This window comes from Lissotriton vulgaris, chromosome 3_1, assembly GCF_964263255.1.
Source record: "Lissotriton vulgaris chromosome 3_1, aLisVul1.2, whole genome shotgun sequence".
NCBI lineage: Eukaryota > Metazoa > Chordata > Amphibia > Caudata > Salamandridae > Lissotriton > Lissotriton vulgaris.
In genome coordinates, this window is record NC_141689.1 from 55,544,620 (window position 1) to 55,827,119 (window position 282,500).

A 282,500-nucleotide genomic window follows, 5' to 3' on the forward strand; every position below is an offset into this window, starting at 1 on the left:
TAGTTCCTCCTCATATGTTTTTAAAGCATCTTTACAATAGACCATGTCCTGTATTCAGTGCTTGCTCTTGGGTGTTAGCTTCCCACCCCATCACAGTAACACTCTGCGTTTGGCCATGAATAGCGCTATAACACAAAATGTACGTTTCAAGGAAAGTACTCCTTGCACTAGACCCAACAAGCATGTGCGAATATTGCAGTCGATCTGGCTGTCTACCATCTCCCCCAGTAGCCGTGTCACCTTCTACCAATGCTCTGCCACCCCTCCACAGTACCACGCTAGGTGTATAAAATCTGCCTCCTCTGCTCCACATCTCTTACATCTTGAGTCAGCATGCAGCCCAAATTTTAACAACCTTTTTGGCGTGTGATAAGTTTGGTGTAGGTACTTGATATGTATCATACGCAAGTTTCCATTTGGGGTCAGTACCTGATATGGACCATTCTTCTTCTGTTAATTATGTGTCCAGACAGTCATCCCATCTTTGTATAACCTTATGTGCCGTGTGTCCTATGTCTGCCTGCATTGCCATGTAGAGCTTGGAGACTAGGTGTGTAGACTCCGGAGTCGTAATCAGCAGTTGCAGTGTTGTCATAACTGGTGGTTCTAACGGGTGCGTGGGATATAATGCCCTTATTGCCCTTTGCAACCTGCTGTAGGTGAATTTGAACAGCATTGACTGATTTGCCACATAAATCATATCCTCCAGTGTTTTGAAGTGTCCCTCGTGGTATAAGTCCCCCATGGTATCTATACCTACTTGTTTTAATAGTTCCATCCCCACCTTTTCCTGTGTTACCGAAAGGTCCGGATGATGGTGCAGTGGCAATTCGGGTACATATAGAGGAAGCTTTCGCGCCTTACCGGCCATTATTTTCCAAGCTTCGTTAGTCGCATCTATGGTGTTTATGTCTTGCCTATGCAATGGGGGTCGCATGTGTGTAATTACTGCATCTAACAGAATGGGCAATGCGTCTCCTTCTTCAATTGCCACGTGTCTGATAAAGGGTGTCTTGTGATACCAGAAATGCGGATACTGTGCCTGAGCGCATAGATAGTACAACAGGAAGTCAGGAACCCTGAACCCTCCCCTCTCGATTGGTAAAGTCAATGATTGTAAGTCCATTCGAGCCATCTTACCCGCCCAGATCAGTTTTACCGCCACCGTTGTTATCTGTCGAAATACTTCTGTGGGCGGCTTGATTGGGATATTATTGAATAAATATAATATTTTGGGCAAGAGTACCATTTTTACTATCGCTAATCTATCCGCTAGTGTTAGCTGTAATTGTATCCACCTGGCTATTTTTGTTTCCAGCGCTGTTACTACTCTGCCGTAGTTTGTACGGATTACCACTTCTGGATCTCTGTGGAACCACACACCGAGGTATCTCACCGGGTCAGTCTGCCAGTCCAGCGGGTATTCCATCAGGACTGGTTGTGTCGCATCCGTCAAAGGTATAATAGAGGATTTCATCCAGTTGATCCTGAGTCCTGACTGTCTCTCAAATCTGACATACTCTCTCAGTATTGGGTTTAGGTTATGTTCCGGGTCTCTCACATACAACAGCATATCATCTGCATATAATGATATGTGTAGCGGTCTTTGAGGAAATTGGAGCGCTGAGTAGTGGTGCCTCTGTCTAATTTTGGAGGCTAATGGCTCCAGTGCAATGGTGAACAGAAGGGAAGACAGGGGGCAGCCCTGTTTGGTACCCCTTCCTATAGTAAGTGCTGCTGATACGTATTTGTTTAATCCGGATGCGGGCGGTGGGGGCCATGTATAACTGACATATCCACTGGAGAAACACCTGTGGGAAGCCCATTCTGCCTAGAATCGTGTGCAAGTACGTCCACGCTATGGTATCAAAAGCTATGGCAGCATCCAGTAAGACCGCTGCTGCTTTAGTGGACAGGACAAGATAATGGGAGATCGCAAATAGGGTTCTGGACTTGTGTGCCGTTGATCGTGTTGGAATAAAGCCAGATTGGTCTGGCAGTATTAGTTTAGTCATCAAGTGTCGAAGTCTGTTGGCTTAGAGACAGCGATCTATACGATTCGCAATACTCCGGATCCTTTCCGGCTTTAGGAATGCCAGAATTACTGCTTCTCGTAATGTTTGTGGTAGTGTCTTTTTCTCGTGCGCGTCTCCCAACATGGCCACTATGTGCGGAGCTAAGATATCCGCATTCGCCTTATAAAACTCCCCCGTGTAGCCATCAGGCCCAGGTGCCTTCCCATTGGGCAGTGATTGGATGACCTCAGTCACCTCTTCCACTGTCACCGGTAACAATAGGAATTTCCTCTGTGCCTCCGATAGCCACGCAAGAGCTATGTCATCACAGTATTCTGCAATCTCCTCTGCAGTCGCTGTATCTTCCGCTGCATACAGTTTCCCGTATGTGTGCACAAATGCCTGCAGTATTCCCAGTATGTCATGAGTGAGCTCTCCCCTCTCGTCCCTCACTGCTATCACTACAGGTGGAGGTTTCTCTGAACAGATTTTGGCTGCCAGCATCGCGCCTGGTCTGCCTCCCTCCCCGTACCGCCTTGCTACTTATCGTTTGTTGACATATTTCAACTCCTCCTCCGCGCTATTTTGGTATTCTGTAATGGCTGTTCTAATCTCAGCTAATACTGAGAAATCTTGTGTGTTGTCATATTTGCGCTCTAGTCTGCGAATCGTGTCTTCTTTTTTGGTCAGCTGTTGTCGTAAGTCTCTGAGTATCCCTGCATTAGAGCTGATGCAGATGCCCCTAATGGTGGTCTTAAATGCTTCCCACAGAAGCCCTTGGTCTCCCGTGCTTGGCACATTTATCTGGAAGTATTCTATTATGGCTTTTCTAATTGTTTCCGAATATATCGAGCCTAGCAACGCCTTCCCATTAAATCACCTGCTAAACGGCGGGGGTACATATCTCGGTAGCTTGAGTGTCAACACCACCGGATTGTGGTCTGGCAGAATCTGGGGCTGATGTTCCACTGAATCCACCCACTGTGACACATCTGGGGACCCCAACCAGTAGTCGATCCTGGACCAGCTAGCATGCGCTGCAGTAGTGTGTGTCGATTCTAGTTGTGTTGGATATCGCATTCTCCAGAGATCAGTGAGGCACCTGTCCTGCATCGTGTCTTGCAGCATTTTCAACGCCCTCCTATGTGTCTCAACTGATGATTGGGATCTATCTACCTCGTTGTCTAATGCTATGTTAAAGTCCCCTCCCAATACTGTAGGGACATTAGGTAGTTCTATGAGTTTCCACCAGATAGCATGATAGTATTCTGGTGCGTCTGTGTTAGGTGCATATATATTGAGTAGAGTAATCCTCTGCCCCCTAAGCAAATCCGTGACCGCAATGTAACTCACTTCACTGTCCGAACTAACTTGTTCCACATGAAAGTGTAACCCCTTCCGGAATAATATTAACACCCCTCTTGAGTATGACGAGTATGCTGCCCCGTGTACAGATTCCGCCCATCTTTTCCCTATCTGTGATGTCACTTTAGGGTCAATATGTGTTTCTTGTATCATTGCAATGTCTATTTTTAACCTCGTGAAATAGGCCAGCACCAGACGAATCTTTTTCGGGTTGTTCAACCCTCTCACATTCCATGTAAAATTTCAATTTATCTGACATCAATGTCTCAGCCATTGCCGAGTCTGATCATATATCTGTGCACCAGTTTGAGTTGTGTACCACATATATACCTCTAGTACTTCGTCCTTTCTATGCATACTTTGTATACTGACCCTCCTAGGAGTTTGGCAGTGTTTCTCAAACACAGTAGTACAAACTGAACAGTCCTTGTCTCCCCTTCCCACCCACCTCCCACTTTAGCATCCCAATCATGTCAAAGACATTCCCTTCTGAACTCAACCGATACAACAGAACTTTGATAGGGGAACTCCCTGTGGGGGTACCACTCAGGTCACACATTCTCATCCAACATATTGGATGTGGCCAGGTTTTGCAATCTCATAACATTAACACGCCAACAACCCGTTACCACATGAGACCTCAGATCTCATGTTGGTCCCTCAAACTCTGTAACTCATTTACAGTTATTGAAGTTTTCTGAGAGGTCAGCCATGCGTTACCTGCCCAGACACAGACTCACATCCAGTCGCCCTCCCGGCCATAGCAAGCATTACATTGTACCAGGTCAGCTCTATGGAGTCGCGCTAGCCCAGGCACCTCTGGCTCTAGGGGTCCGGCAACCACATCTCTTATCTATCACCCATTGTCGCTAAGCGGCTAAAGAATTTGTGCTATGCCGAACCCAACATTTCACCCGTGCACTTGTTTGCTCCAGTCATTGGGCTCCCGTTAGTCCCCATTGTATAGTACTCACAAAGAGCAATCCAGTTCGGGCTCTGGTGTCTCTCCACGATGCTTCGCGGTACCAGTACTTCAGAGCCGGCTCATCTACCTGGCGATAACTGATACCTGGGTATCACGCATTTTCTCTAGCACAAGTGTGTCGCTGTCCGAATCACGCTGTCGTCTCACCGCTGTGTCTGGGTACGCGTTAGTCATCTCTGCTCGGCTTTTCCCGTCTGTAGTCACTCCGAATCCTGTTGTTGGTCAGCTTTACGTTGCTCGCGCCTTCGTTTGCCAAGCTTTTTGATAAACTCCATCGCTTCCTTTGGTGCCTGACATACCACTGACTTGCCATCCTGTGTTATTCTCAACCGGGCCGGGTAGAGCATGGAGTACTCCACTCCCAACTCCCGTAGTTTCTGTTTTGCTGTAGCGAATTCTTTCCGCGCCATTTGTACATGCATGGTAAAGTCCGGATAAAATTCCCGTTTATTACCCTGGTATTGATTGCTTTATTTTCCCTTACAAGGCGCAATATTGCATCTCTATCTCTGTAATTCAGCAGCCGTGCCACTATTGGGCGTGGGGTGGCTCCCGGTTTTGGTCTTGGTGCTAGGGTCCTGTGCGCTCTTTCTACAATAAATACAGTGGACAGGTGTTCCGCTCCGAATATGTTTTTCAGCATATCCTCCACATAACTCTCCATCTTACCAACATTTGTTGACTCTGGAAGTCCTGCTATTCGGATGTTTTTGCGGCAGGACCTCGCTTCCAAATCCTCTGACTTGTTTCAGATCACCTCCAGTAATCTGTCCATCTCGGAGCATTTCTGTGTTGTGTTGTGTGACTCGTCCTCCACCGCAGACAGTCGGGTCTCCGCTTCCTTAAGGCGCTCTCCATGTTTGTCGAGCTTTGCCGCCATGTTGTTGAATCTTTGTGTGATAGTGTCCAGTTTGCAGGGCACATCTCGCAAACTTTTGTGTATAGCTCTTAGAACTTTCTCCATGACGTTTGACGCATTGTTGTCAGTGTCAGGTTCCGCTTCAGATTGCGCATTCACTCCCTTTGCAATTTTCCTGTTGTCAAAGAACAATTTGGTTTGTAGTTTCTACAGCTTCCCCATGATAGCGCTGTATTGGGCTCCGTTTGTGCTTTAGCTTCTGAGATCTCAGTCTTCGAGCCATTGGCGCCGGCCAACATGCGTTGCTATTATCGCCCTGTTCGCTGAGTGCACGACTCTGCCGTGTAGCCAATGTCCGTGTACGTGCGACTCGTGGTAGCTCTCCTAGCTAGGCGTACCCACTGGGTGCGCAGGTTTAACTGCGTTTTACCGCGATGTTGTCCTTGCTGCTGGTGCCAGTCGCCTTGTGGGTGGTCGCTATCCGCTCTCCCTTCGCTTCGCCCTATTCTTTGCGTGTTCAGCTCCGTTGTGTGATCGTATATAAAAGAGCTTTTTTGTGCCCCTGTAGTCATGTGCAATGGTTCCTTATTGCCCACAGGTCAGAACGCCAGCTCATTCCGCCAGTGATGACCGGGTGCCGTTTCGCGCATCATCTTGCCCATTTTGCACCCTGGGCGCCGCCATATTAGGTGGGACACAACCTCCTCGTTATGGGCGCTATGCGCCAAAAGCCTTAGTTGTCCCCACTGACTGCGGTGGGCTTAGCGGGGGCACTTGTCACATCCCCCGACGCGCTGCAGTCCCTCTGAAGCACAGGTGCCATGTGGCTGTATTCAGCGCGTTCATGCATCCAGGGTCACCTCCCCGTATTCACCCGCCGTTCTGTAGCGCATCCAGTGTTCGAGCACCCGGTTTGCTCCACTGCTCTCAAGCTACATTCAGCACTTCTTTGCCCCCACTGCTGCGCTTTGCCCCACAACACCCTCGTCCCTCCGCACGGACTACAGCACGGCAAAGTCACTTGCATGCCGCTGCTATATGGGCGCCACCATCTTGCAAGCCTGGTACGCTGCTGCTACACTTAAGTCCATGTTCACCTTACTGTTTTTCTCCCTGCGTGGGTCTCGTGGTAATCCGCCTCTTAGGTCAGTAGACGCCCGCTAAGACGCTGTCCTACTATGCCGATCATTCCAGTAGTTATGCCCCTGTATCAGCGCTACGCCTCTCACTGATCTCCGGCGCCCGCCATTTTGCTCCGCTCTATGCCTTTATGCCTCCAATTCCCTGGACTGTCGAGCTGGATTATACGTGCCTCCCGCAGCTTGTCTCCTTCATTTTCCACACAACTTGGTCACATCTCCTTCCGACACCGCTCATCTTTTCACCGTTGGCGTGCTGGTTTTACGCTGTATGTCTCCGATTATGAAACCTGGCCAGCGGAGTTGTCTCAGAAGGCAGCCATACCGCTATGCGCCCTCTAGAGCCCCAGTTCTTGTATCTCTCTCTCAGGACTCGATCTCCCAGCAACCCGCAAGGGAGACAGGGAAACACTGGAGCTGGATTTCTCGGCAGGAGAAAAGACAGCGTCTCAATGCGTCAGCAGGGAGGGTCGGCTTCCTTCGGCACTCGCATCAGCAGGGCATCGGGCAAGTAGATAGCCGATCTGCTCCAAACCACTGTGTGTTACTTAAGGCAGATGTTGGCATATTTATACCTGGAAGGTGCCGAGTTTGACGTAAGGTTGGACATAAGACGTCACTAAGAACTTGCAGTTCTTTCAGGACTCCAGGAGTTCTAGGACAAATCAAAACCGAAGCAGGGGGAATTCCCAGGCTGCTGGAGGCTTGGTTTGTTTAAGAACGCGTTGTGCTTTCTAGGAGTCTATGGGAGTAGCCTTGCCGTATTAGGACTGCATTGGCTATGACTTAATATGGAGATGATTCTTATACCTTTATAAGGATATGATTTTATATAACCACATAAGGGCATAAATCGGGAATGTTTTAAACAGGGTCCTAGATAGGTTCACAACACCCACTCCACGTATAATGTCCATCATTACTAAATACTAAGCAATACGAAACATATAACGATGAATGTGTTTTCCAGCCCACCCCAAAATACATAATAAGAATTTGAAATGGTATATACACGAAAAATGAGTATAATACTGTAAGTTTTTTTGTAAGCAGTGGTGTCATTCAGATAATGCATATTTTGTACATTTAGAATGTTGACTGAATGAATCACGAAATGTACATTTATGAAATGGCTCTTAATACAGAAGAGAAGGTCGAGACCATTTCATCACATATTTATACACGTGCTAGAGGCTAAGTCAAAATATTGTCTCTAGAGATTTTTAAAATAGAAATCTTGTTTTCTAAGAATAGTTCTACTTTAAGCAGAGTATAATGTGCCAAAAGGTAAATATTTTGGAAACGGAAAAAATAATTTCGATTTCAGGGAAAAAAAATTGTTCCAATCTTTTTAAGAAGTTCTGTTTATCAAAACTGAAGGCCGAATTCAGAGTTCAGGGAACACTGTGTGCTCGCTATTTCAAAACTTATTCTCGTTGTTAGGAGAGAACATTAACTCAGATAGGCTGGTAAAAAATGTGTCTACAACAGTAGGTGAAAGTTGGACCAGGTCCGAAAAAGTAGAAATAGTGCATACGTGCGAAGCATTGCCATCATCGGTGTCTAGATCAGCAATGGTCACAGAAGGTTGTACCTGTGTGCCGCTTTCATATCGTACCTCACCGCCACCTAATCGTAATGGTGAGGTCTCAATGAATGCCGTCATCAGAATGGGTAGCCGCTGGGGACAACACGTTGCATGAGCCATTACCGAACCAAGCAAAGTATCGATATCCATAGGTACTGCTGATGGGAGTTTGAGACAGATGTCTAACACATATTCTTCTCCGCAAAGCAAGCATCGTAGAACAGGTAAGATGCAATCAGGTAAGATGCAATCTTGCCAGATTGGTCTGAATGAAAGAAACCAGGTAGTATTCAGATCTCTTAGCCGAGCCAAGCCGAGGACTTTAGTAATCCGCTCTCGGTATTGCATTGCTAGGATCGTGTCTTCCATTGTAGCTTGAGTTTTGTCTGTGACTTGACTTCTCAAATCGGAGCAGAAGCAACAAAAATAGGATTCCTGCTACAAGTCCCAAGATGAGAGGCAGGCGGACGAAGACAGAGTGTACGAAATTCGGGAAGATGCTCAAGACTGCTTCAAAGGGTGCCAACAGTCCCGAAAAAATTGTGCGATGCCACTGGTATCTGACATGTTTAAGATTTGAATTAACATTTCTAGGAAATGCACGGGGCAATTTGTTGATAATAATGCATGTATCTCTGCTGCTGTCTTTGCAACTTGCAGATCATAAGTTTGTCTAGACGGGACTGGCCATGTTGGCCATGTTGTAACATTAGCATATCCTGTTCTATTATAACAATAGCAGATGATACAATGCTGTCAAGTGAATACATTCTGGAGGACAGAGTGGTTAACCCATTATCCACTGCAGACAGTGATTTTTCCAAACTAATACGATCAATTTCTCGTATTTTTGCAGCAGTTTTATTTGCGTTACTTTCCAAGCTTTGTTGTAAGCTGTGTATATACCCGCGTATATGAAACGTTTTTGACGCTGTTTTGTGAGGTGCCAGTAAGAAATCTCGCAAGTCAGCACCTTCTTTAATTAAAGTCAAGTGTTGCTTAATTTCAGGTAGTGTGGATTTCTGTAGCCATTCGAGGCATAGTTTTCCTACACTGTCCCCCACATGCATCAATCTAGGATTTTGCATTTCTCAAATAGCGAAAATTAAGGAATCGCTATTTAGGAAATGCAAAATGCTATGCATCATTTTTTTCGGTATTTCTTTGTGATTCGGTAAAAATCGCATTTTTTACCGAATCCCAAAGAAATACCGAATTCTTAAGTTAATTTTCGCAATTTCCATTGATTCCTATGGGCCAAAAGGCCCATAGGAGTCAATGCAAATTGCGAGTGGCACTTAGAAAATTTCATGGGTGCAGGGGGGGGTCCAAAGGACCCCCCCATGCACCCCTGAAATGTATTTTTTGCATCATGTTGCACACACACATGTCCTAAGGACATGTGTGTCCGTAACATGAATGTTGAAAAAAAAACATTTAAAGCATTTTAAACACTTTTTCCAAATTTACCGAGTGGTTCAACCACTCGGTAAATTTGGAACCCTAAGTGCGAATTTTCACTTGTCAAAAGTGATGATGCATTGCTTTTAAGAAGTCGCACATCTGCGACTTCTTAAAAGCACCCGCAATTTTAGAACTCGCAACAATGTTGCAATTTCTAAAATTGCTTCATGCATCCCAAAAAGCACTTTTGCATTCGCAAACGGCCGATTTTAAGGAATCGCACCGTTTGCGAATGAAAAAGTGCTTGATGCATGTGGGGGTGTATGTTGTTATTATCCCTGGATGTTCTCTCTTGGAATATCTTGGGTCTGTTCTGTTTGAAACCCTGTATTTTGTTCAGGAATCTATCTTGACAGTTATTTGTGTCTGTGGGCCAGATCAACCATTTTTTCCAATCAGGATTTGTTCTGTTTTGGTGTAAAATATGGGATACGTTTATCTCCACATCTGTAGTGCTATTACTATCAGGTATGGGTTTTAGTATAGACGGTTTGTTTAAGTCCTTTATCCTGGCTAGGCCAAGACAGGTTGTCTGTTGAATGGAGTCATTCAGGAACATTATTTGTTCTGGGAACATGCAGGCTCTGAATAATGATACTAATCCTTGTACCTGCCATTCTTTTGTACCCCAGACAGTTTTTGTCTCAACGTTGTTTTTCATAGTTGTTTTTCCAAAATTCAAACCAAATGTAGACATTTTTTCATAAAACTTTTCAGAATAAATCAGTGTAGTATTTGTCAACATGTTTTTCATTCCTGTCTTATTCATAAACGTAAAATAAAACGTTTCTGGATCAGTGATAGTAAACCCTGAGAAGTATGGGAATTTCTCATAAAATGTTTTCGAGCTGCCTTTTGGCGGAGTTGGACAATGTTCCCATTGATTATAACTGAAAACATTTCTAGGATTAGCAGATTTATGCAAATAGTGATGCCCATAATGATTAAAGCAATACATTTCTTCATAATTTGATGAACCTTGTTAATAATCATATTCTGTACATTTTGCTGACATTTCTAAATCTGACATTATATTGTTAATATTTTCAAAGTCCCAATCATCAGAGAAAGTTCTAGGTGATACAAAGTCACTTAAAGACACCTTGAACTGATGTGGATATTTCAAGAGTTCAACTGGGCCATAGATTTCGTAATCAGTATTGTCCCATGCTACATCACCAGGTATAGGAATGGCTGTGATGTTCACTGATAATAGTTTTTTTCAATGTGAGAGGATCTGTGAGGTTTTAGAACCAAGTTGATGTTCTGACTTGCTGTGTCCATTGTACTGTATTTTCCATCAATCATTCTTCCCAAGCTTAAAACCAAAACGAGCCAGAGCAGGAGGAAAAGTACACCTAACACAATCCACAATTCAATCCATGGTGAAATCAGATATTTTTCTCCAAGTTAATGAAAGAGTTCTGTAATTTTGTCTTTGAAAGTTTTGTTTGCTGGCTTGTCTTCATGTTCACTTGGATCGTCAGAAATGTCATCAAAGTTGATAAAGTAGCCAGATGCGGTTCTATCAATTGTTGGAATTGTTTCCGGATTTTCATTAATCTTTGGATTTGCTTCTTCCTTTGTCATATTAGAATAGTCAGAGGCTACATCATTGTGGACCGGTGTTTCTTGACGAACTGTTGCAATTTGGGTTTCAAGAGGCACAAGTTTCATGGCTTTGTTGCTTAGTCCTTTTTTATTCACTGTAGGTTTATCAAATGGGATTAGTCTTTCAGTTTGAACCTCTTGAATTGTAGCAAGGTTTGGTCTTCTGCTAAATCTTGGGAGTCCACTGGGCCTACTACTTATTATTCGCCACATGGTTGTGGTTTTACCAGGTCGATTGATACAACTCGGTTCTCTTTTTTACCAGCAAGGGGCGGTACTACTACTGATCTTGTTCCGCTGATAGCTAAGACAGGTACTGCTTTTCTGTATGAAGGCCCAAATTCCTTCTTCACCGTGATCTTTTCTCTGACCAGATCCCCAATCTTTGGAATCCAGACAGGTCTTGCTGGGACAGACGGTTTTTCTTTAGTGGCCGATGGCTCTAGCTTTGTGTTACTTAGACTTTTTCTTGTTTCATTCAAGTCCTGTGAAACAGCCAAACGATCTTTGATATCAAAAGCTTTTTGTTCCACCACTGAAGTCTGACAATCGAGATCTTCAATTATCATTCTTGTACCAAACAAAAGTTCATACGGAGTGAATCCACCCGGAGAATGTCTTGGCAGACTATTAAGACTACGTTGGACACTTATTAGATGTTTGACCCACCCATCACCCGAACCTAATACCCTCGCTGTTATATATTGCTTTATGTCATGTTTTTTTTTCTCCACTTTAGCATTTCCCTCAGGATGGAATGGACTAGAGTACTGCAATGCAATGCCCAAGCTGGCCATGGCCTCCTTGTAAGCTCGAGAGCTAAACGCAGGACCCTGGTCAGAATGTAGCATGCCAATTGCGTTTATGCCGTTAAAGACTCGTAAATCTTTTATAACAGTTCTGGCGTCAAACGAGCTCTGGGGCCACATCCAAATGAATCTCGTCTTAATATTTATGGGATCGCATTTGTCTGGTCGGACGCCTGCGTGTAGATAATCTAATGCTGTCTAATAGAGGTGTCTGGGCTGGTCTTATTGTGCTAGAGTCAGATGTCTGGTCCGGTTCATAACTGCGATCTCTATTGCAGTCCTGACAATCCATTGCAAAGTTGTAAACTTGCTCGCTCATTCCCGGCCACCAGTATTTTGATTGCAATTCTATTAGAGATTTCAGGATCTCTTGGTGCCTCAGACCCATTCCCATGTGTGCTTCTTGAATCAAGTAAGCCCTCCGGTTCGTGTTCCGAATTACTCTATCCCCCACTCCAGGGATTTGAGCAAAAGGAACGGAGTTTGCATCAATTATGTATGTATTCCCGAGTGGATAATTTAGAGGTAACGCGGCATAATTGCCTTCCATTGAGGCTTTTACTGCTAGTAGCGTTTCTCCATCTATTTGTTTTTTGGAACGCTTTTTTGGTTGACCAGCTGCCGCTGTGGCTTTATTAGTCAAGGAATTCCATGCAACGTGAACGCCAACACGTTGACGACTCTGCGTATGTATCATGTGAGGCTTTCGTAGTTCTTTCTGTAAAAGAACTACTTGTTCCCGTAGTTTTTTATGTTTTATTGTGCCACCTGTCTCATCTTTTAAGCATTTTCAATCCAGGTCTGCATGGAATTATTGTAATATTCGACGCAGTAATACCAATTGCACACTATTAGTGTTGGGAATTCGCAATCTGAATTTTCTAGCGCCATCTTCAAAGTTCGTAGTTCAGCTCGCTGAGCTGTACAGTTTCTGAGTGATTCAGTTTTAGTGACCATTGGTCTGAATTTACCTTTGCGCCAGCGACCTTTAACAATCGCGCATGCTGCATTGTAAACTTTTTTATCCACAACGTAGTGTTGTGCAAATCTGTCTGTGTAGATTACACAGGTGTACTGTTTCAGACGTAGAATTTCGATCGACAGAGGACATTCTTGTTCGTATTCTAGATGTTCTAGCTTTTTCATTTTGGGATCAAATGCGTGTATCACGTCAGTTGCAGCAAGAGAATTAACCCATTGTATCCATTTTGGATCTAATGCCATTGGCATTTGGTCTTGTTACTGCCTCAAGGGCTGATACTGCTGTTAAAACAGATATGCTCTTACCTTGAGCTAGGGCTTTTTCTTTTGCTACAGCCGTTTGAACCACAGTCAGAATTATTTCAGTGGAACTGAATTTCATTTCAGCTTGTGTGTACAAGTTTGATTTATAAGCTATTGGTACCGTTTCTCCCTCATTAGAGGTCAGGTATGTAAATCGGCATCTTCCTGGGATGACTTAGATTACAAGGTTGCGTTCGTTTGCACGTGTTTGCAGTTTTGTATGCAGTTTTGTTTTAGTTTACATGTCTGTTTGTAATGATCTTAAAGTTTCTGTGTGTTTCTGAGTCCAATTAATTGGTTTGAAATCAGGTTTTATTAATTTGTAGAGTAGTTTAACCCTCTCTGCATAATTTAGAAGGTAAGTTCTTCCGAAGTTCAGGAAACCTAGTATTTATTGTAAGTTTTTCAGCGTTTTTGGAGCTTGGAATAATGCACACTTCTCTAAGAAGTTGTCTGCTAGGCTTTTGCCTTCACTTGATAATTCATATCCTAAAATTAGGACAGTGAGGTGGGCAATTCGTGACTTTTTAAAGTTAAATTTGTACCCTTCAGATGCGAACCCAAGTATGATGGTGTTCACTCTTTTCAAGTGTGTCTCCAGGTCATCGTCTGTAAGATAGATGTCATCGACATAAGATAATGCCTCATCATCATATATTTGCAGTAACTCTGTTACCCTGGCTGAAAATAATCCTGGGCTATTCTGGAATCCCTGTGGGAGACGACAAAATTGCTTTTGGGCCCCCATGCTGGAGAAAGCGATTAAATACCTGCTTTCTGGTGCAATGTTTTGACAGAAGAAACCATTTGAAATATCTAATGTCGTTTTATATTTTTTGTGCACGATATTATTCATTAGTGCTGCACTGTGTGAGTTTTGTACTGCAAATGTTTTGCAACAAGAGTTTAGGTGTCTGTAGTCCACAAATAGATGATATGAATCGTCTGGTTTGGAGACAGGAAACAAAGGATTGTTCGTTTGTGAGGTGCATGTTTTAATCACCCCCTGGTATTCAAGTTGATCTCCCTGACTTGTTTTTTAGGTTCTTGCTTAACAGGATACTGCCTCTGTGCAGTAGGTTGATGCTTTAACTGAATTTTATGGCGAGGAGAATCCTCATCCCATCCTACATGATTTTTATACAATGCAGGGGCTTGGGCCAAACACCCCCCCTGGCGCATTTGCAGAGGGGGAACTAATTCCCCTTGAATACTGGGGGTCCCTGGGGGCCAACTAGCCTACCAGGAACCTCCAGTATGTGCCAGGGAGCTGCATTGCAGAGACGTGTAAAGAGGCCATGCCCCTTTTTACACCTCTCTGCAAAGCAGCCCCCTGGCGCATACCGGAGGTTCCTGGGGGGCTAGTCATCCCCCAGGGACCTCCATGTCATCAGTGGTGTCATTTGAATTCACTGATCATATCATGAGTGATGTAATATGTGACGTCATCAGCAATGGATTGCGGGCACGCGAGTTATAGTTAGCTGAACTAACTCTAACTGGGGAATTTCAATGGTTTTGTGTTAGTGAAATGTCCAGCTAACTATAACATGTGTAAAACCTATGGTTTGTTCAGTGAATTTCTAAGGTTTTTTAAATAGTAATTCCTTACTATAACGTGGCTGAAACCTATGTTTTTTTCAGTGAATTTGCAAGGTTTTTAAAATGCTAATTCCTAACTATAACTTGCCTAAAACCTATGTTTTTTTCAGTGAAATTCATTTGAGATGTCATGAATGATGTAATATGTGACATCATCAGCATTGGATTGCGGATGCGCGAAATATATAGTTAGTGCAACTAACTATATGTGGAATTTCATTGGTTTTATATCAATGAAATGTCCAGCTAACTATATAGGAGGAATTTCAATGTTTTTTTATATGTTAATTCCTAACTATATAAGGCCTGAAACCTATGGTTTTTTCAGTGAATTTTCAAGGTTTTTAAAATGCTAATTCCTAACTATATAAGGCCTAAAACCTATGGTTTTTTCAGTGAATTTCAAAGGTTTTTTAAATGCTAATTCCTAACTATATAAGGCCTAAAACCTGTGGTTTTTTCATATATATATATATATATATATATATATATATATATATATATATATATATATATATATATATATATATATATATATATATATATATATATATATATATATATATATATATATATATATATATATATATTTATATATTCAAAAACGCCGGTAGTCCCAATTGAGTCGCACACGAGGCAGCAGAGAAAGGTTACCAGCCTTTTAATTTCAGGTATGGAAGTACACCAGTGGCAGGCTACAATGTACAGCTTCTCCTTTCTGGTGTATTTCCATACCTGAAATTAAAAGGCTGGTAACCTTTCTCTGCTGCCTCGTGTGCGACTCAATTGGGACTACCAGCGTTTTTGAATTTAGAGGGCGGACGCCCATCCGCCGAGTACCGCACCAACCTGCAATTTTGAAGGGGCCACGAGGATGGACTCACCTCCTATGTGGAGCAACAGGGCAGGATTGAGGAAGCACACTGTGGCGGGGGCTCACTTGAGGGCTCCATCACCGCAGCTATGAGTGCGCCATAATTAAGGGAGAATATTTGGGCACTACATATCCCACAATTCCTGTATATCGCCAGGAGGCGTGACAAAGCATTCAATTGTGGGTTTGCCTGCCCGCCACCGCACGAACTTTCCCGGCAGCCTCTGAAGAAGAGGAAACTTGAAACGCGTCAGGCTCAAAGGGGAAGCTGTACATTGTAGCCTGCCACTGGTGTACTTCCATACCTGAAATTAAAAGGCTGGTAACCTTTCTCTGCTGCCTCGTGTGCGACTCAATTGGGACTACCAGCGTTTTTGAATATAGTTATATATATATATATATATTTTAAATATTACATATGGTGAGAAGTTGTGAAATATGAAGATTTGACCAGGGAGCAGTATGTGAAAATGGTGAAGCCGGGCTTAAAACCGGTTGTCCTGATTTTGAATTATACAATAGAGGGCAATGATAGCAATTGTCAGGTGGGGGCACGGGGAGATTAAGTGGCTGGCTCACTAGCTCTTTGAAACAGCTCAAAGGAAGCATAAGGCAATCTACCATGCAGTAAATATATACATGTTGCCATTCAATTTGCTTCTGTGAAAAATATTTGTTTGCTTATAGCGCCGATTACCCCTGCGCTGTTCCTAGCCATACATGTATTTGAGTGTTGTTGTTAACAGGGAGAAATTTAGGCAGGCATTCTGCCATGTTTTTGCCATTAGCCCGTCTTGGCTGACCCCTTTATGGGCCTGTATGCACAATTATGTGCACGGGCGTGTGCGCTGAAGGACATAGCCAATTGTTTTGTTCTGCTGGGGTGTATAGTTGCCCAATCTTGGCGCCCGGTAGCTTCCATGTTTTGAGTCACCCTTGCCCAGGCAGTTTTGATTCTAATTTAAGAATTTTCCAAACAAAAGTGTTTAAAAATAATTCTTCAAAAAATGTAACAAACATGCAGTTTGGTCAAAGTTTGCTAGAACAAGCACTTAGTGCCACCAGCATGGTTTCTAAACACCACAAATAACTGTTGTTAGTGCCTGTCTGTACACAAGTCTGCTCCAACCCAGGGCGGAGCAGGGCTGGCAGCCCTATCAACTTTCCATTAAACCTTAAGAATCCTCAAAAGTCAGCTCCTCTCCGTCTCCGTGTGCCTTTAAAAACAACAATGCCCTCGAGATTAACTGAAGCCAGTCCCTCGCCACACAATTACCGACCCCATATGACAATTCCCTGCCCCCGTTTCTTATTTTCAAAGGAGTCTGGTGATGAGGGGTGTCAGCGCCACTTACTGCATGCAAAAATTGCCGTTGGTCACGCTGTGAATGAATGCAGGGCCGCTCAAATGGGACAGCTGGCCCAGCCAAGACTAGGGGCATCTTGAGTTCAGGCGAGTTTAAGCTGTGTGTCTGGGTAACCATGCCTCACAAAAGCAGCAGGTGAAAGGTGTGGAATCTGAATATATTTTGACTGAGAAAGGAGGTGATAAGTAGTCAAATTCCACAATCTCCACTTGACCAAACTGTGGGCAAGCGATGTTCCAGATCTTCCCAAATCAAGAGCAATTAAAATCACCACAGTCTCAAATTCCTCTTCAGAAAATGGTTATTTACATTTCAAGAGGGCAGATTACTGCCAGCCGTCTTTGTACAGTCGAACAAAAAGCAAAAAAAACATGACTGACAAATTCAAAGTGTCAGGGGTTGGGGTTCAGAGATATGCTCTGTGCAGATACCTAAGGTATCCCCAAATAAACTGTGGTTAGGTAATCGTGTGGGTAAATATAAGATGGAGCGATTGTTTCATTAGGGTTAGTTTCTGTAGTGTGCATCATTAAGTTAACCGCCTGTTAACATGCTCAGCGTGCAAAAACATTGTTTATCACTTTACGTCTCTTGGGAGCAGCAGCTCCGTTACCATACTAGGCAGAATGGAATGTGCATAAGCCTCTATACTATTCCTACAATACCATGAATAAGAGAACAATGTGTGATTTTCGAGAGGAAAAAAGTGCATGGTTAAAGATGCACGCCTTGTTAACTGCGTCTCACACAGAAATATACTTTAAAAGTTATACATTTGGATTTTTTAGGATTTGGGAGCGATACCTGCGTGGAATAAAAATAACCCATTCAATGACGTAATATGTATGGACAGTAAACTCATCATCACTGGAAATCTTCGGAACCAAACACAAATATCTGTCCATATTCCACTAATGTTCCACTAATGAGTGCAGATGACAAATGGGACTCCAAAAAAACCCTCTTGACTCCGTCCCAAACTCTTAGAATTTCATCCAGTTTCGCCAACCCAAGCACATCATCCTTGGACTACAGTTAGGACTCAGCAGGCACTGAGCCCACTGCATGCCACCATTGCTGTTTACTTGTCTACAGTCCCTGGCAGCGGCTGATTGTACCAAGCAGGCGAGTGATAAAGCTCACAAGCTCATGCATGACATAGGCAGCTACATCGGGGGGGAGCAGGCGGGGGAGAGGGAGGGGCGGCAGCGATCACAGAGCAGGCGGGGGAGAGGGAGAGGCGGCAGCGATCACAGAGCAGGCGGGGGGAGGGAGGGGCGGCAGCGATCACAGAGCAGGCGGGGGAGAGGGAGGGGCGGCAGCGACGGCAGCGATCACAGAGCAGGCGGGGGAGAGGGAGGGGCGGCAGCGATCACAGAGCAGGAGGGGGAGAGGGAGGGGCGGCAGCGATCACAGCACACACCGGGCAGAGGGAGGGGCGGCAGCGATCAGAGCACACACCTGTGCAGGCAGGGCTGCAGGAGGAGCCAATCAGCGCTCAAGACGACGTCTCCTCTTTTCCCGGGGCTCCTCAGCACACGGGAGCCCCGCACCAGTCCCGCACCAGCCGGCATCATTATCCGGTCTCCCCCTTGGCATGGGAGACCGGCGGGCACATCAAAGTCTTCCCCCAGGCAGGGGGAAGCGGAAACCACGTCCTTCCAGCCCCGCCCACAACCAGGCGGCGGCGGCCATCTTGAGGCGGCTCGGGCCGTGGCGGTGATCTCGGGAGTAAAACGAGGGGTGGGCACTCTCGAAATTAAAATAAAACACAATAAAATAAAAGAGAGAAGCCCCCCAACCCCCCCCAAAAAAAAAATCTGAAAATTTGCGGGGGTGCGCGCACGGGTGCGCGCTTATAGATATATAATTTGTTTCTCTTTTACTTTTCTCAGGAACCACTGGAGGAATTTACACTATTTTACCAGACACTACCATTTTGACAAGTTTGGTGTAATTCCCTTCAGCGGTTCAAGCTCTAGCCGTGTCTAAAGGTCTTATGGAAATTAACATGGGGAAAACACGTTTTGGGACCCCCCTTTTTTCTCAGCCCCCACTTGACGAATCCCCCCCAAACTTTCAGGGAAGGAGCGGAGCGGAGCGAGCCATCTTCTTTGAGAAATTTGCGAAGATTCATCAACCAGCGCCAAAGTTATTCCCAATAGAATGTTGGGGATTTCCTATGGAAACTAGGTCCTAACTATATATACCTACTGGCTATCGCCAGCAGGTAATATATATATATATATATATATATATATATATATATATATATATATATATATATATATATATATATAACACTCCAACCAGTGACTCATGCAACGCCTTTGCACGAGGTCCAGTACGCAGACACAGATGAATAAATCCACAGCCAGTCTTGTTTGAGATATCTTGCTTTTTATTCCGTCATAAGGTGCAGAGGTGCAACAAAACGCCGAACAGACGCGTTTCGGGCGTGAACCCCCTTGCTCACTATATATATATATATATATAGCCAAGGTGGGCCGGTACGAACATTCCCTCAAAGCTCCAGCCCACACAGTAACCTTCAAACCAGTGAGACTATCATTGTCTCATCCATAGTACAGCGAAATAGCGGCAGCCGATGCCAGAAGAGAAAGGGAAGAGGCGGCAGCAAGCATGTTTAATGACGATGTGGTGTTAAAAAAGGACCACAATACCCAAAATGCACCAGTATCCAACAGCAATATGGGCATAAAGGAAAAATGCAAGAGACTTGAAAAACTTATGAGAACGGAACAGAAATGCTGGTGGGAGGCAAAGTCCTTACAAAGATACATAGAAGGAGGACGAGTACCGAGAGGACTGAGGATATTAATTGCCCCATCATATGAAGCACCGGATCGCGACATGCTGCGTGAATGGGCAGAAGCAAACTTAGAACATTTGCGCAAACTCCTCCTGATTTTAGTGAAATATGCGGAAAAGGATTGCATCAAACTGGCTGAAGAAACAGACGATTTGACCAAAGAATTAGACGCAATGGAACCGCAGGATGAAGTAACCAAAATTAAAAATGAAATGAAAAAGGGACTAAAAAAGGAGGAGGACACAATCAGAGAAAGGAAAACACATATGTTTCATCGCGATAGGTGCGACTACGAACAAGGGACGATATTTACATTTGCTCAGAAATTCGATGCACTCAAGGCGGACAGCAGGGCATCCAAATTGGCATCAAATAATGACAGACAACAGGAGGAATTAACATCTGCTTCTGTTGACAGTGCGGCGGTGGAAAGCGGCTCTGAGGCTGATACCCGCAACAAGGAGAAACCATCTACGGGAAGACAACGCTCCCTAGTTGAGGAGGTTGATTTTTTATGCTGGGAGCGCCTCCAGTCACTGGGACCTCGGAAACCGCAAGTAAAAGAAAACAGAGGAGGAACAAACGAAGGGGGGAGAGAAGAAAGGCAAGTCGGAGAAGACGTCACAAACAAAAAATCACAGACGAAGAAAAAACAAAAGAAGCATTGGAGAAAATAATACCCCAGTATAAAAGGGTAAGCAGTTGAAAAACAGTGCTCAATTTGACAGATATGACTCTCAATGCTGCAGAAACTCAAGTACTTGCCTTAGGACTCTCCATTTGCCCGGAGAGTTCATTTAACTACACGAAGTCTCGGGTTGACATCTATAAAAGTGTCTGGAAACTTTGCGGAAATTCCATTCCCAGACAGGGAAAATGACTGACAACAAAAATGCGAGAGGCGCATTGCAGACACCAGTGCAAGAAATGGCCAACAGTAACAGCTCACAAAATCCGAGCACTCAAGATTTGGTGGACATTATGTTTGATATGATGAACGAACACAGTTAACCTGCCGCCAACAGTACCGTGGCGAGTAATGCATCGAAAGTACACACTATGACCCCATTCAAACCACCATCAAAGTTCTATCCGTTGATTCTAAAGGATAATATCGACATGTTTCAGGAGCAAGTGATTTCAGATTAAAAGAACTTAAACAAAGTAACCATCAGGGCGACCATGCAAAACAAAAACAGGAACAAAAAAGACAAAAAGTCACTCCAATATTACCAACTTATGACAAAAATTAAAAACAACAAGGACATCGTGGTGCGAAACGCCGACAAGGGAAGCAACGTTGTCCTGTGGCGAAAGGAGGACTACGTGCAGGAAGGATTAAAACAGCTCAACGATGAACATTGCTATGGTAAAAGCAGCAAAGCAATATGGAATAATGTCCATGTAGCCTTCCGAACAAAACTTATGGCCTGGTGTGAGCAAGGTATATTGACAACTGATGAATTTAAGTATCTATGGAATCCAAATCCATCAATACCAATATTGTACTTTATACCCAAAGTTCATAAGGACTCCGCAAAGCCACCAGGTAGGCCAAATATATCTGCCAAAAATGGTATATTCGAAAACACTTCAATCTTTGTTGACTTTTTCTTGCAAGAATTTTTTGTTAATTTGGTTTCATATATCAAAGACACTGGTGACTTTTTGTCTAAGATGAAAGACTTTGTATGGAGTGACCAATATTTATTGATCACACTAGATGTAATTTCGCTTTATACATCTATTAGACACGATGATGGATTACGGGCCTTAAAATACTATCTAGCAAGGAAAGGGCCCCCATTTGACGAACACAACAAAATGTTTCTCAACATGGTCAAGCTATGCCTAGAAAATAACCTTTTTTTGTACCAGGATAAGATGTACCAACAACGGAGGGGTGTGGCGATGGGGGCAAGCTTCTCCCCCAGCTATGCGTGTCTACACATGAACTGGTGGGAGGAGCAGGTCCTGATGGCCAAACACTCAAGTATACTGGAAAAACATATCAAAAGTTGGTGGAGGTACATCGACGATTTGTTTTTGGTGTGGGATGGCAGTGAGGTAGATGCAGTGATGTTTATCAAGTCACTTAACCAGAACGATTTGAATTTAAATTTGACAGCAACTTGCAGTCGTTCTATGGTAACGTTCCTAGACGTAGAAGTGTACATTGATAATGAGAAACTAGAAACCAAGTTGCATCGGAAACCCACAGCAGGCAATGCTACCCTGTACGCAAGCAGTGCTCATCCCAACCACCTAGTGCAGAGCATCCCCTATGGGGAGCTCCTGCGCATAAAGCGAATCTGTAGCAATGAAACTACACTCCAGATAGCGCAGGATGAATGCATTGCCAGGTTCAAAGAACGTGGATATAGCAACCATTGCTTAAAGAAGGCTTTGCAGAAATGCAATTCTGTGGACAGGGAAGAACTATTAGGCAATCGTACTGCCCGAAATAAGCAGGATGATGCCAATAACACGTTCAGATTCATCCTAGAATACAACAAGGAACATGTAAAAGTTAGAAAAATAATCAAACAAAACTGGCATCTAATAAAACAGAATCCCATTATTGGTGCTTCGGTCCCCAGAAACCCTATGATAACGTATAGAAGGGGGACATCAATGAAGGATACCCTAGTGGAAAATGACCCAGCTGGTCCTCCACCCAAGGGTACTTGGCTTAAACAAAGAAAGGGATTCTACAAGTGCAGGACATGCAAAGCCTGTCAGCATGGGATTATTACCACGGAAATTTCCATGCCATTTGGGGGGCCAAATAAGGCCATCACAAAAGCACTGGATTGTAAAACCGATCATGTGGTGTACGTGCTGGCGTGCCCTTCTGGTCTACGCTATGTTGGCAGTATGACCTTACCAGGGCATCAGAGGGTACTCCAGCACCTACGCGCAATTAAGAACCATGATCAAACCTATACGGTGGCAAGGCAATTTCAAAAACATCATGAGGGTGACCCTAAAGATTTGTAATATTTTTTGGTTGACTCTGTACCAAGAAATAATTGAGGTGGGGACAGAGTTAAGAACCATAGGTTGCTGGAACTGCATTACATCCTGAGCCTCGACAGTAAACAACCAAATGGCTTAAATAGTTCAGAGGAACTCCATGCAAGTTTATAAACAAGTAGACAATATTTTAAATCTGTCTACAACCCTTAAAAGCTGAAATTAAAATAAACTATACACTGTAAGTGAAAACATTCAGTATACAAACTAGTTACTTTTACCAGGCCACCTTAGATAATAAAATAGTCCCCATAACCGAAGCATAGTTGGTTAATATTTCCAGACATCGTCAGTATATTTAAATAGACATAGGTTGGGAACATGTTTTGCTGCCTCAAACATTCCCTAAAAATGAATACTCTTCTTTTTAAACCACTTAACAAATTGTTATTTGCACATAGGCACTGGTATTTTGGGATATATACAAATGTTTTTAAATGTTTTAGATGTGAACATTAAAATGCATTGGGGGGTTTCCAATCAAACTTTCAAAACATAATGGTCATGTGGGACAAAAAATGAGACAAAGGCTATTTTTCCACAAACAGAGTGTATATATATAAAAATTCCCTTTATTTGGATTTTGTTTAATGATTTTAGCATATTTATGATATGTATTTACAACCTATTTATACCTATTTATAAGTGCAATAGTGTAAAGTATATATTTATATCTCTACTTTTGTACAGGTTATTTGATTGTGGATTCGATACAGGCCGTTGAACCAAACAAGAAAAAATCTCCCCAAATAAACAAGACTATGGTGTTTGTGCTGGGACGACCACGGTCCACCGATCCATTATGTATTTAACTTAATTTTGTTAACCGATTTTGGATTTACCCTTGTTTAAAAAAAAGCATGTGTTTGTAAATATGGTTGATGAAACTTAGTTTGTGACCCATTGCATGGTGTTGTCACTTTAAGAGGTGTGGGTCTTAAACCGAAAAAAAAAAGCGGTGAAAAAATCTCAAAAACAGTGTTGTGAGTATATAAGAAACTATGATAGGTGGATGGCGTCATGTGATCAAGTCCCACGCTTGGGATGAAACGCGTAATGGCTGCCCCATCTAGCTGTACTATAGAATGAAATTGCAGCAAAAATAAATTGACGGATTTGCACTTGGTGGTTCGTGCTCTTTGTTCGTGCCCTACGGGAAAGGGATTATGAAGCTGAAGAGTTCTACTGCATATATATATATATATATATACATACATACATACATATATATACATACATACATACATAAATATATATATATATATATATATATATATATATATATATATATATTCACTTTAAAAACCATAGGTTTCACACCAGTTATAGTTAGGAATTAGCATTTAAAAAACCTATGAAATTCACTGAAAAAAACATAGGTTTGACACCAGTTATAGTAAGGGATTGGCATTTAAAAAACCTATTCAATTCACTGGAAAAACCATAGGTTTCACACCAGTGTTAGTTAGCTGGAAATTTTACTGACATAAAACCATTGAAATTCAACGTTATAGTTAGTTGGACTCACTATAACTTGCGCGCCTGCAATGCACTGCTGATGACGTCACATATTACATCACTCATGACATGGTCAGTGACATCACTCATGACATCACTGATGACACCATCCAGTGAATGTGTGTCTTTCTGAAAAATAAATATGTTTTATATATGTATATGTAAAAGTCAATGGAAGAATAAATGTTTAAATAAGTGTCTAAATTGATGTTTTTTAAAAAGAAAATTGATTGGTTAACTGGCTTATTAAGTGTATCTTAGTGAATACATATATTAGCGAGTAACTTTTAAATATTGAAATGTATGTATCAGTGTTTCACTTTGTGTATACGTGGCTGTATGGGTTGGTGACTGACTCACTGTTTGTATGTGTTTTGAAGACAGCATATGTACGGGACTGTATGGATGGATGAGTGTGTATATGTGTGTGTTAGTGAGTAAACGACTGTCTCACTATTGTCTTTATCAGTAACGACATATGTTTTAATCTAGTATATGTGAGTATTGATATATATAAGTGAGTATATGTGAGAGTGAGAGAATGTAAGAGTTCCTGTTTAAATAAGTATGTGTTTCTATAAGTGATTGTTTAAGAGAGTAAGTATGTGTAAGTTTCCTTAGAAGTAAAGTGGTAGTGTGTGTATAGCTGTATATGCAAATAAATGGATGTTCAATAGTTTATTTGCATGTGTGAATATGTGTGTGAGTAACTTTTGGATGACTGTCGGTGTGTAACAGGATGTATAGGTCTATCACTACATATGATGAGTGAATATATGTATAAGTGACTATATAGAACTGTTGGTGAATTAGTGGATGTGTATTAGATGGTGGTATTACTGAATTGGTTGTTGTAACTGGTATGGGTATCTCCACTTTTTTGAAAATGTTAGTTACTATTTTTGAATATGTGTTTCAAGGGTTACTTTACAGTGAAAGGAGGTCTGTCACTCTGTCACAAGGATGGTGTCATCAGTGATGTCATGAGTGATGTCACTGACCATTTCATGAGTGATGTAATATGTGACGTCATCAGCAGTGCATTGCAGGCGTGCAAGTTATAGTGAGTCCAACTAACTATAACGTGGAATTTCAATGGTTTTATGTCAGTAAAATTTCCAGCTAACTAAAACTGGGGTGAAACCTATGTTTTTTCCAGTGAATTGAATAGGTTTTTTTAAATGCTAATCCCTAACTATAACTGGTGTGAAACCTATGATTTTTTCAGTGAATTTAATAGGTTTTTTAAATGCTAATTTTCCTAACTATAACTGGTGTGAAACCTATGGTTTTTCAGTGAATTTCATAGGTTTTTTAAATGCTAATTCCTAACTATAACCGTTGTGAAACCTATGTTTTTTTCAGTGAATTTCATATGTTTTTAAAATGCTAATTCCTAACTATAATTGGTGTGAAACCTATGGTTTTTTCAGTGAATTTCATAGGTTTTTTTTAATGCTAATTCCTAACTATAACTGGTGTGAAACCTATGGTTTTTTCAGTGAATATATATATATATATATATATTAATATAATACTTTTTTAAAAAGTATATTCATTTTTTTTATGTCTCACCCTCGTGCGCTCCCGGTGCGCGCCCCGGTGCGCGCCTCGGTGCGCGCCCCGGTGCGCGTACCGGGGCGCGTCCGGGAAGCTTACCAAAAAAAAATACAAAAAAATAATGAAGGAGTGAGCATTGGCAAAGGGGACAGAGATAGTGGTGTAAAGAGAAAGAAAGCTAGAAGGAAGAACACAGAGGAACTGTGTAATAGATAGTCAAACAGAGAAAAGGTATAAGTGGAAGTAACTGAGAGAAGAAAAATGAATAAGGGAGCAAAAGAAGAGAAGAAAGAGGAAGAAGACTAAAGCAGAGGTTCTGGGAGAATGTGAATGGTTGATGAAAGTAAAAGGAAGGAAAGTAAAGGATGGGGAATGACGGGTAGTGACGGAACCAGAGAAAAGGAACAGCGGTAACGGAGGGAAAGAAAAGAGCAGTGAGTGTAAGTAAAGAGAAGTGAAAGAGGGTTGATAAAAGTGAATAAGGGTAAGATATGGGGAGTAACAGAGAGAAAGAACAGAGAGAGTAAGGAAGGAAGGATAGAAAGGGACTGAGTGAACCAGAAAAGAAAGGAAAGTGAGGGAGTGTGGGCGAGCAGGAAGACTGAAAGATGTTGAATGTGTTTGGAAAGTAAGGAAAAGGGAAATAAACATGGAGGATAAAAATAAGTGAGGGAAGAAGAATAAGGAAACAGGGGTGAGGTAAGGTGTGAGAAAAGTAGTGAGGTTAAAGCAAAGGGTGATGACAAACTATATTTTTTAGTCACACTTACCATATCATTTATGAAAAATTAATTGCATGTTTAAACTACACTTTATATCTGTGAAAGACAAAAGAAAAAAAAGTTATAATTAGTAAAATATATATTTTAAAATAGAAGAAACAGGTCAAGAGGTAAAAAATCAAAAAAGTGTACTAAGAAATAAAGCAAGAGTGAAGCATACAGAAACGTAAATAAAGTAAGGTAGAAAGACAAAAAAGAGGGAAAAAGAAATAGAAGGAGAACAAATTAATGAAGGTAAGTAAGATAATAAAAGAATGTGTGATACCAAAACGAAATCAGGAAAGAGAAGTAAGTAAAAGGAAAATGAGTGAAAGGGAAAGGAGTCTGAATGAGGATCCATTTACAAGAAAGAGGAATGGAAGATGACTGAGAGTGAGTGAAGGGGAGTCACAGAGTGAAGGGATGAAAGGAATGAGGTTAATATAGAACGATAGAGGAAAAAGGAGTGAGGAAGTAAGTACACAGAAAGACAAAGGGAAGGACTGAGTGAAGTGCAGTACAATGAGTGAAGAAAGGAAAAAGAGTAAAGGAGCAAAAGAAGGAAAGAGAGGGGAAGAGAACTAAAGCAGTGGTACTGAGAGAATGTGAGAAAGCTGAAAAGTGGTGCAAGGGAGAGGAAATGCAGACAGTTGAAATTGGATTGAGGAGTTGTGAAAGAAGTGGAGTAAAGGAACAGCGATGAAACAAAGTGAAAGAAAGGCAGTGTAAGTGAGTAAAGAGAGCTGAATAAGGGTGGAAAAAGGAAAATGAGTGTGAGACAATGGGAATACAATATAAATTACACAATGCAAACTATAGAATAACTTATACAACATGTTACATAGTTTATTTTTGCTGTTCTCAGAATATATTGAATTTCACTTAAAACAGTGAGTTCAAACTCTTCATCATATAACAGCGGGAAAAAAAACCACAATCTAAAAGATTGTGTTTAAAAAAAACATATAAACTTACAAATCATATATGTACACTAATCTTTGATTCACTTACTTTTCCTTGAGGCCAAATAGTAGATAGTGAAGGTCCTTTTCGTAGGAAAATACTCTGCTGTGGTATACCATTGAGCCATTAGCCATTTAGGCTGTAGCCCTGTCTAAATATCCTGAGGTAAATTACATGACAAAAACACATATGAAAGTGTTGGAATTTACAACCAATTAAAATGTTACTTATATTTTGTACTTTTATGTGCTGACATTTGATTGGTTAAGTACATGAATATATAAGAAAAATGACAGGGAAACACAGCCATTTTGACTAATACTACCTGAGGTATATTTTGATTGAATTTTGACAGAAAACTTCAACTACTTTGAAAAAGGTAAGTTGTGCACTTTAAGTTAATTTGGGAAAACGTTTTCTGATAGTTATATACTATCCCTGTGTAATAGTTATAGATTGAGATTGACTTCTCTGTTATAATTATGAATTTACTTAGACTTCATCACATGCACTTTTTAATAGTTCATACTTCCTGCCTGAAACCATACACTGCCCAAAAATTACTTCACTGTTAAAAACTCAGAGGTACCTGTCTAAACTTAAACCCAACAGTATCCTAACTCTACTAATATAGTTAATTTTTATGCAATTTTCAGAAAGAAAATGGAAGGAGAAAAACAAGCAAATGTTACTTCTATCGAAGTAAAGGTGGAAAATCCTGAAGAGCAAAAAGATGAAGTTAATTTCATGGATGACTCTTTGGACCAACAGTTAATAGAATGTTTCGAACAAATGGAATCATATACTTATAATTATGAGGAAATACCGGACAATATTATGTTACAAGTTTTATTACATTATGAAAAAGAATCAGAAGAATAAATTTATATTTAAGAATTTTAAATTGTTTGAGACAATATTAATTTTTATATGTAATTCATGAACTATTACCAAAATGAATATATTATAAAATGAGACTTATAGTATACTGTGCAACTTTTTTGTGTTACATAGTAAGTTTACTCATAGTTACTACATTTCTCCCACTATATTATCTCCTATGTGTATTTTGCATCTCTTTTTCATCATAAGGGAGCAGGATAGACTACCCATGATCCCCTAGGACTTCTCAGGGAGTGCTTAATGGATCTGTTATGCTTTCCTGACAAACTATGTTATGGATTCCATATACCACAAAACCTTCTATAACAACATGCAAGATATCTACAGAGGAGACGGTGTACATTAAATTGAAGTCTCTGCATTGGTACCTACATGTAGGTACTTAAATAAAAAATAAAAAACAACAAAAAGAACATTTCTTTAAAACAGCTACTTCTTTTTTAAACTGTCATTCTTTTTCCCCATGGTACGCTCCCCGGTGCGCTCCCGGTGCGCGTACCGGGCGCTCCCCTCGTGAAAATCAAAAAAATATATATTTTTTTTTGGCCTCGCAGGGCCCTTTTATGGCCCCCACATCAAACATAGGGGGTCAGGGGGGGTCTACTCTGCCCCCTTATGGTAAATTCCCCCTTTGTTTTTGCCACCTCTTGTGTCTCGATCCTACCGAGATACAAGATGGCAGCCGCACCAGACTGTTTGGAATGTTTACAGACACCCGAGAGCCAATCAGCTTTCCGCGCGCAAGTCACGTAGCGCGCCCAGAGCGCTTACCGGTGCGCGTACCGGGGCGCTGCCATAGATATATATATTTTTTTAACTTAAATTACTCAAAAACCACTGGAGCACACATCTTGAGACATAGCAAAGGAACATCGGGCTACCAGTTCCTACAATTTTGCCAAGTTTGGTGGAAATCCATTCAGCCGTTCGGGCTAAAAGTGAGTCCGACCGCCCTTTGGAAATTAACATGGGGAAAACATGGTTTGGGACCCCCCTTTTATCTCAGCCCTCGCTTCATGAATCCCCCCAAACTTTCAAGGAAGGACCGAAGCTCCGCGAGGCAAATTTGAGGAAATTTTCAGGCAGATTCATTACCCGGCGCCAAAGTTATTCACAATAGAATTTTGAGATTTTGCATTGAAAAAAATCCTAACTATAACTATATTCACTGAAAAAACAATAGGTTTCACACCAGTTATAGTTAGGAATTAGCATTTAAAAAACCTATTAAATTCACTGAAAAAACCATAGGTTTCACACCAGTTATAGTTAGCTGGAAGTTTTACTCGCATAAAACCATTGAAATTCCCACATTATAGTTAGATGGACTCACTATAACTTGCGCGTGCAATGCACTGCTGATGACGTCACATATTACATCACTCATGACATGGAAGCACTCGAGCGAATACGCTTGCGCAACGTAGACGTCCGACGCGCTTACGCGACGCGCCCCGGGGCGCGACCCGGGGCGCGCAGCGTAAGTACGTCGGCTCATGTGACCAGAAAATGACACTTTTCATTGGTTCATAACAGTTTTGGTTTCATAATGATGAAGCCCCCGCTCATGTGACCTGAAAATAACACTTTTCATTGGTTCAATAATTTTTTTTCTAAATTTTGAGAAACCCACCCATTTCTCTCACTATTGATTTGCACTTGGAGAGAGCAAGAGGTGTTTTGTGAATTATCTACTCATTAATTTCCTGATCTACAGCAATGGCTGCAAGGGAGTCATCCAGCTGTGATTTAGATGGATTTGTGCAAGAGGACCCTCCTCACCAGAAAACAAAGAACCACTTTATCTCGAAATTTTATGACATTTCTAAAGGACAAAAAAAAGTTAATGCAAGTAAAGTAACTTGTAAAATATGTGGCAGTATTTTATCCAGAGGCAATCCTCTAAAAAAATACAGCTTTGGAAATGCCAATTTAATGAGGCATGTCAAAAGAAGACACCCAAAAAATTATTCCAGGGAGAGTGTCAGGGAGCTGGCAGAGAATGCACGAAGAGATGGCGGCAGCACCTCCACTGGTGGAGCAACACCTTCAGGAAGAACACGTGCAAGAATGGTCCCTAACGTTCAGCCGGTCTTTGCAGGCATAAAATCTTTATGCGTGGACTGTGACGAACTACTTTGTTATGGGGAGCAGAGCATTGAACTCATTGCAATGAAGAGACAGGAACACCGATGCTCTCCCCGTCCTTAAATTTTCTCATTTTTTTGCTCCTGTTGAGCAGTTTTTGAATCCCTGTTTTTGTTTTTCCCCTGTAAAAAATCCCAAAAAAATATAAAATCGTTTTAAAAAGTTTAAAAAAATATAAAACATCAAAAACAAAAAAAGTTATTTTCAGAACTACCACCAAATTTATAAAAAAAATCTATTTTTTTGAAAAAAAAAGTGTCATTCTTTTTTCTCCATGGTCCGCTCCCCGGTGCGCGTACCGGGGCGCTCCCCCCGCGCAAATCAAAAAAATATTTTTTTTTTCCCCAGGGGGCCCTTTTATGACCCCCACAACAAACCTAAGGGGTCAGGGGGGGTGTACCCTGCCCCCTTTTGCTCATTTCCCCCTTTGATTTTTTCCACCTCAATCCTATTGAGGTACAAGATGGCGGCCGCTGCGGACTGTTTCGAATGTTTACAGACACCCAAGAGCCAATCAGCTTTCCGTACGCAAGTCGCGTGGCGCGCTTTGAGCGCTCCCTGGTGGCAGATATGACAATTAATTTCATGCAAAACTGAATTCACGGTCTACGGAATTGAATGCCCATGCCACCTCATGTACATAGGCAGCACCAAAGGAGAACTAAAAAAACGAATAATGGAGCATGTGAGAGCCACAGTACATAAGGACAGAGCCAACGCAGTGGCAAAACATATGGAGCTAAAACACAACGGAGATTGGTTAAAACTGAAATTCTGTGGAATTGAAACTGTTCCAAAGAATATTCGTGGAGGAAATCGCGAAAAAATCCTGAGACAAAAGGAGTCTCGCCACATCCTAAATTTTAGAACTTTAAGCCCGCACGGCCTGAACCAATCAGAAGAGTTATATATTCATCTCTAATATGAACAATTAAGAAATAATACAAGTGAACTGGTGACGTTGAAAACCATTTCTAAAACAAGACTTGATGACTCAAAAACAAGGGGATCCTTAACGATAAACAGCGGTCAAATCCCACTAGAGGGATAGGAAAAGTAAAAAATGTTGACTAAAATAATGTCAGATAGGATTATATGCGTACCAAATTACCAAATGAGGGATCCGGGATAACAAACAGTCAACAAATCCCACTAGAGGGATATAAAGGGACTAAAGACAATGATAAATCAGTACATCAGGCATAAATAAGCACAAAAAGCAATATGTTGATTGATGTTTTTTGATTTTTCTTGTAAAATGGTTTAATTTCACCCTAAAACCCTTTTTAAGTATAACTTGTTAAAAACCACAAATACCAGAATGCCTAGCGACTAAAAACAGGATGTGATGTAACATCTAACACGGAGATTGCTTTAAATGTGTTACCAAAACTTGAGAAAGTAATCGTGAGCAAGGTGCTAGGGGCACTGAAACGCGTAGATCGTGTTGTTTTCATTGCTGAAGAGATCTGAATAAATCATTTTGTGGAACTCAGAGGGAGTGCACCCATTACTTTTGTCCAAGCGGCGAAGGAGTGTTAAATATATATATATATATATATATATATATATATAGATATAGATATAGATATATATAGATATATATATAGATATATATATTACCTACTGGCGGTTGCCAGTAGGTATATATAGTTAGGACCTAGTTACCATAGGAAATTCCAAACATTCTATTGGGAATAACTTTGGCGCTGATTGAGGGATCTGCCTGTAGTTTGCCTTAAATTTGCCTCGCTGTGCTCCGCTCCGTCCTGAAAGTTTCGGGGGGATTCATCAAGCGGCGGCCGAGAAAAAAGGGGGGTCCCAAAACGTGTTTTCCCATGTTAATTTCCATTGGGACATTCTGACAAGGCTACAGCTTGAACGACTGAACGAAATTACACCAGATTTGGCAAAATGGTAGGGACTGGTATGCAGCAGTGCCTTTTGTATGTTTGGTGTAAATCCCTCCACTAGTTCTTGAGAAAATTGAAATTGAAATTTTTCAAATGGCATTTTCTGTGAGACCTTTAGACACGGCTACAGCTTGAACGGCTGAACGGAATTACACCAAACTTGGTAAAATGGTAGGGACAGGTATGCAGTAGTGTTGTTTCTATATTTGGTGAAAATCCCTCCAGTAGTTGTTGAGAAAATTGATTTGAGCAAATTATATATCTATATGCGCTCAACATTCCATTGGGAATAACTTTGGCGCTGATTGAGGAATCTGTGTGTAATTTTCCAGAATTTTGGCCAGCTACGCCCCGCTCCATCCCTGAAAGTTTCGGGGGGATTCGTCAAGCGGGGGCCGAAAGGAGGGTCCCAAAACGTGTTTTCCCCATGTTAATTTCTATAAGGACCTTTAGACACGGCTACAGCCCGAACGGCTGAATGGAATTACACCAAACTTGGCAAAATGGTAGGGACAGGTATGCAGTAGTGCCTTTTCTATATTTGGTGAAAATCCCTCCAGTAGTTGTTGAGAAAATTGAATTTGAGCAAATTATATATCTATATGCGCTCACCGTACGCGCACCATACGCGTACGGTACGCGTACGTGCGCGTACCCTTATGTGCGCAAGCGAGTTTCTGATTGGCTGGCAGTCGACTGTCAACATTTCAAACTGTCAAAACCAGGAAGTGTTGGCCACCATCTTGCTTTCTCAGGACAACTGAGGCACAAGAGAGCCCAAAACAAGATGGCTGCTCAGGTGGTCCAAGAAGGATAATAACATATATAAACGTTATCCGCTAATAGAATTAGCATTTACAAAACCTTTGAAATTTATGGAAAAAAAATATAGGTTTCACGCCTGATATAGTTAGGAATTAGTATTTAAAAAACCTTGCAAATTCACTGAAAAAAAACATAGGTTTCAAGCCTTATATAGTTAGGAATTAGCATTTAAAAAAACCTATGTTTTTTGAAGTGAACTTGCAAGGTTTTTTAAATGCTAATCCCTAACTATTTAAGGCCTGAAACCTATGTTTTTTTAAGTGAAAAAAACAAAACAAATATATATATACATATATATATATATATATATATATATATATATATATATATATATATATATATAAAGATCATACTTCCTCGTCGAACAAGAAAGGTGCTGTACTCTCGGGTGTCAATTCAAGTTTTTATTATCTCAAAAAGCGGGACATGTTTCGGCGTGAGCCTTTCTCAACTGCTACAAACATAAAGTAAGGCTTCGCCATTTTATTTTGTGTTTTGCTGCGCGTCATAGCAATTCATCAAAAATAAACAAAGGATTATAACGTTTCCTTCGATCTTTTGTCAAAGCCATTACTGAATGTACAATACTTGTGTTAAATTATTTACAATATATACAAGTTCATGATGCTTTGTAAAGAATCAATGTATATATATATTCACTGAAAAAACCATAGGTTTCACACTAGTTATAGTTAGGAATTAGCATTTAAAAAACCTATTAAATTCACTGAAAAAAACGTAGGTTTCACACCAGTTATAGTTAGCTGGAAATTTTACTGACATAAAACCATTGAAATTCCTGCGTTATAGTTAGTTGGACTCACTATAACTTGCGGGCCTGTAATGCACTGCTGATGATGTCACATATTACATCACTCATGACATGGTCAGTGACATCACTCATGACATCACTGATGACACCATCCAGGGAATGTGTGTCTTTCTGAAAAATCAATATGTTTTATATTTCAGTTTCTATTTTTGAATATGTGTTTCAAGGGTTACATTACACTGAAAGGAGGTCTGTCACTCAGTCACAAGGATGGTGTCACTGTTTTTTTAATTCTTTTTTGTTGTTTTATATTTTTTAGTATCAGTATGAGTGTCTGTATGGTTTGGTGGGGGTATTACTTAGCACATAGATGCATCAATGACTGACTCAATGTTTGTATGTGTTTTGAAGACAGCATATGTGCAGGACTGTATGGGTGGATGAGTGTGTATATGTGTGTGTTAGTGAGTGAATGACTGTCTCACTAGTGTCTTAATGAGTAACTACATATGTTTTAATCTAGTATATGTGAGTATTGATGTATATAAGTGAGTATATGTGAGAGTGAGAGATTGTAAGAGTTCCTGTTTAAATAAGTATGTGTTTCTATAAGTGATTGTTTAAGAGAGTAAGTATGTGTAAGTTTCTTCAGAAGTAAGGTGGTAGTGTGTGTATAGCTGAATATGCAAATAAATGGATGATCAATAGTTTATTTGCATGTGTGATTATGTGTGTGAGTAACTTTTGGATGACTGTCGGTGTGTAACAGGATGTATAGGTGTTTCACTACATATGATGAGTGAATATATGTATGAGTGACTATATAGAACTGTTGGTGAATGAGTGGATGTGTATATAGATGGTGGTATTACTGAATTGGTTGTTGAAACTAGTATGGGTATCTCTATTTTTTTTAACATTTTGGTTTCTATTTTTGAATATGTGTTTCAAGAGTTACATTACACTGAAAGGAGGTCTGTCACTCTGTCACAAGGATGGTGTCATCAGTGATGTCATGAGTGATGTCACTGACCATGTCATGAGTGATGTAATATGTGACGTCATCAGCAGTGCATTGCAGGCGCGCAAGTTATAGTGAGTCCAACTAACTATAACGTGGGAATTTCAATGGTTTTATGTCAGTAAAATTTCCAGCTAACTATAACTGGTGTGAAACCTATGGTTTTTTCAGTGAATTTAATAGGTTTTTTAAATGCTAATTCCTAACTATAACTAGTGTGAAACCTATGGTTTTTTCAGTGAATTTCATAGGTTTTTTAAATGCTAATTCCTTTCTATATCGAGTTTGTAACCTACGATTTTTTTTATTTGCTGTTTTGTGTGAGTATTAATTAGTATTTTTTTTTAATAATAATATATATATATATATTTTTTTTATCATTTTTTTCATGGGGCGCTCTGGGTCCGGGCACCGGTAAGCTCTCCGGAAAGCGCAACCAGAGCGCTACTTGCGTTCGTGTAAAAAAATATGAATGAAAAGTAAATAATAAGGCAAGACATTTAGTACCATACATATAAAAGCAGTTTTTTTGAATAAGGAAATGAAAATAATTTAGCATTTCCGTGAAACTATCAAAACGTCACTTCAGCGCGCCGCGTAAACACCCCCGGAAGCGCCTACGTTCGCGCCACGTATGCGCCACGGAAGCACCTGCGTTCGCGCCGCGTATGTGCTTACGTTCGCGCCGCGTATGCGCCCCGGAAGCGCCTACGTTTGCGCCGCCTATGTGCACCGGAAGCGCCTATGTTCGCGCCGTGTATGTGCCCCCGGAACCGCTCCGGTGCGCGCAGCGTCAGCGCGTCAAGTCATGTGACCTTAAAATAACACTTTTCATTGGTTGCTAACAGTTTTTTTTACAAAGAATGAAATCCGCACCCATTTCCTTCACTCCTTCTTTCACTTTTGTGACTGAAAGACCTGCCTTTTTTCTCTTCGATCTTTCTTGGATAATCATGGCTGCCAGACCATCCAGCAGTGAAGATGAGCCTGAATTCATTGATGAAGAACCTCCTCAGCCGAAGGTCAAAGAGCATTTCATCTGGAATTTTTTTTCCATACCAGATGACCAGAAGAAGGTCAATGCTCCAAAAGTGGAGTGCAGGATCTGCCACACAGTTCTGTCGCGGGGTACCCCCCAGAATTTTGCCCGGGAAAGTGTCAGGGCTCTGGCACAAGAGGTTCCCAGTGATGGGGCCTCTACATCCACCGGAGGAGCAACTACTTCAGTGAGGGGGCGATCGCAAGAGCTGGTTCCAAACATTCAGCCTGCATTCAACAAAGGCGTCCTGAAATACAGATACATTGCTATCAGCTACTTACCTTTGGTGAGGAAAGTGTTCTGCTCATGGTTCGGGCATTGGAGAACCATCACTGCCGTTCCTAGCCCTTTTTTTGTTTGTTTTTTTTGCTCCTGTTGAGCAGTTTCCATTCCCTGTTTTTGTTTTTGTTCTAAAAAGAGAAAAAAGAAGAAAAAAAAAGTTCTTTTCAGAACTACCTCCAATTCTCATCAAAGAGCTATATTCTTAAAAAAATAAAAAAGAGTAAGTGAGGTTGTCAAGTGATAATGGAAAGGAAAATGAGTAAGAAAGAACAGAAAGGTATGAGAGGAGAAAGGAAGTGAAGTAGGGGGACTGAAAGAAGGTGAGTGTTGGGAAGGAAAGTAATGAGAAGGAGCGTGAACATGGGGAATGTAGATATTCAAAGAAAATGTTGAAAATGTTGAAAAGAAACGGGGATGTGGAAGGGTAAGAAAAGATGCATTGCTGGAGTTGCATTATTTTTGTGACACACTCCAGCAATGCATCACTTTTGCGCTTACAGATACATCTGAAATACTGACGTATCTGTAAGTACTTCCGACATAATACGTCATATATTTAATATGACGCATGACTAGAAGACTGAAGGCCTCATTTATGAGGCCATGCACCACTTTAACGCCACCGGTGCATCACTTTTTGTAACGCACCAGTGCTGTAGATGCGTCACTTTGTAAGCCCCTGCGCCACAATATACCTACGTCAGGTGTAATGTATGCAAAAGGGACGTATTGATGCAAGAACGGGTCATAGAGATGAGGCAGTGAAATCTATGAAATATCACTACATCACTTTTATGACGCTGTTGCGTCCAAATCTTACGCCTGTTTCACAGCAGGCGTGCAGGCCCTTTCACATGGGGCCTGGCACCATGTGAAACAATGCATTGCTGGAGTTGCATCATTTTTGTGACACACTCCAGCAATGCATCACTTTTGCTCTTACAGATACGTCTGAAATACTGACGTATCTGTAACTACTTCCGACATAATACGTCATATATTTAATATGACGCATGACTAGAAGACTGAAGGCCTCATTTATGAGGCCATGCGTAACTTTACCGCCACCGGTGCGTCACTTTTTGTGACGCATCAGTGCTGTAAAAAATGCACCTTATTCAGTCATATTTAGAAAGTGACACATCTAGGTAGATGTGTCACTTTGTAAGCCCCTGTGCCACATTATACCTACGTCAGGTGTAATGTATGCAAAAGGGACGTATTGACGCAAGAAAGGGTCGTAGAGGTGACGCAGTGAAATCTATGAGATATCAGTGCGTCACTTTTATGACGCTGTTGCGTCCAAAACTTGAGCCTGCATCACAGCAGGCGTAAGACTGATGCAGGCCCTTTCACATGGGGCCTGGACCCATGCTAAAGGATGCATTGCTGGAGTTGCATCATTTTTGTGACACACTCCAGCAATGCATCACTTTTGCTCTTACAGATACGTCTGAAATACTGACGTATCTGTAAGTACTTCCGACATAATACGTCATAAATTTAATATGACACATGACTAGAAGACTGAAGGCCTCATTTAAGAGGCCATGCGTCACTTTAACCCCACCGGTGCGTCACTTTTTGTGACGCACCAGTGCTGTAAAAAATGCACCTTATTCAGTCCTATTTACAAAGTGACGCATCTAGGTAGATGCGTCACTTTGTAATCTTCCGCGTCACATTATACCTACGTCAGGTGTAATGTATACAAAAGGGACGTATTGACGCAAGAAAGGGTCATAGAGATGACGCAGTGAAATCTATGAGATATCACTGCGTCACTTTTATGACGCTGTTGCGTCCAAATCGTACGCCTGTTTCACAGCAGGCGTGCAGGCCCTTTCACATGGGGCCTGGCCCCATGTGAAAGGATGCATTGCTGGAGTTGCATCATTTTTGTGACACACTCCAGCAATGCATCACTTTTGCTCTTACAGATAAGTCTGAAATACTGACGTATCTGTAAGTACTTCCGACATAATACGGCATATATTTAATATGACGCATGACTAGAAGACTGAAGGCCTCATTTATGAGGCCATGCGTCACTTTAACGCCACCAGTGCGTCACTTTTTGTGACGCACCAGTGCTGTAAAAAATGCACCTTATTCAGTCATATTTACAAAGTGACGCATCTAGGTAGATGCGTCACTTTGTAAGCCCCTGCGTCGAGGTGACGCAGTAAATAAACTGGGTTTTCCCCATGCTACGCTCCCCGGTCCGCTCCCCGGTGCACGTACCGGGCGCTCCCCCCGCGCCAATCACCCCCTTTTTTTTGCCACCTCTTGTGTCTCGATCCTACCGAGACACAAGATGGCGGCCGCTCCGGACTGTTTCGAATGTTTACAGACACCCGTGAGCCAATCAGCTTTCTGTGCGCAAGTCGCGTAGCCCGCCCGGTGCGCTCCCCGGTGCGCGCCTATAGATATATATATTTTTTTTAACCTAAATTACTCAAAATCCACTGGAGCACATATCTTGAGACATAGCAAAGGCACATCGGGCTACCAGTCCCTACAATTTTGCCAAGTTTGGTGAAAATCCATTCAGTGAGTTTGACCGCCCTATGGAAATTAACATGGGGAAAACACATTTTTGGACCCCCCTTTTATCTCAGCCCCCGCTTGACGAATCCCCCCACATTTTCAGGGAAGGAGCGGAGCGGGCCACGAACTTTGAGAAATTCGCGAAGATTCGTCCACCGGCGCCAAAGTTATTCCCAATAGAATGTTGCGGATTTCCAATGGAAAGTAGATCCTAACTATAACTACCTACTGGCCACCGCCAGTAGGTAATATATATATATATATTATATATATATGTATATAGATATATATATTACCTACTGGCGGTGGCCAGTAGGTAGTTATAGTTAGGCCCTATTTTCCATAGGAAATGCGCAACATTCTCTTTGGATTAACTTTAGCGCCGGTTAACGAATGTTTGCAAAATTTTTAAAACTGGTGGGGTGCTCCGGTCCGCTCCTATCCTGAAAGTCTTGGGGTGATTCGTGAAGCAGTGGCTGAGAAAGAAAACTTGTTTTCCCTATGCAATTTTCCATAGGAACTGTTCATTGCGGCTATAGCCAAAACAGCTGAACGGAATTACACCAAATTTGGCAAAGTGGCAGTCCTTGGTTCAGACTTGTGATATTTGCTTAAATGGTGTAAATCCGTTTGGTAGTTTCTGAGAAAATTACAATTAAAAGTACATATATATCTATGGCCTCGGTGGATCCGCGCATCTTGCGCGGACTATAAGCACACCGACCAGATCACGGGCTAATTAACTGTCGAGTGGTTGTCAACATTCGAAACCGGGAAGTGTTGGCAGCCATTTTGTGCCTCGGTAGAAGCTAGGATCTGTGCCACCCGTTTGCCCCCGATTTATGTGACCTTTCTGCCCTTTCTTGGGACCTTTCCGCCTCTGTGCGACTCTTTTCCCCCTGTTTGTTGTGACCTGTTCTGTCCATTCTTGTGACCTTTCTGCCTCTGTGCTTCTTGTTTTTCGCCATTTTTTGTGACGTTATCTGCCTTTTCCTGGGACCTTTCTGCCTCTGTGCCACTCGTTTCCCCCCGTTTTTTGTGACCTTTTCTGCCCTTTGTTGTGACCTTTGTGCCTCTGTGCCACTCATTTCCCCCATTTTCTGTGACCTTTCTGCCTTTTCTTGTGACCTTTGTGCCTCTGTGCCACTCGCTTCCCCCCGTTTTCTGTGACCGTTCTGCCCATTCTTGGAACCTTTATACCTCTGTGCCACTCATTTCCCCTCAATTGCTGTGCCCTTTTGCCTTCTCTTTCCTTCGTCGCCCTTCGCCGCTCCTCCCCCTGCGGCCCGCCCCCTGACTGCCCATTCGCTGCCCCTACCAACTGCCTCCCAGCTGTTCCTCCCTCCCACCTCCCCATGTAGGCCCACCGCTGTGCTGTGAGGAGAGCGACCCTTGACCCCACCAGGTAGGTTGCTCCCCCTCCGCACAGCAACGCCTTTACATCCCTGCCCCAGCTGCCACTGCTGAGGAAGTTCAAGGCCCTCAACCACCCGCAGACTACCACCTGCGCCTCATCCCTGGTGGCCAGTGGTAGGCCCTATGTTTGCCCATCCTCCATTGTATTGCCTGTATTTTCTTTCATTGCTCCCGTTGTAGTGACTGCATTTTCATTGTTGTGTCTGTGACTGCTGTTGTCTGTCTCCCCTGCTGCCTGTACGTGGTCTGTGCCCGTTCTTTCCTTCTGCTCCTCTCACTGCCCCCGTGTCTCTCTGCCCCTTTTGCCTTCTGTTGCTTAGCTGCCCCTGCATTTCTGTGACCTTTCTGCCCTTTCTTGTGACCTTTGTGCCCTCTGTGCCACTCATTTCCCTCCTTTTTTTGTGACTTTCTGCCCTTTCTTGGGAACTTTCTGCCCCTGTGCCACTTGTTTACTCCCGTTTTTTGTGACCTTTTTGCCCTTCTTGTGACATTTTTGCCTTCTGTGCCACTCGTTTCCTCCTGTATTCTTGTGACCTTTTTGCCATTTTTTGACCTTTCTGCCCTCTCTGCCACTCGTTTCCCCCTTAATTGTTGTGCCCTTTTGCCTTCCTTTTCCTTCGTCACCCCTCACAGCCCCGCTGCTGCGTCCCCTGTGGCTCCGCCCCCCTGACTGCCAATTCGCTGCCCCGCTTCCCAGCTGCTCCTCACTCCCATCTACCCATACATGGCGACCGCTGCACGCTCACGCCGCTGTTGCGCGGCAAATCTGTTTGCGCACGTCTGGCCTGGACCTCACCCAGTGCCAGAACCTCTGGCCACTGCACCCGCCACGACGCCCACCGCCACTTTGATGCCAGCACTCTGCAACCCACAACTGCTTCAAGGCCGCCCAAAATGCACACACTGTCCTTTCACCAGCCGGAACGGCAGCTACACCAGCCACTGTGCCGACGAACCACCCGCCAATGAATGAAATGAATGAAATGAAAGGAAAATTTATAAAGCGCGGTGGTTACCCTGAGGCGTCCCAGCGCTACAGACAGATGCGAGCTGCTGAAGAAGGAAAGTTAATCTGGGTAGGAGAACAGTAGAGTTTTTAAACTGTTTACGGAAACAAAGCAGATTAGATTCTGATCACATGTTAAGGGGGAGGGAATTCCAGAGTTTGGAGGCATTATACGAAAAGGGACGTCCACCACTTCTGGACTTTTTAATCCTGGGAACTATGACCAGCGAGGAGGAAGCTGATCTGAGGTGTCTTACAGGGTTGTGAGGGGTGATCAGAGAATGGTTTATGAGTGGACCAGTTTTCCAGTAGGCTTGGTGGGAAATACAAAAGGTCTTGAACTCAATTCTACGCTAACTGGTAGCCAGTGTAAGGACCTCAGACAAGCCTTTATTGGGAGACGCCAGGGGATTTGGAGAAGAGTCCGGGCCACAGAATTCTGCACCACCTGAAGAATGTTGAGAGTGAGTTGGGGGGCACCTAGGTACAGGGCATTCCGAAGTCCAATTTGGATAGTATTAGGCCTTGAACCATTATTTTCCTTGCTTCGAAGGTTAGTAAGGGGAGGATCTTCCGAATTAGTCTGAGAAGGCCGTAGCAGGTTGCTGAGAGTTTGGTGGCTTGGGCATTGAAGCTGAGGGTTTTATCGAGCCATATACCAAGGCTCATTTTTTTTCCTTGGGTGAGGGAGGCGCGCCCAGGGAGGGGGGCCAGAGTGATTTGAGAGCCAATGGGGAGGGATTGCCTAAAAACATTAGCTTGGTTTTATCACCATTCAGTTTGAGATATGATTGGGTCATCCAGTATGAAACTTCTTCCAAGCAGGTCCTAAGGTTTGTGTCAAGTTGGTTGAGGGAGACCGCCACCTGGGTGTCGTCCGCGAATGTGATGATTTTAATACCGAATGGACGGACTACCTCAGCTAGTGGCCCCATGTAGACATTAAACAATTTGGGGCTCAAGGATGAGCCCTGGGGCACGCTGCAAGGAAGAGATTTGCTTGGGGAGATGGAAGAGCCCTCAAACACCTGAAAGGAACGGTCAGTGAGGCACGATTCAAGCCAAGAAATGGCCGTGCCCGAGATCCTAATGTTAGTAAGCCGTAAGAGAAGTGTGCTGTGGTTGACAGTGTCGAAAGCGGCACTGAGGTCCAGGAAGATTATGGCCACTGATCCTCCCTTGTCCAAGATCTTTCGTGCCTCCTCCGTCACTGCCAGCAGTGCAGTTTCTGTTCCATGCCTGGGACGAAAGCTGGTTTGGGAGGCATCGAGTAGATGGTTAGATTCGATGAAATCTACCAGAGTGACATTGGCAAATTTTTCCAGTACTTTGCTCATCCAGGGGAGCAGAGAGATGGGCCTGTAAATTTTTAACTCGGACTGGTCGAGATTAGGTTTTTTAAGAGAGCCCTAACCATTGCGCGTTTCCATGGTGGTGGAACAGCGCCTGAGCCTAGGGAGGATTTCAATAGGTTGAGCAGTGTCGGGAGAATGGTGTCGTTGACCATATTCAAAGAATGTGAGGGAGCTGGGTCATTAGGAGAGCCTGATTTGACCTGAGATATTATGGAGTTTAATAGAATGGGGTTGAGCGGCAGGAAGGCTTGTAGGGTGACTGTAGGGTAGGTGTCAGAGGTCGGGGTAGTTGGAGATCAGATGGTGAGGGGAGGGGGTGGGAAAGCAGAATAGATGATTTGAATTGTGTTCGAAAAGAACTCTGCTAAATCGATACAGCGGGCTTGTGCATTGCCCAGGTCCAGGGGCTGCTCTGAGCGCTTCAGCAGGGTTTTTGCGATCCTGTAGATTTCTTTTGGTTTAGATACCGCTGTATTGATTTTTTTTTACGAAAAAAATTGATTGGGCCGTTTTGATCTCCTTTTTGTATGCTCTGAGCATGAGTCTGTAGTTGTTTTCACTGACAAAGGAGAAGTCTAGTCTCCACTTCCTTTCAAGGCGTTTACACTTGGTTTTTAATTCCCGTAGTGCGGGGGAGTACCAGGGGGCCATCTTGGAACTCCGTTTAGGATCCATGCCACTTAGGAAGAATACCAGGTCTAAGGAGTTGGAGATCCAACGGTTGAAGTCCTCATTAGCTGAGGTAGGGACTGAATTGTCAGGAGGTCTGGTGTTCACCAGAGTCGACCGCCAGTCATCCAACGGCAATTTGGGCCAATTCCTACCCTTAGAGCAATGAGCTTGTGAGGACGGAAGAGATTTAGAGACAGTCCAAGTGAAGGGAATCAAATAATGATCCAACCATGGGATTGGAGAGGGAGTATGGACAACCAGTTCTGGGCAATTACTAAAGATAGGATCGAGGAGGTGGCATTTTAGATGAGTTGGATTAGTTACTAACTGGGTCAACTGTAGGGCAGCTAGACTGGCCAGCAAAGGACGAGCAGTAGGGTTGGTGGGGTCGTCAAAATGGATATTAAAGATCACCCAAGAGGGTGAAGTTAGCTGGCGTGGTTGCTAGACAAGCTAGTATTGACGGAAGATTGGAGGTAAAGTCACCCAGGAGTCCAGGAGGGCGATATTAGAGGACTCCCGAGAACGTATTAGTAGGGGACAAATGAGATGCTTTCACAGTCCGGAATAGGGTGACAGGAGCTACGGCACTGAAAAGTGTCCCGAAAGATAATGGCTAGACCCACTCCCTTCCCAATTTTACGGTCAAGTCCAAGAAAGACCTCAACCACCTCCGATGCATACTACTGAACACCCGCTCCACACGCAAACATGCAGTCGAGCTCTGGAACCTGGTCAACACAACCTTCCCGGACGTCGCCTTCCTGACAGAGACCTGGTTGAACAACTACTCCACACCTGACATCGCCATAGCCATCCCAGACGTCTACAAGATCACCCTCAGAGACCGCACCCACAGAGTCGGAGGAGGAATCGCCATCATCCACAAGAACAGCCAAACACATGCATTTCCAGATCCACACAGACCCCAACTCCACCCTCAGAGACACCCTCATCTACAGACCCCCAGACCCTGCCCCCAATTCAGCAACTACATCGACGACTTCATCAACATGCACGCCCTGACCTCCACTGACTACATCCTCCTCGGAGACCTGAAATTTTACCTTGAGAACAACAACGACAGCAACTCCGCCACCCTGATCGACAACCTCATCAACCTCGGACTGAGGCAACTCGTCAGAATGCCCACCCACTCCGCCGGCCACACGCTCAACCCACGTCGTTTCCTCAAGCCCGCACATCTCCGCCAGCCACACCACCAAACTCCTCTGGACTGGCCACCGCTGCATCCACTTCACCTTTCAAAAACCCACCACACACCACCACACCCAACAGATACCCTGACGCCACTGGAGTAAAATCACCGAAGACCACTACATGCAAACCTCGCTCTCAGTCCACCCACTGACCCCTCCAACACCAACGTTTCTGCCCACAACCTCAGACGCTGGATCGAGGACTGTGCCAAAACACTCGCCCCGCTGAAGAAACCCCCCCAGAGAGACACCAGCAAGAGGGCCAGCTGGTTCACCCCAGAACTCCTAGATGCCAAGCAAGCCTGCCAAAAACTAGAGAAGAAATGGCACAGTGAACAAACTCCGGACAGCTACGCAGCACACAAGGACGCCGTCCGCAACCGCTGCCACCTCATCAGGGCTGCCAAGAAGACCGCCTTTAAATACCACCTCAACAACAACGCACACAACAGCAAGGAGCTCTTCAACTTCGTGAAGGAACTCTCCAACGCCAGCTCCAACACCAACGACATCCCGCCGTCGCGACTCCCTCACCACCTTCTTCCCCTGAAATAGCAGACATCCATGACAGCTTCAACACCCAGACAGCCCCAACAGACAGCAACACAACAGACCCAACCACACCATTGACCACATCCCCTTGCTAGCCTGGACCAGCATGAGCGTCGATGACACCATCAAGACCATGGGACCAATCTACTCCGTCAGACCCATTCCCGCACCAGGTCTTCAACAAAGCAAGCAGCTCCATCGCACCCCACCTACGCAACGACATAAATGTCTCCCTTGAGACCGCGACCTTCCCAGAGAGCTGGAAACACGCTGAGATCAATGCCCTACTCAAAAAACGCAAGGCAGACCCAAGAGACCTCAAGAACTTCCGACCGATCTCTCTGCTCCTGTTCCCGGCCAACGTCATCGAGAAAATCGTTAACAGACGGCTAACCCGATACCTCAAAGAGAACAGAATCCTGGACCCTTGCCAGTCAGGGTTCCGCAGCAACCACAGCACGAGACCGCCCTCATCACCGCCACCGACAACATCAGCACCCTGCTGGACAGCGGCGAGACTGCAGCACTCATACTCCTAGACCTCTCTGCCGCCTTTGACAACATCTGCCACCTCACACTAAGTGCACGCCTCCATGCCGCAGGGATCCGAGACAAGGCTCTGGATTGGACCACCTCCTTCCTCTCCGGCAGAACCCAGAGTGTACTCCTCCCCCACTCCGTTCCAAAGCCTCCGAGATCATCTGCGGCGTAGCCCAAGGATCCTCCCTCAGCCCAACACTGTTCAACATTTACATGGCTCCGCCCGCACACATCACCCGTTAGCATGACCTCAACATAATCTCCTACGCTGACGACACTCAACTGATCATTTCCCTCACCAAAGACCCCATCACCGCCAATGCCAACCGTCGCTAACTGGATGGAGATCAGCTGTCTGAAGCTGAACTTGGACAAGACGGACGTCCTCATCCTCAGCTCCAACCTGTCAACCTGGGACGACTCCTGGTGGCCAACAGCACTGGGGGCAGTCCCGTCCCCCACCGACCATGCACGCAACCTGGGAATCATCCTCGACTCAAAGCTCTCAATGACCAAGCAAGTCAATGCCGTCTCCTCCTCCTGCTTCAAAACCCTCCGCATGCTCCGCAAGATCTACAAATGGATCCCGACAGATACAAGAAAGACAGTCACCCAGGCCCTCGTCAGCAGCAGACTCGACTACAGAAATGCCCTCTAAGCGGGAGCCCCAACCAAGCTCATCAATCGACTACAACGCATCCAAAACCCCTCAGCACGACTGATCCTCGATGTACCATGACATGGCAACATCGACCCCCCCACCTGAGAAACCTGCACTGGCTCCCCGTTAACAAGAGGATATCCTTCAAGCTTCTCATCCACGCAAACAAGGCACTCCACAAGACCGGCCCAGCCTACCTCTTCTTCTAGACCCCCAACCGCCAGCTACGCTCCGCCGACCTCTCACTCGCCACCGTCCCACGCATCCGAAGAACAACCACCAGTGGGAGATCCTTCGCCGCCAAGACATGGAACACCCTCCCACTGAGCCTACGACAGACCCAAGACCTGCTGACCTTCAGGAGGATACTAAAGACCTGGCTGTTTGATCAGTAGCAGCCCCCACCCCTCCCAGTGCCTTGAGACACTCGCGGGTATGTAGTGCGCTTAACAAATGCTAGTATGCTGTGTATCTAGGGATTATTATTACAGCGGATTTGGATAAGATCGTGGAACAAAATATCAAACTTATAGTGGCTAAAAGCAAGAAAGATTTGGATAGGATTCAAAATCTTCTTCTTTCTCTGGTAGAGCGTGGTAAAAGCCCCCTTTTGTACCACTTTTGGCCGCCATAAGTGTGGCAGGGTATGCTCAGACGTGAGTCCCTTGCTCACTTTGCCACTGGATTCAAGCAAGCCGGGCTGAAGACGGCTGTAATGCTAGAAACCGGTCTTCGGAAGCTTGTTTCTGGTCCAGGGAAGACATGGCTTGGCAGTTCTGGCTGGACTGTTCCCATGAGGCACAGTGTCAGACTGATTTGCATATAGCCATGTCTGAACTGGGATGGCAGAGTGGGCTAAAGAACGGTGATAGATTAAACCCAGATCTTACGGAGGGACGAGGAGATTGTCCATTTACAGCAAGACGTTCTCCGTCTCAGAGAGCAGCATGTCGAACTCCAGGCACATAATGAAGACCTGGAGAACAGGTCGAGAAGAAACAACATTCGAGTCTGAGGTGTACCATCCGCAGATGAAGGGACAGATTTGACGGGCTACCTGAAGGACTTGTTCAGGGAGATTCTGGGAGAGCCCGCGGACTTCCCGATTCGAATCGACAGGGCCCACAGGGTCGGTCGACAGCGACAGTCGACAGCACCTCCACCAGACATTTTGGCCTACCTCCCGGATTTCCCAGTGAAGGAACGCATAATGGCTGAGACCCGCAAGAAACAGCCGCTGACCTTCCGCGAATGGCCTGTGGCGTTGTTTCAAGACCTGTCTGCCATCACGCTACAGAAGCGCAGGTCCTTCAAAATCGCGACGGATTTCCTGAGAGAGAATGAGACGCCGTACTCTTGGGGGCATCCCTTTTGCCTAATATTCCGCTGGAATGGCGTGCTGCACCAGCTGCGCTCCTTGCAAGATGTCTGTGGTGTCCTGGGTCTCAGGGCCATGGAAGAGGGTGAAGCGACACCGGGCTGGAGGCGTTCTGATCGCAGAGGGCGACAGCGGTCAGCGAGGAGGAGATCGACGGCGAGTGCTGGACGGCCGGACTCACCCACCATCAGGGCCAACGTCCTGAGAGAAGCGGCCAGGGACTCGGCCGCCACGAACGGAGTCGCCATGACGGCGTAGATTCACTCCGGGGGGAGATGGACATAGCTTCTGCAATGCCAGGTTTGGGGGTTGGAGGGAGGGTCGGGGGAGAGGCGGGAAGAACGAGTGGCCGGACGTCCACTTTTTGTACTTTCCACAGACCTGTCCGTTTTGGGACATGACTGGGACAATGGGTTGTTTGTGCGTGGGTGGGGAGTTGGCTAGTTGCCATAGGTTTGTTTTGGAGGGGGTTGGGAGTTGTTTAGGGGTAGAAGGGGTACCGTCCAATATCTCAAATGTTATTGCTTGGTTTTACTTTGCTTGTCCTGCACTGCTGTCCCGGGCCTCCCCCCCGCTCATTGATTGCCCGCGGCTTGGCACTTACGGTCCCTTGGGGATATGTCGACACTGAAGGTAGTGACCCTTAATGTTAAGGGTCTAAACAACCCGGTGAAGCGAAGGGCGATCTTATCACTGCTGGAGGGGACACAAGCAGATATATGCCTCCTGCAGGAGACCCATTTACTGCCACGGGATTGTCATAGGATGCGCTCTAATAAGTTCCCAACTCAGTTTTTCTCCTCTGCTGCATCTAAGACCGCAGGGGTGGCCATTTTGCTAGCGAGTTCCTTCAGGGGGGAGGTGTTGTACAAATTTGCGGAACAGAAGGGGAGGCTATTGGCATACCGCCTCCGGCTGGGGAACACTACGTTCACTATTGGTTCCGTATATAGCCCAAATGACCACCAAGAGCGCTTTCTAGATTCAGTGCTGGTAGACGTGACTGCCTCCCCTGATCGACATATCATTCTAGGGGGTGATTTGAATATAGTCTTTGGCTCTACACTCGACAGATCGGCGCAGCGACACCCGCAGACTGGGGAACTTTCACAGGCTGGGAAGGCTCGAATCACTGATATGGATCTGCATGACCTTTGGCGCACCCTCCACCCCACGGATAGGGACTATTCTTATTATTCACATGCGCACCGGACATACGCACGGCTAGACTACTTATTGGTTAGCGGACCAGTGTGTGGAGCGGCTGCGGCGGCGGACATTGGTGTCCTGTCGCTGTCTGATCATGCGCCAGTCGTGGGCACTTTTGCACTTCCGACGGCCTCCCCCTCTCGGGGGTGTGGCGTCTTAGGGACACCCTCCTGCATAAAAAAAGATTGTGAAGCATATTGAGGAGGCGATCCGGGAATACCAGGCGCACAATGATAACTCGGACACCTCGCCAGCGACACAGTGGGCGGCGTTGAAGGCGGTTCTTCGGGGAGAGTTCATTTCCATCTCCTCAGCAGAAAACAGGGAGAGACAGTGCAAGAGGGAGGAGCTGACTTCCCAGGTCCGGGAATTGGAGCAGGTCCATCGCCGTACCGGAGCTCCTAGGGTGTGGAGGCAGTTGAAGGCTGCCAGGAAGCTCCTGTCGGCATTGGACATGGATAGGGCGGAATACGCGGCGCTGCGTCTAAAACATGCGTTCTACACGGGTGGGGATAGGTGTGGCAAACTTTTGGCAAACAGGCTCCGAATCGCGCACCAGCGTAACGTGGTGAAGGAACTGCTCGGCGCTGATGGGGTGGCGGTCTCTGATGACGCCGCGGTGGCAGAAACGTTCTGTAGTTTCTATGAGGCGCTTTACGCGGGGGAACCCCCCTCGTCGCAGGATGCCGCGGATTATCTGGAGTCTGTAGCCCTTCCGGCGCTGGACTCAGCTCAGGCGGAACACCTCGAGCGCAGCATTCATGTGGAGGAGGTGATATCCGCGATAGCCAGACTCAAACACGGGAAAGCTCCAGGCCCGGACGGTTACACGTCCCTGTTTTATAAAACCTTTTGCCCAGTCGTAGCCCCTATTCTCACCCGCCTATTTAACTCCTTTTCCGAGCCAGGAGCCATTCCACCGGACCTGTTAAGAGCAACGGTCTGAGTGATCCCGAAACCTGGGAAAGACCGGGCCCTCTGCGGCTCATACCGGCCTATCTCACTCCTGAATGTCGACCTTAAATTATACACGGGGATTCTAGCATCCAGATTGGCCCTGCATCTGCCGGGCCTGGTTGAGGCTGATCAAGCTGGCTTTGTGCCTGGCAGACAAACCGTCGATAACACTAAGAGAGTAGCACACATTTTGGAGAAAGCCTCGCGGATCCCGGGTGAAAGGATGTTGCTAGCAGTAGATGCCGAGAAGGCATTTAATCGCGTTCACTGGCCTTATCTCGAGCAGGTGCTCCAGAAACTGGGTATTGGAGACAAATTCCGTTCGATGGTCTTCAACTGCTACAAATCCCCTTCGGCAACAGTGAGAGTTAATGGGTGCAGCTCCCGTAGCTTTGCGATCGAAAGAGGTACTAGGCAGGGGTGCCCGCTTTCCCCACTCCTCTTTGCTCTCTATATGGAGCCGTTTGCCCTGAGATTTTGCCAGAACCCGGACGCGATTGGGATCAAGATGGGGCAGTATGTCCACACGGTCAGTCTTTATGCGGACGACGTCCTGTTGACCTTGGACGATCCTAGGCGGGCCCTCCCCGCTTGTATTCAGGAACTGGACGCTTTCTCGAAAGTGGCTGGTTTTAAAATGAACATGGGCAAGTCGGTGGCTCTGGATGTGTCCCTGGCCGCGGATACCAGACGAGATCTGCAGCGGCTTTTCCCCATGCAGTGGTCATCATCCCTGGTGCCGTATCTGGGGATTCTGCTAGCACCAACATTGCCAGCGATGGTAACGGCCAACTATGCCTCTCTTAGCAGGAAAATCAAGGAGGAACTGGGCCGCTGGAGTAAAAGTTTGCTGTCTTGGCTGGGCAGGATTGCAGCGATCAAGATGACGGTCCTGCCCCAGAATCTGTACCTCTTTCGAGCCTTGCCGCTTCAGCCTCCTGTGGGCTGGATTAGACAGACACAAGCCGACATTGCACGGTTCGTCTGGCAAGGCCGCAAGCCGAGGATAAAGAGGGTTCTTTCCACGCTGGCCCCGGAGGCGGGGGCCTTGGTGTCCCGGACCTCCGGAAATACTTCCAGGCGGCGCAGCTGCGCTACCTAGTGGAGTGGAGCAGGTGGGAATCCGACAAGCACTGGCTCTTTCAGGACCAGGCGGTGGCGGGGCGCACCCTCTAGGAAGTTCCTTTCTTGCGTCGGGTTCATCGCCCCCCCCAACCTCTATGCTTCCTTCGTCACGCGAGTCCCCTTGAGGGTGTGGGATACAGTCAATGAAGTTCGCGAACTCACCACGTTCCCTTCGCCCTTCACGCCGATAGTGGATAACCCTGATTTCTCCCCCGGGATGGAACCAGGCGCTTTCTCCCACTGGAGGGCAGCGGGCTGCCGTGCGCTCTTCCAGATATATGGACCGGAGGGAGTGGTCCCTTTTCAGCAACTGCAACAGGAATTCCAACTGTCTGAGTCGGATAGATTGCGATATATGCAAGTTAGGCACTGGGCGCTTCAATCTCAGGTGCGGGGCTCTGCTGATCGCCAGATAACGCCATACGAGCGGTGGTTAGTGACCCGCGCCTCTGATGCTAAACTAATTACCGACCTTTACAAATTCCTGCAGCCCCCTCCGTTTCATTTCTATAACCCGGGCAGGGAACGCTGGAATAGGGAATTGGTTAGGACGCTTAGTCATAAAGAATGGGATCAAATTGCGTACCGGGCACGACACTCTGCTTATCACACAGGTCTCACGGAAACACTCACCAAGGTGTCCACGTATTTGTATTATACCCCAGAGAGGCTACACGAAATGAATAGGCATATTGAGAAGGAGTGCTGGAGGGGTTGTGGTCGGATGGGGACCCTTACACATATACTTTGGGACTGTCCCTTGTTAGAGGCTTACTGGAAGGAGGTTCTCAACGAGATTGATGTTCATTTTGAAACTGAATTGCCACGCTTCCCGGCGTATGTATTGCTGGGCCTGATGTACCCGCTGAAGTCCCGCAGGGGCAGGCAAATTGCGATAGCGCTGGGTTCGGCGATTCAGAACATCTTGATTCACTGGCGTACCACCACAGTCCCCTCCATCACAGGCTGGCTGCACAGGCTATGGCATGTGCTGGGTATGGAGAAACTATCGCTTATGGTGGCGGGGGACGTGGACCAATTTGATGAGCTCTGGCAACCCTTTCATGCGTTTTTAACTACAGAATTTAGGGAACTCACCTGTCCGAGGTACCTCAGACTTCTGAGACTAACGCCACCGGTGATTTCAACTGACTAAGGGGACATAGGATCTGGGCTCACGGGGTGGGGGGCGTGGCGGGAGGGCAGGATGCATTATGGCCGAGTACTAGACGGGGGGGAGGTGGGAGGGAGTTGGGGTGAGTTGGGGAGTTTGGAGGGAGAGGCTCTGGGGGTTGGTGGGGTTGGTTTCTTGCATTATTGCCTTCCATTTTCTGATCTGCTTAATGGTGTCGACTGTATTCAGCCCTTATCGTTTTACCATTTGTTTTTTCCTTTGCAGTAGCCTTGTCCACCATCGCCCTCCTAGATTTATGCTCAGCTCCTTTCACTTGAATGTATGTAATCCTACCCCTCATGTTCCCCTACCTCCTATGTTTTTTTTGCCTTAATAAAAATGCTTTAAACCTAAACCCAGATCTTTTGACTGGATGTGAGTGTTGTGTTCTAATCTAGGACCCCGATCAATACTGTGACCTTATGCCCCTATACGGCTATTATCCATTCATACCCCTATAATGGCATAAACGATCAGAGCCATATTTTCAGCCATATTTCTGAAACTCACCTCTGCAGCTCATTACAGTAGATGACACAGCAGAAGCCACTATCTTAGATTCCTAGATTACACTACGAGTTCTTCAACAAGATAAAACTCAGCAACCTGGGAAAGCCCCGCTTGCTATGTTTTGATTAGTAATAGAACTCTAATGAGCACTGAAAGGACGATCACTTCCTACTGACAGCTTTATTGACGTCTTATGTCCAAAAACTTACGTCAAACAAAAGGCACATTTCAGGTATAAACATTACCAACGTTGCCTTAAGCAAGCGCGACGACGATAACGATGGTGTGGTGAATAAAAGAGCAGAACAGCTGTCCCTTGCAGAGCCCAGCAGATGCAAGCAGCCCACGGACGCTGCCCCTCCTCCTCCTTGGCGCGCTGAGAGAGACGCTGTCTTTTCTCCTGCCGAGAAAATCCAGCTCCGGCGTTTCCAGCCTACTCTTGCGAGTGACTGGGATATCAAGTCCTGAAAGGAGATACAAGACCTCCAACATTCTATTTCAGAGGTATGGTGTTGACTAAACCCTTAGAGAGAATTCTTGAAGCAAACCTTGGCAAAACCAACTTAACTTAAACTGCTACTTGATTACTCCCCTCCCAAGTCTTAGGCTTAGGTCAGGTACACTGGGGTAGGCGTAGTTAGAAGCACCAGTTGAGTATGTTTGTTGCGTTCTAATCTTGGACCCTGATCGATACTGTGACCTTATGCCCCTATACGGCTATAATCCCCTTGTACCCCTATATTGGCATAACCGAATAAATGCAATATTCAGAAACTCGTCTCTGGCCTCACACGAACAGACCCACATTTCAGAATCGCTTCCTCTGCCACTTCCTTTGCAGCTAATTAGTGCAATGACATAGAAGAAGTTACTATCTAAGATTCCTAGATTAACACTCCGAGTTCTTCAACAAGATAAAAACTCAGCAACCTGGGAAAGCTCCGCTTGCTATGTTTTGATTAGTAATAGAACTCTAATGAGCACTGATAGACGATCACTTCCTAGTGACATCTTTATTGACGTCTTATGTCCAAAAACTTACGTCAAACAAGGAACCTTTCAGGTATAAATATTACCAACGTTGCCTTAAGCAAAGGATGCTGCTGTTTTCGTTGATGCTGCTGCTGTTTCACTGAAGCTGAAGCTGCTGTTATGCTGATGATACCATAGCTGCTATCGCTACTGCTATCGCTGCTAACTAGTGAATGATGGTGTGGTGAACTTGGGAGCTGAACAGCCGTCCCCTGCAAGAGCCCAGCAGATGCAAGCTGCCGGCGGACGCTGCCCCTCCTCCTCCTCCTCGACGCGCTGAGAGAGACGCTGTCTTTTCTCTTGCTGAGAAATCCAGCTCCGGCGTTTCCAGCCTACTTTTGCGAGTGACTGGGATATCGAGTTCCCTGAAGGAGATACCAGACCTCCATCATTCTATTCCAGAGGTATGGTGTTGACTAAACCCTTAGAGAGAATTCTTGAAGCAAACCTTGGCAAAACCAACTTAACTTAAAGCTACTTACTTACTCCCCTCCCAAGTATTAGGCTTAGGTCAGGTACACTGGGGTAGGCATAGTTAGAAGCACCAGTTGAGTATTTTAGCCTAATGTATATATGAATGTATATATATTTTATTCATTTTAAACCATTGTATGGCTAAGAAACCATATCAATGCTTTTACAGTATTATTTCGTAATACTCATCTTACTGTACGTACATTTTATAATAACAAGTCTTGCAATTGTGGCAATTCATTTCTCTTGTACGAGAAGAAAGACTGTTCAATAAATGTTACCCTTTATTGAAAACGCCTGTCTCTCTATTCTCTACATATTGTGAAAGTAATCTGCACAACAACTGACTGAGTAAAATAACTTTCTATTGTTTCACACGACCCTAGAGATTGACTATGTCTGAGGAGCAAAGTTGTCATGTTGCACGGTTGTTGGAAAACTGAATCCCTTCTTGTCTGTACCAGGGAAGCTGATCACTTCCTATTCAGAGAAGAAAGTTTCCAGTGACCTCTGAGCTAGTTGGTAACAAACCCAATTAAGTTTAGCATAGTCAGTGGAGGCCAGGAAGATCCGCACTTCTACGTCGATACTACTGTTTATGTTATTCCAATGCGCAGGGCCTATTAGGAAAATAGGAACTACACTACATGGCGCCCAACGTTTGGTAAGGCGATAAACTAACGCAAGACGTTAGAGTAACTCAGTCGTGCATTTTTCACACAGACCCCTTTCTCCCGTAAATACTCCAATAGAGGTCTAGAGTGGGTGAAAGATTAAAATCCGCCCAAACTCAGTAGGAAGAGATTCCTATGTAAAGCTCTGGTTTATTCAACGTTGAAGGATACAGTGTTCCAAAATATTGTGCACCTAATCTTTGTCTCCTTAGAGACCTGCTCTGCAAAAACTTGTCTGACAATAAAATGGCAGACTTAGAAAAAGGAGCTGATGCCGCAGTAAATGCGACTCAGCAGGGTCCTGACGGGACTACTGAACCGGGTGCAATAATCATCCCGGCACATTTAAGAAAATCTATAACGTTAAATCTTATAGAAAATGGACTGACCACACAAGGTGGCACAGTCGTCTTCGTGATAGAGGCACACGAATATCGGCAGACAGAGGTATTCTATTCATGGATAAAATTTCCAGCGGCAAACGCTGCAACACATGAGTTCCACTATTATAAAATAGAGGATCCACCGGAAGAGTACGCTCCATTCGAGGAGACTGAAATCCCATTAAAATACCAAGAACATTTACTTTGGTTTGAAGGCGCCCTAAAACATAATGATCATATTACCAGGTTCGGTCCACTAGGTAGACCAGGAGCAACGTGGCCGGTTCTAGCCAGCTACACACCACATCCGGACATTGATAAAATGTCAAGTGAAGAACTCTTAGTTAACATAAGAGAATTAACAAAAGCATATAGAGAGTTAGTAAAATTATTCATTAAAAATAATTCAAACACTCCTAAAAAGAGCTGGGATGGAAATAAACAATCCACTCCCAAGGAAAAAACTTTCCAGTCCAGAGGAAGGTCTCCTCGATGGAGGGAAAGAACTCCGACTCGAGAACACCAGTCTCCCCAGAGGGAGCACTCTGAGAAAAGATATATCCTTAGAAATAGGAATAATTTGAAAAAACCTGATAGATATCAAAGTATTGATACACGTCCCTCTCGATCTTTTTCGCAGAAATCGGAAAGAAGAGGACGGTCAGACCCAGGAGAGCACACCAAGTCCAAAGACAAGGAACCTGCTCAGAGTAAAAAATCTCAATTTCCCAAAAAAAAGGTAGCCAGTATTAGAGTAATCAACCATGCCGAGAATACTGAGGACACAGTTGAAAAACGGGGAGTGGGCACAGACAATGCTAGACAGTGCAGCAGAAATCAGTATAGCCCGCAAGATCTTGATAAGTCATCTGGAGACAGTGGACACAAATGAATACATTCAGGTTGAAACTGCCGACACCAGAGTTAGCGAGCCCCATAAGATATACGAAATAACATTGCGTATAGAGGGTGATAAGACTAGGAAAATAAGGGGTCTATTTTGGGAAAAACTCTCAAAAGGCTATGATATTCTGTTAGCTGAAAAAGATTGGCCCCCAGAGTTTGTCAGGGAGTGCCCTAGTGGCGAAGAAATGATTATGCCTGCCTTCTCGAATCACATTCCGATTCACAAAAAATATACTTATGCAAGGAAATGGGCAGTAGCCCAGGCACCGGCATTATATAAAAATCATGTAGGAAGGGATGAGGACTCACCTCCTCACAAAATCCAGTTAAAAAGTTAACCAAATGCCCAAAGGCAGTATCCCATTAAGCAAGAAGCTAAAAAACAAGTCAGGTAGATCTTAGATCAACTTGAATACAAGGGGGTGATTGAAACATACACCTCTCAAATGAACAATCCTTTGTTTCCTGTCTCCAAGCCAGACAATTCATATTGTCTAGTTTTGGACTACAGACACCTTAATGCATGTTGCAAAACATTTGCAGTACAAAATTCACATAGTGCTGCACTATTGAACAACATAGTTAGGAAAAAATATAAAACGACATTAGACATATCAAATGGTTTCTTTTGTCAAAACATTGCACCAGAAAGCAGGTATTTGACCGCTTTCTCCGTAATGGGGTCTCAGAAAAATTTCTGTAGGCTCCCACAGGGGTTCAAGAACAGCCCAGGGCTATTCTCAGCTAGAGTAACAGAGTTACTACAAATATATGATGATGAGGCATTATCTTACGTAGATGATATCTATTTCACTGACGACGAATTGGATACTCACTTGAAAAGAGTGAACACCATTATACTTGGGTTCGCAGCAGAGGGTTACAAATTCAACTTTAAAAAGTCTCGAATTGCCCATCTGACAGTATTATTTTTAGGATACGAATTATCAAGTGAAGGAAAAAGCCTAGCGGACAACTTCTTAGAGAAGTGCGCTGTACTCCAAGCTCCAAAAACGCTGAAGAATTTACAATCGATTCTAGGCTTTCTGAATTTCAGAAGAACTTACATTCTGAATTACGCAGAGAGGGTTAAATCTCTCTACGAACTAATCAAACCTGATTTTAAACAAATCACCTGGACTCAAAAACACACAGAAATTTTGAGATCACTGAAAAACAGACATGTTAGCAAAAACAAAATTAGATACACGTGACAACACACGCGATCTTGTAATCCGAGTCATCCCAGGAAGATGCGGATTCACGTACCTGACCTCTAATGAGGGAGAAAAGGTACCAATTTCAATTAAATCTCACTTGTACACACAAGCAGAAAAAACATTCAGTCACACAGAAAATACTGTGAAAGCAGTGCAAATTGCATTAGCAAATGAACGAGAACTAGCACATGGTAAAAGGATTAATATCCTCACAGCGGAATCCGCCTTCGAGGCGCTATTCAGCCCAGTAAACCTGCCTACAGTGTCACTGGATCCAAAATGGATACAGTGTATAGATTCTCTAGGAGCGGAAGATGTGAAATACTATTTCGCCCCGCAATTCGAAGAACTGAATGATTTAGAATATGAAGAAGAATATCCTCTGCCAATGGAACTTCTGCCTCTCCCACAGTACGCCTGTATAATCTATACAGATAGATTTGTACAGCATTTCAACGTAGAGAGCAAATCCTACGATGCAGCCTGTGCGATTGTTAAAGGTCGTTGGCTGTGCGGTAAATTCAGACCGAAAATAACAAAAACTGAATCAGTGAAGTACTGTTCGGCTCAGAGAGCTGAAATCAGATCTTTAAAGATGGCGCTTGAAAATGCAGAACGTGAATTCCCGACACTTATCGTGTGCGATTCTCATTTATGCGTCAACTCTTACAATAATAAGCTGCAGAGCTGGATTGAAAACGATTACAAAGATGACACAGGTGCCACAATAAAGCATAAATTGCTCTGGAACCAGGTAGCTCTTTTACAGAAAGAACTACGAAAGACTCACGTGATACACGCACAGAGTCTTCAACGTGATGGCGTTCACGTTGCAGGGAATTCATTGGCTAACACAGCCACAGCGGAAGCAACTAAACCGGCTTCCGTAGCCACAAAAAAGCGTACAGAAAAATATATAGATGGGGAAACCATGCTGGCAGTCAAAACGACCGTAAAAGGCGACTGTGCAGCACTACCGGTGAACTATCCACTCAATTATGCATACGTAATCGATGCTAACTCCGTTCCTTTTGCTCGAATCCCTGGAGTGGGGGATATGGTAATTCCAAACATGAACAGGAGAATATTTTTAATAGCAGACGCACACATGGGATTGGGACCTAGGCACCAAACAATCAGGGACTCTCTGAGAGAATTGGAATCGGTATACTGGTGGCCGGGAATGAGTGTGCAACACCAAATATATGCAAATAACTGTGAAAACTGTAACAGGGATCGCAGTAGTGAACTACGCTACCGGCCACCAATCAGAAACAGCGGAACGCTGTCTACATCCCATCCTGCGTCCTATTATTCAAAAAGGCTAAACACACTTAAAAAATGTGGCCCCAGCGCTCGGCTGACGCCAGAACGGTTATAAAAGATCTGCGAGTCTTTATCGGCACATACGCAATTGCCGTGTTCCATTCTGAACAGGGTCCTGCTTTTAGCTCTCGAGCTTATAAGGAGGCCATGGCCAGCATGGGATTTGGGTTGCGGTATTCTTGTCCGTCACACCCCGAAGGGAACAGTGTGGTAGAAAGAAAGAACCGGGACATAAAGCAATCTATAACAGCGAAGGTATTAGGTTCGGGTGCTGGGTGGGTCAAACATTTAATAAGTGTCCAAATCAGTCTTAATAATTTGCCAAGAAATTCTCTAAAAGGTTTCAGCCCATACGAACTATTGTTCGGAACTAGAATGAGAGTTCAGGACCTAGATAGTCAAGTATCAGTGGTACAAGATAAGAAAACAGACTTTGACATCAAAGATCGTTTGGCTGTTTTACAGGACTTGAATGAAACAAGAAAATCCTTAAGCAACATAAAGTTAAAGCCACAGCCAGCTACCACTGACGAGGCACCACAGGAAACAGCCCCAGCAAGGCCTGTCTGGATTCCAAAGATTGGGGATCTAGTCAGAGAAAAAATAGCGGTGAAGAAGGAATTTGGGCCTTCTTACAGAAAAGCAGTACCTGTCTTGGCAGTCACCGGAACAAGATCAGTAGTACTACCGCCCCTTGCTGGTAAAAAGGAGAACAGAGTTGTATCAATCGACCTGGTAAAACCACAAGCATGTGGCCTATAATCAACAGTAGGCCCAGTGGACTCCCAAGAAACAACAGAATACCCAAACTTGCAACAATCCAAGAGGTTCAAACTGAAAGACTAATCACATTCGATCAGCCTGCAGTGCACAGAGAAGGACTATGCAATAATGCCATGGAACTCGTGCCTCTTGAGACACAGATTGAAACAGTTTGTCAAGAAACACCAGTCTACAATGATGTGGCATCAGAAAGTGCTACCGAAAGACAGATTGAAAGAATAATCCCAACAATTGACAGAACTGTCTCTGGCTATTTCATCGACTTCCACAACTTTTCCGAGGATCAAAGCAACCCCGAAGTAATGCCAGAAACAAAAAAGACTTTTAAAGAAAAAGCAACAGAACTCGTTCAACAAATCAAAGAAGTATATCTGGATGCACCATTGATTGAGCATTGGATTATTTGAGGGGTATTTATACTCCTACTATGCCTAACTTTAGTTTTAATTTTAGGAAAGTTTATTACAATACAATGGACACAGCAAGTCAGAACATCAACTTAGTCCTCAAACCACACAGATCATCCCACGTGAAGAAAAGAGAACTGTCAACAGTAAATGTCACAGCCATTCCAATACCCATTGGGGTAGTATGAGAGAAAACTGACTATGAGATCAATAGTCCAGTCGGGATCCTGAAGTATCCTCATCAACTGAAGGTTTCCTTAAGTGACTTTGTAAAACCTAGTACATTCTCTGATGATTGGGACTTTGATAGTATTAATAACATGATGTCTGATTTAGTAATGTCAGCTAGATTCACAGAACATGATTATTTACAAGGTTCGTCTAGTTGTGAACAAACGTTCTGTTTTACACATTATGGCGATCATTATTTGCATAAATCTGCACAGCCTAGAAATGTTTTTAAGTATAATCAATGGGAACATTGTGCTACACCACCTAAAAGCAGTTCTAAAACATTCTTTGAGAAATTCAAGTACTTCTCAGGGTTTAACACCAGTGATGCAGAAACGTTTTATTATAAACTGTTAGATAAAACAGGATTGAAAACAATGCTGACAAATACTAAATTGATATATTCAGAAGCATTTTATGAAAAAATTATGACATTTGGTTTTGATTATTGGAAAAATAACATTCAAACAAAAACGATTTGGGGTACAAAAGATTGGCAGGTACAAGGCCTAGAAGCATTATTCAGAACCTGCATGATACCAGAACAAATGATGTTTTTAAATGACACAATTCACCAAACATCCTGTCTTGGCCTAGCTAAGATCAAAGACCTAAACAAACCGTCTATTCCAAAACCAATACCTGAAAATGCAACAACAGATATTGAGATAGACGTATCAAAAATTTTACATTTAAACAGAACACATTCTGATTGGAAAAAGTGGTTAATCTGGCCTACTGACACAAACCACTGTCAAGGAAGATTCCTGAACAAAACACAGGGGTTAACAATGACCAGACAAGACCCTAGATACTCCCAGAGACAACATCCAGGGATAGTAACAACATACAGTGTAGGGAAACTCTGCCTCGAATGGGTAGGATCATCCAAACTGGCTGAAATTAAGCAACACTTGTCTTTACTTAAAAAGGGTGCTGATTTGCGCGATTTTATTATGGGACCACGCAAACAGCGTCAAAAGCGCTTAATAGCGGCCAGCATATATGCTGCATACAACGAGGCTTGGAAAGTCACACAAATTGAAACAGCAGAAAAAATACAAGAAATTGATCGTATTAATTTGGAAAAATCCCTTTCTGTAGTGGACAATGGGTTAATGACTCTGTCCTCCAGAATATATTCGTTGGACAATATTGTATCCTCTGCCTTTGATATAATAGACAGAGACTTGCTAATGTTACAGCATGGCCAGTCACAATTACGTTTTATTGTACAATTAGGCTGGACGCTGCAAAATCTTCGTTCAGGCTATGTGCCTTGGCGTTTAATCAACACAACGTCATTATTTTCCATTTTTAACCTTACTGATAAACAAATCAGCTTGGCACAGAAAGGAGCAGACTATACAATCCTGAGCATCGAAAAACTTGAGAGATTACCATTGACAATGTCAGAAAGTCCTGTCATTGAATGGATAATACACGGAATTATCACTATTCCGATAACAACTTTCCGATTTAAAAAATGCCTTGAATACATACCTACTGGCCAGTATGAACGATTGGGTAAAGGATATGTTAAGTCAGCATGGAAATTACCATACACACATTCATGCTATAGTGACAGCGACAAAAATGTATTTCTTAGTGGTGAAAACTGTAAACGTTCACTAAGCGGTATACTTTTGTGCCAGGGTATTAATTTACACGGAGCCTGTGAAGGTAATTCTAACAACCTTTCATGCCACCAGCTTGTCACACCTGCAACGCAGATAGAGCCTTTCTTTATGCAACTCGCGAATGGGAGTTACATTCTAAGAACGGATCACAGATGTTGTGGCCTTTTGCCAGGGAAAGCGTATCTCGTAAGCGTAACTTCCATGGTCAAATGCTGTATGCAAGCATTGTTCCCGAGCGGCCCTGGAGACATAGAGACTCCCATCTGGCCTTGTCTGCATTTCTCTTCTATACGAATTGATACTTTAAGCAAAATGAAGTCTGTGCTTTTGCAGACAACAGTGCCCATCACGTCATCAAAAGAGACGTATGATCTCCTAGTTGCAAGGACAGCTACAGAGGTTCATGACCTTTTATCAACAAATTGCCCCGTGCATTTCGTAGAAATGCTTAGCCAACTCCTTAACATGTCTAGTGCCACAGGCATCCCAGGCATATTTAAGAAGATTTTTACGGGACTGCTAACACCATTTCAAGCAATTCTGGGAATCGTTCCCAATTTTGTCCATTCAGTCTTTGACCGCATACCCCTATTTTTGGGACTTGTAGCAGGGATTTTATTTTTGACCCTCCTGCTCCGATATGGCAAGCCACAGCTCAGACATGACTCCTATGGGAATGGAAGAAACAATCCTAGCAGTGCGCTACCGGGACAGAATAACTAGAGTCCTTGGATTGGCCAGGCTGAGAGATCTAAACATGACCTGGTTCCTTTCATTCAGACCTATATAGCAAAACTGCATCTTACCTGTACTATGATGTATGCTATGCGGAGATGAGTGCGTGTTGGACACCTGTCTTGCACTTCCATCAGCAGTACAAATGGATATCGATACTTTGTTCAGTCCGATAACGGCTCACGCATTGTGTTGTCCCCAGCGGCTACCAATCCTGATGACGGGATTCGTTGAGACTCCTGTGCTACGACTAGGAGGTAACAGTGGAGCGAGTGACAAAAGCAACATCACCCAGGTACGACCTTCTGTGAGCATTGCTGATCCCGACTTTGATGACAGCAATCATTCTCACACCTGCCAAGTTACAGCACTATCAAATTTGGTCGAACTGTCACCTGATTTTGTAGACCAATTCTTTGAGAGCCTGTCTGATATGATGTTCTCACCCGAACAGGAACAATAACTTTAGAGAAGCATTCCGACACACAGCGTTCCCATGAACTCTGAATTTGGCCTTCAGTTTTGAACAACAAAAACTGCTAAAAGCGATGGAACTCTATTTTCCCCGTTTAAGCAATAATTCTTTTGAATTGAACACTTTTTAATATTCACCTTTTTTCTGGCACGAAAAATTCTTTGCTTAAAGTAGAACTATTCATAGAGAACAGAAGCTTCTACTTCTATTTTTAGATACATCTAGAGACATAATAACTTTACACCAGCCTCTAGCACATTTTACTGCAATGCATTTATATGTGATGAAATTATCTCGCCCTTCTTTTCTGTATTCAGAGATATTTCATGTGTAATTCTTTTTGCAAAAATCGTTCATTTATTTCATATGCTATAATTTTGAATGATTTCTATGCTTCAAAAACGTACAGTACCTACATTTTCACGTATTAGAAATACGCCTATTTCAAATGCATATATGTATTTTGGGGTGGGCAATGTTACTCATGCGTCTTATTGCTCTAGTTTTAGTAATTTGATGGACATGAATTCGTGGAGTGGGTGTTGCGTTCTAATCTAGGACCCTGATCGATACTGTGACCTTATGCCCCTATACGGCTATAATCCCCTTGTACCCCTATATTGGCATAACCGATCAAATGCAATATTCAGAAACTCGTCTCTGGCCTCACACGAACAGAACCACATTTCAGAATCGCTTCCTCTGCCACTTCCTTTGCAGGTAATTAGTGCAATGACATAGCAGAAGTTACTATCTAAGATTCCTAGATTAACACTCCGAGTTCTTCAACAAGATAAAAACTCAGCAACCTGGGAAAGCCCCGCTTGCTATGTTTTGATTAGTAATAGAACTCTAATGAGCACTGATAGACGATCACTTCCTAGTGACATCTTTATTGACATCTTATGTCCAAAAACATACGTCAAACAAGGCACCTTTCAGGTATAAATATTACCAATGTTGCCTTAAGCAAAGGCTGCTGCTGTTTTCGCTGATGCTGCTGCTGTTTCACTGAAGCTGAAGCTGCTGTTATGCTGATGATACCATAGCTGCTATCGCTACTGCTATCGCTGCTAACTAGCGAACGATGGTGTGGTGAACTTAGGAGCTGAACAGCCGTCCCCTGCAAGAGCCCAGCAGATGCAAGCTGCCCGCGGACGCTGCCCCTCCTCCTCCTCCTCCTCCTCGACGCGCTGAGAGAGACGCTGTCTTTTCTCTTGCTGAGAAATCCAGCTCCGGCGTTTCCAGCCTTTTTTTGTGAGTGACTGGGATATCGAGTTCCCTGAAGGAGATACCAGACCTCCATCATTCTATTCCAGAGGTATGGTGTTGACTAAACCCTTAGAGAGAGTTCTTGAAGCAAACCTTGGCAAAACTAACTTAACTTAAAGCTACTTACTTACTCCCTTCCCAAGTATTAGGCTTAGGTCAGGTACACTGGGGTAGGCATAGTTAGAAGCACCAGTTGAGTATTTTAGCCTAATGTATATATGAATGTATATATGTTTTATTCATTTTAAACCATTGTATGGCTAAGAAACCATATCAATGCTTTTACAGTATTATTTCGTAATACTCATCTTACTGTACGTACTTTTTATAATAACAAGTCTTGCAATTGTGGCAATTCATTTCTCTTGTACGAGATGAAAGACTGTTCAATAAATGTTACCCCTTATTGAAAGCGCCCGTCTCTCTATTCTCTACATATTGTGAAAGTAATCTGCAAAACAACTGACTGAGTAAAATAACTGTCTATTGTTTCACACGACCATAGAGATTGACTCTTATCTGAGGAGCAAAGTTGTCATGTTGCACGGTTGTTGGAAAACTGAATCCCTTCTTGTCTGTACCAGGGAAGCTGATCACTTCCTATTCAGAGAAGAAAGTTTCCAGTGACCTCTGAGCTAGTTGGTAACAAACCCAATTAAGTTTAGCATAGTCGGTGGAGGCCTGGAAGATCCGCACTTCTACGTCGATACTACTGTTTATGTTATTCCAATGCGCAGGGCCTATTGGGAAAATAGGAACTACACTACACGTTAGTCAAATGTATATATGAATGTATATATTTTATTCATTTTAACCATTGTATGGCTAAGAAACCATATCAATGCTTTTACAGTATTATTTCGCAATCCTCCTTTTACTGTACGCACTTTTTATAATAACAAGTCTTGCAATTGTGGCAATTCATTTCTCTTGCATGAGAAGAAAGACTGTTCAATAAATAATACCTTTTATTGAAAACACCCCTCTCTCTATTCTCTGCACCTTGGTGAAAGTAATCTGCACAACTGACTGAGTAAAATAACTGTCTATTGTTTCACATGACTCTAGAGATTGACTCTTAATCCAAGGAGCAAAGTTGTCATGTGTATGCGGTTGTTGGAAAACTGAATCCCTTCTTGTCTGTGCCTGGGAAGCTGATCACTTCCTATTCAGTCGAGAAAGTTTCCAGTGACCTCTGAGCTAGTTGGTAACAAACCCAATTAAGTTTAGCATAGTCAGTAGAGACCTGGAAGACCGCACTTCTACGTCTAAACTGCTGTTTATGTTATTCCAATGCGCAGGGCCGATAGGGAAAATAGAAACTACACTACATGGCGCCCAACGTTTGGTAAGGCGATAAAACTAACGCAAGATGTTAGAGTAACTCAGTCGTACATTTTTCACACAGACCCTTTCTCCCGTAAATACTCCAATAGACGTCTGGAGTGGGTGAAAGGTTAAAATCGCCCGAACTTAGTAGGAAGAGATTCCTATGTAAAGCTCTGTTTTATTCAACGTTGAAGGATACTGTCGCGTTCTAATCTTGGACCCCGATCAATACTGTGACCTTATGGCCCTATACGGCTATAATCCATTTGTACCCCTATAATGGCATAAACGATCAAGAGTAATATTTCAGAAACTCGTCTCTGGCCTAACACGATCAGAGCCACATTTCAAAATCACTTCCTCTGCAGCTCATTAAAGCAAATGACAGAGCAGAAGCCACTATCTAAGATTCCTAGATTACACTCCGAGTTCTTCAACAAGATAAAACTCAGCAAGCTGGGAAAACCCTGCTTGCTATGTTTTGATTAGTAATAGAACTCTAATGAGCACTGAGAGACGATCACTTCCTAGTGACGTCTTTATTGACGTCTTATGTCCAAAAACGTACGTCAAACAAGGGACCTTTCAGGTATAAATATTACCAACGTTGCCTTAAGCAAACGCTGCCTCAACGACATCGATGAAAGCGATGGTGTGGTGAACATAGGAGCAGAACAGCTGTCCCCTGCAGAGCCCAGCAGATGCAAGCTGCCCACGGACGCTGCCCCTCCTCCTCCTCGACGCGCTGAGAGAGACACTGTCTTTCCTCTTGCTGAGAAAATCCAGCTCCGGCGTTTCCAGCCTACTCTTGCGAGTGACTGGGATATCGAGTCCTGGAAGGAGATACAAGACCTCCAACATTCTATTTCAGAGGTATGGTGTTGACTAAACCCTTAGAGAGAATTCTTGAAGCAAACCTTGCTAAAACCAACTTAACTTAAACTGCTACTTACTTACTCCCCTCCCAAGTATTAGGCTTAGGTCAGGTACACTGGGGTAGGCGTAGTGAGAAGCACCAGTTGAGTACGTTAGTCAAATGTATATATGAATGTATATATTTTATTCATTTTAACCATTGTATGGCTAAGAAACCATATCAATGCTTTTACAGTTTTATTTCGCAATCCTCCTTTTACTGAACACACTTTTTATAATAACAAGTCTTGCAATTGTGGCAATTCATTTCTCTTGCATGAGAAGAAAGACTGTTCAATAAATAATACCTTTTATTGAAAACGCCCGTCTCTCTATTCTCTGCATCTTGGTGAAAGTAATCTGCACAACTGACTGAGTAAAATAACTGTCTATTGTTTCACACGACTCTAGAGATTGACTCTTATTCTAAGGAGCAAAGTTGTCATGTTTATGCGGTTGTTGGAAAACTGAATCCCTTCTTGTCTGTACCAGGGAAGCTGCTCACTTCCTATTCAGTCAAGAAAGTTTCCAGTGACCTCTGAGCTAGTTGGTAACAAACCCAATTAAGTTTAGCATAGTCAGTGGAGACCTGGAAGACCGCACTTCTACGTCTAAACTGCTGTTTATGGTATTCCAATGCGCAAGGCCTATAGGGAAAATAGGAACTACACTACATGAGTGTTTGATTGATTCAGATGCTCCGTCCATCGCCACCCCCTTTTGTACCGGTTTTGGTCGCCATAAGTGTGGCAGGGTATGCTCAGACGTGAGTCCCTTGCTCACTTTGCCACTGGATTCAAGCAAGCCGGGCTGAAGACGGCTGGAATGCCAGAAACCGGTCCTCAGAAGCTTGTTTCCGGTCCAGGGAAGACATGGCTTGGCAGTTCGGGCTGGACTGTTCCCATGAGGCACAGGGTCAGATTGATTTGCATAGATGTTTAGATGTAAACAGGGTACTGAAACGTCCCTTGTGGCAGTAATTGAGGAAACCAGGAAGATTCTGGACGAAGGGAAATGTGCGGCCATACTATTATTAGACCTCAGTGCGGCCTTTGATACCGTTAATCACACGATTCTCATTCAGAGATTGAGTGATGTAGGTATCACTGGGACCGCTCTGAACTGGCTTAGCTCTTTCCTTTCTAATCGGACTTTCTCAGTGTTTGAGGATGATATAGTTTCAGCCCCAATACAGCTCCAATGTGGTGTTCCCCAGGGGTCATCCCTCAGCCCTACTCTATTTAATATTTACATGAGACCTTTGGCTGAGGTGGTGCAACCTTGGGGAGTACAATTGGTAACATATGCTGATGATACTCAGCTTATCATCTCCTTGTCTGGGCAGGAGACGACTTATAACAATCTCTCCTCCTGTCTTAGCAAAGTCCAGAAATGGATGAATGACTCTTTTTTGAAGCTTAATGGAGCTAAAACAGAGGTCATGATGCTAGGACATAAACCACCTACCTCTGTGGATATGTGGTGGCCGGACTCCCTGGGGCAGCCTCCAACCCCCAAGGAGCAAATTAAAAGCCTGGGAGTATGGCTGGATCCAGCCCTTAACTTTCAGGTCCAAGCCCGGAAGGTAGCAGGGACTGGTTATGCCCTCATGAGAGCACTCAGAAAGATCCTAGGATTACTTCCCTTTGAGGCTAGAAGGATCCTAGTACAATCCCTTATACTATCACGATTAGACTATTCCAACGCAGTCTATCTAGGGGCCCCTAAAGGGACAATCAAGATCCTTCAGACCATCCAAAACTGTGCTGCCCGAATGCTACTAAATATCCCACGCAGAACCTCTGCCAAACCAGCATTGAAGCAACTACACTGGTTGCCTGTGCAACAACAAATTGAATTTAAAGCAATGACTATTGCTCATAAAGCCCTGCATAACTCCGGAGCAGACATTCTTGCACCCTTGTTTACTCCTTATCAAACATGCAGAACCCTGAGATCCAGTAATAAGAATCTACTGGCAATCCCCAGGATCAGGAGATCGCGCACCGGGGGCAGACGTTTCTCTCTACAGGCTGCAAAGCTTTGGAATAATCTTCCAGATGCTATCCGCTTGGAGGAGAACCATCTCAGGTTTAGAAAAATGCTGAAAACCTTCCTATTCTGCTAAAATTAATGGAGATGACTGGTCCACGTAAGCGCTGGGATGCCTCAGGGTAACCATGCGCTATAGAAATGTGTAATCATTCAATCATTCATTCATTCATAATCATTCATTCATAGCCATGTCTAAACTTGGGTGGCAGAATGGGCTAAAGAACGGTGATGGGTTAAACCCAGATCTTTTGACTGGGTTTGAGTGTTTGATTGATTCAGATGCTCCGTCCATCACCACTCCCTTTTGTACCGCTTTTGGCCACCATAGGTGTGGCAGGGTATGCTCAGACGTGAGTCCCTTGCTCACGTTGCCACTGGATTCAAGCAAGCCAGGCTGAAGACGTCTGGAATGCCAGAAACCGGTCCTCGGAAGCTTGTTTCCGGTCCAGAAAAGACATGGCTTGGCAGTTCGGGCTGGACTGTTCCCATAAGGCACAGGGTCAGACTGATTTGCATATAGCCATGTCTGAACTGGGGTGGCAGAGTGGGCTAAAGAATGGTGATGGATTAAACCCAGATCTTTTGACTGGGTGTGAGTGTTTGATTGATTCAGATGCTCCATCCATCACCACCCCCTTTTGTACCGCTTTTGGCCGCCATAAGTGTGGCAGGGTATGCTCAGACGTGAGTCCCTTGCTCACTTTGCCACTGGATTCAAGCAAGCCGGGCAGAAGATGGCTGGAATGCCAGAAACCGGTCCTCGGAAGCTTGTTTCCGGTCCAGGGAAGACATGGCTTGTCAGTTCGTACTGGACTGTTCCCATGAGGCACAGGGTAAGACTGATTTACATATATCCATGTCTGAACTCGGGTGGCAGAGTGGGCTAAAGAACAGTGATGGATTAAACCCAGATCTTTTGACTGGGTTTGAGTGTTTGATTGATTCAGATGCTCCGTCCATCACCACCCCCTTTTGTACCGCTTTTGTCCGCCATAGGTGTGGGAGGGTATGATGAGACATGAGTCCCTTGCTCACTTTGCCACTGGATTCAAGCAAGCCGTGCTGAAGACGTCTGGAATGCCAGAAACCGGTCCTCGGAAGCTTGTTTCCGGTCCAGGGAAGACATGGCTTGGCAGTTCGGGCTGGACTGTTCCCATGAGGCACAGGGTCAGACTGATTTGCATATAGCCATGTCTGAACTGGGGTGGAAGAATGGGCTAAAGAACGGTGATGGGTTAAACCCAGATCTTTTGACTGGGTTTGAGTGTTTGATTGATTCAGATGCTCCGTCCATCACCACCCCCTTTTGTACCGCTTTTGGCCACCACAAGTGTGGCAGGGTATGCTCAGACGTGATTCCCTTGCTCACTTTGCCACTGGATTCAAGCAAGCCGGGCTGAAGACAGCTGGAATGCCAGAAACCGGTCCTTGGAAGCTTGTTTCCGGTCCAGGGAAGACATGGCTTGGCAGTTCGGGCTGGACTGTTCCCATGAGGCACAGGGTCAGACTGATTTGCATATAGCCATGTCTAAACTGGGGTGGCAGAGTGGGCTAAAGAATGGTGATGGATTAAACCCAGATCTTTTGACTGGGTGTGAATGTTTGATTGATTCAGATGCTCCGTCCATCACCACCCCCTTTTGTACCGCTTTTGTCCACCATAAGTGTGGCAGGGTATGCTCAGACGTGAGTCCCTTGCTCACTTTGCCACTGGATTCAAGCAAGCCGGGCAGAAGACGGCTGGAATGCCAGAAACCGGTCCTCGGAAGCTTGTTTCCGGTCCAGGGAAGACATGGCTTGGCAGTTCGGGCTGGACTGTTCCCATGAGGCACAGAGTCAGACTGATTTGCATACAGCCATGTCTGAACTGGGATGGCAGAGTGGGCTAAAGAAGGGTGATGGATTAAACCCAGATCTTATGACTGGGCGTGAGTTTTTGATTGATTCAGATGCTCCGTCCATCAGCACCCCCTTTTGTACCGCTTTTGGCCACCATAAGTGTGGCAGGGTATGCTCAGACGTGAGTCCCTTGCTCACTTTGTCACTGGATTCAAGCAAGCCGGGCTAAAGACGGCTGGAATGCCAGAAACCGGTCCTCGGAAGCTTGTTTCCGGTCCAGGAAAGAAATGGCTTGGCAGTTTGGGCTCGACTGTTCCCATGAGGCACAGGGTCAGACTGATTTGCATATAGCCATGTCTGAACTGGGGTGGCAGAGTGGGCTAAAGAACGGTGATGGGTTAAACCCAGATCTTTTGACTGTGTTTGAGTGTTTGATTGATTCAGATGCTCCGTCCATCACCACCCCCTTTTGTACTGCTTTTGGCCGCCATAGGTATGGCAGGGTATGCTCAGACGTGAGTCCCTTGCTCACGTTGCCACTATATTCAAGCAAGCCGGGCTGAAGACGTCTGGTATGCCAGAAACCGGTCCTCGGAAGCTTGTTTCCGGTCCAGAAAAGACATGGCTTGGCAGTTCGGGCTGGACTGTTCCCATGAGGCACAGGATCAGACTGATTTGCATATAGCCATGTCTGAACTGGGGTGGCAGAGTGGGCTAAAGAATGGTGATGGATTTAACCCAGATCTTTTGACTGGGTGTGAGTGTTTGATTGATTCAGATGCTCCGTCCATCACCACCCCCTTTTGTACCGCTTTTGGCCGCCATAAGTGTGGCAGGGTATGCTCAGACGTGAGTCCCTTGCTCACTTTGCCACTGGATTCAAGCAAGCCAGGCTGAAGACGGCTGGAATGCCAGAAACTGGTCCTCGGAAGCTTGTTTCCGGTCCAGAAAAGATGTGGCTTGGCAGTTCGGGCTGGACTGTTCCCATGAGGCACATGATCAGACTGATTTGCATATAGCCATGTCTGACCTCGGGTGGCAGAGTAGGCTAAAGAACGGTAATGGATTAAACCCAGATCTTTTGACTGGGTGGGAGTGTTTGATTGATTCAGATGCTCCGTCCATCACCACCCCCTTTTGTACCAACGTCGTGAAGATGACAATCGTGCCTAAATTTCTCTACATATTTAGGACAATCCCATTGATTTTTTAAGGTAAATGGTTTGTGGCAATTGAGCACCTAATTGATACATTTATGTGGGCACAAGGCAAGACTAAGAGAGCCCTTTGGTTTATGTCTCTTCCTAGGGACAGGGGAGGATGGGCGGTCCCTGACTTTAAGTTGTTTTATTGGGCAGCAGCCTTCCAATAAATGTTGTGGGTTGGTGGGGGGAGATGCCTCAGACCCGCAGGGTGAGATAGGCTCAACAAACATGTATACAATACTTATTGGCGAGAATGCAGAAAACTGTTTTTGAAATATTCTGATCCCAGTTATTTTAAAAGAACTAGATTTAAGACACTTATGGCAGCATATAGAATCTGGGCTGCATTCTGTAAAAAACTGGGGTTGGGTAGGTTTAATGCCTATACCAGGTTTGGTAAGAACTCTTCCCTCCCGGAAGAGATATTTGCAGATTCTTTTATGGTTGATTGGGGGGCGACGGGGGATACGTAAAGTGGGCGATTTAATGGGTGGCAATGGAGTTCTCCAGTTTGCTGATATCCAGGAGAGGTATGGCGTGGGTGTTAATCATTTTTTATGTTTTTACAAGTTAGGAGTTACCTAATAAATAAACAGGGAGGCTCTGCCATGTTTGGGAAAAGCAGGATTTGGGATATAATAGAGGGTGGCGCAGAGTGCTCCATTAGAAGGTTTTACCTAGAGCTGTCTAGTCTTAAAATTGATGACCTGGAAAAATATGGAAGGAAATGGGTAGACAAGCTCCAGGTGGATCAGAACTGTTTTCAGGCTTCGTTAGATTTGGGGCAAAATATACTCTGTTCGGCACCATTACAGGCTCAGCATTACAAAACGATTTACTCTCTATACCATACACCGGCTAGGATAGCTCAGACTCGGACTACTTGTCCGTGGTGTAATAGCAATGAGGCAGATATTATACACGTTTTTGCGTCATGCCCTCAATTATTCTCGGGGTGGGGGGACACCAAGCAAGGTAGCCTGCATTATTTTCTCTTCATGGCTATGGCAGTTTTAGAATTTGTGTGGCATCCGCATGGCTGGATAAGGTTGCCCCAACTTTCCATCAATGGTTGGCTAGATTACTCTCAGTTTATAATCTGGAGAAAGGGATTTACGACAGGAAAAGGAAAACAGGTAGAAGGCTTGGGAAACGCAGATGGGAATCTATTACGAGGTGGAGGGAGAATGTCTGAAAACAAATTCTCTTGGAAATCTTGTTTTTCTTGTTTGTAGTTTTTTGCATTTTTTGTTTCCGGATATCATGATTTATGACTGCTCTTATGTATTTTTTTTTCTTTCCCTTGTAATTTGTACACCTTGAGTAAGTGACTGTGCTATATGTAAAACCATTTGATTTATTGTTTGGAAGCAGAAAAAAATTATTAAAAATTAAAAAAAGAAAAAGAAAATACAGTAACAAATGTTCCAATAAATTAAAATAAATGCAGAAAATTAACACCTACGTTTTTCTGTATGATTGCGATCAGCTTTTACAATGTGCGAGATAACAGAAAATACACCAGAAAGCAAACCTTTCCAATCCACTGGGGTAATGGATGTCTTCGGCTGTTTGCTGTACAAGCAATCAGAGTAAATTATTTCTCTTTTTTGAGAAACACTGCTATTAAGTATGTATCGTTGACTGCACTTCTGCTCCACGGGACGAGTGTGGCTGGAAAACACAGATTTATTCCAAATTCCTATATTATTAAGTGAGTTGCATTATTTGTCATTTTGCCATTATCAATCTGAATGTCCTTCGGTTTATTTCATGTTCATATATAAAATATTGCAATGCAAATGTTGGTTCTAGCAGGCCTCAAACACTCGTTCCTAGTTTGGCTGCCTGTCCTGTGCCCCCCATACCTTCTTTTTCACAGCGGTCAGGAATGCAGAGGCATTGTTTAGCGGGGTGATGCAATTCCAAGCTGTCCATTTCATTTCGTTTGCATCAGCTCACAGTATTTTCAGCTTTTGTTCAACGGTTTTGCCTACTTTTATCTAAGTGCACAAACAGGGAAGTCAGAATATGCTGCAGCCCGATCATACCAACATCCTGCAGCCTGTGTAACCAAATTACAGTATAATTTAACGTTCAAATGTCACTGTTGGGCGCTGTGTGTGTTTGTAAATTCTTGTCAGCAACTCCTGGATTTTTTTCAATATTTCTTCTGCTCATCAGTAAGTTCACAGTGCCAGGGAACCATGGCTCTATAGGCATTTATGTATTTGTTTACTTGAAACCGGATTCCAGTAGGTTATAATTACTCATTTTAGCACTGATGCTCTTGAGGGTACAAGAACCACATCTTCTCAGTGGATGGGATATGTTCAGAAACTTTAAGCCTGGGGATTTAGATTTCATGCTCTGATAGTTGTTGTATGTTCTTACCCAGCCTTTGATAGCACAGCCATTTAGTACTTGGAACTAAATGTAGTGTGCGCTCTAGTTTATGCACGTCACGCAGACGTGATGTGCGGCGGCCATGTTGGCGGCGATGCGCGCGCAGAGGCATTAGCGCGCCGAGAACCGAGCGAGACGGCAGCGCCGGCCGGCGCTCCTCGAACAACCCTCTACTTATAGAAATAAAGTTATATCGTATGTACAACCCTGCTGTCAGTGATTCATTGAAGGGACAACATTACAGTGGCGACGAGGTCGGGAGGTGCCCTACCAGACGACACCAGAAAAAAAAAAAACGGACCATCCACGTGGGCAGCAACAGGGAAGGCAGTCATCCGGCCCACCCAGACTTGGGCACAGATCTACCCTGCACAGTCCAGCCAACTCGACAGCTCATAGAGACACGGCAGTACACACCCAAGGTACGACGAGTTCGAGGACCGTGGCAGAGCCACAGCTACCCACAGAGGCGGCGAAGAGGTCAGAGAGGCGGCACAGACACCCCACAGCAACCAGGCTAAGCGCGTAAATTCCAAGAATTAACGTCAGGGAGGAATAGCGCTGGCTACCAAAGAGGAAGAGGTGGGGACTAGTACTGAGAGTCCCCAGGAGGAAACGAGCACAGAAGTAAAGGACAGCACTCGAGGTAGTCCCACCGGCAAAGATGTCAAGGCAACAGCGACCAGGGAGGTGAAAATGAGCACACCAGCAGGATATGCGATTGCACCTGTGCAATTCCTACCAAAACCTGGAGACCCACTGATGAAGTGGGAGGACTGGAAAGAATATATAGATAATTTTATAGGGGTCCTGGAGGATGAGAACGAAGAAAAATTCACTCCACAAAGGAAGAAACGCATACTATTACTGAACTTGGGACCGGAAGGACTCAGAATTTACAAGAGCATGGTGCCCAAACAGAGAGATAGTACCGATGTTGATGTGTATGCCCACGCAGTTGAAGACCTGGATGAACGCTATCGCCCTACAATCTGTGTGTCAGTGGACAGATTCAATTTCCAGCAGAGGAAACAACGGGCAGGAGAATCAATAGAAGAATATGTAGCGGCATTGAGGAAGCTGGCGGCCACGTGCAAATACGCACTGTGGGAAGACGAATTCATAAAGGATCAGATAGTAATGCACACTACGAGCACGAACGTACAGGACAAGTTATGGGCAAGCGGGGATACCACACTCAAAGACGTATTTGTCATTGTCAAAAGGGTACGAACTCGCACGGAGGTGCGCCGATGCGACCAAGAAAGACGTAGCGACACCAACCATGGTGAACAGGATACAAGAGGAAGATCACCGCAGAGACCAGAGAGGCAAGAATCCAGTACCCAAAGGACCCAACAGATGGCAGGGGAATTCAGGTCCGCAAGGGAAGCAGACAAGCAATGACAGCAAGAAAACGTGCTACAGGTGCGGAAGTTGGTCCCACGAAGCACATGATAGAAGATGTCCGGCGTTCCGGGCCAAGTGCCTACACTGCGGTATCATAGGCCACTATGAGAAAGTGTGCCGGAAGAAGCTATCCAAAGGTGTAGTGAAATGTGTTGACCAAGGCGAAGAAGATCAGGAGGAGGTCGCAGAGGGAGATGTGGTCACCGTCCTATGCATATACGACCAGGTATTGTGCGTAGAAGGGAAGAGGTCAACCAAACCCGTTCTGGAAATGTCAATGGGCGGGATTAACATCAGTGTTGTAGCGGACACAGGATCTCCATACACCATTGTTCAACGAGCTGTGTGGAACGAAGCGTTCAAACCGAAGTTGGGCCCAGAATTGGAGAAACTAGACATTCGACCGGTCACATACAATGGTGATCGCATTCCGATGGTGGGGTTCCGACGCCTGATGTTTGAATTTAGGGGCCGATCAGCATGGTGCAAGCTGTACATTGCAGAGAGGGGACCCTCCGTCTTGGGATGGTTAGACCAAGGCGACCTAGGAATAAAGTTGGATCCAGGAGGGAAGGAGCAAATATTACTCACGGAACCGGAGGAATGGCCCGATTTGAACAAATGGAAGGAGAACTACCCAAAGGTGTTTGGAGGCACAGTAGGAAGGATGGAGAAATTCCAACATAAAATCGTACTCATGGAAGGAGCCACCCCTGTAGCCCACAAGGTGAGGAACGTACCCATAGCGGTAAGAGAAGCAGTCCAGACGGAACTCCAAGAATTGGAAAGGAAAGGCATAATCGAACCGATCACCTGCGCCGAATGGCTGGCGCCCTTAGTGGTGGTCATGAAGCCCAATGGGAAGGTCAGGCTCTGTGTGGACTTGAGAGAACTGAACAAGAACATTGTCGTGGAGAAATGTCCCCTCCCTAGGATTGAGGAGATGATGGCAAAGACCAGAGGAATTAGATGGTACTCCACTATTGACTTGACCTCAGCCTACCACCAGATAGCACTACACCTGGACAGCAAAAGCCTCACATCCTTCATCACCCCGTTTGGGTGCTACCAGTTCTGCCGCATGCCGTTTGGGCTGGCCTCAGCGGCCGCGGTATTTCAGAAAATGATGCACCAACTGTTCAGAGACATCAAAGGCGTCCAGTATTTCCAGGACGACATCCTGGTGATGGGGCGCGACAAACTGGATCACGATCAGAAGCTCGGAAGAGTGCTACAGACGTTAGAGAACAAAGGCCTCACAGCAGAGTGGACCAAGTGCCGACTGGGCCTGGAATCGGTGACGTATCTGGGCCATGAAATCGGAGTGCAGGGCATCACACCCAAGGCGGAAAATGTAAAAGCAATCGCAGAAGCACCACCCCCCAAGAACAAGGAAGAGGTCAGGTCGTTCTTGGGGATGGTGGAGTACTACAGCAAGTTTGTGGTACACTTTGCTTCGAAGACCCACCACATGAGGTTGCTGACCAGGGAGAGCACAGCGTTCCAGTGGGCACCGGAAGCTCAAACCGAGTTCGAAACTATCAAGAAAGACGTCACCGGAGCTGTGCCGCTCAAAGGATATGACCCCCAGGGCACCACAGTGCTCACGACCGATGCCAGTGACAAGGGCCTGGGTGCTGTGCTCATGCAAGACCGAGGGAGAGGAGAATTGGAGACGATCAGCTTTGCATCCCGGGCATTGATGGATACCGAAAGCAAATACAGCGTGATAGAGAAGGAGATGCTGGCGGTGGTATGGGCCATGACGAGATTCCGGCAATTTCTGTGGGGTACCCGATTCCTACTCAAGACAGATCACAAACCGTTGGTAAAAGTGCTAACATCGAGTGGACACGCCAGTGCCACACCCAGGATATCCAAAATGACTCTAAAATTACTTGAGTTCAGATATGACGTGGAGTACATCCCCGGGAACCGGAACCGAGTAGCTGACTACCTGAGTAGAGCAGCTGTCATGGAGCCAGGGGAGGAAGACCCTGCAGGCAGAGGGGAGTTGGTAGCTCTCGTAGAAGACCATGAGAAGCTAATCAGCCAGCAGGAATGGACAGAGGCATATGAGGAGGACACCAATATAGAGGAAGTGAAGAAGCACATTGTACAAGGATGGCCAGACAAAAGGAACGTGAGTGAGAGCATGAAGTCATACTACGAAGTGAGGGAAGAACTGTCGATAGGAGACAAAGGGGTGTTCGTTTACAGAGGAGACAAGGTGATCCCCCCAAGGAACCTCATCACCAAGCTCATGGACCTGTTACATGAGGGTCACTTAGGCATAGGAAAACTCAAAGCAAGAGCAAAACAAAACTACTGGTGGCCAGGCATGGACATAAAGGCGGAAAGGCACGTCAGGGAGTGTCCACAGTGCCAAGGAGCGGACAAGACCCTAAAACCCCTGCGGCCAGCGTTAGGAAAGTTCGACCCCCCCTCAAATCCGTGGGAAGAACTATCCATAGACATTTTGGGACCTGTCCTAGATGACCAGGGCACGCAGAAGTATGTGTGTGTTCTGATGGATCGATACTCCAAGTGGCCGGAGTTGAGGGTGGACGAGTCCATGGACACTGAGAACATCTTAAAGTTTCTGTCGGAGACCTTCACAAGAGAAGGAATCCCCAAGTCCATTCTGAGCAATAATGGTCCCCAATTCACGTCGGAAAGGTGGAGCAAATTTATGCAAAGGAATGGCAACACCATCAAACACACGGCGATCTACCATCCAGCCGGTAACGGCTTAGTGGAGCGGTTTAATAGAGTAGTGATGGGAGCCATACAAGCCGCCATCTCCAGCAACAAAGACTGGGAGAAAGCACTAGAGAATATGGTGTGGGCCTACAGAATAACCCCCACTGGCACGGGGTACAGTCCGTTCCAGATATTGAGAGGGCGAGAACCCTTCACACACGATAACAGGATCTGGAAGGAGAAGGTCATCACCAGCGAGTGGTCCCCCGCAGTGGTACGGGCCAACTTAGAAAGAGCACAAATTATCTACACCAACCATTACAACAAACGAAGGAACGTGAGAGGAACAGGTCTGGAGAAGGGAGAGTGGGTCAGGGTAAAGCTAGCCACTCTACAGAAGAAGGGAGACAGTAAATTTAGCAAACCCATGCAAGTTAAAGAAGTGTATGATCGAGCGGCCCTGTTGAGCGACAGAAACGTGTGGTCTCAGGACCGCATGGCCCGGTGCAACAAGGTATTGAGCTGGGAGCAACAGAGAACGGTGTGGGAAGACATGGACGATTTAAATACAGAAAGGGGACAATGCGTAAGTGAGCAGCGTGATGGAGCAAGTACCGGGATGGCACGAGAAGGCGAAGGAGTGAGCGAGAGTCAAGGAGCCGAGATGGACTGGCCGGGGAGAAGCATGAATGATGGTGGGGTGGTGAGTGAAGAAACGGAAGGAGCTGAAATGCAGAACCAAGTGGCTCCGGGGAACCCCAACAGGGTTACAAGGAGCGGAAGGCAAGTGGTAAGGCCCTCCATATTTCGAGACTTTGAATTGGACAATGATTTGTAAGTGACTTCTTAAAGTTCAGTAAAAGGGGGAGATATGTAGTGTGCGCTCTAGTTTATGCACGTCACGCAGACGTGACGTGCGGCGGCCATGTTGGCGGCGATGCGCGCGCACAGGCATTAGCGCGCCGAGAACCGAGCGAGACGGCAGCGCCGGCCGGCGCTCCTCGAACAACCCTCTACTTATAGAAATAAAGTTATATCGTATGTACAACCCTGATGTCAGTGATTCATTGAAGGGACAACATTACACTAAAGAGAGCAGGTAAGACTGGAGACGTTTGTGTATTCCCTCTCTGTTAAATTATTTTCAACTGATTTTTGTAAGTGTAATCATTTTCCACGGAATGAGACTGTCTGGAAACATGCTTTAGCTCGGTTTTCCTTTTGTGATTGTGTAATAAATGCCTTTTAATATTTTTATGGGATGCTTTTTCAACTCCTTGGGAGAAACGTTAAAAAGTAGTATTTCCAAAAGGAGCCATCTGAACTTAGCAGAATACCTCACATATCGTTGCTTTGCCATAATACTTAGTGCATTACTTCCGTACTTTCCCATGGTGGTTCATTTACAGTTCTGGACATTTGTGTGGACTTTTTTCCATCACTTTTCAAACAGATAGTGCTATTATTCCTTGCCAGAGCGCATCAAGGTGTTTTATTGTCACTACGAGAGAAATAAAGTAGGACTTGCATTTCAAAATTAATGCTCTTCTGTTTGTATCACATGGTGGACCAGGGATGCATTCTCTTTTAACACAGTTGGCGTAAGTTTCTGAGCAACAATATCCATTGTCTGTGTTCCTGATACAAAGGACGTTCACACAGTGTAAATGCTTCATTGACAACAGACGTTGATTGATGTGCTATTATGTGTGTGTTTTCAGGAACTGTAGCTGGTGTGCTTGCTTCTAAGTTTGTGTATTTCACAGCAAAAGTAATTCAAGGTGTGTGTCTACCAAGTGTTAAGTGTTAATGTACCTTTCAGGCTCCTCCAGTGGGAGTGTTTTAGGGAATTGCATTAAGTATTTTTGCTTACCCCTGCATGGTCTCTGTATGCATGGCTGAAAGCAGTTCCCCTATAGGAGTGTTTATTTGTAAAGCATACAATGTGTGCTAATTTTTTGTCAGGCAGCATATTACTCTTGTTACTGTTTTGCTGCCTCTCATTCTCGTGTGCCCTGGAAAACAGGAGTGAGGATGGTATTTAATTTACTTTGTGGCTCTTGTGGCTAATGTTAATTTAATATGTACACATTTTAACTTTTAACTGCATCAAGTCACCGTGGCGTCTTCCATTCCCACCCCCTGTCCGTTTTCCTTCTTCTCTTCACATCTCCTTTGTCATCTCCCATCTGTGTCGCTTCTAGCAAACACCAAAGCAAAATGCATGGGTAAAAGACATTGTCATTTACAACGCTGATAGCTCTTCCTCTCACAAATGCAAGACCTATTGCATTGTAAATACTTGTTTAAAGCGTGTCAGCAAACACCACCGCAGTAGCGCGGACTTCGAGACATTTTGTTCCATGGGGCTGGGCGATTCACAACAATGCCTCATTAACAAGTAAATGGTCTTTTTTTTAAGAACCTGTGAAGTACTCGGGTGCGGCTGTGTGTGTCCTCGGGAGGCTGGGGTGAGGTGACTGAGGCTGACAGACAGATGGAGACAGACAGAGGGAGACAGAGGGAGGAAGACAAAGGGAGGGAGGGAGACAGAGAGGGAGACAGAGGGAGGAAGACAGAGAGGGAGACAGACAGAGGAAGACAGAGGGAGAGAGAGGGAGGGAGACAGAGAGAGAGGGAAACAGAGGGAGAGTGAGAGAGGAAGGGAGACAAAGAGAGAAGGAGACAGACAGAGGGAGTCTGGGGGAGACTGAGGGAGGGAGAGGGAGACAGACAGTGGGAGACAGACAGAAGGAGACAGAGGGAGACAGACAGAGAGAGACAGTGGGAGGGATACAGAGAGAGGGAGACATAGGGAGTGAGAGAGAGATGGCGAGAGAGAGGGAGGGAGACAGAGAGAGAGTGAGGGAGACAGAGACAGACAATGATAGAGACAGAGACAGACAGAGACATGGACAGACAGAGACAGATAGAGGCAGAGACAGGGGCAGACAGTTAGAGGCAGAGACAGACAGAGACAGTGACAGACAGACAGATTGATGCGGAAACAGGGACAGGGACATACAGATAGAGGCAGAGACTGAGACAGACAGGGCCAGAGAGGCAGAGAGGGAAACAGAGAGGGAGAGAAGGAGGGAGAGGGAGGGAGGGAGACAGAGGGTGACAGAGGGAGGGAGAGGGAGGGAGACAGAGAGATACAGGGAGACAGAGAGAGAGAGACAGAGGGAGACAGAGAGAGGGAGACACAGGGAGACAGAGAGAGGCAAAGGGAGACAGAGGGAGGGAGTCAGGGAGAGACAGAGGGAGGGAGTGGGAGGGAGACAGAGGGAGACAGATAGAGGAAGACAGACAGAGGGAGACAGACAGAGGGAGGCAGAGAGAGGGAGACAGAGAGAGAGGGAGACACAGAGAGAGGGAGACAGAGAGAGAGGGAGACAGAGAAGGAGACATAGGGAGGGAGACAGAGGGAGAGAGACAGAGAAAGACAGACAGAGTGAGACAGAGGGAGGGAGACAGAGGGAGGGAGATAGAGGGAGATAGACAGAGGGAGACAGAGAGAGAGAGAGAGAGAGAGGGAGAGAGAGAGAGAGAGAGAGAGAGAGAGAGGTAAACAGAGAAGGAAGACAGAAGGACGGAAAAAAGAGAGAGGGAGACAAAGGGCAACAGACAGAGGGAGACAGACAGAAGGAGGGAGACAGACAGAGGGAGACAGACAGAGGAGGAGGGCGACAGAGGAAGGGAGACAGAGGTAGTGAGGAAGATAGAGGGAGACAGAGGGAGGTAGACAGACAGAGGGAGACAGACAGAGGGGGACAGAAGGATGGAGACAGAGGGAGAGAGAGGGATGAAGACAGAGGGAGATGAGGGAGGGAGACAGAGTGAGAGTGAGACAGACAGAGTGAGTGAGACAGAGGGACACAGGGAGACAGAGAGAGGCAAAGGGAGACAGAGGGAGGGAGTCAGGGAGAGACAGGGGGAGGGAGTGGGAGGGAGACAGAGGGAGACAGATAGAGGAAGACAGACAGAGGGAGACAGACAGAGAGAGGGAGACAGAGAGAGAGGGAGACACAGAGAGAGGGAGACAGAGAGAGAGGGAGACAGAGAAGGAGACATAGGGAGGGAGACAGAGGGAGAGAGACAGAGAAAGACAGACAGAGTGAGACAGAGGGAGGGAGATAGAGGGAGACAGACAGAGGGAGACAGAGAGAGAGAGAGGGAGAGAGAGAGAGAGAGAAAGAGAGAGAGAGAGAGAGAGAGAGAGAGGTAGACAGAGAAGGAAGACAGAGGGATGGAGAAAGAGAGAGGGAGACAAAGGGCAACAGACAGAGGGAGACAGACAGAAGGAGGGAGACAGACAGAGGGAGACAGAGGGAGACAGACAGAGGAGGAGGGCGACAGAGGAAGGGAGACAGAGGTAGTGAGGCAGATAGAGGGAGACAGCGGGAGGTAGACAGACAGAGGGGGACAGAAGGAGGGAGACAGAGGGAGAGAGAGGGATGAAGACAGAGGGAGATGAGGGCGGGAGACAGAGTGAGAGTGAGACAGACAGAGTGAGTGAGAGGGAGAGGGAGGGAGGGACAGAGAGATAATGAGGGATGGAGACAGAGAGAGAGAGAGAGAGGGAGGGAGACAGAGAGAGGGAGGGAGAGATAGAGAAAGGGAGAGAGGGAGAGAGGGAGAGAGGGAGGGAGAGAAAGAGAGAGAGAGAGAGAGAAACAAATGTGTGTATGCCGAGTCTGGTGGTTCAGAGGACGAAGGCGTCCACTGTAGGGGCCTGTGTTCAACCTAAAGGTCACAGTTTTTTTTTTTGCTCTGGTCACGCCCCCTCCCCCACTGACCCCACCCCAACCGGTACAGCCCTCAGCCACAAATCACACTGTAAATTTGACCTCCGAGAGAAAGATTGTGAGTACCCATGGTCTGAGGCATACTTGTTCTCACTTTCTTAGGGAAAGTTTCTTTAATATCTTATAGTTTACATGGTGACCTCTCAGGTCTCTGCGGCTAAGCTAAACAAGCATTGGCATAGCCAATAGGTCTCGATTTTGTGACTTTATAAGTATTTAGTTATGCAGCACAGTATCCTTGATGCAACAACATTAACAGTTGCATGGCTAAGCACTTTAAGGTCCCAAAGGTGAGACCTATTGGCTATGCAAATGCTTGTTTATTTGCAAAAGTGTTTGCTGTATTAAAGGACAGGTAGCGTGAGATTCTAAAATTGGATGGTTAGCATTATATTAAATTAGATTAAATAGTGACTTATTCTTGCTTGCTTCAGGCGTCTTTGTTGTGTTGTCAGTCCCTGGTTTGGCCCCCAAAACCTTTAGCGCAGCCTGGCCATACAGCATTACCTCCATTGAGTTATTGGTAAGGCTGTCCCAGTCTTTAGCATGCAAGGTGATCATCTCTCCACCTCTCACTCTCGACACCTCCAGCACCAATTCGTAAGGTTGACTTCACCTCCTCTGTCCGTTTTTGTACAAACTCGGCCCCTGGCACGGGGCAGGGCCACTGGAATTATGTGATTCTCTGGCAAGGGCATTTTTGTATAACTATGAATTTTATGCATTTGCCACTTAATCCATCATCTGCTACATATTCTGTAGAATTTAACAAAAGAAATAGTTCCTAGCTCAGTCAGAACAAAAGTTACTAAAAACGTGGTAACACATGTTCCAGAGCAGTGGAAAGCATTTCGTAAAGGTTGACTGGTAATCTTTCAGTTTTTTATAACTGTATTTGAATATTAAACTGGTACCAGTGAGGTAAATTCTTTGCTCAGTGTTACCTTGTGTAAAAATAGGCAAAATAATGAAGCAATACTATCACAAAATGTGGTGCAGTAGACCGCATAATGTGCCTTTTCTTGCCGCACAATTTAGTAAACCCTGCTGCATAAATTTTGGTCCTCCCCTGTCGCATAATTCCAATGGCCTATGCATGGGAAAATTAACATTAGTGCCGTGGGCCCTGCACATCATCAATGGGAATGGATTTAAGAATGACATGTTGAAGTGTCACAAAACAATCAAGAAAGATTTATCTTAATGCGCTTGTCTACACTTTCCAGAGGCAGTTACATTTCAGAGGTACAACAGGTAAAAATTAAGCATTCTCACTAGGAAAAAAAAACGTCATGGGCTAGATTGTAAACCTAGAATTTCCGTTGAAAATACATGCAACTTTCTATAATTATTGTTTTCCAGGACTTGCTTTCCTTGTTCAAATACACACTTTGTGCAAATTAAACCTGAGGAATGTAAAGAAAAATTCTTAACCGCTTTGCTGCGGGGTGTTTTCCCTCCGCTGTGCGGGGAGGAGGGGGGCCAGATGCGGCGCCGCCGTGCTGGTGACGAGCTCAGCTCGTCATGAGGCACAGCGGAGCTGCCCTCATGACGAGCTCAGCTCGTCATGGCCACACCCGTTTTAGAACGTTCAGCACAGCGGGGAAATTAGCCCCGCGTGCAACCGTTCCAACGAGCTCGTCATAAGTGCAGCTCCGCTGCGCCTCATGACGAGCTGAGTTCGTCACAGCACCCATGTGGTTAACTAACATTTCTCACATCATTCTGGGCCTTGAAGTCTAGGGTTTGAATTGTGAATCCTCTTTACCCTTAGAATACTTTAGGGACATTGCTCAAATATAGAGTGTGCCTATGGTGAGAGAGAACCGACACTGAGCCAACACCACAGTTATCAGGCGTAAATCCTGATATAGGTGAAATAAACAAGACGCTTGCACTAAAGCAAGAACTTCTGACTTGTAAACTTAATTTAGCTTGAGATCTGAACCTAGTTGCCTAGAGTGCGTTGGCGTTGTTGTGACATACCAAGGACATAGACCACTATGGTCAGGGGTAGAAAAAGGGACAGGAACCAAAATAAAAGCGGAACCCAGGAGTGATTTAAATAGTTAAAAAAAGGGTCCAGTGTTTCCAAATTAGGGCAGTTTTGAACTTGAAAAGAAACGCTGCATAAGTGTTTCGTAAGGTAGGGAAGACTGCATGTATTTGTGGTTGCTTTAACAATGTTTGTTTTAATATCAGGGAATTTAACAGTAAGAGACGGCCCAGCAGAATATAAAACAGGCCCACAAACAGCCCAAAAGCTGTCCTAACACAGGCCTGCCAGATCAGCTTATTTGGCACTGCCTTCCTGCCCTAGAAGTCAATCAGACTCTGATGTGTATTAACACATTTTAGTCACTGTGGCAAGTCGATATCATCTATCCTCCTTAGTCTGGTTTTATTCTTGAGAATATTTTTCACAAGTGGATTTTAATTGCTAAGGAGAAAGGATAGCCAGACCAACCATTCTACGACTAAACAAACTTCAATAGAACTAGCAGCAAAACTATAAATCCAGTGGAATATATTTAAACATCACTGTGGACTACAATAAAAGTATGTACTTCTGCTTGTTTCTATTTTCTCATTAGATTCAATATTAGAACATGAATTTAACATATTAAAAATACAAATGTCAGGTTACCGCCCTGACTCGAGAAGGGATTCATCATTTGCAGTAAACTTGTATTTGCGTTATGCTCTTGCTAACACAAATCTTTCCGTATCACACGGTGTCGCATAATACACAGTTCTGTGGGGCGGGAGTTTAGCAGACACCTCCACAGAGCCTTGGGGTCAGACTAATGTTGTAACAGTAACAAGTGTCAAAGCCACACGTCTGCTCCTTCCACCGAGAAGCGATCCGTAACATCCCAGGGCTGACCCCACAAACTCTGCTGCCAGCAGCCGGCGTTGCAGGGTGGTGGGGTAACAAATGTTTACCACCTGCACAGAAGACAGCGGTAAAAGAATAGCTTGAAGCAGCCAGAGCTACTGTGCTTCCGAGGTAGAAATTATACAGCGCGACACTTGGGGGCATATTATCAAGAATGGCGATAAAAATTATCGGCGCTTTAGCTGCAGGAAACTGCCGCTAAAGCGGCGATGATGGGCTTGATAATATGCATTTGTGAATTCCCATGGAAGCCGATGTTCTTGTGTGAACATGGGCTTCTATGGGAATTCTTAACGGCATATTATCAACCCCATTATCGCCGCTTTAGCATCAGTTTCCTGCCGCTAAAGCTGAGATAATTTTATTGCCTTTCTTGATAATATGCCTCTGAGTTTTCATGTAACCATTCTTCATTTCTGGATTTTTTGAGAGAGGAATGAAGAAAACCTTTTTCACAGTCTCTGTCAGATTACAAGAGCGTAGAATGCATGGGGTCAGTAACTCGAGTGCTTCAACTGGACGTCTGCTCGCTGGAAGTACGCTGATGTACTGCGCCGTATTTTAAAAGCCGTTCAGAAAGAATAAAAGCGCCATGTATCTTGTATACTGATAGGAAGTTGCATATCACCGGAGATCTGCATGTTTCCCTCTAGAGCTATTCCTATTTGTGGTGTTGTGCAAAACGTTCCAGTGTAAACCAAATGTCCCCTACGGGACGTTCCCATTGAAATGCTAGGAGCTGGCATTGGTGGAAAAAAGGAGAAGCAATGAAAGTGACAAGGCCGCTCGGCCGCAAAAGTGAAAGTAATGGCCAGCGATGCGGAGGAAGAGATAAGAAAGGCAGATGGCGGTTGCACGTGTGCATGTGAGTGTGCACACAAGCTTGAAGCCAGGAAAAGCTTGTGGGTAGCACTTTCAAAACCCCCTTACTAAAAGTCAAGCAAGCAGCGCATGCGCTGATCTAGGCTCAACCTTAAATTCCTGGCAAACCTGTATGATGAAGCAAGAAGGCTATTCCCACACATTTGCTGGAGACGTGTTGGACGTCCTGTCCTTTTTTCCCATGGACAGAGCTGGTGGCATCTTTGCTATCGCTAACACTACCTTCCCCTGAACTCCAAATGAGATGCATCGTGTTATTTTTTTACCAGGACTGTCATTATTGAGTCCACTAAAACATGGCGTACGACGTTTTCAATGCTTTTTCACCACAGTCAGGAAGGCTTGGTTTTGGTGTTATTAACTTGAGTGCTGGTAGAAAGGCAATTCGACCAAGGCTTTAAACATCTAGGACTGTCTGCAGGATTGATGTCCTTGCCATGAACATCTGAGCATTTTACCCATTTAAAACACTGATTATTTGCCGGCCTGTATTTACGTTTAGGCAACATTCTGTGCCTGCCTGGAACTCAATATTGGCCATCAAATGTTTGTATGTTAAGCCCCTATTGAACAGAAACACATTTGGCTCCTCCCCTTTCAAATAATCTGGTACAGTATTTAAAGAATATCTTTTGACTACTGTTAGAATTTGGAGAAGATTTGAAAAGATGAATGGTATTTAGCAGTGCATTCCTCTACCCACGCAAACATTCAATATAAAATGTTCCTAAGCGTGTAAATAGTAAAGGCAGCTGTCTGCTTGCCTCTCACACTCTCTGTGGGTCAAGCATGGGTGCAGCAACGCAATCTGCACTAAGAACAGATGCATGCAGCCTGTGTCCCACCAGCTCTACTCCCACTTCATAGCTGATTGTACCCCCTCATTTAGTTTCAGAATCAAGTCTAGGTCTCCGGATCCCGGGGTTAGGGAGGTGCTGTGGTACATACCAATTAATGTGACATCCATTACCTATTTACATAGGAGCCCGGGAGGCTCAGAGCTACTCAGCAGCAGTGACGTCACGAGCCTCCAGTCCTTTATGGGATTTTACTCCAAGGCGCATCTCCTGACTGTAGTGAAGGCTTAAAGCATAATCTGATGTTCAGCTGCAAATAACATGTCAATACCGGAAAACACAGGTGAATATACGGTCAGTGCTATAACCTTTCAAAGGAAAATATCTATTGGCTTAAGAAATACACTTAACGGTAAAAAAAAGACCAGCATAAAAACTGGCGTTTTTGTTTCAGGGGAACGATTCTCTTCATAGTGCTAATGATAATATAATATCGAACCCTTTAGGCAATGTTATCCTACAGGAATCTGCAGTCAGTTGGATCGGTGGTGACTCATCTTCCAGGCGTGGAGTCGAGTATGTTTGTCTAGTACACTGCCCTTGCATTGCTCACTGGGGAGTGTACCAGCCCTCATTTCTTGGAAAGTTAGCACAGTCGGTTTGAGTTAATGCGGTCCCCTGATGGCAAATCCTGCTCCCTGTCTAGACTTGCACCCACCTTTCCAGCTGCTGACCTAACACCACACAAAAGCAAACCCAATCTCGGAAGGTGTCAATGAAGCTCGGGCCAGTGCAGCTCAAAAGGAACCGGGCCTGAACAGGACTTTCATCCTTCTAAGTTCCAGTGAAACCAAACATGGTAAGATTTGGAATCTACTGTTCAGTTTAGGGATCCCACCAGGGCAGCCCATAGTAGCACCATTCTCATGTGATGTGATCACGGTTTCTACCTTTTCACGAGGAGGTACCTGGTTTGATATCTTCATATCTCACACTCTCTGTCTTAGCACTTCTCTGAGCAGGGCTCAAGAAGAGGGCACGGGTCATTCTTTTCTGTTTCTTGTCAGTTGTGATGTCATCCTCAGAATCCGGGCTGTTCCGGGACACACGTGCACTCATGGTCATAGTCGTGCTGTGGCATCTGTACCAAGCACAGAGCTCCCACAGGCCGAAGATGCAGCTTAGAGCTGGTGTGAGACCTAATAATTGTAGTTGGTGTAAATCCAAGCAGCCACTCACCAGCAGCGCTTCCTTTAATATTCAATGTGCTCAAAGTGCAGACACATTGAGTTCTTGGTGAGGAGGTATTCCATGATTCATGTTAGATATGTGGCCTCAGACAATCATCAGCCGTGTCAGGATCTCACCCACCAGCAACGGTACAGAATATGAATCCCTGGGGGACTCTTACCGGCACTATTGGCGTTTCCCTTTGCTGCCCCTTACTTGCTTTACTGGGGATTTCCTGACTTGGAGGCTGCACCTTTCCTCTGCTCTGGTCTCGCTGCCCTGGGCCCCTGTTGTTGCTCTCCCCCCGCCGCCGCAATTAGTACCATCCTCCTGCGGCCACTGTGTGGGGGGGCCCGGTGAGTGGGTGCAAGGAACTACCACTCTCAGCCTGCAACGCGGCCGGAAGCCACCACCCAGTTAATCGCGCCAGGAGGCACTTAAAAAAACGCACCATTTACGGTGGAGTGGGGACACTTACCGGCACTATTGGCGTTTCCCTTTGCTGCCCCTTACTTGCTTTACTGGGGATTTCCTGACTTGGAGGCTGCACCTTTCCTCTGCTCTGGTCTCGCTAACCTGGGCCCCTGTTGTTGCTCTCCCCCCGCTGCCGCAATTAGTACCATCCTCCTGCGGCCACTTTGTGGGCGGGGCCCGGTGAGTGGGTGCAAGGAACTACTACGCCCAGCCTGCAACGCGGCCAGAAGCAGCCACCCGGTTAAGCGCGCCAGGAGGCACTTATGAGCACCGCACCATTTACTGTGACGCGGGAGCGTCCCGGGAGAAGCCCGGGACAAGGGCGGGACAATTTGTGACCATTCGTGACTGTTCGAGGCTGGGCTGGGCCACATTATTAACATCTCCAGTATGTATATTTTATCAAACATCCAATACAACAGCCTATTCCTGTAATCATGAGTACACGGAAGGACATATTGAGGAGGGGTGGTGTTGGTGGAAGTATCACAGGAACACTAGACAACTTCATAATTAGAGCAGCTAGTGTCCTGGAAAAAGAAATTGCCCTAACTGAGAGACGTATGTCACTGGATCCACTGTACAATAGGCGTTCTTCCATGGGAAACATTGCAAACTCCAGCACACCACACCAAGTGAGACCACTGGAAGGTGGGATTAATCCGATAACTAATAATGATGGCTCACTTACATCTACCCCAAACTTAGAATTAATACAAAGGAACTGCTCCACTAACTGCTCCACCAATAATACCACACCCTTAAGGACAAGGTCCAAAACCATCAATAATAACAAGCAAGGGGGGGGTTAATACATGCCAGAACGACGTTATTAACAAATCTAAAGGTAACAGGAAGCAGAGGGTGGCCATGACAAAATGTACATCCGGAAAACCAGGAAATAAGATCAAAGCTCCAAGGAGTGTTAGTAGTGCGGCACTAACTAAAACTAAAATAACTATAGATCACGCCCTAGCAATAGCCACTCAGGAAATCACAGGCCCAGCGATAATTACGCATGAAATCATAGGCCCTGACAATAATATAACAGAACAGATAAGCCTGGTACTGGGAAACAAAAGTTGCGTAGAGGGGCTTATGTCGAAGATGGAACATCTGCTGAAATCACTTATGTTACCTATGTATGAAAGGGTAAAGGGGATAGGTGAGAAACTTGCAAAAATAAAGGAAATCTCGCGGCAGAATAATGTGATGTTGCTGGAACATACAGCCTGATTCATCAAGCTGAAATCGGCTCGCAAAGGGTCAGATTCTGAGAATCTGGCCCTTTGCGAGCGCAATTTTTGCATTTGGGATTCATCATCCCAAATGCAAAAATCGGTAATTGCTAAATCGCTAAATTGCGAGGAATTACATTTAAGGAATCTCTATTTGAGATTCCTTAAATGCAATTCATGAAGCATTTGAAAATTGCGAAAATGCAATTTTGGGCCGCTATTTACCGAGAGGTCAGACCTCTCGGTAAATAGCAAAAACTTAGAAAAATGCTTTTAAAAGCATTTTTCTAAGTTGCATGTTGCACACACACATGTCCTTTGGACATGTGTGTGCGCAACACCTGTTTCAATTTGCATTTAAGGGGTGCTCAGGGTGTCCTTTGGACACCCCTGGCACCCTTTGAATCGCTATCTTATTTGCGAGTAGCAAATTGCTAATCGCAAATAAGGAATACTCCCCATTCATTCTTATGGGCCTTTTGGCCCATAGGAATGAATGGGGAGTTATTCCTTATTTGCGATTAGCAATTTGCTACTCGCAAATAAGGAATGTGTAGGAATCGCTATTTATTTAGCAATTCCTACATGAATACCGTTTTGCGAGTCCTTAATAGTGATTCGCTATGAATCGCTATTAGGGGCTCGCAAAACGGCCCGTTGATGAATAAGGCTGATAGATACTTAATACGGACGCATATACATACTCCAACCGTCACAATGCCAGCAAATCGAACCAAAGATAAGAACATCTCCGTAGTAGCATCATGCACACATAAGCCTGCCAAAGGGATGCAACCATCTGTAACATCTGATAACGGTCCTAAGGATGTAACAAAAAAACCCAGTAATTTCAGTGGCAGAGAGAACAGAGACACCTATTATTGCCCAGAGCATGGAGACAGGAACTGCTGTAATCAACGAGAAGAATGCGAACAGAAGGGCAGTTGAGGGTTTGGGCAAGAATGACTCGAGCCAACCTGACCAACAGGACAGGATGAGACTAGCGAATAAACACACACGCATTTATTTGCTCCCGGAGTCATTCCCATTCACTGTGGTCTTAATAGGGGTCCCAGTTTTAGGCGAGGAGAAGCAAGAAAACTACTTTGAGTTGAAAAACAAAGTCAGCCATTGGCTAAATAGGTACAGGCCGATCCCCCCATTTTTACACGGCGAAATACTCCATGTCCGCAGATTGAGTTGGGTGGGGCAAGGGAGAAAAGACCTGGAAGGTGACTGTATTATAATAAATTTCAAAGACAGGCGGGTGGTAAATCACATCAATGGATGGAGGGCGGGTGAACTTGAGAGTAAGATACAAACAGTTGATTTGAGCTACTTTTATCCACCACCTCTCATGGTCCAACGCATTATGCATTCCCATAGCACACAAGGAAGGTGGTATACCGATCTCTATGACAACCAGTATAAATTTCCCACACACAACCGCTTTGCTGTCTTACATGCACAAGAAGGTCTTGAGGGAGTTGACTGACAGTATGAGGAAACTCTGATCCCTGTAACCTACAACCCTTTTGATACAAGTAGTGGGGAAGTAGTTAAGGGAAATGGTGAAGATGACTTAACTCTAACAACTGCCCCACATAATAGACTAGACTCATTATCACCAAACACCCCAGGGGAAAGGTATGGGGTTAAGAAGTACCCTGGGTAGCTGGTGGTAGATGTTGGCCCACCCAACCAAAAGGGGGTAGTTAAAGATTCAAACACACAAATCTGTATGCCTATTAGAGCCATACCACTTGAGAGGAATTCCGACCATGTGTTGAAAATACTTAGTTGGAACGTTGCAGGCCTTGAACCCAGATTAATTGATAGTGATTGGATTAATCTAATTTCCATGTATGACATTATAATGTTCCAAGAAACCTGGGCAGTATCTGACCTGCATATTGACGGGTTCCACTGTTTTAATATAGTGGCCCGTAAGTCACATTTTGGTCGGCCAGTCGGGCCTGTTTGTTGGGTTTATTATATTGGCTTGGGGGAGCCATAGGATTATAAATACTAATAACCCTAACATACAAGTGATAGAATATAAGCGGAAAGTCCGCTTTCTCGTACCTAATTTTTACAATAATGATTTTATTTCTGTTCCAAACAGGAATTTCATAGCACTTTTTAAAACTATTTCAAAATTAGAGGATAGTTAGGTAAGAGTGAAGGCTTGGAGATAGTTCTGGGCGGGGACTTTAATGCCAAACTCCCTAAGAACACTCGGGATGTAGGAATAAAATATGAGGATTCAGCCAAGAGGAGGGGTCATGAATTGAGAGCCCTGGTAAATGAACATATTATGAGTGATGTCACGGACTATGGTCAGCAGTCTGCACTGCAGCAGGCTCCCACGCACAGAGGGAGAGTAAGCACCTCAACTATTGATTTCATCTTTGTTTCCCCTGGCTTGGCGGATTGTATATTAACAGCGGAAATTGTTGCAACAGCTTTTGAGGACCATAACCCAGTGAGAGTTATTTTAAGATTAGCTCCACAACCTGTTTATAGTATCATGCAGGGGGCAAAGGACATAAGCGCAAGCATGGACAGATTGAGGTTGAAATGGAAAGGCATAGATAAAGTAGAAATCACTAAGTCCGTGTTAAGGGAAGAGCTAATGCTAATTGATCTATGTGTGGACATATCAACAAATGGCCATGAAGTTATTACACATTTTACTAAAATTTGCTCCACGGTCAGAACTCTATTGTCAGTGCCAGCATTCAGGGGCCCAAAAGATCCGAAGTGTTTCGGCCATAACTGTTTAGTGGCAAATAGGAACTTACGTAAGGCTCTCACAGAGATCCCCGGAGATAGGGCGAACGTTAGCAGGGCAAGGAAAACCTACAAACTAACATTAAACAATCGGAGAAGTATGCTTTTGGGTGAAAAAAGGGACATCCTCGCCGAAACCGCAGGAGGTAAATGCAGCAATTTATTTTGGCCCACAGTAAAAGAACTCCGGAATATGGGCCAACTGACACCTATGAGCTGCACTATTGCTAGTAGTACCTGGGAATTACATTTTGCAAAAATTTACGCCCCACCATCAAATAATAATATTTATATTACACCAGAATGGATCAACAATTTAGGGATAAGTTTAGGGGAGGTGGAAGAGGCAATCGCTCAGAGCCTGGGCAACAAGGCACCTGGACCTGATGGGTTGCCCATAGATCTTATCAAGTGGAAACCCGATCTCTGGGCCTCAATCCTTGTGAATGTTTTTAACAGTTTACCCCGAACGACAATGCCTGAAACTTGGGGTACTAGTATAATAGTCCCCATATATAAGAAGGAAGATAGGTCTGACCCGGCAAATTACAGACCTATCTCGCTGTTAGATAACACTTTAAAGATTTTGGGTCGTGTTATCTACAATAGGATAACCATGTGGACAGAAGAAAGTGGTACAGTTGAACAATGTTTAAATCTTAAATTAATTATTGAAAAATATAATATTGCTTGTTCTGCCCCAATTTATTTAGCATTTATGGACCTGTCATCCGCTTTTGACCTAGTCAACAGGTCCAAGCGTTGGTCAATTTTATTGGGTTATGGATTAGAAGCCACTTTGGTTCACTTTTTAGCTTTTTTACACACAGATTTTACACACAGATTTAAAGTCTAGAGTGAGAATAGGAATGGGAGGGGAATTATCTGGGCCAATTAAAATAGGAAGGGGAGTTAGGCTGGGTTGCGTTTTAGCACCCCTGCTTTTCATCATTTACATCAATGCCCTCAGTGACCATTTGGTAAACACTTCCCCTTGACGTACCTATAATAATAATGGTAAACCTTTACCCGCCCTTCTCTTCACAGACGATGCGGTATTAATGGGACGTACACCTAATTCGCTGCGTATTTTAGTACAAAATTTTACAAACTTTTTGGATGACTTAGACTTGCGGGTCAATTTTAAAAAGTCTTTTATAATGTCATGTGGCCCTGGGAAAAGACAGCTGAACTCCATACAGGTTGGGGAAGAAAGACTTACTGCAACTCATATTTTTCCGTATTTGGGAGTGGCCTTTGCTGCGAATGGCTCGTGGACAGGCCACTAGCAAATTCTCAAAGGCAATTAACTCAATTTTAAGTATCCCCAGACCAAAGAGATCAGGCGTCACCAAAGCAATTGTTAAAATCTTTAAATTGCAATGTGTGCAAGTAGGAACGTATGGGGCAGAAGTATGGGGCATTGGAAACAGTAACCCTATACAGCAGGAGGAAAATCGGTTCTGCAGGAAATTATTAAGCACACCAATTTCTACCTCTAATTATATAGTGCATACCGAACTAAATTTACATTTTGTATTGGATTTTATTAGTGCCCGACCGGTGCTCTTTTGGCACTCGGTATGGAGTAATAATTTGGCCACTCAGTTTGTGCAAAATAGGGAAAGATACTATATTCACCAATCCTAGTAATGTTAACTTGGTGAAGAAAACTGAACTGAAAGAAGCACTATTTGCACTTTATTCAATGAATAGACTTAGGACAGAATCTGGAAAAACTACTGTTGTTAGGTATCTGAATATGGAATTACCTAGATATCCCTTATCCCTGTATTTAATCCTACCAATGACTCAATGGAAAGAAGCCTCCTGTTTTGATTAAGGGTTGGCTCCGTTAAATATCTGTTAAACTTTCCCCTGGGTCATCATTCATGCTCAGATAAAATAAGTTGCCCCTGCAATGGGCTAAGTACTCAAAATGACTTGCATTTTTTGTTTTCCTGTAATTTTTATCCGAAATACACCAAATGGCTCTTAATCTCATTTTTTTTAAAACACAGACCAATTACCCCGGATCAATCCTACCAGTTGTTACTTGCACTAGACAATGAGGAGATAATTTGTCGCACTAACACTTTTTTAAAAACTGCAGTTCGCGCCCGAAAAATGATGGAAAATGTTTAAACCTGAATCATCGTTGCTGATTGTAAATATTATCAATTGTTATTTATTTCCTATGGACCGTATAACTATATATGTGCTTTTATAAATTCCTGTAATTCGAATAAAGATTTTTTTAATTGAAAATTCAATCCCTGGGTTTGGCACCTGGCTCACTCTTGTGCTGAATATCAAGGGTTGGCATCAGACACTAAAAAGAATGTCCCGGTCTTGTGCAGTCAATGTATTCCCATTAACCATCTTGCTCTCAGTGGCTCAGCCTGAAGGGCATGATAAACCTAAATGATCGCTTTAAGGCACATTTCAGGTACACCTCTCTCCCAAAACCTAGGTTGGTCAGTATGCAAGAAACCATTAGTAGGAAGGTACTGTGACTGTTTTTGACTCTACAGTCTACCCTCCACCAATCAGATAAGGCAAGCTGACTTGTGACCAAGTGGTTCTAGGTCACCTTTCCAACCCAACTGCTGAATCCAACCTGTCACAATTCTGCATATTCATCCCATCATTTCTAGTGTCCCAGATTGTCCCCCTCTGCCATTTCAGAATTATCGACCTAGCGTTTTTGTGTGTCAAACAAACGTGTTGTAATAATAATTTTGGCTTTAGTATAGCTCTGTTTCACTTTGTGATTTCATGATTGATATGTTTCATTGTGCATTAGAAAGACTGTAGTAAAATGTCTACTGTTGTTTGGCTGTGTGTTCCTTCCCCCCTGGTTTTCCTTCAACAACAAAATAGGGTGGTTTAACCAGTTGGGGAATGTTGTGTATGTCTGAAGCATTGTATGGGTTATAAATGAGTGTGCGTGGGACGTATGTAGCAATAATGGAAGATTGAAATGTGAGTTCGGTGTCTCCTTGGTGATTATTCATATTTGTACAGGTTTTTGTATTCCATTATTAATTTTGACTGAAATAGATAAAGTTTTCCATTCTTTGAAAAAAAAGAAAAGAATTCCAAAAATACATTTGAGAATCAAAATATGATTGTCAGGTACCTTTGATTTTTTTTCTTTGGCCCTGTGATGTAATAATTTTTGAAGTGTTGATCAGTATTGGCATTGGTATTGGGTTTGTAGAATTATCCTGCCAGCATCTTAGTACCAAACGTACTGCAAAGAACACCCCCTGTGGAACATCAGCTGCGAGCCCCAGCGTGGTCCTAACAATTCAGGGGCCAGGATTTGTACTCCTCAGCTAGTGGAACACGGCGTGTTTTATGTTGTGTCACACACATATACACTACTCGATGGTAGGAACCTGTCTACGCATATACTGAGATGCAACAGTCAGGTGTTGCCTGATATTAGACTGTAAAGTGGTGTATCTGTCCCTGATTTGTGTGTTTTGGGCACTGTGTACATGATTGGCATACTCATATATTCTAGTAAGAGGTGTGGCTTTCTTCAGTGTGTTATGTATCCTCTTTGTGTTGCTTCCTTTAACAACTCCTCTTTGACCATTCACACCTCTCAGATGGGGTCACTTTGCAACTATATCTATGTATCCTGGGCACTGAGACTGTCTTCAGTTTTCTGCTCCTTAATCACCTCTTTTATCTACAATATTTATTATGATTTCTTTGTCGTTTCTGAGCCTGGCCCCAAACAGGTAAGAGTATACATGACCCCTGGCGTCACATCCATCAGTGGCCCAACTATTAATAGCCCCCAAGTACTAATGAGCTCCAATGGCCACTAACGGCAGATACAGCCCCATTCGAAGAGTTGGAAGCCATGATGCACTGAGGTGAGAATCCCAGTGGGCTTGACTCCAAAACTCTCTGCCCTCCACTACCTTCCTCTCCGTCACTCAGCAACCAACTCAGACTCAAATTGCTTAGTTCTACCTTACCAGTACTACCTAAGATGAATTGCTCCCCCTCTCCCCCCCCACAGATTCACCAAACGCTGAACCTCAGAATATGAAAGCACCACAATTCTATGTCCATGTAGTAAGTTGGTGTGATTAGATTTCCTTTGCTTGAATTTAGTCTATCTTAGAAATTCCAAGCTTCATTAATGCAAGGTAAATTGATTTATTAGGGCAACAAGCACCTCAAAGGTGCAATATGATTACATAATGAATATGAATTCCTATTCTCTACATTGCACAGCAGGGTAGACTGCTTCTACCAGGTTCCTTATGCATATTTACCATCTACATATGTACCCCTGTGGTGTTTGTTAAAGCAATTAAGAGTTCATAAACAACTGCATCTACAAATGGGCCACTGCTGAAAAGCCTCACATTGTTTTCGCTGACCCCATAAAAGAATATTAATTTACATTTATAAAACTTTAATGAAAGCATAGAACAAGTTGGGCAAGAGATAGGTGCTGTTTTAATCTTGTATGCTCTGAATAAAATCTTGTTGAGTTTAAACTGAAATGCTCTTTTACATTCCACTGACATGCTGCAATATGAAATGGTGTCTCAGTTTACAATGTCTGATGTGTACCTACAAGTGAATCTATAAGGTGAAATGTGTTTTCTTGTCGATCTCTTGTCCACGCAGAATAATATAACACTTCGGGATAAATATACAGCCCAGAAGCCCAGAGCTAGAAGCCAGCATGGCGAAGATCTCCACGGCCACCATGTACCTGCCCTTGGTGCTGAGGTAGGCTGGGATGAAGGAGACCCAGATGCTGCAGAACACCATCATGCTGAATGTGATGAGCCTGGCTTCATTGAATCTATCAGGTACTTTCCTGGCTAGGAAAGCCACAGTGAAGCTGGCAAATGCCAACATGCCCACGTAAGCAATCACGGTGCAGAAGGCGACAGTAGACCCTGGGGAACACTGCAGGATCATATTCCCAATTTCAGACTGCATGTCAGTGTCAGGGTGTGGTGGAGAGGTGAGTGACCAAGAGAGACAGATCATTACTTGTCCCAGTGTACACACAATTACAAAAGCACCAGACACCCGACGTCCCAGCCATCTGCTTAACCTGCTTCCAGGTCTGGTTGCATTGAAGGCAATGACAACAGTGATGGTTTTTGCTAAAAGGCAGGACACAGCAACAGTAAAGATGATTCCAAATGATGCCTGCTGGATCAGACAGGTGACCATATGTGGCTGTCCAATGAATAGGAGGGAACAGAGAAAGGCCAGCATTAGGAAGACGAGGAGTGCGTAGCTGAGATCCCGGTTATTGGCCCTCACGATTACTGTGTTGCGGTGGTTCACAATGAATGCCAGTACTCCAAGGGTGGCCACAGAGAAAATAATGGAGATAGCTGCCAGACTTATACCAAGGTTATCACTGTACGAAAGGTAGACTATGACCTTGGGGATGCAGCCGTCCTTCCTACCATTTGACCACTGGTCCTCAGGGCATTTCAGGCAGTTTTCCATGTCTACAATAAAATAATGAAACACTTTTTAATACTTCACTTACTTAAATTGTTGATGTAGAGGCATATAATGGTGAGAAGCTATTAATAAGAAGAAATAGACTAAATTCTGCTGCACAATTTAGACCTTTTGCTGGAGTATTTATTTCAATTCTGGTTACTACAGTGCCCTCATTTCATATCCAAAAATATTATCAATGAAATGTTTTCTATATTGGGGTAATACCCTCAACCTTACCACCTTACCACCATATACCCTTACCACCTTTAAATCCTTAAAACTACCCTTGCCACCATATACTCCCACCCACTCCTAAACCCTAAAAATACCCTACCACCCCATACTTCTGCCCACCCCTAATCACTAAAAATACAATCCTAAATCCCTACCCACCCTTAACCCCTAAAAATACTCTTTCCAAGCTATTCCCTTACCCATCTCTAAACCCTAAAATGTTTCCAATCTCTAACCTTATCCACCTCTAAATCTCAGAACATATTACCACCCTATACACTTACCCACCCCTAAAATCTAAATATACCCTTACGACCCTATACCGCTACCCACCCCTAAACCCTAAACATACCCTTACCACCATATATAAACCGCCCTGTAACCTTACAACCCCCTAAAACCCTAATTTCTATATATTGACTGAAAAAAACGAAGGTTAAAGTGACTTTATAGATAGGGCAGAAAACTGCCGCTAAAGCGGCGATAATGGGCTTGTTAATATGCTTAATGTAATTCCAATCGAAGCCCATGTCAGATGTGAAGACATCTAACATCAGCTTCGATTGGGATTCCATAGAACATATTATCAAGCTCATTATCGCCGTTTTAGCGGCAGATTTCTGCAGCTAGAGCGGCGATAGTTTTATTGCCTGTCTTGATAATATGCCCCACTGTTTTAAACGTACAAAACCACTGAAATTCACGCGTTATAGTTATCTCAAATAACTATAACTCACGCCCTCCCATGCACAGTATTCTCATCAATAATTTAATTGCAAATGTTGCAGTGTATCATTAATAATATCATAGTATGAGTCATGATTGATGTAATATTCGGGGTAAATAGCCCTTCTTCCCTTTCCCCTCCCCTTCTTCCTCCCTTCCCCTTGGGGGTTGTAATGGCATCGCAAAACAAACTCTTGCCCACTTTGTGTTTTTGCAGGGTTTATACCCAACCAAGAATGCCTTTTTTACAACCCATTCTGCTTTTTTACTGGGGCCAGAAGTCATAACGCTGGTCAACCCCCTCTTTTACGATTAGAATCAAAATATTGTAGTTTTGCTATCACTAGTTTTATTTGTGGTGCTTTGAAAATCAGACATTTTCAGAAATAGAATGGCTTAACATAACTTCAGTATTTCTTTTTTGTCAAATGTTTCTTTATTGAAGTTTCCAGCACATCCAGCAGTACACTACAGCACATCACAATTCCTATATTGCATAAAATACTTTCTATGGAACAGATCAGTTTCTTCTCATCTGGAAGTGGGTCCTTACAATAGGCACAAATAAACAGCAGGACCGCTGATGAGCTCCATTATGAATATATAATCCGCTCCCTCGACCCCTACACCTTCACCCCACCTTCACCCCATAAAAAAGGTACACAGAGAAGCATTTATTAATCCTTTGTAACCCCTTCGATGCGGCCGCGATTCCCCTGGTGTGCTGTAAACAGCACGAACAGGGGCGGGCCGTGACGAACTCCAGCGGTCATCAGCACACGAGCACCGTAGTGCATGACGGCTGGGATTCGTCATGAGCATGGAAAGGGTTAAGCAGGAGACCGATCACCAAGGAACATAGGTATACCGGGGGTGGGAAGGAGGGCCACACACAAGCTCCCACACCCATTGCAGCCACCAGAGGCATTCCTAGAATTCGAAGAGATGGTGTGCTCCATGGTGGGACAGGTGCACGGGGAGACCCCTCAAGAGATACTCCACCAGTTGTCCCCATATACACTCAAAGTTTTTTAAGGAGTCCGAGACAATATCTGCCTTTCGCTCTATTGTGAGGGCCTTCCACAGGCGAGAATGCCACTGCATCAGAGAGAACTGCAGCATTTTTAACACTATGAACATTGTATTGCACTTTAATTACTGAGCTTTTTTTAACCTTATCATGTATTTTTTATAATGAATCTCCTTTTTTAAAGATTTTATGTGTGTAGCATTTTAAAACATTTTTCTCATGTGGAATGTTTATCATCATTACGGTTTTATGTAGCTTTAAATAAACCTGACTAATAATTTGTCTGACAGTTAGCCGGACTGACATCCTGAGGAACTTGGCTCACCCTTTATGTGTCTTCTCATAGACTATTTAGAGGTTTTAGTTTACTCAGATGTTTTCTTAATTATATGGCGTTTTTTAATGATATGCTCTTAAACGTTTTTAATTTATTCAATGCTTTTGCACTGTGACTTATATTTTATTGTGATTGTGATGTTTATCTTGTCTACTTTGTAGGTTCTCTTAAACCGAATAAAGCTATATGACTGACTGATATCATATAAGATGTCACAAGCAATGAAAAATGTGGGGTTTTTAGCCCCTCTTACTTGTCCCCTCCCTTTCCTCTTCTCTTCCCCACCTCTTGGTTACCCATCCTCCAATATATGAAGTAGATGTATCACATTTCTCCAAAAGATTTAAGATCCCTGTAAAGGATGTAGCAGACTCGGATCGCTGGGAAACTTGGACGGGGGGGCGGGGGGGGGGTTTGTGTGTGGGGCAGTGCGGAATGTTATAAAAAACAATTTCTGACTGGATAAGAGCAGGCAACTAAAGTGCAAGTGACTGGCAGGTACGAAAAAATAGTAAAATTAAATGGCAAAATTTTATTTTGATCCTCCCAACTGGGTTACAATCTAAAACATAATAAAAACAAATAAAAATCACCCAAAATGGTGATGCAATAATTATAATATACAGTCAAAGTGAAAAAGTTGACGCAGCGTTTCGGTGCTATTCAATCTTGACACCTTCATCAGGACAAAAAGGACATTTGACTCCGTATCTTATGGATAAAAACAAAGTGCCTTCTAGGTGCACGGAGGAGCCACCGATGATGATAGGAGGGGCTTCTAGGATATTTGTTAGCGACCAACTCTCATATCAGTTGGATATGGGTATGATCAAATTGATGTAGACCGTTCATCTGGTTTCTTTCATGATAGGGAAAGATAATATCTTTGATTCGAAATTCGGCCTCCCTGCTCCTCCGTGCTACTCCCGTCGTGTTGATTAGCGATATATTTCTCCAAAAGTCATCAATAAATGTAATCAAATGTATAATTCAATATTGTACACAAGAAATGTTTTCTGATATTGATCACTTAAAAAATTTTTACTACAGTTTTCAAAAATTCATGCTGTGACTCTTTCTTTTATCATGGTTTTCATTATTACTATTTGTGGGTGAAAAATGGTAAAATAAATTGTCTGAGACATGTTTTTATGCAAGAAAAATAAAATAAAACAAACATGTCCTCTTTCAAATATTGTTCAGCCCAAAAAAATGCAATAATAAAAACAACCTTGTACACATCTTCAGGCCAATAAAGTGCAGTCATAGAACCATCCAGTGCATGATGGGGCATTCCCAGCTATAGAGCAAAAGCTTCAGACTGAGAAATACTTTAAACACATGTGGTAAATTCTCCTCTGGGTCATGGTTTCAATGACCTAGGAGACTCACAATTTTCTTTTTACAAAAGTTGCTCGGGGGGCTGCTGAACTCCCTGTTGGAGCTGGGTTGTTCATTGTACATAGTGGTGCCCCGGTGCCAACCCTCTACTGCCCACAACACATCCCTCGTGGGGGGTGGCTCAAGCCTCCTTCAGCACCACTGGCTCCCCTGCTTGCACCCATCATCGGTGCAGTGGGATCAGGCATTTGTCTTTTGCTCCTGACAGGCAGGGAAACGTTTTTGCAGAGTGAAAAGTTGGTGTTTCAGGTATTGGGGACCCTGGGTCACTGTACCTGAGCTGGCCCATGGCCATGTGGTCCTCAGATCCATTATATGGCTCTGGAGAGGAGCCAGTTCCCTCTCCCCATAAATAGAAAACACCCGGGCTGGGAAGTTTACACGTGCAGGAGCCATGCTTTTTTATGTGCTTTTGAGTTGCTAATCACCATCACTAGGCCTGGGGTGTCAAGGTATCCCTACCATGTTGCCTTATGTATTTGTTTTTCTCTTTTGACTCACGTCCTAAGATGACTGCAGCAACAGCCTTGTTGATGTGGTGACAGCCAATTAGATCTTAGCATGAAATCTGTAAGCTCGGTGGGTTCTCTGCAATGTGATATATACAGATCTTTTGAGAACTTATTGCTCAAAAAGTGCTAAATGGATTAGTATCACATCACAAAAAGCCAACATTTTGGTTCAAATCTAGCTCTCTGCCAAATTTGATGTATATCTGGTCAGCAGTTTGGACTGTAACTGTGTCTAAAGTTCCTATGGAAAAATGAAATTTGAAAACATGTTTTAGGACATCCCTGTTTTCTCAGGCCTCCTTGACGGATCACCCCAAAACTTTCCAAGAAGGAGTTAAAGTGAAAAGGATTTCTTTTTAAATGTTTAATGAAGGTTCACCGACTGGCCACACTCTTGATTGGATTTTTCCCCAATAATCCTCAGTTGTCTTCTGGCACACCTCAAGTTCAGGTGTTGTCAGACTATTCACTCATTCCTTTTAACATATCAGTTAAACATTGTGTAACAGATATCAGCTCTTTATGCTCTAAAAAGCATACTATTCTCAAAGCCTCTGGGAGAGATATTAAACCTTCTCAAACCTTGTGCGACCATTAACCCTTGAATTCTAAGGGGATATAAGAGGCTACCGATGCTTTACAGGGTGAAAAGGTAAAAAATTACAAACCGGTTCCATGTTCTTCCACTGACAGTATGGCAGAGAGTATCACTTTTAAATACATCCACATACTTATGGAAGAAGTGAAAAACTCTCCTGGGAGGAACGAATACCCAGGCCCCAAGTACAACCCAGCTTCTAAGTAAGTACATGCTGTTTCTAAAGAAACAAAAGACTAAATCACCATTAATGCAGGAAGATCCAGCTGTTACCATCAAGAATGTGGGTAATCCAATTAATGACTTTTTTTCTACTTTTTCCAAATCTTGCACCCTGAGAATATGCCTGTACCATTGTCTGCCCTTATGTATTTAATTGTAGAGTTTTATAAAGCGCAAACGTGAATCAAAGGCATTTAAGCACTTCACAATCTTAACATAGTAGTAGTTATGTGGTTGGGATCAGTAGCTGGTAAATATTTTAGGTAGATACAGCACACACACACACATATATATATATATTACCTACTGGCGTTCGCCAGTGGGTAGTTATAGTTACAACCTAGTTTCCATAGGAAACTCATTTTTTGATTTGCTCACAACTTTGGTGTCGTGTGATGAATCTTTGCAAAATTCTCCCAAATGAAGGTCTATCCAAGTCAGCTCCTGTCCTGAAATTTTGGGGGAGATTCGTGGAGCTGGGGCTGAGAAAAAAGAGGGTCCCAAAACACATTTTGCCAATGTTTTTTTCCCCAGGAGATTTTGCGACGAGCTACAGCCCAAACTGCTGAATGGAATTACCCAAAATTTGGCAGAAAGGTAGAGCAAAAAATAATAGTGAAAAAGTCAATTTCTCATAGGAAATTTTGTGCAAGGCTACAGCTAAAACTACTGAACAGAATTGCCCCAAATTTGGCACAAAGGCAGTGTGTGGGTCAGAAAGCGACCTTTTTTTTAAATGGTGTAAATCCGTTCAGTAGTTGCTGAGATATTAGAAAAAAAAATGTGGATATCTGGGCGGAGCCTAAGTCCTGTGCACACGCTTCACTGTGATTGGCTGCCAACACTCCAAACCAGGAAGTGTTGGCAAACATCTTATGGCTCGGTAGAAGCGAGTTGCTGGAAAACAGAGAAGGGGGCTGGGTAGAAATACCCCGCCCCTCTAGGCCTGCTCAGTGGGTCCTAGAAGGACCCCCAGGGCCACAAAACAAATTAACAAAAAAAAAAGCGCAATTCACTCTGGGGTGGTGGATTCCCGTATTTTATTTTAATGAGAACCCGGGTGGGCTAGGTCCCAGTGGCATTTCTTAAAAAATAATAGTGGGGGCTTGCTGGGACTGCCGGGGCCCGCTGTGTTCACCACAGTCTCAGGGCTTCACTTATGTTGGGAGGGGGGTTGCGTGGCCCCCCTCGTGGAGCCCTTCATCTGCTTATAAATTTTGTGTCGTTTGACGATTCTTTACGAACATTTCCAGAAAGTTTCTATTTTTTTGATCAATTGCTATCTTGAAAGTTTAGGGGTTCTTGGTCAGGGGGGGCTGAGAAAAAAGTGGAGTCACAAAATGTGTTTTCTCCATTCATTTTCCATAGGAAACTTTAGACAAGGCTACAGGTCAAACTGCTGAACTGAGTTACGCAAAATTTGTCAGGGAGAAAGTTTGTGGTCCAGAAAGCGTGGTTATGTTGAAATGGTGTAAATCCGTTCAGTAGTTTTAGTGATTTTTAAGAATTCTGACATCTAATTGATTGTTTGAGGGGTTACAAGCACGAGCTTGCTGCTCATTGGCTGTGAACAGTTGAAACTAGGAAGTGTTGGCATGCATTTTGTGACTTAACCCGTCAGCTTGCATTTCTCCGGGTAGAAGCGCTCAGGTCTTTAGTTTTACCTCTGCGAGGTAACACTGGCATCTGTGCCTGATTGAGATATCCCTTTCACGTTGGCTCTCCCCACATCACCAAGTTACGGCTATGCCTTTTGGAGCCAGTGCGTCGGCTCGGAGTTCTGTGAGTCTGTCTGTCGGCATGACCCCCTACACCACCCAAACGCTAAAACTACTCTCAGCACAACCTCCTACACCACTGCACTATCCTAAAAAACTACTCCCAGCACGATCTCCTATACTACCGAAACACCTCTTCACTGCCGTAAACTCTAAAACACTACCCCCAGCACGACCCCCTACACTACCAAAACATCACTGCACCATCCTAAACCCTAAAACAGTAACCTCAGCATGATACCCTACAGTACAGAAATACCACTGCACTGCTGTAAACCCTAAATCTACCCCCAGCTCTACCCCCTACACAACCCGAACCCCACTGCACTACCCTAAACCATAAAACACTAGCAGTATATCGGCTCACAGCTCTGTGTTTGGGAACCGACGGCCCGGAGCTCTCTGTGTGCAAGCCGAGCCCAAGGGCCACAGATGTCCCTCTCCAAGGCTGCTCAACTGCCCACAGGTCTCCCTGTGGTAGCCAGATTGCAGGTGTCACTCTGCGAACCGATATTGGGAATATAAGGTGGCTCTAAAAAGAGCCTTTGTGTTTATTAGTTGGAGCTACATATAAGTGCTGATGCATAGCTTCAGGTTATTCAGAAAAACTTGATTTCCCTGATCAGTGAGGTGTACTCCATTACTTCTTTAGATATCATCCATATGAAAAGGTATGTTGTTATTGTAGATCGATCCCATTCTATTGGCTCTGAGGTATGCAGAGACAGCTTTGTTGACATTCTTCCTAGATTTTTCAATCTGAGGACAAAATTAGTTTGACCAATTCCACTTCTGTCTTTGGCATATATTGGAATATACAAAGACATTTTGAGGCAAAAGCAACATCAATTGTCTAAAGGTGTCCTTCATTAGCATTTCCAAACCTACCCCAGTCAATGTGCCTAGTTCGTTACCACCACAGTGCACAATCATGAGGTCAGGGTGTTTGAGATGCAAACAGGTTTTACCCAAGGGGAGCAATTGGTGACACTTCAATCCTCTTTGTCCAAACCATTTAATGTCACATTTTGTAAACCTAGGTCTAAGTCAATTCAATTCAAATTCTTTATTTCGGCTTAAATGCCATAAAAGAACAGTGCATATATTACATTACATTTCATTGGATAAAACATTTCACTGCATATTAAAAACATTAATTAAAAGAATACAATTCATGTTGGAAGATAATTGGAGCGGAAACAATACAATCATAAATCATAGGATGGACCATCACATCGGTTCCAAGCAAATCAGTACAGTTACAATTGATGCCCCATTTTTTTCCTTTGGAAGAAAATAGAAAGTAAAAATCTACTGACACTAAATGTTATCTGTTGCGATGTATTTGTTGTTAGGATTCTCAGAGCCTGTGAACATGACCTTAGGCCTAGCAGTAAGCATATTGGTTTAATCCATCTCTTTCTGGCCTGGGCATAAAAAGGGCAGAAAAGGAGAATGTGCTGCTCGTTTTCAGTCTGGTTATGTTCACACATAGGGCAAATTTCGTCCATTGCTAAGGATGATGGATCACGATTCCTAGCCCAACGAGCCAAAGTTGTTTTAATTAAAAGGTTTCCATATCTGAATTTTAAAAATAAAGTTTTGGCAAGTGGGGGCTCTATTTCATCCATAAAAATCTCGTAAAGAGGTTCGTCCTTGAAATTTAAGAACTTTGAGACTAGGGTCCCACAAGTTGTGTTGGTTACAGTCCTATTCACTATAAAGGTCCAAAAGGCCCTTTTTAAAATTAGTTTGGGGTTGGCGGGTAATTGCTCGGGGTTCTCCCAGAAGTGTTTCAATCTTATATTACTGAACCAAGCCTTAACGTGCCGCAGCCATGGGATGGCAGTCTGGCTGTCAAGTGCCATGATTTCTTTTAGCCCGTCTCTATAATCTTGGAGTTCGGGAACATGCCATAATCTAACCCACAGCATTAAAGGTCGAATCAGGACTTGGTGGTCAGTTCTTTTGAAGTTTAGGTCCAATTCCAAGGGTACTAGTGGGGTACCTCTCGGAACCCTTACCAAACTTCGCATAAAGTTGTTGTCTAGGACACTGAAAGACTGCTTGGACCCAGGGCCCCATATTTCTGCACCGTAGAGGACTGATGATTGGACCTTGAATTTAAATAGTTCCATCACTGGGGACACCGCTTTACTGGTACTCAGGCTTTGCTCCCTGAGAATTGGTTTAACATTCTGGGCAAAGATTAGTTTACTTTTATCCAATTGGGCTTTCCAAGTAAAGTTTGAATCTAGTGTCACCCCTAAATATGAGAAATGGGGCACTGATTCCAACTTAACTCCTTTTAGTGTTAAGCAGCCCTTGTCCGGTTTAATCGGATTTAGGGCCATACATTTGGTCTTCTTCCCATTGATCTCCAACCCCTTTTGGCTACAATATTCGCTGAAGGTGTCCAATAATGTCTGTAAACCATTTTTTGTTTGGGAAATCAGAATAGTATTGTCAGCAAATAATAGGGATGTTACCTTTTCGCCGTTCAGTTTAGGGGAGTCATTTTTACAACCCTCTAAAAATGAGGGGATGTCGTTTACAAAAAGGGAAAAGAGCGTAGGAGCCAGAACGCAGCCCTGGCGGACTCCACGTTCGATGGGAATTTTTTGGGTTAGTTCGCCGTTAGGGCCCCACCTAATTCTCGCAAAATTCCCTTCGTGTAGCTCTTTAATCTGAACGACAAGGTTATTTGGCATGCCTGCTGCACTCAGAGTTTTCCATAAGAGATTGCGAGGCACCAGATCAAATGCTGCCCTTAAATCAACAAAGGCAACATATAAGTGGCACCTTTTGATCATTACGTACTTCCAATAGAGGCAGCAGAATCTAAAGATCTGGTCTATTGTGCTGACTTTTGATCTGAATCCGGCTTGGAATTTGGTTAAAATTGTATTTTCCTCTAGCCAATCGCTCACACGTAGTAAAATATGTCGTGAGTAGATTTTCTGTAGGATGTCCATTAGACTTATTGGCCGATAATTACAGGGGTCCATCCTATCTCCTTTTTTAAAAATTAAAACAATTTCCACTCCCTTCCAACTTTCAGGGAATTCTAAAGTGCAAGATAGTTTGTTGCACAGATAATTAATATATGGTGCCCATACTTTTAGGTCATGCTTATATAGGTCCCCCGGGATCTTGTCCAGACCTGGGGCTTTCCCAGATTTAATTTGGGTTATTGCCAGCTCTGTTTCCCCTAAGGTAAAGACCAGGTGGTCTGCTGGGGGTTCGTGGCTTGCCACATTCATGTCCATATGTGGGTCGTCATATTTTTTATATAAATTCGTAAAATGGGTAACCCAAGTTTGCTCATCCAGAAAAACATCTTTTACCACCCTGCCTACATGGTTCCCATTTGCGACCAGCCTCCAGAAAGCCACATTATCACGCGATCTGGCGGCTAGCAACAAATCAGCCCATTTCTCTTCCTCCCATGCTATCTTTGAGGCCCTTTGGACAGACTTGTAGTTATTCCTTGCTTTTTGTACATCTGTTGGAGACTTGGTCTTTATTGCAATTAATAATTCCCTCTTTGACTCTCTGCAGGATCTATCATACCATGGCTTACTATGGGACAGATTCTGGGTCTTTTGCTGGATTTTCTTAGGCATTTTGGTGACTAGTAATCTTAGGTCAGCAAAAAATTTCTGGTGTATTGACAAAAAGGACATTTTGGTTTCATCCTCAGGCATTACAGCTAAGTAAGGTCCGAATGTCCCAGCAAAAAGTGAATATATTTCACTGAGGATGTCACTGTGATCCAATATAAATGGCCATTTAAGAGATCTTCTGTTGTTACTAATATGGATCTCAGAATTATCGACACCACTTTCCTCAGGTGGAAATGGCTGAACCATATCGTTAAACAGTAAAGCATCTAAAGTCAAGTTTAAGGGGAAATGAACGCTTTCGAACCGTTCCATTACTTCAAGGTCCAAAAGATGTGGCCAGAGGGATATGGAAGCCAACACAAAATCTAGATTATTTTTGTAATTATTCCTAGTAAAAGTTGGTTTCTTTGAGCTATCGGATGGTAACCGTCCGTTACAAGCCCTAAGAAAGTGTTCCGTGCATAAATTAATCAGCTGGAGACCCAGTGTTGAACATTTAACCGATTTAACATTCTCCAGAGTGGGGATTTTGTTCGCCTGGTCTTCCCCATTGAAGATTTCGCTAATACCCAATACTGGCTCGAAGTTGCAGTTTAGATCACCAGCCAGGATAACAAAATCCTCCCTGGGGTCTAATCCACTCAGAAAGCAATCTAATTTTGAGAGGGTTGGTGATTCTTTTGAAGAGGGTAAGGGCCTATTGTAGACATTTACTAGAAATAAGTTCTTCTTGTTACAAACTGTGATCTTTAGAGCTAGTATATCTACAGAATTTGTAGCTATCTCCTCAATTTTTGCCCTTAAGTTTATTTTCACCCAGATCAAAAGTCCCCCTGACGGCCTTCCGCTTCTAGAGGGGATCACACCGATTCCGTAGGTCTTGTACCCCACCCTATGGGGAGTCTCCACTGCCCAGGTTTCCTGTAATAAACAGAGGTCAAAAGACTCTATATAGTTCGCCCACTCCGGGTCCCTCAAGTTTTTTGCAATTCCAGCAATATTCCAACAAGCCAATTTTACCGGCATCTCAGGAGCACATGGCCTCTCAGGGAAAGCCCTTGGCGTCTCTTCATAGCTAATGGGGACCACAGGTTGTATTACCAATGGTGTTACCTCTAGGAATGTCTTTTTGCTCAAAGTGGTTGTGGGTAATACCAGTTCTTCTAGAATGTTTCCATCATGTGGTACGTTTACATCATGGGGTACAGTTTTATCAAACCAAAAAGACACAGGATTCACCTGTACATCAGGTATGTTGACAACACCTGCATCACCAAGATTCCTAGTTTCTGACCCCTCACCCCCCCGAATCAAGAAACATCAGTCGCAATCATCTAGACCGCTAAAAATATCAAACCTATTAGAAGTTTCTAGAGGTGTGAAGGGTTTTAGGTGGTCCATCCTTCCTTTCTGGGAGTTGTATATTTTGGCCGGTACGTATTTCCATCCCATGGAGTCTGGGGCTGTCACAGGGCAGGGAGCATAGTACAAGTTCCTTGTGTTCTGTAATATAGGGTGGTACAGGGCATATTGGTTGTTTCCCGCTTTCTGAACAATCGGATGATTAATTGGGTGAGTTTGGGTTATATACTGTAATGGTTGGTGCTGGGATGGATGGTGCTGAGATGGGAACACCACTGACCTAGGGTAAAAGTATGTTAGTGGTTTAGGGATTATTGTGTTATTTGAACTACCTGGCTGCCAGTTTAGTATAAATTGGACAGCATTAGGATCCCTGAAATTCACGACCACCACATCACCGTTAATATCTTTAGCTCTACCCCCCAGCCATTGGAGACGACGAACATGGACAATCTCACCATTAATATGATTCGCAATTGGCCTATATAAACTCAGCCAGTGCATAATCTTATTCTTTAGTTGTGCGAAACCCTCTCTCCTATTTTGTCCCAGCACAGGCACCCCTGTTAAGACGACCACATAGGGTACTGCCTCTGGCGGGAGTTCAGGCAAGGGTGTCTTTCTAGGTTTCCCCAAGTATTTCTGGTTTCCCCCACCTCCCTTGATGAATTCCCTGGGAGACTGTTAGAGGTATTATCAGTGGTTTTGTTTGCAACATTAACCGGCTGTTGTTCTTGGATTTTTTGTTGGATCAGTTTAGGGGGTAGATTAGGTTGTGCAGACGCTATGATTGTATTCCCCATGGGTTTGGAGGTAGATGCTGATGTGGAAGGAATGGCGATAGGGATAGTTAAGGGTGGTTGGACCGGTGCTAATCTATTTGGTAATGCATTATTTGTTGATAAACTAGTTGCATTGTTTAAACCATTGTTAAGTACAGCGTCCTTACTTCCCAATGCATACTCAATTTTACACAGTCTACATTCTACTTCCATCAACCTCTCCAGAATAGATGCAGAATAAGATTTAATCAGACTCTCTATGTTAAGTAATGTGACAAGGCCCTTGTCCTCATTAGGCACATTAACAGCCACACTAACGTCCATACTGTCCTCTTTGTCAGCTAACAATTTTTGTAAGGGTAAAGATGTGACATGAGTCCCCTCCATATCTGCTTGTAGAATACTGGGTTTCTTCACAGTATTAGTGGCTTTTTTTCCCAAAATCAGAGCAACTCAACTTGGGTTGTAGCAGGTCCCCCCTTTTCCGCCGTTTTTTATTCGGCGGCGGACCATAATTTTTTGGCAGGGGTGTGGGTTTTTTCGGCCTATTACGGAGTAGTTTCGCAGGAGGCAAAGCATTTCCCTTCATTATACTTTGACTACTAATATGAAGAGTTGAGGGTAAATCATTCGTATCCGTCTTTGGCGGGGTAATTGTTGTGAGCGCTATCACACTCCCGTCCGAAGGCTGGCTATCCAAAATACTTACCGACTCATTAGCTATTACATCAATGTCAGTGTCGGTAGAGCAAGTGGCGGGAAGCGATGCCAATGAAACTGACCTATTCTTTATACTTTCTACGGAACGGCGGCGTTCCGCACGCCACTCCGCCATAGCAATATCCCTGGAGATGTCAGGGGAGGATTTGGTAAAATAGTTGTCGAGGGTTCTATTTAACAGAACACCCTGTTTGTCTGTCACCAGCTGGTCAGAATTTGTAGAAGACATCTATAAAAAAAGGTCCAACAAGGCTAACAGGTCAAACCTGGTTATAGACAACTTCAATAATAAGCAATACCTGTCGATCAAGGGGACGAGCCCAGTCCAGTCTCCTCGGTTCTCTGAGGGTCTCAGAGGGTCCGTTTACTAAAAAAGTAGGGTGCATATTACTTTGTCACAAAGCATCTTTGTCATTGGTCAATAAAAAGCAGTTTCAATATGGAGTACATATGATAGGATAACATTTGCTCAGTTCAACCACACCTGCTACTTGCATGGGAAGGCACTGTTCAAACTTAAAACAATGGTGAACTTTTAACCTGCAGGTACGTTAAATGTTCAAGAAAATGTTGCAAATAAATATCGGTTGGTTTGAAAAAATGATGAACTTTTAACCTGCAGGTGTTTTAAATGTTCTAGAAGTGTGTTGATAAAATATATTTATTGTCTCATGTGTATGGTGTTCTTACATTTTTTTCACAAAACTGTTTATATGGAAAGTTTAAAAATAACCAATAGAGAGAAGTTTTGCAATTTGAAAAAATCAAGGAACTATTCAGATTTTTTCTTTACATGTATTTATGTGTGGAGCAACAGGGAAATTGTGCCATTACTGGTTGCATTCTTGATGAGAGCAGTGCATTACATGTAATGTTTGACAAGGAAAGAATTACATGCGTTTGTGACATATGGAATCTACATACCAACTACGAACGTAAGTTAAATTATGCTTAGTGTGGAAATAATGGGGAAGGGATAAGAGTAGAACATTCATGTGTTACTAATTTAACAGAGATGGAACAAAAAACAATATATGTTCTGTGTACAATTTGTGGTCTGATTTTTGATACTGAGAGATAGATTTCAATATCAGTGAAGACTGGTGTGTTACTGGGAGACTTTGGATTTTGGTGTTGTTATCAAATGGAATTTGTTGGGGAGCGTTTCTTCAGAAGACATTTTTTTGTAAATATGTGAGAGATAAAAAAGAAATGAAAATGTTCTGTGTATATTTTCAGTACGATTTTGTTCAGAGTGCTAAAGTAAATGTAATTATAAGTGAAAGTAATTGTCAGAGTATGTTTGTCTGCTGAATATAAGCAGGCCTTTAAGTGGTCCGGGTCTTGTCGCTACTGACCTCCGCCACCCATTTAAGACTGTTGTCAAATGTTTCTTTCCACTTAAAGCTGTTAATATACGTATAGTAAAGGGACAATACATAAAAAATGTGGGAATTACACCTTTATTTATCCTGTCCAGTTCACTCCACCATTTTTGGCCCGCAGCTGTACTGTTTAAAAAAGTAATCTAATACAGTTCTTCGTATTATAAAAATAGCAGTTCTACGTTTTTTGCCATATTGGTAGGGTTTGTACTATAGAAAGAATGGTGTAATCAGTTTTGATGGCATAAAACTGCACTGTGTAATGTTGGAAATATTACATATGTATAGGTTGTGATGTTATATTTTATACTGTGAGGTACATTTGAATATAAGTGAAGACAGGTGTTATACTGCGAACCCGTTCAGAATGTGCACAGATTACATGGAGAGTAAATGGACAAAGTATATGTGCACGTTGTTTTCTGTATGTATGCATGGTTAGATTCATTTGATGGTACTTTGAGATTAATCTAAACAGAGTTTGTGCTTTATAATTGGGTACACTGCACTATGTTAGTAGTTAGCGACTAGATGCTGCTAAAGAGATTATTTATTGCTCGTCCTTACGAAATAAAGGTGGAGAGGGGCGTTTCTTTAAAGAGATATTTTAATAAATGAGAGATAAAAAAGAAAGCAAATACTGTACGATTTTTCACACAAGTAAACTAACTGTGATTATAAGTGATGAAAATTGTTAGTTTGTGTCTCTGTACTGAATATCTGGAGGCCTTTAAGTGGAACAGGTCTTACCGGTGCTGAACACTGCTACCCTTTTCAGACACCCACCACTTTTTTCATTCCACTTAAAGCCATGAAAATAGGTATATTAAAGGAATGGTACAATAAAAGTTTCGGAATTACACCCCCGTCTACTCTCCTTATCTTCCATGGCCATTTTGTGCACCAACAGTATTGCTTGAAAAAATTAAGTAATAGAGCTTTATCTAGCATGGAAATAGTAGTTATACTTTTATTGGCAGGTTTGTGGGATATGTAGTATAAAGAGAAGGTCATAATCAGTTTCAATGGTACAAAAGTGACGTGAAATATGTTTGAAAGATTACATGGTTTTAGGAATAAGCTCTCACTCTTCCAGTCCTCGGACTCGCAGTTGTACCTCTTGAAGCCAACACTGGAAATATACCACAGCGCTCTCTCTACGAGATACCCTCTTCATGCTACCTCTCCCCACATCACTGTCCCAAACCTATCTCTTTACAAGTGGAAGGTCTGCACTTCTCCCTATACTATTAGGCCTGTAGCTGTTCCTGTGTGTGCTGGCCTGCAACTCTCCCTCTTCGAGCCGACGGGCCGTAGCTCTACCTCTATAAGCCAGCGAGTTGGCTCATAGCTCTTCCTCTACGAGACAGTCCGCAGGCTCACAACTCTCCCTCAGCGGATCACCGGTCGGCTCGCTGCTCTTTGTCTGCGAGCCGTCTGGCCCGCAGTTGTAGCTCTGCAAGCTAATACTGGAAATATACTGCAGCTCTCTCTGTGAGATATCCCCTTCACGCTCCCTCTCCTCACATCACCATCCCGCAGCTATCCCTTTGCAAGCCTGCGGCCCGCACCTTTCCCTATAGTAGTCGGCCCGCAACTGTTTATGTGCGAGCTGGGTCACAGCTCTTCCTTTGTGAGCCAATGGGCCACAGCTGTTCCTGTATGAGCCAGCCGGTCGGCTTGCAGCTCTTCCCGTATGAGCCAGTCCGCCGGCTCGCAACTGCCCCTCTACAAACCACCAATCAGCTTGCAGCTCTTCGTCTGCGAGATGTTGAGCCCGCTGTTGTATCTTTGCAAGCCAACACTGGAAATATACAGCAGCTCTCTCTGCGAGATATCCCCTTCTCGCTCCCTCTCCCCACATTACTGTCACGCACATATGTCTTTGCAAGTCGACAACCTGCATCTTTCCTACTAGCAGCAGGCCCGCAGCTGGTCCTGTGAGAGCCGGCCCGCATCTCTCCTTCTGCAAGGCCACGGGCTACAGTTCTCCCTCTTCGAGCCAATCAGTCGGGTTGCAGGTTTTTGTCTATGAGCCAGCTCGCTAGCTCGCAGCTCACCCTCTACAAACCATCATCCGCAAACCATCGGGCCTGCAATTGTACCTCTGCAAGCTTATACTGGAAGTATACCGCAGCTGTCTCTCTATGAGATGTCCTCTTCATGTTCGCTATCTCCACATTACTGTCCTGCATGTATGCCTTTGCAAACCAACGACCCGCATCTTTCCCTATAGCAGTAGGCCCGCAGCTGTTCCTGTGCGAGCCGGGCCAGAGCTCTTCCTCTTCAAGCTGACAGGCCGCAGCTGTTCATCTACCAGCCAGCTAGTCGGCTCGGATCTCTTCCTCTACGACCCAGCTCTCTGGCCCGCAGCTCCCCCTGTTCAAACCAGGGGGAGCTGAATGGATAATGCAGAGCAGGCTCTGAGCCGCGGGAAACACACCATCTGAAAATTGAAATCAGCTCTGTGAGACTGTATACCATTACAGGCTGCCAGCACGATGGATTGCCTGAATTCAACCATGCAAGCAGCCTCAAAGCCCAGTGGAGCGCTAGAAGTATTGAAAATGATAAAGGGTAAAAAATAGTGAGGCAAATACCATTGGACCCTTCTGGAAGGGAAGAATTGACTCCAAATCCCAGCATTCAATTACTGGAAAGCTAATGCAAATATGGACAAATAGTATTTGGAGTACTGACCGGGTTTTGCTGTTGGCCCCTCCCTATGAATAAGTTGCCTGCGCAACGAAACGCTTCAGGGATCTTCACCAGTTGGGGCTGCCAGCGTGGTTGTGAGCAAATAAAGATGTAAAGATTTGTAATCTATCCTCGTGGAGTGGCGTTTCTGAGTTCCGGGGCACTTTGGAGAATAGATAAAGAGCGGCAGGCTCCGAGCCGTAAGAAACGCACCGTCTGAAAATTGAAATCAGCTCTGTGAGACTGTATACCATTACAGCCTGCCAGCACGATGGATTGCCTAAATTCAACTATGCAAGCAGCCTCGAAGCCCACTGGAGGGCTAGAAATATTGAAAAGGATAAAGGTTAAAAAATAGTGAGGCAAATACCATCGGACCCTACGGGAAGGGAAGAATTGACTCCAAATCCCAACATTCAGCTTACTGGAAAGCTAATGCAAATATGGACAAGTAGTATTTGGAGTACGGACCGGGTTTTGCTGGTGGCCCCTCCCTATGATTAAGTTGCTTGTGCAACGAAACACGTCAGGGATCTTCACCAGTTGGGGCTGTAAGCGTGGTTGTAAGCAAATAAAGATTTGTAATCTATCCTCGTGGAGTGGTGTTTCTGAGCTCCGGGTCACTTTGGAGAATGGAGAATGCGCGGGAAGGGAAGAATTGACTCCAAATCCCAGCATTCAGCTTACTGGAAAGCTAATTCAAATATGGACAAGTAGTATTTGGAGTACGGACCAGGTTTTGCTGTTGGTCCCTCCCCATGATTAAGTTGCCTGCGCAACAAAACTCTTCAGGGATCTTCACCAGTTGGGGCTGCCAGCGTGGTTGTAAGCAAATAAAGATTTAAAGATTTGTAATCTTTCCTCGTGGCGTGGCGTTTCTGAGTTCCGGGGCACTTTGGAGAATGAAAGAATATATATATATATACATACATACATATTTATTATTATTGCTTTTAGTAAAATAGGCATTTTACTAGTGTTTGTCATGCTCTCCTTTAAACAAATGTATTTAACTGATGATCGAAATGTATTTTACCGAAAGATTTCAAATGAAATGTATTATACATTGAAGCGATACTGAGCCTGCTTTCTAGCTCTATTTGACGGAGCCCAATCACAGCACAGCACTTGCACTTTAAATAGTTCACTCTCACCAATTTTTGCTGTCATGTGAGCCGAAACGTCATGAAGCCGACAAGCGAATAAAAGAATATTGTATACCGCAAAATCTGGTCCGTGCATTGTGTTCCTGGCGCATGCAGAGGCGAGCCACAATCGCGCAGGAAACTTTGGTTTTGAATATATATATATATATATATATATATATATATATATATATATATATATATATATATATATATATATATTGGAATAACTTTGGCGCCGGTTGACGAATCTGCCTGAACATTTCCTCAAAATGGCCTCTTCGAGCTCCGGTCCTTCCCTGGAAGTTTGGGGGGGATTCGTCAAGCGGGGGCTGAGATAAAAGGGGGGTCCCACAACGCGTTTTCTCCATGTTCATTTCCATAGGGCGGTCGACCTATCTTTTAGCCCGAACGGCTGAATGGATTTACACCAAACTTGGCAAAATTGTAGGGACTAGTAGCCCGATGTGCCTTTGCTATGTCTCAAGATATGTGCTCCAGTGGATTTTGAGTAATTTAGGTTAAAAAAATATATATATATCTATGGCAGCGCCCCGGTACGTGATCTGGGGAGCGCCCCGGGCGCGACACGCGAGGTGCGCACGGAAATCTGATTGGCTCTTGGGTGTCTGTAAACATTCGAAACAGTCCGGAGCGGCTGCCATCTTGTGTCTCGGTAGTATCGAGACACAAGAGGTGGCCAAAACAAAGGGGGAAATAACCATAAGGGGGCAGGGTAGACCCCCCTGACCCCCTAGGTTTGATGTGGGGGCTTTAAAAGAGCCCCGCTGGGAAAACAAATATTTTTTTTTTTGGCGCGGGGGGAGTGCCCGGTACGCGCACTGGGGAGCGGACCGGGGAGCGTACCATGGGGAAAAATGAATGATAGAGTTTTTAAAAAATGTAGCCTTTTTTAGAAATTGGAGGTAGTTCTAAAAAGAACTGTTTTTTTCTTCTTTTTGTTGTTTTATATTTTTTATATTGTTTTTTGAACATTTTGTACTTTCTTTGGATTTTCTGAACAGTTTTAGATTTTTTTTTGTATTTTTCATGGGGAAAAACGAAAAAACAGGGAATTGAAAATGGCTCAACTGGAGCAAAAAACAAAAAGAAAAGAAAAAATTTGGGTTGATTGGGGCATTTATGGTTGTCCCCAGCAAGGACGATGAGCTTTACGCTCTGTTCTCCGTAGGAGATGGTCTTCCCACAATATTTACAGATAATTCTGAAATCTGCAAATCGGGGCTGAATGCACAGCATCGTCTCACTTTCCTCTGGTGCAGACGCAGTGGGTTGCTTCCTTTTTGAGCTGGTTCTTGTTGATTGGTGAGTGTTACTGGCCAGTTCCCTCATCTCTGCAGCAGAATAGTTTATAGGATGTTTGCGCTGCATGTGGCGTATCATTGTGTGGTTCCCAAATTAATATTTTTTATTTGGGTTTCCCCTGGAAAGTTCCATGCCACATATTTTGCAACTGACCTTGGCTGCATTTACTTTTTTCTTCCCCTCTGGGAGAGAAAAAAACTCCCAAATAATGTGTGGTCTTGGCTGGTATGGGGTGTTGTGTTCTTCCAGCCATCTTGAACTCCCCTCCTCCTCCTCCTCCTCTTCCTCTTCCTCTTCTTGAAGACCACCAATGATATCTTGAGGAGGTCCTTTTGGTGGTTGTGGTGGTGGTGGTGGTGGTGGTGCAGATGCACCAGCTGCTGCTACTACTGAAGCCATTATATTGAGCAAAAAGGTAGAGAGTGCTACAAACAGGTCTTCCTAAGTCAAAGGACAAAGTCAGAATAAGGAAAAAAGGTGGGGTCTTTCATCCTTTTGAAAATTATTGAACCAATGAAAAGTGTTATTTTCAGGTCACATGACCAGGGGCTTCATCATTATGAAACCAAAACTATTATGAACCAATAAAAATTGTTATTTTCAGGACACATGACCCGACGCGCTTACGCTACGTGCCCCGGGGCAGCGTCACGTAAGCGCGTCGGATGTTTACGTTGCGCGATCGTATTCGCTCGAGTGCTTCCGGGTGCGCTTACGCCGTGCGTATCACGTGGATGCGGCTATGCGATACGTCACGATCATGTTTTCGTTCGCGATATTGGCGCTTACGGGACGCTCCCCGGAGCGCGCCCCGGGGCGCTTTATAAAAGTACGTTTTCGGGGCGCGCACCGGGAGCGCTCCAAAGCAACAAAAAAAATTCAAAAAAAAATTCATAAAAAATTGGGAAAAATTGTAGGGACTGGTAGCCCTATTCTCAAGTGGTTTTTACGAAAATTAACTTTGAAAAAAATATATATTGTGCTACATTGGGCTATATATATGTTAGAGCCCAAATGTAGCCCAGATGTAGCCCAATGTAGCCCAAAGATGGCCACCAGAGACAAAAAAAACAAATGTAGCCCAAATATCAGCCAGATGTAGCCCAACTGTAGCCCAATGACAGAATGTACCAGAGTGTTCTAAAGAACAACTAGAGCGGTAACAGTCTTACTTATAAAGTGAGACTTATAGTTAGGAATTAGCATAAAAAAACCTATGAAATTCACTGAAAAAACCATGGGTTTCACACCAGTTATAGTTAGGAATTAGCATTTAAAAAACCTTTGAAATTCACTGAAAAAACCATAGGTTTCATACCAGTTATAGTTAGGAATTAGCATTTAAAAAACCTATTAAATTCACTGAAAAAACCATAGGTTTCACACCAGGTATAGTTAGCTGGAAATTTTACTGACATAAAACCAATGAAATTCCACGTTATAGTTAGTTGGACTCACTATAACTTGCGCGCCTGCAATGCACTGCTGATTACATCACTCATGACATGGTCAGTGACATCACTCATGACATCACTGATGACACCATCCTTGTGACAGAGTGACAGACCACATTTCACTGTTAAGTAACCCTTGAAACACATATTCAAAAATAGTAACTAACATTTTCAAAAAAGTGGAGATACCCATACCAGTTACAACAACCAAATCAGTAATACCACCATCTAATACACATCCACTCATTCACCAACAGTTCAATATAGTCACGCATACATATATTCACTCATCATATGTAGTGATAGACCTATACATCCTGTTACACACCGACAGTCATCCAAAAGTTACTCACACACATATTAACACATGCAAAAAAACTATTGAACATCCATTTATTTGCATATACAGCTATACACACACTACCACTTTACTTCTAAGGAAACTTATACATACTTACTCTCTTAAACAATCACTTATAGAAACACATACTTATTTAAACAGGAACTCTTACAATCTCTCACTCTCATATATACTCACTTATATATATCAATACTCACATATACTAGATTAAAACATATGTCGTTACTGATAAAAACACTAGCGAGACAGTCATTCACTCACTAACACACACATATATACACACTCATCCACCCATACAGTGCTGCACATATGCCGTCTTCAAAACACATACAAACAGTGAGTCAGTCACCAACACATACAGCCACTTATACACAAAGTGAAACACTAATACATATATTAAAATATTTAAAAGTTACTCGCAAATATATGTATTCACTAAGATACACTTAATAAGGCAGTTATCAATCAATTCTTTAAAAGAAAATCCATTTACACACTTATTTAACCATTTATTCTTTCATCGTCCTTTACAAATACATATATAAAACATATTTATTTTTCAGAAAGACACACATTCACTGGATGGTGTCATCAGTGATGTCATGAGTGATGTCACTGACCTGGTCATGAGTGATGTAATATGTGACGTCATCAGCAGTGCATTGCAGGCGCGCAAGTTATAGTGAGTCCAACTAACTATAACGTTGAATTTCATTGGTTTTATGCCAGTAAAATTTCCAGCTAACTATAACTGGTGTGAAACCTATGGTTTTTTCAGTGAATTTAATAGGTTTTTAAATGCTAATTCCTAACTATAACTGGTGGGAAACCTATGGTTTTTTCAGTGAATTTCAAAGGTTTTTTAAATGCTAATTCCTAACTATAACTGGTGTGAAACCTATGGTTTTTTCAGTGAATATATATATATATATATATATATATATATATATATATATATATATATATATATATATATATATATATATATATATATATATATATATATATATATATATATATATATATATATATATATATATATATATATATATATATATATATATATATATATATATATATATATATTAGCCTAATGGGTATTGTGCGCCTGCTGCATACTACATATTCTCTACTTTCACAGATAACTTGTCTTTGTTTCGGAAACAAGCTTCTTTGTTTGCTCACCTTGGGCTGATTTGCGCTACCCACAGAAGCAACTTTTAAAGTATGTTTCAGACCGGCCATGACAGAGTCAACCGGCAGTCCACAACTGCCTTTGTAACTGTGAGGTGCCCCCATTTCCCAGTCCCGGCACCTTCCCTTTGCACCATGTAAGACCCCCTTTGGCAGGGTGTGTTATCTGTGACAGGAAGAACATGCCTACGTCTGTGTAGCATGTTCTAAATAGCGAGTTACCCTCCAGTTCACTGTTTACTATTGTGAGGCTATCCACTCTGATAGGCCAGAATGGGCAGGCTGAGTATTACATTCCATAATCCTAACTGCCCCCAGGAACCTGATAGGAACCTCGAATTTGATATGTTTACCCCATTTCAAACAAATTCCTTTTTAACTATATTATGATTAACATATTGACAAGGTTTTTGGTGGGCCCACTGTAGTAGTCTATGTTTCACTTGTTGAAAGAATATTTCAATGGTGTGGCTTATTTGTTAAGCTCTTTTAGGTGATGTTTGTGGTTTGTATTCGTTCATGTACCTTTATGATTGGAAACACTAAATGAAGTATGTTGATGATTTTTACATATATATATATATGAGATTGATAAATCCTGCTGCGCAGGTGAAACGCGTCTCTCTTTCTTTGCGGGGTCGTGGGAGACCTAAATTTAATAAATAAGCCTTATTCATTCCTTCCATGTGTACGTGCCTCTTCTTCTTGGAGCGGGTTGGACTCATATATTCATAAATCCTTCAATAAGTTTGGGCACCAACTCCAAATCCATCAGTGCATTTATTTACATTACAAAGTGGCCCGGCCTTGCTCACATATACATTGTTTCTAGAAGCCTCCTTTTTAAGTCCAGCCTGAGACGCTCTGCGAGGCTTCTTGTTAGCATTCTAAACTACTCCGTGTGGGTCTGACTCCTTCCATACATAGGATTGGCTTTTGCGTTTGTCTTTCAGTCATGAAAGCACGCAAATGGCTAAAGGCGGGTGCATGTACCACCTTCGTTTTTTTAATGTTGACTCCCACTGCATTTTGCTCTCGGGAGCGAGCAGAGGTGCGCAGGGTGGCAGCTACATTCCTCGTGATGGATCAGGTTACTAATTACACACAATACGCCAGCACGCAGCGCTTTTTTTGCAAATGCTTGTTGAAATGTTGATTTCAACTTTAACTATTCTATTTTGGAGGCTACGCGCCTTTTATTTGATCAGCATTACTCCGCCTCACAATCTCCGCACTACATGCTTTAGAATGGCGGCCATGCCTAACTTTAAATTTTATCTACACGGCGCATGCTTTCAGACCGATGCTATTTAAACGTTGATTCATTCTTTTATTTTGGAGGTCACGCCACCTTTCCCTCTCACTCTGTTGCTCTGCCCCTTTGCTTGTTTTCCAGAGCAGCCACGCTCCCTCATCGACTTGTCAAGCAAGTCCTTCCGGTGTCCATGCCCCTCCAGCAGGTCTCCCTTCACCCCACCGCTCCCTCTGCGAACATAAAACAAACAGCAGGGAGGGGACGTGTTTCGAGGGCCAGCTCGCCCTCCCCCTCTTCATTTTCTTAAATGGCTTTTACAGACAGTGGCTTTTTTAGGTGTAAGTCACAATGTCTGAGGGGCACACAGTAAGGAAGTAAATGATGCAGCTTGGTTATTTTAACTAGTTATTCTCTATTGTCTCTGAAGCACCATGTAGAGGGTGTGTGTACTAGATGCTGTAAAATATAAGTTTAAAGAGAGGTATTGTTTCTAATAGTGAGGACTCAGTGCAGAAGGCTAAATAGCAATCGTGATAGATGTGTGAGGGCATTGAAAGGGGGTGCTGCGTTCTTTTTTTCCACAGTAGTACATTGAACGGTGGCAGCTTAAAGCCCTAGATATGTCCTGGATTTGATTTTGTGCTGTTGGTTGTAAAATTCTGCAAGTCAAATTTGGCCTTTAGACAGGTATCCAGCCCAGCCAAGCGCCACGCATTTGGGGGAATATTGTGACGCATTTTAAGGCATGTTGTTGCGTCACTGCATTGATATTTAATGCCACGCCTACTAAACGAGGGTAATATAGGCAGGACTAAGTCGCTGCTACTGCCAGAAACGAGCGCTAGACTCACAAGCAGCTGTCCCGTTTCGATACCAACAACTACCTTGTTACTCACATTAGGTAAGAGTCGCTGCATTATTGATACTAATGTCCTAGAGGTTTAAGCCACTCGGCACTCGCTGAATAAATAATCCGGTCTTTGTTCATGTCTTTTTGACCTATAGTACTGGGATCGATTGAAGGTTCCTACAAGTACTAAACTAGACGTATCGACTTGTTTAATATTAGGTAAGAATCGATACATTCACAGCTTGATATAATATTGTCGCATTTATAAATAATTTGAGTTCACAAACATAAGAGTTCAAAATGTTCTATATTACTTTATTGTTTAGTATTTCGGCCTGATGGTTGGGTACAATTATAAGAATCCGAGTCTTTTCAACCACTTCCACTGAGGACAGGTCTCCCTCCTATGTTCCATTTATCAGTTGGAATTATACAGAATATCCAGATCAACATAAGCATCTAGAAGCAGCTACTTTATTGATTAATTACACCGTAAAGCTGAACTTTTGACAACCATTTAATCCTATTAGGCATGTGTGTACCATCGCGTCTTGCAAGTAATGTTCAGTGAGACCTGTATCTATTTTCAGGAGATGTATTTATAAGTCCACTTTTTCACTTGGATTAGTTGCAAGAATGAAGAGAACTAGGTTTGAAAATCTATCTAAAGTAATCTCTGTTCAGTTAGGAGAATATACTCGTACATATGAAGAAACAAAATTCCCCTATCTGCCACCTTTAGCAATATGACTCTAGTTTATCAAGCTCCCCGAGTCAGATATACAATTGGGTTAAGGGTCCTTCTATCTTATAAGGCCCTCTAGCGCATAAACTACACCACTGCCCAAATATAACATCTTATAGTTTGTACCTTGTGTAGCTTTATAGTTTGGCTACACAAGTAGGGAGTTTTCGATATGTAAAGCAGTTTTTGATATACGTTTATATGTACTTATATTGAGGTATTTATGACAGGCGAGCACTACTCTCCTAAGTATGATTTTTAATTTGCTGTGTATGTTTTTCAGATTGTGTATGTGGCTCCTGAAGAAGGCGTTCTTGCGAAAACGCCGAAACGCGTGTCGAAGAGGACTATAATTGTCCGCCACTGTTCTATGAATTAATGATTAATGGTGTCATTTTTATTTTTGTATTGCGTTGATTGCTTAGAATAGGTTTTGTGTCTCATTTTATTATGTGTTAGAATTTTAATGTTTTTATCCTGAGTATATATACTTAATAATAAACAAAATTTTGTACTTTTTAATTGATTGTTGTGCTTTATACTTGTCGGTTTCTCCCTGGTGATATTATATTTGGTGCTTCTTTTCACATTGTCTAATCTTCCCTGTCAAACATATTCTGTTGCTCAAACAGGGGGTCCTTGTTATTCACGCCAAACTGCCAGGTGCCCCAGCAGTTTGTCAGAGAGCTGGGCCTGGGGTCGAGGAGTGGTGACTTTGCACAGCCCCAAAAGACTGGTGTTGTGCTGCATGGCCCTGGAATGATCACAGTTAAGTCCACCGGGGTGCTGGTACAATAAGATTATGCCAGAGTGAGCCCCTTACCAGCTTTGAAGGCTTTCCACACTAGCTGCACTCGGGACGTGCAATCATGGCCTGCTTTAGGGCAGTGCGACCGGTGCTGCTGCACTGAGAGCTGACCTGTGGAGGGGGGCGCTGTGACCTCACGGAGGTGCTGTGCTTGGCAATATCTTATGATAGGAGAGATCAGGGGCAATTTTGCAGGAGGTAGTGGGAGAATACGAGGAAGTGGTCATGGGATTTGGGGGCACCAAATGTGATTGTCCACCGGGCGCCACCAGTTCTAAAGCCGGCCCTGCGTGCAATCAACCTCGCTCAATTCCGTCAGAGCCACAGCAACCAAAAAGTACATGTGTGCCTCTGTAAATGAACTTCCCTGCCCTAGAAACCTGTCCCATGGCACTCTATGTGGATGTGGAGAGCAAGTCCCCCCTCCATCTACACCCCCCAAACCCCGCCTTGACTTTCTATGGGTGCTGCATGTGCTCCTAGCTGGGTATTTCAGTTAAGAGTAACGGAGTCAAAGGTATGTGTGGACTCCTGCAGATCTGAGTGGAATACAGCACCAGAGAGAACTTGCTCGAGCTACAAGCAGTATAGTTCACAGTCAGTAGGTCAGGCCCACATGCCATCATGTCTTTTATGGCTTGGTTTTTGCTTCCTTTACTGGTGTGGGAGCAACTACCGGGATGAGGCGAGGGTATGATGTAGATTAAATACTCATTCCACTAAGGGTGGTTTTCCTGATCATTTCTTGTCAGCAGGCGGCAGCAATTCACTTCCAGGTCACATTATTGTCTTGTAAAATCTATTATAATCAAATATGTCAAATAAAAACTAGCGCTCACCGAATGCACCAATATATTTCATGGAAGTCTTGGTTTAATTTAATGACACCGGCAAGAGCAGCTTTTTCTAAAGTCACCTCATCTTGTCCTCTAATGCAAAAAACAGCAATGCGTTTCAACTCACTAATGATTTAAATTAAGGTAGTTTGTAAAATAAACTAAATTTGACTTCATGATGGTGTGAAAGAACACAGGATCTTCTGGAATGTATCCAAATCATTTTCCAGGGGCACTTTGAGTAGAACCAAGATGGGTGTGAAATACTTGGGTCACAATAAGTCATAGAGTAGTTAGGCATGAGGTGCAACTTGCATATCTAATCCTTTCTGATTCAAGCTTGGCCTGATGTCGCACTGTGGTATGGCATTAAGAGGCGTCTGTATCTATAAAACATGGTATACTTGAGAACAGCTGACAGAGAAAAGAAATGACTTGTCAAATGTGGTTATGAGAATGGTTGCCCAATAGGAACCGTCTTTGATTCTTCCAGACCTGCCCTGTCCTAAGGTAACCCACTGTGGTTAGTGACCTTCCATATTAGGAGTTTCACAGCAGTTTCTGCGGTTTTGTGGAGCTTTTCTTATCTTAAAGTGGGTAATTTGTACTATTTATTTCTTTACATGGTTGGTATTGCTTGCTTATATCCATGATATCGTCACTCACAGCGTCTCTAACTGGCAGTGAAATGTCCCTCACATGCACAGTGAAATCAACCATCTCAGCATCAGCACCTCAGCACCAGCGCATCACCACCTCAGCACCAGTACAGCACAACCTCAACACCAGCACAGCACCATCTCAGCATCAGTACAGCACCACCTCTGCATCGGTTCACTACCACCAGCACCGCCCCAAAACAGCACCAGTTCAGCCCCACTTCAGCAGCAACTTAGCACCAACGCAGCACCACTTTAGCATCAGCGCAGCACTACCTCAGCATCTGTTCAGCATCACCTCTGCACAGCATCAATTCAGCATCACTCAGCACAATCTGTTCACCAGCGCAGCACCACCACCTCAGCATGACTCAACACCACTACAGCATCACTCAGCACCAGCACAGCATCCCTCAGCACCACTACGGGATTACTCAGCACCAATGCAGCATCTTTTCAGCATCACTGAACACCACAACCTCCGCATCAGTGCACCACCACCAGTGTTGCCCCACCTCAGCAGCAATTTAGCACCAATGGACCACCACTTCAGCATCAGCACAGCACCACTTCAGCATCAGCACATCATCACTTCAGCACAGCACAGCACAGCACTGCCACCTTAGAATAACTAAGCACCACATCAGCATCACTTAGCACCACCTCAGTATCACTCAGCATCACCCAAGCACCACCACAGCACAACCTGAGCAATGGCACAGCACCCTCTCAGCTTCAGCACAGCATTACCTCCTGATAAGTTCACCACCAGTGCACCATCAACTCAGCACCACCTAAGCACCAGCACAACACCTCAGCACTACCTCAGCATCAGCACAGCACCTAGTTAGCATCAGCACAGCACCTTTTGAAGTTTTGCAAATGGATTACATTCAGTTGAGCGCTGCAACAACTTAAAGTATGTCATGGTGGTGGTCTGTGTCTTTGGTAAATGGATAAAGGCGTACCCCACAAAGGATAATACTGCCATTACCACAGTGAAGGTGTTGTTCCCTAGGTTTGGTGTTTACAAACTTTTATGGAATGATAACGGACCTCATATTGTTGGGGAAGCTATTAAGTATGTCCTGAAAGGATTAGGGATCAAACAGAAGTTCCATGCGGTGCTCCACCCACAGTCAGCAGGGTAGGTGGAAAGGTATAATGCTACTCTGAAGCTGAAAATAGCGAAAATACAGGCTTCCACATCTTTGACTTTGCCAGATGCACAGCCACTGGCATTGTTGTCCATCAGATCAGTACCACATTCTCGTACAGACCTTACTCCCTATGAGATTGTGTTTGGAAGGCCAATGATTATTTGGGGAGTTCCAAAGCCGAGCTCTGTATATGATGTACCTTCTGTCCTGATGAATGACTATTTGGCACAGTGAACTGATAGCTTTGTTTCTATTCATCAACAGGTTCGAGAAGCACTTCCTGACAGATCTACAGGTAAAGGCCATGAACTCGGACCTGGTGATCAGGTGATGATAAAGTCCTTTGAAAGATCGAGCAACTTGGAACCGAGGTGGCGAGGGCCAGAGCAGGTGCTCTTGGCCACTAGAACAGCAGTTCGAGTAACGAACCGGAAAAATTGTGTGCATAGTACTCACTTCAAGAAAGTACTGCCTTCCTTGGTGGAACCTGCTGTCCTGACCGATCATCGAGAGATTCTGACTACGGAGAAAGGCCATGCAGTATCACCTGACAAATATGCGGAGTTCTTCCCGGACCCCATGATTTCTGGAGCATCACAATATCATTTGAGACCAAGGAAAGAGTCTGCAATGTCTGAGAAAATTGGTTGAGCTGCCATGGGTTAGTGAAACGGAGAGCCAATGTGGCAAAGGAGGGGGATCAGCCATGCATTCGTGTAGTGACACCCGTCTTGGCCCGTGGTGAAGAAATCAGCGGCTGCCTAGGGGTAAGAGCTCCAACTATTGTTTTTTAGTTTCTTGAAGAATTGATTATCACTGTTGCTAAAATTCATAAGAAAATGATCATCAGTGCTATGGGGTTTGTTGCTGTGTTGGTGATTATGCAACAATCACCTGGTCTGTTGAGAAGATGGCCCCTGCTTGTGAGTTCTTTGTTGCTACTACTCCAATCCCAGAGGATCATTACTATTTTACTCTTCCGTATCATGAGCAGAAGCATTGTTAATCTTATCTCAAAAACGCTTTTATTCAGATGTTGCATCACACTCATAATGCCACAAATACTACCAACTGTTGGGAATGTGGAATGATACCTGTGCATGAAAAGAAAGGAGGAACACCTTTCATTCCTCTTCCTTTCTCACACAATGGTTCTTGTCAAGCCTGGTATACGCTTTTGTTTGCATCTAGAAAACGTACAGTGGGCTGAATTCTCTTTCGCCTTAATAAAGTGTGTTACCAAGACAAAGGTGGGTATCCCCAAGCTAAAGGAACTAAATGGGAATGGGAGGAGTACCAACCGGACAATATTTCAACGCCATATGTCTTCACCAACACATATCGATGCTTTTCTCCATGTGTATTACTGCCTGTATACCAGCTAAGAAAGATATTACAGAAATGAAAGCACAACACATGTTAGATAAGGAAATAGCTGAAATGATGAGCATAAATATACAGGATGAATATTTAGATTATCCTAGGAAAGAGAATGTCTTCAGCTAATGCTGAAAGGGTCGTCTGTTGTAATTTGGCAGCGATTAGATTAAGCATTAGCAGAAGACATCTCATATTTAACAACTATCGTGACATTTAGCGGACTCCATTTTGTATTCATGGCAGCCATTTTGTTTGCTACCTGCTGCCATGTGCCGACCATGTGCTTTGTCCTATCTCCCTGTTAGTTATGCTTGAAATCTGCCCGGCAAAGAGTTATATTTAGCATCCCCCACTTTCGCGCATGCCCAGAAGGGTCTGCAGCTTTTAGTAATTAGTAACAGACAAGAATGTGTTTACTAGTTCCCAAAACAGTTAGCTCCTCCCACTTATCGATTGTGCCTTTCTATATGACCTTTTATGTACATAAAACTAATTTCTGTGTTTGCACCACCTTCTTTTTGAGCCCCTGTGTGGGTATAAAACGACCAAGCTCTTTTAGTTCGTGGTGCTACTTCTTGCAATACCGAAGGGTACTGTTTGAACCGAAGCACCACCACATGAGGTGTAATAAACGTTGTCTTTTCTATTACAGTTTTTGTGCCAACTTCATCCTATATGGTCTGAGGACTTTGTGGAGAGAACGGCGAACCCATTGCACTGGTGGTCCTTGCTGAGGCTTGCTACGACACCATCACACGCTGTACTGTGTGATGGCCAAACAAAATGTTCTCTGGGTGAAATTGCTGGAAAGAGAGCTACGCATGCATAGGAGGGACTTTTCCAGAAATGCACCAATAACAAGCCAGCATTTCTGAATGCCACTAATATCAACCAATGGCAATCAGTGGATGGGACAGGGCCCATAGAAGAGGATACAAAAGGTTGATCAAGTTTTGACCTAAACACTATGGATAGCCAAAATATGCTTTGTTGAAAAAAGAATATTTTATACCTTACTTGGCTCATACTGTGACAATTGAGCCCAAAGTGTGCTTTGGCATGATTCATATTTATTTTGCCACTGGTCAATGATATGTCATTGATCCCTATCATGTGGCTATCTTAAACGAAATTGGGAAGTACCCTCACACATTGTGTGTTAGCCAATTCTTTATGTGTTGGCTAAATAGGTATTGATCTAGGCAATGTTTTGATTCAACTGTGAAATCCAAATTGTATAATTGGTTGTTATTTCTATGTAGACTGTTTTGGTCTCCTTCCTTTGTGATAAAGGACCATACGTGATAAAAGTGCATTACGTGCTATAATACAAAAATTAATAGCAGCATATATCGAGACTGACAATAATAGTATTTGTGGTCAGACTTATCTCAAACTGTTTCTATAAACATGTTTATAGAGGAGTTGGCCTAACAGCTAAGGCGCTCAACCTCGGACCTGGGGATCTGGGTTCGAGTCTCGGTAACGATGCCAAACATCCTGTGATTCTGGGCAAATCACGTAATCTCCCCGTGCCTAACAACAAAAAATGAATGTGTGTCCTCATGTAACATAACTGGTGTATGTAAAGCGCTCTGATACCCGATTCGGTTCGAGTTAAGTTTGTGCTATAGAAAACTCTGCAAAAAAAAAACATAGCAGTGCGGTCACTTTCTTGTTTACAGTTACACGCTCAATCATTATTGCTGATAATATTTATCTCTCTCCTCTCCCTCTTTTCCTCACAAAATGACGTAAGTCATTCTTAAGGTTTAACCTATTGAGCATTCTACTATCTAGATTCAATAAATATCGACTTTCTAGTTGTCTAAGGAGTGTTTCTCTTTTACCTCCCCACCTCAACCTAGGTATCAAGTCAATAACAAAATATTTGAGACAGTTGAGATCGTTGTTGTGGAACTGTTAAAATGTTGAACTACAGGATAAGTTGGATTAGACTTTACTATGGCTCTCAGGGTTTAAAACAATTTAAATATATATATGTATATATATGTGTACATATATACATACATATATATATATATATATATTCACTGAAAAAACCATAGGTTATAGACCATATATAGTTAGGAATTTGCATTTAAAAAACCTTATTTTACTCACACAAAACCATTGAAATTCCATATATAGTTAGTTGCACTAACTATATATCGCGCACCCGCAATCCACTGCTGATGATGTCACATATTACATCATTCATGACATGGTCAGTGACATCACTGATGACATCACTGATGACATCTCAAATGACATCACTGATGACATCACTGATGACAACATCCAGTGACTGTATGTTTCTGTAAAGTTAAAATATGTCTTACATATTGAAGAATGAGTGGATGTATAAGTGTCTGGATGAAGGATTTAGTAGGTGCATGACTGACTGTATGAGTGAGTGATTAAATGTGTCTCACTGAGTGCATGGGTTAGTGACTAAACTGTCTTAATTTGTGCATCATTATGTCTGTTGTTCTGTAAACTGTTGCATGTGTTGATAAGTAGCTATATGAGTAACTATATGGGTTATTGATTGGTTGCCCAAGTATTTGTATGGGAGACTGAGTGTGTGTGTGGGTGGCTGGGAGGTGTATGACTCTGTGCATAGATGTGTGTGCAGTTGATTCACTAGATGTATGGTTTCAAAAGTGCATGTGGAAACAGCTGTATGGGCGGTTGACTGTGTGCATGAGTGTATTGGTGAGTGAATGGATATCTCAGTGCTACATGTCAAAGTAAGTACATATGTAAAACACAGTACATGTGAGAGTTGACATATATAAATAACTGTGCATAAGAGCCAGTGAATGTGTGAGTGGCTGTATGGATCATTGTGAACTTGTATCAGGGATTGTATAAGAGAGTAAATATGTGTTAGTATGTGTTTGAATAAGTAAAGTTTGTATAACTGTATAGTTGAGGAAATGGAGGTGTGATTGATTCTTTGCATGACTGACTAGGTGTGTGAGTAACTCCATGGATGAGTGGCAGTCTGTGAGTGTCTGTTTACACTGATTGTATCTAAGGTTAAATTAGAGTCTGAAGAGGTTCATCGTATTATCACATGAATGATATCATCAGTGATGTGATCAGTAATGTCAAATGAGATGTCATCAGTGATGTCATCAGTGATGTCATTTGAGATGTCATCAGTGATGTCATCAGTGATGTCACTGACCATGTCATGAATGATGTAATATGTGACATCATCAGCAGTGGATTGCGGGTGCGCGATATATAGTTAGTGCAACTAACTATATATGGAATTTCAATGGTTTTGTGTGAGTAAAATAAGGTTTTTTAAATGCAAATTCCTAACTATATATGGTCTATAACCTATGGTTTTTTCAGTGAATTTTCAAGGTTTTGTAAATGCTAATTCCTAACTATATATGGTCTATAACCTATGGTTTTTTCATTGAATTTCAATGGTTTTTTAAATGCTAATATCTGTAGCTGTAAAATGTATTCTTCTTTAAATCCTAAAATATATTTTACATGTTTTTTATACAATTTAAAAAAAAAAAATTATGTTTCGCTCCCAGTCCGCGAACCGGTCAGCTTCCCGTTAGCTCAATTTAAAGCCGCGGCTCGGTCCGCGAACCGGTAAACGTTCCTTTAGCGTAACTGTTACGTTAGCATGACGTTTTGCGTTGTCGCGTAATACGTCATTGGACGCGCCAAGTTAGCGGACCCGGAAGCGGACTGGAAAGCAGAGCAAAGCGTGAAACGCAAACACAGCAGGTCATGTGACTCGATAATAACACTTTTCATTGGTTCATTTCACTTTTGGTTTCCTAATGATGTAATACTAGGTCATGTGATCTAAAATTAACACTTTTCATTGGTTTAGAACTTTTGCTTTTCCCAAATGATGAAAACCCCTCCTTCTTTCCTCACTCTGACTTTCATCTTGGTGAGAGAAAGACCCTTTTTCATTGTTCACAAATGGCTTCAGTAGTTGCTTCAGCTAGTGTACCCCCACCACCACCTCCACCTCCTAATGGGAAGAGAGGACCACCTGCTCAAGTTTTCATAGAAGAAGAGGAAGATCAAGAAGAGGAGGAAGAGCAGGAAGAGCCTGAATATTTGCCAGAGGAGCCCAGGAGGTACAATAGAAAAGAAAACTATATCTGGCAATTTTTCAAATTTCCTGAAGGACAAAAAAAAGTCAATGCCAGATATGTGTATTGCCGTATTTGCGGCGATCGACTTTCAAGGGGGACTGACAAGAAATACTCCTTCGGAAATTATACGATGCACAGGCATATGAGTAGGTGGCACCCAAACAATTATAGTGCTGCCCAGCTTCGCGATGAACAGCAAAATCCCCCGGCAATGGCGAGAAGATCTGTTGTCCAAGAAGTATCGGGACCAGAGGCGAGGGAGGTGATCCCGAACATTCAAATGGACTTTGGGGAAGTAAAGCAAGTGTGCGTGCGGTGCAACCAATTAATTTGCTATAGGGAAAGTAGCATTACTCTTATAGTGAAAGCTATCCAAAATCATGTTTGCCCGAAACGCCCCAAAAAATAAATTCTTCTTTTTTTCGTTGCTCCTGTTGAGCCCTTTTCAATGAATCATTTTTGTTTCCCCCCTCCCCCCAAAAAACAAAAAAATTACAAAATGTTCAAAAAATACAAAAAAATATAAAAAATGTTCAGAAAAATAATAAAAAAAATGTAAAACAACAAAAACCAAAAAAAAAGTTCTTTTCAGAACTACCTCCCCATTATAAAAAAAATTGGTAGAATTTTTGAAACTCTGCCAACCTCTATTTCTTATACTTCGCTCCCAGTTCGCACTCCGGTACGCGAACCGGGAGCGACCCCAAATTTTTTTTTAAAAAAAAGAACAGTAAGTATAAGGGATGGAAACAGACAGTTATGTTACAAAAAAGACAGCTATAGGGAGTAAAGAAAAGATACTGTTACCCGCAATCCACTTCTGATTATGTCACATATTACATCATTCTTGACATGGTCAGTGACATCATCATCAGTGGATTGCGAGTAACAGTATCTTTTGTTTACTTCCTATAGCTTTCTTTCTTGTAACATAACTGTCTGTTTCCTACCCTTATACTTACTGTTCTTGTTTTAAAAAAAATTTTGAGATCATTCAGAAACAGTAACATTAATAGACACAGAATGAGTGAATAAGAATGAAGAAGTATGAGAAGAGAGGGACTGAGAAATATACTGGAAGGAGTAGAATAATTAAGTAATAGAGAAAGGAATAAGGGAAGTAGCAAACACAGGAAAGTAAGGATTAAAGAAATGAAACAGTAGAACTAATAGATGTTAAATGTGATAGATTAAATGATTGATTCAGGATGACGATAAGGTGTGTCCTCTCCAAAAGTTTGTTTAAGGTGAGGCCTACTCAGGGTTGCATATCAAATTTATGCTTGTTGAAGAATACAGAGGAGATAATACATGTGAAGGCCTACCATTGAAGTAAAACATGTCCACTTCACTCTTGAACAACGGCTAGACCTCTTCTGTGTCCATAGACAGACCTAAACTTCATCTGCACAATGTCATTCGTAAACTTAGAAAACACAAGTAATGTAATTGAAAATCGTGGAGTTTCTTTTGCTCATTTCACAATCACATCACCTGTGTTGCCTTTGCTTAGGTATCTCATAGTGCAGATGTAGTCCAGCATATGAAACAGAACGCAGAAGTGCAGCAGTGTATGCATTAATACATGTGAAGGCCTACCAATGAAGTAAGTCATGTCCACTTATTACATCATTCATGACATAGTCAATGACCTCATCAGCAGTGGATTGCGGGTAAAAAGAGTAGAAAACATTTACCTTATAATTCTTGTTAACTTTTTCAAATATTTTTTCATACTTTCAATCTGTAAAAGAGAGAACAAACATTTCAAAAATATTAAAACATGTATTTAAAAATTTGAAAAGACAAGGGAAAAGGTTGAAGAAGAAACAGTTTTTCAACAACTTTGACATTTACAGAAGCCTCTGCTGCTCTACGTCCCCTACACAATCCTAAAGATATATATTTTAAACAAACAGTATCTTGATGCTGATGAAGTGAGGCCTATTTTGGAACATGGTGCATCTTTTGCACTGCTGATGTCTCACAATAGTGATGCAATAGCAGCGCAAAAAAAATGTAAAGCCATCATAAAATTGTGTCTAACATTTTAAATGATTGTTTCAGGATGCAAATAAGATGTGTCCTTTCAAGAGGTTTCTTTAAGGTGAGGCCTATTCAGTTTTAAAAAAAAAACAGTACCCAGAAGTGCAGCACTGTAAGCATTAACTTTGACACTTACAGAAGCCTCAGTTTCTCCATATCTACCTCACATTTCTAAATGTATATCATAAGTACAAAAAGTAGAACATTAATTATACATGTTAAATGGTTTATTTTTGCTGTTCTCAGAATGTATCAAATTTCACTTAAATCAGTGACTTGAAGGTATTCATCATGTAACAGCGGGGAAAAAAAAACACAATCAAAATGATTGTGTTTAAAAAACCCATACAACCTAAGAAATCTGAATTCAAAACTCCTTAAAATTAACTTACTTTCCATAACGTCGAAGGATGTCCTATGAACAGCATACACTCTGTTGTGCTATAAATATTTTCAGCCAGCCACTTTCTGAAAGAAAACCTCCATCGTTTTGAAAAATATGTTACATACAATAAAAGACTTCTCACTTTTTGCCACATGTTTCCCCTTGGCCAAATCATGTTGCAGCGTTTTTCAACTCTTGTAATTCTTATAATGAAATCCCGTCATTTTCTATTTTCGCAACTTTCAAAAAGAAAACATTTAAGATTACTTTCACAATCCTGGACTACTAATATCTTACCCTTCTTTCTCACTCATGTTCTCCTTTTCCTATGACACTGATTCAGCTTACTATGAAGCAGACTTACTTGCATCAGGTTTATATAGTTGGATTTTTAAAATGACATTATAATTAAAAGTTTTGGACCAATAATCTAGACAGCATTGCAGACTTACATTCCCTCTACTTCATGAACCTTTTGCAATTCCTCAGAGCAAATCCCGAGATTCTTTCCTTAAAATTTTGGTTTTAAAAACACCAGGTAAGAATTTTTAAGGTCAAACGGCAATTTTTTTTTGAAAGTTACAACAGAATCGTTGCAGAATGACCAGCCGTTTCTAGACTTTAAATAAGCTGTGTAATGTCCTGATGTTTTGAAGGACCATCGTGATAGATAATTGCTACAGTTACAAAAGTCCTTCCTGATATTGACAGCTGAGAAGCAACAAATTTTTTTATTAAAGTTGACAATTTTGATCCATCAGGCCTACATCGTTGGATCATTAAAATGGCATACTGGCCATATCTTCGTATAAATAATGTTGACATCATTTCAGATTTACATTGGCTACACTCCATGTTGTGATCAGCTGCATTTACTAGCTTATTAAAGGAGACTGATTTACTGTCTGGCAAAGTTAAATATATAAATCTTTCTGAGTCTACACTAGTAGTACTTGATACCATACAGTTCTCGCAGTCATGCTGCCATTGATAAGAAAGCCCAAACAGGTGATCTACATCTACACCCTCATCTTGCAATACATCAAGCATATACATTAAAAACTCCTGACAATCCTGCTGATTATTTTCAGAGAAGTCTGTTTGACCTGAACATTCATCTAACAGATAACGAACTTCAGACACACTTTCTACTTTTGTTCGATCAGTGCTACATTTCTCGAACACAGAATTCAACAAACAGCATAAACTTTGTTCTGAATTGAACACAATCTGTTCTTTTAAAGTCTCTAGTGAAAAGAGAACATTAACCACTACATTTGCATAGCAGTTGACACCAGAACTGTTTTCAAATTGAAAACCGACAACATCTTGTGAAATCTGACGAAATTGATGTACATAGACAGCATTCATTTCCCTTCTTCTCCCGCTCCTCTCCCTGTGGGCACCATGGATACTGTAAATTATTGACCGTATCACCCTGCCAGTAAGAGCCCGTACCCCTATGCATATGTACAGCCATTCTAGGCACCATGGCCTTTTTACCCATTGGAATCCCCGGCTTCCCTCCTGCGCGTATCTTGCACCCCCTCTCTCATGTATAGACCATGAAACCCTTTTCCTTTGCGCGATCCTGATGTGAAAGGCAACCCTCCTGCTTGACCCAGGCATTCCCCATTTCCCTCTCAAAGAAGCATCCTTCGCCTCAGCTGACATAGCCCCCCAGCTGTATCTGACTGCCCCTGTTCTCTCATGTACAGGTCATAGGATCTCTCTCTCTCCCTCTCTCTCTGTGCGACCCTGGCCCTGTGCGCACCCTGACCCCCCTCCTTCTCCTCACATGAGCAAGTCATAAACCCTCTTCTTCCGCAAAGCCCTGTCCTTGAGAGTCACGGCCGCGCCTGACCAGCACCTCCTTCCCTTCCATGAATGCCCCTCTATTGACAAGCCCTCCCTCCACGCTCGATTGTCCACGCAGGCATGAATACCACTCCTTTGATGACCCCTTCCCCCGAGTCCGGCTGACCACACATGTCCGAGGCCATCGCCTAAGCCAGGAGATACCATTTACTGCCCTTATTGTATGCCTAGCCACCCCACCCCCTGGGCCATGATCAGGCGTACACACCCTACGAAACACTCAGCTGCGTGATTGCCCTCCCCTCTTATCAGCAGGTCAAGGGTCCCCATTGTGAACGTATGTGGAGTAGGATCACCACGAGGATTATAGGGATGTCTTTCTTTTGCGTCATACTGTCCTGATTGTTTTATCAAGTGTTTTGTAAAGTATAAAAGCAAGAGTCTCAGCTCACTTGTTAGAGCACCTCCCGAAAGACACTGTGTTTCGTGTCCGAAATGACTGGCTCTCCTCATGAGAATTAAACTCTGTTCTTGATTCCTGCTTCCAGCGCCCGTCTCTTTATTTGGTAATTATTCAACATGGGAACTAAGAGGCGGTTTGCGCCAGCGGCCTGGGCATCGATAGAATTATGGGCTCGTTTTCCACAATTGGCGTCCCAACGCGGGGTCCATCAGTGACATAAGGTTCGGTAAGAGAGATCCAGACGAAGAAGTGAACATCTAAATGATCGGGGTATGCCTGCCTTGAGAGGGCCCTCGCCCGGCTGCCGATCGACAGAGCTTCACCAATTCTGAACGGACCTCTCTTGAGTGACCTATTGTCCTGACTGGAATCCCACAGGAATGCTACATGGAGTAAGAGAACGATCGGGCGCTGGAGGAGGGAGTTGAAGAACTGTCCGTATGGTCCGGTCCGGGTAAGATTAAGTAGGGTGTTTTTACGCCTGATTGGTAGGGTGGTTCTATCCACCTGATTGATTGATTGATTGTATTGAAATCGGTATTTGTATACTGATATTGTATTGGTTGGTATTGGTTCATTTAGCTTTGAAGGCTACTTGACATATTGGTTCTCTTCTGGAGAACGAGACATTCTCTGTTTGCAAACAGCGGCGAATAGGAACGTCGTCCCTCTTTGCAGATAGAGAAGGGTAGGTAATGCAGACTTTTGTCCCCGTTGTAATCCGTCATGCCTACTTTTCTCCCCACTGATTGTTTGAAGTCGATTAATAATCGATTGTTGCTCTTTGAGATCTTCCCTGTCCACAAACAGAGACGAATAGGAATATTCTGTTCCCTTTATGGATAGCGAAGGGCAGGTAATGCAGACATTTGTCCCCGTTGTAATCCGTCATGCCTGTTTTTCTCCCCATTGATTGGTTGGTTGCCTGGACATTGTTGTCCCAGGAATTGTTTCGTTTGAGGTATTTTCTATTTGCAAACAACGAGAAATAGAAATATTCTGTCTAGTCTTTGCAAGTAGAAAAGGGTAGGTTATGCCCCTTTGTGAATTCGTCAGTCCTACCCACTCCCCACTGGTTGGTTATTGTGGGGTAGCTCGCATGGTCCGCCCAGGAGACTACCCTTATGGAGGACATATGCTCTCTACTCATGGGCCATTTAGTAGAAATAGACCGACTGGTCCGTCCAGGAGGCTACCCTAGTAAGTGGAAGTACATCGCTCGGTCTGTCCAGGATGATACCCTAATGAAGGAATATATGTTCCCCTTTTGATCGATAATCTCGTTCCACCCCGGACCATTTATTGGAGGGAACTCGCCTGGTCCGTCCAGAAGTACCCCCTAGTGAAAAGGACACATAAAAATATGAAGTGATCACCGTTCCCTACTAACAGAAAGCTTTAGCTCGAAACACGCTAAGGAAGAGAAAGAAAAATAAAAAGAAATCAGGCTAAGTCAGTAACCCCCTGATGAGCTTTTGACTTCACCAAAAATAAGAAACATTAGAAATAGTTCGTAATAAGAAATGTAAAATGGCGAGAAGGTTTGATAGCAGAACATAGCCACGAGGTAGCTAGGCTCCACTGCCTATTCCTGCTCCCAACATGTCTGCCTCATTTCCCACCACGCCCAAATAACGGTCACATGAAATAGAAAGCAAACCAATAGGTACCTACCCCCATTCCGGAAGCTCCCGAAGTGCAACGGGTCCGCGGTTACGCCCATCCGGAAGGCGAGGCCTCGTGGCACGAGGGGCTCGCCTGGCCACGGTCAGGAGGAGATGATGTTGGGCAGGCGGTCCAAAGAATGGCAGAGACCTCTCCTTCTCTCCTCTCCTGCTGCCCTGCAGGCCACGGGGGGGGGGGGCTGTCTTGCCTCAGCCACCGACCACCCCCCCCTTCTGTCTCTCGCCTGGTCCGACCCACGAAGAAGGCCGAAGCCAGGGGCGAGAACGGCGGCAAATCAAGTAGTCCCGCCACATGCCAAATTCGCCATCGCCTGCATAGTTACAGGTAGTCCCGCCACATTCCAAATCCCTGGAGAGTTGGAGGTAGTCCCGCCACATGTCAAAAAGGGAAGGGGGGGCTGTCTTGCCTCAGCCGCCGACCACCCCCCCCCATCTTCAATGGCTGGCACGGCCAATATCGAAGCGACGGAGCCGAGGAACGGCGCGGGGTCGCTGGAAGGGGGAGGTGGCGCGAACGAACCTCCCCCACCTCCCTCCAGGTGGAGGCTTCCAGCGACACCCCAATACTCTTTGCTTAAAGAGGGTCAACATCAAAAAGCGGTCTTCAGCCCAGGACGGGCACTCACTCCATATCGTCTCTCCTCGACCTTGAAGATTCTATAAGAGCCGGGGGGCCCCCGACCCCCTGCATGGGTGCCCCCGCCCCCTTCGCTGGGAACCACGACATCGGAGCAACTCCTGCCGGCACCAGCCCCGGATTGGAAATGGCTAAAATGCAGCCACAGCACAGACTTGTTCAGTTCTGGAGGAACACCAGAATGACCCGGTAGGAAAATTGTTGCCGCCCTTCCCACTCTTTGACTCATGGTCCATATTGTTAGACTGTTAACCACATAGCACGAGACTTTTTGAACTGCCAACGGAAAGTTCTGGGCCAACCATGCGAGACTAGAGACACTCTGACTGTGCTGGAACTTGCCTGACCCCACCCAAAATGGCGCCGACACAAAATGAGACGTTTTTAATGAACTTTGTTGCACCCTGATTGCGCAAGCTTTTTACCCCGAGATATATATAACGTTTTGGATAATGAAAGTAGATATGAAGGATATTGAGTATGTGCTTGGACAATGAATTGACTTAAGGTGGGTACTGATTATGAGTTGGAAAATGAATTGGTGTAATTTAGGTAATGAATGAACATTGGATAATGTATTTATGAATTTATTAAAGATGAATTACTGACATGCATCATGTTTGCTCTGTAGGGGAGTTTAATACGATTTTATTGCACTGCCGCACTTTATGCAATGAACTGCCACCAGCTTTTGTTCTTCCTATGTACAGTTCCAATCTGCTCCGTGGCTAGTCCACTGGGTTGTAGGCCTGTATTTATACGTCAACACTTTTTATTAAAAGTATTTTGAAAACGAAAGCATAGTTGTAGCGGTTGCATTAATGAGTTTTGAATGTATTACTACTGTGAGCAACGAGAGAGTATGATGAAGGTTAAAGGTTAAAAAGGACCCGATATTTAGCAGCCACACTATGTGTCACAGGCAGCCGGAAAAGTGCTTTAGAAGCCCTAAAACGACACCACAGAAATGCCACCTGACCGCCACCCTTGTACCCGATCAAAAGGGGTTGCGACCAAGTAACTCATGTAGATACGCAGATCGTCAATGATTATCTGTCTGACATTTCTGGTCCCTCTGGGCTCAAACGCCGTGATGGTAGAGAAATGCACTACGTGGAGATAGGTCGAGTATGTGGTAGGTAAAAACATTTCCGGATTACTGCATGCTGATGAGGTTTGAATATTGCTTCCCCCCACCCCTTCTTTTTCCTCCCTTCTGCAGGTCACGTCGGAACCCTGGCTGATGTATGGATGGACGATGACCGAACCGCCAATGAGAAGGGGAAGAAGGGAATATGAGCATGGTCCTTATGACAAATAAAAGTTTTTAAAAGACGTAGACTTAAAGATGACTGTTCCTCCTTAGAACATAGCAACGGGAGGATGGACTGACATAGAGACTGGACAAGTACTGAATGACAAAAAAAATTGACTAGAAACGACGCGTTAAATAATGTAACTGGACGTTTTGACTAGGTAGGGAAAGGACAAAGAAAAATATACGGGTAAGGGTTATCACGGCACCACCCATCTGGGAAGTTAGAAATGTTGCTGGTGTTCAAAATGCACTGCCCCCTTTTTCGCACTCTTATAGATGTAGCCAAGCTGTCCGACTGTTCTCCCGATCAATGCTTGCCGTTGCCTCAGCCTGGAGAACTTCCCACCAAAGGAGAGAACAGACAAATGGTCTAAGATCCAACCATGGGTAACTAGCGCGACCAGGTTAATTTCTGATCAGCCAACCGAGGTGTGAGTATTGGTAATTGGGAACGCTCGCAGGCGTGACAAGCGAGAAGGGAAAGGGGGAAGGGCAGAAAGAGCTAAGCACGTAGATAAATAGGATAGTAAAGATACGTAGGATATATATAAAAACAGATCTTGTAGACTAACAATTGTTTCCTGTCTTGTCGTGAATGTCTTGTATATGTGTAATACATGTGCCGTCTTCCCTGTCTGAGTTTGTGTGTGTGTAACGTACGAATTTATGTCTCCCCTCTGTCTGTATCTGCATGTTACCTGACCTTTGCCGTTCTGTGTTGTGAGCGCACTAAATGACCTATTTGCGTACACGTCTCTCTCTCTCTCTCTCTCTCTCTCTCTCTCTCTCTCACCACCCCCTTATCTCTCTCTCTCTCTCTCTCTCTCTCTCTCTCTTTACATGTCATACGTGTACCGAATGGCTCGTTTAGATTGCGGACGACTCTCACTCTCTATGAGAGTCTCCCTATTTTCCCTCCCTCTTTTTGGTAAAATTGTGCCTCACCGGCACCAGTCTGATTTGATACATATTGAACGCGAAGGTGTTCAGCAAAATTGACCGAAACTAAAATGATTGTATCTCGCCATATTACTGCCTCTCCTTTCTGCAAAATTATGAACTTGAATTGGCTGAGAAGGAAAGGACAGGTAAGACGGCTAAGGTCCCCCAAATCTGGCTATTCATAGGGGAACTGTATGTCAATGGCACCTTATGTCTGTTCATCAGAGACGAACGCCAACGTCTAGATTGACCCCCAGTGCCCAGATTGCCCCACCCCTTCGCACCCAAGCGCGAGCGCCCGAAGTATACCCTCCCCATTTGATAGACCCCAGCTGCTGTCCCGGATATAAACATGATGACCATGAATAGCTGTTGACCCCCGAGAAACCCTTGTTTTGCCCGACTCTCGACGATAGCGCCCCCACCCTGTGTGAAAAGATTAGCCAGTCCTGAAGGGAAATGCTCCGCAAATGTTGAATATGATGTAATGCACAGTTGATGGAAATATTATTTTGTCCTCACTTGGATTCTAAATGGGACGATGAATAAACCTGCCATAAACTCAGTAGGAATGCTGACACATGCACTGCTTGGTAATAGACCTCTGACTGTGACCGATGAGCATAAAATCTCAAATGCGTAGAATTGAGGGAGGAATTCATATGCGTAGATGTCTTCTTCTGCCATTTCTCTAAAACGTTGTCTTGTACCTATTCAAAGATTCACGATCACCGAAGGAGATGGGTCAGATGTGACGTACAGCCTGACTGCAGATCTTGGGACACGTATGACATCGACCAGAGGTGGAGCTGCAGAGCAACAAGACACGGGACGAGACCGCAATTTCAACGTGGAAAATGAAAAATGACGGGCCGCCTTGAAGCCCTCCGACTGCTAACCCACGTGTGCCTGGAGTCTCCGTCCGCCTTCTTTGGGCCCGATTGATGGGCCTGCCTGCTTGTTATCCTTTGCTCCCTTGGTCCCTTTTGTGTGTCCCAGGAACTCTGACCCAACTCCGCGCTCTCTCTCTCTCTCCCCTATCGACTATTTGAACCACATTCACCCTCTTTCCCACGTGACTTTTTTGCCAAAGGAAAGAACTGCAATTATATGGGAATAGGGTGTTGCCACAGAACTATAGGTGCCGAGCATAAGGCGCCGCCAAACGGATTGTCTAGGGAACAGGACTGTGGTCTAACAGCAGAGGACTGACCGCACCCTGCAACGCGTAAGGATAGAACCGAGCTGGACCTATAGCTCCACCGCCGGTGCTCAACAGCACCAACGAAAGTACCCGGATTAGAGCCTACCAGTGATGGCTCGCTGATAAAAAGACACTGTGACGAAGAGATCTTGTGTATTGAACTGAATTCCGCTCTCAACTACCTGGTCAAAACTGTTCATTGGTCACATTTTTTAAGTCAGAAAGATTTATGCTATGAAGTGCGTTTAATTGTCAGGAACACAACGAAAATGTAATTTCCTATGTACTGCATTCTTCCCATCACCTTAACTGTCTATGATTGTACGCCACATGTTAGTATCGACAAAGTGCTAATTCATCAACGATGCTTGTCTACCTGTAATCACATCAGTTGCAAAAATGATTGCTGTTATGTAAAAAGGGGCGACTGTGAAATCTGACGAAATTGATGTACATAGACAGCATTTATTTCCCTTCTTCTCCCGCTCCTCTCCCTGTGGGCACCATGGATACTGTAAATTATTGACCGTATCACCCTGCCAGTAAGAGCCCGTACCCCTATGCATATGTACAGCCATTCTAGGCACCATGGCCTTTTTACCCATTGGAATCCCCGGCTTCCCTCCTGCGCGTATCTTGCACCCCCTCTCTCATGTATAGACCATGAAACCCTTTTCCTTTGCGTGATCCTGATGTGAAAGGCAACCCTCCTGCTTGACCCAGGCATTTCCCATTTCCCTCTCAAAGAAGCATCCTTCGCCTCAGCTGACATAGCCCCCCAGCTGTATCTGACTGCCCCTGTTCTCTCATGTACAGGTCATAGGATCTCTCTCTCTCCCTCTCTCTCTGTGCGACCCTGGCCCTGCGCGCACCCTGACCCCCCTCCTTCTCCTCACATGAGCAAGTCATAAACCCTCTTCTTCCGCAAAGCCCTGTCCTTGAGAGTCACGGCCGCGCCTGACCAGCACCTCCTTCCCTTCCATGAATGCCCCTCTATTGACAAGCCCTCCCTCCACGCTCGATTGTCCACGCAGGCATGAATACCACTCCTTTGATGACCCCTTCCCCCGAGTCCGGCTGACCACACATGTCCGAGGCCATCGCCTAAGCCAGGAGATACCATTTACTGCCCTTATTGTATGCCTAGCCACCCCACCCCCTGGGCCATGATCAGGCGTACACACCCTACGAAACACTCAGCTGCGTGATTGCCCTCCCCTCTTATCAGCAGGTCAAGGGTCCCCATTGTGAACGTATGTGGAGTAGGATCACCACGAGGATTATAGGGATGTCTTTCTTTTGCGTCATACTGTCCTGATTGTTTTATCAAGTGTTTTGTAAAGTATAAAAGCAAGAGTCTCAGCTCACTTGTTAGAGCACCTCCCGAAAGACACTGTGTTTCGTGTCCGAAATGACTGGCTCTCCTCATGAGAATTAAACTCTGTTCTTGATTCCTGCTTCCAGCGCCCGTCTCTTTATTTGGTAATTATTCAACATGGGAACTAAGAGGCGGTTTGCGCCAGCGGCCTGGGCATCGATAGAATTATGGGCTCGTTTTCCACAATCTTCAACAGAATCCACTTTCTTTCTGCTTACAATTTTCGGTTCATCGACTTTTGGGCTTTTTGCTACAACCTCCCTACTATTACTGATATTTCTTCGTTTCCGGCCTACCACACGTTTCTCAAACAAAGGATATTGAGGCAAATGTGGCGCATACTCTTTTCTTAACCTATTGTATTCCTTAACACAATCTAGATCCGCACAAATGTTTGTGACATCACAGTCAATCAAGTACAATCCCGATAAAGTTCTAACTCGTGACAATGCCACATATGCCATACCCTCCTTGAACACAGAACTGCCAATATTCACCAATGCACTATCTACACTTAAACCTTGCGATTTATGGATTGTCACCGCATATGCCAAGCAAACAGGAAACTGTTTACGGCGAACATATAAGTCTTTAACAAGCAAAAACCTAGCAGAACAACGACCAATTAGCTGTACTTCCTCAATACCATCAAATTTAATTTTTAAAAATTCAATTCCATCTCTATTTCGGTATTTCTCAAAATCAACAACATTACCCATTGATCCATTTACCAGACCTCTTTCAACATGTAAATTCCTTCTCAAAATGATTCGGCAATTTAAACACACATTCAAAGTCTTTTCAAAACCCGCTGTTTTAGATATAGTCTTCTCTAATGAATCCAACTTTGATTTCAAATTCTCAGACAAAATAATTGTTGATCCCATATGCTCTATTCTGTCAATAGCTTCAAGTTTCACAATGTCTTTCTTTTCTAAATTCAATATTTTGTTGTTGAAGATGGCACATTCTGCAAGAGTTGGCATCAAACATATTCCGGATTTCTTCTCAGTAATTTTCTGAAAAATATTCTCAGGCACAATGTCTTGTTCGGGATATAAATTTGAAGGTAATCGTGCATTTAAAGCTTCTTTCCCATGCTCGGTCACTTTTCCAATTCTAATATCTTGTAGAATATTCTTGTAATCTTCATCCTTCGCCTGACGCATATTTTCATGCAGTTCAGCATAATTGAAGTTTAACCATATATTGACGTTGCCAATGCTCCCTAGGCACTTCCTGGTATCTTCATGCGTGAGTATTTTGAACACAGGTTGTCCTTTTACTGGTGTCAGCTGCAGAAGATCTCCGAAAACAATGATGTGTTTGCCACCAAATAACACATCATACTCAGTTTTAAGAACTTCTTGCATTCTCAAATGCACAAAGGCAAGCATGACATTGGAAACCATGCTTACTTCGTCAATGATAAGAAGTTTCATTTTCCTCAAGACTCTTGAAACTTCACAACAAGCATCCCCAGATAACTTGTGGTATTGTAATTTGTTGTCATGCTCCACTGGCAGCATCAGTAGACGATGCAAAGTAATACCTTTAATGTTATGTGCTGCCAGTCCAGTAGGAGCGGTAACAACACAAGACAACGATGTCTCAGTCCTTTCCTGCAAATAACAAGAAATTGCTTTAATAAGGAAACTTTTTCCAGTTCCCGCTTCTCCACTCACGTACAGTCGGACAGGCTTCAACGATGTACATGAGCACTCTTTCTTCTCATGACTTAATCCATGCTCAATTTGCTTGGTAACTTCATCATATATTTTCCTCTGCTCAACGTTGAGTTGTTTTTCCAAGTCTTCTAAGTTAACTGCATCCTCCTGAGCATGTGCCATGGCTCTTTCCACTTCATTCATAGCAGTGGCAGCTTCATTTTCGATAATAGGTCCTCCTAGTGGATCCTGACTCAATGAAACAGAACTCTGACTGTCCTGAGAACTGTCTCTGGCAATTTCGGCTGCAATCGTTGCTTCCTCCTCAATTTCCAAAGTCAACATTTCTTGATATTTGGGAAAAGCAGGACATTCTATGGTCTCCTTAGCAGCAGTGAAAGAGTCTTCGTAACAGAGGAAATCTCCAAGCAGTTCCTCTTCTGCACGCCAAGGCTTGAAAAGTTGCAAAAGTGCTAAATAGAAAAACTCCTTTTTTTCTGGAGATTCGCCACTCAATTTTCGATGGTTTACTAATTGGCATTTTCTTTGCTTGACCAGACATCCCTCACTTCCAATTACAGCATACACTCCTTTCTCAATATCTTCTTTGATGTTCCTCTTGAATATACAATTTTGGAGAACCTCATATAGACAAACATTCTCAAGGTGACTGCTTCGATTTGGATAATATGTATCCAACATGTTGGTCTTCAAAATGTCGGTACTGTTTGGTTCCTTTTCTGCCAAATACTCAATTTCCCGGACAGGTTGAAGAACTCGATTTCGCGTTGCAGCAAGACCAAGACTCGCCCAAACGATACTCCTGGATTTGGCATAGAGACTTGCTGAAGACAACCGGTCAGAACATTCGTAAGCTCCGATTTCTCGATGCGACAACATCTTCAGACTGAAACTGTACAACTTCTTGCTGAGGCTCTTTTCATGGGAAATGTCCTCCCACATATCCTTCAATTCTGTCTTTTCTTTTTTGGTGATGTAAGATGTCACATACCGAGCCACAGCCATACAGTTGTCAGCCACAAACTGTATATCCATGTTAGCATTCCACATGGACAAAATCACTGGGTTGTAGTCGTTGATGTACTTGGACTCTTCGTTCCTTTTCAAATTGTATGTATTTTTGGGTGATTTCCTCGTCACATTATGTCACAGCGAAGACATCAAACTGTTCACTCTTCCTTTAGAAATCACCGGTCGTGGAAAGTTGAAACGACATTTGGTGTAGAACTTGTCCTTGTTTCTGAATTTACGACGACAGTACTTTCCACAACGATGGCTTTGGAAACGTAGAACTTGTTCTCTTAGGCTTTTCTTCTCCGTTGCGTTTGGAACAGCACACGTAGAATACTGTTCTATGAAGTTCATCACTAAGTCATCCGGATCTGTTCCAAATTTAGGTGCATCCTTGATCCACAGCAACATATGTATATGAGGAGCACCTCTTGCTTGGTACTCCTTTCTCCAGAAGAAATCCAACACCTCTCCAAGAGGTGGATTCTTCTTATTTGTGATGAAAGACATCATAGCTTCAAATCTATGATTGAAGTACCTGCATACATTCACTGGATCCAAAGAACACAGTTCTCCAGGTGTCTTGAATTCACTGTTTTCAATATTTCCATTTGCCTCTCGTAGAAATTCTAGTAAGTCTTCCCAGCCATACTCGGCACAGCTCAGAGTAAGGAACCATGTTGGAGTTCCTAAGTTCCTCAGCATACATTTTAAATCACCATGACGACGGAACCAGTATTCATTAGTACCACGCTGACACGCCATGAGATTAATTAGGTGAGAATCCAAAATACTGTCTTGGGCATTGACTTTATGCATAAAGTCACTTGCCGAGATGTTTCGCATCTGTATTCCACTTTTTAAGATGTGGTTCACTGCATATGACAGTCCAGACAGATCGCTTTCAAACAGGAGATGAAACAAATAGGGAATGCATTGACGAAACCTAGGATCTTCTGCATACAATCGTAAAGTCCGGTATTCAGACGCAGGAATTTGATGAGGTCGCTCATCATATCTTCCTCCTTGACCTGTTGGAAATAGCTGTGGGAAACACCAAGCTTCTAAACTTTCCTCCCAAACACTAATAGGACTCCCTTTGGCTTGTTTCATTTGAAACAACTCAATTGCATTCCCCATGACTTCCTTGGAATGCAAAGGATGAACACTATAATGTTCATATATTTCTTCACTTTTAGAGGCCTCTACTTTCTCAATTTGGCCAGCACACAAATCGCTATCCTCTTCATCACTTACTTCCTCTTCTGCAACATATACATTTATATAGTACTTATTATTTTTCTTCAAATACAATGTTGCCTTTTTGACTTTCCTAACATCCACTAAATCTTGCCATATTTTCTTATTCTTTGTCGGAACCCCATTAACTAAGATAACCAGAGGTTCCTCTTCCACTTTTTCTACTCCAATTGTGTTAATGTTTTTGTTCAAATCTAGAGGCAAATAAACAACTCTTCCCTTTAATCCTCTCTGTAAATCTGATGGAGGCAACTTCCCTGTCTTTGGCTCCATTCTTACAATAGCCTGAAAGGGATGAATACTTTGAATCAAAATAGATTCATAAGTATTTAAATCCTTCAATTCAGAAGGAACCTCAACCAATTCCAGATTATTATGAACCGCCCTAGCAGGCATCTGGTTTTGGTTTAATGTGTTACAACAATAAGTACATACACGTTGATCCGCTCCCAAATCAAAATAATTTTCTACCATCAAGTATGTGGCAAAATCCTTCCATTCACTATTATTTTCCCTTTCACTTTTTGCATATAAATCCACTAACTTAGTCTGATTCTTATAATAAGTGCGTCGACAACATACACAAGTGAAATTAGGCCTCTCACTTGATTTCATCTGAAACGTGGCAATTTCCTTCTGAAATTTATCTGTACTAGAAACCTGTACATTTTCTTCAACATTACCCTCTACTTCTGGGTCAATTTGAACATTCTCATCTTTACTACCAAAGTAACAAAACTCAATTTCTTCACAAATATTCTTGACATCTATTTCAGAACCATGCAAAAGAGCAGCACATAATTGTTTAAGCATAATTTCTGGACTCTTAGCATAATACAACATTCTCACTAATTTTCTCACTTTATTATGATGCACTGCTAGCATCCTGAAATGATGAAAAACACTCTGGCATACTCTCCTGGAAAGACAAGCCAGTGAATGACCACGCAAACCTGTCATTTGTCTCACTCTGCAAGGATCTAAATCTTGCAACAACTTCATTTTCTGCTTCAAACTTTTCTTATTAAATGTCCGTATAAAATCACAAAGCAAATTGATGGAAACCTGTTGCACACTGCAAATAGAACTACACTTCCAAATGTACACAGGACCCTTAGGACATCTTCCTAAAACCTCATTACCTAACACCTCGTCTGTCTCTGTTGTCACAAGTTTTTCTTTTTCAACTGGACAACCATCCTTCACTTCATAAGCTCGACCACTGGTGTCAACTGCAAACACCAAATCATTATCCTGAAAATAACTCTCCTCATTAAAAAATGCCTCACAACTTGAACTATGCATCCATTCTCCGGAAAAAACTTCACAAAAGTTACTACGATTTACTACTCTCTTCCATCTACTATTTGATTTGAAATCAGAAATTACCTTGTTTAGTTTCCTAATTCTATTGATTACCAAAATAAACAACTTTCGCTTAATTTCAAAAGCATGATCAATAATTTTCTCTACATTTTTCTTCTTCTTATAAAAGGCCACTTTCTGTTGGCCTTTCTTAATATTTTTTAATAAATTAACTATTATCCTGTTGCGGAACATTCGTTTTCGAATGTCCCTAAACTGTTGTTTCCTTCTACTATCATGCACAGAGTTATCTCTTGGTCTACCAGTAACATTTTTGATGGGTCTTTCCTTTCCATTTAAATTGCTTTTCTTTTTCTGGACTGAAACATTTTTTGGAGAAATACTTTTTTTACTACAAATATTTCTTATGAATGATTTCGTGCTCTTACCCGGAGCTTTCTTGGTGATTTCACGAGTATTTTGGGTAGAGGACTGCTGCAATAATAGATGATCTTGCTGTCTTTGACGTTTTCTAGCCTTTCTAAATCGATTCTTAGTTGGCATTTTTTAAATTTTGAAATGATGTGCAGATGAATCTGTGGAAAAATATAATAAAAAATTTTATTAACCACTATTACCAAACAGTAAATGAATAACAGTCATCAAAAACTTAACACCCTACTTATTATTTAACATAACAAATCTTTTGCACCAGCACTGCGTCACAAAAATGACACACAGTGGTACAAAACAGGCATACAACAATCATAAATCTCTCCTTAACATTTTAAAAGGTGTGGCCTATCTAGAGGTTTGTTTGGGCCCAGATCTTTGGACTGGGGTGAATGGGTGTCATTGATCCACATTCAGTCCATCACCTGTTTTGTTTGTTTGAGGTGAGGCCAACACATGGTTGCAGATGAGATTTTCACTTGTTTAAGAAAACAAAGGAGATAATACATGTGAAGGCCTAGCAATGAAGTAAGTCATGTCCACTTCACTCTTGAACAAAGGGCAGACCTCTTTTGAATCTGTGGTCACACCTAAACTTCATCTGCACAATGTCATTCATAAACTTAGGAAACACTAGTGATGTAATTGAAAAATGTGAAGTTTCTTTTCCTCATTTCAGAATTACATCACCTGTGTTTCCTCATTGACTTAAAATGTCCTTAATGCACATGAAAGCGTTTTTTAGATTGCCCTTGCACCATTTTTGGGTCATTTTGAACATGGCTATGTTACTCCCATAATCAAAATCTAAATTTGCCAAGCACAGGTGGGAGCGTATTTACAAGAAACTTGCCCCATGAAGAACGCTTTCCATTTAAAAAGGGAAAAATAACATCATAGACATTCACATGCCTTATAAATATGGCCCAAACAACCTATGAAGCTCTAGCAGTACATATCCAGAAATGTAATTAATTTCAAAAATCGTTTTTAAACACAACATATAAATCAATTGTATACCTACATTCAGTTGGAAATGACTGTAAATGTCCTTGAGACACATGAAAGCGTTTTTTTGAATGCCCTGGCACCATTTTTGGGACATTTTTAACATGACTATGTAACTCCCATAATCAAAATCTAAATTTGCCAAGCACAGGTGGGAGCGTATTTACAAGAAACTTGCCCCATGAAGAACGCTTTCCATTTAAAAAGGGAAAAATAACATCATAGACACTCAAATGCTTTATAAATATGACCCAAACAACCTATGAAGCTCTAGCAGTACATATTCAGAAATGTAATTGATTTCAAAAAATCGTTTTTAAACACAGCAAATAAATCAATTGTATACTTACATTCAAGAGGAAATGATTAAAAATGTCCTTGAAACACATGAAAGCGTTTTTTTGAATGCCCTGGCACCATTTTTGGGACATTATTAACATGGCTATTTAACTCCCATAATCAAAATCTAAATTTGCCAACCACAGGTGGGAGCGTATTTACAAGAAACTTGCCCCATGAGGAACGCTTTCCATTTAAAAAGGGAAAAATAATCATCATAGACACTCAAATGCCTTATAAATATGACCCAAAACAACCTATGAAGCTCTAGCAGTACATATCCAGAAATGTAATTGATTTAAAAAAATCGGTTTTAAACACAGCATATAAATCAGTTGTATACCTACATTCAAGAGGAAATGACTGAAAATGTCCTTGAGACACATGAAAGCGTTTTTTTAAATGCCCTTGCACCATTTTTGGGACATTATTAACATGGCTATGTAACTCCCATAATCAAAATCTAAATTTGCCAAGCACAGGTGGGAGCGTATTTACAAGAAACTTGCCCCATGAAAAACGCTTTCCATTTAAAAAGGGAAAAAAAACATCATAGACACTCAAATGCCTTATAAATATGACCCAAACAACCTATGAAGCTCTAGCAGTACATATCCAGAAATGTAATTGATTTCAAAAAATCGTTTTTAAACACAGCATATAAATCAATTGTATACCTACATTCAAGAGGAAATGACTGAAAATGTCCTTGAGACACATGAAAGCGTTTTTTTGAATGCCCTGGCACCATTTTTGGGACATTATTAACATGGCTATGTAACTCCCATAATCAAAACCTAAATTTGCCAAGCACAGGTGGGAGCGTATTTACAAGAAACTTGCCCCATGAAGAACGCTTTCCATTTAAAAAGGGAAAAATAACATCATAGACACTCAAATGCCTTATAAATATGACCCAAACAACCTATGAAGCTCTAGCAGTACATATCCAGAAATGTAATTGTTTTCAAAAATCGTTTTTAAAAACAACATATCTGTTTCAGCTTACATGAAAGACCATGGAATGGGCTCCATGTACAACAATAACTTGTGTTACTGCATGCCAGAATGCTAAACCGAATATGCAATTACAATTTCTCAAAGAAACAAAATCTATTTGTATATCACTTGAGACAAAGCCACATTTTAAAAACACAGCTTTCTTCATCATTTTCTCCTTAAATCATACTATTCTCTATCTAAATTAAATAAATCTTTTCTCACCTTAGCAAATACTTTTTGAGTTTCAAAACAGTCTCAAAAATACACCAAATTGTCTTCAGCAGAACAAAGAGGATGCACTCCAGAGGCTGCAGCTATTGAAAGCACAGAAATACAGATATTCATTACACATATCTCTCATATTAGCCAATCATAACTCTTCCCTCACTTTTTTCAAATCAAAACCCTTCCCCCCTCTGCCCTCTCTGCCTTTTTTGCTTAGCAACCACCTCTGAAAGACCTCTCATGTTTGCAAGTTCACACAACAATGTTTCAATTGAACTCTGAACTCTCAGTGCACCTGCGTATCCAGTGCAATCTTTCATTAAATGTTTCTTCCTTGACCATTCAAATTACATCTTTCAAAGAACACATCCATGCACCCTAACTTTCTGTTTTCAGAAATGGAAATGCACCAATCACTGCTAATGAATCATTAGGACTGGAAATCCACAGTTTTTTTTCTTTACAAACTCCTACTGTTTCAACTGCCCTTTCATTACCACACTTCATCTGACTGCAGCCCAACCTTCTCTCACCATGTTTAATGTCTGGATTGTTGGATATAGTTACATCTACTGGGCTCAAAGGTATGCTGAGAACAGAAATTTACCTAACCTCAATTTACAAGATGTGGAAATTAAGTGGTTGGGCCAAAGAGGATTAAAATGTCACCAATTGATACCATTGGTGAAAACCTTTATGCATTTGCCAAAACCTGACCTGTTAATAGTGCACTGTGGAGGTAATGATTTGGGCACTTTGACTGGGGTAGGTCTGGAAATGCTTTTAAAGGACACCTTTAAGCAATTAATGGCACTTTTTCCTCAAACTGCCTTGGTATATTCCAATATATGCCAAAGACAGAAATGGAGGTGGTCCAACCAATTTTGTCCACAAATTGAGAAAGCGAGGAAGCATGTAAACAAATCTGTTTCAGCTTACATGAGAGACCATGGAATGGGCTCCTTGTACAACAATAACTTGCGTTACTACATGCAAGATATCTACAGAGGAGATGGAGTTCACTTCTCAGATGAGGGCAACAGAATTTTCATTTTGAATTTAAGACTGTGCATTGGTACCTACTTATAAGTACCAAAATGTACCATAAACCCAAAAGCTCTTCTCAGAGCTACCCTACATCTGATCACTCACAATTATTATTTTTCTCTAACTTTTTTCTGTAATTTTCAACAAACTACGCTCAAAGAGCGCTACCCGGTACGCGAACTGGAAGCTAACCGCGCAAAATTTAAAAAAAAATGTTTTTTCCCCGCACATATGGTCCTCCTCAGCCACCCTCAGAAAACCTAGGGGGTCAAAATACTTGTACCTTGCCCCCTTCTACCCATTCTGAACATTATTTGCCCTCCATTTTAGATCTTAATTCGACCGAAACACAAAATGGTAGACTCCCGTTACGCTCCTAGTTCGCGGACCGGACCGCTTCCCGGGAAGCGGTCCAAAAAAAAGGTGGGAAAGTAATTCACAGAAAAACGACTGGAGACATTCTCACCAAATATAGATTAGCTCATACTACATAACAATCCCTTTCATTTTCACAAATTTGATTGAAATTCCATTTAGCCATTAAGCCTGTAGACCTCTTTAAATACCGTGAGGTAAATTACTTCACAAAACACATCTGAAGTGTTGGAATTGACAACCAATGAAAACGTTACTTTCATTTTCTACTTATATTACCTGACATTTGATTGGTTATATACCTGAATATATGTAATGGAAGTGAAGAAAACACAGCCATTTTGACTGCTACTTCTTGTTGTACATTACATTTGAATAGCTACTAAACACTTCAACTTGTTTGTGAAGGTAAGTTGTTATTTTTAAAACTGAAGTATATTGTGCACTATAACTTAAGATGGTAGACTTTTTCTGATAGATATATACTATACCTGTGTAGTAGTTATGGATTTAGATAGACTTCTCTGTTATAGTTATGAATGGAGTTAGGCTTGTCTTGGTTAAATCACATACACTTTTTTATAGTCCTATTTCCACTCTGATACTATACACTGCCAAAAGATAAATTCACTGATAAAAACTGCCTATCTAAAATTAATCCCAACAGTGCCCTATCTCTACTAATATAAATGTTTTAATCCAAATTTCAGGCAAAATGGAAGGCGAGCAGCAAGTTCAATTTGAAATTGTACTGGAAGAGAGCAGCCAAGGAAAGATTGATAAATTTATGGATCAAAGTAGAGACCAGGAACTACTACAGTGTGTTGAAGCAGTGGATAACCTGCTTAAAAATGAGGACATGTTACACCCTCATAGAATACAAAATATATTCAATGACAATTTTGAAATTTCTGACAATGAAATGTTAGAAAGTTTAATGAATTATGAAACACAATCAAAATAAAAAAAAATACTTTAAAAATAAAGAAAACAAAAAAAATCAACAAAAACAACAAACAATTAACATACAGTATTAGAAAAGTCTATCATTCTTTTATCCTTATAGTATGCTGCCCAGAACGCTTTCCGGTTCGCGTACTAGGCGCTCACCACGCAAAAAAAAAAAAAAACTTTTTTTTTTTGCCCTGCTGGCCCTTTTAAAACCTCCACAAAAAACCTAGGGGGTCAAGGAGGATCTACTATGCCCCCTTATGGTAATTTCCCCCTTTGTTTTGGCCTCCTCTTGTCTCTCGATCCTACCGAGAGACAAGATGGCGGCCGCTCCGGACTGTTTAGAATGTTGACAGACACCAATGAGCCAATCAGCTTCGCATCGCAAAGTTCCGTTACGCGAAAAGTACGTGAACCGGAGCGCTACCCGGAGCGCTGTTACAGATATATATCTTATTCTGAACGTTAATTTCTCAAAATCCACTGGAGCACATATATTGAGACCTAGCAAAGGCACATCGGGCTAACAGTCCCTACAATTTTGTCAAGTTTCGTGCAAATCCATTCAGCCGTTCGGGCTAAAAGTGAGGCCAACCGCCCTATGGAAATTAACATGGGAAAAACGCGTTTTGGGACCCCCCTTTTTTCTCGCCCCCCCCTTTTTTCTCGCCCCCCCCAAATTTTCAGGGGCTGCTCAGAAACAAAATGTGCCATTTTCCTGAAAATTTCAGCCAATTCCGTCCACAAACGCCAAAGTTATTAGACAAAGAATTTTCAGAAATCCCATAGGGAAAAAATCCTAACTATATATACCTACTGGCGACCGCCAGTAGGTAATATATATATATATATTCACTGAAAAAACCATAGGTTAGAGACCATATATAGGCCCCCCCTTAACGAAACCCCCCCAAATTTTCAGGGGCTGCTCAGAAACGAAATGTCCTGAAAATTTCAGCCAATTCCGTCCACAAACGCCAAAGTTATTAGACATAGAATGTTCAGAAATCCCATAGAGAAAAAATCCTAACTATATATACCCACTGGCTATCGCCAGTAGGTAATATACATATATAAACATATATAATCTGCATATCTATATAAATATAAATGCATGCATACATATACATATATGCATACATATGCATGTTATTTACATGAAAGTTTTAAAAACACTAATAAAAGCAAAGCTAAAAAGCCACCTCATTTCAAACAGAATGGCTTTAACTTAAACGAGGGCGAGATCTATTGCATTTTCAATGCTTGTTTACTTTGGTTCTATCAAGAAGGCATTCAGATGTTTCACACATTTGCCATAAATTCTGAATGTTAGCACTCTAGTTGCTCATTAGATCACTGTAGTAAAGCTAGTGCTCACCAGGGAAGTCTGCTGCTAATCATGGTTTGCAGCCATTTTCCCGCATTTTTTATCCCGCAGACTTTCAGTCCGCATACCATTATCCCGCAAGGTCATTGACCTCGCATACCATTATCCCGCATTTTTTCAAAACGCATGTGCATTTATTGCGCATGCCTTTACAAAGAATTACGTTTTAAAGGCATGTATGGTAAATGCATTTGCGTTGTGAAAACCACGATGACGAGAGAGGTAAGTGGGTTTGTGTTAATTTTTTCGTGGGTTAGTGATTGTGTAGTGTAGTGTAGTGTTGTGTAGTGTAGTGTTGTGTTAGTGTAGTGTAGAGTTGTGGTGGTTGTTTAGTGTAGGGTCATGCTGGGGGTAGTGTTTTAGGGTTTAGGGTTGTGTTGTAGTGTTTGCGTAGTGTAGGGTCATGCTGAGGGTAGTGTTTTAGGGTTTAGGGAAGTGTTGTAGTGTTTGCGTAGTGTAGGGTCATGCTGGGGGTAGTGTTTTAGGGTTTAGGGTTGTGTTGTAGTGTTTGCGTAGTGTAGGGTCATGCTGGGGCTAGTGTTTTAGGGTTTAGGGTAGTGTTGTAGTGTTTGCGTAGTGTAGGGTCATGCTGGGCGTAGTGTTTTAGGGTTTAGGATAGTGTTGTAGTGTTTGCGTAGTGTAGGGTCATGCTGGGGGTAGTGTTTTAGGGTTTTGGGTAGTGTTGTAGTGTTTGCGTAGTGTAGGGTCATGCTGGGGTGTAGTGTTTTAGGGTTTTGGGTAGTGTTGTTGTTTTTGCGTAGTGTAGGGTCATGCTGGGGTGTAGTGTTTTAGGGTTTTGGGTAGTGTTGTAGTGTTTGCGTAGTGAAGGGTCATGCTGGGGGTAGTGTTTTAGGGTTTTGGGTAGTGTTGTAGTGTTTGCGTAGTGTAGGGTCATGCTTGGGTGTAGTATTTTAGGGTTTAGGGTAGTGTTGTAGTGTTTGCGTAGTGTAGGGTCATGCTGGGGGTAGTGTTTTAGGGTTTTGGGTAGTGTTGTAGTGTTTGCGTAGTGTAGGGTCATGCTGGGGTGTAGTGTTTTAGGGTTTTGGGTAGTGTTGTAGTGTTTGCGTAGTGTAGGGTCATGCTGGGGTGTAGTGTTTTAGGGTTTTGGGTAGTGTTGTAGTGTTTGCGTAGTGAAGGGTCATGCTGGGGGTAGTGTTTTAGGGTTTTGGGTAGTGTTGTAGTGTTTGCGTAGTGTAGGGTCATGCTGGGGGTAGTGTTTTAGGGTTTAGGGTAGTGTTGTAGTGTTTGCGTAGTGTAGGGTCATGCTGGGGGTAGTGTTTTAGGGTTTAGGGTAGTGTTGTAGTGTTTGCGTAGTGTAGGGTCATGCTGGGGGTAGTGTTTTAGGGTTTAGGGTAGTGTGGTAGTGTTTGCGTAGTGTAGGGTCATGCTGGGGGTAGTGTTTTAGGGTTTAGGGTAGTGTTGCAGGGTTTGCGTAGTGTAGGGTCATGCTGGGGTGTAGTGTTTTAGGGTTTTGGGTAGTGTTGTAGTGTTTGGGTAGTGTAGGGTCATGCTGGGGGTAGTGTTTTAGGGTTTAGGGTAGTGTTGTAGTGTTTGCGTAGTGTAGGGTCATGCTGGGGTGTAGTGTTTTAGGGTTTTGGGTAGTGTTGTAGTGTTTGCGTAGTGTAGGGTCATGCTGGGGGTAGTGTTTTAGGGTTTAGGGTAGTGTTGTAGTGTTTGCGTAGTGTAGGGTCATGCTGGGGGTAGTGTTTTAGGGTTTAGGGTAGTGTTGTAGTGTTTGCGTAGTGTAGGGTCATGCTGGGGGTAGTGTTTTAGGGTTTAGGGTTGTGTTGTAGTGTTCGCGTAGTGTAGGGTCCTGCTGGGGGTAGTGTTTTAGGGTTTAGGGTTGTGTTGTAGTGTTTGCGTAGTGTAGGGTCATGCTGGGGGTAGTGTTTTAGGGTTTAGGGTAGTGTTGTAGTGTTTGTGTAGTGTAGGGTCATGCTGGGGTGTAGTGTTTTAGGGTTTTGGGTAGTGTTGTAGTGTTTGCGTAGTGTAGGGTCATGCTGGGGGTAGTGTTTTAGGGTTTAGGGTAGTGTTGTACTGTTTGTGTAGTGTAGGGTCATGCTGGGGGTAGTGTTTTAGGGTTTAGGGTAGTTTAGTTGTTTAGTGTATGCTAAAGGCATATTCGTTCTAAAAGTTTTCGTTATTTTAATTTGCGGCCTAATAGTACATGCGGGATTTTTTTTGCGGACTGATGGTATGCGGGATTTCGTCATATATTCGCTAATCATACTTTCTATGGCAAAATGAACCCCCTCATTTTGTTCCTTTTTAAATTAAATGTTTTAAGAGTTACCACTTTATTCCAATCAAGATGGCTTCAGGTGTGCCATACCTTTGTAATAAGTAGGACTGTTAGCACTCTAGTTGTTCTTTAGAACACTCTGGGACATTCTGTCATTGGGCTATAGTTGGGCTACATCTGGCTGATATTTGGGCTACATTTGTTTTTTTTGTCTCTGGTGGCCATCTTTGGGCTACATTGGGCTACATTGGGCTTCATTGGGCTACATTTGGGCTCCAACATATATATAGCCCAATGTAGCCCAATATATATTTTTCAAAGTTAATTTTCGTAAAAACCACTGGAGCCTATATCTTGAGACATAGCAAAGGCACATCGGGCTACCAGTCCCTACAATTTTGCCAAGTTTGGTGTAAATCCATTCAGCCGTTCAGGCTAAAAGTGAGGCCAAACGCCCTATGGAAAATTGCATGGGAAAAACACGTTTTGGGACCCCCCTTTTTTCTCGGCCCCCCCTTGACGAAACCCCCCCAAATTTTCAGGGGCTGCTCAGAAACAAAATGTTCAATTGTCCTGAAAATTTCAGCCAATTCTGTCCTCAAACGCCAAAGTTATTCGACATAGAATTTTCAAAAATCCCATAGGAAAAAAATCCTAACTATATATACCTACTGGCTATCGCCAGTAGGTAATATATATATATATATATATATATATATATATATATATATATATATATATATATATATATATATATATATATATATATATATATATATATATATATATATATATATATATATATATATATGTATATATACACATATATATATATAAGGTTCACATCCTCCGCACAGTCGCCGGGACACCAGGACAGCGGTGCATCTCAGGGGCAGAGGTAACCTGTGTCTGAATTACCATTCACAGCACGTAGGAACCGCTACGCAGATGCACTCTTCTTCGATAGAAAGTAGATCACTCCAGTCACCTTTTACGCTTTCCAAATTCTTTTATTATTTCAATTGCTGCATTGTAAATACGGGCAAAGGAAAAAACCCCAACTGGGGAAGTGTCATTTTGTTTGCAATAAGTCGGATATGTTGCGCATGTAATTTATCTATTGCATGACTCGTCTATAGGATACGAGTCAAAACGTTATGCAAACTTGGTCACTACATGGTATGCTATAGTTTAAATATGCATGGAAGTCGGGACTTGTAAAGTCTTTTGGTATTATGTCAATAGCTCCCCATAACGAGCAACGATTCTCATTTATGTTGGACTTAGAAAAATAATTATTCACAATGGTGACATTATAAAGCTGGTCGGATGTTATAAGTATAACATTTACCCCACTCCAAGATGGCCGCGAGAGTGTGGGCATGAGTCCTCTGTTTATTTTTACCATTTGTCACATGTAACTTTATTTATTGTTTGTGCACATTCACTGAGATTACCCATGACCAAGGCGAGTGCTTCGCCAAAACGCGTTGGGGTTTTTTCCTTTGCCCGTATTCACAATGCAGCAATTGAAATAATAAACGAATTTGGAAAGCGCAAAAGGTGACTGGAGTGATCTACTTTCTATCGAAGAAGAGTGCATCTGAGTAGCGGTGGCTACGTGCTGTGAACGGTAACATATATATATATATATATATATATATATATATATATATATATATATATATATATATATATATATATATATATATATATATATATATATATATATATATATATATACATATACATATATATATATATATATATATATATATATATATATATATACATATATATATATATATATATATATATATATATATACGGTTCCTTGCTCGAACTCACAATCCTTTTCAGAAAAGACGAGCGTGGACCCAGGTATTGTGCAGCATTTTTAACAAACAGGAAAACCTCTACTCCCCATCAGTAAAAGAGCACGCCAACGAGGACATTTTGGGTTAAGGCCTTTTTATTAAATGAGCCTCCTCCAACCCAGCATAGATATAATATTACTTATTGGTGTCGCTAGTTGGTAGTTATAGTTAGGGCCCAGTTTCCACAGGAAAAGATTTTTTAGTTTTGCTAATAACTTTAGCGCAGTTTGACGAATCTTCAAGACATTTTCAAAACAAGTACGCACCTGAGTTCAGCTGCTGCCTGGAACGTTTTAGGGTGATTTGTCGAGCGGGGCCCGCGAAAAAGAGTTGGGGTTCCCAAAACACGTTTTTGCTCCCTGCAATTTCTTATAGGGAACTTAGACACGACTACAGCACAAACTGCTGATCAGAATTACACCAAATTTGGCAGAAAGCCAGATCTTGGTTCAGAAAGAATGATTTGTGTGATTTTGTGTAAATCCGTTCAATACTTTTTGAGATGTTACAGGAAGAACGAATTTGTATATCTCACTCTGAGATCTGATTTGCTGCCAACACTTCAACCAGGAAGTGTTGGCGGCCATTTTGGAACTCTGATTCAGCAACGTCCTAAAAGAAAATTACAAGTAAAGAAAAGGGAACAGCGTAGTAATACCCTGACCTCCTAGTCCTGGTGCTAGGGTCCCCTAGGGACTCCGTCTGGTCTATAAATAATTTTTCTTTTCAATTTTGCTGCGATATCACAGTAAAGTCACAAATTTGCAGCAAAATCGGAAAAAAACGGTCTCCTGCGCTTGTTTGTTTTTCAGCCCTTAGGCGGGTGAGGTCTCTGGGTCATATGGTAATATGAGGCTGATATGGGTCCCGGGGACTACCATCTCCCTGTGGCAGGAGGAGGGGGCCGCACACCCCCCCCCCCCTCCTGGAGTGGAGCCCCTAATGGCCTTGGGGACCGCCACCCTGCATGGATGGCTCACTAATTCCCAAGGGGTCCACCCTCAGAACAAAATAGTTTGCTGTCACTTGGCAGGAACCTGGAGGCAGATAAAGCTTTTTTTCAGGGGAAACTGGGTTTCTTTTCAGAGTTGTTTCCTCAGAAAAGAGGCTATCTGATCACAGAAGTCTTGGGAGGGACTGGCTGTCAGAGAAGATGTAGAGGTGCAAATACTTTTAAAGTTATAAACATGTGTTCCACAACATTTTCAGCCAATGTTACTCTATTTGAATAAAATAATAATCCTTGTTTGTGTAGGCATAGTTTATGGCCCAAACCATTTCATGATAGTCACCCGTACATGCGTATGTATGAAAACACTTTAGCAGCATCTGTGAATGGTTTTTATTCAAAGTAAAACATTCTAAGGATGGAATTGTACCTGAACATACATGCACATAAACCAGTAGTCATCTTGGAATGATGTTTGATGTACTTATAAAAATATATTTTCAAAATAGTCACTGTGCTCCAGCACACAAGCACATGCATGAGAAGCTATCTTTTAATATCTTGGTGTGATTTTGTATATACTTTATCCTTTATTTACTGTTCGAAGATGGCAGTCAGAAATTTTGGAATGCCTTTCCAGAAAATAAAATAGAAAAATAATGTATCTGTACTAAACCAAAGACAGTAGAGTTAATAATATATCTAAACTTTTTTTTCATAGGAGCAGTCACTGTAGGAACATGCCAGCATTACATTCTTGCATGTTCCTCTTTAAAATAATTGGGTCCCTAACTTGTGGGCCACAATGCCATCTAAGGGGTGGCTTATTTAAAATTTACTAGGGTTCATTCCTGTCAAAAAGAGTCGTAGGTCGCCTCCGGGTCTAAAATCTGCAGCAGTCAGGCTACAGGGGTAATACTTAAGTAATAATTTTCTTTGTCAGCCTAGTGGATGGCACAGCATGTACTGCAGTCACCAGACAGCACTTAAAGGTAAATTGATATATTTTTCCTGCACCCTATCTTATGCCTTTACTGGAAAGTAAAATATTTTAGTTGGGATTATCCAATTTTACCATGTTGTTGGGGTCGGAGCACCCACAACGGGGACTGGACTGCAGTGTTCCAGTATACAGAGTTCCAAAAACTACCAATGTCAGTCTGCTAGTAAGGGATTGTCTTACACCTACCAAAGAATCCCCACAGCAAAACAATGTTCGCTAACAAACAAATCAGAACGGAATTTGCATTACCACAAAAAATTCAATATCAGCAAAACTAATTCTCAGTACCAAAAGTGAGGATAAAACCACAAAAAAGTGATCAACAGTCAGACATTACATATTTTTATCAGAAAGGACTGTAAAAATATCTGAATATTCACATGATCTATACTGAGATGTTGAGTTTGTGAAAGACTTGAGCACCACACCTATTTGTCTGGTTAGCTTGTAAAGGTATATAGTTAAGGTTTTTAATGTTTACCTAAGTTAGAAATAGTTATCATCACAAAAAGACCTCTGTACTGGATTACGAAACCTACATTCCATCGCAGTGTTGAGATGCAATGTCATTCATATGTGTATATGTGTAATAAAAATAGGCATCTGAGTCTCTGCTTTACTGTATATGAATGTCAGGAGCTGTATATGTCTATTGTAGATAGGCAATGTTAGATGTAAAGGTTTCACTAACCGGTAATGTTTGAAAACTCTCCCTCTGCACAGGGTACAAAGTCAAAGCAGCAGATGGGCTTCTCTTCTATTGGAGCTTTGCGGGACCCAGGAAGGCAGCTCTCGCTGCAGACAGAGCGGGGAATCTTCGAATAAAAGGTGCAATGAAGAAAAAATAAATAAGGGCCATGAAACTCAGTGAACACAACATTTCAAGGGAAAGAACTGCTCAGCATGAACCCTGTCAAACGCATGTAAGTCTGCTTCTTAGGCCTCAATAGTTTAGTTGGCCAACACTCCTTGTTCATATGCTGTTCTTTCATGTCCAAGAAATCAATATTCCTTTTAACTACCCATCCTCATTCTCTTATCAATAATTATTAATCAAATCAGGTAAGTACAAGGCACTGTGTAAGATAACTACTGAGGGCCTTTGTCATTTCTAAGATGACAATTAGGTAAATTGGGTGTGTATTTGGATTCTCAAATGTGAAGTGAGTCAACAACAACTGTTCTCCACTGCGCCAGAATAGAAAAGCATAGACCAGGCAGTGGCATATTGAAATACCATTTGTCTTCCAATTTGGATACAATACATCATAATATCTTTCTTAACACATTAATATTTCACCTTTGTCTTAGAGATGCTGATTAGCAAAGACCTTTATGAGTTTCTGAAGCAGTACTCCTCAGGTCTCAAAAAAATCATAAAAATGTTACGAGACCTGCAGGTCTAGTGACTTGAATAATCTACTTGACCTTACTGTAATGGTCTTGACTCATTACCTAATCTCAAATTGTGTGACCCTGGGCAAATATCTAAATGTACAGAGCCACATGAGAGCACCTTCCAATATGTACCTTTAGCATGTCTGCTGTACGAAAACTCTTGTTTGATATTATTGACCAAACCTTTGCTCTACATATAATACAAATTCAGTCCACATATCAGGTACATATGACTCCTGACTTGCCTCTCAGTGCACCAACAGCAATTTCATCAGGGCTGGCAGGAATGTTTCTCAGTTCATGTTTAAAAATTCTCACTTTTGCTAAAAAATTTATGGTGTGGTTCATGCTTGAAAATGTTCAGTTTTACTAAATATGTTACTAAAGTCATTTGCAGTCAGCACATTCCATTGAAATAGCCGGAAAGAAACTGACATGCAGTTTTACTGATAAAACTACACGGCATACTAACGAAAATGTTTTGCAATTAGGTTTCTCAAATATTTATCATTTGCACATCACTGAGTAAGGTGTTCTGATTAGTTTTGATCCTAAAATATTTTTGTGTCTTTCTGAATTACAAATAAAATTATCTATCTATCTATATATCTGCATATATGTGATCAAGGCCGTTCTTACCGGCCGAAATGCGTCATGGCGATATGGTGATTGATGAATAAATCATCACTGCGAATAATTTGGGTCTACCTTTTACCTTTGCCTTATTTCGTGTGGAAGTGAAGTGGTGGGCAAGCTTTCAGCTATATATATATATATTAACCCTGGACGTAGTTCGCGGAGCCGGACTCCGTGGAGCTACGTGAAGACGTAGTTGCACTCCGCAACTACGCGTAGCTCCGCAGCCATGCGTAGTTGCTTGCTAGGCCCGTTCGCGCGCCGTTTGTCGTCTTTGGGAGCGCGGTGCGCGTGTTCGGGGCGTTGCCTGCATGCTTGGGATGGCTAGCGCGCTAAGTTACCCCAGAGGTTTGTCCCGCCTGCTTGCGTTCCCTTATTTCCTGTTCCGGGTCACAAATAACATGGTCGCGTTGTGCAAGACATGTTCGGGAACTCATCTTCTCGTTCGCACTACAAAAGTGCGTGATCGCGCTAAATATCGCGCGAACCTACCCACCCGGTCGCGATGGGCGCAGCCATCTTGGATCACACACTCTGGCTATGGTTTTGGGCCTACTTTTGCATCTTGGTGACATCTCTTCAATCCTGGTCTTTTTACCCACTTTTTCAAACTTTCTTTAGGTATTACCTATCTCTCTCTGTGCCTAGGTTTATATTTTTCATTTTATTTCTACTTTTACAACTTTTCTATTGTTTTATTTTACTTCCTTCTTTTACCTTGCTTCTTCTTTCCCCTACCTTTTTGTGTTGAACTTTTCTTCTCCCCTCCACCCAGAACCATGGTCAAGGGCGCCAGCAGCAGCGGCGGCTCAAAGGGCAAGGCGCCTGTGCCCCAAAAAACCCGGCTGCCTTGTGGCAGAATGCGCCCCCTAGGGGTGAGGCCCCGTCAACTTTTTGGGGAGGAGGAGGTGGCTGCCCTGGTGTTTTTTATCCAGCGCTACCTCTCTTTGATGTTGGCAGCAGGTGGCAGGCCCGGCTCCGGCTACCACCATATTGAAGAGCATCTCCAGCGGTGGGTGAAGGTGCGCCGGGCAGTCTTCCGCTGCTCCGGTATCCAGCGTACCCACCATCAGCTGACCCACCGTTGGGCAGACATTTTGGACCGGGAGCAGGACCTGTTGGACCTGCTTGGCGTCGAGGTCGTGTGTCTTATAGGCGAGTGGCTGGCTACCCAAAAAAAAAGTGTGTGTATAATATATATCTCTATAGTAGTATAAGTATTGTTATTGTATCTTTCTAAATCTTGGCTGAATAAGTAACGCGATGACTGGTGCTCCTAGTCACATTTCCGATGTATTCCGTTATATGTACTGTAATTATATGACACTGGTCTGTGCTGCGCTTCTTCATCTTCACTGACTCTTGCGTGTTCAATTTGGCGCTAGCTTTTGCTGTTTATTGGTGTGAGATTTTCTTTATTGTAGAGAACTGAAGTTAGTTAATGCTATTAATAGAGTCTTGTCCTTCCTTTGTCCGTCAGTGAAATAGCCGTTGATGGATAATTGTACGTGTTTGCATATTGTATCATTTTTTTTTCACGGCCTTCTCTTCTGCATGAATCCTCCTCTGGCAATGAATGCAAAAGTTACTTTGTTCTTCTTACCTCAGCCAGGGCCGGCTTTAGGCATGTGCAAGCTGTGCAACTGCACAGGGCCACCAAACACCAGGGGCCACCCCACTAATATATATCCTTAATTTAATAATCCTCAGACGATGGATACATATTTGCGTGGCGGCCCCTGGCAGGGATTTGGTGCCTCCGGCTCGGTTCCACTTCCAAACACACCCTGACTCCCCCCTCTTCACTGGCCTCCGTGCTCCGCCCCGACCTCCTCTTCCGGGGCCCCCACCTACGTTCCCTGGCCAGGAGTCCAGGACCACCATGAGCCTAGAGCCGCCCCTGCCTCAGCCCTCCATAGAACTGATGTAGTTTGTTTATTGAGTGGGTAGGGCAGCAGTAGCATTCAGTCAGTAGCAAAACAAAATATGATGCAATGAACGTACAATTTCGTGTTAGTATGCACAAAGTTAAGCATGTCTCCTCCTTGTGATCTATGCATTTTGCTGGCAAAAAATTAAAAAGAAATGGCTACTTACAGATAATTGATTACCCCATTCTTGAATCGGTGGTGTTGTTCAGGTGTTACTGCCTCTCTGTTACTTAGTAATCTGCAATCAGAATGTTTATGGAACATTTGATTTGTTTTCTCCAAGTATATAATATACACTAGTCAGTGAATCATGCAAGTCAGTCATTTGATAGACCAATGTTTGTTTCTTTTAATGTTGTAGCAGTGGTTTTTGAAATGCTGTCTATGTTTAACAGCACTCAATGTTTTTCTCTTTCTTTATTATTTCTTACATGAACCACAGAACCCAGGGGCAAGCAGAAGGCTGGGACCGAGTCGGCGGGTGAACGTGAACCACAGGCACAGAGCTCCTCTACTGAGGATCCTGCTGCTGTCCCCAGTAAGTCCAACAGTGCTTTCTTTTGGAACAATGATATTTCCCTAACTTTCTAACGGAGCTTTTTTTTCCAACCGATGAATGACATTTCACCCAACTAAATTTTGACAAATGCTTGTTTGATTTTGATTATGTTTTCAAAATTTTGGGTATTACTAACTATCTGTCCCTGCCTTTCTGTTCCTTCAAAGAGCCTCGGCTATGACTCTCTGTGCTACTACTAGACTGTCTGTAGGCAAGCTTGCCCTGTTGCCCACTCTTTAGTTAAGGTATTAATCTTTTCAAAAAATCTGTGATAGAATAGCGGAAGGCACAGTGTCCACTCCTGTCTTATGCTTTTTCCTCTGTAATGTCTCTTCTTTGCCAATTGACACCAACCAAGTATGCATCCAGATGTTGGTCTACTATTTTGTAAGCGTTAGTATACCACTACTACTCTTGCGGGTATTCTTCTATGCAGTCACTTACATAACTATGTATGCACCACAAAATTGGATGTTGGTGATAGGCAGGTTGGACCTTACTTACTTACAGTCTTACACCTCAGTCACAGAAGTCAGAGGAACCCAAAATTCAATGAACGACAACCTATATGGGCTCAGTCATTGGTCAATTATTCAATTACCCCTTTCCTAAACCCCAATACGAAGATGCCAAATGCTTTTATTACACAATCCATAACCTAAGTAACCCCCTTTTGCTCACTCTCTCGTGTAAGTCTACAAGACAACAGACACTGAAAATATACTTCAAAGTCAATGTGGTACTTCAAAACCTTTATTTTGTTAGAAGTAACTAAGTAAGTAACATCAATGTTTTTAAGTTGTTCCGTGAAATACGTCAAGCGCCACCAGAAAAAATCCAGAGTTAAAAAAGGCTGAATAAAGTAATCTACATTTGTACAGCTACCAGTGCACGATAGGGAAATGTGGGAAATGTCAGAGACCCCTCACCATTGAACGTATACTGGTTGCATATGCCTCTTTTTGGTAAGCTCTGGAAATCTTTGCTTCGTAGAAGGAAATCTTCTCATCTGCTGAAAGATAATGACAAAAGTGGTGCACGTTAGACAGTATGAAAACATTACATACATTTATGCAAGTTTTTAGCTGTCATGCTAAAAAAAAGGTGTAACCTAAGGCTGTAAGCAAACTCGATTCCACAATCCACATTCAAAAAGTAAATACGGACCTTTCTATTTTCCAAACTCTTCAGGTGTATGCTTTGAACAATCATGTGGCCTCAAAGGCGTCTTCTCGTACTGCGCAACAAGCTGTGAGGTAGCATGCGCAAAACTGTAGACATGTCATTGATGTACAAACTGGTTAGGTTACATGGTTCAGTCTAACTTTCCAAGGACTAGAGTAGCAGTATAGATGAGATGAGCTTGGGTACCATACCATACCAAATAAATGCTAATATGTGTAGTGCGTTAGTTACTCTGCTGTACTAGGCAATGTGGACTACTACTGATTACGTTGTACTTAACTGTTTTGCAGAACTCCATTCTTGGTGAACAAGTACAATGGGGGCTGTGCATCCATCTAAAAAGGTGTACTTATTTTTATTTGTGCAGAACCGGTACCATCCACCAGTGCCGACGGGGGCAGCGGCGCTGCGACGGCGTCAACAGAGGCGATCCCGGAGGGGAATGGAGGACCAGAGGCACCTACAGCAGCACCGGCAGCAGCGGCGGAGGAGCCAACAACGGTGGGCGATGGTAAGTTACATTCAATAGTGATCCGCATTACTTGGTGGGTGGGGAAAACTTCCTCACTGTACTCTGATATTTATAATGAACTTGAAGTTCTACTGGACAATATATGACGCCACCTTTTTCATTACCAAGCTTAGCAATAGCATTACCACCGGCGAGAATTGATAAAATAAGTTATACAGGCCTCTTCTATGTGACTACAACTCAGCTGTGAAAGGTTGGTGGCAGACTAAAAAAGTCTTATCCACAACATTACATGACCGCGATGGATTAACAGGAGATTGATTTTAAGTATGATGAAAGGAGCAAGGAAAAAGCACCAATCATATAATATAGAAGGATACTTTGGAATCAGCAATGCAGGTGGTTGAGAGCAGTCGGATGCGTGGGTTGTTGTGGAAGCATAGAAACTAAAGGGGAAAACACAGCTGCCTGCGTGGGTGGGAGACACATCCAATATCGGTGGTTAGTGGATAGTGGACTGGATGCATTCCGGGTCGTTGCTGGCGAAACACAAACCACCTAACGTTTGTTGCGCGATATAAAGAATGATAGTCTCTATAGTAGACATTTACTAGTACTAGCTGGCCCCTGTTAATTAATGTTAGTTTGAGACTGTCACTTTTCCCGGAAGCACAGAGTATATGATATAAAAAAACGAGATATGAAAAAGACAGGTGTTCGTATGTGACCGTTGAAGTACACCCATGCTATGCTACTAGGGCAGGCATAATGCCGTGCCAAAAAGTCAAACAAATTAAGTATATAAGGCGTAGAATGTTCAAGATAGATAAAACAACATTTTTTGTACTCAGCTTGCTTGCTATTGCTACTGTACTGTGCCGCCAACTATGTGTTGGATACATTTTGTGTTCTTGATTTGCTGGGATTTTGGATTACAACAATTCTGTCTCTTTCTTTATAGTTACTCCTTCAAAATCAACGAGGAAGGAGTTGGCAGTCCGGGCCCGGCAGCGGAAACTGCAGGCCATCGTTGAGGCCTACCGCCGGCTGGTGGCTCAGGCCGAGGAGGAGGAGGAGGAGGAGGAGGCGGCGGCAGCAGCTGCTGCCTCTTCCAATGCCCCGGCCCCCAAGCCTGCTGGAGTACGTCGGCGTGGTCAGGCAGCCACCTGCCGCCAGATTTTTCCAGCATCGTCCACCCCCCCACAACAACATGGCTGCCAATGTAGGTGCCGCCAGTTCCAGAGAAAGATTCTCCTCCGGGTAGCCAGGCTGGAGGCTCAGACTAGTCAGACAAAAACTCAAATAGAGGAGCGTGTGAAGATCCTGGTTGATCAACACTTAAAAGCCCGCCGGCTTTGAGATGGACCCTGTTTGTTGTTTGCCCCTTTTTCAATCTTTTTGTTGGTGGGTGGGAATTGGGTGTTGTTTTTTTTTTACATTACATTGAACGTGGGAATTTGGTTGGGGTTAGGGGAGGCGGGTAGGGACAGCTGTGGTGTAAGATTTATATATATTTTATTTTTGTATCATCTTTATTTATATATTATATTATGTTAAAAATAAACGAGACACAAAGTTATGTTCAAAAGAAAACATTTGAAGTTCATTTGCGTTTCTTGGGGGGTTGGAGGGGGGACTGTTTCACCAAATAATGTACGTTGTGCAACCTCGCAAGGTTTAATTGGCCATGCAGGTCGGCGGACAGTGCTTTTTAATAAAAAAATATATTGCCCACATCTTTAACATGCAAACAGATAGATGCGGTAAACCCTCACCGAGTTATATTTGTAGTATTAGAAGAACTACCAGTCTGTCTTGCGTTATACCTCACTGCAAACTTATCTTACCTGTGATTGCTGATGATGATGATGATGATTTATGATGAAGTGTGGACTGCAAGGGCTGCATTTGATTCCCAAGACAATGGCGAAGAATCTGTGGTTCAGAATCAGAACTTCTGTGATAGTAGTAGTAGACAGACCCTGCCAGTAGCATTTAGAGACAAAAAGAAAGAGGCAGTCATTTGCGTGACAGACAATTTGGGGGTAGTATAAGTAAGTACAGTACATTGCATGGGTGACCCAATATTGCAACTGCTAAACTGAAACAAAACAATGGTTTTGGGGACTGGAAACTAAGTGCAAGAGAAGATAAGAAGTTCAACTGTAGTTGTACTACTCACTGCAACGTCAAACTTTTCTAAATCATAATGCTTTAAACTTAAACCCAAAAAATTACGCCAATTCATTAGATGCATTCGTTGTTTGATGTTAATGGTAAATTATTTGGCGTTATACACAGAGCTTGAGTTGGGAAGCCGCAGAAGATCCTGGCCATGCCTTGTTGACATTTCACTATTGTTGCTTTCACCACATCTGCCCCAGCAAGCGCGTGATCAAATTGTTGGTGTATATAATGTAAGAAACATCACACCTCAATGTAACCACGTAGCCCGGGGGAAGAGGGTTAGGGTTTGTTGAATGGATGGGTACGGGGGTTTTGGGAAAGGTTTGAGAAAGAAAAACAGTACGCATGGAGATTGGAGACAACAAAAGCAAAACAATGAAGACGATGATTTATGATGTTGATCCGCTAGCCAATGAATGTAAGCAATAAACGTAAGAAAAGGACACGCTGAATATCATTCTTGGTTTCCCGCAATCCAATTGCTTGATGATGAGGATTTGTGGTAAGGGTGAGAGTTGATGCTCATAGTATAATAGCAGTGGGTGAAAAACGTCCAGCCTGAAAAAGAAAAGGCAAATACAAAAGAATGTGAATGACCTAAACAAATTGTAATACAGTGAAGATAAAAAAAATAATACAAGAGGAGTAGTCGTATGAGAGGACTTTCAGACTGAGGAGGCTTGGATACAATATGTATAAGTCTACTAGTTGCACATCATTATTAATCTAGAAGTACAAAAAAAGACAGGAGCCAGCACACAACAACAGGCCCACGACGACACAGGGTCGCCCGTTATACAAACTGCATTTCCCTAAAAAATTCACAGAGCCACAGAAAGGTGAATGAAATTGAAAAAGCAACCTAGCATTTACAAAATTAATCAACAAAATCTATGCGTCATTCTCAGTCATCAATCATACCACTATTGTACTCTACCACAGCACAGTGCACAAACATGTAGTAGCCTGGGTCTACTGTGCTGTGCCTCTTATTTGTATTTATTTATTACCTTGTATTCCACTCCAAGAAACATCGTGCATCAATCAGCTCAGATCCAACTGCCTGACAGCAAAGATATGGTGGTCACCATCATTATCAGCAACAGCAACTCTGTCTGTAGTGAGTGACTACGATAAATTAAGTCCTGACTGCATCTGTAGTAGTAGGAACACAAGTGCGTAAATAATTTCTATTATTAGTAAATAACATGGAAAAATTGGCTATCACGTGAGTCTGAACTGAAGTTACTACTAGTATACTTCAACTCCATGCACATTTGCTCAGAGTCAGCAAAACAATACATCCAATGCAATGCATGGCATCATTCATTTAATATACCTGTTTTGCTCTTCTCTTTCACTGTCAGATGATTGATCACAGATGCTGCCGAGCCTTTGTAATGCGAGTCACAAAAGTTGACTTCAGTTGTGGATGCCTGCTCAAGTTTCTTTTGACACTGAAGAGTCGTCTATGAATGCCTGCAGACAGAGGTGGTAGCCTTAAGAGTAAGACTCAGCAAGGCAGTTATGAGTTGCAGATTTCAAATGAAATAGAGGATGGCTGTAGTCATGTACGGTTCACTTGTTATGGAGGGACTGTTAGAGGCTACATTATTGTTATTGTACTATACTCCATCTACAACATCAAATGTATGGCTGCCAAGATGGAATTGTATTGACTTGAGTGGGAGTCAAGAAGATGGAGCAAGACTCTGAGGAGTGCAGTCAAGATGGAACATAAATGCACAGGCGTGCAACTCCAGGAGGTAAATAAAAAATATACAGTGAAAATAAATGCACAGGTGTGCAACTCCAGTAGGTACATAAAAAGAATGAGTGGTGGGGATGGATTTGGTTGAGGTTTTTATTTTAAGATTAGCAGTTTTGCACCAGAAAGTCATTTTTAATAAGAAAATAAATAACACAAATAAAAGAAGGGAGAAAGTAACAATTTAAAAGCCTATTGGTCAGGGAAGAGGTGCTCGTCCTCAAACTCTGGGGGTTCAGACAGCAGTAGGTCATGTAACACAGTAGTGATGATATCTTCGGGCTCGCTTTCTTCATCCTGCTCTGATTCACGTACAGTATAGTCTGGTGGTATGAAGTGTTGATTCATTTTTATCATTGTCAGCCTCTCAACGCTTTTGGGGGAGAGACTGGTCCTTTTCGATGTCACAATGGCACCAGCAGCACTGAAAACCCGCTCAGAGGCGACACTGGCTACAGGACAAGCCAGATACTTTATCGCCAGCCTGCTCAGCACTGGCCACTGTCTCCTTCTTTCATACCAATAGACCAATGGGCTTTGCTCCATGAACACCTCTGTTGTGTCATCCAGATAGGCCTGAACCATCTGCTCAGTGTTCATTGGTGCTCGGCTTTGCTGCTCCTCTTTCCCCTTTGCAACAGCAACGGACTTACCCATCCCCTTCTGTAGAAAAAAGAAGTTATGCTTTTGGTTGTGTCTGCTGAATCAGATCGTGTAGGTGCTGCTTTTGGTACTGTTGGTGCCTGCTGGGAAGCGGACGCACTGCTCTCATGCTCTGATGAACCTGCCTCAGGAGGATGGCCTGGAGTACTTTGACTGTCCTGGGCTGGCACTGGCAGGCCTTTAAGTAACAGCCATTCAGTTTCTAAATCATTAGCTTCCACAGCTATGGAAGTTTTGTAATTGGCAACATCCCCATCTGAAAAAGGAATGACTGCGCTACTGCTGACAAACAATTTGTACCGTGGATCCAAGATTGTTGCAGTTATGTAATTTGGATCTGACACAATCATTTGAAGCCTTGCATTTCCAGATAAGCGGTTGGCTAAGGCCTTGGCCAAGGTATATGCATCAACTTTTTCTCCGTCACCTTCGTATGTTTCACAGACCTCCTTCAGCTGTTGCTCGAGCATGTACAACAATGGGATGGCTTGGCCCATAGTATAGTCCTCCCTGCTAACTGCACGTGTGAAGACCTCAAAAGGTTGTAGCATCTCTGTCAAGCATTTAATGATGTCCCACTGCCACATCTCAACGGTCAGGGTTTTAAGATTAACAGTAGGATCCACTAATCTTCTTGACATTACATAAGCATTCAGTGGTATGTACTGCTCAAAGAGACGCTCAAGCATGAAATAAGTAGAGTTCCAACGTGTTGGGACCTCCTGGATCAGTGCTTTGACTGGCAAATTATGCTCCCGCTGAATAACGCGTAGCAGCTTCCGCGCTTTAAAAGAATGGTTAAAATGCGTGCATATTCTTCTGCAGATGGTCAGTATGTTGCTGACTTTGGCTTCCGTTTTCAGAAAGTCTTGCACGACTAAGTTAATGCAGTGGGACAAACAGGGTACCCTGAAATACTGTCCATCTCTCATTGTCTTCACTACATTACTGCCATTGTCGGTGGCAACAAAACCAATCTTAAGGCCTCTTGGTTTCAGCCATTCAAAGACCTTGCTGTTAAAGTCAGACAAAATGTTTTCAGCAGTATGATTTTTCTCCATACCAAACATGGCTACAGTTGCATGTCTGCGAGTATCATTGAAAATCCCAGCAATGTCAAGAAGGCCTGAAGTTAACTTGTCTTTCACACCTGCAAAAGAGATCCAGTGTGCGGTGATGCACATGTAATCTGCTGTGGCTTCACGACTGCTCCACATGTCTGTTGTCAGGTGGATACAATGGACAACACTCTGTTGTAAGGCTTTCCCAATCAATTCCAGCACGTCGTGGTGTAGTGCTAGAATAGCAACTCTTGCACAATAGTAGCGCCTCGGAACGTCCCATTTTGGGGCGAGTGTTGCCACTAATTCCCGAAATCCCACTGCCTCAACAAATGAAAATGGGAGAAGGTCGAGTGCCAACATTTTTGCAAGTTTCGCATTGTACAAACGTGCTATTGGGTGGTTCCGCTCGTACTTTCCCTCCTGCCTAAACATGCCAGTAATGGTAAGTTGCTTGGTAATTCTTTCTGTTCTGCTAGACGGACCACCTTTCAACGCAGACTTTGCACTCTTTGGTGTCTCCGGCTGACTCTGGTGCCACTGAGAAGTTGCTGATGCTGAGGATTTGGACTGCACCACTCCAGTGCTGGCGACAGGGCTCATTTGTGTACCACTCCCAGATAGAAGGTCATCGTCTCCCTATTCTTCCATGAGTGGACCTTGTAGTACTGTATCCCCACCAACACCAGTGCTTACATTTTTTAAGCTTGCAAGGTGGTTCTCCCATTGAATTGCGTGTGTTTTTTTCATATGGGTCGTTGGGCCTCCAGTACCATAGTTTGTACCAATCTTACCACGACTAACATTGGTATGACAAATGGTGCATATAGCAATGTTCTCCTGATGTGGGTGAACTGTAAAAAAATCCCAGACTGGGGAGCTAAACTTTTGTCTCCTGCCATAGGAAGAGGAGGACCCACTTCCAATGCCGGATGAACTGGAGGATTTTGGTTGAATTTCCCTATGTGACAGCTCAGTACTAGTACTGCCACTACCTCCTTCTGTTGAGGTGGCGTTTGCGCTGGATGTCGCACGCTGCCGGGCCTTCGCTGATGAAAAAATGGGAGCTGGTGTTACTTTGGGTGCTGAGTGTGTAGGAGTTACACGTGCTACCTGCTCATCACTAATCGCAGCCCTTCTGGATAGGGTGAAAATGCTGGTCTCTACATCCTCTGCACCAGGAATAACGCTCGTGATGATGACATTGTCAGTGTCAGACCCGTCTTTATCACCAGCAGTATCCTGCTCACCTACATCGAACTCCATAAGTTCAAGCCTTGAAGGATCCTTCCTTTTTCCTAGCCTGGTCTTGGGATGTCTCTCCTTTGAATGCTCAGATACTCGTCGTGGACGCCATTCATTATCAAGGTTATCTGAAGGGATGCTTTGCGAAGAACTCGATGCACTGCCACTAACCCTCCTTTCCTTTCGTGAATTTAAAGACAGTAGATCACCTCCAGAAGTGGCTTCCTCTTCTTCTTGCTCGGAATGAGGCTCTACTTCCTGAACTGCCCCGACATCGGGAGGAACAACTTCTACTATTGCGTGCGGAGATGGTGGTTGTTGTTCTTGAGGAAGTACTATAGCGTGCTGTGGTTCTTCAACAACTACTATTGTGGGATTTGGTTGTTGTTGTTGAACAACTATTGCGGGCGGTGGTTGTGGTTTTTCAACAACTATTGCGGGAAGTGGTTGTGGCTGTTGAACATCTACTGCTGGCGGCGGTTGTTGAGCACTTTCATCTTGCGTGGATTGTGTACTACTTTGAGACAGCGATAAGTTTAGTTCAGGCTCAGTATCACTGCTTTGTAACACTAGGCTGGCTACCTCTTCGACCCTCATGTGCTTGGCCCTGGGTTGGTGGCTTGCCCCCGCTAATGCGGATGTGCTGGCCCCAGCTTGCACCACGGACACCGCTGCTGCAGGCGTACGTTTTGGGGGCCCAAAAAAGGTTTGGGGGTCCATACCAGCCTTAAGTGACACTTCCTTCTTCTGTACCTTCTTCTCAGCAACTTTCTTGGTGGTGGAGGACCTGGTACCTGCTTTCTTAGGGCCCATCTTCTTCTGATGTCAGCACACAGCAGCACTCAGTAGCACAAATTGCAGAGATGTGTGGTCAGATGAGTCACACACCACACGTGGCGTACAACTGAAGGACGTCCGTCTGGCAGTAGAACGGGCGATGGATGAAAACAACCAGCACCTCCTCAGTCTTGTTTTGTGCACCTACAAGCAAAGAAGACAGAACAACATCAGTCAAACAAGCAGTAAGCCAACACATGAACAATTGAAAGACACACAGGCCAATGTATAAAACACAAAAAAGAAGACTAATACTACCAGCACCACAGCTCCCAGCCACATGAAGTCCAGAAAGAACCAATAATAAAGTCAAGCAGGCCTATCATATAGCAATATGGACAGAAAAAGGAGGATGCCTGCTACACATGACAGGTTAATGCAAGGAAAATCAAAATACCCCATGGCTAAAAGTTTGGAAACCTACACTGCAAAAACACATACAAGGCATAAAATTATTACACACACAAAAAAGTTACCTACACCCCTGCCCAGACAACACATTTGGGAATGCAATGGCATATAATCAGTGTGTTTTAGTGGTACCTCTTTACAGTACAATTTGTTGGTGTGGATGCACACACCTACCGATGCCTGCATGACACACACGTGTTATCTAGCATGGTGTGGCACGCCATTTATATGTGATTAAATATAATGCATGCCAATTGCTGATCACCAATGGCGTTTATGCAGGACATAGTTCACTCCCGTTCTCCCTTTTAACCCTCTCTGACACGAGTGTTTTTCACTTCACAGGGGTTGTGACCCCTTGCAACCCACAATTACTAGCATGCTATTGTCACATGCAACAACATCTTTAGTAACAAACATACTATTGACCATACCCTTATTTTGTCTCCTTTCCTAGTCCCAGGGAGGGCCTCAATGAAGGGTTGATCCTGCCACACAATACAGGTCGTATATCCGATTCCTTCAATTATTGGGGAATCCACTAGCAATTTGATGAGCATTTTTGGTCCTGATGAATTGCCTTAGAGGCATGAAACATGTCGACCATACCTGGACTGAGGGTTGAATGAGGCTTGATTACCTTAACCGTCACGCCTCATACCCCTCATTTTTCACGAATTTTAATAAGGCAGTAAGCCATGCCATTAAAAATTTTCCCTAATGGACTCTACTGACCTTTTTTAAACCTCACTCACGCTCACTTTCTTCCTAGGTCCCTCACACACATGCACCCATTGATAAAGGAATAAAAGACCTCCGCTAAAGTGCAGCACCTTGTGCTGCCCGACGGGTATTGCATCGCCAGCCTGCCGCAGGAGCAGGAAGCCAATGATGACACTGGACAATCATCGGGTGGGATGACAACAGTCATCCAACCTTTGACTTGTGTGAGGCATCCTTAATTCCGCAAAGGGATTATCACATTCCCTGATGTGTTACACTCCGTGAGAGAAAGGCTCCATTGAGTCATTTTAGTGAACCCCCTTTGGGGAACTTTGTACAACTGTTGTTGGATTCCACGTCATAGGACATGTACATTGGACCCCGTTAAAAATTGTCCACTTCTTGTTTCCCCCTCTTGATATAATGCAATGGCATACACACATGCCCTAATGATGGTAATTGAATAGACCAAATAGAAACAGCTACATAAAGCAGCCCCGCTAACTACCACCTCTGGGACTCCGGCCTACTATCAGATCAGACCAAAAGCAGGGAGGCCAATGATAAATGCACAAAGGAAGTACCTACAAAATGGCCACCACCACATGGCCTGTCCAGGAAGACAAAACTACAACCAAATAACACATAAATGAGGACTTTTTGTAGCACAAGGAACACATTAAACATTTTCGAGGATCTTTTATGCAACTCGGGACATATTGTTCGCGAGATTGCAAAATCGGCGTGTTCGGCAGCGCGAATCGAATGAAACGTCGTTATTGCGTTCCCGAGCCAGTACATTGAGCGCGCGAACAAGACAAAAAAGGTAAGGTCGAGTTCTCACACAGTGCGACGTTACCAAAAGTACGCGAGCAGTATTCCTAAGGTTACCTACTGGCAGGGAGTGCCATATTAGTTACACACAAGCAACCAAAAGCTGAAAGTACCAACCTAAAAAAAATGTGAAGCAATCCAAAGCCATACACGGTGTAATTAAAGATACACCACAAAAAGAGTTGATTAACTTGAATGCACCTATGGCTGTGAGTAGTTGTACCTCCAAAAGCCTTGGATGCCTATGGCAAAAGCACCAAGGAAGGACACAGAAAATGCCCGCCTCCATGTGGCCAGGACAGGGACACCAAAAAACAACATGGAAAAAGGATGCACCCAAAATGGCCTCCACCACATGGCATGGCCACCAACAACATGGCAAAATCAGTCACAAAGGAAGCAAGTACACACAAAATGGCCCCCACCACTACATGAAAAGAAAGAGAAGACAGACAATAAATGCCTATGGCAAAGGGACAATGCCTAGCTTCACAAAATGGACACCACCGCCCAAATTGGTCACCCCAACCATAAACAAGAAATCATTACATAGAGGACAGAAAGGAACTGGAAGTGGTCCATGCTCCAGGAAGACAAAACTACAACCAAATAACACATAAATGAGGACTTTTTTGTAGCACAAGAAACACATTAAACATTTTCGAGGAACTTTTATGCAACTCGGGACATTGAGGTTCCGTGACGGTTCCGTGACGACTTGAACCCGTGTTTTCAAGTTTGTCGGAAATACATAAAATTAGTATCAGCGAACCGCAAATGATCCATCTAGTATATCCTAGTGTTTTCGCTACGCTACGAGCAAGAGCACTCCTTCCACTGACACATTTCTGATATACACACGGCATCCATCTTAGATTATGGCCGCCATTTTGTGTTTCCTTGCCCTCACATATGCAATAGCCTCTGATCACTTCATTTACTCCACTTTGATTAAGGACACGTAGCTTTAGCCGGAGATTCACCTCTTACGTGACACGTGCACCTTAAACCAGATCACGCTGAAGCTGCATGACTCGACAAAGGTTGCCTCCTCTGCCCGAGGCCAGCCCACCTGAACTGGTTTTCCTGTCCATTGTACCTGATCATGATTAGGCGGCCGAAGCCGGTAGCCTTGCCCATTTACAACCTACAAACATCTCTTATCCCGCTTTTCTATCTTCTGCACCTGGCTCTGCTCCTTTCCTTCTGGGCCTTTATTAGGGGGAGGTAACGAACTTTATGATGAGGCGGTCCGGGTCTTGAATGCAATATTGACAAGGGATTGTGATGGACTGGTGGGAACCCCTCTTCGTGATGTTTGGTATCAGATTTTATCGACAGTTTCTGTGTAACGCCAAATATTTATTGTTTAGAGACACAAAGGTTTGGGAATGTACCGACATGTGAAATATTTGCCTAGAGCACAATTTTTAGTATATAAGGAGCAACCCACCTTGTACAAATCGAACAGTCTCCTGAATTCTGCCCGTGTGTAGATTCTGTGACTTCTGTGTCCCTGCAGTAATAAACCTTTGGTCTTTGACGCCACCATCGAGAAGCCCGTGTTTCTGTTCATTTGCGCACCAAGGCAGGTGGAACTCCGGGGTCTTTGGGTGTTGTACCCTGACACCTCTGGACGGAACCAAAAAGTCCAGAACTCCAATTGGCGCCCAACGTGGGGCGACGTCATTCGGTACCGGTCCAAAAGCCTGAAGAGTTCGAGAAGCTTCGTGTGAAGATTCCTGAGGGAGGCGCCCCACTTCATCGATCCCGGCATATCGCAAAAGTGGCCCTGAAGTTCTCTTCCACGAGGATTCCCGTTCAGGACGGCTGCAGTGGGCCGTTGCCTTGACCGTCGCCCTGTCTTGGACCCGAAGTGGTGCAGTCCTTAGTACGGCGAAACGTGACGGGTTTCTCCTTGGTGACGTCTTCAGTGACTCAGTTAAGTATTTAGTGATAGCTAGCTGGTTACTTTTGTGAGGATTGTTAAAAATCCTTGATCGGTTCTTGGTTTGGTTTTGTAAGATTATCTTTAGTTGTTCTAATTACGATAATCTATTTGGTTCAGTTTTGGGTATCGATACATCAGTTCGTTTTTGGTAGGCCTAAGTTCTTGGTTCAAGTGCACAATTTGTTCCGTGTTTGTTTGTCTTGTGTTCCAGACTGAAAATGGTAAGTCGGAAAATGTTGTCTTGTTTTAGTTGCAACAGTGACTCACAATTAGAGGATTCTTGTCTGGTTCCTCCGATTGGGACTCCCCTATATGATTTATATTGTAAGTATGGTGTGGGTCCTATAACTTATAATGAGATATGGGTCCGTTATTGTAAGAAGGATGGTGTCCTTAGTTGGCCACTGCATGGTAGTTTTGAACAAGAGATCCTTGACAACTTAGAAGCGAAATTGTTTAGGAAGAAAGCCCGGCCGGCAATGTTTGACTCTTTTCGTTATTGGCGGAAAGAATCCAAACAGAGAGAAATGAAAAGGTTGAAGAAAGAGCAAAAAGAGCAAGAAGAGTTAACTCTAGAGCAAGCGACTAAACAGTTGCAGGCTGACGAGTGTGAGAAAGCCATAGATGTAGCCATTAGAGAGCATAACTTAGCGATTGACAAGTGCTATCCTGCCTTGCCATCGAAAATGGCTAAGATACTGGAGGATTCCGAAAACGATCCTCTGCTGTCTTATCTGTTACGTTCGCCTCCACCGTATGCACAAGGTGCTGCGGCCCAACTTATACCGAATGTTCAATTGCCGGTTGCTGGACAACCTGGTGTTCCTGTTCCTCAGAATCAAGTTCCTATACTTCCTGTGGTGAATGTAAATGTTCCTACAGCTCCTCCTCTTCCCGCACTGCCAGCTCCTATACCTACCACTGTACCTACTGGTCCTCAAACTATTTTCCTCGATACTCCTACTGTTTCGTCATCTATTCCTACCTCTACTGCATTCTCTATGTCTGCGAGTGTACTAACTCCACTTTCTGTTCGTCGAAGAATCACTGATTCTGTTACTAATATGCTGTCTCCTATATATAAAACCTTGATTAAGACTCCTACTCCTGACTCTGTTCAGAGACGGAGTCAGCTTCCAAGTACTGAGGAACGGGGAGTTTTAGACTCCACGGCTCTCAGATGGATTTCGAAGGGTAGAAGATATAGTACGAGAGATGTGTTAGAGACATTTATGCAATGGGGAGAGCCAACGCAACGATACGTCTTTGACGAGATGTGCTCGTTGTTACGTGAGGAAATAGAAGAAGACGATGTTGAATCAGATTTGGAAGATTTAATTAAAGTGCAGAAGGAGTTTGCTGCTGGAATGATAGTGGGCGATAATATAAAGGAAGCGATGGAACTCATTTTGAGTTTTAGGAATGATCCATCTCTTCGTTCGCCGAGAGATTTAGAGAAAGGTAGAGTGAAGCCAAGTCGCCAATATCCTATGAGGGAGGTTCCTCCAATTTGGCGCGAAGCTGTGCAAGCTGATCAAAACGCTGGTATTGTAGCTGCTCCAGCACAGTTCCAAAGAGTATGGATACATATTCCATGGAAGCGAGCAGAAGTGTTAGCAGTGAAACAGGCCTTGCCAGATCCACGTAAGAATCCAGCCGGATATTACAAGGAGTTGACACAGACAGTTGAGGCTTGTATAATGAACTTAGCCGACATTGATATGTTGTTTGGTAATGTAGTTCCACAACCAGTATGGGCTAAAATTCGTAGAGAGGATCATCAGGCTACTTTAGGTGGTGATTGGGCAGCTATCACTGCAGCAGATGCTCAACAAACAGGTGGTGCGAAACCCGAACCCCTAATTGTTAATCTTCCTGGCAGAATAATAGATTTAATGAAGACTCTGATGCCAGCATTGCGTGTTAATTGGGATAAATTGTCTGCATGCAAGCAGAAGAAAGACGAAAGTGTCTCCGACTTCTTCACGAGGTTCGAAGAGACTTTTGTGGATCATAGTGGTCAGGACATGAGCACTGAAGGAGGACAGAGATTGTTTGTCGATAAATTTGTGCATAATTTGTTACCTGAATTATGCAATAAATTGAAAGACTCAGAAAGTGCGTGGGCTGTATCTACGACAGCGCAAATACTTGCGACTGCACAGTACTACGAAAATAGGGATAAAGAGGAAAAGGAGAAATCAGAGAAGAAAACGAAAGATTTAAAAACTAAAGTTCTTTTACAGCAGGCATATCCGCCTCGCACGAATCAGACTAATATGCAACAGAATTCGTATCAAAAAACAGATTATAATTCGACCAGGCCTCAATACCAGTGGAATCAGTGTGCGTACTGTAAGAAAGAGGGTCACTATAAAAATGAATGTCCGATCTTAGCACAAAATAATGCGGCAGCAGCTCAGAGAGGTCGTGGTGGTTATGCACAAAATTCTAGAGGACGAGGACGAGGTGCTATGCCTCCACAAACGAATGATCGTCCTTCTAATCACTTTGATCAACGAAATATACAGTCAGCTCAACAGAATAGATCTCAGCAATATCTTGTTGAGGATTATTGTGAAGTTGAAGAGGGATTTCAACAAAATGGGTACTAGGACAGCCATGGACAGAGAGAGGGAGTAGTATCAGTTCCAGTGGATCAGAGTGGGCCTTATGTCGCAGTAGCAACATCAGGTGTAGTCGAACCGTTTCTGTTGGATACTGGTGCCGCGAAAAGTTCTATAATTCATGCGAAACTCCCTGGCGCACCTTTGTCTGGCTCAACAAATGTTTCCGTAGGTTTTTCAGGCGCCCCTGTGTACAACCCGATATCTGGTCCTTTGTCTATTTCTGTTGGACCGTGTCAATTGAAAGCACCCCTGATTTTGACGACAGGTTGTAATGAAAATCTGCTTGGTTTAGATTTGTTAAAACGACTATATGCGACATTGTACTGTTCTCCGGAAGGAGTACAGCTTACTTTGGGTAAAAGACTCATCTCTCCAATGTACTTGTCAATGGACGCACTCCCGCCGGAGCTACGTTCACTCCCTGATTCTCTTTGGGCGACTGGTCCCAATGATGTAGGTCTACTAGAAATTCCACCGTATGTAGTAACTTTGAAAGCGAATGTAAAATTTCCAAGAATTCCTCAATATAAAATATCGAGTGAAGGTGAGCGTGCACTCTTATTGATTGTGCAAGATTTGATTAAGAAAGGTGTGGTTGAAGAAACGCGAGGAAATGTTTGTAATAGTCCTGTATTACCGATCTTGAAACGAACTGATCCTACAAAGCCTCCAGTTTATAGGTTTGTCATAGACCTTAGAGAAGTTAATAAGATTGTAATTCCACAGTTTCCTGTAGTGCCAGACATTACTGCCTTGTTAACATTGATTCCTGCCACAGCTACGTGGTTTTCAGTTATAGACCTCAAGAATGCATTTTTCAGCATTCCGATAGCTGAAGAAAGTAGGGATATTTTCGGCTTCTGTTTAGGAGGTCGCAGTTTCAGATTTAAACGCGCTCCACAAGGCTATTGTGAAAGTCCATCCATTTACAGTCAAGCTTTAAAAAGTCAGCTAGATTCTTTTGTCCTTCCTCCAGGCTCTGCCCTAGTACAGTACGTAGACGATCTTTTGGTGGCTGCCGATGACAAGGAAACTTGCAAAGCAGCTACAATTTCACTATTGCATCATTTGTCTAATTTGAATCATAGGGTGTCACCTTCCAAAATGCAATACTGCTGCCAAGAAGTAACCTACCTAGGTCACCTCTTATCAAAGGAGGGAAGGAAGTTGACCCCAGAGAGAATAAAAGCAATTACGCAGATGAGTGTTCCACGCACACAGAGGGAAGTACGTGCCTTTCTAGGTATTACCTCTTACTGTAGGCAGTGGATTCCAAATTTTTCACTTCTAGCGAAACCATTGGTAGCTTTGACTGGGAAAAATGTTCCGAGTCCGGTGCCATGGTCTGATGAATGCCAAGAGAGCTTTACTGAATTACGAAAAGCATTGTGTTCAGCTCCTGTATTGGGCACACCTGATTACAGTAAGCCATTCACGCTCTACGTTCACGAAGGAGAAGGTTGCGCGTTGAGTGTTCTGACACAGAAATTTGGTGACAAACAACGCCCTTGTGCGTATTTCTCATCAACATTAGATCCGGTAGCTAGAGCATTGCCTAGTTGTTTGAGGGCTACAGCGGCAGCTGCAGCTTCCATTCGACAATCTGCTGGTTTGGTGATGAACAATATGCTAGTGGTCATGGTTCCTCATGCAGTGGATACACTCATGAACCGAACGAAGACACAACACCTTACTAGTGCGAGATTATCTGGTTACGAGCTGACGTTATTAGCGAGTCATATTCAGATCAAAAGATGCAATGTATTGAACCCAGCAACATTGTTGCCGACTGATCAAGAGTCGAGTGATTCTGAGCCACATGACTGTTATTTCAAAACGGAGGAAGAGACAAAAGGTCGTATCGACTTGAGAGATACTCCTCTATCCGACCCAGATGGTACGCTGTATGTGGACGGGTCATGTTTTAAATTGGAGAATGGTGATGTGACTGCTGCCTACGCGGTAACGACTTTGAAGACAATTGTGGAGACTGCAAGAGTGAGTCAGAATTCTGCCCAAGCTGCAGAGTTAATAGCTCTTACGAGAGCGTGTGTTTTAGCTGAGGGAAAGAGAGTGAATGTGTTTACAGATAGTCAGTACGCATTTGGCGTGGCCCATAGTTTTGGCCGGTTGTGGAGAGAAAGGGGTTTCATTACGTCCCATGGGACTAAGATTCAACATGGTCAGCTAGTTAACGACTTGTTAGAATCTTTAACCTTGCCGACTGAAGTTGCGATTGTGAAGTGCAGTGCTCATAAAGCAATCACGGATGATGTTGGTCGGGGAAATGCCTTTGCTGATGAAACCGCTAAACAAACAGCTAGAGACATGATGAGTAGAATGTATGTTGCTACGTCTGCAAGATGGATTGCTGAGTCTGGAATGTGTGAGGACACAATGGAAAGTGTGAAAGAGATTCAGAAAGAAGCGACTGAGGAAGAGAAACGCGTATGGAGAGAAAGTACGGGCAAATTGGACTCGAATGGATGTTGGATCGATTTGACAGAACAGCAGCGTTGGATGTTGCCTGATGCGTATGTGCTTGCAGTAGTGACAATGGCGCATGGAGTGGCGCACATAAGTTCTAAAGGGATATGTAAGATGTTGGCTCCGGTCTGGAAAAATGAGGGAATCAGTAAGTGTGCAGAGAGAGTGGTGAAAAATTGTATGGTGTGCTTGATGCATAATCCTGGTAAGGGAACTCCAACTCCAGCTGGTCATTTTGCTCCTCCTTCCTGTCCCTTTGAAGTAATACAGTTAGATTTCATTCACATGGAACGCTGCAACAATTTAAAATACGTCCTGGTGGTGGTTTGTGCTTTTTCCAGGTGGATAGAAGCATACCCACTAAAGGACAACACTGCTCTATCAACTGCCAAAATTCTTCTAAAAGAATTTTTCCCTAGGTACGGAATGCCACGGATTGTATGGTCAGATAACGGAAGTGAGTTTATAGGGAAAGTTATGCAGAGTGTGTGTGCTGGTCTAGGATTGAAACAAAAATTCCATAGTGCAAACCATCCCCAGTCAGCTGGTCTAGTGGAGGGTTACAATGGCACCCTCAAGCTTAAAATAGCCAAAATACAAGCATCCACAGGTTTGGCTTGGCCAGACGCACTTCCTTTGGCTTTGTTATCAACGAGAGCAACAGTGCATTCTAGAATAGGGCTTTCTCCATATGAGATTGTGTTTGGCCGCCCGGCAAATGTCTGGGGTGTGCCAAGGCCTAAACAACTCTGCTCCATTGAATATCCTATGTTGATAGACTACCTTTACGACTTGACTGCTAAATTAAGTCTTATTCATCAACAGGTTTTTGATGCTTTGCCAAAGCCTCCGGAGAGTCCAGGGCATCAACTGAAACCGGGTGACTTCATAGTGGTCCGGAACTTCGCGAGGACAAAGAATCTTCAGCCTCGCTACATCGGCCCCTTCCAAATCCTGCTGGCAACGAGGACAGCTGTACGTGTTGCTGGCCGGAAGAACTGGATCCACGCTTCCCACGTAAAGCGTGTTCCACTGCCGCTGCCCTACGACGACTGGGTGAAGAAGGGAATTGGTGCCTCCGAATCTGAAATAACTCCAAAATTTGTCCCTTTCAGCGATGCCGATTTGATTATTGACACTTTGAAACTTGACTCTCCTCCTGAAAAGACTGCTTTGAACATTGAACATTTGTCTCCAGCATCAAAAGAAACTTTGCCATCTGCGAACTTAAACTCTGCAACAGCTGCTAGTGATACACTATTTTCCGATCAGACAGTACCAGCGAAGAAAAGATACAACCTTAGAAGCCATAAAACGAACTAATAAAGCAGGCAACTGCATATTGTGATTTTGATATTTATATACATTGGACTTTTTGCTTTTCAGCCAGGAAGTTTGCTATTGTTTATTGTTTTTTAAATTGCCTTGCCGTCTGGGTAGCCGTAGGGTCGTGGCTGTGTGCTTAGTTTGAATTTGCAGGGGTCTGACACAAGGTCGATCTTTCTGTTAGTACTGGGAACTCCCAGGGCTGACAGAGGCATTTTCATCTACGTACACATCATCAGTGGTCGCGAGCGGATTGTAGAAGATGGAACTTCCTGCGCTGCAACGAGAAAATGTGATTTATGTTCGCAGAAACAGACTAAATAGAATTCTTCACAGCAAATGTTTCTTGATGCAATGTGCCATTACATTTTTGATTGTTTTAGCAACATTGGTGGGTGGAATTGTCTTTAGCATAAATTTGATGTTTGTGCCAGTTTCTACAGTGCCTCCCCTTGATCCAGCTATTTCTACTGTTTCTTCTATACACTCTTTTCACTCGTTTCCTGAACATGAGCAAGCTCGACGCTCAGAATTCATTAATAATACTTTTGTACAGCTCTTGCACCAACACCAACTGGTAGTTAACACTACAGACTGCTGGGTGTGTGGCTTGATACCTCACACTATGGATAAAGGTATTCCCTATTTGGTTTTACCTTACAGCTATAATGGATCGTTTCAGGCCTTCCAAACCATCTTTGCTTATGCCCTTGAAACCTATCCTCCACGTCCACCACGTTCCACTAAATATAACTCTGCCAACAAAGCCTTAGTCCAGGGAATTATTGACATGGTCAAGGACGTCAATAATACTCCATCTTACCCTAGAGACGAATTGCGAGTATATTTAAATTGGAATACTTCAGAGTATCGCCTTAGTTTAGGAGAAAGCAAGCGTAAAAGCTCAACTCCAATCTGGGTCGTACCTCACCGAGGTCAGGTCTGTCTGCAAGGTAATGGGAGAAATCCAAGAGCTCAGCTAGGGAGGAGTGAGTGCGTAGAGACTTATGTGTTTCCGGCTAACTCCTCCCCTGCTTTCCTCACTGCCAGGGGTACCTACTTCATTTGTCGAGACAGAGCTTATACATGGTTGCCTGCCGACTTCTCAGGATCATGTTACATTGCTCGATTGTTGCCTCCGACATACACTGCTTCACCAGATTATCACAGAACAAGAGTAGCTAGAGGTGTTTTCAGTAAGGAAGATACCGCTGGTCAGGAAGCTGGAGACTTCTTCAAAGGCTTCCTTCCGTTCTGGGGGCCTATGGCCAATAGTAGAAACATACGTCAGCTAACACGGGTAGTTGAATCTACTATTACCGAAACTGCTGGTGCCCTTAGCAATCTGACAGCTGAGCTTCAGGCGGATAGACTCATGACATTGCAGAACCGTATGGTTCTAGATGTTATACTTGCAGATCGAGGTGGGGTATGCAGAATGATCCAATCGAGCTGCTGTGTCTTTATTCCTAATAATGCTCCAACAGTTTACGAGGCGATCTCTAAGTTGCACAAGATTTCGGACTCCATACATGTAGACAAGGGAAACTGGTCCTTCATGGAGTGGGTTTGGACTCTGATCTCAGCGTGGGGATGGAAGGTTCTAATGGTCATTGGTGTCATCTTAGTATTCCTATTCTCATGTTGTCTGATTATCCAGTGTGGTCCTGCTCTGTGTAGTCTTTTTGCTGCAACTTGTTTTAGGAAACCACCTGCGTTTGGAGAAAAGACACGAGAAAGGATGATGATACAACAACATGTCACTGACCTGATGAACATAGAACTAGATTCAGACATAGATTGAATAATTGCCTATGTAAGGGCAAAAGGAGGGTCTGAGGTTCCGTGACGGTTCCGTGACGACTTGAACCCGTGTTTTCAAGTTTGTCGGAAATACATAAAATTAGTATCAGCGAACCGCAAATGATCCATCTAGTATATCCTAGTGTTTTCGCTACGCTACGAGCAAGAGCACTCCTTCCACTGACACATTTCTGATATACACACGGCATCCATCTTAGATTATGGCCGCCATTTTGTGTTTCCTTGCCCTCACATATGCAATAGCCTCTGATCACTTCATTTACTCCACTTTGATTAAGGACACGTAGCTTTAGCCGGAGATTCACCTCTTACGTGACACGTGCACCTTAAACCAGATCACGCTGAAGCTGCATGACTCGACAAAGGTTGCCTCCTCTGCCCGAGGCCAGCCCACCTGAACTGGTTTTCCTGTCCATTGTACCTGATCATGATTAGGCGGCCGAAGCCGGTAGCCTTGCCCATTTACAACCTACAAACATCTCTTATCCCGCTTTTCTATCTTCTGCACCTGGCTCTGCTCCTTTCCTTCTGGGCCTTTATTAGGGGGAGGTAACGAACTTTATGATGAGGCGGTCCGGGTCTTGAATGCAATATTGACAAGGGATTGTGATGGACTGGTGGGAACCCCTCTTCGTGATGTTTGGTATCAGATTTTATCGACAGTTTCTGTGTAACGCCAAATATTTATTGTTTAGAGACACAAAGGTTTGGGAATGTACCGACATGTGAAATATTTGCCTAGAGCACAATTTTTAGTATATAAGGAGCAACCCACCTTGTACAAATCGAACAGTCTCCTGAATTCTGCCCGTGTGTAGATTCTGTGACTTCTGTGTCCCTGCAGTAATAAACCTTTGGTCTTTGACGCCACCATCGAGAAGCCCGTGTTTCTGTTCATTTGCGCACCAAGGCAGGTGGAACTCCGGGGTCTTTGGGTGTTGTACCCTGACACCTCTGGACGGAACCAAAAAGTCCAGAACTCCAACATATTGTTCGCGAGATTGCAAAATCGGCGTGTTCGGCAGCGCGAATCGAATGAAACGTCGTTATCGCGTTCCCGAGCCAGTACATTGAGCGCGCGAACAAGACAAAAAAGGTAAGGTCACGTTCTCACACTGTGCGAAGTTACCAAAAGTACGCGAGCAGTATTCCTAAGGTTACCTACTGGCAGGGAGTGCCATATTAGTTACACACAAGCAACCAAAAGCTGAAAGTACCAACCTAAAAAAAATGTGAAGCAATCCAAAGCCATACACGGTGTAATTAAAGATACACCACAAAAAGAGTTGATTAACTTGAATGCACCTATGGCTGTGAGTAGTTGTACCTCCAAAAGCCTTGGATGCCTATGGCAAAAGCACCAAGGAAGGACACAGAAAATGCCCGCCTCCATGTGGCCAGGACAGGGACACCAAAAAACAACATGGAAAAAGGATGCACCCAAAATGGCCTCCACCACATGGCATGGCCACCAACAACATGGCAAAATCAGTCACAAAGGAAGCAAGTACACACAAAATGGCCCCCACCACTACATGAAAAGAAAGAGAAGACAGACAATAAATGCCTATGGCAAAGGGACAATGCTTAGCTTCACAAAATGGACACCACCGCCCAAATTGGTCACCCCAACCATAAACAAGAAATCATTACATAGAGGACAGAAAGGAACTGGAAGTGGTCCATGCTCCAGGAAGACAAAACTACAACCAAATAACACATAAATGAGGACTTTTTGTAGCACAAGAAACACATTAAACATTTTCGAGGAACTTTTATGCAACTCGGGACATATTGTTCGCGAGATTGCAAAATCGGCGTGTTCGGCAGCGCGAATCGAATGAAACGTCGTTATCGCGTTCCCGAGCCAGTACATTGAGCGCGCGAACAAGACAAAAAAGGTAAGGTCACGTTCTCACACTGTGCGAAGTTACCAAAACTACCCAAGCTGTATTCCTAGGGTTACCTAATGGCAGAAATTGACAGACACCCAAAACCTGACATACCCCACACATAAACATAAGATTTTCTAAATCAAACCAGTCCATCCATGATTTTCTAATTAGAGGTACACCACAAAAACAGTTGATTAACTTTCATGACCCTATGACTAGTACCTCTGGCCTTCTGGCAGAGTAGGCCACAAGTTTGGAGGCCTATGGCAAGAGCAAAGTGGCTGGGAAACATAAAATGGCCGCTAACAACACATGGCCAGGCCAACAACAGAAAGTTAATACAATGAACTCAAACATGCCTACACACTAACTACATGGAGTACTAGGGTCAGCTATTGGCTTAAAAAAAATAAAAAACATTTAAATTACACAAACAGAAATTCCACAGCAGACATTGCTATTGCATAATGATGAACATAATCCAATGCCAGCCATGATGTTTGTTTACAAACTTGAATGAAAATTTAAACACAGAATTATGATTTTACCCATGGGTACCTCTCTATGTAGCCTGGATGAAATTTAAAAAGAAATACAAGTTGGGACCTCATAAAAGTACAGGCACCCATCAATATTTTAAATCAAGGAATGAATACTGTAGTTAAAAATTTTTAAATCAAACAAACACAAGTCTACAACATCATACTCACTCATACATTACTGAAACTTACTTGAAAAAGAGAATTCAAAATCCAAAAGTCCTCAGTAAAATCCAAAAAAAAGCAGTAATGCAGCCAAAACACACAGAAAGTGATCCTGCCAGCTCAAAATCCAAATGAAAGTGACCACCTCATGGACAAAGCACTGGGAGGAGCCTGGTGGACAGGAACAGGAAGTTGTAAACTCCAGAGCCCTTCCTCCTTAATATTCAAAAATAGAGTAGAAACAGAAAGAGGACTCCTTCCCCCCAAAAAATACAGCCAAAGGTACAACTTTGAGGGGTTTCTCACTTTTTTGCTAACCAAAATGGTAATTTATTATTATGGTTTAACTTTTAACATGCTCGCGAGTTATTCTGTGCAAGATTGCAGGTTCTGCGTGTTCGGCAACTCGATCTTACCAACAAACATCCTCGCGCGTCCTTATGGCTTTATCGCGCATCCAATGGCGTTATCGCGTTCGCACAGTCGCACGGGAGGGTTTACAAACATGGTGGCAGACGCGACCGGGAAAAAGCGAACGCAGAATCAAGGTAAGCCATTGCCGCGCATGCGATAATGTTATTCAGGGCGCGACAACTACGCTACGCACTGGATAGCGGAGTAATCGACAGCTACGCGTACTCCGCGGAATGCGGAGTTGCCAAAACTCCGCAAACTCCGCGAACGGAGCGTAGTTCTTCGCCCAGGGTTAATATATATATGTATATATATATATATATATATATATATATATATATATATATATATATATATATATATAACCTACTGGCGGTCTCCAGTAGGTAGTTATAGTTAGGATTATTTTCAATGCAAAATCTCAACATTCTATTGCGAATAACTTTGGCGCCGGTTGATGAATCTGCCTGAAAATGTCCTCAAATTTGACTCGCGGCGCCCCGGTCCTTCCCTGAAAGTTTGGGGGGGATTTATCAAGCGGGAGCCGAGATAAAAGGGGGTTCAAAAATGTGTTTTCCCCATGTTAATTTCCATAGGGCGGTCGACCTCACTTTTAGCCCGAATGGCTGAATGGATTTCCACCAAACTTGGCAAAATTGTAGGCACTGGTACCCCGATGTGCCTTTGCTATGTCTCAAGATATATGCTCCAGTGGTTTTTACGAAAATTTACTTTGAAAAAATATATATTGGGCTATATATATGTTAGAGCCCAAATGTAGCCCAATGTAGCCCAATGTAGCCCAAAGATGGCCACCAGAGACAAAAAAAACAAATGTAGCCCAAATTTCAGCCAGATGTATCCCAACTATAGCCCAATGACAGAATGTCCCAGAGTGTTCTAATTTAATTTGCAAAGGAACAAAAATGAGGGGGTTCATTTTGCCATAGAAATTATGATTAGTGCTGAAGAAAGAAAAATTAGGGCACATTTTGAGTGACTTCTCAAATCCTGTTATATTTCATTAAAAAAAATCTGATATGCAGTCTCCCAAGATGGCCACCTGAGACAAAAGAGCCCAAATGTAGCCCAAATATCAGCCAGATGTAGCCCAACTATAGCCCAATGACAGAATGTCCCAGAGTGTTCTAAAGAACAACTAGAACGCTAACAGTCTTGCTTATGACAAAAGTATGGCACACCTGAAGTCATCTTGTTTGGAATAAAGTGGTAACACTTAATACATTTAATTTGAAAAGGAACAAAATGAGGGGTTTCATTTTGCCATAGAAATTATATATATATACATATATATTACCTACTGGCGGTCGCCAGTAGGTATATACAGTTAGGATTTTTTTCCTGAAAATTCTATGTCGAATAACTTTGGCGTTTGTGGACGGAATTGGCTGACATTTTCAGGAAAATTGCACATTTTGTTTCTGAGCAGCCCCTAAAAATTTGGGGGGGTTTCGTCGAGGGGGGGGCGAGAAAAAATGGGGGTCCCAAAACAAGTTTTTCCCATTCATTTTTCCATAGGGCGGTTGGAATCACTTTTAGCTCAAACGGCTGAATGGATTTACACGAAACTTGGCAAAATTGTAGATATGGTTTGCCCGACGTGCCTTTGCTATGTCTCAATGTATGTGCTCCAGTGGATTTTGAGAAATTAACGTTTTAAAAAATATATATATCTGTGACAGCGTCCCGGATAGCGCCCCGGTTCGCGTACCTGACGCGTAACGGAACTTCGCGAGGAGAAGCGGATTGGCTCCCCGGTGACTGTCAACATTCTAAACAGTCCGGAGCGGCCGCCATCTTGTGTCTCGGTAGGATCTAGACACAAGAGGTGGCAAAAACAAAGGGGGAAATGAGCAGGGGGCAGAGTACATCCTCCCTGACCCCCTAGGTTTGATGAGGGGGCTTTAAAAGGGCCCCGTGGGGCAAAAAAAAAAAATGTATTACCGTTTTTTTTGCGGGGGGAGCGCCCGGTACGCGCACCGGGAAGCGGTCCGGGGAGCGTAATATAGGGAAAAAAGAATGAAAGAATGTTCAAATATTGTATGTTTATTGATTGTTCTTTTTGTTGTATTTTTTTAAATTTTTTTATTTAAGTACCAACATGTAGGTACCAATGCAGAGTCTAAAAATAAATATACACCGTTTCCTTTGTAGATATCTTGCATGTTGTTTCAGAAGTTATTGTGGTATATGGAATTTATAGCATAGTCTGTGAGGAAAGCAGAAAGAACATGGAAGCAGGAGATGATAAAGAGATGTTAAATACACATTGGAGATAATATAGTGAGAGAAAGGAAGTAACTATGAGCAAACTTACTATGTAACACAAAAAAGTTGCACAGTATATTTTAAGTCTCAGTTTATATTTTATCTTTTTGGGTACTATTTCATAATTTTCATATTAAAAAGAATAATGTCTCAAAAAATTTTAACTTTTAAAATTTACATTTATTGTTCAGATTTTTCAAAATCTAAGAGAATTTGTAACATTAAATCATCAGGAATGTCCTCCTTTTCATTCCAAGAATCACATTCACATTCTTCAGCACATTTTAATAATTCTTGGTCTACTGATTCATCCATAAAGTCTAGTTCTTCTTTTTCTTGGTTTGGATTGCTTTCAATCTTAATTTCAAATGAAATTGTATTTTCTTCTTGCTGTGCTTCCATTTTCTTGCTGTAAATTGCATTAAAAAAATATATATCAGTGGAGATAGGGCACTGTTGGGTTTAAGTTCAGACAGGTGCTTTTGAGTTTTTAACAGTGAAGTAATCTTTGGGCAGTGCATGGTTTCTGGCAGGAGTAGAACTATTAAAAAGTGCCTGTGATGAAGCCTAAGTAAATTCATAATTATACCACAGAAGCCTAACTTAATCAATAATTTAAATAAAATAAGTCTTTCTCAATGACTAACTCTTATAGAGGGACAGTATGTAACTATCTGAAAACGTTTTCCTTATTTAATTTAAAGTGCATAACATAGTTCTCCTTTCAAATTTTTTATATTATATCTTACCTTTGAAAAAGAAGTTAAAGTTGACAGTGAAAATGCTCTTGAAATGTACTTCAGGAAGTAGAAGTCAAAATGGCTGTGCTTCTCTCTCTTTCTTTATATATATTCAGGTACATAACCAATCAAATGTCTTGAAATAATAGTAGAAAAAGAAAGTAACATTTTAATTGGTTGTCAATTCTAACACTTCTTATGTGTTTCTGTCTAGTAATTTACCTCAGGATATTTAGTCAGGCCTACAGCATAATTTTCTCAATGGAATTCCATCAAATTTGGGTAAATGGTAGGGACTGCTATGTAGTAGGGCCTATTCTATATTTGATGAAAGTGTCTCCAGTGGTTTTTCGGTAAATTACTTTCCAACATTTTTTTAGCGAGTGCTCACCGGTGCGCGGCCCGGTACGCGTACCGGCAGTGTTACGGGAGTCCTCCATTTTGTGTATCGGTAGAATTGAGACACAAGATGGAGGGGAAACAATGTTCGGAATGGGTAGAAGGGGGCACGGTAGACACTTTATAACCCTCTAGGTTTTCTGAGGGGGGCTTAGGACGCTCATATAGGCAAAAAAAAAAAATTTAAATCGCGCGGGGAGCGCCGGTACGCGCACCAGGGAGCGTACCGGGAGGCGTACATTGGTGAAAAATAGTGAAAAAAGTTAGAAAAAGATATACGTTTTGAATGATCAGAGGTAGGGTAGCTCTGAAAAGAGCTATTGGGTTCTGTGGCTGATTTAGGTACCTACAAGTAGGTTCCAATGCACAGTTTTAAATTCAGGAGGAATATTCTATTCCCCTCATTTGAGAAGTGCACACCATCTCCTCTGTAGATGTCTTGCATGTTGTAACGCAAGTTATTGTTGTATATTGAACACATTCTAAACTCTCTCATGTAAGCACAAACAGATTTATTCACATGTTTACGTGCTTTCACAAATTGTGGACAAAATTGGTTGGAACAGTTCCATTTCTGTCTTTGGCATATATTGGAATATACCAAGGCAGTTTGGGGAAAAAGTGTCATCAATTGATAAAAGGTGTCCTTTAAAAGCATTTCCAGACCAACCCCAGTCATAGTCCCAAAATCATTTCCACCACAGTGCACTATTAAGAGGTCAGGGTATGGCAGATGCATAAAAAAATTATAATAAAAACATATAAAATATAGTTTTCATTCAAAAGAAGAATACATTTTACAGCTTTTGATATTTGCTATTAAAAAACCATTGAAATTCACTGAAAATACCATAGGTTATAGACCATATATAGTTAGGAATTAGCATTTACAAAACCTTGAAAATTCACTGAAAAAACTATAGGTTATAGAGCATATATAGTTAGGGATTAGCATTTACAAAACCTTATTTTACTCACACAAAACCATTGAAATTCGGATATATAGTTAGTTGCACTAACTATATATCGCGCACCCGCAATCCACTGCTGATGATGTCACATATTACATCATTCATGACATGGTCAGTGACATCACTGATGACATCACTGATGACATCTCAAATGACATCACTGATGACATCACTGATGACATCTCAAATGACATCACTGATGATATCTCATTTGACATTACTGATCACATCACTGATGATATGATTTATGTGATAATACAATGAACCTCTTCAGACTCTAATATAACCTTAGATACAATCAGTGTAAACAGACACTCACAGGCTGTCACTCATCCATGGAGTTACTCACACACCTAGTTAGTCATGCAAAGAATCAATCACACCTCCATTTCCTCAACTATACAGTTATACACACCTTACTTATTCAAACATATACTAACACATATTTACTCTCTTATACAATCCCTGATACAAGTTCACAATGATCCATACAGCCACTCACACATTCACTGGCTCTTATGCACAGTTATTTATATATGTCAACTCTCACATGTACTGTGTTTTACATATGTACTTACTTTGACATGTAGCACTGAGATATCCATTCACTCACCAATACACTCATGCACACAGTCAACCGCCCATACAGCTGTTTCCACATGCACTTTTGAACCCATACATCTAGTGTATCAACTGCTCACACATCTATGCAAAGAGTCACACACCTCCAAGCCACCTACACACACACTCAGTCTCCCATTCAAATACTTGGGCCACCAATCAATAATCCATATAGTTACTCATTTCAGCTACTGATCAACACATGCAGCAGTTTACAGAACAACAGACATAATGATGCACAAATTAAGACAGTTTAGTCACTAACCCATGCACTCAGTGAGACACATTTAATCACTCACTCATAGAGTCAGTCATGCACCTACTAAATCCTTCATCCAGACACTTATACATCCACTCATTCTTCAATATGTAAGACATATTTTAACTTTACAGAAACATAGTCACTGGATGTTGTCATCAGTGATGTCATCAGTGATGTCATTTGAGATGTCATCAGTGATGTCATCAGTGATGTCACTGACCATGTTATGAATGATGTAATATGTGACATGATCAGCAGTGGATTGCGGGTGCGCGATATATAGTTATTGCATCTAACTATATATGCGAATTTCTATGGTTTTGTGCGAGTAAATTAAGGTTTTGTAAATGCTAATCCCTAACTATATATGGGCTAAAACCTATGGTTTTTTCAGTGAATTTCAATGGTTTTTTAATAGCAAATATCAAAAGCTGTCAAATGTCAAGTACGTGATAGGTAAAAACATTTTCGTGTTTATGCACGCTGATGTGCTTTGAACGCTGCCCCCCCCCCTCTTTTCTCTTATAAGTACTCTCTCTTTGCAGACAGTGAAGGGTAGTTAAAGCATGCCTTTGCCCCCGTTGTAATCCGTCGTGCCTGCTTGTCTCTCCATTTGATTGATTGTTATCCAAGCATTTACTATTTTAGAATTGATTCTCTTTGGTTCATTCTCTATTTACTAACAAGCACAAAGTCGCAATACTCTGTTTAGTCTTTGCAGATAGTGAAAAATCGTGTAAAAAAAAAAAAATTAATCGAGCAAAATCAGTAGGCCACTAATGGGATCTCTTTTTGACCTCGCTAAAATAGAAACATTAGGAACAACCCTTCATGAGAAATACGAAACTAGTGAGATGAACTGAGCTCCACACCATGATGGCTGCAAGACAGCTCGGCTCCGCCACCCACCCCGCCCAAAATAACGATAAACTCTATGCAAATATTATAAATATATACAACACACCAGCAAAGTAACAGGGTAAAACATTTTATTAAATAACTATTTACATAACTATTTTATACTTTTTGTTGCCTGATCCGGCTAGCTCAATCGATCGAGCATGAAACTCATGCACTCTGATAGCAAGCGTTGCTGCTGATGCTATGCAGACAAAAACTGGTTTTCAGTTTGTACATTCATCAAGATTTTTCCATCCAAGGCTGGTTGAGAGCTTGTAGAACGATGGCTTCAGATTTTCAACATACGGTGTGGTGGCGCGGACTGGGAGGGGGCGCTTGGCTCCTGCCCCCTCCCCAAGTCGTGTTGCCCTGGTGTGGCCTAAGATCGCCCCGACATAGGCGGCCGGCTCCCGGGGTCTGGCAGAACTTTTTGCCTTTTGATGACTCTTCCATTCTGGACCTTGTCCCACAATCCGTTTGACCTGAAGACACGCTGTAGTGGGGCGCCCCTTTACCGTTTCAGTTGCCATTCCGCCCGCTTTTGCTACACTGTGCCTCTTCCGTCATTCAGCTGTTTACCGCCCGCTCTTGCGACTACAGCGTCTCGCTCACCATGTAGTTGAGTTGCTCCCGCTCTTGCGATGCAGCGATAGGCTGCCACAAGACTCTCAAAATGGCGGCCGGCTTTTCAGATTTGGGCGTGATCCACTAAAATGGCCCTGGGACACCTTGGAACTCGGACGCTTGTCTGCTAGGGCTTGGGCCCCATTCTCGAAAGCGTCCCCTGAGCCTTGAAGATTCTACAAAAGTCTTGGGGGCCCCCGACTCCCGCAGGCTTCTGGTGGGGAGCGGCTGCCATGATTGCTCGTGGAATGGCCACGACTGAGCTACGAGATGGTGGTGCTCTCATGCTGACGCCAGCTTCAGTCTGAAACATCCAGAAACACTGTAGACTACCAATTCGATCAGTTCCAGTAGCGCCCCAACGTGACCCGGTAGGGAAGAACTTGCCCTCCCCTCTTTGACTGATGGTTCTTGTTGCCTGTCCCTTCTGTTGTCATTTAACAGAACTTTTTAGACTACTGAAAGGGGTTGTGTTCCGACCGCTGGTTGGTGGAGACATTTTGACTATATTCTGGACCTACGTTGTCGCGTAATGCGTTATATGACACGCCGCGTTAGCGCACCCGGAAGTGCTCCGGTGCGCGAAGCGCAGCTTCCCGGAAGCGATCCGGGGCGCGGCGCGTAACGTAAGCATAACAGGTCATGTGACTTGTTTATAAAACTTTTCATTGGTTCATTTTACTTTTGTTATTCTAATGATGAAAGGCTTGGATGCTTGGTCATATGACCTAAAAATTACACTTTTTATTGCTTTCGAACATTATTTTTTCTTAAACATATATGTTATAATGTTCCAGGCTAATGTACTTTCCCGGAAAATTTACAACTGTCCTGCAAGTAAAATATATTCCTTTTTCTAGCAAAAGGGCGTTTCTTCGTCCCATGACGGAGCGGTTGAGCAAAAGATGCTCGGCCTGCTGTCTTAGTCGCCGATACGCCTGAATATCAGATTCTTATCGATCACTTTATGTTGCAGGAGTAAAAAACACAACAGCCCTTGACCATTTATCTTAACTGCATTCCTGCGTATTATACCTTTTATCCGTCATGTAATTGGACTGCTTTATTTCACTTGCCTTTTACTGATTCGAAAACAGTGACTAAAATTAAAAACTTTACCAATGTAAATACTACTACCATGTTTTGTTTTAAAAACCTTTATTGTGAAAATGTCAGTATACAAATACGGGCCTATAACCACGTGGGCCGGCCACGGAGCAAACTGGAATCGTATATGATGAGGAAACATTTACACTGTAGAGGAACGTAACGAGCGGGCCATTAGGTTGCAAGAACTAAGGTGTCTAACAGTTGCGGAATCGGTGGACGTACATTTTGTAATTAAAATACGACAGGGCCACTTACAATAAAATTTTCTAGATATACATTTGCGGGCAAGTATCATGGGTGACGTTAATTCGAACTTACAATAGTACAGTAATCAATAACACATCAGAACTTAATATCACTAAGGATGTCGAAATATTCAATCAATTCTCGTCCCCGCCCGCCATGTGCTTCAAAACTGCATACGTATCTCGTGATATCAAGGTTGTTCAACCAGTACACAACAAGGAGTTACGAGTCCCATTTATACCGGCGCCATTTTGGGCGAGGCCGGGCAGGTCCAGGATATAGTCAAAATGTCTCCACCAACCAGCGGTCGGACCAGAACCCCTTTCGGCAGTCAAAAAAGGTTCAGTTAAATGACAACAGAAGAGATAGGCAACAAGAACCAACAGTCAAAAGAGGGGAGGGCAAGATCTAAAGCCATTGTTCTACAAACTCTCAACCAGCCTTGGATGGAAAAATCCTGAAGAATGTACAAACTGAAAACCATTTTTTGTCTGTATAGCATCACCAGCAACACTTGAGTCAGCTTTGTGTGAAGCCGCCATTTTGATTCAATCAATAGCGTCCCCCTGCACACATTCAGGGACCTGGTCGTGTCTTCAGGTCAAACGGATTGTGGGACAAGATGCAGAAAGGAAAAGGAAAAAAGTTCCGCCGGACCTCGGGAGCCGGCCGCCTATGTCATGGGCGATCTTTGGCCACACCAGGGCAATAGTGAAGCTGCAGCAGGTGCAAATAAGCTTCAGACAGTTTTACAAGCACTGCTCAGAACTCTCAACTATGGCACCCAACATCCAGGACTTGCCATCCGGATCTTGGCGCCTTGTGCTGGTTCCGACCTATTCACAAATCGGTCCGCTACTGACACCACCTCATAAGCCAACGGGGCACCCTACGCCGACTTTCGGCGCAGCATTGTAGGATGGCCACACCAGTGCGGCATCTTGCTGGACACCACCTCGGTGCCATCCAGATCTCGGCGCGTTGTGCTGCCTTCGGCCTACTGTAGCCGCAAGTGCGGACGCAACTCAGCTGGATAGCGAGTGAAACAGCAAGGGGCGCCCCACTGCAGCCGAGGAGCCTCCATCTTTGGGGCGACGCACAGCATCACATTGCTTTCTCAAACAGCCCCCACTGCCTGCGCGACCTCACAGGCCAACGGGGCGCCCCACGCCGACTTTCGGCGAAGCATTGTAGGATGGCCACACCAGTGCGGCAACTTGCTGAACACCACCTCGGTGCCATCGGATCTTGGCGCGTTGTGCTGCCTTCGACCTATTCGCACATAGGTCCGCTACTGACGCCGCCTCACGTGCCAACGGATTTTCTACGCTTTTTATACCAGCGCGTAACGTAAGCATAACAGGTCATGTGACTTGTTTATAAAACTTTTCATTGGTTCATTTTACTTTTGGTTTCCTAATGATAGAAGGCTTGATCATATGACCTAAAAATAACACTTTCCATTGGATTAAAGCATTTTTTTTTCCCCAAACGATGAAAGCCCCACCTTGTTTCTGGATGTTTCAGACTGAAGCTGGCATCAGCAGGAGAGCACCACCATCTCGTGGCTCCGTCGTGGTCATTCCACGAGCAATCATGGCAGCCTCTCCCCACCGGAAGCCTGCAGGAGTCGGGGGCCCTCAAGACTTTTGTAAAATCTTCAAGGCTCAGGGGACTGATGTAAATAATTAATTTACTCTCTTAATTTCTATGCAGGTAAGTACTTAATCAATAATAACTCAATCGAAATGAAGGAAAACAGAGTCCGTGGTGTAAGAGTTTCTAAGGGTTTTATTCCTCATAAAGGAATCAGGATATCATGTTCTGACCACCACACAGGATGTCAGAAGGGATAGATGAGCGCGCTGTCGTTTATTGACAATACATAGCTTATATACTTGATTTACATCATAATGTTCAATGTAAGAGGCGTAACAGCTGAGAGAAGACAAGATAACAGTATACACGTGGTGCTAGTACATCATCAAGAGGCGTAAACTAGGCGTGAACTAGGGTGTGTGCTAGAAACGTCACTGATAGGTGACGCAAGTGGGTGGCACCAAGGGGTGGTGCTAACAGAATGTTGCAATGTCAGCAGAAATCGGAAGCTTGGATGCGCGCGCAGCTGCATGACGTGTGATAGACGGGGTGCAGGGGACTTGACATTTACACTGACGGAAAGAGACAGAAGTCTGGCATGTCAGATCAACTTGTGCTTCTATCATATCGGATATCTGATGTTTAGGAACTAAGCTATCTGGGCAGAAAGGTCTCTAGAGCAGAAGCTATTCTATACTTGCTGTGAGTGCGTGTATAAGCGCCTGAGTGTCTGTATGAGAAGCGTGGGGGCACGGGGCCTTCCATGGAAGCATGGCAACAGAGGCTATGAATTACTTGCATAAAGACAGGTCGGCCCTTTAGCCCTGTAGCTGAGGAAGGATGTTTACTGAAGCTAGCAGGCTGGAATGTACCTTCGGAAAGGAAAACAGATAACTCGAAGGTTATAGTCAATCTTGGCAGGCAGCAGGCCGAGCTGAGCACGGAGGGCCGCGCTAGAAGTAAGTCAGAGTTCACGGGTACGGGGGCTGCTTGGGCAGAGGCCCTCGCAGTCAGAAGCCAGAAAAGAGGCTCGGTGGCAGAGATTCAGGGCCTACTTTCAGCCAGGCTGAAAAACGTAGGAGTACACTTCAAAAAGACGTTGGCATAGCATACTTAGGAACGGACCATCAAACCCATTCATGGTGGGTCTGAAAGAGGACAAGTTAACGTTGGACGCAAATGTATTTGCGTCTTCATAGCTGGTACAGGAGGGAAGTTACATGCACTTTTAACTCGTACATGGAGTCGGTGGGGTACTCGCTAGGGAACACAACATGACCATAAAATTTATATTACCTCATTCCCTCCTTGTTCCCTACGGACCCTTCATGATATATCGATCCTCATAAATCGATCGGTTTGTTCTTGTAACATTATATGTTCGTCTTTCGTTCTTTGACTGTTTGAGAGGCAACTGGAATGCTCAATGCAGGATGTGGCACACAGTCCACATATCGCTGGCCCACACTGCAGGCACAGGCAACAACTGAATACTATAACAAGGCCAATGCCTAGGAAGGATAAGATCTTCCATCCCCAAGCTGTTAACGTAGTCCAGAACCAACCGGACCAAGTCCAGGTGCCTGGATTCTGATGTATCTGATTTGCAATTTTATGTAAACGGGTGATAGCTTGATAGACAGATGGTGCGTTTTGTGGAATGAAAACACAGCAACTTGACCCGATGACCTTACAGGCTCCACCTCTATCTGCCAAGATGACGTCAATCACAAGGCGATTTTGAAGGACAACAGTCCGTATAGCAGACTGCTCCTCTGTTAAGTTACCTAGAGCGGAGGCAGTTTCGTTCACTACTGCTTCGAGTGTTCTCGTTAATCTGCGTATTAATTTACTGTTTTGGACAGGTCCTAGGAAGAAAAAGAATCCTTTATTGAAATCAGTGTACTGTTCCCATGCCGTTTCTGTGTAGTCGACAAGGGGAATATCTCTTTTGGGTCTATTCGGTGCTAGATTCGTATTTCTATGGTAATCAGGGGGAGCTAGAAAAACAGGTGGCAGGAGGAAGGCAATGTAACAGGTACCATCCCAATCTGGAGGCAAACGTATGTATGCGGTATGACCACAAACAAAGTAGGAATGACTGATAGCTTTAAAGGACGATTTACCATGGTCACTGAACTCGACCACAGTAGTGCATTTACTATGACCTACGTGTACTGAACCTTTCTTGCTAACACATAATTCACCTGTGACTGGTAGTACTAACATATGGGGCAGAACTGGAGCAGTTTCAGATTCAACAGTGAGGATCATAAGGCTAATTGTGTAATTACCTAATCCATATACTTCATTTTCTAGATCAGTTCCTGTTCGAGTGGGAAGTCCCTCTTTATCAGGATAACAGACGTTGAGCAGGACTAAGTTCAAGTTTCCCCAAATCCAGCCCCCATCGAAAACAGCAATATCAGGATCTAAAGAATTAATTATTTTAAACCATGCTCCACAGGAGCCATTGTGAGTGAATGGGTACGGAAAGAGAGGCAGAGCTCCCTTGTAATTCTGGTAGGGAGGGAGTCGGCCACATATCCAACAGTCTGTAGCATTATTTGTCTGATGGGAATGGTGTAACATACTAATGAATGTATTGTTGCGCAGCGCAAGTCTGTAAGAGAGTTCATGTGCGGGAAGTTCACTAAAAGTGTGTTCAGCAGAGACATTGTAAGCAGATTGTTCACGCCTGAAAATAGGCCAGTACATAGGAAGCAGAATGCTGGCAATAATAATTAGAATACTCAGAATAAACATGATTATTAGTGTCACTATGCAGTGACTACGAAGTGATTTGCAATATGTTCTTCTCTTTTCCTCTCTCTCTCTAACTCGATCTAGGGGATACATGTCAGAAACTATTTAACCGATTCACCTAGGGGAGGACTTAAACAATTAAACTGTCTGACTTGCTAGATCGAAGCTTCATACGGTAAAGTTCTTGAGGAGTCTTTTCTCTTTTAGGCACAGTAACGTCTTGTGCTTCAACACAGTCTTTGGTGGGGGTGGACGAGTCAGAGTCCTGTTTCAGTCCGTTTTTTAGTTCATTGCATAGTTTGATGTGACTCGTGTGGACCCACCCCTTTCTCCCCTCAATTTTCACGGCGGTCCTGGTGGTAAGCAGAACGGTCTTTGGAGACTTCCAGCGGGGCTCCAGCGGACTTTTCCGGTCGAAATTCCGGACGAGTACCAGGTCCCCTGGACGGACCTCATGCGCCTTTACATCGGTGTTGTCAGGGAAGGCTGCGGCAACCTGTGAACGACATGATTGGAGTGCAGACATCAAGGAGGCAAGGTAATCTGTCAACATGTTACAATCAATATCAGTGATCTTTTTCGGAACGGGCGTCCCCCACATATTCGGCGGTCTGCCAAAGACCACTTCGTACGGGGATAGCCCTGATCTCGAGTGGGCGACCATTCTCATGTAGAATAGTGCCACGGGCAGGGCGACTATCCAGTCGACCCCTTTTTCCTGACAGATCTTGGCAAGACGGATTTTTAGTGTCTGATTATGCCTTTCTACAAGGCCAGCTGCTTCGGGATGTCGGACACAGTGGAACCTCCACTGATATCCTAGCAAGAGGGAAACTTGTCTCATCAGCTCGGACGAGAACGGCTGTCCGTTATCTGAATACACGACACGGGGCAAACCGTACCGTGGGAAGAATTCACGAACCAACTGTCTGGCAGTGGTCGGAGCAGTGTAGTCTGGGACTGGGTATGCTTCGGTCCAGCGGGACAGAGCACAAACAATTACAAGGACATACTTAAATCCTCTACAGCTATTCATCTGGATATAATCCATCTGGAGGACTTCAAAAGGGTGATCGGGAGGATGGAATCCACCTTGCTCAACAGGGACACTTTTACCTGGATTGAACTGACAACAGATCATGCAAGTACGCACTTTCTGTTTTGCTGCTGCTCGTAAGTGTTTGTTGTACCAGAGATTCTGTAAACTGTCTAACATGGCTTTCTCTCCAAGATGGGCAGGACTATGTGCTGTATTTATCATGACTTGAACCATTGAGTCGGGGAGAAACCATATAGATTTTCCCTTCGTCACCCAACCTTGATCTGTCTGAATCCCTCCTAGTTCAGTCCATTTCTTTATCTCCTCTGGAGTAGCATGTGTCTGGATATCAATTACATCTAGGGCGGGATCTCTAACTGCCATACACTGGGTCTGGACTATTGTCTTTGTCACATCAGTAGTCTGGGTGTGAGTCAGTGCTGTATGTTTTGCTGTCTGGTCTGCCAGGTCGTTACCCTGGGAAACAGAATCTGTGACTTTAGTATGTGCCTTACACTTCATGACTGATATGCCCGAGGGCAAATGTATTGCTTCTAACAGTGCTTGAATGAGGGGGCCATGTTGGATCTTGGCCCCATGGGAAGTCAGAAAACCTCGTTCTTGCCAGAGGACTCCGAAGTCGTGTACAACTCCGAAGGCATAGCGGGAATCTGTGTATATGTTAACATTTCTGTTCTTGGCTAGAATACAGGCTCGAGTCAGAGCGATGAGCTCTGCCGCTTGAGCAGACAGTGTGTCAATACGATGTGTTTCTTTAATTTCAGTTTCAGTGGTCACGGCGTACGCGGCCACTAATTCTCCTGTACTTGTTCTCATGCATGAACCATCCACATAAAGTGTCAGGTCTGGATTTGTCAATGGGACATCTGTTAAGTCTCGTCTAGGCTTAGTTACTGCATTAATTATTTCTATACAATCATGCGGAGCTGGATCTGTCATAACTGTAGGTAACAGTGTTGCTGGGTTCAGGATGCTGCAACGTCTGATTTCTATGTGTGGCTGGAATAGTGTTAATTCATAACCTGTCAGTCGTGCTATAGTTAAGTGTTGAGTCTGGGTTCTGTTTAACAAAACCTCTACAGAATGTGGTACTTGAACTGTTAACTGATGACCTAAAACAATTGAATCACTTTGTCTTATTGCTAACGCTGTTGCTGCTACTGACTTTAAGCACGCAGGGAGTGCTTGAGCTACTGAATCCAATGTACTAGAAAAATAAGCACAAGGCTTATGTGAACCTGCTTGGTCTTGAGTGAGGACAGACAACGCTGTGCCATCACGTTCTGTAACAAAAAGTGTAAACGGTTTGCTGTAACATGGTGTCGCTAAAACTGGTGCTTGGCATAAAACTTTCTTTAATTCTTCAAAAGCTTGTGTGTGTTCCTGAGTCCAAGGGAGGACAGTCGAAGTCGCTGCCTCCTGTGTCGTTAACTGGATGAGCGGTTTAGCTAGAAATGCATACTGGGGAATCCATTGTCTGCAGTACGAGGTGAGGCCTATGAAGGCCCGCACTTCCTTTTGTGTCTTGGGTTGCGGCATGTTCACAATTAACTGAATGCGATCGGGAGTGAGCTGTCTCCCCACTTTGGACAGCAAGTGACCCAAGTACACAACTTGCTGAACACAGAATTGTAGCTTCGAAGGAGACACCTTGTGTCCCTTGTCGGCCAGGAAATGTAAAACTGTCAGTGATGCTTTTTCACATTCGGGCTCACTTCGTGCGGTGATCAGCAGATCATCGACGTATTGTAGTAAAGCGGTGTTAACTGGCATTTGAATACAATCTAGTTGTCTTTTCAGTGCTTGACTATAGATGCTGGGGCTTTCTGTGAATCCTTGAGGTGCGCGCGAAAATTTGAAACTGCGTCCATTTAAACAGAATCCGAAGAGATATTGGCTCTCTGGATCAATAGGCACGCTGAAGAAGGCGTTCTTGAGATCAATTACAGTAAAGAACGTTGCTTCTGAATCAATAGCAGTCAAGAGAGATGATATATCGGGGACCACAGGATACTGTGGGATAATGCATTTATTCAATTCTCGAAGATCAATCACCAGCCGATATACTGGCGGTGCATTGGGATCAGTACGTTTAAGAATCGGAATGATGGGTGAGTTACAGATATTGGAGTCGGTCTCGACGACCACTCCTTGGGCAATGAGCTCTTCAATGATTTTCAGTAAAGCCGCTACAGCATCGGGTGGTAACTTGTATTGTCTGATTCTAGGTAATACAACACCTGCCTTGAGGGTAACGCGGTATGGTGTAATGTGCATACATCCTACATCAGTTGGGCCTTTTGCCCACAAGTAATCAGGTACATTTTTCAATCTGACGTCAAACTCACGAAGGACGTAATGACCCTTGAAATCCCGCAGAAAGAGTCTAACCCCCTCCGGGGAGCAGCATATTATAGCTCCTAGAGCCTTCAGTGTTTTAATTCCTAACAGATTTTCCGGACATGATTTTGTTAGTAACAGGTCTGTAACGCGTGATAATGGACCCACAGCCAGGGGAACTGGTTCTGATACTTCATTTACAATAGGTTGTCCTGAAAAACCAAGGGAAACATTTTGTGAGCCTGAGAGGGGTGCCCCTGGAACTTCGTCATGACTTATTGTAGTGCGACTTGCCCCTGTGTCAATTAAAAACTTTCTATCTTTCCCCAATACTTGACTGTGTACATAAGGACCTTCTTGATCTACAGGAATCTCGATAAGAGGCAAGCCGCCTTCCCTCTCTAGGCTGTTTCATGTATATCGGGAATATTCGGGGTAAGCAGACTGGGCATACTGGTACATCTGTTGTGAGACTTGCTGAGTTGCAGCAATGGGCTGTGGCTGTGGTACTGCTACGGTCTGTGCTGTCTGTGCAGATGCATGCATGGGCTGTGTATTCTGTGTAGACTGATGCTGGTTATGGTCTTGTCTAGGCGGATGCGGTCTCTCTTTAGTTTTACCTGTCGCTATGTTATGTTTCAGAACTGCACATTCGTGTACGTAGTGACCTGGCTGCTTGCAATAATTGCATGTCCCTTTAACAGGAGCTGCAGCGTGACTTGTCTGGGTCGTACCTTTCCTGTGACTGTCGGATGGGACCGTCTGGGCTACTAACATTTTCATTTTCGTGTCTTTCATGCGCTTCTGTTCCTGATCTTGTTCTTCCCTAATTCTATTCTGGTGATATTGTAACATTTGTAACATCTGGGATGGCGTATTTGCTTGCCATGTACTCTCGACTTTATACACTCTATTTTTAACTAACGGTAGGGAATTCTCGACTAACTTTGATACAAAAAGATGTGGGTACGACTCGCTACTTGGCTGGAGGCCACTATTGATAATAAAACATTTCTCGAATCTTGAATAAAAGTCGCTAGTATCTTCATCATGTTTCTGTTTACAGGACGAGATTGCATCCCAATCCTCCTTTCTAGTTGTCAATAATCTGGGCAGGACCTGTACTATCAAACCTGGTAATGCTTTAGTTTTGTCCCCAAGGCCTAACCCTGGAACCCGTTTTTTCTCTTCATCTTCTATTTCTGCCCAGGCAATCTTTGTGTCTCCCACCTCCCATTCCTTTTCCTTTAATTTCTCAAATATCCCCGTAGGCAATAATACTTTCAACATTTTCATGATATCATCATATGTGTAGTCCCCCATTAATAACATGTCTTTAAGCTCTCTATGGAAACCTGCAGGGTCTTTATCATGGCATGGTACTAATTTCTTCATTTCTAACAGTTCTAATTTAGTCAGAGGCGTGTGCACATACACGCGTTTCAAAACCTTGTCCTCACCCATAACAGGGTGTACTTCTCGTAAGGGGTTCTGACTTTCAATACCACCCCCGCACTGCATATGGTACATTTTCCTTTCTGGAGGTGGGGCGGGGACATATTCAGGACTTACAAAGGTATCATATCTGCGTCGTTGTTCTAGAATTATTTGAACTAATTTAGTGCTTAGGCCTCTCCATCTATCCATCAGTAGTGCTTCTAGTGTCTCATGTAAGGGACCTGGATCGGAATAATGTTTTCTGTACTTAATGAGAAGGTGCTGAATCATATATACCCCTGCTAATTTCTGTTCGTCGGGGGAGAGGTTCAGAAATGTCTGTGCTACGGTGTCATCATTATATATGTCTGCATTTTCGGCCCATGATACCGCTGATCGGGCTAATTCTTGTTCATCCATAGAATTGAGTACATGGTACCCCACTCGATCTCGAAGCCGTTTATCAGTTTCCTGGAACTGATGCTCAGCAGAATTCGGATTCGTTAAGGCAGAGAAGAAAACTCTCTTGCTTTCTGGACGGATACCCTTCCTAAGATAAGTTCCCTTACCTACATATGCTATAGTGCTTGTAGTCGGTTCTAGTTCTTCAGATTCTTCTTCCTCCTCGGAGGGAGCCTTTTCTTTCTCTTTCTCGTGTACTGCTATCACTGCTTTCTTAATCTTTTTATACATGGCCTCTATGCAATTTTGTCTGTCATGTTTTCCATCAGCTATATTTTGACCCCACTTGTTCAATGCATCTAATTCACTCTGATCTGTTCCGGGCCTGTCTCGTTCTCTTATTAGACAATTTATGAAAAATCGGAGTATCAGTGCTTGCATGTTAACTTTCTGTTTCTCCAGGGCATCCTTAATACTGTCGGGGTCCTTTCCCGTTTGAACAAACTCATATATTCTATCTAGGCGCTCCTTCATTCCTGCATAACATAACAAACTATCAGTAGCAGATCTTAACCGTAAAGACGCTAATATCATTAAGTCGTCCTGTCCAGGTTCTGGATCATATCTACAAACTGACATATTTTCTTTTAGTGCATCAAGACGGGATGAATTAGAAGAACGGGGGGATCTGTGCGTAAGAGGACTCTGCATACCTCTGAGATTTAATCTGTGAGTCGGTGGCGGGGTCTGGAGACCCGCGGTCGCACCTCCTGAAGCGGAAACTTGGGCATTATCTCTGTGTGTAGTCAGTATCTGAATTTGTCTTTTAGTAGGATCTGATTGAAGTGGTTTCGGCAGATCAGGTTTAGGTGAGGGAAGTGGCGGAGCTGGCGGAACGGAACTAGTCTTTTTCGGTGTCGGCTGAGAGTGATCTTGGGGGGCAGTACCACCCCCGGCCCTTTCAGTAGGCAGGGCACGAACAGGCAGATTGGTGTAAGCTGGCGCTACATCTTCGAGATATGAATTTAGGAATATGTCTTTAGTAGTCTTATGCATTACTTTAGTTGGAACTAATGGTGGCGGCAAATTTTTCGGTATTTCTGAAATGGCGTCAGGGGTACCATCGGCCAAAAGATACATGTTGTTCACTTTGCCATTTTGGATACGATCTATTTGTTCTACTTTTACTCGAATTCCCTCAGTAACTAATTCGTTCTCTTGGGCCTTTTCTGATTCTTTAAGCCGGTCTTCTCTACGGAGTGCTCTATCAGCACGCTTACGTGATTCCTTACGCCAAAATTCTATGGCGTCTTTCTGAGATTGTCTAGCTTTCTTTTTCCGTAATATTTCTTCTACCTTTATGATGCACTCGGCATCCCATGTTCCGTTAACTGGCCATCGGTATCTTTCCTCTAGGTGCTTGGTATAATCTGTCCATAACTCTAGATACAAGATGGCGTCTATGCCATGCTTATTATACATGAAATTACCTGGAGTGTCCCTAGGGGGGATTGGAATCTCTTCCTCTAACATCCCTTTCCTAGTTCCTATCTGCTTTAATTTGTTAAAAAACGGCATTGTGCCTACTTGATACTGAAATGCTTGATCCTTAATACTTAATTTCGCCTGTAACTATTTAAACAAAAAACCACAATAATGCACAAAAACAATCACATTCATACCACGACATTAATCACATGAAACATTTAAAGACATAGCTAACTTCCCCCTACTCTGGATGTACCGCTCAACGATACAGATACACTGCTGTAACAGTGCAGAAATTCGGAATACTTTATATACTGCTAAACAGTACAGATACACTGCCTAAAAACAGTGCAGACCGGACTTGCGTACCCAAACCCGTCTAGATACGACCCAGCAATGGTACTCACCGGGAAGCACGGAAAACAGAAGGCCTCGGAAAACTCGACTGGACTCGACTCGGAACTTCGGAAAACTTCGGAAAACTTCGGAAAACTTCGGAAAACTTCGGAAAACTTCGGAAAACTTCGGAAAACTGGTGGGCCTCTTCACACCTCGGACCTTGCTTCCTTCGGCTGGGCTCTGGTCGGGATCCTCCGCACTCCTCACCGCCTCGTCTGGGCACTGATCGCAGTCTTCGTCACCTCCGTGTGTCAGAGGGGGATGCAGGAAATCCTGCCAGTACACGTGTGGTCCGTCTAACTGATGGCAGGGGACACGGATTGCAACGCACCTTCCGGCGCGTGAGGTGGGGGAGGGGTCCCTATTCGGGCGCCAAAATGATGTAAATAATTAATTTACTCTCTTAATTTCTATGCAGGTAAGTACTTAATCAATAATAACTCAATCGAAATGAAGGAAAACAGAGTCCGTGGTGTAAGAGTTTCTAAGGGTTTTATTCCTCATAAAGGAATCAGGATATCATGTTCTGACCACCACACAGGATGTCAGAAGGGATAGATGAGCGCGCTGTCATTTATTGACAATACATAGCTTATATACTTGATTTACATCATAATGTTCAATGTAAGAGGCGTAACAGCTGAGAGAAGACAAGATAACAGTATACACGTGGTGCTAGTACATCATCAAGAGGCGTAAACTAGGCGTGAACTAGGGTGTGTGCTAGAAACGTCACTGATAGGTGACGCAAGTGGGTGGCACCAAGGGGTGGTGCTAACAGAATGTTGCAATGTCAGCAGAAATCGGAAGCTTGGATGCGCGCGCAGCTGCATGACGTGTGATAGACGGGGTGCAGGGGACTTGACATTTACACTGACGGAAAGAGACAGAAGTCTGGCATGTCAGATCAACTTGTGCTTCTATCATATCGGATATCTGATGTTTAGGAACTAAGCTATCTGGGCAGAAAGGTCTCTAGAGCAGAAGCTATTCTATACTTGCTGTGAGTGCGTGTATAAGCGCCTGAGTGTCTGTATGAGAAGCGTGGGGGCACGGGGCCTTCCATGGAAGCATGGCAACAGAGGCTATGAATTACTTGCATAAAGACAGGTCGGCCCTTTAGCCCTGTAGCTGAGGAAGGATGTTTACTGAAGCTAGCAGGCTGGAATGTACCTTCGGAAAGGAAAACAGATAACTCGAAGGTTATAGTCAATCTTGGCAGGCAGCAGGCCGAGCTGAGCACGGAGGGCCGCGCTAGAAGTAAGTCAGAGTTCACGGGTACGGGGGCTGCTTGGGCAGAGGCCCTCGCAGTCAGAAGCCAGAAAAGAGGCTCGGTGGCAGAGATTCAGGGCCTACTTTCAGCCAGGCTGAAAAACGTAGGAGTACACTTCAAAAAGACGTTGGCATAGCATACTTAGGAACGGACCATCAAACCCATTCATGGTGGGTCTGAAAGAGGACAAGTTAACGTTGGACGCAAATGTATTTGCGTCTTCATAGCTGGTACAGGAGGGAAGTTACATGCACTTTTAACTCGTACATGGAGTCGGTGGGGTACTCGCTAGGGAACACAACATGACCATAAAATTTATATTACCTCAGGACATCCGAGTTCCAAGGTGTCCCAGGGCCATTTTAGTGGACCAGGCCCAAATCCGAAGAGCCGTCCGCCATTTTAAGAGTCCTGTAGCAGCCGCCTATCGCTGCACCGCAAGAGTGGGCGCAACTCAACTACATGGTGAGCGAGACGCTGTAGCCGCAAGAGCGGGTGATAACCAGCTGAATGGAGGATGAGGCACAGTGTAGCAAAAGCGGGCGGAATGGCAACTGAAACGGTAAAGGGGCGCCCCAGTACAGCAGACGAGCCTCCACCTGGGGAGGCCCGTTCACGCCGCCTCCACCCCCCGAGGGGGCCCCACGCCGTTTTTCGGAGCAGCATTGTAGGATGCCAAAACCAGTGCGGCAACTTACTGGACATCACCTGGTTGCCATCCACATCTCAGCGCGTTCTGCTGCCTTGGGACTATTCGCACAACAGACCGCTACTGACGAGGCCTCCCCCCGCACCACCCGGGACGCCCCACGCCGTTTTTCGGAGCTGCATTGTAGGATACCAAAAACCAGTGCGCCACCCAGGTAACATCACCTGGGTCCCGACCAGAACTCAGCACGTAGTGCTGCCTTGGGACTATTCGCATAAAACACAGCTACTGACCATTGTTGCTTCTTTTTTAAAAAAATGTTTAAATGTATTTACTGTTTTTGTTGCGTTGCATATATTTATAAGTTATTAAAATGTTATAATCCTACTACTTTGTTGGAGTGCTATATATTTTTAATGTGACACATAATTGTAAAAACTTTGATGTACAAAGAGGCATCCCTGGAATCTTCCGCTTCAGGCTCGGACCCACACACCCTCACAGTGAGAATCCCCTCCCCAAGCACAATACAGGATGGTTATCAGATAGTAGGAACGCGCGTGGTGTGACAGATCTCATCGGGTGGGGGCCTTGATCTACTGTAACTCCTTTGAAGAGGGGTGATTCTCTACAGCTGGGGCCATAAACTACACCTGCAGGGCTAGGTGATAGCCTGGGACCGGCCTGGACAATCGGACACAGAGGAAGAGGAGTGTCAGAGGGTGCGGTAGTGAATAGGGTGAAAGGGAGGTGTCGGGCGGGCACAGGGTGTGATTCTCAGAGAAGAACAGCGCAGATGGGAGGAGGTTTCTGGCCCATGCATGAGAGAGAGAGCGGGGGTGACCAGTGCGTGGGGGAGATGCTTGCGAGGGTGGGAAGCCATGCTGAGGATCAGCGGCGTGCAGAGAGTGGGTCTGGTCAAGGCATCTAAAATGGCTGCAGTGCTCAACAAAAGTGTGGCATTGCAAAAAAGGCAAGATGGCGCAGACAATGTTTATCAATAAGGATTCATTTATAACAATTATTTTTAACAAAATATTTAATCGCAGTGACAAAATGGAGGTCAACAGTTCCTGATTTCCATCGAATCAAACATTAACAGACGTCACGCAGCAAAAAAAAAAACGCTCACGAACAGCGCAGATGGGAGGAGGTTTCTGGCCCATGCATGAGAGAGAGAGCGGGGGTGCACGCAGCAAAAAAAAAAAATGCTCACGAACAGCGCAGATGGGAGGAGGTTTCTGGCCCATGCATGAGAGAGAGAGCGGGGGTGACCAGTGCGTGGGGGAGATGCTTGCGAGGGTGGGGAGCCATGCTGAGGATCGGCGGCGTGCAGAGAGTAGGTCTGGTCAAGGCATCTAAAATGGCTGCCGTGCTCAACAAAAGTGTGGCATTGCAAAAAAGGCAAGATGGCGCAGACAATGTTTATCAATAAGGAATAATTTATAACAATTATTTTTAACAAAATATTAACTCGTAGTGACAAAATGGCGGTCAACAGTTCCTGATTTCCATCGAATCGAACGTTAACAGACGTCACGCAGCAAACAAAAAAAAAACGCTCACGAACAGCCCCTGGAAGACATGTATCAACATATATGAGCCTCCTCAGCCACCCTCAGAAAACATAAGGGGTCAGGATACGTCTCCCGTACCCCCTTATACCTAGTAATTTAATTAAATCGAAACACAAAATGGCGAATTCACGTTTCGCTACCAGTTTGCGACCCGGTTCGCGAACCGAGAAGCGCTTCTACCGCGAAAAATCAAATTTTTATTATTTGCCCCACGGGACCCTTTAATAACCCCAACATCATTCCTAGGGGGTCAAGAAGGATCTACCTTGCCCCCTTTCATTAAATTCCCCCTTCGTTTTTCTCCTCCTCTTGTCTCTCGATCCTACCGAGAGACAAGATGGCGGCCGCACCGGACTGTTTAGAATGTTGACAGACACCGGAGAGCCAATCAGCTTCGCTACGCAAAGCTCCGTTACGCGAAAAGTACGCGATCTGGTGCGCTATCTGGGACGCTGTCACAGATATATCTGTTTATTTAAACGTTAATTTCTCAAAATCCACTGGAGCACATATATTGAGACCCAGCAAAGGCACATCGGGCTAACAGTCCCTATAATTTTGCCAAGTTTCGTGTAAATCCATTCAGCCGTTCGAGCTAAAAGTGAGGCCAAAGGCCCTATGGAAAAATGAATGGGAAAAACGCTTTCTGGGACCCCCCTTTTTTCTCGGCCCCCCCTTGACGGAACCCCCCCAAATTTTCAGGGGCTGCTCAGAAACAAAATGTGCCATTTTCCTGAAAATTTCAGCCGGTTCCGTCCACAAACGCCAAAGTTATTAGACATAGAACTTTCAAAAGTTCCATAGAGAAAAAATCCTAACTATATATACCTACTGGCGACCGCCAGTAGGTAATATATATATATATATATATATATATATATATATATATATATATATATATATATATATATATATATATATATATTCACGAAGAACGTCACCTTTCAACACAGAGAGCATCTGCCAGTTCCAAAATGACGAGGAGTCGACCCAAGAAAGTGCTGGTGCAAGAAGAGTTTATTCAAATAGAGCCAGCGCTGCCGCCATGATGCATTTCGCCTTCGAGAAGGCTTGATCTATATATATACCAAAGTTTATTTATATATATTTATATTTATAAACAGAGTGGAATGCAAGATTTTATTTATTTATTTAATTAATTTATGGGTTTATATCGCGCTTGAAACCACTCCCGAAGGAGTATCTCTGCACCCAAAAATGCCAGTAACAGATAGAAAAAGGGGGGGGGTGTAGCCAATGATAAAAAGTAATCGGATCCTAGTGGAAAAATTCAAAGCCATGTCAAATTTGAAATAAGAATGATTTCGGCCTTTTTCTAAAGGTCAGATGGTCCGGACACTGCCTCAGCAAAAGTGGAAGCTTGTTCCATAATACAGGCCCAACCACTGATAGGGCTTTGCCTCCTTGCCTTGCCTTTTTAATCCTAGAAACTCGCAGGAGCAGCTGATCGCTCGACCTAAGGGTACGGGCAGGAACATAGGGGTTAAATTTCTCTGCTAGGTATGAGGGTCCAAGTCCATATAAACCCTTGTGGATCACACATCAGATCTTAAACTTCACTCTTTGGCGGACTGACAACCAGTGCAGATTTTCCAAGAGGGGTTTTGAAGGAGACCTGGAGGGTGCATTAAGGACCAATCTGACAGCAGTGTTCTGCACTACTTGAAGTTTTCCCAATACTTCTTCATTTGCGGATGCCAATAGTCCATTACAATAGTCGAGCCGGCTGAGTATCAGGGCCTGTACCAAAGTTTTTCTTGTAGAGTGGGGGAGTAGCGGAAATACTTTGCGGAGGAGTCCTATCACATGGAAACATGATCCTACTATACTATTTCCATGCTGCTTTAGGGATAACTCCTGATCTAGGCGGACCCCTAGGTTCTTCACCACCTGTTTTGGTTTGGGAACCGGGCCAAGATCTGGCGGCCACCAATCTGGGGCCCATAGTAACTTAGCTTCTCCGAACAGCATGACCTCCGTCTTGCCTACATTGCACTGAAGGAAGTTTGAAGACATCCATTGGGAGACCGCCTTCATACCTTCAGAGAAAGATTGTGTCACCTCCGAGGTAAGAGATTTGAACGGAAAAAGAAGCTGAGTGTCATCCGCATAGAACACTGGGATGACACCGAAGGCTCTTATAATCCTCGCCAGGGGGGCGACATAGATGTTAAAAAGAGTTGGGCTCAATCATGAGCTCTGTGACACCCCCTTGGTGATTTTTACCACTGCTTACCGAAACGTCCCCATGTTCACATATTGGGTGCGTTCGGAAAGAAAGCTCTTCAGCCAGGCCAGTCCCTATTTTTCAGCCCAATTTCTGCAAGACGTCCAATCAAGATGTTATGTGATATCGTATCGAACGCTGCCGATAAATCTAGCAGTACCAAGACATCCGAGAAACCATTGTCCTGGTACATGCGGAGATCGTCCGTTACCGACAGCAGGGCCGATTCAGTGCTATAATTCGGCCTAAAACCGGATTGAGAGTAATCCAGGCTCCCAGATTGTTCTATATAGTTTGAAAAAAATGTATTCACATGCGTCTCCATGATCTTGCCCAGGAAAGGAGGCAGGGATATGGGTCTAAGATTGGAAAAATCCATCCAAGGGACAGGAGTATTTTTCCGAATCGGTCTCACCAGTGCCTTTTTCCTCCTGCCCGGGACACAGCCCTCAGCAAGCGAGAGGTTGACAAGGCCCTGGATCCCAGGACCGAGCACCTTGCCAACCACCGGCATAATTCTGGCTGGAATCTGATCAGATGGGCAACCACTTTTAATTTGGTTCACCAGGTTTTCCACCTCCTTCAAAGAGATATCCGGAAACTTAGAGAGCATGCCAATACTTGTTCCCTCCCTAACATGGGATGGAGCTTTAGACTGGCAGGTAGATAGGCTAGAATCTGTAATTTTTTCATAAATCCTATTTATTTTCTCTGTAAAAAAGCATGAGATATCGTCACATAGTTGTTGAGACGATATATCTATGCTTTCGCAGGCAGAAGGTTTTACAAAGGTCTGCAAAATCTGATATAGTACCTTTGGGGCACCGCCGGCAGCTAAAAGTTGAGATGCAATGCAATTTTTGCGAGCAGCTCTGATCGCTTTATGACAAGTGCTTAGTGCTGTCTGGTAACATGTTCTTTCCGCTTTCTGATGTGAGGATCTCCAGGCCTTCTCAAGTTTCCTAGCTGCTCGTTTGAGACCTTGCAGATCATCTGAGAACTAAACTTCCTGCTTTTGAGCTGATCGTGGTTTTTAAGATTTCATAGGGACAATATGTTCCACTGTTGAATGCATAGCTAACTCATATTTCCGTAAGGCCACCTCAATATTTTCAGTAGGCAGGATGTTGGGCATTACAAAAGCCTCCTTAAAATCCTCTTGAGGCACTTTATGCCATTGTCTCCGCTTCTCTGGTAGCGGCAATGGATTATTGAGGGGTTTACAAGGGTTGGGCATAGTGAATTCCAAAATGAAATGATCAGTCCAGCTAACCTGTTTTGATGTGTGACATACAATCACATGTGAGTTAGAGAGCACAAGGTCTAAAGTATGATCCGCCTGGTGCGTGGGTCCAGTGTTATGTTGTGTAAGAGCTAATAGTGAGAGGTCCGTAAATAACGATTGAGCCTCCGCATTATCTTTCAACTCACTATGGATATTGAAATCCCCTACCAGTAGGAAATTTCTGCCTGTACTAACATGTGGGGCCAAAGCCTCTATCAAGGAGGTCGAAAATTTTGTACAAGGGCCTGGGGCGGTATACTAGAGCCCCTTTCCAGCTAATCTTTGCTGAAGTACCGATCTTAAAAATCATCAATTCTAGATCCGTAGTGCAGTACTGATCTAGAATAGAAATAGCTATACTATCTCTATGCACTATGGCTATGCCGCCTCCTACCTTAATGGGGCAGTCTAATCTAACTATTTTGTATCCCACAGGGATCCCGATAGTAATGGCAGGGACCGAATGGGGTTTGATCCGAAGTCTCTGTCAAAAAACAGAGATCCGTTGGTAAGTTGAAATGAGGTCAAAAACCTCAGTGTGATGCTTAGGCAATGATCTTATATTACAAAGTAGATTTCTCCACCCTAATTGCCTGTGAGATACTACCCTTGTTGGCGTTTTATGGTGGAGGCAAACATCCTCATGGTCATACTGTGCTTGAAACCTGCAGTGGCGGCATGAGAAAGGTCCCTCTGGGGGAAAACCCCCCTCTCCTGCACAGCCAACCAAAGGGACTCCCTGTATGTCTATGAGTGCTCTGGAAGAATAACTCACCCGTTTCAGAGAGTGCCCGTTTTGCTTAAGGAAGGAAGTTAGAGCCATGGCCCCTGGCCCTGTCCGGTCGTGGACGGGTGCTGACGGGCTACTCTTTGGCTTATCTTAGGCGCGTACTTAGGCGCTCCCCTGCGCGCGACCGCTGTGCGCTCGTTGCGACGAGAGGGCTAAATAGCCCTTCCTATCTGAGAGCGCTAACCGCTGGTGTGGTTTGAAATCCCTGGCTCTTCCTGTCCCGCCCTCCGCTTAACGGTACTGGTTACCGAGTCGGAACGGGGCGGGGAAGATCTTCTAGCTTAGGTATTTTGACCACATTAGTCTTCAGTAATTAATGCTTTGGGCAACCAAACATCCACATGCGGCTTACAACCATTAACAGACAAAGGATTCTATGTTCCATGTGAATATCAGACTGAGGTGGGTACTATCATTTTTCAGGTTGCAAATTATTCTTCGCTGCATTTGAGCTGCAGCACTTCTTGCTACAGGTCAATGTGACTAAGTCTTTGGACAGGCAATATTTGACTAAGCATCTACAGGAATGATCCCACTATCCATATAGCCAAGGCTTGAAGAATAGTTTAGGGACAAAGTAGATATTAATTTTCAAAACATTCTGGACTTGGGTTCAATCATCTACTCGAGGTGTGTAGCCTTTTCGGCTCAAGATTGACAAATATTATTTGCAGATTGGACGAAGATCTTTCCAGGGACACCAAGCTTTAGATGTAGGATTAAAAAAAGAAAAATGATTCAAAATGGGCATCTTTGACAAGCGATCCTGCCTCTCTGTCCCCTTTCCCAGGAGTCAGTCATAAAAGCTACAGGACATTCATAACTTTTGCCCTGAACACCCCCATTTTTAGGTCAGGCTAGACAGTGTTGAATATACTTTGTGGTCTTCAACCCGCACATAGGCTACCCATTTGCTGCCTCAATTGTCGCTCTCAGAATATTCTCCCCATTTGTCCATGGCATGTATGATGCCTCTTCCTGTGTTTAGCCCTCCCAGAGAGCAAGGACCAATTACTACTCTCCATCTACTGCTCCCATTTTAGAAAGTGCTTTAGGAACAACCTTTTTCTCTGTTAAAGAGCACTTCACACGAGTGCTCATGTTTTCACTCTCTCAGAGGTCCAGTTCTGTAAACAGACCTTGAAATCTTGTCCTTATCTCAAAATATTTGCTGTACATTCAAAGTCTGGGATCAAATGCCAGACGCTGTTTTCCGAGGGTTCCTGTTTACTTTTCTTTCTCTGGCTTCAAAGTGAGTGGACTTTTTTTTTTGTTCATGTCCCAGTGTCACTTGGCTATTCCCCAACACCCTCACACTTCACTGCTTGAGACGTCGCCCCTCCCTCATTACTGCTTGCCCCCTCCGTCCAATATTGCTTGCCCTATGCAACTACACCTCCAAATGCCCCAGCGTCTCTTCTTTGATAAAATACTGCTAGCAGTGTACTGAATAATCGTTCAAAATACGTTTTAAAGTGGCAGTGCAAACCCAGCTTGGTAATAATCTCTTCTTTCTTCACAGCTGTGATTGCCAAAGCAGTCTGGATCTACTGTCTGCTGTGGTCTAAAGAAGTGGGCTGGGAAGGAGGTTTCCCCAATGCCTCTCCCTCCCCCTAGGGTGCTTTTTTAACAATTACCCCATGATCCTCGGAGAGACAGGTGTCTGCAGGATCAAAGTGTTCCTCTAATAGGCCAAATAACCCTACACTGCTTGCCAATGACACACTCCTCCTCCACTACCACCCCTGCACCCAGTCTTCTATTAAGAAGCTTGCAGATGTGTGAATGTGGGCAACTGCATTCTAACACAGAGCATTCTAGAGGAGATAGGGTTGGGAGGGAAGAAAGAATCTTGCCTACTTAGTAACTTGAATTAGTCGTCCAGCAGCCCAGAGCAAATAAAGAACCAGGCTGTTGTGATGCAAGTGAGCCTCTTGTCAGATGGGCTATCCATCTTGGTCTGTGTGCGTATTTGGCATTTTTGTGAAGTTCAGGTTTCTTCAGTGGGAGCGGTTCACAAGTGTAGCGCTGCAGTGTATTCATTGGGACTTTCAATATGGGTCCCTCACTGTTATGAACTAGGTGTCATTCTGGTGCTGTGCAAAGTATTTATACTGTTAAGTCAAAAATATACGTGTATTTTGTGAATAATCAAACCAGAAACTTAGCGTGAAACATAGCTCTTGAGTAAAAACACTATGGCACTAGCACCCTTCAGGTTTCTTTCAGTTTTAATGATACCTACTGTCATTGTTCCTTGCCTTTAAATTTAAAGCGTGTTTTGAAAAGTGCACAGCTTTAGAACATGCCTGGCCTTCCCTGTCAGTTACTGTTCCTCCCAGTCTTTATCTCCATTGAAGGCAGCAAAGATGTACTGATGAGGACAAATGATAGTAACTGATGACAAATGAAGGCAAATATTTGCAGTGCAGCAGTCGACTTGATGAATGAGCAAGTAGTGTAGAGTTCACCACCCCAGTTGCAATCCTTATGGCCAAGCTCGGGTACGCATAGCAAACTATGGCTCTTTTTGGATGAAGCACAAGTATTTTTGGCGAATGACACTCCATGCAGAGCTGGAACTGGAAAAATATACTACAAAAATTGGACATAAAGGTGCGGCAGAGTAAAAGAGTTCGACAGTCACCTTATACATTCATTGAAGAAAACAATCTGCAGCTAATAAACTGAGACACATGTGGCAGCAAATCAGTTCTAGATACTAAATTGGTCAAAAAGAGGCTGCATTATCTTTGTGTCCCAAGGAATTGTCTCTCACTTTCAGAGACAGCAGTGCCGGGGTGTGGTGTGTGTGAGAGCTTGTGTGTTACTTTACGAAAAAAACTGAATGGGCCGCCATATGCTAGGATGCTAGACATTGACCACGCCAGTAGCTCTCGGATTGCCGCGACCTATTGGCTTTGCCAATTCTTATTTGACTAATACTGATGGTTACGGACTCTGAAAGTACACTCCTAACCAGGCACAGAGCCAGTGCTCTGTCCTTAAAAGTATATGGTGTTTGATAGAAGTATAGTTAGCCAAGACACTCACTGTAAGTTCTTAGTATATAATAGGGCAGGGAGGTTTAGCGACTCCAGTTGATTTAATTCACTTAAGTGTGCACTGCTAGTGTCCCTTTAAAACCAGCTCTGCTTGGAGGCTGCTTTTAAAATAAAACTATGTTCAAATTAGACTTTAAATGTTATTTACATACAAGTCACCCCTAAGGTCTGTCCTCGGTGCCCCAAGGGTATAGTGCTTTGCAACTAAAAGGAGGGACATTCTAAAATATATTTGATATGCACTGGTGAGGGAAAGACTACCAATTGTTGTCACTCATTTAACCCTGAGTCACTGGGCACTTTACAAATATTTTTCTGCTAACACTGCTGCTAGACACAAGGCACTTTTAATATTGCTGCTAATTCAATTTTATTCTTTGCTGCTAATGATGTTAGAAGTTTTTTTTATTCAAACCTTGTTAATCACAAAATACACATTTTTAACATTAATATCAGCGCTATTTTACCATTATCACTATTGACTAATTTCAATTGTTTCACACTGTAGAATTTAGTCGGCAGAGGCAAGTTAAACTATGCCGCCCAGGAACTGTTGCTGACCAACTTTTTGGGGTTAGCGGTCTAGCGTTTCATGCAAGGTAAAATTAAAAATGAGGGCACTGCGTGTCCGTGCTAAGGCGCACCAAAAACACAAGCCCGTCTGACTCCAGACACCAGAACCCCTGAAATTTGTGTACCAGAAAACCAGTTAAAATGCTTCTACTCAAGCAACACTATCAACATTAAAAAAGTTCTTTCCACATGAACCTGGGTCCTTCATGTTGGGGGCACCTGGGAAGATGGAAGGCTCTTTTTCATGCTGTAACTGTAAACGGGAAGCCTGGCCCTACAAGGAGCCTCCCACTAATCCAACTAATAACCCAGCAGAGTTCACTCTAAAATGTTTCTATTCCAGTGGCAGGTCCGTACCTAAACAATGTAAAGAGATTTGGGACATTATTACCAATATCGATCAAGACGTAGTCTTTATCACTGAAACATGGCTCACCCGAAATCTCACTTTCATTGCCCATTGGCTACAAATCTTTTATTATTATTAATATTATTATTATTATTATTATTATTATTATTATTATTATTTATGTGTTTTATAGAGGAAAACATAGCCATGTACAGAATAGGCATAGCATCATCCAGTTACGGATCGAGTGAGAGAGGGCAAGGTGCAGGATACATAAGGGAGATAGGGCACGTATTTACAGATGAAATATCCAAATACTCAAGACCAGATAACATATTACAGATTACGTTAACCCATGCTCATGTAACATATTACAGATTACGTTAACCAATGTTCATGTAACATATTTACAGATTATGTTAACCCATGTTCGTGACAAAGCCCCAAGTTTCTGATGGGGTGAGCTAGATAATCCGAAGGGAGGCAATAAATGGCCATAGATCAGAGCTGTAGTGGTGGTAAAGGCAACGTTTAAACAAGAAATTTACTCATAAGGAATGTTTTGGCATCCTTTTTGAAGCAAGTCAGAGAGGGGATTCTTCTAATGACAGGTGGGAGAGAGTTCCATATTTTTGGGGCAGCCTCGGAGAAAGCCCGGTTGTAATTTTTTTTTTCAGAAAGCTTGCAGGTTGGAGCAGGAGGTCTCTGGCAGATCGGACGTTTCTGATTCCTCCGGAGATCACAAGTTTCTGCCTCAGACATGCAAGGGAGTTAGAATATAAGGCCTTGTGCGCGATGCATGCTACTTTGATCTGTATACTTGCCTCCAGGGGAAGCCAGTTGAGAGCTTTCAAGTGCGTGGAAATATGGTCGTATTTCCTCGTGCCGGTGAGTTGTCTGGTGGCCACATAGAGGCAGGCTTTCAGAGGTGCCAGGGAGATCTTGAGTAAGCCCGAGAGGGTAGAACAGCCATATTCCAGTCTAGAGATGACAAGTGCTTGGACTGACATTTTTAGGTCGGGAGCATCAAGGAAGAGTTTCAATTTCCTAAGGTAGCTCAGGTGGAATATGATTTAGCAAATTGAATTGATGTGGTCTAGCATGTTCAGGTTGCTGTCGAGGGTGATTCCCAGGGATTTGGCTGAATCCCCATTGGTCGTTGGGCAATTCATGTCTGTGACAGCTTTAATCCATGATTGAATCTCAAGGTTGGTATTGGGCGGGGCAATCAGGAGAAATTCTGTTTTCTTTGCATTGAGTTTGAGTTGATTGGATGCGAGCCATTGGACAGTGTGTTTCAAGGCTTCGTTCAGGGAGAGGATCTCTTCGAGAGATGAGGTTTTGATGTAGATCTGAGTGTCATATGATAGGAGATATTAGCAGTGCATTGTACTTTGGTAAGCGGTTCCAGGAAAACATTGAAGAGGGTGGGGGACAGTGTTGATCCTTGAGGGACACCAACCGTGACCAGGGATGGTGCTGATAGGTTGCTGTTGACAAGGAATCTTTGGGACCGGTTTTGGAGGAAGGACCTGAACCATTCTAGAACAGTGCCATCCAAACCCATCCTGAATTTGAGGTGTTCAAGTAGTTTTTCATGGTTGACCATGTCGAAGGGCGAGGATAGGTCCTGGAGGATTAGGAGACAGGTGTTGCCTTGGTCAAGGGCTTGGAGAGCATCATCAACGATGTGGAGCATAGTGGTTTTGGTGCTGTGCCCTGGTCTAAATCCAGATTGGAAGTCATCGAGCAGGTGGAAGTGTTGACTTAGCTGCTGCTACACTCATGTCTCCATCACTTTGGCTAAGAGCGGGTTGTTGGAGATAGGTCTGAAGTTGTCAGGGGAGGCTGGATCCAGCAACGACTTTTTTCAGAATGGGGAGGACTTGTCCGGCTTTTAGAGAGTCGGGCATCTTTCCCTGCCGGAGAGAGGCATTAATTATTGTAGTCCAGCTAGAAATAATGGATTGGGCGACAGCAGCTAGGCAGTAGGAAGGGAGCGGGTCATTAAAATGGTCATTAGGGTTTAGGGAAGATAGGATTTTGGACACTGCGTCGTCGTCATAGAGTTTGAAATCTGTCCAGTGAGCATGGTTTTTGGGTGAAGCCTGTGGGGGCGACGTGGCTGGAGGAGGCGGGCCGAGAGGTGTTTCAGGGTACGTGATGGATTTGAGTTTGTTTTGCAAGGGCTGAGATTTTGTCAGCGAAGAGGAGGAGAATTCCTTTGAGGATATGAGACTTGGGGGTTTCTTTTGAAGTTTTGGCCAAGTTATTAGATTGGTGTTTGACCAGTTCAAAGTGCTTGTGGGGTCTGTTCTTGGCCTTCTCTAGTGCAGTTCTGAAGAATACCTTTTTTTAGACTTGAGTATGTTCCTGTTATCGGCATTTCTTGCCTGGCGGAGGAGTTTTAGATGTGCGGCACAGGGGTGCTTCCTCCGGGATCTTTCAGCTTGTCGGAGGACTCTCCCCTCGTTGTTAAGGGATCCCGTGAACCAGGGGTTTCTGTCTTTGATTTGGGTTCTTTTCAGCTTTAGTGGAGCTAGATCATCCAGGATGTTCGAAATAGTCGCAGAGTAGTGATCGTTGAGGCTTCTGACTGTTGGGATATGTGAGGGGGGAGGTCGGATTTGCAGCGAGCCACAAGTTTCCTGCGGTAGAGGTTCTTAGTGTCTCTGTCTCTGATCCAGCTTTTAGGAATCACCGGTTGCGTTGCCCTTTTCTTGTGGGTGCCAGATAGGAGGAAGGTGATGGTGTGGTTGTCAGACCAGTCCCATGGGTCAATAGAGATGAGCTTGATTTATCTCTGAAATGCAACAGAACAGGCCACCAGTGAGGATGCACAGCCATTATATTTAAGGATTGATATAAATGGGAAACACCAGTTACAACGAATGGATCGCATCGCGATGCCATCGCAACGCGACTATTAGATCACTGCCGGCTTCACAACGCATGTTATCGGGACGCATGCTACAACATCACATTGACATGCACATCGCTAGCGATTACATCGCTAGCGATGACAACGTGTGAATTTGCCACTCAATCCTATACAAAAATAAATAGCTAGCGATTGCGATGACAAATATGTGACTTAAATAAGGAAGGCTGGCCTCGCACATTGAATTACACCCTCGCTGAGATAAATAGCTAGCGATGACAATACCCTCGAGATAAATAGCTAGCGATGCAATATATGTTTTAATTACAGCCTATATTACAGCCTATATATGTTATAATTACAGCCTCACATAAAGAGTGGCTAACACTAGGGGGAATAGCTAGCGACAACAGATATTTTTTTAATTACAGCCGCGCACGGAGAAGATGTGGTATGATGGCTAGCACTGCTGACTTTGGTGCTCGAAATCAAGGTTCGAGCCTCGTATCACGTCACCACACTTACAAGTGCAGCGCTACATCTACTTTTTATGTAGTCCACTCATGGATGCGTGGGTGGGTGGGTGGGTGGGTGGTGGATGGATGGATCAGTGGATGGATGGATGGGTGGATGTGTGATGGGTGGATGGATGGGTGGGTGACTGGGTGGTGGATGGATGCATGATGTGGGTGGCTGGGTGAGGGGTGGGTGGATGGTGGATGCTTGATGGATGGGTGGATGGATGCATGATGGATGGGTGCATGATGGATGGGTGGGTGGGTGGATGGATGGTGGATGCATGATGGATGACTTATGGGTGGATGGGTCGCTACAACTCCTCAGCAACATTGGAATCCAAGAGAGGGCTCTGGAGTGGATCATCTCGTTCCTCGCCGGAAGAACTCAGAGAGTCCGCCTCCCCACGTTCAGATCCGAGGCCACCGAAGTCATCTGCGGCGTACCACAAGGATCATCACTCAGCCCCACCCTCTTCAACATCTACATGAGCCCCCTCGCGGCCATCGCACGCCAACACAACCTCACCATCATCTCCTACGCCGACGACACACAGCTGATCCTCTCCCTCACCAACGAGCCACCAACCAGCCACCGCCAGAACCAACCTACACGAAGGGATGAAAGAAGTAGCAGAGTGGATGAAGAACAGCCGCTTGAAACTCAACTCAGACAAGACGGAAGTCCTCATCCTGGGAACATCTTCCTCCACCTGGGACGACTCCTGGTGGCCCCCAGCCCTGGGCAGCGCACCCAAACCAATGGACCACGCTCGCAACCTGGGCTTCATCCTGGACTCCTCCCTCTCGATGACCAGACAAGTCAACGCCGTCTCGTCCTAATGCTTCAACATCCTACGCATGCTCAAGAAGATCTTACGATGGATCCCCACCGAAACCAGGAAGACGGTCACCCAGGCACTCGTCACCAGCCGACTGGACTACGGAAACACCCTCTCCTGGAAATTCCCCGTCACAGCCACATCTCCGGACACCTGAGATACCTGCACTGGCTCCCCGTCAACAAGAGAATCACGTTCCGACTCCTCACCCACACACACAAGGCCCTCCACGACCTGGGCCTCAGGTACCTCAACAACCGCCTGACCTTCTACACTCCCACTTGCCAGCTTCGTTCGACCAGCCATGCCCTCGCAGCCATTCCACGCATCCAAAGGACGACCATGGGAGGAAGATCCTTCTGTGGTAAATAAAATATTACCCTGTCGGAATTTCTATACTTAAACAAAAGGTCATGTATATAATGAGAGGCAGAGTCCGTGGTGTCCGATTCAAAAGGGCTTTATTTCAGTAACTCGAGTTAAGGGAGAATCGGGTTCCATCACCACTAAGGTTCAGGAAGGATCGTCATCTGAACTTTATTCACAGAGTACATTATTTATACGTTAAACATACATTGCATTACATAGAGAAGGCGGAGCGCTCCCGGCGGAGCAGGCGAAAAAGAAGATGAGAGCACATGGGCGTACAAAAGGGCGTGTAAGAAGGCGTACACGTGGGCGTTCCCTTGAGGTGTCATAGGTGAGTGGATACATGGAAGGGGTCTGCATGGTCAGCTGGAACCTTTACCCTACTTGTGTGCATGACGTGCAATTAACGTGTAACTGGGGAAAGCTGGGGGGGAGCTGACTTTCGGTCTAGTAGAGGAACCTTCAGTGTCGGGACGACCTGCACGTCTAGTATTATCTGATATCTTAAGTTAGGAGGATGTATTGTCTGAAGTAAAGGTCGCTCGAGCAAGGGCTGCTCATCACTAAGAGCCAGTGTGTGCATATATTTCTTTGTGCATTGCGTGGGGGCCATGGGCCTTCTATGGAAGCGAGCTCTGTAAATCACTTAAACGGAGACAGAAAGGCTGGGCTCTATCTCTGTGGACGGGTTATGTTTACCTTCTTCACTAAGCAGGAATGTGTTTCTGTGGAGCAGAGCAGATAACTGTGAACAAAATACTGTCTTGGCAGGCCGGGCTGGGCCCCTCTCGGCTGAGCAGAAAGTATGCAAGAGGTCAGGGATACGTAGCTGAGCTGCAGCTTTCAGAGTGTCTGGAGGCATGGAGCCTGAATTCGGGTCCTGGCTCGGCTGGGCCACAAAACGGGTTCATTTCGTCTTTTAAGCGTGCACCATGCAAATACATTGGCAACATGGGCAACATAGGCCTCAGGTTAGAATTAACGTTTCTTTCATGGTAGGCTTGGTAACTGACATTCTAACATGGGACGGAAATGCAGAGGCATTATTATTACAGGCGTAAGAGGGAAAGTGCATGGGTGACATGAACATACACTAAACGCGGGGTACATGCAGGGGACACATAGGCCATGTAAAATTTCTATTTCCTCATTCCCTCCTTGTCCCCTACTGGGCCCTTCAGGACACATCTATATTCATGAGACCGTATATCTGTTCATACAGCATCATTTGTTCATCTTTTCTCTTTTGTATACGTGGATGGGGAATACAGGCAGTGGCACACAGGCCACAAATCGCCGGGCCACATTGCAGACAGAGACAGCAACCGAATATCATAAGCAGTATCATTCCTAGGAACGATAACACTTTCCATCCCTATGCTGATATTACACTCCAGAACCAACCGGACCAAGTCCATGTGCCTGGGTCTTGATGTATCTCGTGAGCTATCTTGTGGAGCCTTGTTATTGCTGCGTACACAGATGGCGCGTTATTTGGAATAAACACGCAGCAACTGGAGCCGATCACTCTACAAGCCCCGCCCCTATCTGCCAGGATGACGTCAAGAACAAGGCGATTCTGAAGAACAACAAGTCGCATGGCAGACTGTTCCTCGGTCAAGTTCGCCAGGGCAGATGCAGTCTCATTCACTACTGCTTCTAGATTTCTTGTTAACCTGCGTATTAGTTTACTATTTTGGACGGGACCTATGAAGAAAAAGAATCCTTTATTGAAATCGGCATATTGCTCCCAGGCTGTCTCAGTCTGATCAACCACTGGGGAATCGATCTCCCTCCTGTGTCTGACATGTACTAGTCGTGAATCTCGATGATAATGGGATGAGGCTAGAAAGACGGGTGGCAGCAGGAATGCTATATAACATGTCCCACACCAGTCTAAGGGCAGACGTACATAGGCTGTCTGACCGCAAATGAAATAGGAATGGCGGGAAGCTTTGAAAGTAGATTTTCCTTTATCGGTAAACTCGACTACAGTATTACATTCACTGTGTCCCAAATGTATCGATCCTTTCTTTCTAACGCACAGTTCACCTTTTACTGGTAGGACTGATATAAACGGTGGACCTGTATTTTGCTCGGACTGAACATTCAGAATCATAAAGTTAAGGGAAGCATTTCCTTGTTCGTACACTTAATTTTCTAGATCGGTCCCTTTCCTTTGGGGAAGACCGTCTTCGTCTGGAAAACATGCCTCATTCATTACTTTGTTCAAATCTCCCCATATCCAATCGCCCTGGGAAACTGTGGACTTTCTGTCTAGTGATGACATTAAAGCAAACCATGCTCCGCACGAACCATTGTGTGAGAACGGAAAAGGAAATAGGGGCAGAACTCCCCTCGTTTTCTGATAAGGTGGGAGCCGGCCACATACCCAGCAATTTGTTATATTGCTGGTCTGATGAGAATGGTGCAACATTCGAATAAAAGTATTGTTGCGCAGGGCTAGTCGATATGACAGTTCATGGGGTGGCAGATCACTGAATGTATGCTCTACGGTGTCATTAAAGGAGGAGTGTATGCGTGAAGAAATAGGAGGAAAGGAAACATGTAGTGCCAAGCTGATACATATTATAGTGATGCACAGAAAAAACATAAAAATCAGAGTTATTATACATCTTCTGCGTAATATCTTGCAGTACTTTTCTTTCTTTTCTCTCTTTTTACTATTCTGGTCTACGATCTTATACATGTCAGGAACCTGTCTAACCGATTCACCACCTAGTGGACTTAAACAATTAAACGCTGTCTGACTTACTAGATCGTAACTTGGACCTATATTCCTGTTGCGGAGTCTTTTCTAGAAAAGGGGGCTTAGAGTCTGTACTATCAGGACTGTCTTTCGTTTTGATCAAAGTTCCGGAATCTCCAAAGAATTTCTTGCAGTGTTGGGCATGAAGCCAGCCCTTACGTCCCTCGACCTTGACGGCAGTCCTCGTGGTGAGCAAAACTAATTTCGGTGTCTTCCAGCGCGGCTCAAGGGGGCTTGATCGATCAAAATTCCGCACGTATACGTGGTCACCAGGGACGATGGCATGTTCCTTGACCTGGGTGTTGTCGGGGAAGGCGGCAGCAACCTGTGAACGACAAGAGAGTAGGGCAGACATCAAGGAAGCCAGGTAATCTGTCAGCATGTTACTGTCAACATCAGTTATTTTCTTAGGCATAGGCATACCTCACATATTCGGTGGTCTTCCAAACACCACTTCATAAGGAGATAGGCCTGTTCTGGAATGAGCTACCGTACGCATGTAAAAGAGGGCAACCGGCAAGGCTACCATCCAATCCACGCCTTTTTCTGCACAGACTTTTGCTAATTTTGTCTTAAGTGTCTGATTATGGCGCTCGACAAGTCCAGCTGCTTCTGGGTGTCGTACACAATGAAACTTCCATTGATATCCTAACAGAAGGGACACTTGTTTCATTAATTCAGAGGAAAATGGCTGACCGTTGTCTGAGTACACGACACGGGGCAATCCGTATCTGGGGAAAAACTCATGCACCAATTGCCTGGCGGTAGTCACAGCAGTATAATCTGGGACTGGGTACGCTTCTGTCCATCTAGATAGTGCACATACAACTACCAGGACATACTTGTAACCTCTACATCTGTCCATTTGGATATAATCCATCTGGAGGACTTCGAAAGGATGGTCAGGAGGATGAAATCCACCTTGTTCCACCGGAATGCCTTTGCCTGGATTGAACTGGCAACAAATCATACAGGTACGTACTTTCTGTTTCGCTGCTGCACGCAGGTGCTTGTTAAACCAGATATTCTGTAAGCTGTCTAGCATTGCCTTTTCTCCTAAGTGTGCTGGACTATGTGCTGTGTTTATGATGACTTGTACCATAGAGTCTGGGAGAAACCATGTAGCTTTGCCCTTAGTCATCCAACCTTGGTCAGTCTGGACCCCTCCTTGTTCAGTCCATTTCTTTATTTCATCTGGAGTGGCATGTGTCTGTATGTCGAGTATATCTTGTTAAGGATCCCTGACTGTCATGCTGTTTGTCAGTAATGGTACCTCTGTCTTTGTCGTGTCTGTTGGGGTCTGGGCTGTAAGTTTAGCTGTTCGGTCTGCCAGGTCGTTACCCTGGGAAATGGTGTCTGTAACTTTCGTGTGGGCTTTGCATTTCAGGATTGCTATGGCTGCAGGTAGATGTATTGCTTCTAACAGAGCCTGAATAAGCGGACCGTGCTGAATTTTAGCCCCATGAGAGGTCAAAAAACCTCTCTCCCTCCATAATACTCCGAAGTCATGAACAACACCGAATGCATACTGTGAATCTGTATAAATGTTCACTTTCAAGTTCTTGGCTCTTATGCAGGCTTGTGTCAGAGCGATGAGCTCTGCTGCTTGTGCTGACAGTGTATCTATTCTTTGTGTCTCTATGACCTCAGTATCAGTGGTCACGGCATATGCGGCCACTAACTCTCCTGTGCTTGTTCTCATGCATGAACAATCTACATAAAGTGTCAGGTCAGGGTCTGGCAGTGCAATATCTGTCAGGTCTTGTCTTGGTTTCGTCACTGTATTTATTACTTCCACACAGTCATGTGGTGCAGTGTCTGCTGTGCTTGAGGGCAAGAGTGTAGCAGGGTTGAGAATATTGCATCGTCTGATCTCTATGTGTGGCTGAAATAACGTCAGTTCATATCCTGTCAGTCTCGCTACAGTCAAGTGCTGTGTCTGTGTCCTGTTCAAGAGAACCTCCACTGCATGTGGAACCTGTACAGTCAGGGGGTGTCCAAGCACTATGGAGTCACTCTGTCTTATAGCTAGGGCCGTTGCTGCAACTGATTTCAGGCATGCAGGCAGAGCCTGGGCCACTGGATCCAATGTACTAGAAAAATAAGCACAAGGCTTGTGTTTTCCTGCTTGATCTTGTGTAAGGACAGATAATGCTGTTCCATCTCGTTCAGTGACAAAAAGCATAAAAGGTTTGCTGTAACAAGGAGTCGCTAAAACTGGTGCTTGACATAAGGCTCTTTTTAATTCTTCAAATACCAAGGTATGTTCTTGTGTCCAAGGGAGGACAGTCGAAGACGCTGCCTCCTGTGATGTCAACTGTATGAGTGGTTTGGCTAGATAGGCATACTGGGGAATCCATTGTCTGCAGTATGAAGTGAGGCCAATGAAGGCCCGTACTTCCTTTTGTGTCTTGGGCTGTGAAAGGTTGGCAATTAACTGAATACGTTCTTGTGTCAGCTGTCTACCCCTCTTGGACAGCAAGTGTCCAAGGTACACCACTTGCTGTGCACAGAATTGCAATTTTGAAGGGGACACTTTGTGCCCCTTGTCTGCCAGGAAGTGTAAAACTGTCAGTGATGCATTCTCGCAGTCTGGTTCTGATCGTGCTGTGATGAGGATGTCGTCTACATATTGGAGCAGTGCAGTGTTGGCAGGCATGCGAATACTGTCCAGCTGTCTCTTTAATGCTTGGCTGTAAATACTAGGACTCTCTGTAAAACCTTGGGGAGCCCTCGTAAATTTAAAGCTGCGTCCATTTAAACTGAATCCGAAGAGATACTGGCTATCCGGATGAATTGGAACACTGAAAAAAGGCATTCTTCAAGTCAATTACAGTAAAGAACGTTGCCTCAGAATCAATAGCAGTCAGTAATGAAGAAATATCTGGGACCACTGGGTATTGAGGAACTACACACTTGTTCAATTCTCGAAGGTCAACAACTAGTCTGTAAACTGGTGGTGCATTAGGGTCTGTTCGTTTAAGAATAGGGATGACAGGTGAATTACATACATTCGAGTCAGTCTCTACTACCACCCCTTGTGCAATGAGTTCGTCAACAATTTTCAGTAAGGCTACTACGGCATCAGGTGGTAACTTGTATTGTCGGATACGTGGCAGTACTACTCCTGTTTTGAGAGTGACACGGTGTGGTGTAATGTGCATGTAACCTACGTCAGTCAGACCTTGTGCCCATAGGTGCTGTGGTACATTCTGGAGTCTGTGGTCAAAATCTTTCAACACATAATGTCCCTTAAAATCACGTAAGAACAGCCGTACTCCTTCCGGAGAACAACATATAACTGCTCCTAGTTCTTTCAATGTCTTTATACCAAGCAAATTTTCTGGACATGACTTAGTAAGCAGCAAGTCTGTGGTACGTGACAATGGATCGACCCCTAGGGAAACTGGTTTCGACACTTCGTTAACAATAGGCTTTCCTGAAAATCCCAGGGAAACATTCTGTGAGCCTGAGAGGGGTGCCCCTGAAACCTCGTCATGGCTGATGGTAGTTCTGCTCGCCCCTGTGTCAATCAGAAATTTTCTGTCTTTTCCCAATACACGACTATGTACATATGGACCCTCTTGATCTACAGGAACCTCAATAAGGGGCAAGCCAACTTCCCTCTCTAGGCTGTTTCATGAGAACTGTTGGTATTCTGGATAATCCGACTGTGTATACTGGTACATTTGTTGTGTGGCATGCTGTGTGGTGGTGGGGGAAAATTCGCTACTGTCTGTTGTGTGTTCTGTGGGGTGCTATTCTGCCTAGGAGGATGCGGTCGTTCTTTTGTCTTGCCTGTAGCTATATTGTGTTTCAGGACAGCGCAATCTTTTACAAAGTGACCTGGCTGTTTGCAATAATTACAGTTCCCATTAACAAGTGTCGTGCCCTTTTTGTTCGCATTAGCTGGTACCGTTTGGGCAACCAGCACTTTCATTTTCGTATCTTTCATGCGTCTCTTTTCATGATCCTGTTCTTCTCTAATTCTGTTCTGGTGATATTGTAACATTTGCAACATTTGGGAAGGGCTATTTGCTTGCCAAGTACTCTCAACCTTCAGTACCGGCCACACAGGAGGAGGAATCGCTATCGTCCATAAGAAATCCATCCACATCTCAACCAGCTCTGACGTCAATGTCACCAACTCTGAACACCTTCACTTCCAGATCCACATCGACCCCAAGACCACACTCAGAGGCACCCTCCTTTACAGGCCACCAGGACCCCGCGCACAATTTAGTGAGGACATCACGGACTTCATCACTCCACACGCGCTCCCCTCCAAAGATTACATCCTTCTGGGAGACCTCAATTTTCACCTTGAAAAGAACAACGACCGCAACTCCACCACCCTTTTGGACAACCTCGCCAACCTCGGACTTAAACAACTGGTCACTACCCCCACCCACATCGCAGGTCACACCCTCGACCCTATCTTCACCTCCAGCAATCATGTCTCCTTCAGCCACACTACGGCTCTCCTCTGGACTGACCACAGCTGCGTTCACTTTACCTACAACAAGCCCAAACCCAACAACCACCCCCTACCAACTCTGCAAAGAAACTGGAACAAAATCACCATCGACCAGATCTCCTCATCGCTTCTTCTAAACCCCCCAGCCCACTCCTCAAACCCCGACCAAGCCGCCACCAACCTCACCCTCTGGTTATCCAACAGCGCCGACATCCTAGCACCACTGAAAAAACGACAAAGCAAACTTGGCAGCAAGAAGGCCTCATGGTTCAACGATGATCTTAAGAAATCCAAGAAACTCTGCCGCTCCCTTGAGAAGGCCTGGAAAAAAGACCCAACCACCAGCACCAAGGACGCCTTCAAAAACGCCACCCGCATACACCACCAACTGATCCAAAAGGCCAAGAAAACCGCCTTCAAAGACCGACTAGATAACAACGCCCACAACAGCAAGGAACTTTTCAACATTGTCAAGGAATTTACCAATCCCTCGGCCAACTCTAACGACATCACCCCCTCTCAAGCCCTCTGCAACTCCCTTGCTTCATTCTTCCACAACAAAATTGCAGACATCCACAACAGCTTCGACAACCAACCCGGAGACCAACCCACCCAACCATTTGATGGACCTTCACCCCCCTCGAACATCCTTAATGACTGGAACCCAATCTCCACTAAGGACACCATTCGCCTGATGAACTCCATCCACTCAGGATCCCCCACAGACCCATGCCCTCACCACATCTTCAACAAAGCAGACTGCATCATAGCACCGCACCTCCGAGACGTCATCAACTGCTCCTTCAAATCCGCCACCTTCCCGGAAAGCTGGAAACACGCTGAACTCAGCGCCCTTCTGAAAAAACCCACAGCGGACCCCACCGAACTCAAAAATTACCGCCCCATCTCGCTCCTTCCATTCCCGGCCAAAGTCATCGAAAAAGCTGTCAACAACCAGCTCGCCGCCTTCCTCGAAGCCAACAAATCCCTCGACTCCTCACAGTCCGGCTTCCGAGCGAAACACAGCATTGAGACCGCCCTCATCGCAGCAACAGACGACATTCGAACTCTACTGGACAATGGAGACACAGTCGCCCTCATCCTCCTCGACCTCTCCGCAGCCTTCGACACAGTCTGCCACAGCACCCTTCTACAGCGCCTCAGTAACATCGGAATCCAAGGAAAAGCACTAGAATGGATCACCTCGTTCCTCACCGGAAGAACCCAGAGAGTCCGCCTTCCACCATTCAAGTCAGAGGCCACTGAAGTCATCTGCGGCGTACCACAAGGATCTTCACTCAGCCCCACCCTCTTCAACGTGTACATGAGCCCCCTCGCGGTCATCGCACGCCAACACAACCTCAACATCATCTCCTACGCGGATGACACTCAACTGATCCTATCACTCACCAATGACCCTAGCACCGCCAAAACTAACCTACACGAAGGAATGAAAGAAGTAGCCGAATGGATGAAACACAGCCGTCTGAAACTGAACTCAGATAAAACAGAAGTCCTCATCTTAGGTACCTCCCCCTCCGCATGGGACGACTCTTGGTGGCCGGAAGCCCTTGGAAAAGCACCCATCCCGACAGACCACGCACGGAACCTGGGCGTCATCCTGGATTCCTCACTTTCAATGAACAGACAAGTCAACGCCGTCTCCTCATCCTGCTTCAACATTCTTTGCATGCTCAAAAAAACATTTCTTTGGATCCCCACCGAAACCAGGAAAACGGTCACCCACGCCCTGGTCACGAGCCGACTGGACTATGGAAACACCCTCTACGCCGGTACTACCGCTAAACTCCAGAAAAAACTCCAACGAATCCAAAATGCCTCAGCCCGGCTCATATTAGACATCCCGCGTAAAGAACATATCTCTGGTCACCTGAAAAACCTCCACTGGCTTCCCGTTAATAAGAGGATCACTTTCCGGCTCCTGACCCACGCACACAAAGCACTCTACGAAATCGGACCAGAATGCCTCAACACACGACTGTCCTTCTACACCCCCTCCCGCCAGCTACGATCATCCAACCAAGCCCTTGCCACTGTACCTCGCATCAACAAAACCACCATGGGAGGTAGATCCTTCTCCTACCTGGCAGCTAAAACCTGGAACTCACTTCCCACTTACATTTGCCTTACCCAGAACCACCTAGCATTCAGAAAACAACTTAAAACGTGGATATTCGACAAATAATTCCCCACCCCCCCTCAAGCGCCTTGAGACCCTCTGGGTATGTAGTGCGCTATACAAATTCTCTGACTTGACTTGACTACTAATTTGTTCACAAAAAGATGTGAATATGATTCACTACTGGGCTTAAGGCCACTATTAATAGAAAAACATTTCTCGAATCTAGAATAAAAATCACTTGTGTCCTCGTCTTGTTTCTGTTTACAGGCTGAAATAGCATCCCAATCTTCCTTTTTAGTAATCAATAATCTCGGCAGAACCTGTATCAGGAGTTCAGGTAGTGCTTTAGCTTTGTCCCCAAGACCAACACCAGGGTGCCGGCCTTTGTCTTCTTCTTCCAATTCTGCCCAACTTAACTTTTTCTCTCCCACCTCCCAGTCCTTTTCCTTGAGCTTTTCGTAAATACCAGCAGGCAACAGTACTTTCAATAGTTTTATAATGTCAGCGTACGTGTAATCCCCTATGCGGAGAATGTCCTTTAATTCTCGGTGAAACCCCCCCGGGTCTTTATCATGGCAGGGCAACATCTTTTTCATTTCCAGTATTTCTAGTTTCGTCAAGGGTGTGTAAACATACACTCGTTGAAGCTCACCCGCTGTATTTTTGATGGGATGTACCTCTCGTAGGGGGTTCTGTCTGTCTATATATAAGTTCCTTCTGTCGTGGTGTGGGGCGGGAATCATGCATGTGGTCAGAGAAGTCAAGTACTTATGTCGTTGGTCCAGAATGACATTAATCAATTCAGTACCTAGGTCTGTCCATCTTTCTAGAATTATGTCGTCCAGTAATTTATACAAGGGACCGGAATCAGAATATTGACTCTCATACAATGTTATCAAATGTTGAACCATATAAATACCAGCCAAACGCTGTTCGTTCGGCGGAAGACTCAAAAAGGTCTGAGCCACTATATCACTGCTATATATGTTAGAATTAGACACCCATTGGACGGCTGACCGGACCAATTCCTGTTCGTGTGGGGTGTGGGGTCTCTCGCTCTCTACCCGTCGTTTCAGTGCCTTTTCAGTAACTTGGAATAGATTCTCAAGGGAATATCTTTCTTTTATAGAATGTCCCTGTTTAAGGTAGTCGAGACACTTGGGCCTGTCAAACTGTCGTGCTTTGCCTACGTAATTCATTTTGTCCTTTTCCTCGGTTTCTGGCTCAACATCTTCCGTTGATGACTCATACTGCCCGTCAGACTCTTCCTTGTGTATTTCTATGATCGCCTTTCGTATTTTCCTGTACATACTTTCTCTCTGTCCCTGTTTGTCATGCCGACCGGCAGCTATGTTGTCACTCCAATCCATCAGACCTTTCTTTACCTCCTTGTCTGGTTGGTCTTGTTCCCTGATCAGACAGTTAATCATAAAACGTAAAATGAAGTTCTTAACCTCCATCTTTCTTTGTTCCATGGCCTCTTCTATACTCTCGGGTCCCTCCCCTGTCCTAATGAAATGGTATATTTTATCTAGGTGTTCCTTCATGCCTGGTAATGTGATCAGATAGTCGGTAGCATGTCTTAATCTTAGTGAAGACACTAGCATTGAACCTTCTCCTGGTACTGGATCGTATATACAACGTGGGATCGTTACACCTACATACTTAAATGTTGTTGATGTCATTTGTGGCGTTCGTGGTGGCCCTAACCCTAGCGGTGTTCGTGTCGTTGGCGGTGTTCGTGGCGTTGGCGGTGGCCCCCCTCCCACTGCCCCGGGCCCTACGTGGTCTTTCACGACCTGTGGCAGCTGAAGCTGTAGAAGCTGATCCTGTGATGGGGGCGGAGGGAAATCCGCGTTTACATAGTCCGGTGCGGGCTCTTCTAGATAGGAGGAAATAAAAGCTTCAGAGGCTGTCGGCTTTGTTCTACGTACTCTAAAGGGTACTGGTGGTGACGTATGCGACCTACGGGATTTTTCAGAGGGGGTCACTTTAGCTAGTTCTTCTGAGAGGACAGGATATATACCAGCAACAAGAGCATTTCTTTCTCTATCAGCTTGTTATGCCTTGACCCGTTCCCCCTCCTCCCGCAGTTCCTTTTCTTTGGCTTTTTCCGCTGCTTGTTTACTTCTTTCTGCTTGATGGAATTCTGTCTCTGTTCTCTTATGCGCTTCTTTACGCCATAACTCAATGGCATCTTTCTGAGACGGTCTTACTTTCCTTTTCCATAGTGCTTCCTCTACTTTCATAATGCATTCAGAATCCCATGTTCCTGAAGCAGGCCATCTGTACTTCTCCTCTAAATCCTTCGTGTAATCTACCCATAAGTCTAAAAACAATATGGCATCTAGCCCATGTTTATTGTACCTAAAATGACCAGGTGTGTCTCTAGGCGGGACGGGAACTGACTCTTCGAGTATCCCTTTCCTGGTCCCTATCTGACGTAATTTCGAAAACAGTGGCATGTAGGGACGAATTTAATGAAAACACAATATACACCAAAATAGACTGACTGGAACAACCATTCACACTACAACACTAAAACACTAAGACAGATACATTTTAACCGATACATGGGGAAAAAACATGAACTTGAAAACCGTTAACTTTATGCACTGAAATACAGTACAACCATACCGGTCTCATAAAGAGACGCGTCTTTACCGTGCCCACCGAAATGGACCCGTCTTTACCGTGCCTGTGTGACCAGACACGTCTTTATACCAGGCTCAAATAAATGAACCCGTCTTGAAACTTTATACTTTATGCATTCCTAATAACAGTACTCACCGGGAAGCAGAACTTGAAGGCCTCGGAAACTCGATACTGCGGTACTGCGGTGCTGCTGCGCATGCGCCTCGGAACAGGTGGGCCTCTGGAAACCTCGGACCTTGCTCTCACGGCTTGGGCTCTGGTTGGGATGATCCGCAATCCTCACCGCCTCGTGTGGATGCCTGGTCGCAGTCCGTCTCCTCCGTGGGCCTGAGGGAGTAAGCAGGAAGACCCGCTGTCGAGTACACTTTGAAGTCCGTCACGGCTGTGGAAGGGGGCAAGGGCTGGACCTACATCACCGGCGCGTGGGGAAGGGGACTTGTCCCTATTCGGGCGCCAGATTATGTGGTAAATAAAATATTACCCTGTCGGAATTTCTATACTTAAACAAAAGGTCATGTATATAATGAGAGGCAGAGTCCGTGGTGTCCGATTCAAAAGGGCTTTATTTCAGTAGCTCGAGTTAAGGGAGAATCGGGTTCCATCACCACTAAGGTTCAGGAAGGATCGTCATCTGAACTTTATTCACAGAGTACATTATTTATACGTTAAACATACATTGCATTACATAGAGAAGGCGGAGCGCTCCCGGCGGAGCAGGCAAAAAAGAAGATAAGAGCACATGGGCGTACAAAAGGGCGTGTAAGAAGGCGTACACGTGGGCGTTCCCTTGAGGTGTCATAGGTGAGTGGATACATGGAAGGGGTCTGCATGGTCAGCTGGAACCTTTACCCTACTTGTGTGCATGACGTGCAATTAACGTGTAACTGGGGAAAGCTGGGGGGGAGCTGACTTTCGGTCTAGTAGAGGAACCTTCAGTGTCGGGACGACCTGCACGTCTAGTATTATCTGATATCTTAAGTTAGGAGGATGTATTGTCTGAAGTAAAGGTCGCTCGAGCAAGGGCTGCTCATCACTAAGAGCCAGTGTGTGCATATATTTCTTCGTGCATTGCGTGGGGGCCATGGGCCTTCTATGGAAGCGAGCTCTGTAAATCACTTAAACGGAGACAGAAAGGCTGGGCTCTATCTCTGTGGACGGGTTATGTTTACCTTCTTCACTAAGCAGGAATGTGTTTCAGTGGAGCAGAGCAGATAACTGTGAACAAAATACTGTCTTGGCAGGCCGGGCTGGGCCCCTCTCGGCTGAGCAGAAAGTATGCAAGAGGTCAGGGATACGTAGCTGAGCTGCAGCTTTCAGAGTGTCTGGAGGCATGGAGCCTGAATTCGGGTCCTGGCTCGGCTGGGCCACAAAACGGGTTCATTTAGTCTTTTAAGCGTGCACCATGCAAATACATTGGCAACATGGGCAACATAGGCCTCAGGTTAGAATTAACGTTTCTTTCATGGTAGGCTTGGTAACTGACATTCTAACATGGGACAGAAATGCAGAGGCATTATTATTACAGGCGTAAGAGGGAAAGTGCATGGGTGACATGAACATACACTAAACGCGGGGTACATGCAGGGGACACATAGGCCATGTAAAATTTCTATTTCCTCACTTCTCCTACCTGGCAGCCAAGACGTGGAACTCTCTCCCCATCCACCTCCGTCAGACCCAAGACCACCTCTCCTTCAGGAAGCAACTCAAGACCTGGCTGTTCGAGCAGTAGCAGACTCCCCCTCCCCTAAGCGCCTTGAGACCCTCCGGGTGAGTAGCGCGCTATACACATTTCTTGATTGATTGATTGATTGGTAGAATGTGCTCATATCTTGACTACACAATTTGCAATTTAGAATGGTTTCCATACATAAAAAACGATATCATTATAGAACGCTCAAAAAGTGATCTTCGCCCACAACACAAGTCATCAGCATTACTCTGACATTTGCATACTATGACCTAGCTTCTATTACACATACAGGAGTTTATTCTGAGAATTTAAAACACTTAAGATGGAATGAAGAGGGTAGTATTAAGATCATGGAAGAATGTGAACAACTTGCTATTCATCTTAAACTGTGGTCTTCTGATCCAATAGAAGACTGGGCTAATATCTGTATTCTGCTTTTAAATCAATTCCAACATCCGATGCAGCATTATGTGTGAAGAAGTAGCAAGCATGCCGAATTCTTGATTGAATATGTGAAATCAGGCATGATTCCAGTGGGTTTACAGGTTAAAAATGAGCTGCCTTTTTATCGAAAATAGGAAGTTACTTGAGACCTGGTCCCATATTTCTAATAGGAGCAGTTGGGACTGGATCTTGCTCATCATTGAGACTGTTCAAGAGATTATGGGATTAGAGAGAGAAGAGCTAGAAAAGCTTGAGGCTGAATTAAACAACAATGCAGCCTTAGAGGATGCTAAAAAGAAGTTAGAGGATCTCAATATAGAGGTAGATGGTTATAGAGATTACTTACAGAATAAAAAGACAAAAAAACTACAAAAAGATGTAAGTAAATATACCATAGAATTAAATTATCCTTTTTTAGGTCAAGATTATTACCAACAACTGAGACGAGAACCTGACTGGGAGAGAGCTCCCTTTCATAGGCCTACTTATACGAGGGGTGGACGTAAACGTATTACGTTTTCAGAAACTTCTGGGTCAAGTAGCGAAGACGAAGGTGTAGGGAGACAAAATGGGGGTGCATATCTCCAGAAACCTGACAATAACGCACGGCCCTCTACATCTTCCTCTGCAGCTTTTTTAGATCAACTCCCCAGAGGTGCCTGGAGACAGAACAGCAACTATGGCAGAGGACAACATATGAGGTATCCCCAACAGGGTGAATACCTCAAAACCAGGAACCAGCGATACTGGAGGTGAATAAGATCCCAATAATCAATCTCTCAAATAGGGCATTAAACAAAACAGGGATAGAGGTCTTAGAGAAAGGGTTTACATGTGCACCTACACCCTATAATAATAAATTTAACCTAGAAAAAAATGTAAAATCTTTTTTTTGTTAAATCGGTTTCTCCAAAATAGAGAGTACACACCAGTGTTTCAGGTCTAAGACCCAAGTCCACTTTCACCCCCAATTTAAATATGGTTAACAAGAATGTTGAAGCCTTTGAACGTATAGTTGAATCCAAAATACGGAATATTTGGGACAACCCTCCACCCAATAACAACAATATGAATAGTCAGCAGAGAGAAGCCATTATGGCTCTTAAAAATGACCTCCAGATTATGATTAAACCCTCTAACAAAGGGGGAGGAGTTGTCATCTCTGACACTCGGGATTATGAACAGAGTTTTAAATCTCCTTAATGTAACAGAACATTACACAAAGGTCCCGATGAGACACTAAACCATTCCGAAAGAGAAAGTATTAAATCTTGTCACTGCAGCCAAACATAGTGATTTTATCACTGAGAGTGAATATAGGTTTTTAATTCAGAATAGTGCCAAAATACCAGCAATATAGTGTCTCCCTAAGATTCATAAAAGTGAGGACAACTCGCCCCTTCGTCCGATCGTAAGCTGTATAAGTTCTCACTTGAACCATTAAGCAAGTACATTGACAGCTTTTTAAAACAAGTGATAAACAAGCATTTACAATGCAATGGTATCGGCATTGTTAGAGTTATTGGCTTTGCTCATGACATTATTTTTATTTATGTATTTGTTTTTAAAACATATAAATAAATGTCATTGTCATTTACAATGCCAATAGCTTAATCTCTTGCAAATGCGAGACCTATTGCATTTGAACCCACACAGAGCCACCCACACACACACACAGAGCCACCCACACAGAGCCACACACACAGAGCCACCCACACACAGAGCCACCCACACAGAGCCACCCACAGAGTCATAGTCATTCACATAGAGCCACCCACACACACATGGAGCCACCCACACAGAGCCACCCACACAGAGTCATTCACATAGAGCCACCCACACACACACAGAGCCACCCACAGAGAGCCACTGACACAGAGCCACCCATACACACAGAGAGCCACCCACACAGAGTCATTCACATAGAGCCACCCAAACACACACAGAGCCACCCACACACACACAGAGCCACCCATAGAGCCACACACACAGAGCCATCTACACACCCAGAGCCACCCTCACACAGACCCACCTACAAAAGAAAGCTACCCACACGGAGCCACACACAGAGCCACCCACACAGAGCCACCCACACACACACAGAGCCACCCTCACACAGACCCACCTACAAATAAAAGCTACCCACACAGAGCCCATCACACACACAGAGCCCAACACAAACACAGAGCCACACACACACACACACACACACACACACACACACACCCAGCCACACACACACACACACACACACAGACAGAGCCACACACAGACAGAGCCACACACACACACACACACAAACAAATTCACGTCAGGACGCCTCTGCGTTTCCTCAGGCCCGGCGTCCTCCCGCCTGCAGCACAAGGCCCCGTTTAGCTGTGAAATGTTAAAGATTCACGTTCTTTTGAAGGCCGCCTTCTGCCTATTTTTTAAATTATGGCTGTAATTGTTTTTACAACTTGTAGGATTTTAAAGCGTTTAAACCTCACAGTTGTGGGGCGCATGGAAAGGATGATTGTTGCAATTTTCAGAGGTTTCACAAGGCAGTGTGAGCGTTTTGCTGTCTGCTCATCAGTGAGGGAGACATAAGGTCTACCTGGTACGTTACATGTCAGGGTTTTCAGGGCCTCTACTTGCGGCCATGAAATAACACATGCCCTTATTATAGAAACCAAAATACACCTGTGATAGATGTTTTTAAACAAATTTAAGGTATTGGCATTGTAAATGACAATGCTTTTTATTTATGTTTAAAACCTAACTAAAAGGCATTGTCATTTACAATGCCAATAGCCGAAACTGGTGTAAATGCGAGACCTGTTGCATTGCAAATGCTGGTTATTACTTTTTGTCCTGGCACTCCACTAAGAATGATTCTTTTTGTTAACCGCTTCCCTGACAATGCTTTATGGGTGACTCATGCTTCCCTGCACTCAGCAGATAATTACTGTGCAAGTTTGGTGCTCTGCAGGAGGCACAGTGATTAGAGCTGCCTTAAAAGTTTCCAGAGGCGTCAGAAGCAGACCTGCTGGCTGAGACACACTTGGTTACTCAGAGAGTCTGTTTCAATTTTTGCAACATTTCTTCCGCCAGCCTGTTAATTTATAAATGCATGAAGACAAGGGGGAAGGTAAGATTCTTCTTGTTTCTAATGCAATGGCCGGATCTACCCCTCCGCCTCCTACAATGTCTGGCCCATGGCTTACAAAACAAACAGGAAGAAACTTACCTGCCCCCGGTCTTCATGCATTTATAAATTAACAGGCTGGCGGAAGAAATGTTGCAAAAATGAAACAGACTCTATGAGTAGCCAAGGGGGTCTCAGCCAGCAGGATTAACAGGATGGGGCTGCTTTCAGCTGCAGATATCTCCCAGAATACAGAAGACCACGTCCCCGGCTCCACCCCACCCTCTCCTCCACTGGCCCCTCCGGCAGAGCCCAACTGAGGAGCAGAGTGTTTGAAAGTAAACATTGCTTTATTGCTCGCCGGGTCTGTGCTGTGGTCGCCTTCATAAACATTATATTTTAAAACTTCAGACGAGTATTCTGAATATTCAGGGATATTTTTCTAAGAAGCGGAGAGGGGCTGATTAATGCTCTCTTCCCTCAGACAGATTTTTGCAGAATGAGCAATAAATCACCCTCCTTCCGAAAAGACAAAGCTTGGGCGATAGCTGCCCTGTAACCAAGGATGGAATTTTGAAAGAAATGTAACATTTTAATAAATCCCTGTGGTTTTTGTATTACCTGGTCAGTGTTTTCCTTGGGATCAGGCCTCGCGTTTGGAAAACTGAGGCACGCTATCAGTCCTTCTTATAAACCTCATTAAGGGCAGCCATATTCTTCATATTTGCCCTTTCTGTGAGTTGATTTCCTCGTAATTGAGAGATTATGAGCTCCCTCAGAGAAGGATTAGGGAGACAGTGCCTCTCCTGCGAAGGTTCGTTTCAATTAAATGGGCCAGAGGTGAAAGTCAGGGGTTGGTGAAAGATACAATCAAAAGCGAAAGCATAGCGCGTTATGTAATTTGACCCACAAGGAAAGGAATGCTTCCACCCTGCGCGCTGCTCACTCCCGCAAGCTAAAGGCTGCACTAGTGAACATTTGACAACAAGCATTGGCCTCGAGACGGGAACCGGGGGGAGGGGAGGGGGAGAAGCGGGAGTTCTGTGCGCGCAGCTTTTGCAGTCGATTTATAGCAGAAGCTACCATGAGCAATGTGAGAGATGTGCATGTTATCCAACATGGGAGTATGGTGGACTAACGCTGCGAATTCCCAGGACATCCTGCTCAGGAGGTGGAGGGAGCGGTGGGGGAGGCTGGTGTTGGTGCTGTCTATAGACAGTCAGAAGCAGCAGAGGGATACGGGCAGCGGCGGCTGGAGAGAGCGCAAGCAGGGGTGGTCCTGGGTCAGTGACAGCAGCAGGGGACAGCAGGTCACGGGGTGGTTACAAAGAATGCGGATGGCGCTGGGCATGTCTGTGGGGCCTGCTTTTAACTATTGTCGCCACAGACACCGCAAGGTTTCTGTGTATTACTAAGGACAAAAGGAGAGGAGAAAGGTGAGAAGAGGGATGGGGAGAGAGGAGGCAACGTCATTTTTGGAAGCTAAGCCCCATCCTTTGCAGACTGGGGGGCGTGTTTTTTGAGGAGAGAAAGAAACGAAAAAACACGCCCCTCAATCCAAAACGGACGGGGCTTAGCTACCAAAAATGACATCACAGAACCCTCTTCTCCAATGGCTGGCCGCCGTTTAGGCAGCCAGCCAATGGAGAAGAGGGGCGGGTTCAAGCCTCCCTACTCTGAGACATAAGATCTCGCCAGTGGGACTACGCATGCCCAGCCTACGCTAGCCGAGACCTAAAAAGCAACAATAATACATAAAGGATTCCACCCATATGATTAGTATAGTAGGGGGACTGTTTTTTACTGAAAGATCACAATTATTGGTGACCTTCGATATTAAGGCACTTTACACCCCAGGATGACACAATTGCTGTTATTAAACACATCCTGGAGGATGTTGGTGTAACTAAAGGAGCCTGTGCAGAAGTTATAACTGAATGCACAAGTTTGGTGTTGAAGGAGAATTTATTCTTGTTCAAAGAGGACTTATTACTACAACGGTAGGGGACCAGCATGGGCGCAACTTGCGCCCCAATTATGGCCTGTGGGTTATTTTGAGACAAGAATATATTTAATTAATCAGCCCGTTCTATGAAAATGTGTCTAACTGGCACAGGTTCATAGATGATATTTGGTTCATATGGATGGGACTAGAACAATCACTCTAGGAATTTTTAACCTGGCTCAACCTGGGTGATGGTAATTTGAAATTCACAGAACACTACATTAGTAGCGTGGTGAGTTTTCTTGATTTAAACATAAAACATGTAGCAGGGAGACTGGAAGTAGAACTTTATTCCAAGCCAACAGATAAAAACACATTACTTCATGATACAAGTTACCACCCTAAGACCCAAAAGGATAATATACCCTTCGGACAGTTCCTTCGGCTCCGAAGGAACTGTTCATCACTGACTGATGTTTAACAAACATTCAGACAATTTGAAACTTAAATTAAAAGATAGAGGTTATCCAAAGAAATTAATTATTTAACTTTTTTAAATGAGTGAGATTGTATAATAGGGAGAGCATGCTGGATAACTCACATGGAAAGCAACGAAAAAGTGCCACAATGAATAAAATTGTTTTTGTTAGCCAATTTTCCAGCATTAGCAACAAAATAAAGAACATAATTAATTGGGCACTCCTTAATGATAATGAACCAACGACACTAGATCGCCCCATTGTTGCATTCAAACACAATGACAATTTAAAAAGGAACTTGGTACACACATAACGAGAACCAGGGGGGTCCAGACAACTAAATTTGGAAGTAAAGTAATAGGTAACTACAGATGTGGGAATAGTAATAGTTGTGATCAGTGCATTGAAGGCAAGAGTTTTACCTACAATAATCAGATGATTGTTGCCAAAGATTTGAATAATTGCAAAAGCAAGAACCTCGTTTATTTGCTGATATGCCCCTGCGGACTGGGTTACGTGGGCGAGACAAGTCGTGAGTTCAGGACCCGACTGACGGAGCATAAATCGGCTATTAGAAATAAAAATGCGAATGCCCCATTAGTGGATCATATTATTCAAACGAATCACACATATGATGATACTAAGTGGTTCATTTTAGAAAATATTAGTGGCAGCAGACGTGGTGGTGGTGTCACTGTTAAACGGTCAGAAAGGGGTTGAATTCAAAGGAGGATTGGGAACGGCTCATAAAGTAAACGCACCCTTGAAGAGGTGGTGACGGGACTGTCAGCCAAGGGGGCAGCCCCTGGCTCAGGGGTTCAGAATTTAAGTTGACGTGCTGTTTTCAGAGTTTGCATTGCCATAATGTATGCTGTCCGGCCGGCCATGCATTCAGCGATGCAGACTTGAAACATTATGTCCCTTTAAGAATAGACATTATTTGGAGCAGAACTGTAAACTCACGAGTATCATCTGTTAGATGAGTAATGCCCACAGTACGTCGAACAACAATAATAAAAAATAGTTTTACACATTACGATCAGTAATGAGTTCAAATATTGGTACCAATCCTGGAAGTGGGTGTGGTGGTGTTGTTTACCTGAACCCCCGAAGTTAGGCTGTCCACTAAATGTTACAAGTGGTTATCAGATAAGGTTGCAGTCAGTAGGTCTGCAACAATATTAGGGGCCTTACGGTAATCCAACCAGGCGGTCTAATAAAAATCACAATGGGTTTCGGAGTTAGTTGCACTTAGGAAATCGGCAACAATTTGAGAGTGGGGTCCTATTAGGGGCTCTACAATAATTGAACCGCAGTAACTATCATGCTTGACGGTAGTTTGAAAACCGGGAACTTCTGTCGCTGAAAATGATTACCAAGCAACGACGTGACTTCCGGAAAGCGGGAGCTACGCTAATTCTTACAGGTGTGTGTAATTAGTGATGACGCTGGTACTATTTAAACACCAGCTTCTAATGGGGGTTTATTTCGCTGCAACCCGGGACGAGACATTACTTGTACTTCTGCCCGCAAAAAGGTATGTTGCTACGCTGCGATCACTGCTAGAGAGAGATGTAGGCTTCGCTAAGGGCTAAGGAGAAAGTGCTGATAGCAATAGAGACGCATATGGTCCCGATAATATTGTTGCCCACACGAGGTTGGGGCTTGACTGTATTTATTCTGTATTTAAGGTTTGCTGTATCTGGAAACTGAAAATGTGGGCGCTATTCAAATTGCAATACCCAGCGGGGATATGAGTTATCAGCTTCCAGATTAATCGGCACGATAATATTGTGGGACCGCACACGTGTTGAATGGTTATTTATTCAGGTAATAAACTACCTTTGTGTTAACTCGATGTAGTGGTTAGAAAAATGAACAGGAATTAAGGACCTTGCAATGATTATTTAAACAAAATTAAATCTGAAGTCTTTTTAGACTTGCCGCACATAAAAAGAGAGGAAAGTTTGAACTACATAACAGGGTTGCTAACTATTTGAAGGGGCATTCGTAGTTGGAGGACAAACACCTAAACTGTTGCATGTGCCGACCTAGGAAGCCTTTTCTATAAGCTCCACATAGGATTATAAACAGGTAATTGCATCTTGCTCTTTCATCAAGGTCAAGATCAAGATCAAGGGAAAGATCCAGAATGGGGTTGGGCTGACTATAGATATTTCTGTGTCCAACTGTGTTTTAGAAGGACATCTTGTGGCCACTTGGAAGGATCCTATGCAGTATTTGGCCCTAGGCGTGAAATCATGAAGGTATGTAGTGTAGTACCCCGTAATAAGACATTATGGATGACAGGATAATTTGATCTTTTCTCCATTAAGGAGGGCTTCTCTGTTTCATGAGCCAGTCAGTGAAGCAATTTGCTCACTGAGGTATGAAAGTGGGCTGAGTAGTTAATAAGATATGGGTGATGTTTAGTGCCAAATTGGACAAATCTCTGAACGGTTGTGAATATAAAGACTGTATATCATTGTGTTTTGTTGAAGAAATTGTAACAGTGGTTTTTATTAAGGGGTTTTCATTAAGATAAAAATGTCTAAAGGAAAAAAAGCATATGAAAAAGTTGAAATCTCTGTACATTTTAAGAAAACGTTAAATGATGTATTGTGAGGATAACACATTGATATGTATTTTTGTGTTTCTTTTTTTAGATATAAATGAGTTTTTAATGTTGTGAGAGAAAAAAGAGACAATCAACTAACCTTGTCTTGAAAAAGGTGGTGCACAATCAGGCAGCACACCAAAACGCGTTGACGCTATTGTTTGATTACATTCGAGGGACAATTGTGTTGGGATTTACTGATACTAGCCTGACGTTGCCAATAGATTCTAACGAATTAATGATCTGGGATGTTTTCAAAATGAATCACCTAATAATGTCTCTTTTTTGTGATGTTTTTATTAACTTTACATATGCTTTGGGATTGTTAATGTGATTTATTTTTATCCTCAGGTTTCTAATTTTTTTTACATCGATTAAGAAATAAATTTGATTTTCTTATAATTGGGAGTTTCAATTGCGATGTGTTTGTACTTATAACTGTGGGGGTCTCTTATTTTGGCACTGGTGAGGATGTAATGTTGAATGGAAAAGATTAACGGTGGTTGTGAGTGACATTGGTTCCAAGGGAATTTTCATTTCACACTGCAGTAGCAAGCAGGCCTTTATCTCACATTGAGGTTCTTTGGTTTTTGACTTCGTCCCGTATTCGGTCGCCATTTTGTGTCTCGTCGCCATTTTGTGTTGCCCTCACGAAGGCAGAACGGCGAACGGTGTGTTTTTGTTTTTCTCAGATGCTACGTGTCTCTTCGGTTAAAGAGTAACTCTCTGCCCTTGTTTACGAAACTGATGTCAGGGTCTGACCGAGTTCGCTAATCCATGTCTCGACTGACTATTTGGCTTCTCCTATTCTTTCCTTACATTATCTTATCTGACTGGCCTTCGCTATTCTCTCCTTGTATTCTCTTGTTACACAACTATTCTTTGAGGCACACAAATACGTCCTGCCACCTGCAAATTAGATTGTCGGTACTAGCACTGATTAATTTGTTGGGAGGGGTAACACACGGGGTTTGAGAGAGGGGCGTATTTGGGACACCTGATAGCTTGTTTTCCAAATTTTTCTATTGGCTTGCTTTGTATGTATTGGGAGTGAATGTTGTAAATATGCCTGCTATAAAAGATTGTGCGCCATGGACTAAAGTGGCAGTCTCCTTGGAATCTACACTCTGTATGTACTTCTGGGACAACTGTGCTTAGCTGCAGCTAATAAACCTGGTTTTCTACGATCAACAGAGAATCTCGTGTCTCTGTTCGACAAGGCAGGTGAACTGGGGGATTTAAGGATTGCCCTGCGCCGCCAGGCCCATAAGGCCGGGTTCTCTAACTGGCGCCCAACATGGGGCGGTTTCAGCGGTAGCCGTTCAGCCCGAGGGTCGAGAGAAGCCTCGCAACAAAATTCTTGAGGATTCGCAAACCACGTAAAGCGACCCCTGTATGTCGAAGTGGACCGAAGGTCTTTTTCAGCATGGCTACTCCCTTCCGACGGCTGCGGACGACTGCTGCCCTGACTGCCGCCCTGCCTTGGACCCTCTGGTGATGAGTGGTATCGCTAGACGTTAGACGGACCTCTGTTGGCGTGAAAAGACCACTTAGTTAAGTATTAGTGGGTGCCGCCCACTTCTTTGTTTTGTTTTTGGTTTTGTTATTCGACCATTGCAATAGCCGAAGCCAAGGGGTGAGTACGTTTGTGCTGTGTTCTTTGCTTTAACCCCCTTGAAGTTTGTAAACGGACCAGGGGCCTTAGCAAATTTAGGAAGTTTTGTTGTTTTGGTTGTAACAGGGATTCCCATCTCGAGGACTTATGTCCGATTCTTCCGGTTGGAACTCCCACTTATGAGCTCTATTCCAAACATGGTGTTGGCCCCATTGCCTTTAACGAGGCCTGGATCCGATACACGAAGAAAGATGGTGTTTTGCAGTGGCCACAAAATGGTAGCTTTGAGCCCGATATATTAGATAATTTGGAAGCAATTTTGTTCAAAAGAAAAGCCCGTCCGGCAATGTTTGACTCTTTCCGCCTTTGGCGTAAAGAAGCCAAACAGAGCGAAATTAAGCAGGCAAAAAGAGATAGAAAAGCGAAGGATATGACGATCATACAGGCTGCCCAACAGTTCAAAGACAATGAGCCTGATCGAGCGATTGACGTCTCGGACAGACAACATCGTATGGCAATAGATAGATGCTACCCTGTGTTGCCTACTTCTCCACAGAGTAAGGATCTTGATGAAGATCCCTTAATATCCCATTTGTTGAGATTGCCTCCGCCTTATGTACCAGGTGCTAATGCACCCATATTGTTGCCACCTGTCCAGCAACCTGTTGTTCAGCAAGCTGGTCCGGCTCTTCCACAATTGCCCCTTCCTGCATTGCAACCTGCACCTCCTTTGCCACTAACTTCTGTACCTCAGTCTCCTTCATCTTTGGTTCCTCTTGTCACGGCTAGTCCTTCTCTTCTTTTGATTAATACCGTTTCTCCAGTTTTATTGTCTGCTTCTTCCCCAACCCGGAATCGGTTGGTTGATACTGTTTCTGGTCTTTTCTTCCCCCTCTTTGGACCTTTTAATAGGACTCCTGCTTTTTCTCGAAGGCAATCCTGTAGTCAAATCCCAGATTCCAACGAACAAGTTGCGTTGAACTTTCTTGCTCATAAATGGATCATGAGTGGTCCACAGTATAGTGTACCCGATATTTTGAGTACCTTTCTCCAGTGGAATGCGCCCACACAGAGATATGTTTTTAATGTCATGTGTGACGCTCTTGTCAAAGGATGGGAGGATATGGAGTTGGATTTGTCTCCTCAGGGTCTTTTAGATGTACAGGATAAGTTTGATAAAGAACTTATTGTGGGTTCTGAAGTTTAGGACGCTGTAAGGACACTTGTCACTTTCAGGTCTTTATATTCTTCTCAGACTATTCTTGAACCTGATCCTGCAGTTCGGCAGAAAATGAAACATTATCCTATGGGGAAGTTCCTCCAGTATGGAGGGAAGCGGTTCCGCAGGCAGGTAATGTTCCGGGTGTCCCTGCTCATTTCCAGCATATATGGGTACATGTTCCCTGGAAACGATCTGAAGTTTTAGCGCTCAAACAGTCTCTACCGGACCCTCGTAAAAATCCTGCGGGGTATTACAAAGAGCTGTCCCAGACTGTTCATGCGTGTATTATGAATTTGGCCAATATTGATATGCTGATGGGGAATGTAGTTCCACAAGCGTTGTGGGCTTGGATTCGTAGTGAAGACTACGACCAAGCTTTAGGTGGTAATTGGGCCGCTATAAGTGCCGCAGATACTGCACAAGTGGGTGGTGCTAAGCCGGATGATTTGATTGCGCAATTGCCTGGTAGAATCATCGCTTTAATGAAGACGATGATGCCTGCTTTACGTGTTAACTGGGATAAGTTGGCTGCGTGTAAGCAGAAGATGAGAGTGTTTCTGATTTCTTTACTCGTTCCGAGGAGACGATTTTTGGACTACAGTGGTAAAGATATGAGTACTGGGGGTGGACAGCGATTGTTTGTGGATACATTTGTATTTAATTTACTTCCAGAATTATCACATAAACTGAAAGACTCAGAGAGTTCATGGGCTGTTTCTTCCTCTGCACAGATATTAGCTACTGCTCAGTATTACGAGAATAGGGATAAAGAAGAGAAAGATAAGATTGAGAAGAAGACTAAGGAATTAAAAACGAAGGTTCTTTTGCAACAGGCTTATCCCCCTCGTTCTGCCCAGCGCCAGTTTCAACAGCCTCCCCAGCTTCAGAGGTTGTTACAAAAACCTGAACCTTATGTTCTGCGACCTTTACTTGGTCCTAATCAATGTGCCTATTGTAAAGAGGAAGGCCATTTTAAGAATTGCTGTCCGGTCTTATTGCAGCATAATGGTGGATTCCCAGGGCTGTGAGGCCGTGGTGGTTTTCAATCAGCACCTAGAGGTAGAGGGCGAGGTGCGTTGCCTCAAGGACAGCGTTCCTTTCCCCCTCAGAATTCTTTGAATTATTTTGATCAGCAGAATACTCAGTCTGCGCAATATTACAATGACGATTATTGTGTTGAAGGTGAGGCTCAGGATTTTTATTCTAGTTAGGACAGCCATGGACAAAGTATGGGAGTCGTATCATTTCCAGTGGATCAGAATGGGCCTTATGTTGAAGTTGTTGCATTGGGTGTTGCAGAGCCATTTCTTTTGGATACTGGTGCAATGAGAAATTCTATCATTCACTCTAAACTCCCTGGGGCACATTTGTCTGGCTTAACTAATGTTTCTGTAGGATTTTCTGGCGCCCCAGTTACTAATCCGGTTTCGTGTCCTTTGCCTCTTTCAATTGGTCCTTACGATCTGGAAGCTCCGCTTATTCTAACGACTGGTTGCGGAGAGAACCTGTTGGGTTTGGACTTGTTGAAACGTCTTCATGCAAAGTTGTATTGTTCCCCCTCTGGTGTGCATCTTACCTTAGGTGAGAAATTGATTTCTCCTATGTATTTATCGAAAGACAAACTCCCACCTGCTACGCATTGGGCTACAGGTCCGAATGATGTTGGTCTGCTCCAGATTCCGCCTTACGTGGTTACTATTGAGGCTAATGGTAAATTACCATGCATTCCTCAGTATAAGATTTCCAATGATGGTGAACGAGCTTTGTTGGCTAATATCTATGATCTGGTTCAGAAGGGTGTGGTCGAAGAGACGAGAGGTAATGTTTGTAACAGTCCTGTTCTACCTGTCCTTAAATGCACTGACCCTTCTCAGCCTCCTGTATATCGCTTTGTGATCGATCTTCGGGAGGTCAACAAAATTGTTGTCTCCCAGTTTCCTGTTCTCCCAGATATCACTGCCTTGCTTACTATGATACCCGCTTCAGCTGCATGGTTCTCGGTTATTGATCTCAAAAATGCTTTCTTTAGTATTCCTATTGCTGAGGAAAGTAGGGATATTTTTGGCTTCTCTCTCGGAGGCCGATGTTTCCGATTCAAACGTGCACCTCAAGGTTATTGTGAGAGTCCCTCCATTTATAGTCAGGCTTTGAAATCTCAGCTCAATGCTTTCACTTTGCCCCCAGGTGCCACTCTTATTCAGTATGTGGACGATTTGTTAGTTTCTGCTGATTCAGAGGATGTTTGTAAGGTTGTGACTGTTTCACTGTTGCGTCATTTCTCTGATTTGCATCACAAGGTGTCACCCTCTAAGTTGCAATATTGCCGCCAAGAGGTTAACTATTTAGGTCATCTCTTGTCAAAGGAGGGGAGACGATTGACCCAAGAACGAATTCAAGCAATCGCGCGAATGTCTGTACCATCCACACAAAGAGAGGTGCATGCCTTTCTGGGCATTACCTCTTATTGTAGACAGTGGATTCCGAATTTTTCATTGTTGGCTAAACCTTTGTTGGCACTTACGCTGAAAGATACACCCCAACCTCTTCCTTGGACTGATGAATGTCAAAAGAGTTCTGCCCCTGTGTTAGGTACTCCAGATTACAGTAAGCCTTTCACACTTTATGTTCACGAAAGGGGAAGGTTGCGCGTTGTCAGTTTTAACACAACAATTTGGAGACAAACAACGGCCATGTGCCTATTTTTCGGCTACATTGGATCCAGTAGCCAAGGCATTGCCTAGTTGTCTCAGAACTACAGCAGCAGCAGCGATTTCCATTTGTCAATCTGCTGGATTAGTACTAGATAACACTCTTGTTGTTATGGTACCACATGCAGTGGATACTCATTTGAACAGAACGAAAACACAACACCTTACGAGTGCCCGCTTGCCTGGATATGAGCTGACGCTCTTGGCTAGCCATATACACATCAAGCGGTGTAATACTTTGAATCCAGCAACATTGTTGCCCATTCTGGAGGAGAAAGACACTGAAGAACAGCATGATTGTTTTCTCCGAACAGAGGAGGAAACAAAAGGCAGAATAGACTTAAAGGACACGCCACTTGTGGACCCGGATGGGATCCTATGGGTAGATGGGTCTTGTTTCAAACTTCCAAATGGTGAGACGACTGCAACCTATGCTGTTACCACCTTGTATATGGTAGTGGAGACATCACACATTTCACAGAATTCAGCCCAAGCAGTTGAACTGATTGCCCTGACGAGAGCGTGTGTGTTGGCTAAGGGAAAGAGAGTGAATGTTTACACGGATAACAATTGCGCCTTTGGCGTGGCTCATAGCTTTGGTCGTTTGTGGAAGGAAAGAGGATTCTTTACTTCCCATGGGACTAAGATACAGCATGGTCAGTTGGTGACTGACCTTCTCGAATCACTTGCTTTGCCTACACAAATAGCAATAGTAGTAAAGTGTAGTGCACATAAGAAGATCACTGATGATGTGGGTCGCGGGAATGCTTTTGCAGACAAGGCAGCGAAAGAAACAGCGCAAGATGCTGTGAGTCGCATGTGTGTTGCGGGCCCTGCAAGATGGGTCAGAGGGAAGAATGTGTGAGGACACAATAGAAAGTGTGAGAACGATTCAAGAAGAGGCTACTGAGAAGGAATTGAGTAAGTGGAAAGAAAGTACGGGAATGTTAGACGCGACAGGATGTTGGATGGAATTGTCAGAACATCAGCGTTGGCTGTTACCAGACGCCTATGTACTGCATGTAGTCATTATGGCGCATGGTCCAGCCCACATTAGTGCAAAAGGAATATGTAAACTTCTGGCTCCAGTATGGCAGAATGAAGGAATTCCTAAATGTGCGGAGAATGTGGTGAAGCATTGTATCGTTTGTCTAATGCATAATCCAGGAAAGGGAACCCCAACTCCAGCAGGTCATTTTGCTCCCCCTACCCTTTTGAGGTAATACAAATCCATTACATTCATATGGACCGCTGTAACAATCTAAAGTATGTTCTGGTGGTGGTGTGTGCCTTTTCCAGATGGATAGAGGCCTACCCCCTGAAGGACAATACTGCCTTGTCTACTGCCAAAGTCCTTTTGAAGGAATTTTTCCCGAGGTTTGGTTTGCCGAGCATTGTCTGGAGTGACAATGGAAGTGAATTTGTAGGCCAAATTATGCAGAAAGTGTGTATGGGTCTTGGTATTAGGCAGAAATTCCATGGGGCAAACCACCCTCAGTCAGCAGGTTTGGTAGATTTCTATAATGGCACTCTGAAGCTTAAATTGGCAAAGATTCAGCCAAGCACGGGTCTTGCTTGGCCTGACGCTTTGCCTTTGGCACTTTTATCCACGAGAACTACTGTACATTCTTGTTTAGGACTCAGTCCATATGAGGTCGTTTTTGGGCACCCAGCCAACGTCTGGGGAGTCCCTCGACCTAAAAAGTATTCTGACATCCCATACCCAATTTTGATTGACTACTTGCATGACCTCACCAGTAAATTGCGTGTTCTTCATCAACAGGTTCAAAACGCTTTGCCGGAGGCCTTTGCAGATCCAGGTCACTCCATCCAACCTGGTGACTGGGTCTGCCTGAAGAATTTCCAGCGGAAAACGAATCTGGAACCTCGTTGGGGCCCGTCTCTGCAAGTTTTGTTGGCAACACGTACAACAGTAAAGGTCATCGGGAAGAGGAACTGGATCCATGGCGTGCATTGTAAAAGGGTACCTTTGCCTTTACCTTTTGATCAGTGGGTTCGTAAGGGTATAAGTGATAGTGAAGGCGAAAGGGTCCCTCGATTTGTACCTTTCAGTAGTGCACGCCTGGATCGAACGAACTCTGAGAAAGAAGACGACGACGTGTTGCAAGGAGCTGTACCATCACATCTACGGCTGAACACAGTAAATCCAGAGACTTTGTTTCAAGAACAAACGATACCTAATAAGACTCGGTACAATTTAAGATCCAGATCAACGAAAGACAATTGAACTTTTCTTTTTCCATTTTCTGATTACGTTTTTTAAGAGACATTCTTCTTTTTCCACTATCCATCAAAGTTGCAGGGTCACGGTAGTAGCCTTAAGCTGTGACCTGAGTAGTGACAGTAGGTCTGCAGGACTTGCAGTGCCATAGGACGGCTAATAATCACAGCTAAGTGATCTAGGAAGATTGCCGTGAGCAACGCTTTAGAGTATGGATATTAAAGTGGAAAGCAGTGATACAAATGTAGAAATGAAAAGTAAACATAAGAGATTATTGGTTAGTCCATGTGGCATAACCTTATGTATTTTAATATGTTCATGTATTTTATTGGCTTGTGTAAGTTGGGTTGTTTACGCTATGCAGCAAGCACCTGTTCCTACTTCTGTTTCTTTGTCTTTTCCTACCACTGCCTTCCCACATCGGTTTCATACACTCCCAGAACATGAGCAAACTAGAAGAATAGAATACTTCAACAATTCATTTATTCAGTTATTGCATCAGCATCAACTGGTAGTCAATACTACTGACTGTTGGGTCTGTGAGCTCATGCCCCATAACCCAGAGAGAGGGATGCCATATTTAGTTCTCCCATTTTCATACGAAGGCTCCGCTTGGGCCTATTTGGCCATGTTCTCTAATGTATATCAGAACCAACTACGGTATCCTCCTGGTAGTCCATATGGTGGTGGAGCGGATTTTCGTAACAGTTCTTTGATAAAGGGAATAGTGGCCATGGCTAGAATCGCTGAGATTAGTAAGATTCCCGTTGATGAGAAACGAGCATATGATGGCTGGAACGTGACTCGTTATGTCACTAGCCTTACAGATAAGGCTAGACGAAGGAGACCCCTACCAATTTGGACTGTACCTCATCGAGGTAATTTCTGTTTGCAGATCATTGGCCAAAATGTTAAAAATCCGCAGGAGAAGAGTGTCTGTTCCCTTACGTACCTCTATTCACCTCAGATTTCTTCACCGTTAGTGCCATCACAGGGCACATATTTTGTTTGCCACGATAGAGCCTATACGTGGCTTCCTACCTATTTTTCAGGCACATGTTATGTGGCTTTTCTTCTTCCTCCAACATATACCGCTCCTTCAGGTCATCATAGAACATGGTATGGCAGAGGAGTTATTGATTCGAAAGACACGGAAGGACAAGAAGGAGGTGACTTTACTAAAGGGTTGCTTCCTTTCTGGGGCCCAATGGCCAACAGCAGAGACATCAGACAGTTAGTTTGTGTTGTTGAGGCTACCATAAATGTAACTTCTGGAGCCTTGAGTAATCTGACAGCCGAACTTCAGGCGGACCGCCTTATGACTTTGCAGAACCGGATGGTTTTAGACATTGTCCTTGCAGATCATGGAGGAGTCTGTAAATTGATCGGGTCTAGTTGCTGCATTTATATTCCAGATAATGCCCCTACAGTATACCAAGCCATCTCTAAGTTGCATATTATTTCCGAGTCTATACATCAGGATACAAGAGATTGGTCTGTGATGGGATGGTTTTGGGGACTACTGTCCACTTGGGGATGGAAGATACTAACTTTCCTTGGAATGGTCTTGGCCATCATTTTCTCTTGTTGCCTCTGTTTACAGTGTGGCCCTGCCATCTGTGGTCTTTGTGCCACCATGTGTGTCCCAAGGCTTGTGTCACAGAAAACTGAGAATATTAAAATGATGTTGCAGCAACAGCTCGATGACCTAATGGCCATTGACTTAGACTAACTTGAGTCCTTTGTGTTTTGCCTGAGTAATGGCAAAAGGAGGGTCTGAGGGTCTTTGGTTTTTGAATTCGTCCCGTATTCGGCCGCCATTTAGTGTCTGGTCGCCATTTTGTGTTGCCCTCACTCAGGTAGCACGGCGAACGGTGTGTTTTTGCTTTTCTCAGCTGCTACGTGTCTCTTCGGTTAAAGAGTAACTCTCTGCCCTTGTTTACGAAACTGATGTAAGGGTCAGACTGGCCTTCGCTATTCTCTCCTTGTATTCTCTTGTTACACAACTATCCTTTGAGGCACACAAATACGTCCTGCCACCTGCAAATTTGGGACACCTGATAGCTTGTTTTCCAACTTTTCCTATTGGCTTGCTTTGTATGTATTGGGAGTGAATGTTGTAAATGTGCTTGCTATAAAAGATTGTGCGCCACTGACTAAAGTGGCAGTCTCCTTAGAATCTACACTCTGTATGTACTTCTGGGACAACTGTGCTTAGCTGCAGCTAATAAACCTGGTTTTCTACGCCCAACAGAGTGTCTCGTGTCCCTGTTCGACAAGGCAGGTGAACTGGGGGATTTAAGGCGTGCCCTGCGCTGCCAGGCCCATAAGGCCCGGTTCTCCAACTTGAAATTAGGGCGCTACAGAAAACCAGAAACAGAGCTCTTAGGGCAGTAAAGAGTCACCCAGAATCTGAAGTCTTACTGTCTAACTATAAAATCGTGCAAACTAATTATTAATGGGCATGTTGAATTGAAAAACAACAGTATCTTCGACATCTCTGGCGCATGCTTCACTTTGCAAATAAAAGTCAGAACTCTAGAAAATTTGAGGCACTAGTTAATAGACAAACAAATAGAAATCTTTGCCTAGGCTCCGCAAACATCTCAGAGCAGGAACAGGTAATATTTTTGGCAGCCACTTCCAGGCGGAGAAGATAAAGCCTTGCAGATTGACCAACATGTATAGGGAGTGGCCGGTTAATCTGCAAAGAACACAGAAACATCTAAGTGAAGATCTCTCCATTTCATCCACAAAGCTCGGCAAAATATTAACTTAAGCTAGATCGGACGGACCCCCGGGGCCATATGGTCTCCCACAGGCCTTGTTCAAAAAGACCATTCCTTTCTGGACTAAGCAGTTAGTTAACCTGTTTGAATATAGCATGCGTAGCTCAACCATATCCGACTCTTGGCACTGTGCACTGGGCACTCAGTCGATACACAAGACTGGCTCCAGATCAGCCCCATTCAACTATGGCTGATTGTTCTAACGGATACTGAGGCTAAGTTTTTCGCCAGTTTGGTGCTTGAAGATTTGAAAAACTTGGCCAACTCAAAGGACCTGATACCAAAAAATCAAACTGGCTTTGTGGCTTACTCCGGCACATTGACTAATCTTCTAGCCTTATCCATACTCATTGATGAAGCAAATACTTCTTCTACGGTGCTCTTTTGGTTCTTTGTGGATTTCAAAGCTGCTTTTGATCACATGCTGAGGGAGGCTTTATTGGCTAAATTAACTAAATTGGAAATTCCGTCCAATTTACTGAATCCAATCATCCAGCTCCATCCTAATACTTGGATTCAAGGGAAGATAGGTTCTGGTTCACATCTATCCAGAAAAATACCGACGTTCAGAAGGGTAAAACTGGGATGTTTTAGCCCCCTTGCTTTTTAACCTGTTTCTATCTGACCTTTCAGCAGAATTAGTTGCAATAAATAGCCATGCTCCGAAGATCGGTGGTATGCACATCAGCAATCTCCTATATGCGGATGATCTTGCTCTCTTCAGTCGTATGAGAGTCGGATTACAGCGCCTGCTGAATACAGTATATAGGTGCTCCACTATGAACAACTTATGTGTTAATCTAAAGAAAACTCAAGTAGTGATATTCGGTAGGAAGTGTTACAAAGGTGGCAGCTCATTGTACAACAGCTTTCAAATTTCGATAGGTAAAACATAAATATCTGGAGTTCTACATGGATTAAAGAAGCTCTTTATTAAAACATTGTAGACAAATTGCCATGAAAGCCCAGGCACTTCAAGTCAGTCTCTCCAAACTTGCTAAAAAGTGACTAGACCTTGCTTAGCGTCAATGCTGGTGGTATTGCGGGCCCAGATAGGTCCCACCTTGTTGTACAGCTATGAGATCTCTTTGGGCAAGCTTAGTATTGCACTCAACCAACATGTGACTAAAATCTATAAAAAGGTGCTGCGTTTACCAAAAAATGTATCCGCTGTCCAATTTTGCCTGGAGTTTGGTCTTGTAAATTATTCTTTACAAAGTGTGGGGGCCTTTGTTAACCTGTGCCACAAGCTGAGGCAGGCAAAGGCTGGCTCACTCGAGTCCCTGTTATGGACTGACATTAGCATCAGTAATCCCGGTGGGTCATACAATCGATTTTTTAATGAATGCCTGCTAAAATTATCAGCAAATTAACTGTGTGCTCTCAATCCAAGTAAAGAAGCTTTTAAAGTAAGCACCAAGACGCAAACTCAAGTGTGCTCCAGTTTGTCCAACAGAGAGACTTTAGCTAAACGAAAGCACGCATGAGCAGTAATTAAATCTTATCAGTTGGCCCCGCCTTTGCCTCACCTTGCTTGCACGTATTCTATACATTTAAAACAGAGATTTTTGGTGCTTAGGCTGGGTGAGTGGCATTTTTTAAAACATTCCTACCTGGCGGTGTACCTCAGGTGAGGTGGTATGTAGGGGTTGTGGACAATCAGAGGAATCTCTGGTGCATGTGGTATGCCTCTGCCCAGCACTGTTAACCTTGCATAGCTCAAAACTGAGGCCTGAGTGGAACAAACATACGGTCCGGACCTGCAAGCAGGGTATCATTGCGGCCTTGAATGCAGTGAATACAGCCCTAAACATTAGGTTTACAATCTTTATCCATCTGGCATATAGCAAGTTTAGGCAATCCATTAGTATTAATAAAATCATTGGAAAATAAGGTAACTGCCACAGGTGGTCACAATAATCGGTTCTAAAAAAAAAATTAAAAAAAAACCTTGTGCTAGCAACATGCTGTTCATTAATTATTTTCCTTATTTTTTTTTACCACTTCGCAATTATTTAAACTTCTGGTCATGAGGGACTGTGCACATTTACATACTTTAGAATAACCTTGTTCCAGTTCTCTTAATATGGCTACCTCACTTCAGAAGGGACTTTTCTTCAAGTGTACATTTTAATATATAAATGTTATACTTTTTGCTTGGGATAGGAATAATGAAGTGTAAATAATTCAATTGCTGTTTCTTGTTTACAGTAATGACCTTGTATATCAAACACCAGTGGTTGCCTTTAATTAGTTCCATCTTAATTACAAAAGCACTTTGAATAGGATGTCTTTTTTAAACTTTTACCAGATGCTAGGGGTTGGAGATCATGTTCTGCTTATTTGCACACGTGTCTTATCATTTTTAAATGCTTGCTGCTTTTAACTGCTTATTGTAACATCGTGTGCACTCATTAATTTTTGTAAAACATTTTTGTTACTTGTTTTAAATTGTTATGGTTTTAATTAACTAAACAATAAACATTACTTACTTACTTATTTACATTTTTAAATTCAATTTGCACTTGCACAGTGATTGTTATCCTTTTAAAAGGTTATAAGACGCAAGTCGTAGTTCTTGTATTTTTCTTATTTCGTATTAGTAATGTTAGTCTGGATAACCTGTATAACGGAGAGAGACCCGGTACAGATTGAGAGTATTTGTACAAGGAATGTCCATTTAGGTTGATTACTTTCAGACAATTGTGCTTAATGCGACTAGTAATTCGAATTTTATATAAAGTTTTAACCATGTAGTTATGCATAATTTGAAGTATAACTATTTATTGTTGCTTTGTTATGTATTGTAAGTTGCTTGTAAGATCTTGGAGATCAAATAAAGCTTACTCACTTCAGATAGGGGTACCAAATTTCTTTCACCCAATTATTTATCTTAATTTTACTGATACTTTCTTTCTCAGATACTCCAAGTCTTTCATCCTAGACGATTCCTTCCCTAGAGTTCTGAGTTCACTCTTGGTTACTTCTATTTGTAGGGTCTGCTGATCAATTCTCACAGAATACTGTTTCTTCCTGACCTCTTTTGCCCATTTTAGGTCACAATGGTGGATCTCATTTTTGCACCATTGTGACACTCTCAGGGCCTCTCCTGGACCCAATCTTTTCCAAAATCTTACCAGGACCAATAGAGCCTGTACATTCTATGATGTCATACCCATCTCTAATCTATTTGCCTGGATCATAGATGAACCAGGTAATGACATTGGGAATTTTATGCATTTCTCTTCCTCTACATCCCATCTATTTTTGACACTTAAGCTGAAGACTTCTGCTCCATATTGTAGTGGGGGGAGGGGGGTGGGAGGGAGGAGGGTAGGCCTTTATGCGTGTTCTATGGGACTTTTCCCGATATATTTGATTACATTTTTTCAAGCCACACATAAGGGCCTTAGCTTTCTGGGCCTCCAAATGTGTTCACCACTTTAAGGACTTATCGAACCAGACACTGAGATATTTATATTAATTTACAATTTCCAGTTTGGTTGGGCCCAAATACCAATTAAACCTCCGGCCTCTTTTCCCAAAACACAGAATTTTTGGTTGATCCATGTTTACAGTTAAATGCTTTGCCACACAGTATTCGCTAAATGCATTTACCTTCGTTTGTAGGCCAATTTCTGTCTGATCAAGGATTACTAAATCATCAGCATAAAGTAAACAGGATAATTGTTTCCCGTTCATTTCCAGACTTCCACTTCTATCTACTTCCAGTACGGTTGGCATATCTGCTAGAAATATGGCAAAAAGTAGGGGGGCAATACTCAGCCCTGTCTTAGGCAATTATTAATCGCTATTTTCGGTGTCATAGACCCCACCGTACCCTTAATGATTTCGGCCAAGTTCTGTCTGTGTAACTCCTGAGTTACAACCAGTAGTCCTTCTGGGATATCATATTTTTTCAGTGTCTCCCAAAGACATTTCCGGTCAACCAGGTCAAATGCCGCCCGGAAGTCTACAACGCAACGGTACAACTTTCCTATTTGCTCCTTAGACGTCCACGCCACCGCCCATAGGGTGAAACAGCGGTCAATCGTAGAGTGTCCTTCCCTAAAGCCCCCGTTCCACAGGCTCAATTGACCCCTGCTTCACCCAATCCTTGAATGTACCCAATATTATCTTGCAAAAGACCTTCTCACCGACACCCAACAAATGAATTAATCTATAATTCTTCGGGGCTTTCATATCTCCCTTCGTATGTATTGTTCTAATTCTTGCCCCCTCCAATTTTGGGGGATATTCCTCAAATCTAATATGGCTAAGAACATATAGGATAGGAATTCAGACCACCAGTCTGACCACTGAGTTTATTATGATAGCGGGGAGATTATCCGGTCCTGCTGCACAGGTCAATATTAGCTTTGCTATAGTATCCTGTACGTTTTCTACTGTGAAAAAACATTTTATCTTTTCAACAACCCCTACCTAATGTATTTTCTCACTTACTTCAGACGCTTCACAAGTCCCATACAGTTCACTTTATGTACTCTTCCCATGCTGCTTCTTCCACTACACAGCTCATAGCCCCAGGGGGCTGTCCTGAGGCTTCTTGTATCCGCTTCCAAAACTTTTGTATGTTTTTTGTTTCCAGTAGGATTTCCCAACTTTTCTCTTTAAAAATCCTCTTCTTATCCCTAACTAACATTTTGTATTCCTTTCTCAGTTTATTCAGATTTAGCAGTCTACCCTGGTTATATCTTAGGTGTCTCTCTTCTCTCCTTATTAACCTTTTCTTAGTCATACATTCCAAATTGAACCACCTTGATTGTCTCCCTTGTGTTAATTGCTTGTTAATGGGGCGTACTTTCCTATTTTTTAGTTCTACTATGAGGCATTGTAGAACACGTGCAATTTTTTCTGCAAACCATTCCACTTTCTGTCCCCAAGCGGTTTCCAAGTTTGAATTCTGTTGGAAGTCAGCCAATTTTTCAACATATTCATCTGTTAGTGTTGTTGTCAGACATTTAGGGTACTATAACTGTTGTGGAAGTACCATTTCACTGAGACTCATAGACCGCTTAAGTAATTCCAGATGCAGAGGATTATGGTCTCTTCCTTCTCTTTGGATTACCCTAAACCCTTTTACGTTTGCAAAGTTCCATGCATGAATGAAAGCATAATCAATGGGGCATTGCTGTGGGCCTATCCAAAGGTTTGCTTTACTGGGAGATTGGTTTCTAGCCTACCATTCAGACTAAATATCCCCTTTGTCCTTAGATACTTCCCTAAAGTTAAATCTTGTCTAGAAGAAATACAGTTAGGGAAGTCAGCTGATGTTCTATAAGCTCAATGTCTCTTAAAACCAGGTGTCTAGTTTTTGGGAGTTCAGTTTGTGATTAAAATCTCCCATTACAATGATCAAATCATTTACATACTTTTCACACAGTGCGTCCATATCTTCTTTAAAGACCCCCATCTCCACCCCATTTCCCCACGTGGGAGCCCCATTGAAAGTAGACATTCACGAGTACCACATTTTCACACAACCTGTATATGACCAGCAGGGATAACTTGAGGCAAGCAACCATTTACATGTTACGTTTATTGACGTTACCTTTTACACATTCCTGCTTGATATAAGTGTATAACCCCCCCCCCCCTCCCCGAGGTTCGACAAAACATTTTTTTCTAGCTGGCTTATGAAGCTGAACAAAACCAATAACCAATTACTGGGTCTTGTTGCATAGCCAAGTTTCCTGTAAACTTATAATCTCTACACACTCGGCTAGTTGTTTTATACTTTCCACTTTTATCTGTCCTCCTAGACTATTTGTTCCATGAAATAATTTTCAAGCTATGCGACAACGCATTTTCCTAGTCAACTTCACTAAGGCAATCAAGCTCATCTTAATTCCACTAGTGAGAGTCAAGAAAACTATTTTCTAGGCTCCAGTTACCCCAAGGTTTACTAGACTGAGATATCAACTGCTATTTTGATGTTTTCTTTTCTCCCACACTCTCCCGCTATCAGCCTTACCTGCCTTTTCCCTAACCCTGCTTGACATTTCAAGACAGCCTTCCAGCTGTTTCATAAAGAGTGAAGGCTGTTCGGGGGGGATTGATCCTCTACAGACCACCGGGCTACAATTCCCAGTGGGCCAGCAATCTGCTCTCTTGATTCTCCCGACTGATTTAAAACACAAACAATACATAGTGATTGGGGACTTTGACATTTCAAAAACTCTGAAGACCCTCTATGTAGACAACTAGAGTACGATATGTGAATCCTTCAGCTAGCACAATAGATTACTGGCCACACCCACGTAGCAGGTCAAACATTAGACTTGATATTCGGCAACAAAACTATCAAAAACATGGATATCAACCCCCAACTATGATCGGAACATTCCATAATAAACCTCTCCGTGATGCTCCCTTCAGCCTAAAAGCTATTTTAAAGTCTTCCACTACTCCTAAAAGATCTTGGTGCAAAATTAACACTGACTCCTTTTTAGAAAATTTAACCACCCTAGAGTTCGATGAGGATACGTCCCTCGACAGCTATATGGCGAATTTTAATGGTGCTATATCAAAGTTCTTGAATAACTTTGCCCCTTGAAAAAGGAATCATTCTCACAGGAGTTTAACATCAGAAAAATTGTGCTCTTCAGAGTTGAGATTAGAAAAGAGGAAATGTAAATTTCTTGAGCTAACCTGGAGACATTCAAAGAACCACCGCTGACCCCGCCCCTTTTTCCCTTCTGTTCCCTCCCCGCTCCCGCCTCCCAGCTGCCCCGCCCACCCGCGCACTTTGCCTTATATGGCGACCGTGCGAACGCGCAGCGGGCGCGCCGATTGTGCGCCGAAGGCGCGCCAAAGGTAAGCCCGTCTACGCCCGTCCGCGCCTGGACCGCGCCCAGTGCCAGGACCCCTGGACCTCGAAGACCCCGACCGACCCGCCGGACGTACTCAGCCGCCACCCTCAGCGCACTCAACACCGGCCGACGCCCAGAGTGCCACCAAGCCACACCACGACGCACCCACGGACCCTTCAGCTGCCACGCCTGCAAATACACCTGCAACCGGACCTGCCTCGCACCAACACCCGCCAAGTCAAACACCAGCAGCACCCACCTCAAGTGCATCCTGCTCAACACCCGCTCCGTCCACAGACACGCCATCGAACTCTGGAACCTCCTAGACACCACTGCCCCTGACGTTGCCTTCCTCACAGAGACCTGGATGAACGCCTCTTCAGCTCCCGACATCGCCATCGCTATCCCAGAGGGCTACAAGATCGTCCGGAGGGACCGCAACGCCAACCAGATGGGAGGAGGCATCGCCATCATCCACAGGAACACCATCCGTCTCACGACCAGCACCGACAACACCCTGACCACCGCCGAACACCTGCATTTCCAGATCCACACCGACCCGAACACCACCCTCAGAGGCACCCTGATCTACCGACCTCCGGGACCACGCACCCAATTCAGCGAGGACATCGCCGACTTCGTCAGCCCGCATGCCCTCCCCTCCGCCGACTACATCCTCCTTGGGGACCTCAACTTCCACCTGGAGAACAACAACGACCGCAACACCAGCACCCTGCTCGACAACCTCGCCAATCTTGGACTCAAGCAGCTGGTGTCCACCCCCACCCACCTCGCCGGACACACACTCGACGCAGTCTTCTCTTCCAGCACAGACATCGACTTCAGCCACGCCACAGAGCTTCAATGGACGGACCACAGCTGCGTCCACTTCACCTTCAAGAGAACGACGACCCACCACCACCAGCAACAGGCTGCCCGCAGAAGCTGGAACAAGATCACAGCAGACCAGCTCGCCACCTCCCTGAGCCAGCACCCTCCTGCCAGCGCAGCGAACCCCAGCCAGGCCGCCGACAACCTCACGAAGTGGATCAGCAACTGCGCGGACGAGCTCGCCCCGCTGAGGACCCCGCCCAGCAGATCCGGCAGCAAGAAAGCCCCATGGTTCACCGACGAACTCAAGAGCTCCAAGAAGAACTGCCGAGCCCTCGAGAAAGTCTGGAGAAGGGAACCTACACCGGACAACAGGACCACCTTCAAGCTGGCCACCCGGAAGCACCACCAGCTGATCCGCGCCGCCAAGAAAACTGCTTTCAAGGACCGGCTGGACAACAACGCACACAACTGCAAGGAACTCTTCAACATCGTGAAAGGCATCGTGAAGGCGCGCCTAAGGCAAGCCCGTCTGCGCCCGTCCGCGACTGGCCGGGACCAGGGGCCAAAACCCCTGTTTCTCCAATTAAAGATATATCAGGTAAATCTGCACTGGTATATTCCCGCGAAGAGTTGCTCAATCTTAATACTCCCAGTCTATCACATCATTCTCATTGTGCCATAGTAAGTCCTCTAGACACCATGGGCCCTTTTAGCTGTCGGAATTGTAGATGGGACAGTAATGACACGGAGTGTTCTATATCTGAAACTACTCTTACTCAAGATCTCTCTTGCATTTATGTTAATGCTAGGTCCCTTCCGAAACATTCTATCGAAATATGGGATATGCTACAGGAGAGTAAACCTGACTTTGCTTATATCACGGAGACTTGGCTTAGTGAGCACAATACCCCTGATATTACGGCAGCACTACCCCATGGGTATAAAATTGTCAATTTAAATCGATCAATTAAGAGGGGTGGTGGGGTAGCTATGATTTTTAAAGACACTTTTACCTGTTGTCAAGAAATAGTTACGCAACTAGGCAAGCATGATATCCTGATTTTTTCTATCTCTATTAATACGCAGGTGATCTTTGGAGGTGCTCTTATTTATAACCCCCCTAGTAGTACGATTGATTTTAGCACTCAACTCCTGGAACAAATTCTTCCTGTTTGTCTTAAACATAAAAATATCATAGTCCTTGGCGACTTCAATGTTCATTTTGATCTCCATGACAATCCCCTAACCAAACGCCTTGCAACTGATATGGAAATCATGCAATTGACACAGAAAATAGCATACCCCACACATAGAGCGGGGCATATGCTAGATCTTATCTTCACTAATATTTCCAACATCACTATTACAAATATTATTCCTTTGACTTGGTCGGACCACTATAGGATCGAATTTAATTTGAACCTACCCATAAAGAACAAAAGACCCTTCGTTCAGTCGACAAAGTCTACAAAATGCTGGAGAAAATTCTCTGTGGAAAAATTTACAAAAGATTTTGATTATAATCTTAGTCCTGGAACCTCTAGTGAGGAAGAAATTCGTCAACTGCTTAGCAACATTGAGAAGGCGCTGGATCATTGTTCACTGTCCAGCACAATAGATCGACCTAAACGAAAAATCTCAGAGAAATGGTACAGCTCCGATCTAAAGATTGAAAAAAGAAAATGTACCACTCTGGAACATAAATGGAGATTAAGCAAAACGTCCGAAGACAGAGCTACTTATAAACATCAGCTAAAAGTATATAACACAGCTATACGTAATGCAAAGAAAGACTATTTTTCCCAAAGAATACTAGACAACAAAAACTCTTCGAAGGAGCTTTTTAAAATAGTAAAAGAACTCTGTAACCCTCCGAGTCTCACCTCAAACTTGACTCCTTCACTTGAAAATTGCTCTAAAATTAGTGATTTTTTTAGTGAAAAAATTGACAAAATCTATTCTTCCTTTGTAAATAATAGCCATAACCATGTAGAGTATCAGGTTGATTCTACTCTGCAGGCTAGCTGTTCTACTTTCGGCCCTTTTTCTGAAGAAGAAGTCAGCAAAGCTATGTTAGAAATTAAATCAGGATCACCATGGGATGTTTGTCCACACTATATCTTTTCCCAACTTACACCTGTAATTTGTCCAGCAGTTACAAAAGTTCTTAATTTTTCCTTGGATCAAGCCGAATTCCCAGAAATCTGGAAAAATGCAGCTGTAATTCCCCTACTAAAAAAAGCTGGCGCGGATATAAATGATCCAGCCAATTACCGTCCTATTTCTCAACTTCCATACCTATCAAAGGTTTTAGAACGATTGGTAACTAAACAGTTGTCAAGCTTTCTAGAAATTAATAACCTGCTGGACGTTTCTCAGACTGGTTTTAGATCAAATAACAGTACTGAGACAACGCTCCTGGCTGTGATGGACGATATTCGAATGCAGACTGATAAAGGCAAAACGGTCGCCCTGATATTACTTGATTTATCAGCGGCGTTTGATACCGTTTCCCACAAACTGCTAATAAATATGCTAGCTGCTAAAGGAATACATGGTAAAGCCCTGTACTGGCTGGAGTCTTTTCTATCGAACAGATCCCAGTCCATCTGCTTAGGAAACTTCACCTCCACTCCTCGGAAGATCAAATATGGAGTGCCACAGGGAGCAATATTGAGCCCAACATTGTTCAATGTTTATGTCTCTTCACTGGCATCTATAGGCAATAAATGGGGTATCAATATCTGCTCTTATGCTGATGATACTCAGCTGATGGTAACCCTCAATGGTGAAGAGGGCGCCAAAAATAGGTTACATAACTGCCTGTCAGAACTATCTAACTGGATGCATGGGCACTACTTGAAATTAAATGCTGACAAGTCAGAAATTCTTCTATTTGGCGGATCCAAACAGCTCTGGGACAACTCTTGGTGGCCAAACACTTTAGGTACCCCACCAAACCCAACCCTGACCGCTAGAAATCTGGGAATCCATATGGACACCACTTTATCCATGAAGCATCATGTTACCACAATATGTGGCAAAGGATTCGCCATACTAAAAATGATGAAGCGAGTTTTTCCCTGGATTCCGATGGAATGCAGACAGATTTTAGTTCAATCTTTACTGATTAGTAGGCTGGACTACGGCAACTCGCTGTTTGTTGGTATGGCCGATTATCTATTTTCAAAACTACAGCTGGTCCAGAATGCGGCAGCTAAAGCTGTCTGCGATAAAAAAAAGTACGATTCTGCTACAAACTGCCTGAGAGCGTTACATTGGTTGCCTATGAGGCAAAGAGCAGTTTTTAAAATGTTGTGCATTGCTCATAAAACTTTGCATAATACTGGTCCTTACATCCTGCGGAACAGAATTAAGCTCTATGCCCCAGTTCGTAACCTACGCTCACAAGCCACAGCTAAAGCTGTCACCACACGAATAAAATTATCCAGGATGGGCGGGCGCGCCTTTTCGCACCTTGCCGCTAAGTGCTGGAATGACTTGCCTATTGATCTTCGATGTACTGATTGTTACCTTACTTTCAGAAAAAAACTAAAAACTGCATTATTCCCTAAATAGTATAAATAATAGTCCCTGGTATCTTGCCTATGGCTTACTGTTTAACTGTAGCGCCGTGATATCCTGTTGGATGAATGTCGCGCTTTAGAAGTACATATAACAATAACAATAACAATAACTCTTCAACATCGTGAAAGAGCTATCCAACCCCAGCGCAGGAAACAACGACATCACCCCATCGCAAGACCTCTGCAACTCCCTCGCTTCATACTTCCACAACAAGATCGCGGACATACACAACAGCTTCAACAACCAACCAACGCACACCAAGACCGAACAACCACCCCCCACCACCACCCTCCACGCCTGGACCCCGATCAGCACCGAAGACACCATCCGCACGATGAACTCCATCCACTCCGGATCACCGACGGACCCCTGCCCTCACCACGTCTTCAACAAGGCTGACGCTGTCATCGCACCCCACCTGCGAGACATCATCAACACATCCTTCGACACCGCCACCTTCCCTGAGAGCTGGAAGCACGCCGAACTCAGCGCTCTACTCAAGAAACCCACAGCGGACCCCACCGAACTCAAGAACTACCGCCCCATCTCGCTCCTCCCGTTTCCAGCCAAAGTCATCGAGAAGACCGTCAACAAGCAGATGGCCGCCTTCCTCGAGACGAATGGATCCCTCGACCCCTCACAGTCCGGCTTCCGAGCCAATCACAGCACCGAGACCGCCCTCATCGCCGCCACCGATGACATCCGAGCCCTGATGGACAACGGAGAAACAGCGGCCCTCATCCTCCTAGACCTCTCCGCGGCATTCGACACTGTCTGCCACCACACCCTAGTACAGCGCCTCAGCAACGTCGGAATCCAGGACAAGGCACTGGAATGGATCATCTCCTTCCTCGACGGAAGAACACAGAGAGTCCGCCTACCACCGTACAAGTCAGAGGCCACCGAAGTCATCTGCGGCGTCCCTCAAGGATCCTCTCTGAGCCCCACCCTCTTCAACGTCTACATGAGCCCCCTCGCGGCCATCGCACGCCAGCACAACCTCAACATAATCTCCTACGCCGACGACACCCAGCTGATCCTCTCCCTGACCAACGACCCCGCCGCCGCCAGAGCCAACCTGCACGAAGGGATGAAAGAGGTAGCCGAGTGGATGACAACCAGCCGCCTGAAACTGAACTCGGACAAGACGGAGGTCCTCATCCTGGGCTCCTCACCCTCCGCCTGGGACGACTCCTGGTGGCCTTCCGCCCTGGGCACCGCACCCAAACCGACAGACCATGCACGCAACCTGGGCTTCATCCTGGACTCCTCCCTCTCCATGACCAGGCAAGTCAACAACGTCTCCTCGGCGTGCTTCAACATCCTACGCATGCTACGGAAGATCTTCTGGTGGATCCCCACCGAGACCAGGAAGACCGTCACCCAGGCCCTCGTCACCAGCCGACTGGACTACGGCAACGCCCTCTACGCCGGTACCACCGCCAAGCTCCAGAAGAGACTCCAGCGGATCCAGAACGCCTCAGCCAGACTCATCCTCGACATCCCACGAACCAGCCACATCTCCGGACATCTGAGAGACCTTCACTGGCTCCCCGTCAACAAAAGATTCACCTTCCGCCTCCTCACCCACGCACACAAAGCCCTACACGACCAAGGCCCGAGCTACCTCAACAGCCGAGTCAACTTCTACGCTCCCAAACGCCACCTCCGATCAGCCAACCACGCCCTCGCCGCCGTCCCCCGCATCCGAAGAGCGACGACAGGAGGAAGGTCCTTCTCCTACCTGGCCGCCAAGACCTGGAACTCCCTCCCGACCGACCTGCGCCTGACCCAAGACCACCTCTCCTTCAGGAAGAAGCTGAAGACCTGGCTGTTCGAGCAGTAGCGGCACCCCCCCCCACCCCCAGCGCCTTGAGACCCTACGGGTATGTAGCGCGCTCTATAAATGTCATTGATTGATTGATTGTATCAACAAGCTTTTAAAAGTGAGCTGAATAATTACCATGGAGCAAAGAAAGATTACTTTACTAAAAGAAAACAGCAGATCCTCCAGACAACTATTTGAAAATTATAAAATAACTCCCAACCAGAAACCAATGGAGCAAAGAGAATGCTTTTGGACATAATGGCAGAAAGAAATAATCTGAGGTGCAATCAGTGTTTTGTGAATGTAAGGCGAACTGGTCTTATGTAATTTCACTCATGCATGACGCCCAAGAAAAGTCTTTGAGAAAAACAATCAGTACTGTCCCCTTTCCATAACTAGATGGTGACAAAATTATTGAAGTGTAACATGTGATCTGCTATAGACCTGCTCTAACCCCCTTTTCCAATAAACAGAATAATACCCTACCAAGGATTCAGCAGTGAACATTACATTGATATTACAACTATTAAACTGCTAGATAAAAAATATGTTTTGGGTACATTAAAACAGATGATTTAGTCATCTATGTGAAACAGTGCTCAAAGGAAGATATTAGTACATTGAACATTTGTGCAGTGAAGTTGAGAGTGGACATCATAAACTAGAGGGCCTTGGTAAACAAGTTACTTGGCTTTGGTAACACCTTTTCAGGTAAATAATCCAATTGCAGAATCCTCCCTTTAGAATATTCCTCGGTTGTCAGGCTGGATCAGGAAAATATTTAGCAGTACTTCTGCACAGTAGTTGGTGACGTCATTAGTGTTGGAAGCAACAATGCGCTGTTCATATAGGGGCCGCTCTGGGGCACGAACATCAGTTTCTTTCTTGAGCATTTCTGCTACAAAAACGCAAAGCTATGTGAAACCCTATGTTTCTATTTTGGCCAGTGTGCAGTATCTAACAGAATCTTTTGGGTGAAGAGCCAAGTGTGCAGAGAGGGGAGGAAGGGGTGGGGGGGGGGGATTGATGAGGAATCTGCAGTTAAAGGCATTACTGAAGGGAACTTATTCTTCTAATAGAGACTTCTAATAGAGAACTAAGGGCTCCTAAAGCGGAAGCCGGGAGTCAGGGCACATACTCGCGCACATTCCTCATTTTAGCCCTCTGGCTGCTCATGACTTAATTCACCCACTTGGGTGCATTTTATTTCTTTTTAAAAATCGTTCATTGTGCTTGACTTGCCTGTCATTTAAATCTGTGGGTATTCTCCTTTTGCTCGCTGAGAACCGGGGGCCGATTGAGGGCTCAGTTCAGTCCCAGGCAGCTACCCCATGGGCGCCGACTTTGGGCGCCATTTTAGATTAGGCAGACGTTCTGCGGTTAGCGCACTAGTGCTTGGGCGATTGACGGCCCAGTTACTATAAAGTGGCCCAGTATACCTCGTGATTTACCTAGAACTAAGGGCTCCTGAGGCGGAAGCCGGGAGTCAAGGCACATACTCGCACACATTCCTCATTTTAGCCCTCTGGCTGCTCATGACTTTTAATTCACCCACTTGGGTGTATTTTATTTCTTTTTAAAAATCGTTCATTGTGCTTGACTTGCCTGTCATTTAAATCTGTGGGTATTCTCCTTTTGCTCGCTGGGAACCGGGGGCCGATTGAGGGCTCTATTCAGTCCCAGGCAGCTACCCAATGGGCGCCGACTTTGGGCGCCATCTTAGATCAGGCAGACGTTCTGAGGTTAGCGCACTAGTGCTTGGGCGATTGACGGCCCAGTTACTATAAAATGAATGTCACTTCCCGTCTGCGCGCCAATGGCTAGAGGCAAGCCCGTCTGCGCCCGTCTGCGCCCGTCCGCGCCCATCCGGGTCCAGGGCCAAAACCCCTGCCAGTCTCCGAAAAAGTTCATAGGAGATATACCAGGGACAAGCTTCTTCAGCTAAACCAAAAGGCGGACTCGATGTGTGGTCAGCTTGAGAGGACGGATACTCAATTCAGGCCATGTAAACTGTGTTCCATAACTTCCCGGGGAAAGAAAACTGGTTATCACACCACGAGTTACCTCAATATGGCACTGCTTAATTGTAGGTCACTTCCTAAACACGCCTTAGAACTTAACCTGATGATTCAGGATGGGAATATTGACATACTATTTCTAACAGAGACTTGGCTATCGCCCAACTCGGATTTCGATATTTCCAGTGCTCTGCCGGATGGCTCTTATTCAATGCCAACATAGGTCGCGTGGGAAGGGAGGTGGGCTGGCCATCATCTATAAAGACAGGTTCACCTGCAGGATTGAGAATAGTTGTATCGCCGACTCAGAAAGTAGTCACTTTACTATCCAAATTACTCTGTCAGGTCTTCTCATCTACCGTCCTCCAGGAGGTATAAAACAATTTATAGGTTCCCTTCTAGATAATACGATCACCGCAGGCGTCTGCCCCTAATTTTATTATTATATTAGGGGATCTTAACCTACATTTTGATGACTGTGAGGATAATGTTGCAGCCAACCTCAAGCTCGATCTTAAATCCTTTGAGCTTAATCTGATAAATAAAGAACCCACTCACTCTAAAGGACATTTACTTGACCCAATATTTTCTAATATTTCACAGTTGGAGTCGAGTCTCCCCTTCCCCTGCCATGGTTCGATCAATTAGTACCGTTTGTATGGAAAACCCGTTCGGACCTACCACGCGTTTACACTATATCGCACCTTAGAGAGGGCCTGTTCTAAGCTTTCTGTTGAGAGTCTGACCCGGACACTAGAAAAAACAGCTCCTCTATCGGAGACAGACCCATTAGTGGTGGATGCAAACCTCCGAAGTTGGCTGAATAACTCTTTAGATGTGGTACTACCTAGAGAAAATCTAACAAAGAAGAGTAGTGTCTTTAAATCACCTTGGTACACTATGGAATTTAGAAACATTAGGAAAACTTGTAAAAAATTAGAACGCCTATGGCGTAAAGACTGGGCATTGAATGATAAAGCGGAGTATTGTTCCGCCATGAGGCTTTACAAAGCTGCCCTGAAAAAGGCCCAGGTTGCCTATTTCGAAGAGAGAATTGAAACTTCTTCCAATTCGTCCGGGGAAGCGTTCAAAATAGTCAAATAACTTCTCAAGGTCCCCTCTCCCCCTATTAGGCATGAGAGCCCTGAATCAATGTGTAACCAATTAGCTGATTTTTTTGACAACAAGATTAAAAAAATCTTAGACAGTCTACCATATAGTGAGCCAATTCCAGGCTGCTTCTTGTCCTGGCCCCTCACTGGATTCTTTTACCCACATATCTAGAGAGGACTTCTGCGAAGCCCTGTCCTCTATGAAAAGTGGCTCCCCAGCTGATCCTGTGCCTATGTATATTCTTAAACGGATCTCAGATGTAATCGCCCCTTTAGCCACTGAGCTCATAAATGCCTCCCCCACTTGTGGTGTGGTCCCCCTTAGCTGGAAATGGGCTTGATCCTTCCGATCTGGCAAACTTCCACCCAATATCATTGTTACCAGGCCTTAGTAAAATCGCGGAAAGAAAGGTCAACCAGCAGTTTTCTTCCTTTTTGGAAATTAATAAACTGCTACGTAAATCCCAAACAGGTTTTCGCCCGGGTCAGGGCACTGACTCTGCCCTGATAGCGGTAGCGGAAGTGGCAAGGTGCATCTTGGATTCAGGGGGATCTGCAGTTGCGATCCTCCTGGATCTAAGTGCAGCATTCGATACGGTGGACCATGGAATTCTAATTCAGCGCCTTGCTAAAGTTGGAGTTTCAGGCATGGCCCTGCAATGGCTCTTATCTTTTATGAGCAATCGATAATTTAAAATCTGCGAAGGCTGCACACTCTAAATCTATCCCACTCCGGTGTGGAGTACCTCAGGGCTCTTCATTGAGCCCTAACCTTTTTAACGTTTATATGGCCCCACTGGAGGATGCAGTTAATCCTTTGGGATCAAAATAGTTACCTACGCAGACGACACCCAACTAGTCGTCTCGCTATCCCAACAAGAGAGGTGCTCGGAAAATCTATTTGCCTGTCTCTCGGGAATTTATTCCTGGATGACCAACTCCCGCCTCAAACAGAGCTTATGCTCTTTGGCCACCAAATAACATCTCTACCCAAGTCCATCTGGCCTCCCTGCATGGGTGACTTCCCTGCCCCCAAAGATGAAATCAAAAGCCTAGGGGTATGGCTTGAGCAAGACCTGACCTTCAGGACGCAAGCAAAGAAAACAGCAGGTGTTTGCTACGGCCTACTCCTGTCTGTGCAGAAGGTTCTTCCACTCTTGCCTTTTCCGTCCAGGAAGCTGTTAATCCAGGGGTTAATTTTATCTAGACTGGATTACAGCAATGCCCTGTTCCTGGCAGCGCCCGAAGCCACTATTAACACTCTCCAAAGTGTTCAGAATTCAGCAGCTAGGCTGCTTACCGGCTCATCAAGAAGATCCTCGGCTAAGCCGGCGCCGAGATCTCTTCACTGGCTGCCGATCCGCGAAAGAATTACATTTAAATCCCTGTGTATAACCCACAAATTGCTTCAGGGGAGGGGACCCCCTATTCTTAGGAATCTTATTCGCCCCTACACGTCCTTTTGATCTTTCCGTTCGGATCTCGGAAACTTGCCCATTGTTCCCAGAGTGAGGAAAGTGCGCTCTGGGGGACGTCGTTTCTCAGTCAATGCAGCTACACTTTGGAATACTCTTCCCGCAATGATTCGATCGGAGTCTAGTCATCTGAAGTTTCGTAAGCTCCTTAAAAATTTTCTCTTTCCTAAAGAGTCCTAACTAACGGTACCCCCTTCAGTTGTTTCTTCTTGGTTCTGCAGCGCTGGGACGCTCTCGGGCAGCCATGCGCTTTATAAATCAAATTTCATTTCATTTCTAATAGCAGTTTCCTCACCTTTGATTAGATACCACAGCAATGCCTCTCCAGAGGCTCGGACTGCAAACTGGCATAGACAAAAATAGAATTTTAAGGCTGAGTAGGTGCATGTCAAAGCACATAGCTGTCCAAGCAGTAGAGCTTTGTGGATTTGTCAAGGGATGTCCATGTGGCAGCTTGGTAGATGTCCACAACAGATACCCTGCACACAATAGTCGCAGTCTTGGCCCTGATGGAGTGAGCCCACAAGACCACAGAGGGTTTCTGATTTTCCAATGTATAGCAGATTTTATGCAGTGTACTATCCATCAGTAGATGATCCATTTCTGCACAGACTTGACAACCTTTGCTCCAGTGACCCCAATGAAGGCTTCATTATCCATCTCACGGTCTTTGGTGCTATGAATATAAGAGAAAGCTCTCTTAGGGTCTCTCCTCCTACTTTGGGTCTCTCCTCCTCCTTGGAAAGATGAGGCAGAGCGCAGAAAGCAGACAGAGTGATTCATTGCCCAATATGAAAGGGATGACTATGTTCGGCCGGAAAGAGGCACAGTGTCAGGGAAGGCTTTGGTGTATAGAGGGTGAAATAACAGATCCCGAAGCTCACTAACCCTCATGGCCATTGTAATGGCCACCAGAAAAAAACTTTTGATGGTCAGGAGCTACAGAGAAAAGCTGTGCAGGGGCACTAAGGAAGAACACATGAGATACGTAAGGGCAAAATTAAGGTCCCATTGGGGAATCACAAAAGTAGTAAGTGGGAATAAATGTAAGTCTTTCAAAAAATAAGTCCCAACTGGTGACTTGAACAGTAAGTGTTGATCCAGCAGCCGCAGAAAAGACAAAATAATCAACAAATAATCTTTAACAGTGCAACAATGCGATGCTTTACCAGTCTAAAAATAGAATGAATAGCAAAACCTCTGGTAGGGGTGCAGAAGGTTAGCCCACCTGGCATGAGGAATATCACATCACAAACTAATCCCACAGCAGGTGTAAACAGTTTTAGTGGATGGATGCTTGGCTGCCAAGATGACATCATAGGCTGGGAGGGTGATCAAAGACCCTCAGCTATTGCGGCTCAATCTCCAGGCATGAAAGAAGAGAGTACCTAGGTTCGTTTGGGTACAGGACCCTGCCTTGTTGCTGCAACAGAAGATCATCCTGAAAAGGCAGACTTAACGGAGGACAGATGCTCATGTTCAGGAGTTCGGTATATCATACTCTCCGTGCTCAAGCCTAAGCCCCTAGGAGGACTTGACCTAGTCATTCCTGATCTTCTTGTGAACTCTTGGCTGGAGTGGTATAGGTGGAAAGGTATACAGATGTCCAGAGTTCCATTTCAGAGCGAGAGCTCCTTTGGAAATTCCAGTGGGCAGTAGCACAGACATTGCTTGTTCTTGGTGGTGCCGAACAGATCGAACCAAGGCTCTCCACATTCTCGGAAGAGGTCTTGCACCACCTCCTGATGCAGTGGACATTTTGGATAAACAAGACATCGCCAACTGAGCTTGCCCGCCCTGATACTCAGGGAGTTCGCAGGGGCTTCATGACTAGGAAATGTCCTGGTGCTCGAGCGAAGTCCAGAGGCGCTGAGTCTCCTGGCAGAGCATCCGTGACCCCACCCTATCTGTTGCAATACCACATGGCCGTGGTGTTGCCCGTGACACCTTGCCACAGTCTACCCTTGATGGAAGAAAGGCTTTCAATTTCAAGGGAATATCCCCCGCAACTACACCAAATTGATGTGGAGCTGAGACTCTGCCAGAGACCACTGATCTTCACCTATCCCAGATGACTGCCCCAAACCAGGAGTGGCACATCTGGCACCACTGTGAGTCATGGTGTGGAATGGCACGGGGTCTGCTGTAGACCCAACCGTGGTTAGTCAGCCAGTACTCTAGATCTTTTGCTGTTCCCTCCGATACCTGGATCAGAAGGGAAAGATCTCATGATGTTGCACTTATTGGGACTTCAGATCTCACCGTAGAGCCCGCATGTGCCATTTGGCATGATTCCCCAGCAGGATGCAGAAGGCCAAGAGGCCCAGCTGCCTCAAAGCTAATCTACACAAAATCCAGGATAGAGGCCAAAATATCAGAAACACATCCTGAATATCAGACTCGCCTCTGTGGAGGGCAGGCAAACAACTGCAATGTGTTCAGAAGGAATGTGATAAAAGGGAGAATCTGAGAGGGAGTCAGGTGTGAGTTTTGCATGTCGATAGTGAGCCTTTGCGAATGCAACCGGTAGTCTGGAGTTGGTCAGCAGCTGCCGCCTGAAAGTGATCAAGGTAGGGGGAAGAGTGGAGCCCCTGGCTTTCGCAGATGGGTTCAACCACCACCATCACCTTCGTGAACATCCAAGAGAGCACTGGTATGGCCGAAGGGGAGCACCACAAACTGGAAATGCAGTGCCTTCCTTGAAAGGACTAAGCAGTCTGCTTGACAGCTTCGGAAATATACAGCGCACAGCTACACAATCTTCGAAGCCAACCACAACCGATCTGTAGACGGTGTTTGAGCAAACTTGTTTTGCCATTATATTACTTGCTTTTTGCTAAATCCTCTTATAGGTGACACAAACTGGGGTATGTGGAGAGTACCAAGAGGTGGAGTAATTTATACTCCTGGATGTTTGACTTCAAATTTGTGCTACCTTGTTTTGGTCCCGATGATGATCCTGTTAAAAAAGAATGCTTATTGGGTCAAAACGTTGACAAATATGCTAGATGACTGACTTTACTCAGGATCTGTCACACCG

At 43.9% G+C, this 282,500-nt stretch overlaps 2 protein-coding genes across 2 annotated transcripts; both read right to left on the minus strand.

Annotated features, from left to right (window-relative positions):
* Positions 1–98,019: 98,019 nt before the first annotated feature.
* On the minus strand, positions 98,020–98,910 carry LOC147725930 (vomeronasal type-2 receptor 26-like). The gene has a single exon (XM_086963394.1). The coding sequence runs from the start codon at positions 98,908–98,910 to the stop codon at positions 98,020–98,022; it is 891 nt and encodes a 296-aa protein (XP_086819520.1).
* A 35-nt stretch (positions 98,911–98,945) lies between these two features.
* LOC147725931 (uncharacterized) lies at positions 98,946–218,790 on the minus strand. Its single transcript, XM_086963395.1, has 3 exons — positions 218,593–218,790; positions 108,868–110,670; positions 98,946–98,990 (listed from the first exon to the last, which is right to left on the minus strand). The coding sequence occupies exons 1-3, from the start codon at positions 218,788–218,790 to the stop codon at positions 98,946–98,948; spliced, it is 2,046 nt and encodes a 681-aa protein (XP_086819521.1).
* Positions 218,791–282,500: the final 63,710 nt, after the last annotated feature.

Excerpts from the sequence above, each read along its gene's own strand:
- LOC147725930 (XM_086963394.1), bottom strand. The coding sequence starts at position 98,910 with ATGGAAAACTGCCTGAAATGCCCTGAGGACCAGTGGTCAAATGGTAGG.
- LOC147725931 (XM_086963395.1), bottom strand. The coding sequence starts at position 218,790 with ATGCTCTCTAAGTTTCCGGATATCTCTTTGAAGGAGGTGGAAAACCTG. Across the intron at positions 110,671-218,592 it reads GCAGGAGGAAAAAGGCACTG|GGGTCAGAAACTAGGAATCT; the intron begins GTGAGACCGATT and ends CGGGGGGGTGAG. Across the intron at positions 98,991-108,867 it reads TATATAAGCATGACCTAAAA|CTTCTCACCATTATATGCCT; the intron begins GTATGGGCACCA and ends TCTTATTAATAG.